Source organism: Tinamus guttatus, unplaced genomic scaffold (genome assembly GCF_059628265.1).
Source record: "Tinamus guttatus ecotype Peru unplaced genomic scaffold, ASM5962826v1 Tinamus_guttatus_pri_ptg000837l, whole genome shotgun sequence".
NCBI classification, from domain to species: domain Eukaryota; kingdom Metazoa; phylum Chordata; class Aves; order Tinamiformes; family Tinamidae; genus Tinamus; species Tinamus guttatus.
In genome coordinates this window covers 185,660-474,017 of record NW_028289371.1, presented here as the reverse complement: position 1 = coordinate 474,017, position 288,358 = coordinate 185,660, and the positions used below count along the sequence as shown (strand labels likewise).

General features: G+C 44.3%; 4 protein-coding genes, 4 non-coding genes and 1 pseudogene across 8 annotated transcripts; 8 read left to right on the top strand and 1 right to left on the bottom strand.

Moving 5' to 3' along the window:
• The first annotated feature begins 73,664 nt into the window (after positions 1-73,664).
• On the top strand, positions 73,665-84,676 carry LOC148591391 (uncharacterized; annotated as a pseudogene).
• Positions 84,677-95,224: 10,548 nt separating this feature from the next.
• On the top strand, positions 95,225-95,291 carry LOC148591390 (small nucleolar RNA SNORD58). The gene has a single exon (XR_015914082.1). It is a non-coding gene; the product is annotated as a small nucleolar RNA SNORD58 (small nucleolar RNA).
• Positions 95,292-95,387: 96 nt separating this feature from the next.
• LOC104580999 (large ribosomal subunit protein uL22) lies at positions 95,388-99,082 on the top strand. Its single transcript, XM_010228556.2, has 6 exons — positions 95,388-95,443; positions 95,531-95,571; positions 96,614-96,748; positions 97,413-97,511; positions 98,158-98,349; positions 99,022-99,082. Exons 1-6 carry the CDS (start codon positions 95,404-95,406, stop codon positions 99,067-99,069), a joined length of 555 nt encoding a protein of 184 aa, XP_010226858.1. The 5' UTR covers positions 95,388-95,403; the 3' UTR covers positions 99,070-99,082.
• On the top strand, positions 97,278-97,344 carry LOC148591389 (small nucleolar RNA SNORD58). Its single transcript, XR_015914079.1, has one exon. It is a non-coding gene; the product is annotated as a small nucleolar RNA SNORD58 (small nucleolar RNA).
• LOC148591388 (small nucleolar RNA SNORD58) lies at positions 97,864-97,930 on the top strand. The gene has a single exon (XR_015914081.1). It is a non-coding gene; the product is annotated as a small nucleolar RNA SNORD58 (small nucleolar RNA).
• Positions 98,520-98,591, top strand: LOC148591387 (small nucleolar RNA SNORD58). The gene has a single exon (XR_015914080.1). It is a non-coding gene; the product is annotated as a small nucleolar RNA SNORD58 (small nucleolar RNA).
• A 2,370-nt stretch (positions 99,083-101,452) lies between the features above and the next one.
• On the top strand, positions 101,453-103,225 carry LOC148591386 (UPF0729 protein C18orf32 homolog). Its single transcript, XM_088537659.1, has 2 exons — positions 101,453-101,735; positions 102,445-103,225. Exons 1-2 carry the CDS (start codon positions 101,508-101,510, stop codon positions 102,502-102,504), a joined length of 288 nt encoding a protein of 95 aa, XP_088393785.1. The 5' UTR covers positions 101,453-101,507; the 3' UTR covers positions 102,505-103,225.
• A 12,718-nt stretch (positions 103,226-115,943) lies between these two features.
• Positions 115,944-266,942, top strand: LOC104575070 (dymeclin). Its single transcript, XM_088537660.1, has 13 exons — positions 115,944-116,117; positions 132,324-132,376; positions 133,027-133,120; positions 134,204-134,337; positions 150,263-150,335; positions 158,752-158,877; positions 160,029-160,171; positions 185,685-185,849; positions 189,153-189,331; positions 194,570-194,695; positions 200,022-200,135; positions 202,888-202,982; positions 266,555-266,942. Exons 1-13 carry the CDS (start codon positions 115,978-115,980, stop codon positions 266,697-266,699), a joined length of 1,587 nt encoding a protein of 528 aa, XP_088393786.1. The 5' UTR covers positions 115,944-115,977; the 3' UTR covers positions 266,700-266,942.
• Positions 201,776-202,300, bottom strand: LOC148591385 (uncharacterized protein C9orf40 homolog). Its single transcript, XM_088537657.1, is given in 2 exon segments — positions 201,776-202,105; positions 202,107-202,300. Coding segments are annotated over 2 exon segments (438 nt in total). The 3' UTR covers positions 201,776-201,861.
• Positions 266,943-288,358: the final 21,416 nt, after the last annotated feature.

Genomic DNA, 288,358 nt, shown 5'->3' with positions numbered 1-288,358 from the left:
TGCCTCGCTCATATTACCCGGTAAAAGGACATCAGGTGACATGGGGGCAAAAAAAAAATTTTTTTTTTTTTACAAGGGTTGGGGGTATTTTGTCTGGTGGTAGGTATGCAGCAGCCAGCAAGCATAGCGCGCTAGAGCAGGAAATGTTTCAGGTGGGGAGAATTATAGTACCGTTCGTCCATCTTGTACCTGAGTGTCTAAACAAGTCTTCGGGTATAATCCACTCCCTGTTTCCTTCATCATCCCCGTAGCTAAATCTTCCCACACCTCTGTCTATATTTATTGTATTATAACTTTCACAGGTGGCAGAGGGGTCTGATGTAATCTTTCTCTCCCATTTCTGAGCCTTCTGAGTGACTATCTCTAGGTACCCTGTGAAATTCACATGATGGGAGCGGTATGTCACATTAACATATGACCCATATGGTGACCATGATTCCCCATACACTGTCCCACTAGGCAGTATTGTGAGATTTGCTGCTCTTTGTGCCATTAATTTGCATAAAGCGTTATCTGTTAGCGAAGCCACAAAACTTACAAAAGCAAAGCATGTTAGTGGATTGTGTGGAAGAAGCGTTTGTAGAAGAATTGTTTGAAAGCAGGAACTGAGAGGAAAACTAGGGCCTCACATAGCTCTGGCATTACAGAGGCCTGCTTGGGGTGCTGCACAGTTGCCACTTCCAGGATGGTTGGTATGCACGGACTCTGCTCCTCCACGGTTCCCTGGGCAACGCAATCTGCCCTCCTCGCAGCTGCGAAAGGGAGTAACGGAGGACAGAGCAGGGTGAAAGCTCCACGGCCAAACTCTGTTGCACTCCCTTTGCTGGGCTGCTGATAAGCTGCACAGTGGCTGTCTAATGAGAGATATACGATAACATGTCCGGTGCTGTGCCAGCAAAAGTGGCAAATGATGAACTTTGCTTAAACTTTGCTCATTATAATGTGAAAATCGTACCTCCATCTCAGAAGTTACCCGCCTCCGAGGTACGACCACCCCTCACTGAGCATGCGCTTTAGATTTTCGGTTGACTGTACCTTTAAATGAAAGCGAGAAACTTTTCCACCAATCAACAACAAGGTTAAGTATGACTTTAGTCACTCAAGCTCCACCTGAATGTAAAGAAAGTATAAAAGGTGAACTAAGGATGAAAAGTCTGGAGGGAAGAATTCATCGTAACTCCTGGGTCAGTCGAGAGGCTGAGCCCCCTTCCCTCCCCCTGTGCCGGGACGCTGCCCGAGGAGACTCGAGACTGGACGTCTTCTCCCATTTTCTGGGGTGAGTGATGATTGCATATTTGTACATCAGAGCTAGCTAAAAACCCCATGCTCTAGTAGAGAATTTCCTTTACTAACATCGAAACCTGCTTTGTAAATGCTGCACTTGAATAAATCATACTGTTTGTGAACTCGACTATTTGTTTGCGGGGGTGCAATCGGACCTGCAGTTGACAGACTGTTCGTGAATCCGATACCTTTTTTGATACCTCCTTCCCCCCCCCCACCACCATTACCACTACGGCTTTCAAACTGCAACATTTTCAACACAGGTTGAGATCAGGACTTTCCCCTTTTTCCACCCCGGTGGGGAGGCAATAATGGGATGCGCCTCTCGCCCATTGTCGGGCCTAGGATTCTGTGTTTCCTGGTCGACTCCATACAACCTGTATCAGCAGGATAACGCAAAGAGAGCCTTTCCTCGTCTTGCCATGTCGATTGTTTGTTTTGCTGTTTCCTTTTCAACCGGACAAGGTGCTTTCTTAGGAGGTCGGAGTCCAGTCGAATCCTCCATCACTGAGGTGTATGGGTTGTGGGGGTCGTCCCACCAGCCGTTCCTGTAGGGGTAAGCTCATAGTTGCCATGAGTTTTGAGGTTCGGTCTTATCCACCTTGCGGGTACCCATTTCACTACCTCCTGCTGTCTTACGGCCGCGTAGCCCCTTCCCTGGGTTACCAAGTTCCACCCAGACTCCCATATCCCTTTCTCTGGGAACCTGACCAGAACTGGGGGCCCATCCTCTATAGCTGCGACCGCCCAATCCACTGGTGCCTTGTTCTCATTTCCACGAATGAAATGATTCAGCGAATATAGTGCTCGCATCAAAATTTCTGGTTGCTTCATACTGGGAATTCTTTGGGTATGACCTTCCCCCTCCCCAAGGATCTTGATTTTTTGTTTGAGGGTTTGATTTGCTCTCTCTACAATTGCCTGTCCTTGGCTATTATGGGGAATTCCGTGCTGCAGTTGAATTTCCCATTTGTCAGCCCAGTCTTGCGTAGATTGGGCTGTGAAGCAGGAGCCGTTATCTGTTTTGATTATTCGCGGAATGCCTAACCATGCTATAGCTGTTATCCAGTGCTGGTGAGCTGCACGGGCAGTAACCCTCTCGTGTTGTGTGGCTATGATCAGTCCACTGCATGTATCCACTGTAACTGCTAACCAGGGTCGTGGTCTGAATAAAGGGCATAATGTGAAGTCTGACTGCCAGATTTGATTTGCCTTTAGGCCATGGGGATTCACCCCAGCACCCCATAGAGTCGATCGTTGGCAATACAGGCAAGTGGCTACCACATCCCTGGCTGCTGCAAGGGGAATGTTGCAATGCTTTGCAAGGGCTCTCGCTCCTATGTGGAGGTGCTCGTGTATAGCACGAGCTTGTGTTATTGTCCATACACCCTTGGCTGCTGCATCAGCTTTATTGTTGCCTTCCTGATAATATCTCTGTATACTGGCATGACTTCTCACATGGACTATGGAGGCTGTGGTGCTGTGCTGTTGCAGCGCCTCCTCCAGCATGATGGCTATTGGCGTGCCCGCCCATACATTCTCCTGTGTGCACTGATATGATGTATTGAGTAGGCTATATGGATTCAGGTCTGTCCAGTTGCTTTGAGGAATACCTAACACCAGTGCATCAATTGATCCGCTGTCCCACAAAGCCAACAACTCTTAATTTGGGTATAATTAACAATACGCCTAAGTAGCATAACATATCCATTAGTGTTAAAAGTAGCATCAGCTTCTATAATAGCGTTAAAAGTAATATTACCTCCTAAAAGCCACAATATACAGCTAATAATAACAGTAACACTTCTTCCTCCCATGTTGTTCTTCTGCAGGCTCACACTTTCCACAGCTAGGGTACCAGCTGCCTGCCTGCTACGTTTGATGTATGCGAGTTTGCTTCCAGCCAAGGTCTCGCCCATTTTTGCTGGCACCCATCTGGTTCCAGTATCTGTAACGATACAAGCATACCCTTTTCCCCAGGTTATTAAGCCCAAGGGTCCCATCCAGTTTCCCGTGTTCCAGTCTCTCAGCATCACCTTACTCGGACCCGACTTTACTTCTGTCAGGCCTCCCTTTAGCCCAGCCCTGTGTTTGACCATCAGAGGGACTAGGCTATCCTGGGGCAATCTCAAAATTTTAAAACATATTCTGCTCTTGCCAATTTTTCGTTTTTCGTAGCTGGCGTTTCAGCGTTTGGTTCATACGTTCCACTATGTCATGGTCCTCAGGATGCAATAGTATGGTGAAAAAACAATCTTTTAAATCGATTATTAAGATGTCCAAATCATTTTGAAAGGTTCTCGATTTCCATTTCTATTTATGTTTGCATAGCTTCAATTTGGTTTCCTCCCCAGAAATTGCTTGGGATTTCTGTATATTAAGGAGGCCCCCGCTCCAGTAGCATTGAGGCTTTTACAATTTGTAAGGACTGTTGCAGGTCCTTCCGTGTCAGTTGCACTGGAGCTTGGCCATCGCTTCATTCTTGTTTCCCATGCTGAAGTACTTCTCTAGTCTCTTTCCAAGGATACAAGTCAGAGTACGGCTCCCAGTCCTCCATCGGTGGGGTGGGTGGGTGGGGGACGCCGTAGTCTGAGTTATTCCTGACTTTCCCACTTTCAAATTCTGGGCTTTCTTGTTGTGCTTATTTAGCCCTCTCTGCTGATATATATATTACACAATAAAGATCTAAAAACCACAGATACAAACAGCACAAACACAATTTCCATCCAGTGGCACGACCTCACGTAGCTGTGCACTCCACTAGTGAGTTCCACTGTCTCAATTGCCTGATCCCATCCTCGCTGCCAATTAGGTTGCGAATGGGTTTGAGATTCGGCAATAATCACACAGAACAAAGTGGCTACGGCTATTCAGGTGAAAGCACGTTAAAGAAGCAAAGTATGCCTAATTACTCGTGAGGTAATACTTGTGGCAGGACACTGAGACTGAACATTCTCTCGAGTTGGCAGATGAGAGGGTTGCTGACAGGCTCCTAACTCAGCGGGCGTCCCCGCAGAGACAACGTGGGTCTCAGTGTTAGGAGTCTCACCCCTCCTTTCTCTCTGCACTGTCTGTTTATGCCCGGTGCATCCTGCCACGTAGGGCCAGTACGTGCCAGCAGGCAGACCAGGGGGCGGACAAACTCCGCCTTCAGTCACATAATCTTCCCTCCTGGGTGCGCAGGTGCGCATGTCAGTAAATTGTCCCAGTCGTCAGTCTGAGGGTCCTGCCTTTCTCATCTCCCTTCCTCTCGGGTGTTTGACCTTCAAACTAATTTAGAGGATGTTTGCAGTTAAGTTGGCTACAAGCCCGGTCGAGCAGCCGCCTTCAGCTGCTTTTGGAGGAGGTCGGCTCTCAGCCTGGCTGGGCAGCCGCCTCCGCGCTCCTTATCGCTCAGCCTGGGCAGGCAAACATCTTCTTTCTCAGGGTCTTGGATCCTATTTTGCACAATAGTTTTATGACTCTACAGATCATACAAATTTCCACCTTTCAACCATACCTCGTGTCGGCATCAATATACAAAGGATACAACACATAATAGAGATGAACATAGCAAATAGAAATAATAGCCCTAATAACGGTTTCCGTCCTCACTTAAAGCATTACAGTTCTTCAACCCCTACTTTTAAAGACAGATCAAATTCCTCTGCACCTCCCTCTTGGCTTTCATCAAGCCTTCAGCAACATAAGTTTCCTTGATCTCATTCGCCTTCTCTTCCCCAGCCCCCCTTTCTCCTTTTTTCAAGGCAATCTAACAAGCGGAAGCGGGGGCACAGACAGTGTAGGCGCCGCAGGTGCAGGCACAGAGGCAGGCACTGGCGGGGGGGTTAGCGATGGATCTCCAAACACCAGCGGTTGTCGGTGGCGTGGCGGTCCCGGTCCTGAAGTGCTTGCAAAGGCTGCCGTGGCTCCGATGGCCACTTTGCTTTTGGCTTTCACATCGGGTTTGAATACTAGGTGGTGTTCGGCTTTGAACCCGTTCTCTCTGCACCAGATCGAAAGCTTGCAGAGGGTCTGTTCATCAGCCTCTGTCTGCACTCCCACTGCTTCGCTCTTCCCGAGCGCCTCCCGTGCTGCCCTCTAAGTCTCCCTCTCCTCCCTTGCTCTCTGGAGGACCTGCCGTATCACTCCCCATGTCTTTAGATCTTTCGCACTCCCTTTAGACATACCATATTCCGTTAACGCGGTGGTACATCTCTGCCAGTGCTGGGGGAATAAAACTTCCCCGGCACTGTTAACCGCCCCTTCTTCAAGGAGCCGCTCAATGCAGCTCTTAACTGCGTTCGATTTCATAGAAATCCCCATTCCCGAGCACACGATAATACGACCTTGATTATCACTTCCATGATCCGCGGATCCCTCGACCGCCTACGGTCCGCCGCCTACGGTCCGCCGCCTCGGAGTATCACGTCGGGGTCACCACTTGTTGCCTGACATTGGCAATCGACTCCGTCCGCCGAGGCGGCCAGGCACGTCCCACCCGTGCCTGGGCCAGAGAGCACAGACACCAATATGAGGATGCTGCAAATGGCGTTTAATATACGCAGGTTGGACCTTATAAAGGTAGCAAAGGCGGAAGCATGCCTATGTAGCCAATAAGCGTTGCTCTTTACCTAATATGGCATATGCCTTAGTTCCCTATTCTTCCCGTACATCGCGAGATCTTCCGAGCGCCGTACCCTACACCTTGGTTACAAATAACACAGAAAAAGCAGAGTTGCTCAATGCCTTCTTTGCTTCGGTGTTTACCAAGGGCAGCCCTTTAGAGCCCCAGGCCCTAGGGACAAGAGAAGAAGCTGGTGGAGAGGAAGACTTGCCCTGGGTAGAGGAAGATTGGGTCAGAGAGCACCTAAGGAACCTCGATACCCACAAATCCATGGGCCCTGATGGGATGCACCCCAGAGTGCTGCGGGAGCTGGCAGATGCCAGAGCTAAGCCGCTCTCCATCATCTTTGAAAGATCCTGGAGAACGGGGGAGGTGCCGGAAGACTGGAAGAAGGCCAATGTCACGCCAGTCTTCAAAAAAGGCAAGAAGGAGGACCCAGGCAACTACAGGCCAGTCAGCCTCACCTCCGTCCCCGGAAAAGTGATGGAACGGCTCATACTGGCCGTTGTCTCCAGGCACATGGAGGACAAGAAGGTGCTCAAGAGTAGTCAGCATGGATTCACCAAGGGGAAATCTTGCCTGACTAACCTGATAGCCTTCTATGATGAAATGACCGGCTGGATAGACGAGGGGAGAGTGGTGGATGTCGTCTATCTCGACTTCACCAAGGCTTTTGACACCGTCCCTCACAACATCCTCCTGGGCAAGCTCCGGAAGTGTGGGATAGATGAGTGGACAGTGAGATGGATTAGGAACTGGCTGGATGGCAGGGCCCAGAGAGTGGTGATCAGCGGTGCAGAGTCTAGTTGGAGGCCTGTGGCTAGTGGGGTCCCCCAGGGGTCAGTCCTTGGTCCAGTCCTGTTCAATTTATTCATCAATGACCTGGATGAAGGCACAGAGTGCTCCCTCAGCAAGTTTGCTGATGACACGAAACTGGGAGGAGTAGCCGATACCCCAGAGTGCTGTGCTGCCATCCAGAGGGACCTGGACAGACTGGAGAACTGGGCAGTGAAAAACCTCATGCAATTCAACAAGGCCAAGTGCAAGGTCCTGCACCTGGGGAGGAATAACCCCAGACACCAGTACAGGCTGGGGACCGACCTTGTGGAGAGCAGCTCTGCAGAGAAAGACCTGGGTGTCATGGTGGATGATAAGTTGACCATGAGGCAGCAGTGTGCCCTCGTGGCCAAGAAGGCCAATGGAATCCTGGGCTGCATTAAGAAGAGCATCTCTAGCAGGTCGAGGGAGGTGATCCTGCCCCTCTACTCAGCCCTGGTGAGGCCGCATCTGGAGTATTGTGTCCAGTTCTGGGCTCCACAGTACAAGAGGGATGTGGAGCTGCTGGAGAGAGTCCAGCGCAGGGCTACAAGGATGATCAGGGGCCTGGAACATCTGCCCTATGAGGAGAGGCTGAGGGAGCTGGGCCTGTTCAGCCTGGAGAAGAGAAGGCTGAGAGGGGATCTAATCAGTGTATATAAATACCTCAAGGGAGGGAGTGCAGAGGACGGGGATGGTCTCTTTTCAGTGGTGGCCACTGATAGGACTAGAGGAAATGGCCGGAAACTGAAACATCAAAAATTCCATAGGAACTTAAGGAAAAATTTCTTAACAGTGAGGGTGACAGAGCACTGGAACAGGCTGCCCAGAGAGGTTGTAGAGTCTCCTTCTCTGGAGATCTTCAAAACCCGCTTGGATGCAGTCCTGCGCCACGTGCTTTAGGTGTCCCTGCGTATGCAGGGGGGTTGGACTAGATGATCTCTAGAGGTCCCTTCCAACCCTAAGCATTCTATGATTCTATGATTCTATGATTCTATGCACCCCAGAGTGCTGCGGGAGCTGGCGGATGTCATAGCTAAGCTGCTCTCCATCATCTTTGAAAGATCCTGGAGAACGGGGGAGGTGCCGGAGGACTGGAAGAAAGCCAATGTCACGCCAGTCTTCAGAAAAGGCAAGAAGGAGGACCCAGGGTGGAACGGCTCATACTGGCCGTTGTCTCCAGGCACATGGAGGACAAGAAGGTGCTCAAGAGTAGTCAGCATGGATTCACCAAGGGGAGATCATGCTTGATTAACCTGATAGCCTTCTATGATGGAATGACCAGCTGGGTAGATGAGGGGAGAGTGGTGGATGTCGTCTATCTCGACTTCACCAAGGCTTTTGACGCCGTCCCTCACAACATCCTCCTGGGCAAGCTCCAGAAGTGTGGGATAGATGAGTGGACAGTGAGGTGGATTAGGAACTGGCTGGATGGCAGAGCTCAGAGGGTGGTGATCAGCGGTGCAGAGTCTAGTTGGAGGCCTGTGGGTAGCGGTGTCCCCCAGGGGTCAGTCCTTGGTCCAGTCCTGTTCAATTTATTCATCAATGACCTGGATGAAGGCACAGAGTGCTCCCTCAGCAAGTTTGCTGATGATACCAAACTGGGAGGAGTAGCCGATATCCCAGAGGGCTGCGCTGCCATCCAGAGGGACCTGGACAGACTGGAGAACTGGGCAGTGAAAAACCTCATGAAATTCAACAAGGCCAAGTGCAAGGTTCTGCACCTGGGGAGGAATAACCCCAGACACCAGTACAGGCTGGGGACTGACCTTCTGGAGGGCAGCTCTGCAGAGAGGGACCTGGGTGTCATGGTGGATGACAAGTTGACCATGAGGCAGCAGTGTGCCCTCGTGGCCAAGAAGGCCAATGGGATCCTGGGGTGCATTAAGAAGAGCGTCTCCAGCAGGTCGAGGGAGGTGATCCTGCCCCTCTACTCAGCCCTGGTGAGGCCCCATCTGGAGTAATGTGTCCAGTTCTGGGCCCCACAGTACAAGAGGGATGTGGAGCTGCTGGAGAGAGTCCAGCACAGGGCCACAAGGATGATCAGGGGCCTGGAACATCTGCCGTATGAGGAGAGGCTGAGAGAGCTGGGCCTGTTCAGCCTGGAGAAGAGAAGGCTGAGAGGGGACCTGATCAGTGTCTACAAGTACCTCAAGGGAGGCAGTGAGGAGGATGGTGCTGGTCTCTTTTCAGTGGTGGCCACGGACAGAACTAGAGGTAATGGCCACAAACTGAAGCACCAAAACTTCCGCATGAACTTAAGGAAAAATTTCTTAACAGTGAGGGTGACAGAGCCCTGGAACAGGCTGCCCAGAGAGGTTGTGGAGTCTCCTTCTCTGGAGATCTCCAAAACCCGTTTGGATGCAGTCCTGTGCCACATGCTCTAGGTGACCCTGCGTGTGCAGGGGGTTGGACTAGATGATCTCTTGAGGTCCCTTCCAACCTTAAGCGTTCTATGATTCCCAGTCCTTTGTGTGTCCAAAACAGTGTCATCATGCTGTGGAAAAAGTGAGGAACGCAAGAACAAGGAGCAACAAGATTTATTAGGTCTGGACTTGTTGCTAATGTGCTATGGGATATTTTGCCGCATTTGAGATCCCACACAAGCATGCGCATGGATATGCTCTGGCACTTGCCACTTGAAGATGCCTACCTGCCAGTGGTGCAAGAACGCTAACATTTAAGTGTGTTCATGTGAATAATTCAACATAGAATGCTGTGCTCTGGCTAATTCTCTATTCGGTGCCCTGGTCAGCCCTGAAATGCTGCCAAGGAAGAGCTTGGCCTTGCCAGCGAGAGGTCGCAACTACAAAGCAGCGGAGGTCACTGGGAAGAAGCAGCACAAGGGGGTCTTCCGAGTGCTGCGGGATCAATGGCCTGGTCCTTCAGCACTTCCCATGCTGTTTGCTGCATTCCTGAAAGAATTGCAGTAGAAGAGCCTGGGGATGTGGTCTGAAGCAGCAGCGACGTGAGCAGAGCTCCCTGCGGGCACCTTCTGCTCCCTAATGAACAGGGAGCAGATCAAGTGCTCTCAGAAGGAGGCCTGTTTAATACGGAAATTATCTCTGTAATTGCTTTGTAAGGATGTCTCCGTCTTGCAGGTGACATTAGTGTTGTTGGCAGACTCTCAAAACACTTAAAGAAAATTACTGCAGGTAATGCAGGTAGAGAAACTGAGGTCTGGAGCTTTGGTCCTTGCTCAAGATGAGGAAGCAACTTAGTGCTAGAGATGGAGACCAGCTTTCCAGCTCTCCTGCCAGCACCTAAGGTGGGTTTTAGATGAAGTTTGGGCTCTAAATCTAATATTTAACCCTCTCTAAGCTCCTTTTCAGTTGCTGCTTAATGCTGGAGGTGCCTTGACCCACCAAGGATTTGTATTCTGCAGATCCCAGATCATCTGAAGTGGGACCTGGGAGTGGGACAGTTGGGCTCCTGCTGGCAGCTTACCCCAGCACGACTGCCCCAAGAACCAGGGGAAAGAGGAGGAGATTGTATGGCCATTGAGACCCCACTGAAATGTGCAGGACCTTCTGGAGCCTAGTTGGAGACTCTGCCCATCTTTTGAGAGGGGACCTGCGCCTTATCACCAGTAACCACTGGTTTCATGGATCACAGTGTTATGATTCAGACCACACCTTTTAAAAGGCCAACAGGACTTGCCATTTGGTTTTCAAAGCTAGGCTGGGATAGAGCCCTGTCTTTGGGCTGGATCTGCAGGAAGCTTCGAGGCCTGGCCCTGAGCCTGGGCTGATGTCTGAAGCATCTGAGCTAAACCTGGTGGAAATCTTAGTGCTTCCTGGGCTGAACCCGAACTGAAAGTGCATTTTTCCCTGTTGGAACCAGGCGCAGGACAACTGCACAGGCCTTTACGGGAGCCGAGCTGGATTACAAGACACGATCCCAATATGAGTTTAGATCTTGCTCCGTTTATTAGCGGAAGTGCACATATATTTATACCTACAAGCATCTGAGGGATATCCAGGTTAGCTACGATAGGTTGCTAGGGAGGTTGCTATGTCCCGGCCGCATAGGCTCTTTCCCAGCTCTGCAAAGTTGTTTACCCGAAACGGCTAACTACTCTTTCCCACATAGCTCCCCATTCCCAGCCGGCCAAGGACAACTCACTAACATTCCCCAGTACATTATCAGCAAGGCGCAGGTGGTGCAGATTCCCAGCACAGTGCAGATTCTCAGCACAGCATTTCTCTACAATTCCCCCTTTTTTCTTTTGCACTAATAAAGCCTTGCTGCTAAGTGAGAATACCTTATGTCTAATACATGCAAAAGCACAATACCTTATGTCTAATACATGCAAAAGCACAGCCAAAAACTACAAGGCATAAACAATAAAACAACTAGTAATATTAGCCGTGATTTACTAATACATGCACCCATCCCCAAGTCCGTGTTGGTTTTTCCAGTCAAAGAGTCCGACGTCCTGCTGAGCAGCGTCTGTTGTCTATTGATCTGCTGATGGGCAGTTCAAGGACTCTTGATCATTTCATCGCCGTGGTTTTACCAACCGCCTGGAGCCGTAAGGTGTCCTCGATCTCCAAGCCATTCCTCTATAAGTCCTCCTTTTTTCTTTTGCATTAACCAGGCATTATGAGTAAGGGAGGATAGCATTCGCCTTAAGCATGTAAAGGCACAGCTGACTAAGCCTAGGATTAAAAGCATAATAATCAAAAGCATCAAACTTGTTTTAAGCAAGGATTTCAGCCACCCGCCAATACCCAATAAATTAGTTAACCCATCCAGTCCAAAGAAGCCCACATCTTTTTGTATCTTCTGGGCGTGTTCCATCAGCTGTTGGATTTGCTGGTGGATTGCCTTAGAGTGGTCTTGCAGATCCATACAGCACATTCCTTCAAAGTCTTCACATCCGTGCCCATGGGCTAGCAGCAGGAAGTCGACGGCTGCTCTGTTTTGTAGCACCGCATGTTGCACCTGTGATAAATCTCGCGCAAGATTAGAGAGGACATGACTGGTGACATTTGCTTGTTTAACCACCCAGCAAGATAGGGTGTCTAAGACTCTGTGAGCTCGCGCCGCTGCCGCCCCCGGTACAAAGTAGGATGTCAAAATTACTTCCCACTTGGACCAGAGTCGGACGTTGTCGTTACAGTCCTCCGTCTAGGTTATGCTACGTGCCATTCGTCGAGTTCTTCTTTTGACCCTGGTGCTGTTAGGATGGACCCAGGGCAAAGCCATACTTACTTGGCCTACTGTACATGGACCCCCTATGGGCTTTGATGGAATTCCGGACCAAGCCCGGTTGCCGCATATGAGAAAATATCCTGCAGGCAACGTCCGAGGGGTTACAGGGCTGGATCCCGGATGTGAGGAATTGTGGGACATCTTACCACACCATTTATTCCAACGACTCCCGTTGCCGATTGGGTACAACCAGGTGGGCGCCTGAGAGCTACTGCGACAATTATTACTATAACCCGAAGCGCAACCCTTATGCGATACATTAATATAAAGGCAAACAGAAGCATTAAGAGAATCTATTAACTCTATCTCCTGTGGTTCAGGCCCTGCAGGCAGGTTGTGGCTCCAAAGATCGAAACGGTTGATTCCCGTTGCCAAGTTCTCAAGTGCTGTCAATCTTTTCAAAGTTTGGGGATTCCCCAACGATGGCATTGCCATTACTGCATTCCAGAAATACTTCCACGTGGTCTCGTTTACAGGTACCCCAACTAGACATGTTACAAAGGGGGTACTAAGGGTGGCCAGACTAGCGCAGAAACGCGTGGTATTTAGCTCTCGAGCTAAGGTCACCCAGATGTTTTGTTGAGGATCAAACAACCGTGGATGGTACCCTGGAGCCCCTTCCGTCCCAGAGCCCAGTACCCAGTACATCAGCAATGCTGCTGTCCACCACTGTCCTGCATGTCCCTTTCGACAGGACGCTCCCTCGTATCCGTGGGTCCTTTCGCAGGGCGAGTCCATCTGCTGGGAACCCATAGTGGACCTGTGGGTGTAGAAACACACATATGCCCTCGACCATTGAATACAACTTCTGCTGGACCCTCCCATAACCCGGTCCGAGGGTGCCGGTAGTGCACACTCATAGATGATTCTTGTATCTTTTGACTACGGACCCGCTGCGCGTGCACCCACATGGGGGGTTCCGTGTCATCTCCAAACACACAAAGATGGTTTAATACAAACAGTGTATAGGACAACCGTTCTTTTGGGTCTGTCATTTCCTTAAATTTCATCAGGTAATCTTTTAAGGTGCGATTAGCCCGTTCTACCATGGCTTGGCCAGTGGGTGAATTTGGAATTCCCCTGACATGCTTAATACCCCATTTTTCGCAAAACTGACGAACACTGTCACTGGCATATGCCGGACCATTGTCTGTCTTAATCACTTCTGGGACTCCTAATACTGCAAAGCAAGCGGTTAGATGTTTTTTCACATGAAGGGCTCTTTCCCCAGGCTGAGCGGTTGCCCATATTACATGGGAGTAAGTATCAATAGACACATGCACATACTTAAGTCAAGCAAACTCCGGAACATGTGTGACATCCATCTGCCATATCTCTAATGCCTTCAGGCCCCTGGGATTCACACCAATGCCCAGACCTGGCCCATGATGACTACATTGGGGACAGGCCTGCACAATTCCGCGGGCATCGGACATAGTTATACCATACATCCGGATCAGGCCTTTGGCATTAGTGTGGAACTGTTCACGAGCAATACGGGCGACTTCAAAACAACTCAGTGGCCCATGCTCGCGCACCAAGCTCACTAATCGGTCAGCCCGATCGTTGCCCTCCCCCAAACCTAGTGTCCATTGATGACTCTGGACGTGGATGATACAGAATGCTGTCGAACGCCACCTCACCGCTCTTTTGATTTGTAGAAACAGCTGGAACAATCGCTGGTTAGAAGTTTCTTTCAAAAGAGCATCCTCAATTCGCTGTACTACTCCGAGGACGTACAGGGAGTCCGATACAATATTCAACGGGGTGTCCTTCCAGTGCATCAGCGCCCATGCGACAGCTGCCAATTCTAAAGTCTGCAACGAGTCGCCTTCTACCGCTTGTAGGGTGTGGGCTTTCCATAGGTCTTTCTCCTTCCAGGTGATGGCCGCCCTTCTGGAAGATTTCCCTGCATCCGTGAATACCATGAGGCCATCACGCAGAGGTCTTTCTACACACTTTGGTCTTTCTACCCACGAATAGCTGGTAAGGAAGTGGCCAAGCTTTCCTGCAGGCCTTTCCGAAGTCACCTCCCCAGGGAACTCCAGGAGCGCTAGCTGCAGCGCAGTGGAGTGCCACAGGGCCCATTCCAGATCTGCCGCCTGCAGGGGAAGGTGGATCGCCGCCAGCTCACCCCCTGAGACTGCCAGCACCCGAATTCTCCCACGGCGGATCATGTGAGCCACCGCTTCCAACCAAGGGGTCACACTCTTGCACGGTTGAACTGAGGAGAAAATCCATTCTAAAACTGCAAGGTAGTCTTCTCCCCCTTTTTTCTTTTGCCACTGCATGACTACCACCGTGAGGGAATTCTCCCGTGAAAGAATGAGAAGGCGCGAAGGCAATCCTGGAAGATACCGTGGGCATAAACGCGTAGCAACTAACTCCCCTAATTGTTCAACACAGGCTTGCTGCGCTGGCGTGAGCGAAATCGGCTTCCCAGCGTCTGTACCTTTGAGCAAAGGACGTAGTGGCTCAAGGTCCTCATTAGAAATACCCAGCAATGAACGCACCCATTGTAGATCTCCCATTAGGGTCTGCACATCAGTCAATGTACGTAAATTCACATGTAAGGTAACCTTTTGAGGAGCGACTGTGGATTCTGTAATAACCCAGCCAAGATATTTCCAAGGGCTAGTATGCTGTACCTTTTCCGGAGCGATGACCAGACCGGAGCTGCTGAGTGTGTTGGCGATCGCTTCCTCATCCTCTGTCGTGAATCGAGTCTTTCGGGCAAACAGGATGTCGTCCATATAGTGGTAGATGATGGTATCAGGCCATCGTTGTCGGAGAGGCTGTAAGGTAGCAGCGACAAACATCTGACACATGGTGGGGCTGTTTCGCATACCTTGAGGCAGGACGACCCACCGGAAACGCTGTGCCGGTTCTGCACGGTTCACCGAAGGTAGCGTGAAGGCGAACCTCGAGGAATCCTCTGGATGTAAGGGAATGGTATAGAAACAGTCTTTTAAATCCACAATCAATAGATCCCACCCCTGAGGTAACATGGCAGGGGATGGAATCCCCAGCTGTAGCGCACCCATAGGTTCCAGTATCCGTAATGACACAAGCATACCCTTTCCCCCAGGTTATCAAGTCCAAGGCTCCCGTCCATTTTCCCGTGTTCCAGGCTCTCAGCATCACCTTACACGGACCCGTTTTTACTTCTGTCAGGGCCCCCTTTAGCCCAGCCCTATGCTTGACCATCCGAGGGACCAGGCTACCCTGGTGCAACCTCAAAAATTTAAAACATATACTGCTCTTGCCAATTTTTCGTTTTTTGTAGCTGGCATTTCTGCGTTTGGTTCATATGTTCCACTATGTCATGGTCCTCAGGATGCAATGGTATGGTGAAAAAACAATCTTTTAAATCAATTATTAAGTATTCCCCTAAGCTCTGTCCAAGGATATAAGTCAGAGTACGGCTCCCAGTCCTCCATCGGTGGGGGGGGTGGGCGGGGGAGGTGGGGGGGGACGCCGTAGTCTGAGTTATTCCTGGCTTTCCCGTTTTCAAATTCTGGACTTTCTTGTTGTGCTTACTTAGCCCTCTCTGCTGATATATATTACACAGTAAAGATCTGAAGACCACAGACACAAACAGCACAAACACAATTTCTGTCCAGTGGCACGACCTCACGTAGCTGTGCACTCCACTAGTGAGTTCCACTGGTTGTCGGCAGGACACTGAGACTGAACATTCTCTCGAGTTGGCAGATTAGAGGGTTGCTGTCAGGCTCCTAACTCGGCGGGCGTCCCCGCAGAGACAACGTGAGTCTCAGTGTTAGGAGTCTCACTCCTCCTCTCTCTGCACTGTCTGTTTAAGCCCGGTGCATCCTGCCACGTAGGGCCAGTAGGTGCCAGCAGGCAGACCGGGGGGCGGACAAACTCCGCCTTCAGTCACATAACCTTCCCTCCTGGCTGCGCAGGTGCGCATACCAGTAAGTGGTCCCAGCCGTCAGTCTGAGGGTCCTGCCTTTCTCATCTCCCTCCCTTTCGGGTGTTTGACCTTCAAATTAATTTAGAGGATGTTTGCAGTTAAGTAAGTAAGTTGGCTACAAGCCCGGTCGAGCAGCCGCCTTCAACTGCTTTTCTGAGGAGGTCGGCTGTTAACCTGGCTGAGCAGCCGCCTCCGCGCTCCTTATCTCTCAGCCTGGGCAGGCAAACATCTTCTTTCTCAAGATCTTGGATTCTATTTTGCACAACAGTTTTATGACTCTACGGATCATACAAATTTCCAGTTTTCAACCATACCTCGTGTCAGCATCAATATACAAAGGACACAACACATAATAGAGATGAACATAGCAAATAGAAACAATAGCCCTAATAACGGTTTCCGTCCTCACTTAAAGCATTTCAGTTCTACAACCCTCACTTCTAAAAGATGAATCAAATTCCTCTGCACCTCCCTCCTGGCTTTCATCAAGCCCTCAGCAACATAAGTCTCCTTGATCTCATTCGCACTTTATTCGCCCCCTTTTTTTTTTTTTTTTTTTTTTTTTGAGGTTATCTAACAAGTCCTGGACCCAGCCAGGCCGTTCTTCAGGTGCGACGGGGGAGGGTCCGGAAGCGGGGGCACAGACGGTGTAGGCACCGCAGGTGCCGGCACAGAGGCAGGCACGGGCGGGGGGTTTGGCGATGGATCTCCAAACACCAGCGGTTTTCGGTGGCGTGGCGGTCCCGGTCCTGAAGTGCTCGCAAAGGCGGACATGACTCCGGCGGCCACTTTCCTTTTGGCTTTCACATTGGATTTGAATACTAGGTGGGGCTCGGCTTGGAACCCATTCTCTCTGCACCAGATCGAAAGCTTGCAGAGGGTCTGTTCTTCAGTAGCTTGCTCCAGGGATTGGACGAGCCTATTCACCAAATTTCCGTAGGACTCCCGCAATCCCTGCTTCACCATCGTAAATGATGGGGCCTTTCGTTCTGACGGCACTAAAAACAGCGCCTGCTTCCGTGAAGCATTATACATGGGCATCGAGTAGGTTAGCTGAGTCGCGGGGTCACCATAGAGATCCCGTCCCATAAGCATCTGCACAGTCATACCACACAACGGATCTCCCGAGATGTTACGTGCGTTCACCACCTTTTGGATTTGTTTCTCCCACTCCCGTTCCCATAACAGATATTGCGCGGGAGTGAGGAGGACCTTCGCTATCATTATTTCTCGCCACGTACAACCCAAGTCCTTAGCCGTTTTACTACCCCCAATGGTGGCATCGCAGAGAGAGTCCCCTATCTCCTGCCACTCAGTGGCACTATACATAAGTTCCAGAGTTTGCAGATGTCCCATCTCTTGTGCCCATCGTAACAACTCGTAGAGTTTCTTCGTACTCACAGCCGCCTCTCGCTTGGCGAGAATATACAATAGCAGCTGTGTTGCCGCCCCCCAGTCCATGGTTAAGGCGGTCTTTGCGGAGGGGCCCCGATGGCTCAACCGCCCCCGCCCCTAGACCCTGTGCCCAGCACCCGGTCCCGGCGGTGTGGGTACCTCACACCGGACGCCGCTTCCCAGCTCCTCAATCCTCCGTCACGCTGTGGTGACCCTGGATTTTCCGCGATCCTCCGTCAAGCCGCGGTGACCCCGGATCTTCCGCCCGCGGATCTTCCCCCGTCAACCGTGGCTATCCAGGATCTCCGACCTGCCACAGCACCTTCCTGCCGCCAGGTCCCGACGACCCTGCCGTTGGGTCCCTGTTTGGGCGCCAGATGTTGGAATCAGGCGCAGGACAACTGCACAGGCCTTTACGGGAGCCGAGCCGGATTACAAGACACGATCCCAATATGAGTTTAGATCTTGCTCCGTTTATTAGCCGAAGTGCGCATATATTTATACCTACAAGCATCTGAGGGATATCCAGGTTAGCTACGATTGGTTGCTAGGGAGGTTGCTATGTCCCGGCCGCATAGGCTCTTTCCCAGCTCTGCAAAGTTGTTTACCCGAAACGGCTAACTACTCTTTCCCACATAGCTCCCCATTCCCAGCCGGCCAAGGACAACTCACTAACACTCCCCAGTACATTATCAGCAAGGCGCAGGTGGTGCAGATTCTCAGCACAGTGCAGATTCCCAGCACAGTGCAGATTCTCAGCACAGCATTTCTCTACATTTCCCCTTGTATTTTATAGGCTTGCTCAAATTTTATTGCAAATGACCGCTGTTTTCCAGTCATTACATCAAAGTCTCTTGGAGCATGTGGTGGCTATTTGGAGAGGTGGGAGTCAGCCACACCTGTGGAGCACATAAACGTAAGGATCATACAGCACTGGTGCTGAAACTGGAGATAAGAAGGTAGCTTCTACTTGTGGTAGATATAAATTCCCTCAAAGTTGCTCTTTTTTGAAAATAATATTGTTAACTGAAGGCCAAGAGGAAAGTTTTCAATACCCAACTCCAGCCCTGGTGGTTGTAAGATGTTCATCTTCCTGTGTTTTTACTTACAATTTTGCACTAGGATGGCTGTAGCTTTTCTGCAAGCATCCCGAATCCCCTCAAAGTTGCCCAAGAGTGACCATCCTGAATGAACAGAGGTGTGAGGCCGGGCTGTGTTGGTCCTGGACCCCAGATGCTCTGTAAAGCAGAAGATCTGTTATGTCCTTCCCTCCTAACAATGAAACCATCTGTATCTGTCTCACTTAGCTGGATCGTTATTTCTAAATTGGATCCTGGGGAATGGAAAAACTTGTCATCCAATAAAGCAGCAGGCTTGGAGAAGCGAGTTGGCAGCTGCGGGAGGGACCGTGTCCAGTGTGCATCTTGTTCTGGTATGTCCAGTGCAGGGTTTTTAGCTGCCTTGGATGATTTCCCAAGACACCATCTCTTTATGAAAAAAACAAAGCCTCTTTTGTAGTGTGTAATTCCATGGCAACCTCTGTGAAGTTAGCTGGAGTGAGGGCCAGCAGCCCTGCTTCATCTTTTCTGAAGGAAAAAAAGAACAGTGTGGAGTGAAGTTGGGGATAGTTTTCTGTGTTTATAGCTGAATCCAGCTCATGAAATACATCTCACAGGTAAATCATAGCAAATCAAAGCCATAAAAGGGTGTTAGTGAATCCAGATATTAGGGCTGAATTACTTTCAAGCTGGCAATCACAAGTAAAGTATCTTTTAAGAGAGAAATACGAATATTGCACGTCAGTGGTGCCCAGTGATAGGACAAGAGGCAACAGGCACAAACCGAAGATCTGCCTGAACATAAGAAAACTCTTCACTGTGAGGGTGACTGAGCCCTGGAGCAGGTTGCTAAGAGAAGTTTTGGGTCTCCATCCTTCAAGGTGTTCAAAACCAGACTGGATCCAGTCCTGGGCATCGTGCTCTTGAGCAGAGGCTTGGACTAGGTGATCTCCAGAGGTCTCTTCCCATCTCAACCTTCCTGTGACTCTGTGAGTGTTTCTTCTGAGCATACGTGAAGCTTGGGATGTGATGCTTGTTCTATCGCTAGCTTTTTGTCCTTTGTTTCCTCACATAGCTGCTCCTAAGACATTAAGGAAACAGTTAAACTGCTGGTTTCATGAGTCTTCCCCATTTCCTGTGTTGGAAGGGACCGTGGTGAGCAGGGGATGCTGCCCGAGTTCAAGTCCAAGACATGTGTGTGAGGCAGAGCACCGTGATGTCCCACAGCATCACTCTGCTGGAAGCCACACGAGGATGACGGGGGTCGCAGTAATCTGTGCACGTGTCTGAAGTCCAGAGGATTGGATGATGAAGCGATAGTGGCATCATCCTTGAGGATAGGATGACTAAATAAGTATGTTTATTTTGATCTAAAACGATTTCTTTCCGCAGTGTCCTAATAGATGAGTCCTGCTAATTGCCTGTGGCAATTGAGGATTTTCTTCATGAGTAAGATGCAAAACTGTGTGTGTGTGTTTTGCCCCTGCACTGAGATCTGGATTTCTTTTGTTTTGGTTTTGGCATTTGCAGAATTAAGTGGGTGTTTGCAAAGGCTGTAAGTGGGGAATTTGGGATTGCGATTGGTGACAGCTCACTTGGAAACTGGATGTGGAATCACTTGCAAAATCCTCATCTTGACTATGGAAATATTTCTAAAATTCATTCATCTTTGTCCATGCTCCCTTTAGCTCTTCTCTCTAGGTCAGGCCCTGGTTCTTAAGTGGGATCCAATACTTAAAGAATTTGATGAAAAGCTTCAATCTGGTTTCAATTTCCTTTAAGTGCACCATGGCAAATCTGGAAGTTTAATATGCTGAAGAGGAAAACAAAATAACTTTTTTTTTTTTTTTTCTCCGTAAAATATGTTGGCCGTAAAAATAACAACTGTTCCCATGCAAGGGGGAATTTCTGCTGGAGTTCCAGTGTTTGGAGCTGGGTATTTATTGCAAGGCCTCTGGGCAATGAGTGAGCAGTTTTAGAGCACGTGACACCACTTTACCAATATCTGGGGTTACTCCAAGTCAGTGAACTTCTAGTAGTGACTAGGTAACACCTCAGGCCCTTTCTTCCAATAGGAAAAGCACTTTTATGGAGCGAAATCGGGAGAGTTTGTTGACCAATGAGCACTTGAAACTCTTTATGAATGCAACTCATGCAGAGAGCAACTTTGCAGTCTGGCAGCTTTTGAGAGATAATTAAACCCACATAAAAGCGTTGTATTAATACAGCGCCTCTAGTTTTATGCTCGCCCTGGTGCAGGTACAAACGAGGGCTGGGGCTGCACAGAGGAATTGTGTGGCTGCAGACATGAGTCATGGCTGCACTGACTGCAGTGCAATATTGCAATTGCTCTGCAGAATCCATGTACCTGAAGCCCTTCCGTAGAGCTGGAGCAATTCACCTTGCTTTAAGGTCAAGGCAGTTTCTATCTTTGGAAGCCTTCTGGTGGAGAAATGTTTCTCGTTATCTGCTACAAAGCTGCCTGATCTCCTGGGAATCCCTCACTCCTGCTTCCTCTTACCACCTGCGTTGCCCCGAGCGTGCAGGACACAAACCAGCCCTGGCCATCAAGCCCCTGGTTTAGGTGCAGTTCGGGTGCAACTTTGTTGCAGCATCAGCAGTTGCCCTGTGGAGTCCAAGGGTGATGATGAGGGGGTAGGAAAGGGGGCAAACTAAGGAGGAGCGACCTGCTGAAATGGGGTCAAAAGTGGCTTAATAAGGGCAATGGCACTCTGGTTAAAACAGTATTTAGTTGAAACAGAGGAGCTGTGAGCAGGACCACGGTTTTGCTGTTTCCCAGCCTCTGGCTCTTGGATAACTTTCCTCTGCCTACAGAAGGCATTTTCCCCCTGATCCGACCACAGCCACCTGCCACCAACTTCCCTGTTAGCCGATATCCCCTTGGGGCCCCGTGCTATGTCAGAGGAACGCAAACAAAATATGCTGGGTTTCAAGCTGTGACCAGAGCCCATCCCATCCAAGGTATCATATTCCTACCTAATTGCACTCTGAGATCTTCCAGACAGGTAAATAATCTGATACTGACTTCAGCAACCAGGCCCCGACTGATTTCAGCATTTCTACAAGCAAATACTCTTCTGGTATTTTGGAGTAGGCCTCTTTTAATATATATATATATATATATATATATATATATATATAAAATTTCCCCTTGCTATTCTTCAGGACTTGAAAGATCCCCTCAACCTCTACGCTAATGCTATGTTATCCTGGGCTTTGCCAGCACTGAATTAAGTCATTTCCCATAAAACAGGCACATTGGAAAGGATGTTCTCATTCCTTTGGCTACCCACTCAAGAAACAAAGTGCATCTGGTCTCGGCCTTCCTGACCGGCTCATCCATATGGAAAGGAGCTAGAAAATTTTCTGAGATCAGCCTTACAGGGATAAGTGGTAGCAACGATTGCTCCCCAGTGTGCTTCAAAGCATGGTCCAGTCCCACTCATCCTGCATCTGGGGGCAGTCTGGTCTGGAAGGCTTCAAAGTTCACCATCCCCTGGCCAAATATCTCCATGGAAAAGGCCAAACTGGTCAATGTAGTTCATCAGTCCTGCTGTGATCTATATCAAAGTGCATAACATAGCTCTGCTGCATACTGCAAGGGCACACAAAACCCTCTAAATTACAGTTTTGGGGGGATAGGGAGGGGAGCTAGGCTGCTTGTCAGCTGCTCTGGGTGCAGCACCACAGGCACTGCTGCAAAAGCATGTGGAGGGCAACCAAAAGCCAACCAAAAGCAAAGCAAGGAAAATGTAGCTGGGTGGTGGAGGTACCTGAGAGCATTTGCCTGGAAGCTGTTCAGCTAGGAAATTTCTATAACCTCATTGCTGCTACCTTGTCCCATCATTTATGTGTGTTTTGGGTGAGGAGGCTCCAGCCTGGAACAAGCTGGGTCTCCCTTGCAGGGCTCAGTGGGAAGAGCTGTGGCCCCAGGCCCAGCAGCAGTAATGCTAGGAGGGATCTCTGCAGGGAAAACCTTATTCTACAACCTGTAGAAGTGCTCTAAGTACCCCCATCACCCAACAGTGCCCAAGGCAGGCCCAGGACCACTCTGGCAATGGTTCCATGGCCCAGGACCTGTGCCCAACCTCCCTGTTGGCTGCCTATGGTTCAAAAGCCATAAACCACCCTGATCAAGGCTAACATTTTGTTGAATGCAGATCACAGGGCTTTACCCGCTGGGTTACTGATGTTTGCATAGGAAGGGCGATACTGGAATTTGACAGGCTATAAAAGTGCCAGATGCCGCTAAAGAAAATCCTGTCCTACAGGCTTAGGAGAATTCCTGGGCTTCCCTCTCCCTCTGCAGGGCAGCTGAGGGCTGGAGGCAATGCCTTCAACAGCACCAGTATTTAAAAGGAAACCCATCTATGGAAGCTTTCTCTAAGCAAATTTGGCATAGCTGTATTCTTTCTTTCAGCAAATTTACACTCCCTTTCTGACTTCAAGTGAAATTCCCTGGGTCTCATTTTCTGAGATGGTTTCAGCACTCTGAATCCAGAGGGGGATTTTCAAAGAATGAACTCAGCAGATATGCCTGTGCTGCACAGCGCCGGCTTTCAACATGGGCTGCGAGGCTTCTCGTTTCCTTGAAATGCTAGCTGGGGAATTTGGTTTCTTGCCATCTGCTGCTGCTGTTCAAAGAAAACCCCCAGTGCAGTCTTATCAGTGAGATGTAAAAATCTCCGCTGAGCCCTTGTCCCGTGGCTGAATCAGTTGCTCTCAAACTTGGGAGGTTTGACTTTGGGGAGCATCAGATGTGTTCATCTTGCCTTTACATGGTCAGCAAATACATTTGTGAAAGATTTGTTCTTGTGGTTCATTTAATTTTGCTTATCAAAGCTCCTTGTTATACTGCTTTAGTTTTGCTGTTCTCAGGCAGCCTTCATCCTAAGCCACAGCTTTCCTTTCTCTTCTTTTGTTTCCAAGTAATCTCTAAATATGAACTGCCTTTGTTTGGAGAGGCATGTTCCTCCCCTGCACTGAAGTGTTTTGGGGCCTTATCCTGCATCCCATCCTCAGAACAAGCAGTTTGTGAGGACAGCAGGAGTCAGACACGAAATAGGAGGGAGTAGATGCTGTAATCTGGGCCCAGCAAAGAAATAATCCATTTTGATGGTCCTTGAATAACAAAAATTAGCTAGTGATGAGGAAGTTGAAGTTTTGCAACTTTGGGTGGATTTCGAAGCATGAGGATAACTGATGGAAAGTAGCTTGTTGTATGTGAAGGTCGCTACCTTGAGCTGTGCTGCTAGTGGAGACCAATGGACTGAGGGTAGGAAATAAGGAATGACACAGCAGGTCACTGTGTGACAGCATATTTCACCAAGCTACATCCCAAAACACAAAGCATTAGTTTTCTTCTGACCATGTGGTAAATTGGGATGTTATGGGGAAAATTACTGGTTGTGACTTGCTGGAGGTGGAAGGCCTTGTGTGTGCTAGATGGGTGATGACCCAAGCACTGTTTGACCCAAAGCAAACTTCTTGCCCATTGCAATGTTTTGGTGAGGTAAAGCTACTAAGCATGTCCCTGTGTCCCAGTTTTAGGGGTCCCTGCACTCAGAGGAGCAGAACGCCTTGTTCTGATCTACCTCTAGACAGGACAAGCAGGTGAGCGAATACATGGAGTGAAAACATAGATTTGGAGTAAAGGAACAAAGATAAAATAAGATGAAATGAGAAAACACCTTCTTAAGATTATACTTAATTACAGAGGGTGTCTTTAGCTGGAGCGGCAATTTGGCTAGCACGTGCTGCTCTTTCTTCTAGATTCAACGTGGAGTTGGGAGAGGTGATGTCCTGCTTTCCTGAAGTCCTCTACAAACATTTACTTCTCATTTAGTGCTTTGCTGGCTGCTTTCTCCCTAATTATTTGTCTAAAGGCATGTTGGTAAAGCTTTTAAAATCTTGAGAATATCATTTTTTTTTCTTTATTATTTTTTCCCCTAGAAGCACCATAGGATGACACAACATTGCATGGTGAAATTGGGAAAGTGATGCTTAACTTGAGTGAGCAAAGTGTTTTTCTTTATTCTTCTTTTGACGATGTTTCCACAGTTGAGAGGAAGGAGCTGGTAAGCTTTCCAAGACATCTAGGGCCCCATTTTTGGGTCTGTGGATCCATGGCAGATGTCCATGGGCTGCCTGCAAGATGTCTGTGCAAGAGAGCTAAGAAAAGGGAGTGTGCTGCCCTGCACACAAATCCCGACCTTCAGTGGAAAAAAAAAATGGAGGCCCAAGAAATAATAAAAGATGAAAAATCCTGGCCGTAGGGTTCAGACCCATTATGTTAAAAATTAACAGAGACATGCAAAAACCTCAGCCCACATCTGTGGTTCATGAGTGAAGGTTTACAGTTGAACAAATTAGCCTTGAAGTCTATTAAATTGCCAAACTTGTGATTTGTGGTGCTCCTGGTGGTGTTTTTTTTTTTAAGGCTGTTTTTTGCTTTTTCAGCACTTACCACCATTACATTGGACGAGCAACAGCACTGAGGTTCTGCAGAGCGCTTGCCTGCTCTCAGCATCTTTGGGGCTTGCAAAGCCAGCCAAAGGTATGTGCTCCAAATGCTAGCTCACTTTATTAGAGAATAATGAGGTTTAGACTAGAAAACCAGAGCTGGTTGCACTGCTAAATATTAGTACTGAGGCTGCACAGCCTAGGAGAGGCTGCTGGTAATTGCTGTGCACGTCTGCTTGTGTTTACTTTGCTTCTGAGACCAAGTGAGTGGCCGTTGCCTGCATGTGAAGAGCCGCATATTCCCAGCTGTCAGGTGGGGAACAAAAATAAGCGTGTTTATAGGGCAGCTTTGGAAGTTTGCAAAAAAAAGTGAATTAAGGCAATTAATATCCTTGTAAATCCTGACCAAGACATCTCGGAGGGCTTTGCCATTGGGAGGTTTGAAGTAGGAACCGCCAGGCTGAGAGGGTCAATGTAGGGAGAACTGGTGGCACTAAAATGATTTTTTTTTTCAGATGAAAGGAAAAGGTAGGGATTTAAAACATTTTGGTTGGCATATGAATTTGAACTTAGCTCACCTGAATTACTAGGAATTCGTGAAAGCATTTCCATATTGCTGAACCCTGTCCCTGCACCCAGAGATGTCTTCTTGTCTCTCTGGTGTCTCCCCAATGCTACCCAGCACATGGCCACCTCCATGCCTTGCCTCCCCAGGCCATTTGCATAAAATTAACAGCTTGAGTAATTATGAGTAAGTCACACCAGACAAAGACTTCTTTAGCCCAAGTGTATTTAGAAAAAAAGGGGCTGAATTTAGGTTGGTGTTTTCAAAATAGACAGTGACACACTGAGTAGCCACATCTAATGGGGGAAATGGGTACTTCTGGGCTGGGTTTAAGACAACAGCTGTTACTAATATAAATAATTGCTTATACTGGGACAAAACTGCTCCTTAACAGCAGAAAAAGTTTTGCTTGAGCAAAAATTGTGGCTCCTGCCTTGTAAGAGCTGTAGAAAACATCTTGAAAGGACAGCCTGTAAAGAGCGAACGGTGCAGTCTCTGAAGCCTACTTGAAATGAAGTTTATTTAATTGTCTACTTAAACTGACATGTTTTTTTTTTTTTCAAACAAACCAACACACACCAGCCTGCTTGTTTCTGTTAAAAAACAAACAAACAAAAACACACCCCAAAAACAGCATCTATGCATGTTTTTGCAGGGTCTTCGGAAGGGCAGCGGGGTAGGAATGACCGCAGGTTGATCCCGCTTGCTGACCAGTACTGAGATCATGTTGGGACACGTGTTGGGACATGTGGAGCCACCAGAAATAGCATTTGCTTTGGGTGCCAGCAAGGAGAGCCCAGTCCTAGAACTCAGATGTCCATGTTTCTCTGTCGAGATGCTGCAAACCTGAACATTTCCCCAAGTACTAGCCACAGGAAATGCCACATGCAATAAAGGGAAAATTTGGTCAAATCCAGGTGTATCTGGCTATAAGATTTTAATTGCACTCAACAATTGAGTCTTGGGTTAGATTTTTTTACTTTTGGTCCCGTGCCATAAGAAACAAGGCGCTTCTTTCATTTATGGACGGAAAAGGTCTTGTTCTGAAATTTTGTGTTTCCCACTTGGGAACTGCAGAGGGTTTTACAGCTATTTTGGTATAGGTTTTCAGTATCGCTCTTTGGAAGTGACACATTTGGGGAGCTTCAGAAGACCTAACTGCATTTCACTTTCAGTTCTGCTCTCAGACTGTTTCACGGGACTCCCTGCGTTGCTTCCTGGTAGTGCTCTGCACCACTTTGACACATTTCTTTGACAAAATTGCTATTTTCTTCCAACTGACATTTTTTTTTCTCTAGATTTCAGTCAGCCTCACCAGAGACATGCAGAGGCTGGAGGCCTTGCCAGCTTCCACAGATTTGATCCCTCACAAATAATTTTTGAACTTTTTTTTTTCCCCTTTTCTTTTGTTGCTAAGAAAGTGAAGGGAGTTGCAGGCTTTCATCCCCATCGCATCACTTGAAGAGCTCTTTTGGGACAACCTCACAGGGCAGGCAGGTCCTCTGGTGTGTTTTGCGTTGTAGAAGTCACTCCTGAAACCTTTGGCTAATATTGCTTTTGCTCTTCATTATTCATCTTCATGCCCCAGCGCCCGATTCACAGTGACAGCAGCAAAAGCCCCTTCTTGCAATACCTTGGCTTCTTAACAAGTAGCCATTTGTCTGCTATAAATCCTTTGCTATATTTTACATTGTTTGCTCCACAAAGATAATTTTCAAAGTTGCACTTTTGCAGATACCGAAAGGTCATGGGAACCTCTTGCTAAGATTAGTCTGACTTCTTCCTATCAATAGCTGTAAGTGGCATTAGCATTTTAAAAAGAGTACTGAGAGAGCATTAAAAAAGACATTTTTTTCCCAAGTGCTTGCTGAAAAGCACTTTTATGCAGTGGCTAGGGTTGGGCACTAGCTCGAGCTCCATCACTATGGCCTGATGTTTTCTATTAATTAGGGCACAGAGAACGCTTTGTTCCACCCGGGGCCAGGCCACAAAGGTTGGAACAATTTCATAAGCCTAAAATTATTGTAGAGCATCTCTGAGGGGCCTTCAAGAGGAAGAGGAACCCCGTGACAAAGGCCACCAAGCAAATAGACTTTGCACTGTACAACTCGAATGAATTGGGTGGGAAAATAATTTTAAAAAAAATAAACAAAGTGGGTGCTTCACTTACACTCAGTTTATCATTAGCAGGAACCAGGTGGAGAACTTGACGTTGAGCAGAAAGGTCCTCTCTCTCTGCAGGTCCCCCTAACTTGGTGGTGGCTTTTCTGTCTGCAGTGTCTGGTTCTGGTTCTTGCAATGCTTGGATGCTCAGCAGGTTCCTGACCCAGGAGATGGCCCTGGCGATGGTGGTTGGAGCCCATGCTTTGGGTCCACATGAAGGTCCCTTCTCATCAGCCCGAGTCCCGCCGACTTTCCCCAGCAGAGTTTTTACAGTTAAGTGCATTTTTACTGGTATCAAGGACTAATAACGTTTCTCGGGGATGCTTCCTCCTGCCCCAGGGTTTCTTTGGCATTGCCCAGGTTGCACATGCTCTTGTGCTTGCTCAGCTCCCAAAATGAGAGATCAGCTTGGAAACATACCAACTTCTGCTGAGGAAGGACTGAAGCATTAGGCAATGACTTCAAACTGTCCCTCCTTCGAGTGGCAACATCTATCCTGACACAACTGGAGAAAGACACAGCCTTCTCCCAAGTGAGGTGGGACTGACGAGCACATAAGGAAAAACAATTTTTTTTTTTTCCTCCCGGAAGGGACAGATCATGCTTCAGAGGACACTTCTTGTGCTACTTACCAAGGGGAGCTCACCACTAAAGGTACGCTAATTTGTACCCATTTCCCAACCTAGAAGTCAATGTGCAATGATCAAGACATGCTTGAATCTTCCTTTTGACCGAGTGTGTGGTGCCTTAAAGGCTTGAGCAGGATGGGGTCTGCCCTGGAGACTTTCCAGTTGCTGAAGAGCTCAACCTGTAACTCCATCCCATCCCCAAAATTCCCACCAGCATCAGTATGGACTAAGCTGTTTTCCCAGTTAGCCTAGAGCAAACCCATTGGCTTGGAGGGTGAACGTTGCTGTTGTGCTTTGGATCTGAGCACGGGTGGCTCCAGAAAGACCTCAGGAGACAACATCACTTTTAAAAGGAGGGTTCCAGGATTGACGGTTTTATTCCAGTATTAGTCTTGCCAATGCTGTATACAGAGAGAAAGGCCACCAGTCTAATACCCCTCATTCTTGCTCTGTTCATGCATTTCTTTTACACCATAGCATCCAGCTGGAGGCCAGGAGGAGTTTCATGGCCAGGGCAATACCTGGGTCTTTTTCAGCCAAAACCATCCTGGTCACAGCTCCCGCTTATGCAGAGAAAACCCGTCTCCTTTGTTGTTCTGCAATTTTCTATAGAGCTGGGTGAAAATGGAATTTGTCTGAATATGTCTGGTTGGCAGAAGGAACCTCGGTGCTCCCTGCGACAGCCCTGCCCTCCGCAATAGCTGTCGTTGTTCTTATCATCGGTGTTGTGTAGGCATATTTCAGGATCATTGATTAAAAAGGTCAATTAGCACTGCAATATTTCACGCTTAAAAAAGAAACACGGAATTGCTTCCAAAGCCTTGAGATAGATACTTTCTTTAAAAGGAAAGGAAAATGCTGAAGATATTGCACTGGGGAAGTTGTCTCTCGAGTTTAAAGTTTTTAACATTTCTGCTCACCCTGATTTCTACAGGTCCATGCTCTCGTGTCAGAATATCTGCAGAGTATATAAAGCTGGGGCCAAGGACTATAAAATTGTGGCATTTCTTTTGTTTGTTTGTGTGTTTCTGGGAAAAAAAAATGCCAGCCTCTATAAGTACTCCCCATCCACAAGAGTTCAACACTAGTTTTGAGAGCAAGTCAAAGGATGGGAATAAACAAACTCATGCATATAGGAAACCCTGGGAAATTCAAGCCTGAGTAGATCAGAGGTTCTGCCCTTCCTACTTTGAAATAGCCCATGCAAATAGTGAATTTCCACTGCTTCTCTTTGGAAAGTGCTTGGTTGCAACGCTGGACTAGTGGCATTTCCTACCCCCAGGACTCAGCATTGGCAGGGATGTCTTTTGGCGAAGGCTCATATGAGGTAACAAGTTGGAGCAAGTGTTTTAGTTATTTTTAATATGTATCCTCAGTAAAATTGTTGCAGAGCGTGCGACTCCTTAAAACATACAGCCTGAATTTCACTTAGTTACTTCCTTTAAAAGGAAAGGAAAACCTTTTGCTCTCGAGTGAATGTATGGGGGAAATATGTGGTCCATGACAGAGGAATGCAGAACTACTTTTATGTAGCTCTGTTAGGAGACCCGGAAGAGGATGGGATAATTCCTATGGGAAATACAGTTTACAGGATCACTGATGGGTTGAGCTGGAACTCTCTTTTATGAAGGATAGTAGACATAACTTATTCAGCTGCTCTTTCTAAGGAGAAATTTGCTGATGCTCCACTCGGTTTTCTTAGCCCATCCAGCATGGATGAGAGAGATTAGTCAAATTATGGAATATGAATTAGAATCATTAGAATTACAAATTAAGACAAAGATCTTTCCACCTGGAAGAGTGTCGAACTGACTCTTCCTGATCAAGAGGCCACAATTATACTTCAACAGCCATGCTTAATTTATCGGAAGGGCCACAGGATCACAGGATAATCTCACTGGACTATCTCCTCACTTCAGTTCATTAGGGAAAGATTCAGAGAGCAGGGTGGGAAAAAGTAAGCATGGAGATGCACCTGCAGTATAACCTGCTGAAGCAGCAGGAAAAAAAAGCTAGTTCCTTCTCTTTGCTGGTAACTCGGGTACATCTGGAAGTGCAAATCCCAAGAAATGCTACAACAATGGTAAAGCTCGTTGGTATTTTTGAGGGGCATAGGAATAGTTTTCTTTCCAGCACAGCGGTGGCTCCTCAGGTTGACGACGTAAACTCTTGCTTTGGTGTGCCCTTTGGCCTCTTCCCCAGGTATTAAGGCTACGTTTGCTTTTAACAAGGCTTAAAGGAGCAAGCAGGGTCCTTGCAGCTCACATGTGATGAATATGCATATTATATGCACGAATATGCATCCTCAACCCTCTGCTCAAGGAGGTTCTCCAACCTGAGGAGTAACCCTGCTGCTTGGTGCTGTGCATGCTCTCCAGAGCCAAAGCTCTCTAGGAAAGCCACATCTCGGGAGACATCAGCAGCTGGAGGATAGAAAGCACAGTGAGCACCAAAGCAACGTGCTGCCATGCTCGGTACCAGCCCAAAACGCAGGAGGAGCCTTTCAGAGAGGCTCCTCCGCAGCTCGGGAGCTGGAATAAATCTCAGAGCAGGATGGCTGGATGGGGCCAAGCTTTGATTTGGAGGCACAGGCAGATACGGACTGGTGCCCTGGCTGGTTTTGCTCACTGGCAGGCATCCTCGCGGCTCCCGAGGGTTCCCATTGCCGCTGCACGGGTGGCTAAGCCATCCCGGAGCAGCTGCCCGGCAGCTGCACATTGCATGCCTCATATGAAAGAAAGCCCAAATCAGTGTGAAATTTCCAGCAGTTTCCCAGCTGTTGCTTGAGCCAGGCTGTCTGTGGCATTTATATGGGGATGCTGAAAGGGAAAGAGGCAGGGGAGACAGCTGTGAGCAGGAATTCCTGCAGCCACTTAGTTTTAATCTGCCTTTCCTTATGTCAGAGCCCTCTGAATGAAAATCTGAGAGTGAAGAGGCCCTTAGGTTTCTTTTCCTCCCCCATGTGATGATTGCACTATGTCTCGTAGAAGCCAAATGGTGTCATTAAGGGATTTATTTCTAGGGAGGCTTTTTGGTGGGATCCATCTCGACTAACCGAAAATGTCTGAGCAACTTATCTTAAATGCTTATTGCTGGGTATGGGGAGAAGTAGGTGGGAGCAAAGGGCAATTCAGCCAAATCGGATTTCTGCTTTAGGAAAAGACAAGTTGCCTTCTGCAGACAGGACCCTCCACTCGCTTCCCAGCTACTCGTCCTCAGATTGCAGCATTCGGAGTAGACATCAACATGGGCTGCACGTTCTGGGAAGGAGAAGACACTCAGGAAAGGCTAGAAACATCTGAAGCATGCTTGAAAATCAGGAAATTAGTTGTGTACCTTGAAAAACCACAGGCACAGTTGTTTGCCAAAGGACCTGGATGGCGCTTAAAATATCTGCATATTAATAGACTGTGGTTGACCAGCAGACTAACTGTGTTTGCCTGTGGAAAGTATGGGGTTTATGCTTGTGGCATTGGGAGGAAAGTCTGGGTCACCAGAAGGACTTCATTTGCCTCAGTCAACAATTAAAGGTAGGAGAAAATATGTGGAATCACAGGGACTTATTCTAGAAGTGCCTGGTGCAAAGACTTGTTTTAATTTCCTGAAGTTTTGCATTCTCTATATATTTATAAAAAGTAAAAAATAAACAAAGCTAGTTTCTAATTCTGTTTTTTACTGAAACTGAATTTAGGCCAATAATCCCCCCTTGCTCTTGAATTTTAATTCAGATTCTCTTAGAGGAGCTGATCTGTTCTTCACCTGAAATGAGGAACTTGAAAACCTCCAGGGAGAGGCTGTGGTCTCTCTAAGAAAATATTTACAGACAAAATAATCCAAAGAAAATCTAGCCTCTTGCCTGCAGTACCAGAGTGCCAAGATCAACCCCAGCTCTTGGCCTTGCCGGCTGCAGAGAAGCTCTTGCAGATGCAGCACAGCTATATCTACAGCACAGCCTGCAGAATGGACCATTAAGAGATTGTGTCTTCCCAATGCTGCTTGGCTGTATTTTGATAGATCCATCTGTGGTATCCTAGGATGCGACATTTCTGTGCTCTTCTGTTGCTTGCCAAGTGAGTGTCTTTCAACATAATATTGGTCTTCTGCTCAGATAACAGCTGTGTCAAGGAACCACATTTTGCTAGGAGAGGGTCTCCTATACTTGGACAGCAGACGAATAATTTCTCTTTTGGTGGTGTTTTTTTGGTTGAAATTCTCACTTGAGTTGTGTTTTGAGGGCAAGATCAGTGGTCTGCAAAGCCATAGGACAGCTCCTACACATCCAGGGAACACCTGGGCTGGGGTCTCCTCACCCTGGGCTAAAGCAAGGTGCAGCTTTGCAGGTGAGGATACTTGGAGAGATCACACTGGGCACCAGCAGTGGAAGGACGGACGTGCTCCAGAGACAGGGCGGTGAGAGAAAAGAGAAATCCAACATGAACAGGTTACCAGCATCACCCCATCTCCAAAATGGTCCAATTCGGGATGGATGAGGCCCTGGGGGAAAGCGAAGCCCATTGGCTCATTCCCTCCCTGATCACCGGATTAATTCTGTGCCGCCTCTCCAGGCGGCAGAGCCTCAACCACGATTTGTTTTTGTTGCAGTGTTTTAAACAGCCGTTGTGAAGAATTGTTGTGTGTGAGGGGCGGGGAGGGGGAGTTGCCATGACAAAATGGGATTTACTGGGCATGAATAGCTGGCTTTTTCTTCTGCGAAAAGAAGGGGTTGCTAAGACCTCTCTTCAATAGGAAGATTGTAGGTGTTACACTCGGTAGGAACGACTGGACAATGTCCCCCCAGCTCCACGTTAGATGGAAGCCTCTTAATGCAGCTCAATCTTATTACACAAAAAATGTGATCTCAAATATAGATGGAGAGAGACAAAATGTTCCTAGTGGGCATCTCCCAGTGCCTCTCCCCCAGCCCTCCAACAACAGGGATTAGAGACAATGTTTGCACTGACTGTAACCAGGACATAAAGCCCATGGTTCATTTCTTCCCATTCAGCTAATTCTTTACATTGCAGACACTACAGGAGCCATTTATGTTTTTTCTTTTGTGACAGTAGGTTGCGGTGGGAGGGGAGCGAGCAGGGAGAGAAATCTGCTGAGGAAACTGCTGGCCTTTCCAAAGAAAAGTGTCTTTTCAAATGTTAGCTCACGTCCCACAGCCCTCCTCTGCCGAGGGATGAAAGGCACTCCGGTCCATGGCCGACGCAGTGGCATTGAACACAAGGTTGCTCAGGTCGTGATAGGTTTGCAAGGAACGGTGATGCTGAAGGAATAAACTTGGTAGATTTGCCCTCCCGTATTGAGGAAGTTGCCTGTTTTAGCAAAGCGAAGTATTAACTGCAGCCATCTCAAAATGCAGTACCAAGTTTAGGTATGGAGGGAAAACTCTACTGTTTTTTTTCTGGGATGCTTTTGGGAGGCAGGTTGTTACCATGTGTTGTGCGTTGGACCAGGGAAAATATTGTCACCTATCCCGTGATCCTGAATTTGCACCAGTGGATGCTGTCAGTGCTTTTCCCCCATTTGGAGGTGAACTTCTCCCGGTCCCAGGATGTGGCATCAGCTCCATCTCCTGCAGCATGAGGAGCAGCACGGAGCCCGAGGCACTGGGGAGGCTCTGCGAGACATGGGCATCTGCAGCAGCTTAGTTCAGCTCCCGAACTTGCTCTCTCCCTTCTCCGGGCCGTGTTCTGCAAGCAGGGAAGTGAACGCTGTAGAAAGGCCGCCAGCCTGAGCTTTGAACATCCTTGGTGTTCTCCAAAGCCATGCATCAATCTTGCCTTAAGAGGCCACTTGAAGTGAGTCCGTGGGAGTTTACAGGGCAAAAATGAAGCATTATGAGAAAAGGAGAGATTTTGTACATTTTCTCATAGTGCGAGACAGGCAGGGCCTTGTGTTTCATGCAGAATTGGAGCATGATGACCTGTCTCTGTCTCATCTCACTCCTCTCTGCAGAAGGCAAATATATAAAAACAAGAGGGCAGCTGTGCACAGAGCAGACTTGGGAACTTCCAAAGTTTTTTTTGGACTGGATAATCTTATTTAGCTGCAAACTTCCTATCTCAGGAAGGAAAAGCATGCAGTGTGGACACACACCTCTTGTCTGAAATTCAGGTGAAATCACAGGTACAGGTGGAAACATATGCTAGGATAAATGTGAGTTTGTGTGCAAACAGCAGAGAGAACTGACCTGAAACCACACTGTGCATCTCAGGTGACCTTAGCTAACGTGCCCCAAAATTGCCTGTTATTTTATCTACTACATAGCACCTCAGTTCTGGCACTAGCGGAGACAATGGATGAATGAGAATGGGCTTCGGGAAACAGAGGATTGCCAAGGACTTGGACACACTACTTGGACAGTGATATTGCAGGTGCTTGAAATGGAGGGTAATGGCTGGGTACATTTTTTTCTCTAGCATTAGGAAATATCCTCGGAATGGGCAAGTGCTAATATGCATTGCATATTTGTGAGCACCTTCCAGTGAAATGGGAGCGTGACTGGTACCTTGGAGATTGTCGCCTTTCTGACTCGTCAGCCCTCGTTTCAAAGGATGTGTCTTGGTCCAGAGTTCCCAGGCAGTCGGTGTTAAAGCATGTAGACAGAATAGAGGAAGATGGAAAGAATAGCTGTTATTGGCTTCAGAGAAAAAAAAAAAAAAAGGATTTTAATTGAGTCCTACCTGAAAAATGTTATTCATCTCCAAGTGTTCCAGTCATTGAACTCAAACAAGAAGGATACCAATGAAAATAGCTTGGGGGAGTTCAAGGAGACAGGTTTAGAGATGGGATCGTATCCAATCTCTTGGGAGGGCCTGGTCTGGTACCTGGCACTGGTGTGGATTCCCATTTGGGGCAAGTTATTATGAAGGACATAGTGGGTGGGAGTCAGGTCTGGACTGTCGGTGTCCAAATTTAGATGTGTACCAGTGTCTCCAAGTGTGGTAGGTGTCTGAGTTCCCATCACAGTGGAAATCTCATCAGTTCAGTAGGAGACCAGAGAAGGACCAGCACCTGTGTCAGCCTTGGGACGAACCACGTTCTTCAGCCTTCAGCACCTCTATTGACCAGATCTCAGATGACTCTGGTGGGAACTCAGATGTCAGTTCAGGTGTCATTAATCTTGGGCTGAATCACAGCAAATATAAAGAAAAAACTTGGTGCTGCTCACATTCAGGCCTTATGTCCTGCTGATAACCCTTTACCAAAATTTTTCTTCAAAATAAAGGTACACTGGATATATAACATCTGGTGTTAATTAATAAGGAAGTTCTGTTGCTGGATTCAAAACTGTGCTCCAGCTTACTTCCAGCAGTCCTGAATAGGATGAGGAAAGTGCCAAGAACCTTAATTGGGAAAGATAGGTTTTTAGGGAGAAGCTCTTGCAGGGAATAAGCTATTCTCTCCATTTGATTGTGCCCTTCCAAAGTCCTGTCTTTGAGTCTTTTTGTTTTATTTCTTGACATGGTAGGAGAGCACAGGATTTTCTCACTGACCACTAAACATCATATCTTTTATGGCAATCCACAAAGCTTTTGGCTTTAGCTGTGTCTGCAACAATGAACTGTACAGACTAGTTGCATCTAAACACTTTTTTTTTCCTCAATAGATTAATTTATTTGTGAATTACAAATTATTTACTTTCCCTAAACCTCTTCTTGTAGTCAGATTATGCCTTCATAGTTTCCTCTACAAGATAAACCCTACAGTAACTCTTCACAAATTAGACTTCCTCATATTGGAAGATTTGCCTTTAAAGGATTTGGAATCATACTTCCATTTTCTTTTTGCAGGATTACCACTGAATCTTTTTTTTTTTTTTTAAAGTCTGAAACAAGGTTGGTTTTAGTTCATTGCTGTCATATGTGAATGATGCTCTGCCTTTGCAGGAATGTGAAGTACTTGTACTCTTTGGTGTCATCTTGTTGGATGCTCTTCCCAATCACGCTCTGTGCCAGCAAAGAGAAGAAAACCTCCTGTGCTTCTCCAGAACCAGAAGTCATTCACATTTTCCCTCAATTTTAATACAAGCAATAGCAACAGTCTAGCACAAGTAAGGTCAATGTGTCTCTCTAATGTCACCTCCATCATCTCTGCCTTATGGGGAGGTTAATTGGAAGCACATGACATGGAAAAAAAAAGAGTAAATTTAACAGTGACATAATTAAGTTTCCTAAACTGAAAACTTTTATTCCACTCACATCTCACAGCATTTTGGTAGGTTATTATATATACCATAAAAATCATTCAGATCCCACGTCTACAGAGCATGCATCTCAAACACGTGCTTAAGTTTTGTTCACTGCACTGTAATGTAACCCTGTTTTTTTGCAGTAAAGCATTTTCTGCTTAAGGCATAACTAACCAAGGGGGCAAAGCAATTTGGAGGACACACTGGGCATAAGGTTTTATACATGCCATTAGTTAAAAAAATGAGGATTTTTTTTTTTTGAACAGAAAGCTCATTTTGCTTTCAAACATGGAGCATGAGCATATTTTTTATTACTCAGCAGGAGCTATGTGAAGAAAAGATGAGGGAGGATTTCTCAGATGGCCACAAAGCAGACTATGCTGGGATGAGCTCTCCAGAATCCAGATATGCTTCACATTGTCCATGTGGTTAAAACACACTGAGCCTGGGTTGATCTGTGTTTGAAAATCAGGAGGGAAGATGAGCATATATTAACAGAAGGAAATGTTCTGAATTTCCCAGAGATTTTCAAAGACGAGTTCTTGAGCAAAAACCCTCTAAATTTTCTGTTACCAAAGTAGCTAGCATCATACCACATTGCCTAACAGAAGAGGTAGGGATGCAGAATGTGAAGTAACCTTTACATTCTTTCCAATCATCACAAGAATTTACCCTGGAGCAGAGCTGAATGATGGTTTTAGACACTGTTCATCCAGTCTTTGGCCAGATGGATGAGCTCAACAGCCCATCTCATCCTATCTTCTACTTTTAATGGAGATATGCTACCTTGTTTGTTTGTTTGTTTGTTTTTCTAATAGTCACAGGAAGCCAGCTAATAGTTGGTTCCAGGTGGATTATCTCAGTTATCAATTAACTCTGAGGAGTTAATCAGAATTTTTGCTTCCACCTACAAACTAAACTTCCTCATCATTAAATTTAGGCAATCCTGGTGAAGCTGCTGCATGTACCTGGGAAAATTTGGCCATATGAGGAAATGTAGAGGCAATTGCTTCATCGCCAGTTTCTGGAACTCTCTTAACTAATCAGTACAGTTTCAGCAATGCATAAATCACTGCTGTTATACATATTTATAGCTCCACAGTAATGAAGCTAATTCTCATCCCAATAATAAAGTACTTCAGCTAAAAGTCAATTTTCTAAGAACATTTCCAGACAACACCAGAAGAAAAAGCTTACCTGTAGGGTAAAATAATGATGATTTGTCTCTAGAAAGATACATACAATTAATTATCAGAAAGTCTTCCAAGTGAGAAGCCCAATTAAGCAGAGGACATAAATCTTTGTTTCAGAAATCCAAATGCAGTCAAAGGAGTCAAAGAAAAGGCTTTATTGAAGTCAGGAACATCATTGAATTCACCAGGTATAAAACAGCATGTTGAGCTGCTGTTTCTTTCAGAGCTCAGCTGCATAGCTGGAAAATGGAAGACAAAGCTAAACTCACAGTAAAACCACAGCTCACATTCAATCTCTTGTGTTTTGCTTTAATTCTTCCTTTCCATTTCATCTCTATGGTGCTAGAAATTACAGGAGTCCAGTGGCTGAGAAGTCCTTGAACTTACAAACCACAGAGCAGGTGTTTATAGCACTGGTTCCTTGAAAGATAATTCCTCAAAAGGCCTTGGCCAGGGGTAATTACATTCTTACAACTGGCTGAGCTGCTAATCACTCCACCACTAATTACCCCCACCAGGGGGAAGCAGACACTCCAACAGCTCTTGCTATAAGGGACCATATGGGCCCACCTTCAGGAAACATCTAGTCACCTCCAGCTACCAAGGATGCTACTGCTACCAATGGGGCAACCAGGGCAGGCCTCCTATGAGCTTCCCCAGTAAAGCACCACTGTGTTCAGCACTGTTTCCTAGGAAAAGAAGACAATGAAGCAAGGTAGGGCAGTAATTTTTTTAGCCCACACAACTGCTTAGAAGCTGGGCAGCTGTCCTTGGCCTTTGGATCCCAGTGAAAAGTTCATCTTAAGGACGAGTGTTTTATTTTTATTGATTTTCTTCATATATGCTTTCTGTCTTTGCTAGTGATCATCATTTAAGAGGATAGGGGAGGAAAACATGTCTTCATGGCTGGTCAGAAAGGTAGCTATGAGGATGTTTGCTCGTTTCCGTGCAATGTGATGATCTCTGTTCAGTGAGCTGTAGGATGTTTTTGTAGCTAAAGACATAGCATTGCTAATGATATTAATTAGGGTCTCTTGCATTTCATCTGTTTCTGATAGACTGTGGTGGCAAACGAGGGAGTAGAGTAAATTAACGCTGTGTATTTTCCCCTTTTTAGAGACTTTGGTGTTTTTCTTATTGAGGAACAAACTAGGCAGTTTTCCTTTCTGGAGCCTCTCTTCTACTTGGTTACCAGACACATTTGAGAAACGTTTCTAGTCTAAAGGTGTCTAATATAACTCTTGGAATGGAAATGCAAGTGAATGGAGTACATAACATTTGGAAAACAAGTTATTGTGAATTACTCATATCCTGGGTTTTTGATATTTATTGTTTCCCTTTCCTATTCTAATGGCTTTTTTAATGTTATATTGTTTTTCTTAGCTAATACAGTATGACTGATTGTATTTCTTGGAAGCAAGGAAGAGCTACTTGAAAAACAGGGTAAGTTCTTAACTTTGAATAAATTTTGAAGGAAAGTCAATTCCCATTAATATAGTATGAACATTTATAATATTTTCAAGCATGATTCAACTGTGAGAGTTTTGCTTTATTTTTTTAAAACAATAGTTATTGTCAGCTTAAATATATTCAGATCATATAAGCCATATGCATCTTTGCTTTTGAAATTGATTCATAAAATCTACCCTCATTCCTTGGAAACCTGCACTCCTCGAGGCCACTAGCCTCAAATACTCCTTGGCAAAACCCTGATGCCCTGGAGAAAGGGATGGAGGAGCCATCCGTGCCCTGTTATGAAGCCAAGATAGGCAGGAGCTTTCCATAGCCTTTCATAATGCCTTGGGGGATTTTCTTGTACTCCCTGCAAAGGTTTCATCTCACACGTGCTTGCACATCCATCACTCCTTCACCTCTACAGCCTGTCTGGAGACTGAGCTTAGAAAGCTGTAAACTATTTCAACGTGTGTGTGTTAGTGGCATGGATAAACCTCCAGGGTCGTCTTGCAAAATGGCATGAAACCAAGTGTCACCAGACAGAGAGAGACCCAGCGGTTTTATATAGGTGCCCAGCCTGGTCTTTTCTCATTATTTTTATTTTAATCCTGTTATGTGTAAACATGAATTGAGGCTGAGCTGCGCTGTTTGCGTAAACAGCGTCTCACAAGGGAGCTGGCGGTGGCCTGGGCAGTCATGCCAGTGCAGTGAAGGACAATGTGTGGTTTCCCTCTCACGAAGACACCCTCTGGCACATCTGCGTGGTCATGAAAGGATTTCCATGGTGAGGGAGAGGGTTGTGCGATGACATGACGTGAGTGAAACCGGGGAAAGGAATCAAGGCATACACCTAAAACCCAGTGATTTTTGCCATTAAATGATGTCTGAGTGGGTATGTTCTGCCTTATCTTTATGTCTGTGTAGAAGCAGGAATCCCCTCCTGTTGGCTCCTCTTTAGCTTTTGGGAAGTCCCTCTTCGGGGACCCTTTGGGCTGGGGATGCGGGAGGACACTTGCTTGTTTGTTCAATCCCGATGTAAAAATCAAACTTCCTTATGCTGAACTATTTTCCATCAGAACATGAGAAAAAGTGTCTTGACTGCAAGGGTGACAGAGTCCTGGAGCAGGTTGCCCAGAGGGGTGATGGAGTCTCCATCCTTGGAGACATCCAAACCCCGACATGATCCTGTGCCATATGCTCCAGGTGGCCCTGTTTGAGCAGGGGGTTGGACTAGGTGATCTCCAGAAGTCCCTTCCCGCCTCAACCTTCCTGTGAATCTGTGACTTTCCCGATGCTCCCCTGATGGGTGGTGGGACTAGGTGCCATGGAGAGGAAGGAAAGGCATTGAGTGCAGAGCAGGTTTGGGAGCAGGGCATGGGAGGGAGGCAAGTTGTCCCCACAAATGGACAAGCTGTTTGGTCCTCTGAGGTGCCAGGGTTTCCAGCTCTCCTCCTGGGAGGATTAGTCCAAATTCCCTCAGAAAAACAGCCACATAGAGGCGCTTCCTCTGCCATCTTTTTAGCCCTGCCACTCATGGGGGACATTTTCCTGCAGGATGGAGTTGCCATTTTTTTATTATTATTATTTATTTATTTATTTATTTATTTATTTATTTTAAAAAAAAAAGGTATTGCAGTGAGGAAAATTACTAGGTGAGGGCTGCTAAGGTGCTGCCTTGGAGGCATTGCAGGAGGCAGCAAACAGCCAGCAAGGAGGGAAGGAGAAAACATAATCGAGTGTGATTTTTGTGAACCACCAGGGCTGACAGCGATGGTGGTTTTCTGTTTTCATTATGTGCATTGTTTTATTGTTTGGCAAGGGTGGTGCTTTTTTTTATTATTTATTTTTTATTTTTAAGAGATAGTGGCAAATCTTCGAGGCCACTTGCTGCCTGCTCTGGAGCTGGACTTTGAAGCTGTAGTACCTGACAGAGATGCACGTGGCCTCTATTGTGAGGGCTTGGCCTCCAGAGAAAAGGAGCCTGGCTCCATACAGCAATGGAGAGGGTAAAGAAAGAGAGAGGTTCATGCTGCCACCAGCAAAATCTGTCTGCAAGTCCCATTTCTTGGATGAGCCACCAGTGCCGTAGCTGGGGACCGTTGCTAATTCATAAGTCTGCAAAAAGTCCCACAGAGCAGACACAACAAGAAGCAAGAGCTTTGCAGATAAAACAAACGTTAAGAAATCACCATGTGCTTTACCCGTAAGTGCAAGTTTAAAATAAATAAATAAAGAGCTTGTAGCTAGAAGCCTTAATCACCGAAGTCCTCCGAGATGCTCAAGATACAGAGCGATATTTTGCCAGGATTTGCTGTTCTTTAGAGCAAAGCACCTTAAAAGAAGCTGCTTGGCCACTGGGAGCCCTGTTGTGTACACAGAGCTTTCCCTGTGTGCCCCAGCTTGGGTGCTTTTCCCAAGGGTGCATCTGCCAGGGGAAATCTGTCCTGTGTCCCCACACTCCCAGGTTATTCCCAGGATTGCCTGGGGTGGGGAGGGGGGGGGGGAGGAATGTTTGCATCCTTCATCCCACGTTTCAGATTGCTGCAGTTGCCTGGAATTAAAGATTATGCATGAGGGTGCACATGGGAGAGGGTGTCACCCCTCACAGCCCTTTCTTGCAAATTTTCAGGAAGTCCTGAGAGCAGAAAGGCAATTTTGCAGCACGTTCTTGGCCACAGAGTTCGCTTAGCAGCAGCATTATCCATGTCCAGGCTTTATAAGAAACGTGGTAGAGGGAAAATGCAGGCCAAATGGTCATTCCTGTTGGAAAAGAGCCTCTGTTCCTGCAGATAGTGCTGCAGAGTTGATAATGCAAGTGGTTAATTAAGACTTACCAAGATGTGTATATATATTATAATGCATATATATAATATTGAAACAGAGGCTGGAGTATATCCTTAGAGATGATGGAAGCAGGGATGGACAGTTTTGCTTTGGTCCCCATTTACCCCCTGCTTTGGTCATACTCTTCCCAAAGCACCTTCTCATATTCCAGCACCACTAGCCCATGCCTTAAGGTGACCTCAATCTGTAAACATCTATAGATAACTCAGCTTTCTTATTCCTTTAATTAACAAAGAAAAATTCCCCTTCTTATGGGCTTTGCAGCCAAATTCAGGTCACGGCCACTGTGTGAATTTTTTTTTTCAATGCTTTCTGGAAAGTTTGTTCATTTGCAATTCAAGATTTCTTTTATGGGAGACAAGAGTGTGCTCATAAACCATCAGAAAGTGCTCGCTGCTGTGAGCATCGGTAACATCTCGTTACATTAGAGCAGTAGTTTATATTCCACAGATAGTTCACTTATACTAACAAAATGTTTTTTTTTTTTTTTTCTTCTAGGTATAAGATAATTTCCTGCACGAGGGTAAGGTTGAGTATCCATCACATGGAACTTATAGGAAGCCATTTGCTCACAAATGCGCTTTTGTGAGCCATCAGTAGAAATTCAGAGCATGGTTCTGGTCATCAGAGCCCACCACCAGGCTGCTGATGGGATGAGATGGTTTGGGAGATGGGATAGGCTCTCCCAGTTCCTGCTGGACAGAAGACCAGTATCACTGAAACTCCACCTCCCCAAATGATTGATTGAATTACTGAGGCACTAAATTGTCTTTTTAGTCCCACCAAAAGTCACTTCCCTTGGAAGAGGAAGGCCCATCAGCACTATGGGAGAAAAGCCAGTGATGTTTGCTCCAGAAAGGGTTTTGCTCTATCAGTGCAATTCCCTCCAGCAGCACTTAGCTGAATATGTTTGCAAACACTTTTATTTATCTCTCCTACTGCTCAGCAACAGTAAACGCCATGTCCTTTCTTGCCTAAAAATGACTCAATGTTTATACTCATAATAGCACATCCATTTCTGGCACTAATGTTTCTAGCAATTCTCTTCAGCTTGGACTGCCAGAACAAGGAGAAAAGGGACTTGGGGATGCATGTGAAAGTAGGACTGCTAGGATTGCTGTTTCTTAAAAGCATCTAACTTCCCTGGACAAAGTGATGGGGAGTGGTGGGAATGGACCTCATGCAATCAAGTGGTGTGGATGCCACCATCAAGGCAAGCCAAAAAAAAGCAACAACAACAAAATCCAGAGAAAAACAAGAGGAATGGGCCATCTTTTTCTATAGTAGACTGTTCAGCAGATTCTTTCAAAGACGTTCCAGATTATGATTTCTTTCTCTGCTTGTGCTTCCTCCTTGCCCATCTTCAGATGGGTTTGAATGTCCACCTGGGATGACACTTGCTCACCAAACAGACCGGGAGCCTCTTCTGTATGGGCCTCTGCAGATGGCATATAGCTTTAAACAGAGTCTCTCTGGCTTTTCTAAGAAAATGAAACCTATAAATTGCTTTATTCATCAGAGCCAGCAGATGAGAACTGGAGCACCTGAAAGGTAGGGGGGGAGTAAGAAAATGCAGTTTTGAGTCACAGAAGACAGATTAGAGGAAACAGGAATGGAAGGGACCTGACTGTGAATCGGGAACTCTGCACGGCTCCCTGAAATAGTCTGCTTCAGTTTGCACTCTCTCTTCCTCCAAAATTTGTCTTTAAATGGGGAAATCTATCTGTCTCCCAGAGCAGCAGTGCAAAACTTCACAGCCAACTCCTACCCACCAGCTTTCCTTCTTTCATTTGTCTTATTTTAGTTTCTCTTAGATATGAGCTGCACTATAGACATTAGAGGGACAACCATCTGCAAGCTGTTGATACTGGGGCGAAAGCTGCTGAAAACTGCTGACGTGCCTAGTCTGCAGCCTCAGAGCCCTCTGCAAAACACAGCGGGAGCCCACAGCACATCCACCTCTTTTTTAAAAAAAACCTCCTCTTATAACCAAAAAAAAAAAAAAAAAAAAAAAAAAAAAAAAAGGAGGGGGGACAGACAGGCACTTGTATTGCTGCCTGTTCTGTGGGTTTATAGATATCAGTGAGTTAAGAAGTTATATTATCTTGCTAGGTGGCAGAAGAGACGCCATGTTTCTTCCCACAAGAAACCTTGGACAACTCCATAGGTTTGGATCTCTTCTGGAAGAAAATATTTTGCTACAAGTGGAAGGTATATTTCTTCATCCTACCCCTTCAGCATTTGATTATTTTCTTTGCCTTGTGAAAATAGTGCATGTGCAGGTATGGTCCTTGTCCAGGAAGAGAGGAAGAGGATCGGAACAAGGATAAGCTGTGCGTGGTGGATGTCACTTTTTGGCATCCTTAGTCTGTCCTGACATCATTTTATTTTTCAGGATATAGATAGGATGCAGCCAGGAAGGTGGTCATAGGTACTCTGCTGAGCTCGTCTGTCCTCGAGTTCACTACACTCAGCTAGCTCATTTCCCTGCAAAGGCTCTTAGTGCTTTTCTTTAAATGATCCTTGGAATCCATTAAAAATCCCTTCCTGACAGCAAGTGTTGCTCCTCTCTGCTGCAGCAATGCTGCATGCAGGATCAAAACAGGCAGAAAGGAAGTCAGGTCAATTTGGGGTTGGGGGAAGTAGGTTTTGTGGAATTAATTGCAGTTTCTGTTGGTGCTGACACTGAGCTGTCCTTGTTCCTGAAATCCTGGGGAAAGTCAGTTCAAACTGGTTGGGTTATTTTCTTTTTCCCGACTAAAGGGAACTCAAGAATAGACAAAACAACCTAGAGGGAGATACCGGCCCTTGGCCATCAGGCTTCTTGATGGGACAGAAGCTATGGGAACAGCCTCAAGGCTGGTTCAAATCATGTATCGAGTGCTCAGAGCTTTGCAGCATAAATCTGGTGCTACCAGGGAGTGGTGTCACTGAAATGTCACTTGCCACTGAGAGCCCAGTTTTGCTCATCTGAGGGCTACACCCACTAGCTACATACTGATACTAAACTTGCACTTCTGGGATGAGCCATGACAGCCTTCTCTGAGGGCAGTTTTCCTTGTTTTCTGAAGTCTAGCAGCACTACACAATGCTACATGCAGTCCAGTACTTCCCAGTTATCCTTGAAGCTGGTGTTCACATTGGTGGCATGTCTTCCCATGGCAAGGCTTGGTGACCCAGCTCGAACCACCTGCATCTGTGAGTTTCATCCTCATTTTAAAAGTCATAATGGAGTTAAGATCCTCAGATGGACACAAAGTTTTCTTCAATCTTCAAGACTTTGGTCATACCCATTGGCTAGAGCGTGGTCATGACAGGGAAGATTCAAACCCAACATGAACAGGGGCTATGTTGACAGCTTTAGCGAGGTGCAGAGCTGTTGATATCGGTGGCGAGGCTTGGCAAGACCATGAAGCGTTAAGAGGTTTTCAGGTTAGCTGATGTGTGTGGAGCTTAATGGGAATTAAAGTCACCATCCTGAACCTCAAGGATGTATTTCCTACTTGTTGATTTGCACCAATTCAGACAAGCAAGGCACAGCCAGGATTTTGGATGACTTTGTTCCCTGGATTTTGTTATTTCTTTCCTGGAAGATAAATGCCAGATATGAAGCATGAATTTTGTGTACTCAGTTCTTGAGCAGGGCATGTCAATTCTTTTTCTTATATGTGTTTCCCCGTGGACTTTATCTTTCACAAACCTTCAAATCAAAGGCAACTAAAAATAGAGTGATATTTGGTTTCCCAAAAACATATTAAGAAAGAAAAAACAATCACTCTGCTTTCTGACATGTTGCAAAACCACACAACAAAGTATGGTCAAGAATGCCAAAGTGTTTCATAGATCTTTTTTTTTTCTAAAATTAAGCAGTTCTCATTCGTAACATCAAATGGCTATGGGGATTTGCCTTTGTACCAGAAAAATCTTTGGGTTTTTGTTCTAGCTGATCTGAATCATCTGGACTTTCAGTTTCCCAAGACTTCGAGAGGGTCACACACTGAAGCCCTTCAAGGCCCTCAATGTGCCACACATCCCTTGTCTTTGCATCAGGAAACCTGATGTTTCCAGAAGATAGCAAAAAACAGAGAGAGGCACATGCCTAAGTACATTTTCATCAATCTATATTTTCAAGTGCCTCATTTATATTTTCAATTTAAGTCAACCTGCATACCCATTAAATTGTAGGAAAAGAATCTAACTTCTGGCATTGCTCAGCCATGAAGAACTCAGTAACTGTGATGGAGTGCTAAGGTATTGCATTTAATTCCTCTGAATTTTTATGGAATGTTGGTGAAAGCCAAAGATAGTGAGATTTAGGAGATCAGATGCACAACAGGTTGGCTACACACTGGATTTGAAGTTGGTTCTGCAGTGCTATATTTCCTAGTACATGTGTCTTCTGAAGAACTGATTTCTTAAAGCCAAGAACTCCTGTATATAATTGTAGTGTTGCCAGGCCATGGGTTTGTGGAAGAATTGTTTGTGGAAGAATTGTTTGAAAGCAGGAACTGAGAGGAAAACTAAGGCCTAACCAAAGTTTTGGCATTACAAAAGCTTGCTTGGGGTGATACACAGTTGCCACTTCCAGGATGGCTGGTGAACACGGACTCTGCTCCTCCACAGTTCCCTAGGCAACACAATCTGCCCTCCTCACAGCTGCAAAGGGGAGTAATGGAGGATGGAGCGGAGTGAAGACACTGCGGCCAAACTCTGTTGCACTCCCTGTGCTGGGCTGCTGCTAAGCCGCACAGTGGCTGTCCAATGGGAGATATACGATAACATGTCCGGTGCTGAGCCAGCAAAGGTGGCAAATCACTCCTTTCGGATAAACTTTGCTTGAACTTTGCTCATTATAATGTGAAAACCACCACACCTCCATCCCAAAAGTTACCCGCCTCCGAGGTACGACCACCCCTCACTGAGCATGCGCTTTAGATTTTCGGTTGACTGTACCTTTAAATGAAAGCGAGAAACTTTTTCCCCAATCAATAACAATATTAAGTATGACTCCAGTTACTCAAGCTCCACCTGAATGTAAAGAAAAGTATAAAAGGTGAACTAAGGATGAAAAGGGGGAAGGAAGAAACCATCATAACTCCTGGGTCAGTCAACGGGCTGAGCCCCCTTCCCTCCCCTCATGCTGGGACGCTGTTGGAACCAGGCGCAGGACAACTGCACAGGCCTTTACGGGAGCCGAGCCGGATTACAAGACACGATCCCAATATGAGTTTAGATCTTGCTCCGTTTATTAGCGGAAGTGCACATATATTTATACCTACAAGCATCTGAGGGATATCCAGGTTAGCTACGATTGGTTGCTAGGGAGGTTGCTATGTCCCGGCCGCATAGGCTCTTTCCCAGCTCTGCAAAGTTGTTTACCAGAGACGGCTAACTACTCTTTCCCACATAGCTCCCCATTCCCAGCCGGCCAAGGACAACTCACTAACACTCCCCAGGACATTATCAGCAAGGCGCAGGTGGTGCAGATTCTCAGCACAGTGCAGATTCCCAGCACAATGCAGATTCTCAGCACAGCATTTCTCTACAATTCCCCCTTTTTTCTTTTGCACTAATCAAGCCTTGCTGCTAAGTGAGAATACCTTATGTCTAATACATGCAAAAGCACAATACCTTATGTCTAATACATGCAAAAGCACAGCCAAAAACTACAAGGCATAAACAATAAAACAACTAGTAATATTAGCCGCGATTTACTAATACATGCACCCATCCCCAAGTCCGTGTTGGTCTGCAAGGTCTTTCCAGTCAAGAGTCCGACGTCCTGCTGAGCAGCGTCTGTTGTCTATTGATCTGCTGATGGGCAGTTCAAGGACTCTCGATCATTTCATCGCCGAGGTTTTACCAACCGCCTGGAGCCGTAAGGTGTCCTCGATCTCCAAGCCATTCCTCTATAAGTCCTCCTTTTTTCTTTTGCATTAACCAGGCGTTATGAGTAAGGGAGGATAGCATTCACCTTAAGCATGCAAAGGCACAGCTGACTAAACCTAGGATTAAAAGTATAATAATCAAAAGCATTAAACCTGTTTTAAGCAAGGATTTCAGCCACCCACCAATACCCAATAAGTTAGTTAACCCATCCAGTCCAAAGAAGCCCACATCTTTTTGTATCTTCTGGGCGTGTTCCATCAGCTGTTGGATTTGCTGGTGGATTGCCTTAGAGTGGTCTTGCAGATCCATACAGCACATTCCTTCAAAGTCTTCACATCCGTGCCCATGGGCTAGCAGCAGGAAGTCGATGGCCGCTCTGTTTTGTAGCACCGCGTGTTGCATCTGTGATAAATCTAGCGCAAGATTAGAGAGGACATGACTGGTGACATTTGCTTGTTTAACCACCCAGCAGGATAGGGTGTCTAGGACTTTGTGAGCTCACGCCGCTGCCGCCCCCGGTACAAAGAAGGATGTCAAAATTACTTCCCACTTGGACCAGAGACGGACGTTGTCATTACAGTCCTCCGTCTGGGTTATGCTACGCGCCATTCGTCGAGTTCTTCTTTTGACCCTGGTGCTGTTAGGATGGACCCAGGGCAAAGCCATACTTACTTGGCCTACTGTACATGGACCCCCTATGGGCTTTGATGGAATTCCGGACCAAGCCCGGTTGCCGCATATGAGAAAATATCCTGCAGGCAACGTCCGAGGGGTTACAGGGCTGGATCCCGGATGTGAGGAATTGTGGGACATCTTGCCACACCATTTATTCCAACGACTCCCGTTGCCGATTGGGTACAACCAGGTGGGCGCCTGAGAGCTACTGCGACAATTATTACTATAACCCGAAGCGCAACCCTTATGTGATGCATTAATATAAAGGCAAATAGAAGCATTAAGAGAATCTATTAACTCCATCTCCTGTGGTTCAGGCCCTGCAGGCAGGTTGTGGCTCAAAGATCGAAACGGTTGATTCCCATTGCCAAGTTCTCAAGTGCTGTCAATCTTTTCAAAGTTTGGGGATTCCCCGACGATAGCATTGCCTTTACTGCATTCCAGAAATACTTCCACGTGGTCTCGTTCACAGGTACCCCAACTAGACATGTTACAAAGGGGGTACTAAGGGTGGCCAGGCTAGTGCAGAAATGCGTGGTATTTAGCTCTCGAGCTAAGGTCACCCAGACGTTCTGTCGAGGATCAAACAACCATGGATGGTACCCTGGAGCCCCTTCCGTCCCAGAGCCCAGTACCCAGAACATCAGCAACGCTGCTGCCCACCACTGTCCTGCATGTCCCTTTCGACAGGACGCTCCCTCGTATCCGTGGGTCCTTTCGCAGGGCGAGTCCATCTGCTGGGAACCCATAGTGGACCTGTGGGTGTAGAAACACACATATGCCCTCGACCATTGAATACAACTTCTGCTGGACCCTCCCATAACCCGGTCCGAGGGTGCCGGTAGTGCACGCTCATAGATGATTCTTGTATCTTTTGACTACGGACCCGCTGCGCGTGCACCCACATGGGGGGTTCCGTGTCATCTCCAAACACACAAAGATGGTTTAATACAAACAGTGTATAGGACAACCGTTCTTTTGGGTCTGTCATTTCCTTAAATTTCATCAGGTAATCTTTTAAGGTGCGATTAGTCCGTTCTACCATGGCTTGGCCAGTGGGTGAGTTTGGAATTCCCTTGACATGCTTAATACCCCATTTCTCACAGAACTGACGAACACTGTCACTGGCATATGCCGGACCATTGTCTGTCTTAATCACTTCTGGGACTCCTAATACTGCAAAGCAAGCGGTTAGATGTTTTTTCACATGAAGGGCTCTTTCCCCAGGCTGAGCGGTTGCCCATATTACATGCGAGTAAGTATCGATAGACACATGCACATACTTAAGTCAAGCAAACTCCGGAACATGTGTGACATCCATCTGCCATATCTCTAATGCCTTCAGGCCCCTGGGATTCACACCAATGCCCAGACCTGGCCCATGATGACTACATTGGGGACAGGCCTGCACAATTCCGCGGGCATCGGACATAGTTATACCATACATCCGGATGATACAGAATGCTGTCGAACGCCACCTCACCGCTCTTTTGATTTGTAGAAACAGCTGGAACAATCGCTGGTTAGAAGTTTCTTTCAAAAGAGCATCCTCAATTCGCTGTACTACTCCGAGGACGTACAGGGAGTCCGATACAATATTCAATGGGGTGTCCTTCCAGTGCATCAGCGCCCATGTGACAGCCGCCAATTCTAAAGTCTGCAATGAGTCACCTTCCACCGCTTGTAGGGTGTGGGCCTTCCATAGGTCCTTCTCCTTCCAGGTGATATCCGCCCTTCTGGAAGATTTTCCTGCATCTGTGAACACCGTGAGGCCATCACGCAGAGGTCTTTCTACACACTTTGGTCTTTCTACCCACGAATAGCTGGTAAGAAAGTGGCCAAGCTTTCCTGCAGGCCTTTCCGAAGTCACCTCCCCAGGGAACTCCAGGAGCGCTAGCTGCAGCGCAGTGGAGTGCCACAGGGCCCATTCCAGATCTGCTGCCTGCAGGGGAAGGTGGATCGCCGCTGGCTCACCCCCCGAGACTGCCAGCACCCGAATTCTCCCACGGCGGATCATGTGAGCCACCGCTTCCAACAGAGGGGTCACGCTCTTGCACAGTTGAACTGAGGAGAAAATCCATTCTAAAACTGCAAGGTAGTCTTCTCCCCCTTTTTTCTTTTGCCACTGCATGACTACCGCCGTGAGGGAATTCTCCCGTGAAAGAATGAGAAGGCGCGAAGGCAATCCTGGAAGATACCGTGGGCATAAGCGCGTAGCTACTAACTCCCCTAATCGTTCAACACAGGCTTGCTGCGCTGGCGTGAGCGAAATCGGCTTCCCAGCGTCTGTACCTTTGAGCAAAGGACGTAGTGGCTCAAGGTCCTCATTAGAAATACCCAGCAATGAACGCACCCATTGTAGATCTCCCATTAGGGTCTGCACATCAGTTAATGTACGTAAATTCACATGTAAGGTAACCTTTTGAGGAGCGACTGTGGATTCTGTAATAACCCAGCCAAGATATTTCCATGGGCTGGTATGCTGTACCTTTTCCGGAGCGATGACCAGACCGGAGCTGCTGAGTGTGTTGGCGATCGCTTCCTCATCTTCTGTCGTGAATCGAGTCTTTCGGGCAAACAGGATGTTGTCCATATAGTGGTAGATGATGGTATCAGGCCATCGTTGTCGGAGAGGCTGTAAGGTAGCAGCGACAAACATCTGACACATGGTGGGGCTGTTTCGCATGTCTTGAGGCAGGACGACCCATTGGAAGCGCTGTGCCGGCTCCGCACGGTTCACCGAAGGTAGCGTGAAGGCGAACCTCGAGGAGTCCTCCGGATGTAAGGGAATGGTATAGAAACAGTCTTTTAAATCCACAATCAATAAATCCCACCCTTGGGGTAACATGGCAGGGGATGGAATCCCTGGCTGCAGCGCACCCATAGGTTCCATCTGCTCATTTACCTTTCTCAGATCGTGTAGCAGTCGAAATTTGCCAGACTTTTTTGGAATAACAAAAATTGGGGTATTCCAGGGGCTAGTGGAGGATTTCAAATGGCCAGCATCTAATTGTTCTTTCACCAGCTGATGCGCGATTTGCAGCCTTTCTGCGCTTAGCGGCCACTGCTCGACCCAAACCGGGTCGGCTGTTTTCCAAGTGATCTTTAATGGCTGCCTGACAGCGGCCGCTGCGAGAAAACCGAATCGGTGGTAGTCAAAACCACCCCCAGCTGGGACATGCACTCACGACCAATCAGGGCATTTACACCGAAAGGTAAGGCAAGGATTGTTACCCGGGATGTTATTGTCTTCCCGTGGATGGTCAAGGTGACGGGTACTCTGCTTTCATATGGTGTTGCCACACCTCCAATGCCATCAACACTCCCTATAGCGGGTCGTAATGGCCAGCTGCTCGGCCAGAGCCTCCGGGAGATTATCGTCACGTCGGCTCCCGTGTCGAATAAGGCATCAAAGGTGATCTGCTGCCCCTGGCAGGTCATGGTTACTGGTAACGTTGGTCTTTTTCGCATATTCAAGGTTAAGCACACCAATCCTCCTGTAGAGCCGAATCCATCCTCTCCCCTTTCTGGTCGATCGTCAGCAGTAGGGGCAAAGCCAGCCATGAGATTGCTCAAGGGTACCAACTGAGCTATCTTACTGCTCTTGGGTATAAACACCGGAGGTGAATAGGTGTAAGCCATAATTTCGATAGTCCCGGTGGAATCTGCATCAATCACCCCAGGACAGACCATAATCCCTTGCATTCCAGCAGAGGAGCGACCAATTAGTAAAGCGCCTAGATTTTTCTTGGAGGGGTGGAGAGGCCCCCGCATAGTTGTTGGAATGCGGACCGGATTACAGTCTATAAGGGTTACATCTATTGCGGTTGCCGAGTCGACCCCCAAGCTGCCGCGAGTGGCTGGTCGCAAACCGGAATCGCCGCAGAGGCTGGGGCAGGAGCTACTATTTTCTTCGCGCGGCTCCGTGACGCGCTCAGATTGCCGTTTCCCGAATGGGGACATGCCTCAGGCGCATGTGAGTCCGATCGGCAGCTCGGACACCACACTTCCCCCTGTGGGCACTGTCGCTTCATGTGCCCTCGTTGGCCACACCTGAAACATCTTCTGGGCTTCCTAGGGGGTGGGCCCCGCTGCGTCTCAGAGAGAGGCCGCAGTGCCGCCGCAAGGACCTGAGTCTGTGACTGAAACGCTCGCTCTAATAGTTCAGACTGAGCCTGCAGCGCTTCCATGAGGAATGCTGCTGGGCCGTTTCTTTCTCTTTTGGAGACTTCCTCAAGCATTATTTCAATAGGGGCATCACGCGGCAGGTTTAATATCATGTTCTTACGTTTTGGGCTCGCATTCTCAAACGCTAGCATTCGCAACATCTGTTTACGCAGCTCATCTGATAACTCGGGTGCCTGTTCCAGAGCTTGCACCAACCGATCCACAAAAGCTGTGAATGACTCTGTGCCTCCTTGCTTGATCGTAGTAAAGGAGGGGGCTTTTTTCTCGGCAGGCAATGCAAGCAAGGCGGCCAGGGCTGTCTCTGCGGCCGCGGTAAGCAAGGCCACATTATAGGTCAATTGTACCATCTGGTTGGAAAAGTGCCCCTTGCCACAAATCATCTCTACACGCACGCCATCCATAGGGTCTCCGGCTACCCGAGGTCGATCGCACACCCTCTGAGCCTGCCTCTCCCACTCTCGTTCCCATAAAATAAACTGCGCTGGAGAGAGCAGCAATCGGGCAATCTGGCCGCAGTCCCCGGGAAGTACAAGCTCAGAACTAAACAGAAACTGTAACATCTGCTTTGCTGGTTCCGAATGCAAGCCATAGTTTGTAACCGTCTGTCGTAATTGCTGCAATATCTTCCAATCAAAAGCCTTCCACCTAGCCTCTACATTACCATCTGCCTGCTGCTGGAGTATTACCGGACACGCTATAGCTGACGCAGCCTCCCACTCGCCTTCCAGGATGGCATCCTTAATCACTCCCGTCCATCTGCCGCCGCTTGCAGGCCGTACCGTAATACCCTCACCAGAGGTAACTCAAACATCCCCCATGGTTCGGCCCCCGAGACCTAGACTCTGCAGTTCTTTAATTGCCTTCCTCAGCGCTCTATCAGATGGTCTCTCTCTACCCTGCCGGTTTACCATACCCTCATCATCAGATGTATTCTCACTGTCGCTATTTACTAATTTTCGCGAGCCTTTTGCCGGCATTCTCGCTGCCTCGGCCCCTCCCTTAGCCCCCGCCGGTGAGCCTGCCTCCTCCGGAGGAGCAGAAGCTTCTCGATAAGCGTCAGCTCTACCTGGCTCGGAGCCAAGGCCAGCCTCCTCGGCAATTTCAGCCGCAGTCTTTCGGGATCTGGCGACAACGCCCCTTGGAGTAACATTCATTCCCCCACCAAATGGTGAAACCTCAGATTCCGCTCCCAAAATTTCCGAAGCCGCCATGGCCACCTTCTTTTCAGCAGTCATCTGGCGGAGATGGTTCTTAACTTCTTTCCAGGTGGATCCCATCTCTTTAGCGGATTTGCTTCCGCTGATCGTGGATTCCCATAACGAATCCCCGATCTCCCGCCACTCTGTAACACTAAACACAGTGGCAGGATCTGAAAAGTGGCCCTGTTCTCTGGCCCATTTTAACAACTCATGGAGTTTTTTCGCACTCACAGCCGCCTCTCGCTTAGTGAGAATCTGTGATAACAGCTGTGTTGCCGCCTCCCAGTCCATGGTTAAGGCGGTCTTCGCAGAGGGGCCCCGACGGCTCAACCGCCCCCGCCCCTAGACCCTGTGCCCAGCACTGTCCCGGCGGTGTGGGTACCTCACACCGGACGCCGCTTCCCAGCTCCTCAATCCTCCGTCACGCTGTGGTGACCCTGGATTTTCCGCGATCCTCCGTCAAGCCGCGGTGACCCCGGATCTTCCGCCCGCGGATCTTCCCCCGTCAGCCGTGGCTATCCAGGATCTCCGACCTGCCACAGCACCTTCCTGCCGCCAGGTCCCGACGACCCTGCCGTTGGGTCCCTGTTCGGGCGCCAGATGTTGGAATCAGGCGCAGGACAACTGCACAGGCCTTTACGGGAGCCGAGCCGGATTACAAGACACGATCCCAATATGAGTTTAGATCTTGCTCCGTTTATTAGCCGAAGTGCGCATATATTTATACCTACAAGCATCTGAGGGATATCCAGGTTAGCTACGATTGGTTGCTAGGGAGGTTGCTATGTCCCGGCCGCATAGGCTCTTTCCCAGCTCTGCAAAGTTGTTTACCAGAGACGGCTAACTACTCTTTCCCACATAGCTCCCCATTCCCAGCCGGCCAAGGACAACTCACTAACACTCCCCAGGACATTATCAGCAAGGCGCAGGTGGTGCAGATTCTCAGCACAGTGCAGATTCCCAGCACAATGCAGATTCTCAGCACAGCATTTCTCTACAGGACGCTGCCTGAGGAGACTAAGAAGTGAGGGAGGAAGAATCCATTGTAACTCTTGGATCAGTTGACGGGCTGATCCCCCTTTCCTCCCCTCAGACTGGCGCGCTGCCTGAGGAGACTCGAGACTGAGAGCCCTCTCCCATCTTCTGGGGTGAGTGATGATTGCACATTTGTACATCAGAGCTAGCTAAAAACCCCACGCTGTAGTAGAGAATTTCCTGTACTGACATCCGAAACCTGCTTTGTAAATGTTGCATTTGAATAAATCATACTGTTTGTGAACTTGACTACTTGTTTGGGGGGAGGCGATCAGACCTACAGTTGACAGACTGTTCATGAATCTGATACTGCCAGAGTCGAGCTTATAGTTGATCACACTATTTGGGAACTCGATTCGCTCCTAGGAAGGCGATCGGACCTACGGTCCACGGACTGTTCGTGAATCCGATATTAATTTGATATCTCCTTCCCCCCACCACTACCACTACGGCTTTCAAACTGCAACATTGCACAAAATTGGCGTAGTCGGTAGGATGTCGATAAAGGAATTCCTATGGAGACAGAAATGTGGCCCCTCAGAAGGTGGGGAAGATTGGGCCAGAGATAATTGGTCAGATCCTGAAAAGGTTTTGCAAAGAATGGAGGAATGCCATGCTAAGTTTAAGGACGGCAAAGGCAAGGGTGTTATTTGTGCCATTCTGGGCAGTTGCTTAATTCAGGCGCAGAAGAACTATAAAATAAGTGAGAAATTGAAATTAGATTATCAAAGTAAGAATTCAGAAATTCAACACTTGCAGTATGAATTAGAGAAGGAAAAGAGACGTACCCAATTATTGGAGCAGCAAATTGAAACAATGCTGATGCAGGCACCCCGACCCCCTAATATGCGACAAATCAGAAAGTTAATTACTAACACTGAGCCTGAGGACTGGGACGGGGACATATGGGGAGATCCAGATAAAGAGATACAAGAAGAATCCTCAGAACTAGTGGCTATTCGGCCGCTGATAAAGGCCGAAACATCTGAAGGACCCCGAGGTCAGAATCCCCGCACCACAGTTCGGACTACTCCTTATTCAGGTTCAGAATTAGGAGAACTGCAGACTAAATTTTCAAGAAAGCCTGGGGAAACCGAATACTTGTGGATAGTTTCCCTCTCAGGTGGCGACAGAATATTGTTAGACAGAGAAGAATCTTTAGGCTTCTGGGGACCGGGAGTGTTTCTAGATGAGGGGTTCCCAGATGATAATCGATCTATTACTGCTCGAGTTGCTTACTGGGCAGGGGGAATAGACCCCAGAGAAAGAGGCGAGCCACTAATAATCAAAGTTAGGGGATTGTCTGGCTTATCAGAGGCAATGCAGAAAGCTGCTTGTATTCAGGCAATGTATGACCGAGGACGCTTCGATGTTCCATTAATGGCTCCGGTAGACCCAGTCCACCTAAGGCCCCTTATTAAGGGTCTGCCTGACACAGCAAAGATATATATGTAAAATTTAAAGGAAAGGGTCATTCGGGCCCAACAGCATAATGATCAGAATCTTCACGCCCCCCCCTGCACATGTTCCTACCTGGGCAGAGCTGTTACATGACATGGTGAGTTATGGACGCGAGATGGCATGGTCGGACCTTGAGCCTCTATCAGAACAATTAGGGAGAGGTAGGAAGGTATTTCACACAAGAAAATTGGAGGGTCGACCATACCCAAAACATGAACTGGAACCCTTTCAGGGTCTGCCGGCATCAGTAAATCAAATTAACAGCCCTCTGCGCAATTATTTATGGCGACAAGCATTAGCTTTAGGAGTGCCCCGCGCTATGCTGCAGGGGCAATCCACTAGCTGCATCAGAAAATTGGTTGAAATCCTGGAACGCAGAGCAACTGAATCTCCTCCTCCAAGCAGACAAGACAAGAACTTCCCCCCCCCTCTAAGTGAAGAGTTTAGGAGATCAAAAAACTAAACATTGCAGATTGGGATTCGGGCCGCCCAACCCGCATGATACATATTTTTCAATGGTCCAAAAACAAAGAACCCTATATATCAATTCCTGTTGGTCCAAAAAAACTTAGTCTAGAATTTTTGATTGATACTGGAGCACAGATTAGTGTTCTGAACAAGTTGTAAGCAGAATCATTAGGAATTAAACCTTCTCAAAAATTTATTGTGATTAGTGGAGTAACAGGTGCTAAAGAAAAATGCCCACTTGCTAGGACACAATTATGGTTGCCTGGGGAAAAGAGGATGACAGCTGTGGATGTGGTACTAAGTTCACACCCAGGGAACATTCTAGGATATAATGTGCTTAGAGGAAAGCGATGGTATCTGCCTAATGGTAGTGTTTGGAATTTTGGAGGAAAGGAGCAGGAAAGCATAACGGTAGGAGTGCTGGAAGTAACTCATGCCCTGCCCCCATCTCATGTGACCAATATTCCCCAGTACCCTTTGCCTGCAGCTGCAAAGAAGGGAATAACTGAAGTAATTGTGGACTTAGAAAAGCGAGGCATAATTGGCCGAACACATTCTCCATATGACTCCCCAGTGTGGCCCGTCAAGAAGCCGGATGGCAAGTGGAGAATGACAATTGATTACCGAAAACTTAATCATAACACCGGCCCACTAACAGCGGCAGTCCCTAGCATAGCTGAGATTGTCATGGCTATACGATCAGCTGCACATCCCTGGATGGCCACCCTAGATATCAAAGATATGTTCTTTATGGTACCCTTAGATGATAAAGATAAGCCGCAGTTTGCATTTACATGGGATGGTGTACAATACACCTTTAATCGATTGCCACAGGGATATAAACACTCGCCCACTATTGCACATAATGCGCTCAGAAAACTTCTAGCCATGGTAAAGAAGAAACCCTCTGAAATATGCATTTATCAATATATAGATGATATACTAATAGGTGGGAACAACAAAGAGTGTGTATGAGAAACTGCTCAAACTGTTTGGCAACTATTAACAAACCATGACATGGAGGTACCACCATCCAAATGTCAAGGTCCAGCACAAGAAGTTAAATTCCTTGGGGCTTTGTGGGTATCAGGAGCTGTAGCTGTGCCCGATGATACATTAACAGAGATTGAAAAGGGACGCCTACCCCAAAACAAGAAGGAACTACAACAACTAATGGGAACACTAGGATATTGGAGGAAACAAGTTCCTGGGTTCTCTGTAATTGCCCGTCCTCTGTATGATTTGCTGAGAAAGAACAAACCGTGGGATTGGACTCCGATCCATGCAGAAGCTATTAGAACCCTAAAGGATGAATTAGTTATCAATCAGAGGCTAGGCCCCCTAAATCCAGTGGACCCTTTTTGGGCCGAATGGGGTTTCTCTGAACATGCCTCCTATTGCGGCATCTTTCAAAAAGGAGCTTCAGGTCCTTCACGACCCCTGCTTTTCTCATCTACCTCCTTTAAAGAGACAGAGCAGCGTTATTCTGAGTGGGAAAAGGGACTTCTCTCCTTAGTTCGTGCAGTGAAAGAGGCAGAAAAACTACGAACCTCACAGCGTATCATCGTTCAGGGGCCTTTTCCATTGTTAAGCCCTATCCTTAAAGGCACCCCCCTCCTGAAGGTGTCCCACAGAAGGGAACAATCCGCAAATGGTATGCTTATCTAGAAGGAATAAGCCACTTGCTAGCACTAAAAGAAGGACCAACTAAGACCTCCAAATTACAACAGCCAGTAAGCTCAGACATTACAACATTATGTCTTCCTTATAAGCCTTCACCTATTAAGGTAGCTCCAGACTTTTGCTTGGATTTCAAACAACTGTTTTGATGGGATTTTTGTTTTAATATATTTTGATTGTTACCCCTCCCTCTCCTCTGCCCCTATTATTATATTTTTCCAATACTTTTTGAATATGCAGATCCCAGGTGCTGAAACTCAAGGACGTGGCCAGATGAAAAGGCCAGCTCCAACCATGAATTCCCACGGATCCAGTGTAATCTGAGTCCCAAGCCCAGACTGCAGATAATAGACTTTGGCATGGAGCTTTTATGCTTGTGCAGAGCCAGCTAAGCAGACCGAGCCCTTAAGCTGACCCGTGAGTAAGCACAGCATACTTGCTGCATTATAAGCACATTAGCAGATGGAGATATGGATATCCAAGCTTGTGCTTGCTAAGATTTTTCATACAGTGAGTGCTGGATTTAGGAAAAGCACATTTAGGTACTTAGCTATATCCAGACAATTCCTTTTGGGATGCAGCTGATGCAGAATGGGATGCTCTGCCATATGGGAACAGTGCTGGGACGTGAGCTGCTCCAGGGCAGCAGCTCTCAAACTCCTCCAAACATGTGCAACTGATAACATACTAAATAAATCTTAGAAAGTCCAGGAGGAAAAAGATTTTTTTGAGTAGTCTCTTTGCATCTCTTTGCAGTAGATGGGTATATCAGTTTTCTGCCTGCATTATTTTGGGGCCTGGGTAGAGAAGTCCTTCCTCCCGCGATGTTGTTACAGCCTTGAAGAAGTCAGGGTTGGAGTTTCCAGCTGCAAACTGGAAGAGATTTTAAAATGTTTAGATCCCATTTAGACTGCTAAGGAAGGACAACTTCCGTTTTGACCTTTGTAGACAGGTTTTATACAGGCCTCGATGTTCTTGAGTTCCTCTTGAAATCTAGGACATTATTTTGATGCCTAAATAATTGTCTTTGTAACTGAATTTGGAGTCAGGTTTTTTTTCCAGCTTTTGGGCCTGGGTATGCCATGAATCAGGGATGTTTTTCCCATTATTGTAATCATTTGTCACCCTAAACAATGGTTTTATATTTCCGTGCATTGTCGTGACATCCAGTCCCACTGACCATCTCAGCCGTTTGGCTGCACTTGACTTGCGTCCATCATGCAGGACACTGTATGAGGACATATCCAAATCAGCACAAACATGTCCAGGAGGCCGATACCACTTCATTTTGAAATCCGCTCCCTTGCTGCCCTCCCTGTCACTACTGAGGTTTCTCCAGCATCTCCCACATCCAGCTTCTGCCATGCCCTTGGCCAACCCCTGCACCACGTCTCCCTGGGGCTCTGCTTGAAATTGCCCCATTTCATAAGGGCTTTTTTTCTGCCCAGATCTGTTCTGCCAACTGAAGCTGGTGATATTTATGAATCAAGATTCAAGACATCATCCTATTTCCCACCCTGCACTTGTTTTCTGCTGGACTGAGTTTCCTGGTTATTTGTATCTATCTGCCCTGGCCTTTCTTGATTTGCTATTTTCTTTTGGCAGAGGGACTAACCCTGTTTTTTTATACTTTGCTACTTCGCCTCTCCTGCTCCATCTCATCTTCTCCAAGCCTTGCTCTTCTCTTTACATATCTTCACTGAGCAAAGGAGGCCACCGGTAGCTTTTTCACAGGCTCAAATCAAGTTTTCTTCCCCTTTTTCACTGGTGCTTAAGGTGTTTTAGTGCAGTGAGGATGCCATGGACAGCATTACTTTGGAAAATGAACCTAACTTTAAAGGAGCTCAGACTGCTCTCAAAGAGGAGGAACTGAAATCCCTGCCTTTGCTCCGGCTTTGCCATCTGAACAGTCAGGCATTCCTGGTGGTCAGTGTTGCTCAAAATCTGAGCTGCCATGGCACTCAGAGAGGGAGGAGGTTTAACTGCCGTCTTTTTAAGTGCAAAAGGCTTCCTTTCAGGAATTAAGCCTGCAGTTCATAAATACAAAAAATAGCATTGAAAAAGCAGTGAATAAGCATTGAATAGCAGTGAAAAAAGCATCCTTTTTCACTGAACCCTGGTGGACAGTTTCTTTCTCAGTTCTCTGAAATGAAATCTTTAGGAGATAGTTCATCTACTACTGCAATTTTTTCTTAAAGGTTTAGGATTTTGTAGAACTTTTCAGCAAGATATACCAGTGACCCAAAGAATTCCTTGTAGATCTGAAACAGATTTGATGACACCCACTCCTCCTCAAATTCCTGGTAAGATTTTTGTCTTATTTTCTCAAGTTTTCAAAGTCTTATGCGGGCAAAAACCATGACTAGGGGACTGTGCCTGCAAATTGCTGAGATGATTGTTCTTCTCACTTGGCTCTGCAAGACAGAGTTAAATGTATCATGAAGACGCTCTGCCATTACCTGGAAACTGGGATGTAACAAGGCCAGTAAAACTATGCAGCACTGAGAGTATCCTTAAAATACCTTTAAGTAAATAGGACATCTTATGTGCGCTGTCGTAGCAGAACAAGGATATGGAGATGCCACCTCCACAGTAGCTGCATCATGTAGATTACATCCAAGCTCACAAGTCTAAGGAGAGTGATCTTCCCAGTCGCCCAACGTCTCCCAGTTTTCAAATCTGCCTAATGTAAAGGGATTTTATACCTGTTTCTGGATTAGGTGCTCTGTGGCGCAGGCACTTGACCTAGACAGGATGGAGAGTTGGGCAGAGAGGAACCTTATGAGGTTCAACAAGGACAAGTGCACCCACCATGGGCCGAGCAAATAACCTATTACAAGTAGAAGTTCCCTCCCAAATAGTATCCTTCTCCTAAATCATGTCCCTTATCACTAAAGTAATAAACCCAATCCCAACCCAGCTTTTGCCAGGACAGTTCAACTCAAACTACAGGTAATTCAGTGCAACATCACTTCTCATGCCCTAAAGTAGGGTCATAGAAATGCAGAAAGGACACAAAGCCCATACAGCTCTTCAGGGACTGGAGGACTGGAAGAAAGCCAATGTCACTCCAGTCTTCAAAAAAGGCAAGAGGGAGGATCCGGGAAACTACAGGCCAGTCAGCCTCACCTCCATCCCTGGAAAGGTGATGGAGCAGCTCATCCTAGAGACCATCTCTAGGTATGTCAAGGAAAAGAAGGTGATCAGGAGTAATCAACATGGATTCACCAAGGGAAAGTCGTGTCTGACGACCGTGATAGCCTTCTACGATGAGGTGACCGGCTGGATGGACGATGGGAGAGCCGTGGATGTTGCCTACCTCAACTTCAGCAAGGCTTTCACACAGTCTCCCATAACATCCTCATAGAGAAGCTCAGGAAGTGTGGATTGAGGACTGGCTGGATGGCAGAGCCCAGAGGGTGGTGATAAATGGGGCCGAGTCTGGCTGGAGGCCTGTGGCCAGTGGTGTCCCCCAGGAGTCAGTACTGGGCCCGGTGCTCTTCAACTTGTTCATCAATGACTTGGACGAGGGCACAGAGCGCACCCTCAGCAAGTCTGCAGATGACACCAAACCAGGAGGAGTGGCCAACACTCCCGAGGGCTGTGCTGCCATTCAGAGAGACCTGGACAGGTTGGAGAGTTGGGCAGAGAGGAACCTCATGAGGTTCAACAAGGACAAGTGCAGGGTCCTGCACCTGGGGAGGAATAATCCCAGGCACCAAGACAGACTAGGGGTTGACCTGCTGGAAAGCAGCTCCGCAGAGAGGGATTTGGGAGTCCTGGTTGACAACAAGTTAACCATGAGGCAGCAATGTGCCCTCGTGGCCTAGAAGGCCAATGGGCTCCTGGCTGCATCAGGAGGAGCGTTGTCAGCAGGTCGAGGGAGGGGATCCTGCCCCTCTGCTCAGCTCTGGTGAGGCCGCACCTGGAGTATTGGGAGCAGTTCTGGGCTCCCCAGTACAAGAGGGATGTGGAGCTTCTAGAGAGGGTCTGGCGTAGAGCCACGGAGATGATTAAGGGACTGGAGCATATGGTCCAGTTCTGGGCTCCCCAGTATGAGAGACACGGAGCTATTGGAGTGAGTCCAGCATAGGGCTACAAAGATGGTAAGGGAACTGGAGCATCTCTCCTCTGAGGAGAGGCTGAGAGCTGGGGATGTTGAGCTTGGAGAAGGAAAAACTGAGAGGAATCTTATCAGTGTGTACAAATATCTTAATGGAGGGTCTCAAGAGGATGAGGCCAGACTCTTTTCACTGTTGCTTAGTAAAATGATGAGGGGCAACAGCCACAAATTGAAACACAGGAAAGCCCACATGAATATGAGGAAAAACTCCTTTACTGTGAGGCTCTGTCAGAGCCCTGTAGCAGGTTGCCCAGAGAGGTTGTGGAGTCTCCTTCACTGGAGGTGTTCAAAAGTCGTGTGAACAGAGTCAACGTGCTGTAGGTGAACCCACTTGAGCAGAGGGGTTTGACTAGATGATCTCCAGAGGTTCTGTCCAACCTCAACCCTTCTGTGATTCTGTGATCCTTTCAGACTTTTACAAATTCACTGATTCACTGGTTTAGAGCTAATTGTATTTGCAGATGGCAAATTCTCAGCAAACAGCAGTGTGTGAATTGGCTAAGCACTCTTGTTTTCTCTTGACATATAAGCTAAATCAAGCACCTAGATGCGTGCTAGATCATGACTGACACTTTGGGAATATTTCCTCTGTTAATACACAGAGCAAGGATTGGGAGATTTTACCTGCTAAGGATTTCTCGAGCCTAGGGCCAGACCCATGAAGAGGTGCTGAGTCACCAGGGACTTAATGTGGAATATTTCTAAAAGTCCAGTTCTGGCTAGACCTGCTGGAAAAATGCACCAAGATGCAAATCAGCTACATTGTGCCATCCTAAAGTGACACAATGATTTCTAAGTCAGCAATTCACGGGGGGGTTGACACATGATGTTAACAGCTATTAAATACGGAGCTCTCTGCAGCCGAGCAGTGCTGTGTGGCACCGTGCTGGCCACAGGATCAAGTGAGGACAGCAGGTAGTAAGGAACCTCCCTGCAGGAGTCTGTCCAAAACTTTCCCTTCCCTACCCATCGTCCTAATTGTCCCATTGGAAATCAGCTGGGAGGAAAACTCTTGGAGGGATCTTAGGAAAATCAGCTGTGAAGACTGGACTTCAGCGATAGCTAGAACAACTGAGATTTGCTTTTTCTCTGATGTTCACAATGCAAAGAGTAAATCGTCTGACAGCCTTGGCCAACAAGGAGAAATTGCACTTGCTAGCCTGGTGACCTTGATAAAATCACTGGGGTCAATGATTCTGGAGGTGCACACAAGTATGTAGACCCCCAAGGTCTGCTCCCTTTTTTCCTCATCCTAGCCCTTTGTGGACTAACTTTGCATCTGACTATGGAACTTTGAGGCCCCCGTGATGTTCTTGCAACCCAGATCCCCTAAGGAGACTGAGCAACATTGCCTCTGCCTCTCCTCTCACAAGCAGATGGGTGCCCAAGCTCTGCGACTGCTCCACAGGTGGTCACTAAGTCCAAATCAGCCATTTTCCAAACCGGTTCCTTCTGTCTTCTTTCTGTTATATTCAGTAGCCCAAGGCTTATCACATCCAGCTGGAGCTCTGAACATTCAGATTCAGAAATTGATTTTCTCCACAATTCAGAGCAAGAATTTGATCAGGGATATCCAACTCCTAGTTATAACCTCATCTAAGGTAGGCCTTCTTCTATAGCTCTTTCTGGAGTTAGTCCTTCTTTAGGCCTAGAGGGAGAAAAAAAAGTACTTTTGTGAAGCTCTGGTCTGAGTTCAGTTTTTTATGATGGTGAATATTTAGGTATTTGGATCAGAAAACTTCCATGGGAGAGCATTCCCCTCTCCTGGAAGAACATCCCATACATAGCTTCGGTGGGAGGGATGAACCCTGGCTAGCAGTTTGACGACTGAGTTGCTTTATAGCTGTAATACCACTTTACTTGATTATGGGAAGTGGATTTTTTGTCAAAACAACCCTATTTCCTTGTGGAAATTACATTTTGTTTTGGTTGATAAAGGCAAATACATAGGTGTAAGACTAATTGACTTTGTTAAGGCCTTGTATCTTGTGGAAACGGGGAAAGATTTCAGTGCTTTTCCCTGTATCCATAAAGAAGATTTTAAGTGAGCTGAACCACAGGTGAGCTGAAGGAGCCCAGCAGATCACATATCAACAGGTCAGATATTGCACATCCCAATTTCAGGCTTTTAACTTGGATCTACACCTGAGCTGTCATCAGAGCTGAAGAATTTATTGTGATTTTTTTTTTTTAGGAACAAAAAAAGGAAAAGAACACAATGTCAAAACTGTGGAAGAGTTCCCAAGGATAATTGTTTCCCATCTGAATATAGCAACAGTTAGACCAATATCTCTGCTCCACTGATCTGCTATTCCAAAGGATGTGGACAAATCAGGAGTGCAGCAGAGAGTGCACAAAAGTTGGTCTGGGCTGAGACAACAGAAAAGGGGTGGGAAAAATGTACGAGTGCTGTGTTTAAAAAGAGCTTGATCTATTTATTGAATCAAAAACATGATTAAGGGATGATTTGACTATGTAAGTGTATATTTTCACAGGAGAAAGTTCTAATTAGTAAATACGTCTTTAATCTAGGAAAGAAGAATGCAAAAAAAAAATCAACTGGTGGTTGCTGAGATGCATGATGCAAATTCAAAGTAATTGGATGTTTAACCCTTAGGACAGAGAGCTGCAGGAAATGACGGGTGCTCTCTCTTTCTCTTTATGGAGATCAATTGGTAAAAAAGTCTAAAAATGGACTTTGTCAATGCATTGAGCTTAAGTGGATGAAAATATATTACCTGTGATACAGATGAGCTTATCATTGCACAGGGAAGAGCTTGGCTATGGACAGCAAACTATTCTTAACATTTATTTTACCTTATTTTTTCAGAGCAAACAAACAACAGAAAATTATTTAACATGGAAAGAACATATCAGATCTGACTGGAAAATGGTACCTCTGGCATGTGAAGACATACTTCTAAATTCACTAGGCAAGCATTTTAAGGACACATCAGTAGGGATACTGTATCTTCAGCATAATAACAGGAGCTTTTCTTAAACAAGTCCCTAAAAACTACAGTGACCTTGAGGCACTGGGTTTAAAATACATCTGTTAGTTCTGCTCAACTAACTTCTTTTACTTGACTTCATCTAAAAGATATCTTGTTTTTTATTGCAATAGCCCATGAGCAAAAATCTCTCACTTGCTTAGGCATGTTAACGCACATCTTGTGTATTTACTAGGTCTAAAAGGAGTGCTCTGAAGAGCTAGTTTTGAAAAAGGCATCTCAAGTGTTACTAAATTAAGCCTTACTTTCTGACATTTGCCCCACTGGGAGATATAACTATTTATTAATAATAATTTTTCTTCCCTTGAAATCGGCAATGCCACCTTCTCCAGTTTGCAGGCTTTGCATAGAGCGTGAATTTCTAGTTCTGCAGAAGAAACAGCCTGGGAGCAAGTTGGAGCCAAGAGCATCAGCAAAGAGCAGAGCTGCTTCAGCCTTCGTTCCTCTCCAGTCACACGAATACCTTTCCTGAAAACTCAGTCACCTCCATCCACCATTCTTGTCAGATGGACCAGGAGTTTGTAATTTGTTTCCCAGATACAGCAGAAATCACTCTACATGTTATCTTCAGAATGGGTACAAACATGTGTGCCTTATTCTCAGCTGAAAGACACCAAAGAACCAATTCATCACCTTGAAAACCTGCTCAGAACACAAACTCGGTACAAAAAAAAGCTTTATGACTCATGCATATATTCTTCAAAAGCCAACTTTCATTTTTTCTTTCTCTTCTTATATTTCTCTTCTCCACTTTCACTCACTGATGGTACCCCAGGGCTTTTGATGTCACACAGTGAGACAGTGAGGGGCTCGGCTTACCGTGACTTGTGCTTGCACACAGCTGTGCACCCAATGATTGCCACACTGACCACAGGGGCCACACTTGGCACCCGGGCCCTCTCCCTCGGTGGCTGTCACACACGCCACAACATCAGCTTGTGTTTGCTGTGGTCCTGCAATTGTCTCAAGCCATTGGACTTGCAGCTCACAGGGAGAAACCACAAGCTTGATCTGGAGCCAGCATTAAATCGCTGTGTGTTTTTAAGTAGATAGATATTTTTGTTGCTTCATCCTTGAAAATCACCTGCAGGCAGTCTGGGTTGCCATAACAGTCTTTCCCACCTGGTGAACATCTACCCACTGCACATGTCCAGCCTTGAAACAGTTTGTCCAGTGATGGTTGGCAGTAAGTACACCTTGAAGAGGACATTAGGGACCGTGATGGAGGGGCTTGCTCTGCTCAAGCCCTGGATATCTAGGTAAGCTTCAAGCGTAGGAACGGGGAACATGCAACCTCAGAGCCCGGTTTCAGACATTTGCCAAGGGGATTATAATGCTTTTAGTATGTCTCGGTTAGACGGTGACCTCAAGGTTGTCCTTAAGTATCACTGCTGACAATCAACTTTGGATCTACTTTGCTGTTCTCTGTTACAACCAGAGACCCCTTTTGTGGTCAGCCAGTCCAGTCAAAATATATTATCTGCAATTGCTTCAGCATAGTCTCCTGAGATTCCGGATAGGCAAGAGGAGCCCAGTACCCAGGAGGGAGACGCTTGGTGTCTGTTTTGCAATGTTCTAAAAGTGCAATGCATGCCAATATCCTTTTTCCTGAAAGCTGGCTTCCTGGAGGAACTGCGTCAGGACAAGCCCAGGCGCAGGCTAGTTTTGTCATTTTGCTTATTGAGCTCAGTGGCTGTAAAGCCTGGGGTTGATATGTTATAGGCAGAGCGGTCTGGGAAGCCTGGCACTAACAGCATCCTGTTTGCTGGAGCAACATGACACCGTTGAAGCTGTTTAAGGAAGAAGTAAATCAGTGAGATTAGAAAAACAGATTTTGCTTTTTTCCTAAAAAAATAAAAATCTTTTGAATGGAAGTTAAAAGCTGATTCAACACAACCAGGAGAAAAGAACCCAACAGGATTTTTAAAAAACAGGGTCTGTTTGTCAGCTGGAGGGTATGTCTTTGTTCAGAGCCCAGAACATCCAGGAATAAAATAATAAATAAAGGGACTGGTGAATGGTGCAGACGTACCATGCCTGCTGAAGGATACCGAATTAATAGGAGGAGTAAATCATCCTCAGTTTACCAACAAACCAGCTTGCTCCTGTGCCCATCTCTCAGGCCAGTAAATCAACCCTGGCTTGTCCCCAACGAGGAGCAGCTGTTTCACTGCCTTGGTCTGGGGCTCAAGCGGGCAGAAAGCCCTCAAGATCCTGCAGGATGCTTTGGCCACATTGATGGACCAAATCAATGGAGGGAGCAGGGAGCAATTATCCCCCTCACGCAAGGGATTTTGGCTGAGAAGGAGCCAGCCTAACAGCCTGAAGGTTTGCCAACCTTTAGTTGTCAAATTGGCCTCGAGTGCTGTTTGGGTAGCGGTGGGATTCGATTGCCACCTGACGAGCATGCAGGAGGTGACTTCTCATCACATATGTCCTTCCAAAGGTACTGCTGTAACAGCCAGCACCATCACACCAGCTCATCTGTGGGAATTTCTCAGGAAAGGCTATTCTTGCTGTGAATAGTAGCATTTTTTTCAGGATGCTTAAGCCGTGATCCTTAAAGAGAGGTGTCACATCTGTGCCCTCAGCTCAGATGACCACGGTTGTCTCTGCCCTGGTTTGAACCTTCTTGGTGGTCCATGGTGGTATGCTCAGGGCTTGGTAAAGGGGCCAAAACAGGTCATAATACAAACAGCTGCACTGAAAGGAGTAGGAAATAAAAGGGGGATGTTTTATTCCTCATCCTATGCTCCTCACAGGGAGTTCACCTGAGCACCTGCGAGATTTCCTCCCTCAGTGCTCATATCTGCTCACAAGATCCAGCAGCAGGTAAAAAAAAAAAAAAAAAAAAAAAACATTGCAAAAGCTGGATTTGCTTCTGCATCTGCCTGTTTCTCCACCTAAGGTGGGAGAAAGGGCTCTAAATCTTCCTGAAGTTAAATTTGCAGGGTTGAGCGCATGGGGAGAAGATGAGAAGATCATCTCTCTTAGCTGAGATGATTGTCAGCTGAGCTCTTGAGCAAGCTGCAAAGTGTGTTGTCCTCAAGCTAGCTCTGGGCCATAAGGTTGGTCCTTGGTAATGGTGGTAGAAAGAACTTCTTGTGTAAAAACATATGGGCACTTGACTGGGAGCAATTAGGCTGAGTCAGCTGGATAGATGGATGGATACCTTAATGGTGGAGAGGAGACAAGATCATGGATGGGCTAGACAGCAGAGGTGGAAGGAAGAGACCAAACCATGAAAGGAGAAAGAGCTGGACTTGGGGGAGCATGAACGTTGTCGCCTTGTCCTGCCGCCTTGGTAGTGAGGCATCCCAGATCTTCACTCAGGAGCAGTGGGATAGGATAGGAGCCAACCAGCGGTTTGGATGGTGGTGGAGCATTGCGCATGGGCTGAGCCACAGTGAGGGCACCAGTAAGCTCAGCTGCTATAGCCTCAGCTTAGACTTTGTACCCCTGAGGGATTTAATTCTCCAGGTAATTGCTAGACAGCTCAGCCCAATTTGGAACATGCTGGTCGGATGGGAGGTGCTCTGCTGTGTGCTTGTAAGATTCTAGCGGGGCAGCTAAAGGAGGAACAGGAGAGGAATCAGCTCCTCCAAGAGCAGTTACAGGCAGTCTGAGCCACCCAGGTGGTGCAGAGGCAGGCTCTGCTGGAGACGAACGATCAGAGGGAGCTCCTGGAGGAGAAATGTGCTAAATGTGCGGCACAGTACGCGATACGAGTGGTAAAGAACAGGAGAGGGAGAAAACCAGGGCAGAAGGGGAGCCAGGTGCGGACTATTGTCCTTGACCCTGACGGGGACCCCAAAACCTGGGATGGGGATATTGAGGAATCAGATGAGGAAGTCCCCATACCGGAGGAGAAGGGCCCATCGCAGGACGAACCAAAAAGGTGAGCCGTCCCGGTAATGCGAAGGAAGGCTGTGCTGCCAGGGCCAGGACAAGTGGTGCAACAGGGTGAACTAACTGATTTCACCCCTGAAGATATTAAGAATCTGCTATCGAAATATAAACAACAACCCGGGGAGAAACCACAGTCCTGGTTGGTAAGATTAATGGAAGAAGGGGCCGATTCAGTGATAATTGACAATGTCGATGCCTCGAGGTTTTTGGGGTTAACTAATGACATGTTTGTACGGTCCGCCCTGCGAAGAGTGGACGGATGTGGCAAGAGTCTTATTGCTGTGGTAGCCGAGGGTCTCGCTTACTGCCACACTAATGACAGCGATTGGCCCCCATCCAGCTCCTCCTGGCTAACTATAAGACAAGCATGCCAGATGCTTAAGGCAGAGGCCATGAAGATTGCTATAGAATTGGGAAGTCCAGAGCTTTATCTACAACAGCCGTTGTTACCCAGGATGCGAAATAAGTTGTTGGAGGGATGCCCAGGAGAGTGGCACCCCTATCTAATTCCAGTTCTGATGTCAGAACAAAGAAACCCTATTGAGAACGTAATTGAAAAGTTGCAACGGATAGGGGACCTTCCAGGATTGGCGTTAGAGGTGGATGGAAAAGGCGGCAGTGAGAAAAGAGGGCTGAGTGGGAACGCAGGGTCGGAATCCGGGGAGCAAGCTTGGCTCTTCCGTTTGCTTTTACAGAACGGCGTTGATAGACAGGAAACTGATGGGAAACCAACAGAAGTATTACGCCAGCTAGCATGCCGATATAATGTCCGTGCGGTCCAGGCAGCAAAGCAACGCTCAGGAATAATGTCCGAGGCTGATAGATCACAGGTGTTGCACCCGCGGGAGGATGTAGAGCGGACAGTGTTACGATTCAGACCGAAGGAAGAACTGGAACCAGTTTTTCCCCCTCAGGAGGGGCTCGGACGCCCAAAACAAGAATAGGGGGGTGGCCAAGCTCCAGTGTCCGAAGGGTTCCAATGTAACATCGCTCGCCGAGACGATCGACCGTTTGTTACACGTGCCATTTATTGGTCGGAACAAGATAGACAAACGGTTCGTGCCTTGGTGGACACGGGAGCGGAGGTCACAGTAGTGCACAGGAACCTAGAACAGCACAAGGGGGAAGTAATCCCTGTTTGGGGTTTGAGTGACCAGCCTGTCAAGGGAAAACTTGTGACTGACTGCCATCAAGCCATACACCAGACTCTTGAAGCTGCTGGGGTGCTGCGACCAGGGAAGGTCCAGGTGATCCAATCAATCAGAGTGCTCAACAATAGAGGGTTGACCAAAGAGTGGACGCCCCTTACCCTGATGAGAGAAATACCCCGTGTGAATCGTGCGGTAGCCACCTCGACTGTAGCATGTGAACCTGGAGCGAACTCTAGTCTCTTCCCTGCGAGGGAAGGGTTGGTATTAAACCATAGAGGAATACTTGAATGGGATCCCGGGGGAGAATTTCTTGAAAATTAAGGCTTCTGTGTTTGCCACCAAGAAGAACCTCGAGCTCTGCTGTTGGCTGCAACCCAACAGCATTTTGTCCAAAAGCTCCAACGATCGTACCAGCCCCACATGACCCTGATCACCCTAGAGATCCATCCTATTCCCCAGGACAACCTGTCTTGGTTGAACTCCCCACCGTGGGGGCGGTACCACTGGTGTTGGACACCCCATTAAACAAATACACCTGGAAGGCGAAAAATGCTTATGGGAAAGTTCATAAGATCCACACTAAATGGATTGTTCCCTCTTTCTAACACGAGAAGCAAGTTTGTCTTTTGTTTCATTTCAGGAGGAAGCAAGCGACCCAGATGTGCCCATGGAAGACGTGAAGCAGGTCATGGAATGGATTAAGAGGATGGGAGACCACCACTGATGGGAAATTTTCTTTGGCTGGTCACCCACAGCGACCATCATCTTCAATGCACTGCTTCATGCTGTTGTAGTTATATCACTAATGCAAAGCTGTGTGCGTGTTGTCATGATAGCAACTTGCTGCTGGATGAGGCAGGTGAGACACTACCTAGAAGACCAGCTGGAAAGCCTGAGTCTGGCTAAGCGCCTTCTACCATAGACAAGGGCAAGACTGGGTTGGCCTCTGTGTTTGCCACCAAGAAGAACCTTGAGCTCCGCTGTTGGCTGCAACCCATTAGGCATTGAGCGGTGGGGACACATGCCATGCCAGACCTTGATGTGAGTGATGGCCACCTCTCTCTCTGAGGGCCATCTAGGAGGCGAATGTAGGCCAAGCGTCCTGCTGCTGGCATGAGTGACAGCTAGCGTAATTAACTTGTGACTAAGTACACAGAGCTTGCCTGAAAATTGCTTATGCTAACTCTGGTGCATGTAGGCCCACTGGATTGCTTACACCACCCTGCACAGTAGGGTGATTTACCATTTTACAGACCAGGTTCAAAAAAAAAAAAAAAAAAAAAGAAAAAGAGAGAGATATGCAAGAACGTCATTGCTCGAAGGCAGTGGCTCCAGGGATTGCTGCCGAGCAAGCATTGACCACGCTACAGAGACTGGGATGCTGGCTAGCAAAGTCCAGCAGTGCTACAATGACAGCTTTGTTGGTAGATGTTGTAAGAGACTGTTCTGGGTTGTGTTTGTCTCGACATCGTTGACACACCATTTACCTGGACAATGCCCTGGCATGTTATCTCTGGGAAGGTCTCTCACCATTTGCGCCTCCTAACCCTGGCATCTTATCTCTGGGAAGACTGTAATAGCAGCTATCTACTTGGCATTGGACGATCAGCTGAACAATGACAACAATGACAGTGCCCACCAGAGCAGTTTGCATGTGAATCGGGGGTGAAGAGGAATACAAAAGCACACAGCAAGTATAATACGAACAACAGGTACCAGAAAACTTCGAGAAAATGAGAGGACCCTTTGAGAAGGGGGACATAAAAGGAGCACATTTTCCCCTCCCGAGGCAGCGCGGAACATCACCTGCACCAGCGTTCAAGGCCTTCTGTCGCGGAACATCACCTGCGCTGAGACCCCTGTACCTGTACCGAAGTGGAGCCAGCGATACTTAGCCGGACTGGTGGTGGTGGTAACTATCATCTTGTTGCATCTCTCCCGCTTGCTTGCTTATCTTTCTTTCCTTTTCTCTTCTCTTCTTCTTCTCTCTGTCCTATTTGCGCTTATGAGAATAAAGCTAACAAGGTTGTATGGCATTTGACCCCGTTTGAGTCTTAATCTCGTGTGGGAGCATATCTAAGTAACAGAGGCTTCCCGATAGAAGACGGATATGATGAGCCAGACTAAGACCAAGGCAAAAAGATAGTGGGAAAGTCACCAGCTGGAAGAACAGAGAAGTAGGAGAGGAAGAACCTGTAAACAAGCTTATCAATGCAGGATAGAGGATTGTGTGCGGGCCAATCATGTGAACGCGTGCCCCGATATCTACAGCCAACCTAGTACGGTAGAAGACGCGTGGACAGTAGTATGTAACCAACTGCAATGTAAGCGTACGCGTGGCTAGATGACTTAGCAGAAATGTAGTAGATGAATAGAGTGCTGTAACGTGAATAAAGTGATTTCTGTTAGACTCATATTGAAGCCTTCCGGAGTCGTGTCTGGCCTCCCGCAATCTCGCTCTTGGGATCGTATTGAAACCTCCCCTGACACTGGATCGGGACGTTTTTTATTGGTGTCACGGACAGGATCCCTGGAGACAAGAGTGCCCTGCTACCTTGTTGTGAAACTTTTGTGTTAGTATAAACTGGTCTCCTGGGAGCACGTAGGGGAAACTTGGATATTAAGGTGTGACCCTCTCAGGATGATAACCCCTTTGTAGGAAAGCTTTTGGTGTTGTGAAACTTTTATTTTAGTACAAGTTGTGGTCTCCTGGGAGCGCATAGGGGAAATTTGGATTTTAACGTGTAACCCTCTCAGGATGATATCCCCTTTGCTGTGAAACTTTTGTGTTAGTAAAATTTTTGGTGCTGTGAAACTGTGGTCTCCTGGGAGCGCGCTCCTGGGAGCGTATAGGGGAAACTTGGATATTAAGGTGTGACCCTCTCAGGACGATATCTCCTTTGCTGTGAAACTTTTTTTTTTTTTTTTTTTTTTTGTGTTAGTACAAGTTGTGGTCTCCTGGGAGTGTATAGAGGAAACTTGGGTTTTAAGGTGTGACCCTCTCAGGGCTATAACGCCTTTGTTGTGAAAATGGCCGCCCAGCAGGCAGCCGATGCTTGTGATAATGTTCACTCCCGGGTTGGAGGAATTGAGAAATTGTATGATCTTTTAGAGGCCCACCGATATCGCCCCTCACCAGAGGGACAAGATTGGGCAAAGAACCATTGGTTTCAACCACAGTGTGTGGTAGATAGGATAAGAGTATTGCAGAAGGAAGCTAAAGTTAAGAGGGGGAAGGGAAAAGCTATAATTTGTGCAGTGCTGGGAGCGAGCCTGGCAGCTGCGGTGGAAGAGAGAAAGCAGTTTTGTCAAGCTGATACTGTGATAGATTCCCTGCAAGTGGCAGTAAATGCCCTGCAGGAACAGTTAAAGGAGAACAAACAATTGCTGAAGGAGGAAAGGAACCAAAACACGATATTAAAGCAAGAGTTGAGGAATCAACTTTTGAGGGAAGGAGATGCACCGTCAGAAGTAGGAATGATGTGTGCAGAGAAAAGGATACAGCAAATTTATCCCCAGGGAAGTTTGCAGAAGGCCAAAGAAGCTGCAGAAAGCCCCTCCCATATGTGTCCACTGATTAAAACAGAGTATGCGTATGAGGACGATAGTGATGACTGTCCTCAGGTTATCACCAAAGAAGTCCCATTCACTGCAACTAAATTAGCAAAGATGAGAAAAGATTTTGCAAGAGCTGCAAAAGAGTCAGAGACAGAATACGTGTGGAGAGTGTCTTTGTCAGGAGGGGATGGAATCTTGTTGTCAGAGAAAGAAGCAGAAGGATATTGGGGTCCAGGTGTGTTTCTGACCACAGGCGACCGCCAAGCCCCATGGTCATTGACTCAGAGAGCTGCATATTGGGCCAGAGGGCTGAACCCCTTGGAGAGGGGAGATCCCCTTGCCATAACAGGGACAGTGGATCAGTTAGTGGAAAGTGTGCAAAAGGCTGCCTCTCTCCAGATGATGTATGATCGGGAGCTGAAGCCCAGCCAGGGTTCCCCAATGATGTTGCCTGTGGACCCAGAGAGGATGACTCCCCTGATACGAGGACTTCCTGACTCCCTGAAACCCATTGGGATTCAATTATAAGGGAGGATTCAGAACATCCCCGATGGAGAAAGAATTACGGCCGCTCTGGAGGGGATAGTGACCCCTGACTATCGGCGGCCAGGGAGGAAAGTATGGACATGCAGGGAGGTAGCCCAGGAGTTGATTAATTTTGGGAGAAAGTACGGCCCTGTTGCTGGATTGTCCCAAAGAACTGAAACCAGGGTTCTACGAGCTGCAGAACGGGTTAGTGGGCGGCAATCACCCTCCAGGAAGCACCAAGACTTGGGGTCAATCCAAGATCATAATTCCGGGAGAGAGAAACCCCTAACTCGACAGGGGCTGTGGCTGCTAGGTCTTCAGAAAGGTATTCCCCAGGATTTGATGGACGGACTCTCGACCAAAAAATTAGAGCAACTAGTACAGGAATGGTCAGGGCAAAGGGCCACTTTCAGACCAGCCCCCACTGCCCCCCCCCCCCCCCCGCCGCCCCTTAATAGACTTTGAGGAGGAGCCAGCTGAGAAGGAGATAACTGCGGGAAACTAATCCCTCTGCCCCGCCCCGAGGGTGAGGGGGGAGGCGGAGGATGGATGTTTGTAAGACAACTCACCTGCAATACAAAAGGGGATTTATTGATTACTATTGCTGTAGGACCAAGGAAAAGACCAGTAACTTTTTCAATTGATACTGGAGCACAAATTACTGTGCTAATGCGGACCGAAGCAGAACAGTGTGGAATCTCGATTCCCTCTAGAAATCTAATTGTTTTAAATGGCTTGGGGAAAACACAGTCGGTGTCTATGACTTCAGTGACGCTATGGTTACCAGGAGAGGAAGATCCTGTCAACACCACGGTGGCCATAGGATCTTTTCAGATGAATCTCCTAGGCATAGATGTTTTGAAGGGGAGGCAATGGCGTGATACCCAGGGAAACTCGTGGTGTTTCGGTATTCCCCAGGTCAGGCAATCGGCCAAAATATCTTACAGGAGGGTGTGTTTACTGCAAGCAGCACCTACCCTCCCCCCTTTCAAACCGACAAATGTGAAACCCTATCCATTGCCATTAGGAGCCAGAGAGGGAATTACATCGGTTCTGGAGGATTTAAAGAAACAAGGGGTTGTAGTTCCCACTCACTCCCCATTTAACTCTCCAGCATGGCCTGTCAGAAAGCCAAATGGCAAATGGAGGTTGACAATAGATTACCGGAGACTGAATGCCAACACAGGTCCGCTAATGGCTGCTGTACCAAATATTGCCGAATTGATAGCTACTATTCAGAAACAATCCCACCCCATTATGGCGACAATCAATGTCAAGGATATGTTTTTCATGGTCCCTTTACAACGAGAGGACCAGGATCGTTTTGCCTTCACCTGGGAAGGACAGCAATACACCTTTACACGACTCCCACAAGGGTATAAGCACTCCCCCACGCTGGCCCACCATGCTCTAGCACAAGAGCTGGAAACAATTCCCATAAGGGCGGAAGTGAAGATTTATCAATATATAGATGATACACTCATAGGAGGAAGTCAGAGAGAAGAAGTTAGGGACGTGCAGAAGGACATCATCGTCCACCTAGAAAATATAGGGTTGACAATCCCCCCCGAGAAAATACAAACCCCTTCAAGTGAAGTAAAATTTTTGGGGATCTGGTGGAAGGGAGGGATGACATGTATCCCACCGGATACTCTTTCCTCTCTCAACCAAATCAAGATGCCCGAATCAGAGGGACGGACTTACAACATGCACTAGGGTTGCTTGTGTTCTGGAGGAAACATATCCCTGACTTTTCGATTATTGCCAGGCCTCTGTATGACTTATTGCGGAAAAGAGCTCAGTGGGAATGGACTCAGATCCATGACGAGGCTTTGCAGCTGTTGATATTTGAAGCAACTGCCTATCAGGCCCTTGGTCCCATTCAGCCAACAGACCCAGTTCAGATTGAATGGGGGTTTGCCAAGACTGGACTATCAATCCATTTGTGGCAAAAGGGTCCAGAGGGACCTACTCGGCCCATTGGTTTTTATTCTCACAGTTTTAAAGATGCTGAAAAAAAGATATACAACTTGGGAAAAAAGGTCTATTTGTAGTTAGCCTAGCTCTGAGGGAAGCCGAACGGACTATCCAGCAACAACCTATAATGCTCAGAGGCCCATTTAAAGCGATTAAAGCACTTTTGGCCGGAACCCCACCCCCTGACGGGGTGGCTCAGAGAGCCTCTGTGCGAAAATGGTATGCACAAATAGAACACTATTGTGAATTTTTTTCTGTATCTGAAGGAACTACAAAAGTGTTAAATATACAAGATGAGGTGGATATGGATGGAGAAACACCTGGGTTATTATCTGTAATACAGGTAGCTCCTCCGTTTTCTGGACAACTGCAGAACATCTGGTTTATGGATGCCTCGTCAAAGCGAGAGGGAAAAATTTGGAAATACCGGGCTGTAGTGCTCCGGATAGATACTGAGGAACAGATCGTTACTGAAGGGGAAGGTAGTGCGCAAGTAGGAGAACCAGTCGCAGTGTGGAGCATTTTCCAACATGAGGCTCAGGCTGTTGCTTCTGTCTATATCTATACTGACTCTTATGCTGTGTTTAAAGGCTGCACTGAGTGCACTGAGTGGCTTCCATTCTGGGAACAAAATGAATGAGAGGTCAATAGAATACCTGTATGGCAAAAGGAAAAGTGGCAAGAGATTCTTACCATTGCCAGACAAGGGAAATTTGCAGTAGCCTGGGTAGCATCTCACCAACGAGATGACACCGCAGTGAATCAATGGAATGCTAAGGTGGATGAACTAGCCTGGTTGGCTCCCCTACAAAGCACCCAGATAGCAGAAAATTGGGAACGTCTGTTGGAATGGCTACATATAAAACGGAAACATTCAGGAGCTAAGGACCTATTTTGTGAGGCGCAAGCCCGAGGGTGGCCAGTTACTAGGGAGGAATGTAAAACTTGTGTATCTTCTTGCGAACAGTGCTGTGTCCATCTGGACAGACATCCTCTGGGAGGTGACCCCCTGCACTTGAGAAAGGGAAAAGGCCTGTGGGAGGCCTGGCAGATTGATTACATAGGCCCCTTTCGAAGGTCAGAGGGAAAACACTATGTACTGGTAGGTGTAGAGATAATATCTGGATTAGTACAAGCTAAAGCATGTGCTAAGGCAACAGGAGAAAACACAATAAAGGCCCTGAAAGAATGGTTTGGGATCTTCCCCAAACCACAGTCAATTCAGTCATATAACGGCTCACATTTTACAGCCAAAGTGGTTCAGGAGTGGGCAGCATAGGAAGAAATTTGGTGGGTGTTTCATACTCCGTATTACCCACAAGCGAATGGAATTGTAGAAAGAACAAATGGTCTATTGAAACGATTCTTCAAACCGAATGAGCCAAGATGGGCTGAGCGGGTGTGGGATGCGGTGACCAGCGTCAACAGTCACTGGGGAATAAATGGATGTCCAAAGATCACAGCATTTTGTCCAAAAGCTCCAACGATCGTACCAGCCCCACATGACCCTGATCACCCTAGAGATCCATCTTATCCCCCAGGACAACCTGTCTTGGTTGAACTCCCCACCGTGGGGGCGGTACCACTGGTGTCGGACACCCCATTAAACAAATACACCTGGAAGGCGAAAAATGCTTATGGGAAAGTTCATAAGATCCACACTAAATGGATTGTTCCCTCTTTCTAACACGAGAAGCAAGTTTGTCTTTTGTTTCATTTCAGGAGGAAGCAAGCGATCCAGATGTGCCCATGGAAGACGTGAAGCAGGTCATGGAATGGATTAAGAGGATGGGAGACCACCACTGATGGGAAATTTTCTTTGGCTGGTCACCCACAGCGACCATCATCTTCAATGCACTGCTTCATGCTGTTGTAGTTATATCACTAATGCAAAGCTGTGTGCGTGTTGTCATGATAGCGACTTGCTGCTGGATGAGGCAGGTGAGACACTACCTAGAAGACCAGCTGGAAAGCCTGAGTCTGGCTAAGCGCCTTCTACCATAGACAAGGGCAAGACTGGGTTGGCCTCTGTGTTTGCCACCAAGAAGAACCTTGAGCTCCGCTGTTGGCTGCAACCCATTAGGCATTGAGCGGTGGGGACACATGCCATGCCAGACCTTGATGTGAGTGATGGCCACCTCTCTCTCTGAGGGCCATCTAGGAGGCGAGTGCAGGCCAAGCAGCCTGCTGTTGACATGAATAACTTGTGACTGAACATCCCACTCCCAAATCATTGTAAGATGTGCATTTGCCACCTTAATGTTTTTGCCATGTATCATCCCTTGTTTTATTCAATTAATCCAACATGTTGTTTCTAATATGCAATTTGTATCTACTGTCTCACTCGATGGTGTGAAACAGATTTGTGTCATTCACCAATCAAAGCCAGCAGCTATATCAATTATTTAGTGAACTGGAAGCTTCCAGGCCTAAACTATACATGTGCCCTGGGCTGGGGGCATGGAAAATCTTGCTGCATATCCAGATCTCGATCCCAGCAGACCAGGCTCAGCCACTCGCTCCACGACGGTCTGGATATTCAGCCTTCCTGAAGGGAAAAATTGCAAGAGAAAAGGCAAAATGCTTATAACTTGGTTAACATATTCTATTTTGGGGCATTTTGTTTTGATAATTGCTTCTGTGGGGGTTGCCTTCTTTAGCTAACCCACCCCCAACTCGAGCCGTAAACAAGCAATGTGACTTGGGACACTTGTCCTAAGATCTTATCTCACCATTTTATTTTATTTTATTTTATTTTATTTTATTTTATTTTATTTTATTTTATTCTTTGTGTGTGTGTGGTAATCTCGTTTTGTGTGTATAGGTTGACTTTGTAATTATTTGAATGATCTTTCTAGAAAATTAAGGTTTCATACTGAGTCATTTTTTGTAAAAACGTAATTGAATCGCATAGCAGACAATAATGTCCAGAGTTTTATATGATGATGTATCTTTTAAGTGTTTGAAAGAAATGCTATCAAGATATTGTGGCATGGGCGGCTTTCTTCTCTCTTTCATTCTCACTCTTTCGCTCTCGCTCTCTCCCTCTCTCCCTTTATCTTTCACATCGCCACAAAACAGCGATGTGGAGCCACTGAGTAGTGTAAGAGACTGTTCTGGGTTGTGTTTGTCTCGACATCGTTGACACACCATTTACCTGGACAATGCCCTGGCATGTTATCTCTGGGAAGGTCTCTCACCATTTGCGCCTCCTAACCCTGGCATCTTATCTCTGGGAAGACTGTAATAGCAGCTATCTACTTGGCATTGGACGATCAGCTAAACAAGGACAACAATGACAGTGCCCACCAGAGCAGTTTGCATGTGAATCGGGGGTGAAGAGGAATACAAAAGCACACAGCAAGTATAATACGAACAACAGGTACCAGAAAACTTTGAGAAAATGAGAGGACCCTTTGAGAAGGGGGACATAAAAGGAGCACATTTTCCTCTCCCGAGGCAGCACGGAACATCATCTGCACCAGCGTGCACGGCCTTCTGTCGTGGAACATCACCTGCACCGAGACCCCTGTACCTGTACCGAAGTGGAGCCAGCGATACTTAGCCGGACTGGTGGTGGTGGTAACTATCATCTTGTTGCATCTCTCCCGCTTGCTTGCTTATCTTTCTTTCCTTTTCTCTTCTCTTCTTCTTCTCTCTGTCCTATTTGCGCTTATGAGAATAAAGCTAACAAGGTTATATGGCTTTTGACCCCGTTTGAGTCTTAATCTCACTCTTGGGATCATATTGAAACCTCCCCCGACCGGGACAGATGTAGACTCAGCTTAGCACGCAACCTTGCTGCAATGGCTACGCGTCTGCTTACACATGGCCACAGGTGTGAGGAGGCAGGGGCCTGGGCATGCCCAGGTCCAGATGTTACAGGATCTAACTCATCCATTGAGAGTGGATGGTGATTGGACTCCATTCAGACGATGGATGTGAGGTTGACCATGGCTACAGAAACTGTTATTAGCGCTGTTATTTCTATTTGTAATATTATCATATGTTGTATCCCTTGCGTAGTGATGCTGACACGAGGCATGGTTGAGACTGCTATGAAAACATTATCTGTTGGGGTGCTTAACTACAATAGATTGACCTCTACAGATCACGGGGTGGCATGTATTGGAGATGAAAATTTCTGTGATCTGTAGAGTCATAACAATCTCCCGTGGGAAGCAGAGGCCAGACCTTGAGAAAGAAGATGTTTGCCTGCCTGGGCTGAGCGATAAGGAGCACGGAGGCAGCTGCTCAGCCCGGTTCACAGGCAGCCCCTCCAAAAACCTGTTAAAGCTGACCGCTCGGCTGGGCTTGTAGCCAACTTAACCGCAGACGTCCTCCAAACTAGCTTTGGAGGCCAAACACCTGGAAATGAGGAAGAAGAGGAGGAAGGCAGGACCCTCGAATTGAGGGCTGGGACCCCTGACTGGTGTGCGTGCCTGCGCACCCAGGGGGAGAGTTGCGCAACTGAAGGAGGAGTTCGTCCGCCTCCTGGCCTGCCTCCTGGGTCAGACTGACCCTACGTGCCAGGATGCACCGGGCATAGAGAGGACAGTGCGGAGAGAGCGGGGGGAAGGAGAAACTCCTCACTCTGAGGCCTACACTGGCTCCGCGGGAACCGGCCAGCAACTCTCACTCTGCTCTGCCAGCTCGAGAGGATGTTCGGGTCCAGTATCCCGCCGGCAGGAATCACCTTGTGAGTAGTTATCCATATTTTGCTGCTTTTATGTACTTTCACCTGAATAAATGCTCGATGTAATCACCTAGTTCTGCATGATTATTGCCGAATCCCGAGCCCATCCGGAACTTTCCCTTCTTGGCTGTCATGACTTAAAGGAAGAATACATTCGTAAGGAAAAGATTTTGTATATGACTTCAAAAACATCGTTTGGGTTTCTTCCTGCTTTAGTTTCCTCCTCCGTGAAGTGAGAACAGTCATGTTTCCAGATGTTAATAGATTAAAACCAGTAAAAACTGTTTGAGGGCCTCCAGCCCTACCCGCACTGCGAGCATCTCCCCTCGCAGCCCATGAGAATTCCATCTTCCCTTCCTGATTTTTGTTCTCCACTCCTCACCTGTCTGCATGTACTGCTCGAGCAGTAAACCAGCATTTCCCTGGGAAGCACCTTAAAATGCAGTTTTTTCTTAGCTATGGAGCATGGGAGCAACAAGACACTCAGAGAAAAACAGAGCTATTAAACATAAGTAGTTGTGGGAATTATCACCAGGTCATTGTCTATCAACCGAATGAAATGTCTTTTTTGTTTGTTTTGTCACTTACATTTTCTGTTTCCTTTATAAGCATTAACTGTTGTAGATGAGTGCGGGAGGCCAGACACGACTCCAGAAGGCTTCAATATGAGTCTAACAGAAATCACTTTATTCGCATTACAGCACTCTATTTATCTACTACATTTCTGCTAAGTCATCTAGCCACGCGTACGCTTACATTGCTATTGGTTACATACTACTGTCCACGCGTCTTCTACCGTACTAGGTTGGCTGTAGATATTGGGGCACGCGTTTACATGATTGGCCCGCACACAGTCCTCTTATCGTATCCGTCTTCTATCGGGAAGCCTCCGTTACTTAGATACGATCCCACAGTTCCCCCTTTTTGTTCTTGAACCAGCCAAGACTTCTTTACAGCATACTCAATCATCTTGGATACACATTTCAATAAACAAGGCACAACTAGTAGAATGCAACATAGAATCAACAACAACATCCCAACACTTCTAAATAACAAGCGAAACCATCCCGAAATTCCCCATCCACTTAATAAATTGTCCAACCATGAGAGACCCTCATCCTCTGTGACTTTATGCAAAATTTTTGCGTGATCCCAAATGTCTTGGATATCTGCGAGTATTTTGCCGGACTGATCAGTATTAGATATGTATTTGTGGTGGCTCTTCCCCATAAATAGTCAGCCCAGTGTTGGTCTCCTACTCCCACAGAATAGCTACTTGCAGAATTTATATCCCCGCTATGGTTCAATTTAAGCTTTATGGTCATCCAGTGGCCTGTTTTGTTTTGAAAGGTGCCTAGTTTCGGGCCTGATAAGTTATAATATATATAAGGCACCATGTTACTAACCAATTGAGGTGTAAAAGGTGTTCCTTCCATTGTGACATTCTCCTGTGTACACTAATATGACGTATTGAGTAAGCTATATGGATTCAGGTCTGGCCAGTTGCTCAAAGGAATACCTAACACCAGTGCATCAAATTGATCTGCTGTCCCACAAAGCCAACAACTCTTGATTTGGGTATAATTAACAATCCGCCTAAGCAGCATAACATATCCTTTAGCGTTAAAAGTAGCATCAGCTCCTATAATAGCGTTAAAAGCAACATTCCCTCCTAAAAGCCACAATATACAGCTAAAAATAACAGTAACACCTCTTCCTCCCATGTTTTCCTTCTGCAGGCTCACACTTTCCACAGCTAGGGTACCGGCTGCTTGCCTGCTACGTCTGATGTATGCGAGTCTGCTTCCAGCCAAGGTCTCGCCCATTTCGCTGGCACCCATCTGGTTCCAGTATCTGTAATGACACAAGCATACCCTTTTCCCCAGGTTATCAAGTCCAAAGGTCCCGTCCATTTTCCCGTGTTCCAGTCTGTCAGCATCACCTTACATGGGCCCGATTTTACTTCTGTCAGGGCTCTCTTTAGCCCAGCCCCGTGTTTGACCATCGGAGGGACTAGGCTGTCCTGGGGTAATCTCAAAAAAATTAAAACATATACTGCTTTTGCCAATCTCTCTGCAGGCATAATTCCCAATTCTCCCCCTTTTTGTTTTTGAAGCTGGCGTTTCAGCATTTGGTTCATATGTTCCACTATGGCCTGCCCAGTAGGGGAGTGTGGAATGCCTGTAACATGCTCTATGCCCCAAAGATGGAAAAACTCTTGTGTCCCTCGTGTGACATAGCCAGACCCATTATCAGTTTTTACCCTTTGTGGGACCCCCAATGCTGCCATAGCCACCCGCATGTGGCGCTGGACATATTTGCTGGATTCACCCGTCTGTGCCGTGGCCCAGACGGCCATAGAAAAGCAGTCAACCGACACATGGACATATTTTAGTCTGCCGAACTCCGGTATATGGGTAACGTCCATTTGCCACAGTTCCAACAGACCGGTACCTCTGGGATTCACCCCAGTCGGGCAGCCACCCGTGAATTGCTGACAATCAGGGCAAGCTTGTATAATCCCTCGTGCCACAGTGTTTGTCAGGTTAAACTGCCGTCGTAGCGCCTTGGCAGACTGATGGAAAATTGGATGGGAACGCTGAGCCTGTTGAAACTTATCTGGCATGGGGCCCGTCCACGCTGGAGCTACCAGCCGATCCGCCCGTTGGTTTTCCTCGGACAGATCACCTGGCAAATTTGTGTGACTCCAAATATGTGTAATAAAATATGGTGCCTCGCGTATGTTGAGCAATAGCCAGAGTGTTTTAAAGAGGGCAGAGCTGCATCGCCAACTTCTTTCAGAATTGCGCGGTCCATGCATCGAACAATACCTACTACATACAGGGAGTCACAGACCACATTCAGGGCCTGATCTGGCCAGCGCTGAAAGGCCATGATGACAGCACATAATTCTAGTTGTTGAGTGGAACCACTAAATTCCGATAGCACCACCTCCTTCCAGACGTCTCCCTCTTTCCAGGTTAATGCTGACTTCTGTGATCTCCCTCCGGCGTCCGTAAACACGGTCACTCCCTTAACCGGCGTTAATGTCCATTGTCAGGTGTATTTCAGGGGTCCCGGTTGAGTCCAAACCCTGTTTCACTCTGATTTTTGATTTAGATTTGGGAATGCATGCAAAAAGCGGCACTAACTGTGCGATCTTCTCCCCAGCCGGAACATGAATCGGCGGACTGGGGGTCCAGATCATCACATGAATGGCACCCGTAAAGTCCGCATCGATCACGCCAGGCAATACAAAAAGGCCTCTGCGCGTAACCGATGAGCGACCTAACAGTAGTGCACTTAATCCTTTTCCCAGCAGGCCGCAAGTAGTGGATGGGAGGCATTGTACACTGGAGTCGGAGAGCACTGCGTCTACTGCGAGGGCAACGTCCACTCCGGCACTTCCTGTTGTGGCGGTGGTGATGCTATCCAAGCTCCCCGGGATCTTGCTTTCATCGGCGCGCGAGATCCCAGCGTGCTCGCCTTCCCGTTTCCCAACCCGGTTCTGTTTGCATGTGCCTGGGAGCGGCACTCCTTCTCCCAGCGACCAAACCTCCCACATCTATTGCGACCTCCATTAAACGCATATCCGCCGCCCCTTTTATCAAACTGGCACTGGGCTTTGAGATGACCGGGGCATCCGCACTTAAAGCGGCGCAGGTTGTTTACTACTGTCCACGCGTCTTCTACCGTACTAGGTTGGCTGTAGATATCGGGGCACGCGTTCACATGATTGGCCCGCACACAATCCTCTATCCTGCATTGATAAGCTTGTTTACAGGTTCTTCCTCTCCTACTTCTCTGTTCTTCCAGCTGGTGACTTTCCCACTATCTTTTTGCCTTGGTCTTAGTCTGGCTCATCATATCCGTCTTCTATCGGGAAGCCTCTGTTACTTAGATATGCTCCCACACGAGATTAAGACTCAAACGGGGTCAAATGCCATACAACCTTGTTAGCTTTATTCTCATAAGCGCAAATAGGACAGAGAGAAGAAGAAGAGAAGAGAAAAGGAAAGAAAGATAAGCAAGCAAGCGGGAGAGATGCAACAAGATGATAGTTACCACCACCACCAGTCCGGCTAAGTATCGCTGGCTCCACTTCGGTACAGGTACAGGGGTCTCAGCGCAGGTGATGTTCCGCGACAGAAGGCCTTGAACGCTGGTGCAGGTGATGTTCCGCGCTGCCTCGGGAGGGGAAAATGTGCTCCTTTTATGTCCCCCTTCTCAAAGGGTCCTCTCATTTTCTCGAAGTTTTCTGGTACCTGTTGTTCGTATTATACTTGCTGTGTGCTTTTGTATTCCTCTTCACCCCCGATTCACATGCAAACTGCTCTGGTGGGCACTGTCATTGTTGTCATTGTTCAGCTGATCGTCCAATGCCAAGTAGATAGCTGCTATTACAGTCTTCCCAGAGATAAGATGCCAGGGTTAGGAGGCGCAAATGGTGAGAGACCTTCCCAGAGATAACATGCCAGGGCATTGTCCAGGTAAATGGTGTGTCAACGATGTCGAGACAAACACAACCCAGAACAGTCTCTTACAACATCTACCAACAAAGCTGTCATTGTAGCACTGCTGGACTTTGCTAGCCAGCATCCCAGTCTCTGTAGCGTGGTCAATGCTTGCTCGGCAGCAATCCCTGGAGCCACTGCCTTCGAGCAATGACGTTCTTGCATATCTCTCTCTTTTTCTTTCTTTTTTTTTTTTTTTGAACCTGGTCTGTAAAATGGTAAATCACCCTACTGTGCAGGGTGGTGTAAGCAATCCAGTGGGCCTACATGCACCAGAGTTAGCATAAGCAATTTTCAGGCAAGCTCTGTGTACTTAGTCACAAGTTAATTACGCTAGCTGTCACTCATGCCAGCAGCAGGACGCTTGGCCTACATTCGCCTCCTAGATGGCCCTCAGAGAGAGAGGTGGCCATCACTCACATCAAGGTCTGGCATGGCATGTGTCCCCACCGCTCAATGCCTAATGGGTTGCAGCCAACAGCGGAGCTCAAGGTTCTTCTTGGTGGCAAACACAGAGGCCAACCCAGTCTTGCCCTTGTCTATGGTAGAAGGCGCTTAGCCAGACTCAGGCTTTCCAGCTGGTCTTCTAGGTAGTGTCTCACCTGCCTCATCCAGCAGCAAGTTGCTATCATGACAACACGCACACAGCTTTGCATTAGTGATATAACTACAACAGCATGAAGCAGTGCATTGAAGATGATGGTCGCTGTGGGTGACCAGCCAAAGAAAATTTCCCATCAGTGGTGGTCTCCCATCCTCTTAATCCATTCCATGACCTGCTTTCCTGCAGGAGCTCCCTCTGATCTTTCGTCTCCAGCAGAGCCTGCCTCTGCACCACCTGGGTGGCTCAGACTGCCTGTAACTGCTCTTGAAGGAGCTGATTCCTCTCCTGTTCCTCCTTTAGCTGCCCCGCTAGAATCTTACAAGCACACAGCAGAGCACCTCCCATCCGACCAGCATGTTCCAGTCAGACCGAGTTCTTAGTACGATCAGTCTCCCCAAACCGACCCTACTACTGTAACACCGCCCTGGGGTCCTTCTGGGTCCATGGTTCTGGAGATACCCGGGTGCAGGTTTCCCATCGGTTCCACAGAGTATTCCATGGTTCTGGCCCCCATTTAGGACACTCCCTCGGAGGCGCAGCCTCCCTGCAGTCGCCAATGCTGCCTGCAGCTCTCCCGAAAAAGGACCACCGCATGTCGCACACACAATAAAGACCACAAACACAAATAGCACAAACATGATTTCCATGAAGTGGCATGACCTCATCTAGCTATGCACTCTACTAGTGAGTTCCACTATTTTGATAGCCAATAAAGACCACAGACACAAACAGCACGAACACAATTTCTATCCAGTGGCACGACCTCACGTAGCTGTGCACTCTCCTTAGTGAGTTCCACTCTTTCAATAGCACAAACAATTTCCATCCAGTGGCAGGACCTCGCCTAGCTGTGCACTCCACTAATGAGTTCCACTGTTTAATTGCCCAATCCCATCCTCGGCACCAATTATGTTCTGGATAGGCTCGGGATTCGGCAATAATCACTCCAGAACGAGGTGACTACATCAAGCATTTATTCAGGTGAAAGCACATAAAAGCAGCAAAGTATGGATAACTACTCACGAGGTGATACCTGCCGGTGGGACACTGGACCCAAACATCCTCTCGAGCTGGCAGAGCAGGGAGAGAGTTGCTGGCCGGCTCCCGCGGAGACAGTGTAGGCCTCAGAGTTAGGAGTTTCTCCTTCCCCCCGCTCTCTCCGCACTGTCCTCTCTATGCCCGGTGCATCCTGGCACGTAGGGTCAGTCTGACCCAGGAGGCAGGCCAGGAGGCGGACAAACTCCTCCTTCAGTTGTGCAACTCTCCCCCTGGGTGCGCAGGTGCGCACACCAGTCGGGGGTCCCAGTCCTCAATTCGAGGGTCCTGCCTTCCTCCTCTTCTTCCTCATTTCTGGGTGTTTGGCCTCCAAAGCTAGTTTGGAGGACGTCTGTGGTTAAGTTGGCTACAAGCCCAGCCGAGCGGCCGGCTTCAACAAATTTCCGGAGGAGGCTGCCTGTGAAGCGGGCTGAGCAGCTGCCTCTGTGCTCCTTATCGCTCAGCCCAGGCAGGCAAACATCTTCTTTCTCAAGGTCTGGCCTCTGCTTCCCACGGGAGATTGTTATGACTCTACAGATCACAGAAATTTTCATCTCCAATACAGGGACACTTTGTCATTTATTTTTCTCTAGTAATGCTTGGCATGGAAAGGCTTCTATGTGTGTGTATCCTGACAGTACAGACCCTTCTTCACATTACTGCTGTGACAGTTATGTGCTCCAAGAGGGCTCTGCGTACAAAGCAGCTTCTAATCCCATGGAAGATGATGGGAGATGGAAGTGCTAATTGGTGAAACTGGATCTTGAGTATCTCAATTTAAGCAACCACAAGCAAAAGCTAGTGTACCTTGCTGAGAACATGGGATCTGAATTTTTTCATAGGAATTTCATTTGCAAAGTGGAAAACAGTATTTTTCTGCATCCCAGCAGTGCTCCAGGGTTTCACTGCTTTGGGATCAGTTCTTACAGGTTACTTGGAGACTTTGCAGAAAGCTTCTCCTTGGAACCAAAGCAAAAGGCAGCTTTTCAGACAGGTGGATAGAGCTGCAGTCAAAATCAGTGCTCTGCAGTTTCCAGCCACATAAATATTTGTGATAGTTCAAATATTTTCCTCTTACCATCAGAGTGAAATAACGGCCTCAAAGCTTTGGCGTTTTTCAGTGCTAAACAAGAGATCCGAAAATAGCCTAGTGGTCAGAGCATTTATGTGGGCAGTGAGGTCTTGCTTATTTAAACCCGCAGCTGAACCCCAACCTCTCTCATGCTAAGGAAGGACTTGGCTGCCAAAATACTGGCCATTCAGAAAGATCCCATTTTGACAGATTTTCCTGATGAATGTTTTGCTGTAGTTGGGTACCACTTCCAAGAAATGTTTCAGTTTTACTGGACTGCTGTCTTGTTAAATTTTCCAAGCAGCTCTAGTATCAAATACAGTCTAAAATGGAAAATATTGTCTACAAATAAGTATTTTTTGATTTTTTTTCTTTTTTTTTAAATAATGCTTCAATAAATATCAGCTTAATCTCACAAACATGAATTATTTCGGTACAAACTTTCAGTATGCTTTGTTTTTTCACGCTACCGTGCTGCCCCTTCTCTCTACTCTCATCCTAAACTGCCATCTAGCTGTAGCTCTTGGACTTGCTCCTTACTCTAGTCTCCAGTACTGAACTGTGATTTGCCAACAGCAGTGGCCTTGAACTGATTGTTAATAAAATTGGCTAGGCTGTGTCTTTGCTCCAATAATAGCAGTCTTTTCTGAATAGAACAGGTGCTTTCCCAGCATAGCAAGGAATTCGCCACAGCTATTTTATTGTTCATTTGGTCACACATCTGGTGCAAATGTACTGACATAAACCACTGACATTCCTTAATTAGCCATTGGGTTTAATCGCATCTGACATTTGGGAGCAATGTCTCCAGCAACAAACAGATCTATTTGGGGATAGTCTGTGCTGTGTCATGACCTCCCCAAGGCCCCATCTAGACTACGAGCTTTCCGGTTCATCTGTGTTGACTGAAAACCAAGAAAAAACATTCCTTAGTCAGCATAGCTGGGAGGCCAAAACCCTGCAACAGGGACAAACATGCAAACAGAAAAATGTTCTTGTTGTCTTAGCCGGTATCGTCAGAGGAGAATGACAAGAAAAGGTACCCGTGTTCTCTATATCTGTGCTCTGACAAGGACAAGTAATAGCAGTGTGTTTGCAGAGTGCACACGAGTACACGAATCCCAACATGCTCTCAAATTGACGTAACCCCTGCCCGGTACACGTGTTCCTATGGAAAACCCATGGAAAAGTCATATATGCTTGCACTTCCTACAGGTCAGGGGCTCTATCTTGAGCTGTTCCTCATGTGATAGAGACAAAAACAGGTTTTGAAAAATCATCTCTTGTTTCTCTTCCACAACTTATTTTATGTAAAGATTAACCCAAAGTCCAGAAATCTATTGTATGCATCTGAGCGACATCTAATAGAACAGTACTTATCAGTAGATAATGCTCTACTATGTGGTAAATTTAACCTTTTCCATTGGTATAATAAGGATTGTTATTAAAGCTGCTGATTTAACATTCAGGAGGTGCCTTGCACTCCACACGATGCTGAAGAGAATACGTGGAAACAGGATACCTGTGAAGAGCAGCACGGATATCACTGTGTTAAATAAGCCTTATGCAAAAGGAAACATGTACCTACTGTGCGGAAAATCTCGCTGTCAAGAACTGAATGTCCAAAAAGGAGACAGAGGAGTCCTAAAACTTTATTCGAATAAAGGGAAGAGTCCACTGGGCATATCCCTGTGGGGTCTCTCCAATTGCTGGGGGACGCAGCCCCCCTTTTATCCTAATTTCCCGACCAAGGGACACCCTCTCCTTTTCCCCATTGGCCAAGGTACTCAGAAGTTACAGCCTTCCTGGCCCGCCTACACCGAACTCCTGCCTCCTGCCATCTGTTCTCACCTGAGCTCACCTGACTCCTTTGTCCCCCTTGCTGAAGAATGTGGGGGAATTGCCCTATTTCCCTCCTTTGTAAAGGCCCCCACCTCCTTGCAGATGGCTCTTTTTGTCCCACTCGGCTCATGGCTCCGCTCAGTCTCCCCCCTCCCTTTGTCCTGCTCTTCAGCCAAACTGTGGAGAAACCCCCTTATTGATGAATACAGAAACTTGAGCATTCCGCTCAATCCCTCCTCTTTTTCTTTCTTTTTTTTTTTTTTCCCCTCCTTTGGACAATATTTGTTTTTACAAACTAGGTTATTAACTAACAACCTGCGTTCAGTATGTCTAGTACCCATGAGTAGTCTTCATATCCTCCTGGACTCCCACAGACCCAGCAACCCAGAGTTTATTTTCCAGACCCACTCCCAGCCAGCGGTACAGATCAACTGAGAAGTCCAGACTTCTGGAGTCTTGGAAATCTTAACTCTGGCATGATGAGTCCATTCATGCTCAGCTGTCTTGATTGATGTTTCTGTGGTTAGTAATACCTGATAAGGTCCACGCCACTTTGCTAGCAGTGGCGCTTCTTTCCATTCTTTGACCAAGACCCAATCCCCTGGTTGGATATCATGGACTGCAAAATTCAAGGGGAGGGTCTGTGCGAGCTGGGCTTCCTGTCGGAGAGACTTCACAAGAAAAAGTATTCTGGCCACATATTGCTTTAAATATATATATCACTTATCTCCACCTCCTTGCCAGGTTGGGTGTTAGCAGGATAGGGAATCCCAAACATTATTTCAAAGGGGGACAGCTGAATGTCTCCCCTTGGTTTTGCTCTTATTCTTGCTAAAGCTAATGGGAGAAGTCGTGTCCACAGCATCTTAGTTTCTAACACCAATTTCAAAAGATGCTTTTTAATGTTCCCATTCATCCTTTCCACTCTACCAGAACTCTGAGGATGCCAAGGGGTATGCAAGTCCCATCGAATCCCTAGGGCAGTCATGACACCTTGAAGGACCTTTCTTGTAAAAGAGTACCTCTGTCTGAATCTATTGCCTCTACCAACCCATATCTTGGAATTATTTGTTCTAAGAACACCTTAATTACAGATCCAGTTGTTGCTGAGGCAGTTGGAAATGCCTCGGGCCATCCTGTCAACTGACATACTATTAACAGAAGATACTTAATTCTTCTGGTGGAAAAGACATCTTTTCTGGTAATGGCTGAACTACCGGTGGGAAAGGGAGGATCTTAGATACTTCTGGTAGGAGTGCTGCTTTTTGAGCTCCTTATGCACCAATGCCTTTCCTCAGCAAGTTAACAAACCTCTTTCTTCCCACAGTTTTCCAAACATATGTGCCACCGCATATGAATATTTAAAATCTGTAAAGATATTCAATAGCTTGCCTTGATGTAATTCACAGGCTCTTATTAGAGAATACAGTTCTGCGGTTTGGGCTGACCAGGTAGACGGCAGCTTTCCTCCTAGCAGCTCCCTCCCCTTAATGATAGCATATCCTGTAGCCCGTTTCCCTTCTATTACTCTTGAAGATCCATCAATAAACACATTGTCCCCATCTGGTGAAGGAATATCTCTCAAATCTCCCCTACAATAAGGCCACCCCTTAGCCACTGGGTCTAACATTTTAGAAGAATAAGCTATTGGTATTTGCATGCCTCCATGCTTTTGCACTAAAATTCCCTTACCATGGCTCTGTTTGACATCCACATATAATTCAAAGTCTTTCTCTGTGTCCCAAAGAGCTAAAGCCAAAGACTTGGTCAATTTATCTTTTAATTTTCTAAAGCTCTGTTCTCCTTCTCATGTCCATACCACAACATTGGGGCTGTTTTGGGTTAAACCTCCAGCCAAAATATGCCCCAAATATATATATAATATACATATATATACATATATTTTCCTGACACCCTAAACCCTTTTTGGGCCAAGAAATTGAGTAACTTCACAGCAGTTTCCTTCACCACCCTCTCTTGTTCACCTGATAGGGGCAAGTCATATTGCAATAACCTGGCTCCTGGGGGTGGGATAAATTCCTTCAGTATTTTCTGCAAGTCTTGTCCAAATAGGACCGGTGCCTTGGTGGATCCTTGCGAGAGGACTGTCCATGTCAATTGCTGTTTTATCATTTTTCCTGGAACTGCCCACACTTCAGAGTTCACTTCAGCCTAGCTTTATCAGACACTTTGCACAAAGTTACAGTAGTGCTAACTTCTTTATCATCCCCCACAATATCAAATGACATTCCCAATCTAGCCATCAACTCCAACCCCTCAGCAGATTGCCTCTCTCTTTTGTTACATAGATTCCTCTAGATGTTGCCCTTAACCGTATTGACACACATTCTTTCTCAATGAGACCCTTCTCAGTATCACTGAGATACTGGCACAAAACCTGACAAAGACTAAGATCATTGTCCGACCCTACAGAGGGCCACCTAAATCCCCCTGGTAACTTATATTCTGGCCAAACAAAACAATATTTTATCATTAGTTCCTTGCTTATTTCTGGGGGAATGCACAAGTTATCCCAAACCCTCAACAGTCTCCCCAAGGGACTATATGGGGATAAGTCGAGGTCATCATTCCTTTTCCCAGCACCCTCTTTTGGCTTCCCTTTGCTGCCCTCCCTGGATGTCCATATCGGGGTCGTCACCCCTTTTGTTCCCCACTGTCCCATAGTACTCACCAGTGAGATTTCAATGGTCCTTTCCGTCAAACCTGGTCCTTTCCGTCGAACTTAGCGCTACCCAGAGGTCCTTTCCTTCAGACCTAGTCCCTTCTGTCAGACCTAGTCCTTTCCATCACACCCCTTGAGGACCCCCTCCCGGTCCTACCTGCGGATCCCCCGATCCGCTTCTTGTCTGTCTCCGGACAGTCTCGGGAACCCAATCAGTCGTCCGGTGCAGGCTGCCGTCGAAGGGAGTCGATCACCAAAAGCTATGGTGAGGTGCGCCGTCGACTCCAATCGCCGTCTGCCATTCCTGGAAGGTGGAAGGATCCCGGACGAGCCCCCAATTGTGCGGAAAATCTCGCTGTCAAGAACTGAATGTCCAAAAGGAGACAGAGGAGTCCTAAAACTTTATTCGAATAAAGGGAGAGTCCACCGGGCATATCCCTGTGGGGTCTCTCAAATTGCTGGGGGACGCAGCCCCCCTTTTATCCTAATTTCCCAACCGAGGGATGCCCTCTCCTTTTCCCCATTGGCCAAGGTACTCACTCAGAAGTTACAGCCTTCCCGGCCCGCCTACACCGAACTCCTGCCTCCTGCCATCTGTTCTCACCTGAGGTCACCAACTCCTTTGTCCCCCTTGCTGAAGAATGTGGGGGAATTGCCCTATTTCCCTCCTTTGTAAAGGCCCCCCTCTCGTTGCAGATGGCTCTTTTTGTCCCACTCGGCTCATGGCTCCACTCAGTCTCCTCTCCCTTTGTCCTGCTCTTCAGCCAAACTGTGGAGAAACCCCCTTATTTATGAATACAGAAACTTGAGCATTCCGCTCACTACTAACTGTACAGCCACGGGTCAGGTGGATGCCAAGTACAAAGAATGTGCAAAGAGGTGGAAGGCACCAAGCAACGCCAAAGGCAAGAGACCACCCTTTAGAAATACATGGAGCAATCCATAAGTCTGGAAGCTGCTGTTTAAGGTGTAATTCTCCATCATAAGGCTCACTGTCCTCCCAGGCCGCCACAGCACACGCTCCAAGCAGAGCTGCAGCTCAAATCCTCTAATCCAAAGCACCGGGGCAGCGCAGGTGGTTTCAGAGAACTGCCAGTACTGCAAGTACCTCTAGCCAAGAGCTGTAGAGGTAACCTATATGTATAATATTTAGGGTACCTACCTATATAATACACATAGCCCCCTAGGAGGCTTCAGGCTTGCCCAGACCATGAAGTACAGGGTAGGGTTTGCCACATGATGGAGAATGAGTAGGGAGGCAGAAAGCCTTCCTGCAACAACCTACCAGACAGGACACTGCGGTTTCATCTCAAAACACTGCACTGAGATGAAGAACTCCCCCTCAAAATTGTGCCACACTCGAGTATGCAAACGTGAACAAGGTCCTTCCCCACCCTGCACCAGCTCCCGAGAAAGAAAAGGCTCAGGAGCTTCCAACAGAGCCATCCAGGGGTGCAGGAGGGATTGCAGCAGCCGCAGCCACCCGCAGCGCGGGTCAAGACCCGCCGGCACGGCCATAACCCACCCGCGCTTCTTCTCATGCGGCAGCGGCGCCATTTTGAGGGGCTAGCACCTTGGCCGCGGGGAGGGGGGACAACACCACATAGACGCGGGTCTGCCGCTCCCAAGCGCAGGCGCGCGCGCACACACACATATATGCACTAGCACACATATATACTCACATACACGTTTTATTGTTATTATTTTACACCCCCCAGACTTCCCGAGAGTCACCATCCCGCCGCAACACTACCTCTTTGCCCCGCCCCCACCAAGTCTCGCGGCATCTCGCGAGAGCATGCGACCTCAACCGTCTCCCGGTAGCCCCTACGCTCTCTCTTCCCTGCCGCGGCCCTGAGGTGAGAGCCCCGGCGCGGATTTCATCTGCGCTCCATCTGCTCTCTCGCCGTTCCATCCCGTCGCGGGCGCCCTGAGGAGGCGGCGATGGGCCCTCCCATTGGGTCGCCCCGCCGGCTGCCATCGGTATTTGCGGGGATGGCGCTGTGGAAGGATGGGCAGAGACGGAGATCGCGGTCGTTGCGGCGGGGGCGAGTTTGTTGATGTGAGGCCCCGGGGAGCGGCCGTGGTGATGACGCTCTTAGGATACCTTTGGATTTAATCGTGAAAATAAAGCAGTTTCTCAGCAGTTCCTTCCCTCGGGCATCTTCAGGAGCAGACATAGTCGCAGTTTTAAATGTGTGCGTCAGGCGTTTAAAATGCGTTTTCCTTTGTTGTTTTCCCCACAGTGGAACCCCCGAAAATGGTCCGCTACTCCCTGGACCCGGAGAACCCGACGAAATGTGAGTCGCTTCTCGTGTCTTTTGGGGGGGAGTCTTGCCGGAGCCGTTAGGGTTCTCAGTTAAAACGTCCGTGTTTTCCTTCTGCAGCATGCAAGTCACGAGGCTCCAACCTGCGGGTCCATTTCAAGGTAGGTGGCTTGTGCGAAATAGGAAAAGCTAATGCAGTTTGTAAAAGGAATGGCCCTTTCTTGTCTGTGTCAGTTACTGTAGTGTGGTAGCAAAGGCTATGGCTTAGGTTTGTTTAAGCTGCTTGTAAGATGTTTATCCACAGGAATAAGTTAAGTAAAAAAGAAGGCTCTTCTTAAGAAGTCTACTGTCAAATAAAATACAGTAGAGAAGCAGAGTTGATTACAATGGTTGTAGCAATAAGAATTGGCCTAGCATCCGATTAGTGATGTGCTTCATCTGTCTTATTTTTCACTTTTGTTTGTTTGGAAGGATCTTCCTGCTAATCTGATTGTACCGCTGGACAAGAAGTATGGCTGTGTTGTGCAGGAGGGCTGCATATGAATAATTACATTTCTTTAGAAAGTACTTAGTTGCAATAGTGAATTTAGGGCACTTCAGGGTTAATCACACAAATCGGGGTTCGGAACAGATACCTTTCTGCAAAGGGCTATATATAGCGCGGGTGAAAAGCGTCTAAAGATGTTTGATTTATTTTGGTTTGACTCTTTACTGTGTTCAAACATGACTAAAGTTACTCTTTGAGTTTGCCATTCGCATGCTGTCCTGAGCAGTGTTAACCTAACTCCTGCTTTTTCTTTTCAAGCTGTTTCCTTTCTCCCTCTTCATAACTCTCACGTGGATTTGAATCAATGTAGTTTGTTTGTTTTCTTTTTGCTTCCTGTGAGGGGCCATGTGGGAAATTTTAGCTGGAATTTTTCCTTCAGTCCCTGGGGCTTTGGATTAGTGGATGAAGAGGACCTATCATAAATGAGGATGTGTTTTAAAAGGATATGGGTTTAGTTTTTGCTGTCTGGAATGATCTAACTGTTAAAACAACAACAAAAACATGTTAGGGTAACAAAATCAGTAATAATGGAAGTCATACAAAGATCATAGAGATAGGTAGGGGCAAAAAATGAAAATGCGAAAGTGCTTTTGCTTACAGTATTAATTTGGAAAGAATTGTTGAGAGAAGCTTTTCTTTTGCTTTGTTTTGGTTAGAACACGCATGAGACTGCACAGGCCATCAAGGGCATGCACATCCGCAAGGCCACCAAGTACCTGAAGGATGTGACGCTGAAGAAGCAGTGTGTTCCCTTCCGCCGCTACAACGGTGGAGTTGGTAGATGTGCCCAGGTGAGGTCTGAGGTGAAAACGCAGGAAGGAAGGATGCTTGGGTGTGATTGATGAAAGAGAAAGAAAAAGAAGAGCTGAGACTGTACTGGGAATGTTCTGTCAGTGTTGGTGAAACTTAGGAGAATCTCTCTATTTTCTGTGTAACAAACATGAAACACTGCAGCATGACAGGTTGCAATTTGATATGAAAAGCTTAGGTTAATAGGCGAAATTGTTTAGAATTCATCTCCTGCAGAATAATGTCGTTAATTTTTTTTTTTTTTTAAATTGCGAGTTGCTTGGAGTGAGTTGCCTGGAGAAGTTGTGGAGTCTCCTCTGGAGATCTTCCAAACTTGCCTGGATGTGACCCTGTGCCACATGCTCTAGGTGTCCCTGCTGGAGCAGAAGGGTTGGACTGGATGATCTGTAGAGACCCCTTCCAACCTCAACCATTGTGGGATTCTGTAACAGTTTAAACAAATTATTTTAGTATGTCAGCTACAGAGGGATACCTGTATTATTATGTGAGAAGTTGAATTGCTGATTCTGATTGCTGTGATGACTTTCTTAGGACACCTTTGGATTAAGCGTGAAAAGAATTTTGTTTTCTGAGCAATCTCAGCAAAAGGGGATGCAACAATTATATCCTAGCCAGGATAAAAACAGAAAACTCTTCTTCTTCCAGGCCAAGCAGTGGGACTGGACGCAAGGACGCTGGCCCAAAAAAAGTGCAGAGTTCTTGCTGCATATGCTCAAAAATGCAGAGAGCAATGCTGAGCTCAAGGTAGGTTAACTAGGCAGTAGTAAATGAAGATTTTTGCGTGTGATTCTCTGTGTCAGCAGTCCTGGAGGCAGTGGCTCAAAAATCAAAGGCCAGATGGGGCCTTAAGCTCTGAATTGTGTACTCAGTCAGAAGATTTGGTTTGCTATATCTGTTCAGATGATGTTGCATGTATTCCTCAAGATAAAATATAAGGGATAACTTTTAATGAATAACTAGGTCATGCATTCTCTTATCAACTGCTTGGAGTAAGCGTGTGCTAAATCTCTTTAAAAATTACAAAATAAAATATTCTGTACGCCCCTCTAATTTATGTTTTTGTAATGTACTCGATGTTTAAACTTGGCAATCTTGATGATGGCGATGACTATCTTAGGACACCTTTGAAATCATTATGAAATAAAATCTTCGTCCTGAGTCATCAGCATGATTCCTTGTGACATTTAGAAAGGTATTCTGTGATACATTTTTTTTTCAGCTTTACTTGATGCTTCTGCTCAATGAATGTTTTGTTTCGTGATACTGTCAAGTTATACTGTGAGATGTTTACCAGTAGTAATGGATGTGGCAAGTTGATCATTCAAGTTTTTGTTCGTGAAATTGCTTATTTTTAGAAAATGTCATGAGTCCTCTGCATTTTTTCCCCCAGGGTCTCGATGTGGATTCTCTGGTGATTGAACACATCCAGGTGAACAAGGCTCCCAAAATGCGCAGGCGAACCTACCGAGCTCATGGTAGGATCAACCCCTACATGAGCTCCCCCTGCCACATTGAGATGATCCTCACTGAAAAGGAGCAGATTGTTCCGAAACCAGAAGAAGAGGTTGCTCAAAAGAAAAAGGTAGGAAGAGTCATAGTGTGGTGTGTGTGTGTGTGTGTGTTTGTGGGTTTTTTGTTTTTGTTTTTGTTTTTTTTTTGGAGTGTGTGTCTTGTTTCTTAAAATCTTGTTGTCAAAAAACCCGAATTTTAATACATTGCATTTTTTTAATTTTTTTTTTTTAAACAAAGTGGTTGCTATGATGACCATCTTAAGATGCCTTTGGAATGCCTGTGAAAAAAAAAATATATGTATTTCTGAGCAACCTGCCTATCTTCTAAATACAGCATTGAGAACTTGGAAGAAGTTCTCATCAGTGATTAGTACCACACAAAGGGCCCCTGCGCCTGGAACAATTCCTGGGAGCCTGAGCAGGACAACTCTGTGTGTGGATGATCCACTGGCATAAGAGTATTTGTGTCTTTATTTTCACTGGGATAGTTAGGACATTCCCCAATCATGCTGCAAAATGTAGGTGCAGATGGACTCTCTGTAGAGGCCACCTTAGTGTTGGAAGGCGATGGGCTGTTTAGATAATTCAGTTAAAAAAACTTAATTTGGTACACTTCACTAAATTTTAGGTATGCTTTTCAGTATGTAACTTAATTTGTAAACATTGCAGTATGTCCTAGAATTCATTCTGCAAGGTGTCCCTTTTGCACATGCAGACTTCCACTGTTCCTTTTTATTTTTCAGATCTCCCAGAAGAAGCTGAAGAAGCAAAAGCTCATGGCCCGGGAGTAAATGCAATACTGCAGATGTACATACATAAAACAAACAAACAAAAAATTACACTGTGGGTGTTGGCTCCTTATCTTGCTCACTGAGTCCTCTCGGTTTCATTATTTCAGTGGTGCGTGGGGGGGGGACGGGACCCTGGAAGCAATTCCCACTAGGGGTTGAATGCCCACTTGCTACAAGGAAGCCAGGCATCCCAGGAGCTGCTTGGCACGCACCTCCCGGTCGTCTCCTGCTACGGGAACCGCTCATGGACCCGTTTTAGCCTCCGTGGGGAGGCGTGAGGCGGTGGCACGGGCCGCACGACCTCTTCCTGAGCCGCGAAGGGGCGGGGTATGGGTCACGTGCTGAGCCCGCCGCCGCTTCCCATTGGCGCTGGGGGCCACCGCCCCAGTGACGCGCCGGCCGGAAGTGCGTGAGGCGACTTCTGGTGCGGCGCAGAGCTGGAGGAGTCGTTAATGGTGCTGCGTCGCTGCTGGCGTGGCGTCGTTGCCCTCTGAGGTGAGGTCGGGGCGGAGTATTTCCCTTCCAAATACAGTCTCGTTTTGCCTATTTATTACTTTTTATTTTTTTTTCTGTCACGGCTCGCCATCGAGGGAGGTGAGAGCTGCGCTGTCTTCGCCATCCCGCTTTTTCCCCCCGTTGGGGGGGAGGGGAAGGTTAACGGGCTCCTGGGAATGTTCTAGCCTGAGCGCTGTCCCGCCGCGGTTACGTGGCCCTTCCAGAGCAATGCAGCCTTTGTGAAGGGAAGAAAACGCTTTTGTTTACATCCCGTCCGTTCCCCGCCCCCCCCCCCCCCCCCCCCCCACACACACACATACACTCTTCTAGGGCAGTAACTGTTCGATGGCTCTGTGTGAACGTGGGGGACAAAGAGCAGCGTCTGGGCGTGCCCCGTCGTTTTCCCCGCTGACCCCTGAGTGGCGTTTGTACAGAAATAGGCAAAAGCTGTTGCCACAAAGAAGTAAGCTTGCTACAGAAATGTGCCTGTTTGTGTTTTCATGCTTCCCACCCCCTAAAAATGAGCTGCCTGTTAACCAAGAAAGAAAAAATACTGGGACCAGTATCTAAGTATGTTAGAGCTCTTGTTGTGCAATTTGCTGTGTCTTGCCTCGGTTTCTGGCTGAAATATGGTTTGTTTTCGGTCTGGAGTCTGGGGATAAAATGTCCTGCAAAAGCCCTTCCTCTTAGTTCAGTGATCATCCATGTTGTTCTGTTTAGAAGCTTTAGCTGGTGGGTGGATGCTCAGCATCTTCTTGAGAAGTTAGTGTCTGGGAGGTTTTGCCTGAGAGAATTCAATGAATTGTTGTTTCCGCTGGCTTTAAGGGTTTGCCTCATTCATGTGTTCCCAGATGAAGATTCTTCTCTGACTTCAGGGATTGATTCCTGTAAAGCTACTTTTCAAAAAGCCAAAAGGATGTTCATACAAAAGTACAGATTCAGCTGGAATTCAATATTCTGCTCTTCCCTGGGCCTGAGGCTGTAAGTCTCTAGGACAGTTTAAATCAAGTTAAACAATGATCCCAAATGAAGTACATCTGCCTCTTCAGGCTTCCTGAAGGGATCTTGGAAAACTTTTTTCTTTTCCATGTAAGAATTCAGATGTCATGAGCTGAGCCAGGAGAAATGCAAAGGGGCAAATTGCACAGAGCAGCAGAGCTATCAAATAGCTCATCCCCAGCGAGAAGACAGTTCTGGCACAGCCGTGCTCTTCTCTTTCTGTCCCTGCACTGATGCAGTCTCTGCTTTTCTGATGGCTGACATCAGGCTGCTATTTCGGGAGATGTTTTTCTGCTTTTGAGAGAGAGGGATGAGCTCCTCTTCAGAAGTTTAGTCTCTTGAAAGTACCACAGCAGGGCCAAGTGTATCCAAACTGTGTGTGAGGGTGAGGAAGCAGCACAGCCAGAAATGTGAGGAGGATTTTCAACACTCTGCCTTTTGGTGGTAATGAGCCATTGGGTTGCTTTGAGTGGTTTAATTTCAGCCTGAACAGAAAGGAAAGGGGCAAAATGATCTTTTCAAGCCCTAAGCTATATTATAGTAAGAACAGGCTTAATATCTGCAGCTCAGTACTTAAAATTTATTGTGTGGTTAAAGCAAAAAAACCTCTTATTTTCTGGATGTTGTTTTCTCAGTTCCAGCTGTATGGATAATGAATTAATAGCAAGCTGTCTTGGAGAAAGTTATTAATCTAAAGAATGCTGCTGTTAATGTTGCTGAGGACTTTATGGCATGGAAGAATAAAACTGTTCTCAAGGAAGAACGACAGCATTTTTAAAACTTTAGCAATCTATTATTAAAGAATCAGATAAGTTTGAGTATCAGCTAGAATCCTTATTCATTAATGAAGTTTTTTCTTAGCTGATAGCAAGATCCATCACTGTTCTTTTTATTTTTCTTTCCCTCTTTTTTTCAATAGCTTTGTTGTAGAACAAGAGCGAGCCATGGTGTGCATTCCTTGTGTTGTCATTCCGGTTCTGCTCTGGATCTATAAGAAATTCCTTGAGCCGTACATCTATCCCATTATTGCACCTTTCATTAAGTGCATATGGCCCAAGAAAGTTGTGCAAGAAACAACAGCTACAAAAAAAGGTCATGGAGGTGGCATTGAAAACCTACGGGCACCTTCAGCCACAAAAAGAGATCAGGAGGATGAATCTGGAATTTATAAAGTAAGATTAATGCATCTAGTTAACCTTGCAAACCTCAGATCAAGGGCCCAGCAGTAGTTCAGATGGGGTGCTTTGAAGGTAGTAGGTAGATGTAAGTGGGTGTTTATGGATGTTCTTATGACTATTTCCTAACGAAAAGGAAAGTTATTGGTACTGATCTAACTGGGATGGACAGTTCTGCCCAGATTGCTTCAGGGAAGCCCTAGATAGGAATTCTGTTTTCTGAAACAGCTCATTTATACATATAGATGGGTTAAAATATAATTATATATATGGAGAGACTGGCTATTCTTTCAGAGAAGTGAAAAGTTAGATAACTGATAAATCACAGTAGCTGCATGAAGCAGAATAAAAAGATAGCTTTTCAGCCAATGCTGCTGCTACTAATGGGGAAAAATGTTTTCTGCATTAAAATTGTGCAGGTACTACGTATGCCTTCTAACAAAATAGCAAAGCACATTTTATTTTCAGAGGTTTGTATATGTTGCTTCTGTCTTCATTTCTCACCCCTTCTTCTGAAATAAAAATTATGTGTAAATCCCTCCTCTGCTCCCCCAAATTTTCACTTTGATTCTTGCTGCAAATTTCTTTATAGATCACTGGCTTTGATTCTAAAAATCACTTTTGTCACTAACTAAATGTTATCTTTCTTGATGTGAAGTCCTTTTTATTTTGACATCCTATTAATGATGCTGTCTTTTATTTGCAGTTTGAAAGCAATGGGGTTGCAAAGGGAGCCACAGATGCTTCTGACAAGAAAACAGATTAAAGGAATTTATTTACAAGGTTTTTCTCCCATTTGTCCATTATGAACCAGTGACATTTCTCATTTAGAGACTTCTTTTTCTTTACACATCTTAGGTTAATGGAAACCCATATCACTTGCAGGAGAGGCTTCTTCTGCTACTATAATGGCAACTAGCAGTTTTCTTATTCAAAATGTTTGAAAACTGTCTTAAATTATTCTTTATTTTCATCACTGAAGCTGCTTTTCTTCTGTAACCTATTTGGCATGATTAGAGTTTAGATTAATTTATTAATAAATTTAGCTTGGGAAGGTAAATGTGGTGCTGCTTAATTTCACTGGCTGCTAGTGCAGTACTTCAGGCTTTCCCTTTAAGGACTGTAGCTATTTCTGCTGTTGCTAAAGAACTATGAATTGCGTAAGTTAACATAGGTATTATGGGTAAATTATGAAGAACATAAATGATTGTGTGAAATCTGTGGAATTATGCTATATGCAGAATTTACTTTGCTTACTACAAGCAGAAAGTCTTGATCTGATACTTCCCTTCCTCCTTTTTTCCTTGAAATATTGTTCCTTTCCTTCCTGAATAGGGGGTGCAAGGGCATGGTACAGGAAAACTGTTGCTTTATATTCTATTGCAGTGGTTTATAATGGTGCAATTATGTGTCTTAAATAGCTAAAATCTTGTTAACATAGTTGTATAACTTGAATTATAATAAACCAGGACTTTATTTAAAAACAAGCTGCTTTATTACTTTGGTTTTATGCTTCTGAATAATAAAAATTTAGAGTAGTAAAGAGAAAGTGTGATATTTAACAGCACAAACATGAACATAAAGGGTAGAGCAAGAGCTTTAACATTTTGCAGTAAAGGGCTCTGTGCTGACATGTCTTGTTCCCTAACTTGTGGATGCTTTTCCGCCTGTTGCAATGATGTGACATGGGACACCTGCTTGTAAACACAGGAAGGGACCGGCGTGAGGACCCCAGCCTGTCACCAGCGATGGGCTCTTTCCCCAGCCAGCCTCCAGACAGAGCACCACAGGTCCTTGCCATCTCTGTGCTCCAAAATGCCCTTTGCCAGCTTTATATAACCTAGTTTCAGTTGTTCACTAATAAAACAAATGTAAGCAGTCAATTTATAAACTCTACAGAATTATTTGGAATATTATTATTCAAGCAAATGCATCAGTAACAAAGAAAAGAACTCGGACAGTAGGTTGTGTTGTAGTTTGAACTTCTGGTTCTGAACCAGCACTGTATTTAAGCACCAGAACTACTGCAGTGGCTGCAAAAAGTGAAACAGCCTGTGCATATATGTCATTTTGATTGTAAAATTGCACCGTCTGTGCTTTCTGCAGAGTGGCTCACTACTTTCACTAGCTGTAGTTAAACATTAACATGAGTAATCTGTGTCATAAAACTTTCCTGAATAAGGAGCTTCACTTTAAGTCATTGCAGGAGAGTTGTGTTGCTTCTATTCCATTCCAGTACCTGTGCTGTGATGAAATAGGCATAATAATAGGAACAGATGAAAGGGGCAAGTGCCTGTTTCTGCTGCCAGAGCCTGGGTGGGGCTGCAGGAGACCATTTGCTGGGATGCACTGAACAGATTCATGCTTAAAAAATGTGTAGAAGAAAAACATGTGAGAGCAAAATTTCTAAAGGAAATAGAAATTAGAAGATTGAAATGAGAAATAGGATTGAAGTGAGAGAATCACTTAATGCTTGTTATTCACAATAAACTAGATTTATGGAAGGATTTGGCCACCTTAAGACTGTAAGCGAGCAAGATCCCGGGCGCCCTTGATGGACTCAATGTAAAGATGAACTTAAAGCTCTTTAGGGCACTACATTTCTCAGCGCGCCCCGTGCCGCGGCACTACATCTCCCGGCGTGCCCTACGGGGACGCTGGGGGTCGTGGCCACCCGCGCGCCCCGCCCTCCTTCCCCGTGGCGCGCGGGTGACGTGGAAAGATGGAGGCGGCGGTGGGTGCACGGCGCGGGGCGGTGCCTTCTCTCTCGTTTTTCCCTTGGCCCCGTCGGCGCCTTGTGGGTTGTGTCGCAGCGGTGAGCGGGTCCTGCTGAGGTACCGCGCGCGCTGGGGCCGCCCGGGGGTCTGCCCGCGCTCCGCGACTCGCTTTGCCTTTCCCCGCTCCGGCCCCTTAGACCTGTCTCAGAAAGGCGCCGGTTTCCCGGGAATCTCCCAAGGCGACTCGTAATCCCCATGTGCCCAGTGGTTTGCTCAGGTGCGGGTAGGCCGAGGTGAAACGGGGGAGCTGCCGTGCGGTGCCGCCCCCAGCGCTGTTCTGCTTGTATTTCCTTTTATTATTAGTTATTTCATGTATTTATATGCTTATTTATTTTATGAATTATTTATTAATAATTGTTTATTATTTATTTTATTTTTTTCTTTTTATTATTGTCACTTTTTATTTTATTTACTTGTCCTATTGATTTTTAGTTTTTATTATATTTTTCTCTTCCTTTTATTTATTTATTTATTTTTATTTACGTGTTTTTATTCATTTTGGTATTATCTGTCCGTGGGGAGGGCGCTGTGGGGTCGTCCCACCTCGGGTGCCCTCAGCACTGTGGCCATGGAGAGTTCCCAGGGCTGCCAGGGATCCCTGTGTGTTTCTATTCCTCCTCCTTCTCTCCCCAGGGAGCCAGTTTCCAGGCCCTGCCATCACTTTGAGAGGAATTGGGGACTTTTTGCGCGTGGGTGGCTCTGCTGCGGTCTCCGATTTTGTGCCTTTAAAGGCGCTCCTTGCCCGCTCAAAGGCCACGAGTCGGTTGTGCATCCTCCTTCCTGTCGCAGCTCTGAGCACCGACACCCATGTTCACCAGCCTTGAGGTGGAAACCCCAGGGGCCAGAGCAACTGGGAATATTGAACAAGCTGGGGGGATATTGATTTAAAAGGCTGTTTAAACCCTACCTTAACGGGCATTGCTTTTCACTTGTGCACCCCTTGGGCCGAGCACTGGTTGTTTGCTTATTTTAATCTCTTATGCTGTGTGTAGTGATTTTTGGGGACTATAATCTGATTTTCTTGTGTTGTGTGTCAGGAGGGATAATGTGCTGGGCTGTAGGATTCATTATCAGAGGTACTGGTAGTAGTAAGTAGATTGTTAATGTTTCCAACATCAGGTATTTCCCGTCTCATTGGGTTCAGTCTCCTCATGTGCAGGTATCGTGTTATGTAATCCCATGTCGGGCTCTGATTTAACACCAGTGAAGTCCCTCCTGTTGGGTACCTTAAAAATCCCTATTGTGCCTTAAATCAGAAGGAGCCCTTTTGGGAAGGCTTCTTCTGTGCCCTCAATGGGTAGTTTTCCTCTGCATTGCTGCTGCTCCTGTTTTGCTAGTACAGCATCTAGTGCTCAACACTTTATAGTTAGTCCAATAGCAAAGTATTTGCAACAAAATAACACTGAACTTGAGTGGTTTTGATACCTCTGCTTATTTTAGCATGTGGGTAGGAAAAAAAGTGCTGTGTTTTAACATGCCAATGACTGACAGCTGGGCTAGCAAGTCTGTTAAACCTGATAAGAAATTTTGTCCTTTTGTTTGGAGAAGATACAAAGAGTAAGAAAACCTGTTTGGTGGCTGATGAACTGGTGTCAAAGAGGGTGGATGAAGATGATTGTGATAAATCTACAAAGTATGCATTTTAAAATGGGAAGTGGATTGTACCTTATTATACTGTTTGGCAAGGATAGCTTCACTTAGAGCCTGGAGAAAGGTGATATAAATCACGAGGTGTAGCGTGATACCAGATTATGTACACGTTCAAAACACATTTGGCCTTCTGTGCAGCATGCTTTTTTTTAATGCTGTAGATTAGATAAATTTCTAGTTGTGGGAAACATTTAAAACAGAGACAAATAGCTCTGTTGTAAAGACTGCATAATACCTGATTGTGGGGAGAGGGTGGATGCCAAAATAGTTGTGTAACCTTTGAGATAGATCAGAAGATATCAGGATTTAAAAATGTCAGGCCCGTTGATGAACAGCTAAGCATCTTTCTCAGGATGAAAAAGGATTTTTTTTTTCTTTGAAACAGCACTTTGGTTATTAGACAAATCTTATTTTTGTCTGAGAAGGAAATAGGGAGAAAGTCTTAAATATATGCAAGCTGTAAAATCTCCTGAAGAGATAGTTGTAGGAAGTTAGTGGTAATTAGGATTACCAAAATCATGCTGTGTTTAGCACAACCTATGTCATTGGGGAGTATAGGTGAATTACTGTGAATTATGGGTAAATTATGGTAGTAACTGGGTGAATTACTGTAAATTGATTTCTAGGTAGTTTTGCCAAGGAGAAAGAAGAGCTATTTTGATGCTGAAAAGTGCCAACACTTTAATCAGCCCTAGATTATCAGGGAGCTGGTGTGTACTTGTGCTTTTGAAAACGGTTCCTGTATTTGCGATGATGAAATCCTCCTTCCAGCACTGGAAGATTTGTTCTTCAGAAAAGGCATCTCTATAGTTGTGTTTTTTTTTTTTTTTTTTTTTGTTGCTTGTTTTTTTTTGTTTGTTTTTGTTTTTTGTTTTTTTTTCCTTTCTTCCCCTTAGATTTTGTTAGTTCGTGGCAAATTTTAAAGGCTTTTGAGCCTTCAGTGAGATTTAGCAGCGAGTAATATGCTTGCAGTGTGGGAGTGTAACCAGAAGCATTAAAAATGACAAAACTAAAGAAACCCTAATGCGTCTTGGGGAATTTATACAGTGAAATATAGATTTCCTTGTATGTGCGTGAACTGCTCCAAGAAATCCCTCAGATTTTGGAGTGCTTGCTTAGCTGTAAAAACTGGGAGTATTTTGAAGTGCACCAAGTTCCTAACAGCGAGGTGCTCGTGGGATGTGCTCCCTGCCACCAAAGCTCCTTCAGGACCTTCGCATGTGCTGCTGTTTCGCCTCTAACAGAGTGAGAGAGCAAGCGAGAGAGGGAGAGAGAAAGGGAAAGAGACGTGCTTTTTTGTTTTCTTTTGAGGGTAAAGTGTGTGTGGTCATGTGGTTTTTTGTTTTTTGTAAAGTCTCTTAATTCAGTGTAGCTTTACAGGAAGGCAGTTTAACCAAGGTATTTTACCCTTGACTCAGTAGTTCTAACTCAGGAAAGCCTAATAGTGAAGGTGACTGGTGATTCATGTGGAATAAGCTATTTTAATACAGTAATGGATGGGTATTTCCATAGTCGTCAAAATTAGTAGATTTGGCTACAGGAGTACGTAAGAGTAGAAGCAACTTCCTTCACAATCAGGTAGTGATTGGAGTCATCCAGCGTGGGATTAAAGCTTGCTGGAAGCGAGAGGATATTGACTGTGATCACCTCACTCTGTTGTTTAAATCTCTTTACCTTCTTTCTTTTTTCTTTTGAAATATATATATATATATATATATATATATATTTCAAAATGGTCCTCACAGTTGTCACAATTTCTTTCTACAACTCTTTTAGGTTATATGCATCACTCTGCCGATGTGCTCCTGTCCTGTTCACTTTGGGTAATTAATGATTACTAAATGCTGCTTAGAGCAAGAAGGTCTTGGAAAAACACTTCCTCAGTCATGCACAGGGCAAGTGCCTTGTAGGTGGGATGTGGAGTGAGAAGATTGGGCTCCTCTGAATTAGGTTTTCACTGAACTCCCACGTAAAACAGGTGTGAAAAAGGGACTGGAACAGAAGATACAGTATCTTCACTATCCTTTTTCAGTGTCTGACTTCCCTATGAGAGGCCTCCATTGCCTTCGCTAAATATCAAAATAAATCACTCCATGAAAATCATTTGCGTCTCTCCCTGCTTTATAGAAAGTTGATTTTTGTGCATCATGCTGCTGTGGGTCTGAACAGCTTCCCTAGCAGGGACACATGTGAGAGCCACTGCTAAAGGGAGCTGGAGAAGGGGACAGTCACCAAGTGCCCTGCGCAACACAGGAAGAAAATTCAGAATCAATACAGTGAAAATGAGCAGAAACGAGCCCTTTTCCTCATAACTCATTAACATGAAAACTGCAGAAAACACTTATTTTTTGATTAGTAGTAATGAAGGATGTGTTCAGTCCATTTTGCAATCTCCTCTGTCCCTTGGTTATAAGTGACTGAGATGCATATGGGAACGTGAATTCATGCCAGTCATTTGATTGCAATTTGTGATCACCAGGCATTAAGTTGTGGCTGGTATTTTGACTCCTTAATATAAACATTAATTTAAAAAAAAACTTTTTTTTTTTTTCTGATAAAAAAATGAAAACACTTTAATTCAGACTGTTGTAAAGATTCTTTTTTAAGGTTGTTTTTGGAGACATAAATTCTTGTTGCATTATATTTGTGTTGCTTTGTTTGAGGATCTAGTAAGGGATCCCTGCCCAATTTAGTCACCAAAGACAATATTCTTACATTTTTGTTCCTTATTTTGGAATATATCTGAATATATAGTAGCCTTTATAGTAAATACTTCTTCAATACTAGTTAAGTTCTAATCACATTAAGAAATAAAGCATTTTGTGCTGCAAAAATGTTATTGCATAGGTAAAATGCTGCAGAATGCTGTACATCAGATGCAATATGTAAAGCTGTTTTCTAAAGTGACCATCTCCTAATTTGAGGGTTATGGTAGTTTCACAACATGTTTCTTGGGGTTTTTCAGCCTTGTTAATACCACCAAAACTTTCCTCAAGCAATTCTGCAAGTTTAATAAGCAGTTAATATGTTGGACAAGCTGCAAAGCCATCTTTATTAAGGGAGCTTTGACACCTTGACGTCACTTGCTTTTTAAATATAAGAATATGCACTTGGAAAATTAACTTATCTGACATCTGCATTGTCAGTTCTACTTACTGTTAGCTTTTTCTTTCTTGCAAGTGGGCAAAAAATGGCTAGGAGCTCCATAGACAAGAAAGGAAAGTGTAGATTAGCTGCTGAAATTCAAACCAATCCTTGGTTTTACAGATCCATGTTTATTTCTGTGGACCAACATCTATTTCCTGCACCTCTGGAGCTTTGATTACGTGTGGTACCCAATTCCCCTTCCCCTTGAATATGCCCACCTGGAAAATTGTTCTGTATAGACACTATAGGGGGTTCTAGCAGAAGCCTAAAGTTGGTCAGTACAGAGATTTCAGTTTTTTAGCAAGAGTGGGAAGCAGCCAACTAGTTTGTTTAGACGTAAGCATCTCCCAAGGTGTGGGGTTGCTCAATGAGGAGCAGAAGTAACATCTCTTATGCCCTGAAGACTCTTCAGTCCTTTGTGTGTCTCATGAAATGCAGCACAAGCCTAGAAGAATGGAGATACTAAGGGGTGAGGATTAAAGCAACATGTGTACATAAAGCAACACATATATGCATATTGAAGTAGTATTAAAGTAGTACAGATCATCTGGGACCTATTTGTTTTGCTGGTTTTGGTTTGTCTTCCTTTTTAATGGCTCTAGGAAATGAAGCATTTAGAGTTGTTTTTGTTGTGAGGAAGACAGAGGCATCTTGTTTTTGGGGGTGGTAGCAAGTTGACAAAGTGCTGGACTAGCCTTGGGGATGTTCACGTGCTGTGTTGTATAAAGGACTTGGCATCAAATATGATCTGATGTGGGTTGTGATCAAATTCCAGAGTGTATACTGAGAGACTAGATTGCCTTAAGGTGAAAGAATATCCAAAGGATATTTTTAAAGGTTTTGGAGATTTAAAAAAAAATCTGTAAGCAATAAAAATCTGTAGGCTCTGATCCTGCACATGAATTGGCATCTGTAAGATTCTAAGTGGTTTTGTTTAGACATTTCATCTCTGGATGCAGTCTCTGTTTATAAGTTTCGTAGGTAAGTTTTGAGTATGTAGCCCACAAGGCATTTGATTCTTGATATAAATATTATTGCAATATGAATAAGGAGAGAGTATTTATACTGATTGGAAAGTAAAATTCAAATATTGGAGTTTAAAAAATATCTAAGTCTCCTAGGTCTTATGACACATAAATGATTTTATATATTGCAATAGTGTAGTAACTGTTTGGAAACTTTTGTGTTAGGATTATGTGGGAGTTTTTAATATCTCACTAGTGTGGTCTGAAACAGTCATCCTCGATGCAAATAGGAATCAGCTGAAACCCGAGTGTGACAGTTTGATACGTGAATAAGCAGCACCGTAACTTGTACCTTCCCATCCTTGCAATTATACTATTTTGCATGAAAGGAAAACTGTCCATTTTTTTTAGTTGAGAAAGCAGCAAATTTTAAAGGTAAGGGAAGTATATAGCGATTTATATTGGGAATTGAAGTTCTCTTAGGTTTTCAAATGCATGGTATCATCAGTTCATAATTTAAAGTTGGGTCTTTAATACAACCCTGTTAGAACAGATAACAGATCTCAGCCTTCATGATAAAATTGTCTGAGCGACAGTTTCAGATACTGAAGTTGTAAAAAGATTAAGAAGAACATTTTTAAACTCGGGTTTTCTGCAGACTCAGCCAGGCAGTTGTGACAAAGATAGTTTTGAAGGGGGGATTTGCTTTTCTCTGAGCTGCTTTTACTGGGTGGCTTAATAAAGGGTTGGGTGCAGCAATTAAGCTGCAAAGTAGAAGACTATCCTCAATGGAACTATAAGCACCTCTCTAAAGTTATGTAAGCTGAAGGTTTACAGTGTGACAAATTTTTCTCTGAGTTAAGCTGTACGCACATAGTACCTTGAGCCGTGTTTAAAAGTTACTGTGGTGGGTGAGCTCATTATATTTTTCTGCTTGGTTAATGGCAGTACTTAAATGTAAGTGTGAAAGGAGGAAAGTAAAGGACATGGGTAGAGCTGTGGGTGTGTTTGGGTGGACACCAAAGGTGAGGAAATATAAAAATTCTTAACATAATTTTTATTTTTAAAAAGGAAAATGGAGGAGAAGAAAACCCTCACAATGTATTGGTGGATGGATAATTTTTATTTTTAAAAAGGAAAACGGAGGAGAAAAAAACCCTCACAATGTATTGGTGGATGGATATTCTGTCAGACTATTCCACCTCTAAACTCCAGCATGCTTATTCCTCCTATGAGGAAGATCACTATAAAAGTTGTGGAAAGATAGTGTCTATGTTGTGGGGTGGCTTTCAACATAGAATCATAGAAGGCTTAGGGTTGGAAGGGACCTCTAGAGATCATCTAGTCCAACCCCCCTGCATACGCAGGGACACCTAAAGCACGTGGCACAGGACTGCATCCAAGCGGGTTTTGAAGATCTCCAGAGAAGGAGACTCCACAACCTCTCTGGGCAGCCTGTTCCAGTGCTCTGTCACCCTCACTGCTAAGAAATTTTTCCTTAAGTTCCTATGGAATTTTTGGTGTTTCAGTTTCCGGCCATTTCCTCTAGTCCTATCAGTGGCCACCACTGAAAAGAGATCAGCACCGTCCTCTGCACTCCCTCCCTTGAGGTACTTATAGACACCGATCAGATCCCCTCTCAGCCTTCTCTTCTCCAGGCTGAACAGGTCCAGCTCCCTCAGTCTCTCCTCGTAGGGCAGATGTTCCAGGCCCCTGATCATCCTTGTGGCCCTGCGCTGGACTCTCTCCAGCAGCTCCACATCCCTCTTGTACTGTGGAGCCCAGAACTGGACACAATACTCCAGATGTGGCCTCACCAGGGCTGAGTAGAGGGGCAGGATCACCTCCCTCGACCTGCTGGAGATGCTCTTCTTAATGCACCCCAGGATCCCATTGGCCTTCTTGGCCACGAGGGCACACTGCTGTCTCATGGTCAACTTGTTGTCCACCATGACACCCAGGTCTTTCTCTGCAGAGCTGCTCTCCAGAAGGTCGGTCCCCAGCCTGTACTGGTGTCTGGGGTGATTCCTCCCCAGGTGCAGGACCTTGCACTTGGCCTTGTTGAATTTCATGAGGTTTTTCACAGCCCAGCTCTCCAGTCTGTCCAGGTCCCTCTGGATGGCAGCGCAGCCCTCTGGGGTATCAGCTACTCCTCCCAGCTTCATATCATCAGCAAACTTGCTGAGGGAGCACTCTGTGCCTTCATCCAGGTCATTGATGAATAAATTGAACAGGACTGGGCCAAGGACTGACCCCTGGGGGACACCGCTACCCACAGGCCTCCAACTAGACTCTGCACCGCTGATCACCACTCTCTGGGCCCTGCCATCCAGCCAGTTCCTAATCCACCTCACTGTCCACTCATCTATCCCACACTTCCGGAGCTTGCCCAGGAGGATGTTGTGAGGGACGGTGTCAAAAGCCTTGGTGAAGTCGAGATAGACGACATCCACCGCTCTCCCCTCATCTATCCAGCCGGTCATTTCATCATAGAAGGCTATCAGGTTAGTCAAGCAAGATTTCCCCTTGGTGAATCCATGCTGACTACTCTTGAGCACCTTCTTGTCCTCCATGTGCTTGGAGACAATGGCCAGTATGAGCCGTTCCATCACTTTTCCGGGGACGGAGGTGAGGCTCACTGGCCTGTAGTTGCCTGGGTCCTCCTTCTTGCCTTTTCTGAAGACTGGCGTGACGTTGGCCTTCTTCCAGTCTTCCGGCACCTCCCCTGTCCTCCAGGATCTTTCAAAGATGATGGAGAGCGGCTTAGCTATGGCATCTGCCAGCTCCCGCAGCACTCTGGGGTGCATCCCATCAGGGCCCATGGATTTGTGGGTATCGAGTTTCCTTAGGTGCTCTCTGACCCAATCTTCCTCTACCCAGGGCAAGTCTTCCTCTCCACCGGCTTCTTCTCTTGTCTCTAGGGCCTGGGGCTCTAAAGGGCTGCCCTTGGTAAACGCCGAAGCAAAGAAGGCATTCAGCAACTCTGCTTTTTCTGTGTTATTTGTAAACAGGGTGCTCATCCCGCTCACCAGCGGACCCACGTTTTCCCTGATCTTACATTAACAGCAAAAGGATTTGAAGAATTTTTTTTTTTTGTTATTTTTAACATCCCTTGCCACATTGCGTTCCAGACGTGCCTTAGCTTTCCTTGTGGCATCTCTGCATTCCCTGACTACGTTCCTGTATTTCTCCCAGGGGGCCTGTCCTTTTTTCCACATTCTGTATACCGCTGCCTTCCGCTTGAGCATTGCCACAAGCTCCTTGCTCATCCACGCAGGTCGCCTGCCCCCTCTGCCTGACTTCTTACACACAGGGATGCACTGTTGCTGGACGTGGAGGAAGTGCTGCTTGAAAACTAACCAGCTCTCTTGGGCCCCCCTGCCTTCTAGGGCTCTAGCCCATGGGATTCTTCCGAGGAGGTCTCTGAAGAGGCTAAAGTTGGCCCTCCTGAAGTCCATGGTTGCAAGGCTACTTACAGCCCTGCCTCCTCCTCGTTGAATCCTGAACTCCACCAACTCATGGTCACTGCAGCCGCGGCTACTCCCCACCTTCACATCTCCTACAAGTCCCTCCCTATTTGATAGCACGAGGTCCAGTAGCCCACCTCTCCTCGTCGGCTTCTCCACAACCTGCGTCAAAAAGTTATCGTCGACAAACATGAGGATGAGAAAAATGATATTCTTGTGCATGTGAATAATATTAAAATCTTTTAGAAGGGGTAATAAATTCCTGTTGCTTTAGAAAAAAATTAGAAAAAAAAATTTGAAGTGACAAACAGGGTATTTTTTTATGTCATACGAGTTTTGGTCTTATACAGAATATAAGTATACAAGTTAAAGCATTGACGTTGATGACATTGCTTCCGTTGAAATGTATTACTGGCTCACTTTACAAAGACTTTTAAAACTCAAATGCTTAAATTCTAATAGAGGGGCTTGGACAGAAGGAACAGTGGGAGTGACTCTCCTTAGGAGAAGGGGCCAAGGATTTAGGGCTATCAGAGGGTTGCAAACCAGGATCTGCAGAGCTGAGATAGCTGCATATAAGCTCCTCCTCAAGTCCTCTATCTTTAAATGATGATCCGGTATTCCTGTCTCATGTGAATGATGTGTGTTGTTGTTATTTATATTAAAATATTTTTTTCTTTAGTATTCACCAGCTCTGTTTCAAAAGCATTAAGCTGACTCCTATGCTTTTTCTTTGAACTGGTAAAATTCTTATTCAGATAAGATGCACTCGTTCTGTTTTATAAATAAACAGTCACCCCAAATTTAGGAAGTCCTCTTAAGCTCATTGAGAGCTCCCTGGCTGCTGCCTGATGGCAGTTACAGTTGTGCAGGGTTATTTTAAGAGTAGATGTACTCAGTCAGTATGAAGTTTTATCTAGTGCAGTGTTTCTTAGCCACAGCTAACAGGGACTATGTGGTATGAGTACTAGCCTAGAGGGAGTGTATAGGGGTGCCTCAGGTAACTTCTCAGTAGGAGATTTTTTGACTTAGAGGTGGCATCTTTGAATTTGGGAGCCCTCTGATTTCCCCCCTACCAAACTGTATTTTTGGAATTCATGAACATTTCGGCCCCTCTGTTGGGAATGCTGCAGCCGAAGTAGCTCTTGGGAAGAAGCACCTCTTTTTGAGCATGCAAATGTCTTCCTTTTGTTTGACACCCTGTTTGTTCCTGCAACCAAAACCTGCAATTTTGGGTTTGTCAGGGAGGCTGGGGGATCCATATTTGAATAGTCGCTTTGAAACAGATATTACACCTTTGTCTGGACTGACTTAAATGTTGCTTATGGGTAGCATTTTCCATCCTTCAATACATCCATTTCTGTCCTTACATCTAATTTTTAACCTCTAATGCCAGTTCAACAGTAATTGGGTTTTACTATAATTGTGTGGTGTGTTTTTTTTTTTTTTTTTTTTTTTTTTTTTTTTTTTTTCCCTCTCATTAATCCATGTAGTTACTTGTTTCTTTTCAAAAGCTGGAAGTTTATTGAAGCTGATGTCCTGGAAAGATGTCACATGTTTAGTAGCATTTGTTTCATGGCACATAGTTACTGGCAGATTGTAAATGCTCATTTTTTTTAGCCTTCCCCCATGTAGGTAACTGGAAGCAGCCATGTTATTTTACAAATATTTTTTTTGCTCGCTTGTTTGCTTATTTGACGCTAGCTGTGCAGTAGTGACAACAACCATGCTTAATGTGGGAGCAGATGGTACATGGCTTGACAGCACCAAGGGATTTATTTGCGTGACCCTTTCTTGTCAAAAGCCATTCTGTGCCTTGGTACCCCCGTGTATTCATTTGGAAAATATGTTTTTGAATAGCATGTCAACTTAATATCCTTGTTTAAATTGTCAGTTCCTTGTGGCTTTCCCCACTGGTAACAGCCTTGATGTTGATATAACGGCAGCAGAGTGTTCTTCTTGAGTGAGGCTTATGCAGTCTGAAGTATAGCACAGAAACCCTTAACTTTCTTGGATTGTAGGGCAACTTTGTTGTCCTAAATTTGATGGCAGTCATTTCAATGCCTCCCTATATACTTTGATTTTCTACTTTTCAATAATTGTTCCAGATAGTAATCTAATTTAGGAGACTCTATATATTTCTTATTTTTATGAAGGACTTCAAATGTTTCTTTTTTTTCTTTTTTCCCTTTAAGAAATGAAAATTTAGAAGAGGAGTTGCCAAATAAAGAAGATGGGAGCAAATAGCAGCAGCATCAGTGAACTTCCAGAAAATGAATATTTAAAAAAACTATCAGGAGCAGAGCCGATCTCTGAAAATGACCCATTCTGGAATCAGCTGCTATCTTTTAGCTTTATTGCTCCAACAAACAGGTAAGATATTTGGTGAAGGTTGAGGGAGGGGATCCTGCCCCTCTGCTCGGTTCTGGTTAGGTCGCACCTGGAGTATTGGGTGCAGTTCTGGGCTCCCCAGTACAAGGGGGACATGGAACTTCTAGAGAGGGTCCGGCGTAGAGCCACAAAGATGATTAAGGGACTGGAGCATCTATCGTATGAGGAAAGACTAAGCGAGCTGGGCCTGTTTAGTCTAGAGAAGAGAAGGCTGAGAGGAGATTTGATCAACATGTTCAAGTACCTGAGGGGTGATTGTAGGGAGGATGGGGCCAAGCTCTTGTCCTGTCACCGGCTGCCATGTAGAAGGGGTAACGGGTGTAAGCTGAAACACCGGAAGTTCCACCTCCATGTGAGGAAGAACAACTTTTCTGTGAGGGTGACAGAGCCCTGGCACAGGCTGCCCAGAGAGGCTGTGGAATCTCCTTCTCTGGAGATCTTCCAAACCCGCCTGGATGCCACCCTGTGCCACATGCTCTAGGTGTCCCTGCTGGAGCAGGGGATTGGACTAGATGATCTCTAGAGGTCCCTTCCAACCCTAAGCATTCTGTGTGATTCTGAGTTTAACCTTGGTAAAGTATTTATAAAAATTACAAATCTGGAAAGGAAAAAAAGCTTTTGTTATTCTTGTTCTAGGTGGCAGGGGAGTAAATGCATATATAAAATGGACTACTTCTAATTTTGGAACCTCTTTCTGCCATATCTTTCTGTGGGTCCCTTTCCTCCACATATTAGCTGTAATTGCTACTTGTTCTTCTAGCAGCTAGAAATGATCAGAAATAGGTCTGTTATGTTCTCATGTGCATGTTTTTTTTTGTGTGTTTATTTTTGGATAAGCCTCCATTGTGTCTTTCCTCCAAGACATTTATTATTTCATGCACTAAGAAGTTCAAGTAGTGCTAGGTCACAGGACTAATCCTTCCAACTCTTATTGCATTGAGCTTCTTCCATAAGTTGGTTGTATGTTAGCTGTTGAGTTTCTTCATCTGTGTGGCCTTAATTATACTTTTTCCTGCTTTACCTTTTAAAGGGTAGTTTCGCATGTTGTCTCTGTAAAAATATTTTTTAAGTATTTAAATGCAGCACACTAATGTGCGAATAATGTTTCTCTTGTGATGATGTGGTCCACAGCCCTACTATACTTGCACCAAAATTATAGAACGTAGCAGATAGCTGAACTGAAATACCACCTTATCATGTTGGTTCTTTTTTGCATGTCTCTTCATGCTAGCAAGTAGCGTCGATAGAAACAGATTTAGTATTTCTGAAAGGCTCCACAGCATATCTCCAGAAATGCAAAATGTAACCTGTAGTAAGGGTAGCCTTGCAACTGTAAATGACTTCAAAATAGGTTTTTAATAAATAATTAATTTCTAATGAGGCATTGTTTACCTGTTATATGAATGCCTGCCGTGCCATGTCTCGCATACTATGTGCGGTAGCTCCTGAAAGGCCAAGAGCAGTGACACTTATTTTCACAACAGTTAGAAGCAGATCAGGTAGAGTCTGTCCTGCTTGTACCAATGTGCTTATGTGCAAGTGAAAAGTCAGGTAACCAGGAGAGAAGATGGTTAAGGTAAATGACTCGGATATTTTTTAAGGAGTGAAAAGGAGGAAAGATTTTTGGCTTGTGCGTGGGGATAATAGGAAGTAGCAAGAAGTTATAGTATTGTGAGGGAGGATTTCTTGGAGTATTTGGCATTGCATGAAACAGCAGTCTCTTATAAATTCTTGCTTACAGTGTACTCGTGACTAATAAGATAGAAACCATGTAATATTGCATTGGGGCTTTTTAGGGGGGAAATAGCTATATATCAAAAAGAAGCAACTTTCAGTTGTTCTCTTACACCTCTGTTCCCCGTGCCCACCAAATAAATGAGTTTTTCATAGCTTGCTTTCAGCTTTTTTGTGTACATATCTTGTGTGCATCTGGGTCAGTCAGACCCAGTTTGTTTAAAGGCAAAGTTTGTTTAAAAAAAAAAAAATTAAAGGAAAAGTGATCCAAAAGTAGGATGAAAGTTTAATTAGCTGAACACCAGATGGTGCTCTTGCCTGGCAGCTAGAAGTATTTTTAGAAACACAGTCCTATTTTCTATGCAGCTTAATAATTGGAAGGAGGCAGAAATTTTCCATCAAGTCGCATCTACCAGGGAGAGAACCATTTGACAGATGGGGTCAAACACTGTTGGCTGCATAACACTCTCATCAGCTATTGTGTAAATCGCATGACCTTGTCTGCAGGAACATAGCAGCAGAGGTCAATGTTCATTTTGGAGACTGAAAGATTACAAAATATCATGCCAGCTCTGTTTTGTTATTATGAGACTTGAGTGTAGGTCATGCTTCTGACAGGAGCAAGGTGGTAGTTTTTGATTATTGTGGGAAGGCACCAAGTTTTCACTTGTCAAACAAGATGAAATTAAAGCTTTTCCTCTTCTTTCAAATTATGCTTCTCCTTCCCTCCCCCCGCCCCCCCCCGGCAGAGCTAATAGCAATTTTATTACAGGTTGCCCAGTACTTTTTTCACTGTGAAAGGGATGTTGTGACCTTGCTCTAACAACTGTGTGTGGCATGTCTCAGATTTTGGGTTCCTTGGCCTATAGGAGTGTCTTCTGAGGAATTCCGATCTTCAGCCTTCAGATACCTGGGCTCTGACTGCACTCTCCCACCATTTCATTTTTTTTCTTCATGGTTCCATATTTACTACAAAAATGGACTCATAAAGGGGCTGATTTAAGATCATATAAATCCCCTTAATTCTGCCACTTCCTAGATGTCAAGCAGTTTGAATAGTATTTGGTTATTAAAAAAAAAAGAAAAAAAAAAAAAGAAAAGAAAAAAAAAAAAAAAAGCCCTGAAAACACTCCCAGTTGACTTTGTTTATTGTTCTAAACACGGGCTCTGAGGTTTACTTTGGAGTTTCTTGATCTCAGCAGCCCAGCATGTTTGGCTGCCATCTGAGTTGCTACACAGAACTGCAATCTCCCCCTTAGCAATGTTGTTAGTTACAATACTTTCATAATGGAAAACTTAAAAACAGAGTTAACTAACAGAACTTGCTGAAAATCATATGCTTAATATTTGCTGTTCCACTTTGTTCCTTCCCTGGAGTTTTTAATGAGTGACGGCTTGAAGAATAGTGTGCATGATCCTTTAATGGAAAGACATAAAAATGAACAACTTCTATGTTGCCTTAATATGGTACATTTTTAAATTGATACAATAAATTATGAGCAGCTTTTTAGTCTTTCCCTTGAATAGTCCATTAAAGTCAGCATTCCCACAGTATGAATTTACTGAATGGGCCAATTCTTCTGTTTTGTATTCAATGGCAAAGGGAAAAGCTCTGCTTAGTCAAAGGAAAGTCAGGAAAACTACGCTTTGTATTCTCCTCTTTCAGGGAGGGTGGTTCTTCACTACAGTTTGGGCCTTATTCTTACCGTGTTAAGGGTATCTACTTTGTTACCTACTTTGTAGGTGTGCTTTTAATAACCATTTACATGCATAATATCCTTAGAACTCACCATGCTGGCATCTCTTAAATAAAACAGCAGTCACACTACTCTAAAATCTCTTATATTGCGATGCTTTAAAATAAAAGCAGATAAAACCATTTTCTTCATTGAAGATGCTGCTGTCAGAAAGCAACTTTCACTGTCTCTTATTAATTACAACTTTGCTGAAGTCTGTGGGATGGACTGTTGATTACTCTGATGTAAATCCAAAATAAGGCAACTGAAACAAATTCAACCACTCTAAATGAACTCCACTGTGTTTTTTTTTTTTTCCCATTTTCTTTTTGAAAGTAGTGTTTTTCTCAATATTTGCCAAAATAGCTAACCACAGAATCTGGCTTTATACTAGTTTGAAGCCTAAAATAAAAATCTGCAGTGAATAAATATTATTTTTTGAGCAATAGACTGCTTAATTCACAATTTTCCTCACCTTTCACCTTTACTGCAAAGATGATTTCTTATAGAAAACTGACTGATAAAGAACTTGTAATATGAGCAGTTACTGCTCATATTAGTACAAAGTGATTAAATGCCAAGAGAATTAAAACATTGATGTAAGATCAATTATTAAATGTTATGAAAATAATTTTGACAAGTCAAAATAAAATTTGTATTATTTGAACACTGTTTCAATAATGTTTTCTTTGGCTAATATTCATTGCACATAAGAACTCCAATTTTTGTTTTGTCTTTGTAGTATTTTTACTTATGAAAAATAAACAGGGGCAACTTTGGCTTCTATTAGTACCATGTATATTGTGTACATCCAGATAGCATTTATGTGGTAATTTAGTCCTGAAGGTCTGAACCTTTGTATCAAGAAAAAAGAGGTATGATGGCTCTGGTACCAAAGGGGCAGTATTTGAGTTGGCAGGTTTAAACTTTAATTTTGATTTCTCCTCTCCTGTCTCTCATATGGGAATTAAAGCTGAGCAAGCCATTTTGTTTGAAGAAATCTGTGCTGTCGGGAAGCAAATTTCACTGTCCTTAACTGCACTTTTGCTGAAGTTTGTGGGACTTCCCTCCATATACAAGAGCAAATAAAATAAATTCTTGTTTTTATGAAGGATTTTGGAAATGCTAGCCACCAGATCACAGGATGAGGCAGGAATTCCTGTGAAATCTTGATTTATTTCGTTTACTTATCTTTCCTCTCCCCTGAAGTGTGTGAGGCTGGAGTCTCAATCTTTGCTATTGAGATTATGGGTGTAGCCTTTGCTGTCAGGTGGTTGTTCCATTAGTTAAAGGTCTGTGACCCCAGTAACAGGTAGCAATGCAGCGAGGCCACATTAGCAGTTAACTGATCTTGCTGAGGGTTATGTTGGATTTTTAAGCATTAAACTTCTTTTTCTTTTTGCTAGGAAAAAGACGACTCCAGTGTTAAAACTTTTGCTGAGCAACTGGAGGTGATTTTGATCTTGGCAAATGGGGCGGGGGGGGGGGAGGAATTGGGCAACTGTGAAATTTGGAGGTTTTGTGCGTTTTTGTTTTGAAGTTGAGCCAAATGCTCAAGTTTGTGTATTCACCAATAAGGGGATTTCCCCACAGTCTGGCTGAAGAGCAGGACAAAGGGAGGGGAGAGACTGAGCGGAGCCATGAGCAGAGTGGGACAAAAAGAGCCATCTGCAAGGAGATGGGGGCCTTTACAAAGGAGGGAAATAGGGGAATTCCCCCACATTCTTCAGCAAGGGGGACAAAGGAGTTGGTGAGCTCAGGTGAGAACAGATGGCAGGAGGCAGGAGTTTGGTGTAGGCGGGCCAGGAAGGCTGTAACTTCTGAGTACCTTGGCCAATGGGGAAAAGGAGAGGGCGTCCCTCGGTCGGGAAATTAGGATAAAAGGGGGGCTGCGTCCCCCAGCAATTGGAGAGACCCCACAGGGATATGCCCTGTGGACTCTCCCTTTATTCGAATAAAGTTTTAGGACTCCTCTGTCTCCTTTTGGACATTCAGTTCTTGACAGCGAGATTTTCTGTTGCAGTTCAAATGGCTGCAGCGACCTGGTTCAGGGACGGCACGGCGACCACCCCCAAGCCACTCGGGCTATCAGCTAGTTGACAGCAATGTGGTGGACGGCAAATGGCGTTTATTGATGGGAAACAAGGTGTTATATCTCTAGGTTTACAACGTCACATCCGTCTGCTTACACCATAGACTAAACACTATTGGCTACTAGGGGCCCTATCTTTCCGTACAGCACGATATCTTCCGGCCGCCGTTCCCTAACTATCTGCAACAACTTCCCCCCTCCCTATGCATAACAAAACTAGCTAAAATACAACTATCTTATTCTTATTACTATCTTATTCTATTCTTATAGTTATACCAATCTTAAAATTACATATCATAAACTTGACATAAAACATAAGGCACAAAGAAGAAGGCGCGTAGAAGGTAGGGGATGACAGGTAATACCAGGGTGTAGGAATAGGGTGTACCTTGGGATAACTTGGGGGTAATACTGAGTGGATATATTCTTAAAGCAGTTGTTGGTGTTCTACTAACATGATGTTAACCTTCTCTAGCTGATTCTTGACAAACGGCATGAGCTTATTCAATATACAGGGTCCAAAGATTAGCGTCATCATGATCATTGTGATCAGCCCTGTCAAGGTGGATATCAGGGTGGTTAGCCACGGCGAACCGGTGAACAAATTTTTGTACCGGCTGCGTTTGGAACAGGGTTCAATGGGTGCTAGTTGGCAAGGCATGGCACTGAAAATTGGTGGCCCTGTAGTTATTTTTGTACTAATTGCTTGAGATTGTTCGATCTGTTCAAGTACCCCATTTAAAGGGCTGGTGTGACTCTACCTGTCCTATAGTGACAAGCTGCAAAATTAAGATAACGCAAAGGCATCGCGGCCCCCTCTTGCGGAGGCTGTTTTGTTGTTTTCTGGATTCGGTCAGCGTGGAACTCGCAGGCTCGGGCGGGACGCTTGTCACCGGGGTGTACGGGTTACGGGGGTGTCCGATGATCCGGTCCTGTGAACAGAAACTCACAATTTTCATTAGTTTTATTTTAAAGGTAACAGCCTCCTGAATTGGGGAGAGATGCTCTTCCTTTGCAACATGCTTAATCATGAATGCTCCTGCCGGTTTTTCTTTAATTCGGATGTTTACCTTCTTTTTCTCCTTCCTTAAGTTTGAATCGGTTGTGAGCCACTCGTCCTGACTAGTGTCTGATCCGGAGTCGGAACTCGACTGACTGGTCACTTCCGGGCTCCGGTACTTTTTCGTTGGGCTTCGGCGTTTTTTGAAATGTCCGCTCTGATCGGTTCTCGGCCCCTCCCTCGGGCTCGCTCCAGGCCCCTCACTCGGACTTGCTCTCGACCCCTCCCTCGGGTCTTCTCTTTGTCCCTCACTCGGACTTGCTCTCGACCCCTCCCTCGGGTCTTCTCTTTGTCCCTCACTCGGACTTGCTCTCGACCCCTCACTCGGGTCTTCTCTTTGTCCCTCACTCGGACTTCCTCTCGACCCCTCACTCGGGTCTTCTCTCCGTCCCTCACTCGGACTTGCTCTCGACCCCTCACTCGGGTCTTCTCTTTGTCCCTCACTCGGACTTGCTCTCGACCCCTCACTCGGGTCTTCTCTTTGTCCCTCACTCGGACTTGCTCTCGACCCCTCCCTCTGCAACAATTTTCCGCACAATTGGGGGCTCGTCCGGGATCCTTCCACCTTCCGGGAACGGCAGACGGCGATTGGAGTCGACGGCGCACCTCACCATAGCTTTTGGTGATCGACTCCCTTCGACGGCAGCCTGCACCGGACGACTGATTGGGTTCCCGAGACTGTCCGGAGACAGACGAGAAGCGGATCAGGGGGATCCGCAGGTAGGACCGGGAGGGGGTCCTCAAGTGGTCTGACGGAAAGGACTAGATCCGACGGAAAGGACCACTAGGAGCAATGGATCAGGGGGATCCATAGGTAGGACTGGGGGGTCCTCAAGTAGTCTGATGGAAAGAACCTTTGGGTAGTGCTAAGTCCAACGGAAAGGACTAGGTCTGACGGAAAGGACCTCCGGGTAGCGCTAAGTCTGACGGAAAGGACCAGGTCTGATTGAAAGGACCACTGAAATCTGAAATCTCACCGGTGAGCGCTGTGGGACAGTGGGGAGCAAAAGGGGTGATAACCCCAACATGGACGCCAAGGGAGGGCAGCAAAGGGAAGCCAAAAGAGGATGTTGGGAAAAGGAATGACGATCTCGACTTATCCCCATATAGTCCCTTGGGGAGACTGTTGAGGGTTTGGGATAACCCACGCATTCCCCCAGAAATAACCAAGGAATTAATGATAAAATATTGTTGTTTTGTTTGGCCAGAATATAAGTTACCAGGGGGATTTAGGTGGCCCCCTGTAGGGTCGGACGACGATCCTAGTCTTTGTCAGGTTTGTGCCTGTGTCTCAGCGATACTGAGAAGGGTCTCATTGAGAAAGAATGTGCGACAATATGGTTAAGGGCAACATCTAGAGGAATCTATGTAACAAAAGGGAGAGGAGAAAAAGGGAAGCAGGAATCTGAAGAAGGGGAAAAGAAAACAGATAGAGAGGCGTGGGGTGTCCTCCACTACCTTTTCCCATCTTATCATCAAAATCCATCAGGAACTACAGCTCCTGTCCTCTCTCTACTTCCTGCTTCTAGCAACAGTGAAGAAGAGGAAGAATGGGACATTTTTGTCCCTTTCAAAACAAGAAAAGGAAGCCCCCAAAGCCAAATTCCTCTGTACCAGGTTCTACTGCGAGGCCAGCATCGGGGGGGGGGGGGGGGGGCGGGTTTGGATTTGTGGTTGCGGTTGTGCTCCTGATCACACAAGATATAAGGCGATTAAAAAGATATAAGGCGATTAAAGAATTTATTTATATGATCCTATAGGGGTGGGGGAAAAGATAGATGGATATCTAAGAAGTGCAGATTACACTTGGAAGGATTGGGATTTTAAGAATCCTTTTTGGATCTCAGGGAAAGAGGATAATCTTGCAAAAAGCTTGTCAATTATGGGAGGACGAGCACACACAGGCAGGCCAAAATGCAGTTTAGCCTGCCCTCAGGAGAGAGGAAGGACGTTGGAGGAGGGAATGCCCACAGAGGCCAGATGATCCTCAGGAAAAGGAAATTCACCGACTGGATTTTAAATGGATTGTTAGGGGTGTTGGGGGCTTCCATTATAGCAGGGACCCACTATGCGGGAGCCCTTGATAACACGTAGGGCGGTTCCGGACTGAGACGAAGTGTGTTTCTGGATAGACATGGGGGCCTCTCGATCCAATTTGAACTTTATGCCAAAAGGAGGGCAATTGTCAAAAGGCTTCTTGGTTATCAAGAGGTAAGTGGAAAAGACAAGCAAGTGCGTCTTATCCAGCCCTATTAGTGGGTAATAAATTTGAGATGCATGTGGGTAATAAATAATAATATGTGGGTAATAAATTTGAGATGCATGATTTTCTTTTTTTCCCAAATTGTGATTGCAATCTGCTGAGGAATTGGAGTCGAGGGCTAGATTGGGAATGTCAATTGATATTGTGGGGGATGATAAAGAAGTTAGCACTGCTGTAACTTTGTGCAAAGAGTTTGATAAAGCTAGGCTGAAGTGAACTCAGAAGTGTGGGCAGTTCCAGGAAAATATGGAAAACTAAACATGGAATCTCTTCAAACTGCTTTAAAGCAACCAGGCCAGGAATTCTCTAAAAGCAGTATCCAATTTCAGAGGAGGGAGGAAAAATGATAAAACAGCAATTGACATGGACAGTCCTCCCGCAAGGATCCACCAAGGCACCGGTCCTATTTGGACAAGCCTTGCAGAAAATACTGAAGGAATTTATCCCACCCCCAGGAGCCAGGTTATTGCAGTACATGGATGACTTGCCCCTATCAGGTGAACAAGAGAGGGTGGTGAAGGAAACCACTGTGAAGTTGCTCAATTTCTTGGCCCAAAAAGGGCTTAGGGTGTCAGGGCAAAAAAAGTGTATATAGTATGTATTTTTTATATATATATATATATATATATATATATATATATATATATAAAGTTTTGGGGCATATTTTGGCTGGAGGTTTAACCCAAAACAGCCCCAATGGACATGAGAAGGAGAACAGAGCTTTAGAAAATTAAAAGATAAATTGACCAAGTCTTTGGCTTTAGCTCTTCCGGACCCAGAGAAAGAATTTGAATTATATGTGGATGTCAAACCGGGCCACGGCAGGGGAATTTTAGTGCAAAAGCATGGAGGCATGCGAATACCAGTAGCTTATTTTTCTAAAATGTTAGACCCAGTGGCTAAGGGGTGGCCTTATTGTCTGCAGAATTGTGCAGCTATGGCCCTAACGGTAACTGAGGCCCGAAAGCTGACCACAGGGGGATCCCATGTTGTCAAGGTCCCATACCTGGTCGGGGCGTTGCTACCTGAAGGGGCTTCTGAATGGATGATGAAATTTAAAATTAAGAAGTGGGGGAGGGTTTAACCCAGCTTCTTGCGTGACTGGCCCCAAGGGAGAAGCATCGAGGGTGGCGGATCTCCGGACTCAGGCTAGGGAAGATTTGAGAGGCGTCCTTTGGCCAGATGGGGACAATGCGTTCATTGATGGATCTTCAAAACTAAAGGGGAAATGGGCCACAGGATATGCTATCATTAAGGGAAGGGAGCTGCTGGAGGGAGGAAAGCTACCGTCTACCTGGTCAGCCCAAACCGCAGAACTGTATTCTCTAATAAAAGCCTGTGAATTATACCAAGGCAAGCTAGTGAATATCTTTACAGATTCTAAATATGCATATGGGGTGGTACATATGTTTGGAAAGCTGTGGGAAGAAAGAGGTTTATTAACTTGCTGAGGAAAGGCATTGGTGCATAAGGATCTGATTGCTCGCCTGCTGGAGGTGGTGAACCTCCCCAAGAAGGTCTCAATAATTCATATCAGGTTCACATTCCTTTCCCTTATTTCCCTCCTTTGTAAAGGCCCCCACCTCTTGGCAGATGTTCTTTTTGTCCCACTCGCTCATGGCTCCACTCAGTCTCTCCCCTCCCTTTGTCCTGCTCTTCAGCCAGACTGTGGGGGAATCCCCTTATTGGTGAATACATAAACTTGAGCATTCTGCTCAATTACATCCTCCTTACAAGCACCAGCTGGTCAATTTTAGAAAATAAAAAACAAACAAAAAGTGCAAGTCCTTGTTTCATTCAGAGCTAGAAGATTGCGTCGCTTATTGCATTACGATTTTGTCTTTGAGGTGCTGTTACAGTTTTATAGCATTTGCTTTCAATTACTCTGAATGTTTTTAGCACTGAAATAGCAGGCCACCTTTGAGACTAGCTATTTTTTTAATGTATATATCATAGTGCGCTTTGTGCTTTCCGAAACTTTTCTTTCAAGGTAATTTATATCTTCATAGAATCATAGAATGCTTAAGGTTGGAAGGGACCTCTAGAGGTCATCTAGTCCAACCCCCCTGCACACGCAGGGTCACCTAGAGCACGTGGCACAGGACTGTGTCCAAGCAGGCTTGGAAGATCTCCAGAGAGGGAGACTCCACAACCTCTCTGGGCAGCCTGTTCCAGGGCTCTGTCACCCTCACTGTTAAGAAAATTTTCCTTAAGTTCCTGTGGAACTTTTGGTGCTTCAGTTTCCGGCCATTACCTCTAGTTCTGTCAGTGGCCACCACTGAAAAGAGACCATCACCATCCTCCTCACTGCCTCCCTTGAGGTACTTATAGACACTGATCAGATCCCCTCTCAGCCTTCTCTTCTCCAGGCTGAACAGGCCCAGCTCCCTCAGCCTCTCCTCATAGGGCAGATGTTCCAGGCCCCTGATCATCCTTGTGGCCCTGTGCTGGACTCTCTCCAGCAGCTCCACATCCCTCTTGTACTGTGGAGCCCAGAACTGGACACAATACTCCAGATGCGGCCTCGCCAGGGCTGAGTAGAGGGGCAGGATCACCTCCCTTGACCTGCTGGAGACGCTCTTCTTAATGCACCCCAGGATCCCATTGGCCTTCTTGGCCACGAGGGCACATTGCTGCCTCATGGTCAACTTGTTGTCCACCATGACGCCCAGGTCTTTCTCTGCAGAGCTGCTCTCCACAAGGTCGGTCCCCAGCCTGTACTGGTGTCTGGGGTTATTCCTCCCCAGGTGCAGAACCTTGCACTTGGCCTTGTTGAATTGCATGAGGTTTTTCACTGCCCAGTTCTCCAGTCTGTCCAGGTCCCTCTGGATGGCAGCGCAGCCCTCTGGGGTATCAGCTACTCCTCCCAGTTTGGTATCATCAGCAAACTTGCTGAGGGAGCACTCTGTGCCTTCATCCAGGTCATTGATGAATAAATTGAACAGGACTGGGCCAAGGACTGACCCCTGGGGGACACCGCTACCCACAGGCCTCCAACTAGACTCGGCACCGCTGATCACCACCCTCTGAGCTCTGCCATCCAGCCAGTTCCTAATCCACCTCACTGTGCACTCATCTATCCCACGCTTCTGGAGCTTGCCCAGGAGGATGTTGTGAGGGACAGTGTCAAAAGCCTTGGTGAAGTCGAGATAGACGACATCCACCGCTCTCCCCTCGTCTATCCAGCTGGTCATTCCATCATAGAAGGCTATCAGGTTAGTCAAGCAAGATTTCCCCTTGGTGAATCCATGCTGACTACTCTTGAGCACCTTCTTGTCCTCCATGTGCCTGGAGACAATGGCCAGTATCATAGAATCATAGAATCATAGAATGCTTAGGGTTGGAAGGGACCTCTAGAGATCATCTAGTCCAACCCCCCTGCATACGCAGGGACACCTAAAGCACGTGGCACAGGACTGCATCCAAGCGGGTTTTGAAGATCTCCAGAGAAGGAGACTCCACAACCTCTCTGGGCAGCCTGTTCCAGTGCTCTGTCACCCTCACTGTTAAGAAATTTTTCCTTAAGTTCCTATGGAATTTTTGATGTTTCAGTTTCCGGCCATTTCCTCTAGTCCTATCAGTGGCCACCACTGAAAAGAGACCATGACCGTCCTCTGCACTCCCTCCCTTGAGGTATTTATATACACTGATTAGATCCCCTCTCAGCCTTCTCTTCTCCAGGCTGAACAGGCCCAGCTCCCTCAGCCTCTCCTCATAGGGCAGATGTTCCAGGCCCCTGATCATCCTTGTGGCCCTGCGCTGGACTCTCTCCAGCAGCTCCACATCCCTCTTGTACTGTGGAGCCCAGAACTGGACACAGTACTCCAGATGCGGCCTCACCAGGGCCGAGTAGAGGGGCAGGATCATCTCCCTCGACCTGCTGGAGACGCTCTTCTTAATGCAGCCCAGGATCCCATTGGCCTTCTTGGCCATGAGGGCACACTGCTGCCTCATGGTCAACTTGTCGTCCACCATGACACCCAGGTCTTTCTCCGCAGAGCTGCTCTCCACAAGCTCGGTCCCCAGCCTGTACTGGTGTCTGGGGTTATTCCTCCCCAGGTGCAGGACCTTGCACTTGGCCTTGTTGAACTGCATGAGGTTTTTCACCGCCCTGTTGTCCAGTCTGTCCAGGTCCCTCTGGATGGCAGCACAGTATGAGCCGTTCCATCACTTTTCCGGGGACGGAGGTGAGGCTCACTGGCCTGTAGTTGCCTGGGTCCTCCTTCTTGCCTTCTTTGAAGACTGGCGTGACATTGGCCTTCTTCCAGTCCTCCGGCACCTCCCCTGTTCTCCAGGATCTTCCAAAGATGATGGAGAGCGGCTTAGCTATGACCTCTGCCAGCTCCCGCAGCACTCTGGGGTGCATCCCATCAGGGCCCATGGATTTGTGGGTATCGAGGTTCCTTAGGTGCTCTCTGACCCAATCTTCCTCTACCCAGGGCAAGTCTTCCTCTCTCCAGGCTTCTTCTCTTGTTCCTAGGGCCTGGGGCTCTAATGGGCTGCCCTTGGTAAACACCGAAGCAAAGAAGGCATTGAGCAACTCTGCTTTTTCTGTGTTATTTGTAACCAGGGTGCCCATCCCGCTCACCAGCAGACCCACGTTTTCCCTGATCTTCCTTTTACTGTTCATATATTTGAAGAAGTTTTTTTTGTTATTTTTAACGTCCCTTGCCAGATTGCCTTCCAACCGCACCTTAACTTTTGGAATGCTGATCTTGAATGCTGATGCTTGATATGAAAAGGGATTATCTGCGTAATCTAAAATTGTTGCATTTTAGGCTGCAGGTGAAGTGCTCTCATGTGATATGCCCTTAGTTTGCTACACAGTAAATCCTTATGAGTTGCAGGATAATTTACAGGCATCTTAATTTAATCTGTTCATTTCTACCTTAAAGCACCTACTATTGAAAAGCTTTGGAATAATTCCTGTGGTTGCTGTTCCTGCCAATACCCTTCTTTCCTCTTCTAGGACTCTGGATTAAGAGACCATCTCAGATGAGCTCTTGTAAGGCATCATCCCAGACATTTGGTTTCTAAGAGCACAATTTCCCAGGAGTTTTCAGCACTGGAGCTGATTTAGGGGATTCCCACATAGAGCCACAGTTAGTCCCTCTTTGAAATGGCTGCAGTTAGTTATGGAAATGTGCTGTAAACTGGATCATAATCTAAATTTAAAAACAGGAAGAGGATCCACCCCCCCCCACTGTCTTTTAGCAACTACAGCTGTGAAATTTTAAAATAGGATTGAGCAAGTGGGGAAGAAATATCTTAAATGTAAGTGTGCCACAGAAAGAAGTGTATGTGGGATCACACCTTTTTTTGTCCTCACTCTCTGTTTTCACATTAACAAGGTTACTTGTTGAAAAACTTAAATGCTTAGGAAGCAGCAGCAGCGGCAGCTTTGGCAATATTAAATAGCAATGTTAAATTTTGCAGTGTTTTTGTATGCAAAGAGTGCTTGGATCGTGGCACTTGCCTCAAAGTCTCAGTTACTATTTGTGTTTCGCTATGTTGCTGCTTCCTATTTTTTTTCAGAGAATGGTGACTTTCCTACCTTTTATCACAAGGATATCTCCAGAGCTCAGAAATTGTTTGACCTGTGTTACCCTGCATTGCATCTTAAAGCATTAAACTTTTTTAAAGTGAATTTTTAATTTGGGAGCTTCTGAAGGATTGCTCAAAGCAACTGTCATTAGTGTAGATCAGGCTGTGTTAACTGGGTCTGTACAGGGACTGTAAAACCTTCTCTCCTGTCCCAGTCATCCTTATTGTAAAGTCATTTCCAGGTGCGGATTCTTTGCCAAGGAGTGTCTTGTTTTGGCAACTGTTGGAAATTTTGTATTGGCCTTAGATGGGCCACAGACCTTATCTAGGGTGAGAGTCAGCCAGGGCTTTTAGCTATTTCATATTTTGCCTATCAGAGAAGCTTCACTTTTGCCCTCATCTCCTGAATTTTTAATAGGGAACTGATCTATTCTTTTAATACCCTCTTGCCTTGAGAATGTGCAGAATTATCAATAATCACTGCACGGGTGCCCAAACAGAGAAGGTGTGAGAGCATATAGGGCAAAACGTGCTCAGCTAAAGTAGTTCCTGGCAGGTTCTCCGACCTTTTTCGTCAGGGGAGATGAGGATGGGATTCCCTCTAGCCACAGGGAAATCCCACGACTGCTAAATGCAGTTTGTCCTCTATCTACTTTGCAGCCATTAAGTGAACTCCAGTAAACTATAAATGCAGCCCCTTGACAGTTCTGCAGTGCTCTCTATCCAGCATCTTCCAAGCACAGTAGGGAAGGAGCAGGAGCAAAGTTTTTAATGCTGCCGAGGTCTAACAAGGGACATTTGTAGGAGGTGTATGGATCTACTCAGTTGTTCGCTCTGCCCTCTCTTGCAGGCCTGTGCTTTAGTGACACGACAGAGCCTGCAGGTGGTCGGAATATGGGAAAGGAAAAAGCCCAGAGAAGCTCTGCGAAAAATAACTAAGTGGGGATGGATGGAAGAGTGGGGAGGTACTGTGGCTGTGAAGTGAGTATGACACAGCCCTTGTCCTTGGGGTGGACATGAAAAGATTCCCCAAGTAACTTAAAGCAGCAGCCCTTAGTGGAGGGGGGGAAAAAAGGCAGGAGAAAGTTGGGACAAAACAGGCAGGGCTCATCCTGCACTGACTGATGCATTCCCCTGTGGGTTCAGCTTGCCCTTTACCCATGTCTGTCTGATGTTCAGAGATCCCACTTTTGGTAGCTCTTTCTCCATAATTCTTTGAGGAAGAGAAGAAACTTGCATTCTAGTATTACTTTTAATATGCATTAATAAGAAATTAGATCTCTAGGTATTATTGTTGGGACAGCTTCAAATTGTTTATTGTGGTATTGGCATAAATACCTGATTATTATTTATAAAAAAGTCAGGTTGAGGATTTATTAATTTATGGTTTTAGAAAAGGCATTACTTCACATGATAGCTCTAGTATAAAACCCAGCACTTTCTAAAGGCTGTGGCTCTATGCTTATTGTCAGGGTTCAGACCAAACATGGTGCTAGCGTGGATGCTCTGCTGACTTCTCTTCATTTTGACAGACATTTCACTTTTGAATATTAGTTTCCTGTTTTACAGCCACTGTATTTCAAATACATCTTGTGCTGCTAGGTATTTGTTTTAAACCAGCTAATGGATTACTGAAATAAAGTGCTTCATAGATTTTTTTTTTCCCTGCTGTTTTGTTAGGAATTCTTGCTTCAGTTTCAGGAACTCAATTTGCTTATGTAACTGTGGTGATATTTTTCTTTTCCTCCCTTCCCTCTAGTGCTGACTTAAAGCTGCTGGAAGAAGCCACCATCTCAGTCTGCAAGTCTTTAGGTGAGAAATTTGATGTCTAAATTTTTTTTTCCATGTGGTTTATCAGAAAAATTAAGGAACAACATTCATGTATGCATCCATATCTTTAGGATACTGTGCATTCCACTAGTGAGATTAAAACAGGACACGTGTTTGTCTATACATTCCAAACTTTAGTTAATGCTGGAAGTTAACATTTCTTATATAAATTGAAATGACTGAAAGGATTAGAACAACTGCCTCCCCCCTCCTCCTTTCTCTTTTGCCCTACAAGCCTGACAGGGAGGGGACAGAAGTAACTGGGGGTCATAAATATGATCAGTGATGTTACAAGAAGGTAAAAGTTAGCAGTGAAAATCAGTCCTGTGTTCCTGATAGAAAATAATTGTGCTGTGAAGAAGTCACGAAAAGGAAGCAGTTTGTGTGCTACACGTGGGATATTTAAATCTCGGCTGAAAAGTATGTTTGGTGAACAATCACAGAGCAGTAAAGCATGCACTGGAGAATCTTGGAAGAAAACCAGTTGTAATATACTTTATGTAGAAGTATTTAAAGCTTTGAAAGTTGTTTTCTTTCTGTCTTGTTTGAACTAAATAGTATTAAATTACAAATGCTATATATTATCTATATATTTTATATATTTATTTGTTTATTTTCAATCACTCATCTAGTTGAGAAGAATCCTCGAACTGGAAACCTTGGGTCATTGATTAAAGTCTTTCTTTCTAGAACCAAAGAATTAAAAATTTCAGCAGAATGTCAGAAGTAAGTAGATGGGGAAAAGCTGTGTTTGCTCTTTCACTTCTTAAATGTTCTTTTGTTTCTTGCTCTTGAGGTTTTTCTCTGCTGGCTAACATATTTACAGACCCAAATTTAGATTTCTCTTCTTTGTTCTGTTCCAACAAAGATATATTCAGTACATTTTCAAGCACATACAATGAAGTGTAGTATATACATAATTTACAGTTGGAAAATAAAGACACATTTGCTTTCTCATGTGTATTACATAAACCACATTTGTTTGGGTCCAAATTTGTAACTGTGTGCTTATTTTTGCCTTCCCTGTTGTGCAGTCCTTAGGTGTTGCTGTCTTAATTTTCTCTGGACCCCACATGTAGTAAACATGCAGCACAAATTCCGCGTTACTGGGTTAGTAGCAGTGCTTAAAACCCCTTGGAGCATAAATAACCTCTAAGAGGAACGCTGACCAGTCAGGGATGTTTGATGTTCTTATACCTAAATGATAGACATAATTCAAGAAAATATTGTGAAACTATATTCTCTTTGCATTCAGAAAGCTGGGAAAAATCTTAAAGGGAAAAGACGCTTTTGCTTTGTTGTGCTCCTGAAATCCATAGATGTGTAGAGTCATCTGAGAAATATTAAATCAGGAAAAGTGTTAAGGTTTGTGGAGTCAGAATAGTTTTCATATTGAAGTTATTGGAAATTTTCATTTGTTTAGGTGGACTTGAGATTGCAGGGTATAGAAACCTCTAGATGGATACGCAAGCCATCTAGTAAGCTCTTTGAAGAGAGTAGCACTTCTGACATCTTTAGCAATACCAATTTAAAATTAAAACTATATCAGCTTGGAAAAGAAAAACTGTATTTAAATATACTTCTAATTTATTTGCTGTAGCAGTGTGTTTTCTGTTGATACTTCAGAGCACTTTGGTTTTTCTTTGCTTGCTTCAACTATAAGAATCCCCTATAAGATTTATAGATATTATAGGTATATAAGAATAGACATTCAGGCATATATCTTCTTTTTTTTTTTGTTTTTTTCTTTTTTTTAATGTATGTTCACAAACTGTTACTGACTCTTGTTTGCTTTTGCTTCCTTTCTAGTCACCTCTTTATTTGGCAGGCTCACAACGCATTGTTTGTTATCTGCTGTTTGCTTAAAGTATTCATCAGTCGAATGTCAGAAGAGGAACTACAACTTCATTTTACTTATGAAGAGAAAACGCCAGGCTCATACGGTAGGTGTACTCTATTCTGGCATGTAACAAGTGCTCATAACAAAATATAAACAGTTATTACAAACTGATACTGTAGACATAACAGTTTTTATTGCATTTTATATTAAAATTACTAACAGTCCTCTGCAGAGGACTGGTGTCCTGATGCCTTGGTGTCCTGATGCCTCTTTTATTTTTGTGCAAGGTGCTCCATTACCTGAGGTGTAACAGAATCTGCGCAGGAAGGGATGCGCAGCGCTTTCCTTTTCTGCTCCTGAGAACTCTGTCTGAACATAATCCCTTCTCTCATGGGCCCATTCAGAGAACAGGATTGCAGCCCAAGTAAGGAGAGGGACAGAATGGAATGAAGTAGAGCATAGCACTGTCTTTGGCCTCTAAGAAGATGGGGAGAACAAAATATAATTGGAGCAAAACTATCCTATGACTGCTGTGGGGAATGGTAAAATATCATAGAATATAGTAGTATAATAGAAATATACTGAGGGAAGTAAATAATTCTACGATTAAAGCTGATCCATGAAAAAAGGAAATTGCCATCATTTAATTAGCAGGCAATAATTCATACAATGAAATCTCTCGGACAAGAATAATAGAAAAATAAACTTAGAATGTTCAAAAGTAAGTGCAGCTCAAGGAAATGGAGAATGGATTGCACAAAGCCAAAGATAGCAGGAATGTCTGGATTAATTAATTATCTTCCTTCCTATTCTGTGCTTTTACAGTAAAAAGAACAGAAACAAACAAAAACAACAACTCCCTAAAGTCATGCTTTTTGAATGTGAATGCATGTGTTCAAAATCGGTTTGATTACAGCATAAAAAAATCATAAGTCTACCACAAATCTTTTGTGTCACACTATCATGACACTCTCACAGAACACATGAAACGTTTGCATGAGAATCTTGATTAAAAACTCCCTTCTCTTCATTGTAAAGTTACCATTGAGTTCTGACATTTGTCATTTATTGCATAAAACCGAAAATTGTCTGGCCAAAATGTTACTGATGCAGATTTTCCCAAGGAGTATAAGGCAAGGACATGTGCTGAGAATGCCTAAGAGCTGCTTGCTCCCTGAATAGTGAAAATGGTTCATTAAAATCTGGTTAACTCCTTGGCACCTGACATTGATCTGGGGAAATCAAACTTTTGGTGCCAAAAGATTAAGTGCTGCATGTTGAAATGGTTTAATGTAGTTAAACTGTGATGAGAAATCTCCGAGAATGCGGTCACCTAATTGATACATTAAAAAGCAGTGCCTGCTTATAATAAGCTATCATTGCAGACTGCCTGTGGGTTTATACCTGGTTTAAAAAAAGAAAGGCTGCCCTTTGCTTAAATTTAATACCATAGCACGCTAAAACAGATGGGAATGAGGGAAAGTTTTGTCAGTTTGAACCATAGCAATCTTTTTTTTTTATTTTATTTTTTTTCTCCCCTTATGTTGAGAGTTCCTCACAGTATAATATGAAAAGTGACTGTCGTCACCGGGCTAGATCCCTATTTACACAATGTTTAGTAGCATTTGACTGTAATTCACAGTGACATTTATTAGCGATAATTTGGCACATATTGATGGCAAATGTACTAAGCAATTATCTTTGAGCAGATTGCTAGCTGGATGTTCTTGATTAGGAAGGTAATTGTGTGTGGTCTGCTGGCTAGAAGAAAGGACTGAAAGACAGGAAGCGAGTTCCTCGCCAGCTCTCGCTGCCCGGCCATGGGCAATTTTTCTTTTGACTTGAGTTTTCATTTGGAGATCATCCTTGTGATCCTCTCCAAGGTATTGAGGTTCACATCATGCTATGTGGATGTATCAATCACTTGCAGGTCCTAACAAATGCTTCTCATTGTGTTTTTTTTTCTTCTCTAATGACATTTCTGTATTTTTGTACTGAGATATAGGGAAAAGTGAAATATCATCAAAAGCGTATAATAAAGATGCTGCTGCGTTAGGGCTTATTTAAAGTGAGTTGGGGGAAAAATGTTTTTTTTTATTTCTACTTTCATAATTTCCACTTTCATACTTCTACTACATACACAAATCTTCTACTTTATGAAAGTAAAAAAGTAGATCTTTTGATCACCTTCCCCATCACTAGAATGCCCTTGGTATTCTGAGAACATATAGATTTATAAATTTGGCACATACAACAGTACTACAGAAAGTGCTGTCTTTGAACTTTTTTTAATAAACTGTTCTTAGTTGTCCTTCCTGTTTTTTTCATTTGCCAGAGTGGGATATTATGTTCACTATTCCAGAGACTATTTCTCTGTGTTTGCTTGCTTAAACTATGAGCATCACTTCTCCCATTCTCATATAGCCAGAGCATATCTCCCAGCACTGTGTTCTTAATTTAAACTTAGCATCTCGTGTATTGAGGGTGCAGTATCAGCACATCAGTTTGCTCGTTGTGCAGTTGGTCAGAACATTGGCACCTGCTCTATATTATTTGGTATTTTGGGCAGAAACATACAGTGTTTGATAGTAATGATGTAAGCATGAGTGGAATAAGTTATAGCCCACCTTGGAGTTTCTACTACAATGCTGTTCGTTGATATCTTCCTAGTCAGCTCATAAATAGAAGTTTACTGCATTGGGCAGTTCTCGGGTGGTTCTTGAGCACAGGAAGAAGCTTCTGCCTCTTAGCCCATAACTGGGAATTTACACATAAATTTCATAGGAAGATATTGCACATTTTTGATTGTAGGAAAATTCTTTTACAAACTTGCGTAACTAACTGTGTTTTAAGATTCAACCAAAAATTCCTTATATTAAAGAATTTGAAATTAATGTCATCTTTCATGCCTTATTATCTTGGCATTTAGGTCAATTCCTGTATATTACTTGGAATTAAGTATTTTGTGGAACCCGCATGTTTCTTTGGGAAAGTGGGCACTTGTTCCATGAGGGAATAACTTGATTTCAGTTGGGATGTCTGATTTTGCAGCCTTCAGTGACTGTTTTTAGCCTGCTCCTGCCCCATGCTCAGTGAAAGCCTTGGAAATAGCAACAATGTTCTGAGTAGAGCAAGTCAGCTCATATCAGTTCCTCACTAAGAGGGGCCCACATCTCAATAATTTTGTTCTGTTCAGACTTCTCTTGGCTTGCTTTAGCAGATGAACTAAAGACCTTGGCATATGCGGATCTGAAACTGGAGCTAAGTTTTTGCTAGTAGATCATATATGTTCTGGTGAGGTTCCACCTGCCTATATCATAATCACAATAACTATATTGTGATTCAGGAGTGTAGGAGTGGTTATAATATTCTGTGTTCTCAATCAGATTGTCAGCTCATTTAACTTATTTTTTGACCTATAGCAGAAGATTTTTATTCATTCTGTATAAAGAATATTTTAATCAGAGTTACTAAGGTCTGCATTTGGTGCATTATAGCAAGTGCAAAGGAACACTAAAGTAGAATGGGAGAGACTCATGAGGAAAATCATTAAAAGGTCAAATTTCCCTGAGAATAAAACCAGTAGTGCACTGGGGTCCCGCATAGTATTTTCCTAGCCTGTGAGCTATCAGGAAGGATTATGTGTGGAAAATCTTGCTGTCAAGAACTGAATGTCCAAAAAGGAGACAGAGGAGTCCTAAAACTTTATTCGAATAAAGGGAGAGTCCACCGGGCATATCCCTGGGGGGTCTCTCCAATTGCTGGGGGACGCAGCCCCCCTTTTATCCTAATTTCCCGACCGAGGGACGCCCTCTCCTTTTCCCCATTGGCCAAGGTACTCAGAAGTTACAGCCTTCCTGGCCCGCCTACACCGAACTCCTGCCTCCCTCCATCTGTTCTCACCTGAGCTCACCTGACTCCTTTGTCCCCCTTGCTGAAGAATGTGGGGGAATTCCCCTATTTCCCTCCTTTGTAAAGGCCCCCATCTCCTTGCAGATGGCTCTTTTTGTCCCACTCGCTCATGGCTCCGCTCAGTCTCCCCCCTCCCTTTGTCCTGCTCTTCAGCCAAACTGGAGAAATTCCCTTATTGGTGAATACACAAACTTGAGCATTCCTCTCAGTTTCTATAAAACATGCCCTATTTATTTATTTATTTTTTCTCTTGAGAGATTTTTGGGAGGATGGGAATAGAGGAGAGAATAAGCAATAATCTGCTCCTTGCAACCCTTAAATGCAGCTCTGCTTACAGTGGTTTCATTTATTGCATAAAGGAAAATAAGGATGGCAATTAGGTTATATACTCTTCGCTGATACTTTTAAGGCAAAGTGGATGCTTTTGAGAAGCCTGGCAGCTGAAGATCTAACCACAAAAGCCCCAAAAGCTTAATTTCTTGCAGTCTGCTTGTTATATAATTAATTGAATGGATGAGGCTTCAAGTACTCATCTAAGTAACACGAAATATTTCTTCACTGGTGGCCAGGTTTGCATAAATCTGTGCAAGCCCAGGAGCAACAGAGCAGGAAAAGCTGTTGGTATCTAGGCTGAGGGTATTGCTTGCTAGGCCTCAAGATATTCCTGATATTAGGTCCATCCATCTACTACATCAGGTCTTGACAACGTGGTAGTTAGCCACTTGGCAAGCAAGACTATTTTATGGTATCTATGTTAGATTCTATATTATGAGCAGTGATGGAGCTAAGCTGGTTTTAGCAGAAGGGGCGTCTAATGGTACCTCTAGGTTGCTTTGGAAAGGTCATTTTGCCTCTGTATTGCCCGCTAATCCAGTGTATGTAATGTGGGTAATTTTTCAGATGTTAATGTTAAGTCCGGTTCCCAACCCACGAGCGAGAGAAGAGAGGCTGATAATTGCAGGATCCAACTTTATTACCAGCTAGCTGGGGTCCCCGGCTCACCCTCAAAGGGGGAATCTTGCACAAGGACCCCCCTGGTGCCGCGCGCAGGGTTTATATACCAGCAAGGGGTTGGGCGGTTACACAAAAACTAGATATTTCCTTTTAAGGTCCGACCGCTCCGGATTCTCTTCGGATTGGTCGTCAGGAGTGTCTCTCCTCGAAATCTTCCCGCGCCTGGTGGCGGCTCCGCCTCCAGCAGCCACTCGGCCCTGCCCGGCGGCCAATGGCAGCGACCCGGGCTCGGGGCAGCCTCGCACCAGATCCCGCATGAAGTCGCGCGAGGCGCCCTCGGCTGCCATGAGCCCTGCGGGCCGCCGTCCGCCGCGGAGCACCACGGGTGTAAGAGTTTTGCAGCAACATAATGTTCCGTTCTCACATTCCCCCCTTCTCCTTGTTCATTTTTGAGAATTCCTTCTCATCTTGCTTGTCCACATCTAAATATTGTTGTACAGTACCCACTCGATCCTTTACAAATTCTATTCCACCCTCAAGCACTTATCAATCTGTGAAGGGTAGTCCCATGCTGAAATGGTCACACATTCCCAATATGACTGATTGGGGCTATTACAATACCCCTTCCCTGGATTCAAACTAGGGTAGAAATCAGCAGTGAAACTAGGAGATCCCGCTATGACCCTTGTCTGCACCACTTGCCCATCCTCCCACCTTGGCAAAGTCCACTTGTAAGGTAGATGGGGGCTTTCTCCTGTTCCCAGTCGGGTCGTCACCAGAGTCAGGACCAGGAGATGCCACATTCTGTCGTTTGATGCGGATCTTTAGGGGGTTCTCAGGATTCTGCTCAACTTCCCACTTCTCAGCTTCCTCTCGTTCTGGAGGGGATGCCCTTCACACATGCGAGTGATGCACCCACGGACCGATTCCGTCAACCTTTAGAGCAGCGGGGTTTACAAGAACCACAACATAAGGTCCTTTCCACTTTGCTTCTAATGACTTTCAGTGATGCCTTTTTACCCATACCCAGTCTCCCGGTTCAAGATCATGCATGGGTTCCATAGGCCCTTTCCCTTGATTATAGATAGCCCTGATTAGTGGAAAGATCTCCTTATGTACTTGATACACGGCCTGGATTGCCTGAAGCATTATCTTTTGGTCCCGGTTCGATTCTCCTTTCCCCTTCTCTTAGTGGGTACACCAGAGGTGGAGTCCCATACATGATTTCGAAGGGGGTAAGATTCAGAACATAGGGCGTGTTTCGTACCCGGAAAATAGCAAAGGGAAGGAGTGTCACCCAGTCCCCGCCAGTCTCTGTTACCAACTTTGTTAAGGTCTCTTTTAAAGTTTGGTTCATTCTTTCTACTTGCCCCGAGCTCTGGGGGTTATACTCACAATGCAATTTCCACACTGTCCCTAAAATTTGGACTAAGTTCTGAATGATACTTGCCACAAAAGCAGGTCCATTGTCTGATCCTATAACCTCCGGGACCCCATAGCGTGGGATTATTTCCTCTAACAACACCTTGGCTACCACCTGGGCAGTTTCACGCTTAGTGGGAAAAGCTTCTACCCAACCCGAAAAGGTGTCTATCATAACCAACAAGTACCTATATCCGTATTTTCCTGGTTTGACTTTGGTGAAATCTACCTCCCACGACCTTCCAGGTCTCCAACCCCTTTCCCTGACCCCCAGGTGTTGTCCTGCCCTTTTTCCAGGTTTCATCACCTGACACGCTATGCACTCCTCTATTATTCTACAACCTACCACCCCCTGGTTGTGGAACTGAAGTTTAGCTGTTTCTAAGAGTTTAGCTGCTTTTCTTTCTCCCAGATGGGTTGACTTGTGCAGCTGAGTTAATAATTGTTCTCCCAAAGTCTGTGGTAATAACAAGGTGGAATCCGAACCTCGGTACCACCCATCTTCTCCTTTCTTTAGACTCCCATTGTGCCTTATCCACTGCAAATCTTCTTCAGAGTATACTGGAGTTGGTGGTAGCTGGCCCATTCCTGGCGGGGGAAGGTTCAGCGCCATTGCTTCCTTTTCGATGGGTTTGCGCGCAGCCAGTTTTGCAGCCTCATCTGCCACTTGATTCCCTCTGCTGATTTGGTCCCTCGCTTTTTGATGCCCTAGGACATGGATCACGGCTACCGCTCTAGGTTTATGAATAGCTTCCAATAAGTGAAGTATCTCTTGCTTGTTCCGAATTTCTTTTCCTGACGATGTTACAAATCCCCTTTCCTTGTAAATGGCACCATGTATATGCATGGTCCCATACGCATAATGACTGTCCGTGTATACAGTCAATCTTTTCCCTTCTGCCATTTCTAGGGCTTTTGTTAGAGCAATGAGTTCTGCTTTTTGCGCTGAGGTACCTTCCGGCAAAAGGGCAGCCCAAATTACTCTTCCATCCACATCCACCACTGCTGCCCCCGCCATTCTTGCCCCATTTTCTATAAAGCTGCTCCCATCAGTGAACCACACCAGTCCGCCCCCTTCGAGAGGTCTATCTTTCAGATCCCTCCTTACAGAGACTACTTCCGCAAGGACCTCCTGGCAGTCATGAATTGGTTCAACATAGTCAGGGCCCGGAAGTAGGGTAGCTGGATTCAGAACTAACGGATTGGTGAATTTCAAGCGTGTAGGGTCCAATAATAGGCTCTGGTAATGAGCCAGTCTGGTATTGGTTAACCACCTGGCTGGCGGTTGCCGTAGTACTGCCTCTACCTGGTGAGGGGTAGTTACCCATAACTGTTGTCCAAATGTTAGCTTATCTGCATCCTTTGTCATTAGTGCAGTGGCAGCAATCATCCTTAGGCACGGGGGCCATCCTGCGGCTACCGAGTCTAATTTCTTGGACAGATATGCTACCACCTGTCGCCATGGGCCTGTGGATTGGGTTAAGACCCCCTTCGCAATTCCTTTTTTCTCATCTACAAAAAGATGGAATTCCTTCGATGGATCAGGGAGGGCCAATGCAGGGGCCTCTAGTAACGCTTTCTTTAGGGCCCGGAACGCCTCTCCCATTTCTGGGGTCCATGACCAGGTCAGACTCTCCCAGCTCCCTTCATATAGTGGTCTAGCAATCTCAGCGAATCCCGGTATCCACAGCCGGCAGTATCCTACCGACCCCAAGAATTCTCGCACTCCCCTCGCTGACTGGGGCTAGGGGATTCGCAACACTGTCTCCTTCATGGGCGTGGTCAGCCAGCGTTTACCCTGGCGCAACTTATATCCCAGGTAGACAACCTCAGTTTTACAGATTTGCGCCTTCTTTGCACTGGCTCTATATCCTAGCCGAGCCAGTTCCCTAACCAAATCTTCAGTGCCCCTTGCACATTCCTCTTTGGTTGTTCCTGCATCTACACACTGCAACAGCGTTAGTTCCTGGTGGGTGCTACGGTACAGCTGCAGATCCTTGCTCAGAGCCTCATTAAATAGGGTTGGCGAGTTTTTAAACCCTTGCGGTAGCCTAGTCCATGTGAGTTGTCCCGCTATCCCTTCCTGCAGGTCCTCCCATTCAAAAGCGAAAATATCTTGACTCTTTGCAGCCAAGGGCAGGCTGAAAAAAGCATCTTTAAGGTCTAGGACGGTGTACCAAACCATAGTCGGGAGTAGGCTGCTCAGCAATGTGTACGGGTTAGGGACTGTGGGGTGAATATCTTCTACCCTTGAGTTGACTTCCCTTAAATCCTGAACGGGTCGGTAATCCTGTTCCCCCGGCTTCTTGACGGGTAGGAGAGGGGTATTCCACGAGGACCGACAACGTCTCAAAATCCCCAGCCCGATTAACCGGTTGATATGAGGGGTTATACCCATCCTCGCTTCTTTTGTCATTGGATATTGCCGGACTCGGACCGGTTCCGCTCCTGGTTTCAGTTCCACAACTATCGGGGCTCTGTGACTAGCCACTCCTACTCCCGCTGTTTCTGCCCATGCTTCTGTAATCTCCCGCACCCACCTTTCCATTTCTTTCAGTATTTCCCCCGTCCCCTTTTGCCGATATATCCGGTACTCGTCCTCTAATCGCATAGTCAGTACATGTAGCGGGTTTCCTTTCCCATCGCTAACCTTCACCCCTCCTTCCTCAAAGTATATTCGAGCCCGCAGCTTGGTCAATAGGTCCCTTCCCAACAGGGGTGCTGGGCATTCCGGTATATAGATAGAAGAGTGAGTAACCTGCTTAGTACCTAGATCCACCTGGCGGTTTGTGGTCCATTGATAAGATCTAACCCCATTCACCCCCTGCACCCAACTGGTTTTCTTTGTTAGCTTCCCCCTATCCTCGTTCAATACCGAGTGTTCCGCCCCCGTGCCCACCATAAATCTCACTGGTTTCCCTTCCACTTCCAACGTTACCCAAGACTCGGGGAAGGGGGCCGAGTCCTGACACCTTCATTCGCTTTTCCCCTCCCCCGCCAGCAATACCCACGGTTGGGGTATATAGCTGGACGGCCCTGACTTCCCACCGGCCCCTCCTCTTCTTCTCTGGGGGCACTCATTCTTCCAGTGGCCCCTCCCCTTACATATGGCACCCTGGTCTCTTTCCAGTCTCCTTCTCTCTCCTCCCCCTCCTTCCCGCACTTCTCTTCCTGCCTCTTTTTTTCCTTTGCCGGCATAGAAAATTCTCGCTAATTCCCTCTGATTACGCCGGTTTTCCCCTGCTTGGAATTCCCTATCTTCCTTTCGCAGTCTCTCCTGCCTTTCCTCGGGCGTCTCTCGATTACTGTAAACCTTTCCTGCTATTTTCAATAGGTCCTGTATAGTCTGTTCCCCTAGTCGATCTACCTTTTGCAGTTTTCTCCTAATATCGGAGGCTGCCTGATTTACAAATGCCAGTATGACGGCTGCTTTGTTTTCCTCTGCCAAGGGGTCCAACAGAGTATATTGTCTAAAAGCCTCTAATATTCGCTCCAGAAATGCCGCTGGACTCTCATTCGGCTCCTGCCTTACCGCATTAACTTTAGCTAAGTTAGTGGGCTTGCGTGCCGCCGCCTGGAGGCCGGCCATCAGTCTGGCGGTATACTCGGAGACGCTCCCTACCTTCCGCCTGGTCGAAATCCCATGGGGGTCACGTTAACGGGAATCCTTCGTCTATCAGGTTCTGTTGGGTGGTAGGCCTCCCATCCACCCCTGGGACAAGTTTCCGTGCTTCCGAAAGGATCCGCTCCTGTTCCTCTGTTGTGAATAGAACCTTTAACAAATGTTGACAATCATCCCATGTTGGGTTATGAGTAAACAATATGGATTCTAAGAGATCAATTAGTGCCAAGGGTTTCTCAGAAAATGGTGGATTTTGACTTTTCCAATTATATAAATCGCTAGATGAGAATGGCCAATATTGGTTAGTTCTTTCCCCATTCGGCCCCACCGCCCCTATCGCCCGGAGCGGGTATGCCTGTACAGTAGAGCTTGGCATCTCCGCTTCTTCCCTATGGGCCTGCAATCTGGTTCTGTAGGCCGGCCCCTGGTGGATACCTTCCCTCCGTATGTCTGCCCATCCTCCACTGGAGGATACCACAGGGGGTGAGGCCGACCCCGGCGGAGCCGGGGCCTGGGGCGGTGCCGGTGCATATGGAGGAGGATTTTCAATCTCTAAATCGATTAAATTTGGATACGATTGCAAGTTCTGGAATACCGGGGCTTTCTTGTCCGGTCTCACATCCTTTCCCTCCTTTTCTGGCCTAGCTATCAGTACCTGAGTCTCCCTGGCTACCTGAGCCTCAGGATAGTGGCCAATGAACGGCTTAAGCCGTTCCGGGGGCCTTTCAATCATATCTTCCCATACAAAAATGTACGGCATTTGGTCTGGGTGACCGTGCGGCCCCGGGTCCATGATTTTCCTCTTTACTCTTCGGACCAGTTGTAGGTTAAGACTGCCTGTACGTGGCCACCCTACCTCGAAAGTTGGCCATTCATTTGAACAAAAATTAACAAGTTTGTTCTTTCTTACCTCCACCGACAAGTCATGTCCCCGCCTCCTAAATTCAGGAAACTAATCAATGAACAAAGAAAGAGGGGTAGTTTGTCTTTTCCCCATTTCAAGCGTTATTCGACTGAGAAAAAAACATAAACACAAAGCACATAAAGCGACAGACAAAAGCACATAAAGCGACAGGTAACAATTCCACACACTCAACACCCAAAATCTCATGTTACTTCTCCTTTCGCACACGTCCTTTGCCCTTTCGCCACGAGGTTTACCCTTTCGCGCACGTCCTTTGCCCCGTTACCCTTCACCCCCGTTTTCCTAATAACCACGGGGTAGTGGGGACGTTTCCCACACTACCTGGCTGGCCACCCTGTGGTGCGTCCACCTAGGCACTCGCCAGCCTCCCCTCGGGCCCGCTTATCCTACTTACCTTAAGCTGTCCTGGGCGTCTCTTAGTCTTTGCCCTCATTTATCTTTTGTTGTTTCTACAAATAGATATTCGTCTCTCAGGGGGCAAGTTAAAGTCAACACTTTTGGTATATCATCCCCCCATTTTACTATCGGCTGGGTCCCTTGAAATGAAATGGTGGCTTTTAGCTTATGGAGAAGGTCCCTCCCTATCAAGGGGTAAGGGCAGTCAGGGATGACCAGAAACGCGTGAGTTATGGTTTGCTTTCCTAAATCCACCGTTCGGGATGTGGTCCACTAATAGGTCTCTATCCGTCCGGTGGCACCCTGTACCCTAGTTGTTTCTTGGGAGAGGGGGCCTAATGGTTCTTTAAGTACTGAGTGTGACGCTCCAGTGTCAATAAGGAACGACACAGGTTGCCCCCAAACTGTCAAAGTTACCCTGGGCTCTTGGGGCTGTCAGAGCCCTGGCCCCATCAGTTGTCCTCGTCTTTCATAGACAGAATTTCTCGTGAGTTTGGTGGTGCATTTCGGTAAGGACACTCATTTTTCCAGTGTCCTTTCTTCTTACAAATCGCACACTGATCTCGGTTAAGAATGGATCATCTGGGGTGGTTCCCCATATTATCCCCTCTTTCCCTTCCTTGGGGAAGCTTCCTATCTATAGGACAATGGGGTGGAGTGGCTTGTAGAGCTGCCACTGTTGCTATTGTTGCCTTGGTGATTTTTTTTGCCAAGGCATCCTCGGGTGTATCCCGACTATCAAATACTTTCTGAGCAATTTCTACTAGCTCGGTTCTAGTTTTTCCTGCAAACCCATCTTGTTTTTGTATCTTTTTTCTTATGTCTGGGGTTGATTGAGACACAAAAGCCAGATTTATAGCTTTTTGGTTTGCAGGGTCCTCTGGATCAATAGGGGTATAAATCCGATATGCCTCTAACAGGCGTTCCAAGAATGCAGTTGGGGACTCGGAGGGTCCCTGTTTGACTTCTGCTACTTTTGACAAATTTGTAGGTTTTCTGGCTGCCTTTTGAAGCCCTTGTATCAGAAACTGCTGATACAACTCAGTGGACCTTCACCCATCCACTGTATGGTAATCCCACTCCAGCTGCTGGAGGGGCACACGTTCATCTTGAATGTTTCTACGACCATGTTTGGTCAGGTCTTCTATACCTGGTATCAATTCTCTAGCTCCTCTTAATATTCTCTCCCTCTCTTTCAATGTAAATAGAGCATGGAGGAGCTGCTGACAATCATCCCATGTGGGTTGATAACTATACATTACAAATTTAAGAAGGGATATCATGCTCCCACAATCTTGTGAGAAGGGAGGGTTTTGTTGCTTCCAGTTATACAGGTCCGTGGTGAAGAAGGGTGCGCTCCCACTTCCTCCAGGGACCTGCCTTAGCGGTAAAACTGATACCAGGGAGCTGGTGGAGTCAGGAGAGATGGCTTCACCAGTTCCCACTGGGCCATAAGTAAGTTTGACCCCTTCTGGTGTGGGTGGGGATAAAGGGTCGTCCTGGGCAGGACCACCGTGTTGATCCGGCACCACAGGGGGGCTTTGTGCTTCTTGGGGGCTATAGGGTGGTAAAATCGGATCTTCGGGTGGCTCCTGGAGGACAGGGAATTTTGGCATGGATGGCGCAGATGGAATGGGGGGCTTCTCTCCCCCCATTCTCATTGCTAGTACTTTGTGCCCATTTGCACATTTTACCATACACATTTGTAGCCAAATGGGGGGTTCTTTTAGGATATCATTCCACGGAACAATATAAGGAATCTGATCGGGGTGGCTGGGATCCCCCATAACGATAAAAAGTACTCTTCGGACTACATCAGGGTCGAAAGACCCCTCGGGAGGCCAACCCCCTCCAAAAGTTGGCCATTCACTTTTACAAAAGATTTTCAATTTATCTGCCTTAATATTAAACCCATAATTTAGGAGGGTCCATCTCCTAAAATTTTGAAAATTTGACAAAAAACAATCAAGGGGTCCTTTGGGAACAGAACTCGATTGTCCCATTCCGTCTGGATCAAAGTGATTTAGAACACAACACAAATGACACAAATAACAATTAGCATGACAACCGACACAAATAACAATGACCATGATATTACTGCAGAACGTTCCAACCTATTCCAACCTTTTACCCAGGGCAACGCAGTGGCGTTCCACGCGTGCCGGTGGCAGGGAGTTATTGTCTCGTCAGACCTCCCACAGTCCACCACACCAGAAATTGGGGCGCCCCTTAACCTCCTGAATCGTACGATACCTTACCTCGAGGTTTTTTGAGATCCGGGGACCTGGAACGTCATCAGGTAGCGCTCCCTCTGGACCTCGGAGTTCCCTTAAGCTTGCGAGGTGCCGCCCGGTCGCCAAGGGAAGGCGGAATTCAGGGACCTGGAACGTCATCAGGTAGCGCTCCCCCTGGAAGCGTTCCCCCGGCGAAGTCGAGCGGCCCTTCCCAACCAGGGAGGGCCTGGCGATTACTGAGATCCTGGACGAGCCCCCAAAATGTTAGTCTGTAATCTCAATAATCACCCACACGCTCAACCTGGTGGGTTAAAAAGCAAGCTTTTAGTAGCCGGCCGGCGGCGGACCTCTTACAGTTTGCCTGAGATCCGCGCCGTCTTAGGAAAAAGTTTGTGTTTTTATAGACAGCTGCGACTCCTTCATACGTTATTTGCAGTTACCAGTTCTTCACGGCTGATATCTCATGGTTGCAGCAAGAGCAGGGTGATTCAGCATAAGTAGCAAGCTATGTTCACAGAAGCAGATAGCGAAATTAGGTCCCTAGTCGCCTCAACCTTATTAACTTCTTATATGGCCCCTCTTTGCACAGGGTCCTACAGCCTCAAGGGTCTACATGTGTCTTTAATCCAAGTATGTGATCTATTAATGTGAACAACTATTGTATGCATTGTCTTTATCCTGCTATTGAAAAAAAGACATTGTTTATGAAAACACAATGTTCCCTGTTTATAGCTCGCTCTCACGTTATAGATATGGCATGTGGCCGCCTCATTGTCTTGGCAAGGCAAGAATTAAGAATGCCTGTTCCCCAATGGAGAAAAGGATACAGTAATTATTGCAGCTGAATGACATTGATTACAGCAATTAAGTTTAAAAAAAAACAACGGAGCAAGAAAAACTAACATCTTCCAGTCTACATAATTGTGGTAACCAATCATCTCACTTTATTTTTACTCTAAAGTGCAAGAAAAAGCCTTATTTCATATTCAAATAACACTGTACTCTCTCCAAACAAGTTGTGCATAGAGCACGGTGAAAACAGTATATTCTCTTTTTTTTTTTTTCCTTCTCACTATTAAGAGAAAAACATTAGATACCTTTTGGGAACTTACAGACATATTCCTACATAAGCATTTTCTAGATTCATAAAATTTTAAAGAGATTCATCTTCAAGTTGCTGTACAATCCGCTATCTGGACTTCATTATTTGCCATAGTTTCAGTCTTAGATAAAATACTCTTAGCAGTCCTCCTTTTGTGCTAACAGGACCTATGTTGTGTTTACTCATGGGGAATTCTATATAAAGGAAACCATGTTTCTGTTTAAAAAACTGATTTCCTTTAGAAAGTTTCATTTCACTAGGTGACAATTTTTAATGTGTTTTTAAAAAACTGGTTGTGGAAAGAAATGATTTTGCTTTATTGTGAATATTCCCTCTAGTGCGCTTCCTAAAATCGAGTCCCGGCATTAAGAACAGACTTGGGTTAAACATAATAACAGTGCCATGACTTGGCTGTAATCGCTGTATTTATAGCGAGACCTCTTTATCTGAAAATGTAAAATAAACAGCTGTGTGGATAGTGGTTGTGGTGTCGTGCTGTGATGCCCCATCTGATGAGGGCAAGGGGGAAAACATGTGCTTGCTTTAGGGCCATTCTGCACTGTAAAATCTTTAACTTTTTGTGTTATATGTATCTTTCTATAACTTTGTTTTGTAATCAGAAAAAAACCTTGATGATTCAAGGGATGTATCTTCTATTTTTGGCATTACATGACACAGGGGATGGTTTAATGCTTTTCTCAATAAAGCTTCTGTTCCTGTTGCTTTTGAGAATTGAACCATTAAAGAAAAAATGATTTTAGTCACTAGAACTTCTTAATCGTGTCATGGGTTTTGTCACATTATGTATGTGAGTTAAGGGTAACTTTTGGACACTTGTATTTGGAAAATCATGATCTTTCCTTGAGACTGAAATGTGTGAGACCTCTTCCCTAGATAAACATGCTTGCATGCAGAACACGCTGCGCAGATTGAATCGCTTAAGAATCGCCTGCCCTGAATGCACTGCAGGCTGCATTGTTTTGAAAGATCACAATTTAGGATATTGTTCAGTATAGGTTAGATAAATGAAACTATGTGTTTTCTATGTTTGTCTGCTTCCTCTTAGGGCTAAAAAGGGGGTGAAGGGAAATGCATATGGAGTGCAGGGTATTTTGAGAGGAGACTTGAACTATGAACCTGTTAGGAGACCCTAGTGATCCGTCAGCCAAGCTGTTAGTAATAAGTGTTTAATAGGAGCTTAGCTAAGTAGTAAAGCATGTGAGTAATGGGAAAGGCTTTGTGTGCTCAGTATTAACATACTTCCTCCTATGATACCAGCCTCCCATTTAGTTTATCATATAATTAATTTTGGATAAGAATGCCATCTTCATAAATGGATGAAATTTCCAATGAAACTTAGTGTTTGTGCATTCATAGGTGTTGATTGTCTGGTTCTGTGTGTTTAAATATATGCTTTTTTTGTTAGAAAATTCAGGAAAACTTTGGTGTGCTTCTTTTCAGGAACAGAATGGGAAGACCTCATAGAAGAATTGCTGTGTTGCCTCATCCAGCTCATTGTTGAAATTCCCCTCTTGTAAGTTGGGTTTCTTTACGGCTTCTATTGATAAACCAAACATTTGAGCAAATATAAAACTTAAATGATGGGGCTCTTAATGTTAATTTTTTTGAATGTGAATACTCTATATTGTTGTAAAGTACTGATAATGATAAACTGCTGCCAGTACCAGCCCTGAATATTTTATTAGAATGAATAATAGTCAGCATCTCAAACTGAGTGAGCAGGAGTTATCCCATTTGTTTTGTAGATGTTTTGTTGTTTTTTTGGGTACCTCTATCAGTTCACAGAAAATTACTATCAACTTTTACTTGGAAACGGTTATGCTCTGAACTTCAGTCATGTGGCTTGTTCTCACTGAATATTTGTTTCTGAAATATCAGTGAATTGATATTTGAAGAAGAAAGACAAGACCAAATGGAATGTTTCTGTAGATCTCCTGGGCAAAATTGATTTGTTTGCTTTCTTTTTTAAAGGCATCTGTCTTATTTAAGATGTCTTGATTCTGCATTCTACTGGGATGTGTGCCATGAAACTTCCTTTGCTTTTCTTACTTGCAGTCCTGAGTATTAACGGCAGATTACCTTGTTTCCTTTTTTCGAATAAAAATATTTTTCACACCTGTCTGTTTTTGTTCCACCATTTCTTTACAAGATAAACTTTACTAAAGATAGTGTTAGCAATATCTGTTGTTTTTAATATTAATAATTTAATATCGCATTGTAATCTATACCTAAAATATGTATTGTTGCAATTAAAGCATTAAAGCTTTGAAAGAGTTTCACAGATTATTTGTTATAGTATAGTACATATCTCTGATTTAGTTTTCTTATTGCTGATTGCTGTTTTGGTTGGAAAGCTGACCAAGATACAATAGTTTTTGAAATATTGCTTTCATTAAATACAGTGCTGTCAGCATTATATGAGGATTTTGGATAGTCACTGTGTAATGGCTTAGCACTACGATTAAGTGCCATTCTCCAAAGCTTGTCAGTACTTCCTGGAACAGATACACTTTTTGTTTGCCGCAGATTAGAAGACATATGAAGGGGTGAAAGGACTGAAATATATGGGCAAGTTCATAAGTCCCTTGTCTGTGTTTTCTTTTCCTCTTTTTATTTTCTAGAAACTTTCTTGAAGTCCTAATCACTATATAGAGTCAAATTTTTGGCAGAAAAACAGCAATTATTTTACAGCCATAATTGTTCTTAACCTTTTTCAACATTTGAACCTGTCAGCATCTCTGTTCTGCGTGAATGTGGTTGCAGGGAATGGAAATAGTTGTTGAAAACACTTATTATGCAATATGATATAGTAGTAATAATGATCCTCTCAGCGTTATATAGCTGCTATATAATGTTTAATGTTCAGCTATAGTGGAATCATTCGCTTTTCTCATGTTAGATGTGGAAAGATTTTGTGAAAACAAGTTTTCTTGGCTGATTTTTCTCTAAAATAGTATGCTATTAACTGCATTGTTAATTTGGGCAAGGTTAAGTAGGGTAGTAACACTAATAAAAATGTGTAATATTATATTGTTTAGCACTGTAATATGTTTAACAATGTAATAATGCCTTAACAATAACTTTTTTTCCCCAGGTCATTGAAAGGAAAGTAGGGAAGGGGTAAAGTATGGAAAAATTTGCTCTAATACACAATGAAAAAAAAAGTTCCTAGTGAGGATTTTCATTGTCTCATCTGTCTTGTTGCTGAAGGTTGCCTTCTTAATAGTTAAAATTATAAATCAAAAGTAGCTATATTTAAAGTCAGAAGACAAAAGGGCCACAATCTATTGCAGGAGAAGGGAAATAAGCTCTGTTGTTCTTCATAAAGATGGTATGAAGTTGAAGCATTTTTGCTTAAGATAATAATATATATATTTATAGATATATATATATTGAGAGAGAGTTTTTTTTACCATAACTGAAGTAGATCAAAAAAACATTCAAGTCTAATATGTGAGTTTTGGGAAGGAATAAGTTGTTGGAGTGGACTGAATAGTTGATCTAGATAGTAGATCTAGCGTTGCTGGATCAAGCTGTGTAGATTGGGTTATGGAGCAGAGAGGAATTTGATAATAAGATAGAAAGATGATATCATTGCTGTTCAGTCTTGAATAGCACATTGAAAAGTTGTACGTGTAAGATGAGGGTACTGCTGGGAGGAGAATTTAAGGGTACATCTGTGTGGTGGTATTCAGGGAAGTCCCCAGTCTTGGCCTGAGTTCCTGACTGGGCTGGGCACTGGTCTAACCAAAGTCATGCAGGATCAGCTCTTCTCTGAGCATGAGCAGAGCCTGTGCTGCTCTGAGCTCGCTTCACCCGGAGTCTTGGCGAAATGAGCTCATGTCTGCCTACAAAATAACGTGTAGACACATTTGGAAAATGCAAGTGGGCAGTCAAGCTCGAAACTAATAACCAAGGTGTGTGTGATGGAGAAGAAGACAAATCACAAGTCTGTAACTCACCTCTCTGTCTTCTCCTGTGAGGTATAACTGAAGTTCTGAAATGTGTTGATTTTTGCTTGGAGAAGTTCCAGAGATGTGCAGCCATGCATAGGTGGAAAAAGCATCCCTGAAATACCTATCAGGAATGAAAAAAGCCATTTCTCTGTGTTAGAGCTTGTGTTGAGAAAGATGAAAGCACGTTATGGAAGTTGTCCTCGGCATAGCTAAAGCAGGTGGTAGTGGGGGCATGGGACTCAACAGCTTTGTGACCCTCTATGTGAGACTAATTAAAAAAACCTTAGTTTAATTACCCTTTTGCAAAGCAGACTCTGTACAAAATGCCAGAGGGAAGTTTCACGTATTGACATTTAATTTTGAGAAATTTTACTTAAACTGCATTATTGCTTTTTAAGGATCAGAGCTGTGCAGTCCCTTGTAAGACTTGAGTTACAGTATGTTGATCTTCTGATTTATGGCTCCTTTGGGTGTGTTATGGATAGTCTGCTCTTTCTTTGGTCTTGTTAATGCTAGCAGCCCCGAGTATACATTAATGATCAAAACTACATAGCAAAAAAACCCAACTTCAGTATTTAATCATCATATCTGTTTTGCATAGAAACTATCGCTAAAATTTTGTTTCAAGATTGAGCTCCCAGTTTTAAATAATAAAGGCTTCTTTCAGCAGCTTGTTGAGAACTGGTGTGCATAACTGAACATCTGGTTGTTATCGGTACATTTTTTTACTTAACTTAAAAACTATAAATGCACATGGAGGAAAAATGAAATACTACGATCCAGTTACATCATTGTTAAGTAGCACCCTGGTGCCACTAGAAGTTAGTTTATATTTCTATTACATTCTGTCATTTTCTGTAGTCAAAATAGTTTTGGGCTGCATTTTTTCATTGAGAATAAATTTGAAAATGAAAGATCAGAATCAGGTTAAAAATATTTGACTCATTTAAGGATGACCTCTACATTTTCTGGAAGTAGCTTCTTTTCTCCATTGTCTAAACATGCATTAGACCAAAATAGGTTGTTGTTGCCACTGAGTGCTACAACCTTAAGATGACTCTGTGTTGAAATCAGAGGAAGTTGAAGGAAAAGTGGTGGTGTTAGGAGACTGCCAGCACTGGAGCAGGTCTCCCTTTTAGCTGGACTGCACAGCCAGAAGACTTGACACGATCCATACGGATCTGGCACCATCCAGCTCTCTGCACAGGTTTTGCAGTAGCTTTTTCAGTACATGGGTCATCCTTCTGCTGAGAATGTATTTAGCCACATAGTCTAGGATGATTTAGGAATAGACCAGGGTGTAAAAGGTCTTGAATCCTAAAATTCTTTTAGTTACTTAAATAGTTATTTCAGAATATTTCCAGCTTTGTTAGGTTATTGTACCTTAATCTTTAGTTCGGTCTCCTGCTCAGGAAAGCCCAGCGGTGTAACAGGAGAGGTTGGGATGCCCTCTGCTCTCAGTCAGAATTGCTTGAGTGCCTCTTTGGGACATCTCCCAAATGTTTGGAGTCAGCTGTGATGAGTGTAGTGTGTTACTGGCTACCATGGTGCCTACTTGCCAGCAGTGGGTGTAAAATTAGGCATGAGTCCAAGAGGAAAGGTTACGTTCACTTTGAGTTGTTGTACTTGTATCCTGAGACTGATAACCAGATATTCTACTTGCTTTTCAGCTTTCAAACCTGCTCCTATTCTCTATGGTGACTCCTCTTTCACCTTCCTGGTGGGCCCTCAGGAAGCAGGGAAATGAAACCTGCTTCCTGTATGATTTGAGGCTTTTTGTATGAATCAGACCTTTTGGCAACTCTCCGAAATTAGAAAATGAGTTGCCTTTTAACCTTTTAATACTTAGAGTAGGCAGCTTTGGCTGAGTGAAAGTTCAGGAAAATATTTCAGCAGGGAAGGGATTTGGTCTTGTGGTTTGTGTGATGGTGTGAATTGAAATTCAGAGTTTTGTTTCTGACTGCTCAGCCCATTTGCTGTGTGTGTGTGTGAAATAATATATCAGCTCTCAGCCTCTCCTTGTGAAGATGTAGAAATAGCTGCATTTCATTGAAGAATAAAGATTTTTACAAAAGCATGCGAGTTGAGGAATAATTGGAGTTCCTACTTGGGATTTTTTGACCTTTTTCTTAATCTAGTCATCATAGTCCTCTTCCCCCCAGCAGGGAACAAGGCTAGATGATGGGGATGGGCACAGAAAGCAGTTCTGAGCATTGCCTGTGCTTGGAGAGTGGCCACCAGCTGCAGCCTGATGACACTTAGGTAGATGGTTGAAGTTCTTGGTAGATCATCGTGGTCAAATGTTGTCCACATCTGCTTCTGAGTTCCGAATGGAGGAAGCAGATGGTTTGGTTAAATTATACTTGTATTACACTAACACCTAGAAGCCTTCTAGTTTGGAGCTCCAGGGATGATACAAACTTTGAACAGAAAAGTGACCCCTTCTCTGAAGAGCTTATGACCTAAGAGAATCACAGCTGGATAAGACTATACGTACATATACAGTCTCCAAAGCAGCACTTGCTGCCAGGAGACAATTTTAAGTTTGATGTCATGTGCAAGGAACTGGACCTGTTCGGTCTGGTTAGAGGAGCAGGAACTTGTCCCACCTCATGTGATGTGAAATGTGAAAGCTAAGAGTGTTTTCTTAGCTGCTTATAACCTGCTGTCTCTGAATAAAGAAATAACCCAAATGCAGGAGAGAAAAGGTTGCTGTGATTTCTTAGACGTTGGTACTTGACTGACTGTGCCCCTGTGAAGGTCCTTCACAAGGACTGACTGTGCCCTTGTGAAGGTCCTTGTGAAGGGCACAGTATTAAAAGATGAGCAAAAGAAGGATCTCTGTTAGATTGTCTACCAGATCTAGGAATATATTCTCTAATGGGAAGGATAAAGAGGAGGGGAATTAAAAACAAAAACAAACAAAAAACCTAAAAACAAACAAACAAAAAAAAAAAACAGAAAATGTATTGAAATCTCCTGAAATCTCCAAACTAGTTAATCCAGAAAAAAAAGAGCCGTGTACAGTATGGTACATTGCTCTATAAAGTTTATTTACTTGGGATGTGGAATCATCATGAGCTTTATCTGAGGTCTCTGGATTTTTTGTTTTTGTAAGGTATTTAGGAAGAAAAAATGTCCAGAAACTCAAACCATCATACCCTTCTGATTTTCTGAAATAAATAGAGAATTCTGACATGTAATTGATACATGTGTTCATTATTTCTAGTTTCCTCCTTATCTGCAAGCAAACAACTTTAAGAGGAAGTCAGACATCAGCATAAATTCCATGTAAAGTCTTTCCATATGAATGACAGCATTAAAAAAAAAAAAAAAAACTTTTTCCATAGTCTCTCAATATAAATAAACAGTATTTTCTTTGAAGTTGAAAGAAGTTCCTGGTAGTTGTTGCGACCCTTTAGAAATGCTTGACTTTCAGGAAACTGTACATTTGACCCTTAGAGAAAATTATTTCACTCTGAAGATAACTGCATTTATATGAGAGCAGGATTAATTTAAACAACTGCTTCTACAGGTTGAGTGAATTGGATCTGCAGTAAAATGTTATTTAATTGGATTTTTGAATAGATAGAAAAGGAAAATAACTCGCTAACTGGAGTTGCATAAACTTTTTTTCTTATTTTTCTGGAGTTTTATAAGGGTAGTTTTTCAAAAGTTACAGTAACCTCATTATTTATTTCTTTATACTGAATCTTCTAAAAATGGAAAAGAATCTTGCCATGTCCCTTTTGATTTGCATTTCCCCTTGTGTGGTTGATCAGAAAAGTAGCTAAATGAATGACTGAAATGAGGAAAGACTTCGTGCAACTTGTTTCCTCCAGCAGTGACCCAGATGTTGCAACACGCCATGAAGTCACATTTTATCTCTCAGAGCAGGTTAAGCTGAGGGGTAGGGATTCTCAAACAGGCAGCCGTGGTGAAGCGTCGCAGATTGACGGGAGATGGGAACCGTTTCCATCTCCGTCCGGTCCCTGGCTCGGCCGAATTTGCAGTGGAACCAGATCACAGCAGAACCTCTGGCCTGATCTAATTATCAACGTTTACCCTGGCCAGCGCTCTGAGCAGTGGGCAGAAAGTCAGGTAGCTCACCAAAACCCAGGTGAATTAAAATGCTCTGTGATTTTTAAGGAAGAATGTTATTTAAGCAGTAAGTCTTTTTTCTGACATATAACTTAAAATGTTATGGATTCAAAGGCTTAAATTATGAGAGAATAAAACCAGTGGGTTTGTATAACCTTCTCTTTCAAAAACATTTTTGTATCAGAGTGTGGCTCAGTGAACTTGTGCAGAGCACTGTGAGCCAGGAAATTGTGAGTCCAGCTTGCTGTTGACTTAGGACAAATAACTCACACTCTCTTTCCCCAGAAATTCTGATCTCGAGCTCCTACAAAAGTGTTTTAATTAAGCTGTCTCTATGCTATAATGCCTTAAACTGTTGTTCCTTGTGTTTTACACTCATGCAAGTTATTTACAGCATTTCTAGCAGCATGCTTGACATGTGAACATAGTTGTGTGCTGAAAAATAAATGGATTTCTTCTAAAGAGAAAGCTTGTCCTTTTTTTGTAAGGACTACATGAATTCTGAGATCAAGAGCAGCAGTTTTATTTGTTTTCCTTATGTGTTTACCTTTTCTCCAGAGATACTGCACTACAGGTTTTAAATCATTGTTTGAAAAAAACCTCAGTTTTGTATTTACACTTGCTTCAAATACTAAGAATATAATTGTTAGAAAGTGGCAAGAAGCGAATTTAGTGTGACTGATGGAGTTTCTTTTTTTAAATACAGATATTGTAAAATCTTTGAATTTGGGAAGTATAAATAGATCTTTGAATTTCTGTAAGCTCCATGGAAAATGTCAAAGTAACTTGCTAATTGACCCTTTATACCTGTTATACACAGCATAATATTATTAATTCCTGAAGCGTACTATGAAAACAGTAACAGCAGAGGAAACTTAAAAAATGCTTAATAACAATCTCTCTAATGGCTTAGAGAATGTTTCTGGTGCACTTGATGAGACATCTTCCATTTGGAGGAGGGGAAAAAAACCCATATTAGTCGAAAGCAAAAATAATACTGGTTCACATTGAAGTGAACCATTGTGTTTTAAAAATTTGTGCAATTTGTAAATTTTTTACTGATTGAGAACGCCAAAAAACATTTTTTCTTCCCTTTATTAGAAATATGATGCATAGTAAGATCACTTTAGGCAGTTAGCCACAGAAACCGCACAATGTCCAAAACAGCACATGAATCTCCTGTCCTGTTTGCTGCACAGCTTTTCCTAATTAACCTGTCCAGCTTAATGAGCTTTGCTAATCTGTGTGCAGCCAGTGTCTAATCATTGACATACATTCTTTGGAATTGTCAGTAGAAGTCAGCAATATCCTGAAGTTTTATACTTTACCTTTGCCTTGCAAATACCATTTAACAGTTGGACAACTCTATATGTGGCATGTTGGTATCCCAAGAATTTCTTATAGTTAAGAGAGTGTTTGTGTGTTACCTCTTTCTTAGAGATCCCAATTTGCTGCCAAATGAAGCAATGTTTGGGAAGCTGGACCCTTTCTGTGACCTGGAATGATGCTTTAGTGACAGTTGTGTTTAGCAGGACAAAGAACAGTCCTGTTAATGTTCTGAGATATTTTTATTAGTATTAGAATGAAGCATAGTCTGAAAATTGAAATCCCAATGCTCTGGGTAATATGTCAATGTTTTTACACTGTGTTGTCCTTTGGCACATCAGAAAAATGCTTACATCTAAGAAAAATAATCCATTGTCTGTATGAAGTGTTTTATGTTTTTTGAACTTGTTATTTCCGTGTTCCCGCTTGAGACTTGCCGCATAGCATATAACCACATGGGAGCCTCCTGCATGTTCCTATGGTAGAAGGCAGTTTGTAAACAGAAGTGGTGGATTAACCTTTGTAAAAATTTGCCTTTTCTTGCAGAGATATAACGTACAGCATTTCCTTGGAGGCTGTGACAACGCTTATAGTCTTCCTCTCCTGCCAATTATTTCACAAGGAAATTCTGCGAGAGAGCATCATTCATAAACATCTGATGCGTGGTCACTGGTATGTCCTGTTTTGGGGTTGCAGCTAATGGCAAGACAGATCCTTTGGCTGGCTTGTTTAGACTCTTTGTACTTGAAAACAAGAGATGGTGAAATGTATTTTGATTTGCAGTTTTTGTCCAAAAGAAAACAAAACATCAAAACAAATGCATCTTAAAAGATTGTTGGAAGGTTTCAGATTTAAATCTCGTAGTCCTGATTTCAGTAAAACTATTTTTATCTATTTATTTATTGACGGTAATTTCATTCCCTACTTAAAACAGCTTTCAAAGAAACAGTGGTATGTGTAGGCCCAAGTTAGAGGTACCTGGACTCTGGAGATTTGGGGTGAGGAATCTAGGGTAATGTGAAGAGTTCAAAGGGCATGAGTTGAAGAGGATTAGAGATCATCACCAGAGATGGAAACCAACTGTTTCTATAAAATTATCTTCTATTTTAGAAATATTTTAGCCTATATTTAAATCCAACAGATTTTGTGTACACCTTTCAGAATCATTGAAGTCAGATGTTCCAGAGCTCCTTGAAAATTGGCCCCCACCACACACACAGCCCAAAATATTGTGGGAATAGAGGAATGCTATTGTTGCCTGCTTTATATGACCAATGCATAGAGGGAAAACCAAATTAATACTATGTTTTTTCCTTGCATAAATATTTTCCCTTTGTGTTTTGGGTAAAAGGATACAATGCTTCCACATATTAAAAGGTTGATTTAAAAGTGATATTGAAAACTGAAAATAAACAAAAAAGATTTCCATGATCCTGCCCTTGAAGGTGATCCCAGTGTCCTGCTAAAGTCAATGCAGCTTTGAATGGGCAAAATCCTGCCATTATTTCCCTTTCCAACCTAAAAGCAGGTAGATAACTCAGCACCAGGAGAGTTGTCTGTGCTTAATGCCAAGCATCAGATTTTGTGCCTTGCCTGGACTTTGCTGTATAGCTAATCAAACACATGGATCGCAGGTGGGATAATAAGTATCTGTTATCCCTTAGATGGAAAAAGTGATCAGACTTAATAATAATAATAATAATAATAAAATCCAGGCATAGCCTAGTTCCAGAGAACAAAAGGGTGCACAGCATTGACTTTGTAGCTGAGCCAAATTTTGCAACTTCTGAGTCAATTAAAGCTGTTTTCTTTTCCTTTTGCAGTCTCCCATACACCAGCAGACTTGTGAAAACTTTACTCTATAATTTCATTAGACAAGAAAGAAGCCCACCTCCAGGGACCCATGTCTTTCAGCAGCAAACCGATCGAGGAGGACTGCTTTACGGTATTGCCTCTGGGGTGGCAAGTGAGTCGTATTTTCTATAAACAATTTTTCAAACGTAATGAAGTATATACCCTTCTGTATGACCACTCTTATAAACACACCTGTAGCCCATTTCTTTTTCAAACAGTGATATCAGTTTGTTTGCTCAATACAGAAAAGCTGACCACAGGCTTGTTCTGAATTGTAATATCACGGTCTCTACCTATAGATGTGTTAGAATCTGAAGCAGTTGTATTTGCAGAGATGTCATCCCTGCAGGGGAGCATGTTGTAGCTCTGGTGCACTTTTTCCTTTTTTTCCTTTGTGTTAATACATAAAAAAAAAAGTTACCTCTACCTCTCCTGATAAATTCAGCACTTCAAGTTATTTAAAATGTTGAAATAAATATTCTTTGAAGCCTCCGTTGTTGAAGACCTATAAGCATTTTCAGAGAATGTACATATTTCATTCTTGATAGCTTTTCAGCAGATATGTGGAATTGGTCTAGATAATTTTTTTGGTATAAATCCTGAGAGATTGACTAATTATTTTCATGACTGGTATGAGTAGCTTTCGGTCTTTTGTGATTGGACCTTTTGCTCTCAATAGTTTGGACATCTACTGAAGAATATTCAAGATTAATATCTCGTGTGTGTGTGTGTGTGTGTGTGTATATAATCTTGAGAAAAATAATGATACATGTTACTTTTTCCTGCTAAACTGAATAACACCTTGTGAGCTGGTTACTACAGGAACGTTTGCTATCTATTCTGGTCTCTTGTGAAATCCCTTCACTGACTGCATCCCTGGGGGATATTAAAGTTCAGGGCCTGAGTAGTTTGCCAGGAAATATTTTACAGCCTGTGACGATGCATCTGGATCTCCTCATGGAGGCAGTAAAAGAGCACAGCTCTAACTTGGTGCGTTTCCCTAAACACGTTGCGGCTTCTGTGCAAGACGAAGCTGCACAGAGCTCCCTTCTGCTTTCCAGTTTCCATTCACAGGACGTAGGATGTAGCCATGTTTGGGCTGTGCCCATGGCGTGTCACAGAAACAGATGTTTGCTTTGCAGTTTGATTAATTTCTCTTCTCTTTCTAAATAAATTGCTCACTACGGCCATTTTATTCTGAGAATCCCGACAGGTATGTTCTCTTCCTCCTTTTCACTTGCCAGGGAAATTTGCTTTTCAGTTGATTTTTCCAAAGCAGTTTTCAATATGTGGTTTGTACTTTTGCTTATGACTGGAGAGTAGCTTTCACTGCATATTCTATACTTACCTCTTCTTTATATTCAGCTTAGTTCTAATCTCTCCAGTCACGCTCAAGTATATTTTTGTTAGTGACGCCATGCACGAAATACCTTTTTATTTATTTTTTTCTTTCCATGTGTGCCTACCTGGAGCAGATTGTATTCAGTAATATTCCTTTTAACCCTTTGTATTTCCAGACCCTTCATCCTGAGGTTTGTGTAGGAGGTTACTCACTGCCTACTCCTTACTCTGTCTAAGAGAGAGCCTTGCTGTGGAGCAGTCCCTGGCCTGAAGAATTAGGCCACTGCCACCTCCAAGTTTTGAGTCCTCTTTTTCTGTCTTCCACAATAGGCAACCCAGGCTGGTTTCACAGGCACTATTAGGTCAAGAAAAGCTAATACAGGACATCTTTTCATAGATTCCCCATCCAAGGCTTGGGATAAGCTGTTGTGAAATCATGTTCCTAATCATATGAGTGATATCATATCTCTACATGACTTTTTACTTGTTTCTTGTGTATGAAATTTTCATTTCTTACTGCAGACACTTAAGGCTTCAGCCTATGTCTGTTCTAGTCTCTTCCTACACTTCTACCCCCTTCACTCATCTTGAACCGCTCTCTTCAGCACTCCTACACTTGGCCATACTCCTACACTTGTCTTGTTGCTCCTTCCATGAGTACCTGAAGTGCCATATCATCTTCTGGTGAATTAAATATCTTCACTTAAAGCTCTATGTAGAGCACCCTTTTAAAAAACAATCTCAAAGGACCCACCCAGGGAAGGGAGAAAAAATAAATGCCATCATGCTATTAGAAAACAGAAATATTCCTTCTGTTTGTGCCCAGATGTTTAGCTATTTCTTTATTTTTTGTGTGTCAGAATTATTACCTGCATACACTGTTCAGACTATTTCAACCATAAATAAAACTAGACTAAATGGTGTATTTGTCCATCCTTAGTATCTCTTAATATGATTTTACAGGAGAAATTAAAGGTGAACTTTCAGTTCTTCCATGCAAGTTGTTCGGCATCTTTTGAAAATCACATTGCTTAAAACAATCTTACTGAAATATCCTACATGCAATCTATATAGGATGAAAACAGTTATTTTTGCTTAATGCTTTAAAAGAGCCAACCATAATTAAATGTGTTCTGCCAGACTGTAGTTTCCAACGCAAGTATGAGATTTTTACATAACCAGATAAATGGCTATTTTTCCTTTTGAACAAGCCATCAAAAACATTTCCTTCTTTCTGTGAAAGATTTCCCAGACAATTTAGAATAAAGCTAAAGAGAAATCATGCACTTTGCAATGAATTAGAAATTTTTGCAGAAACAGTTGCAGAATAAATTTTATTTCCTTCTCCTGAAGTAAGTAACTATTGTTCAGTAGTGGTGGAACTATTTTTCCTACTGAAATTTCATGGAATCATAGAATGCTTAAGGTTGGAAGGGACCTCTAGAGATCATCTAGTCCAACCCCCTGCACACGCAGGGCCACCGAGTGGCACAGGACTGCGTCCAAGTGGGTTTTGAAGATCTCCAGAGAAGGAGACTCCACAACCTCTCTGGGCAGCCTGTTCCAGTGCTCTGTCACCCTCACTGTTAAGAAAATTTTACTTAGGTTCCTGTGGAACTTTTGATGCATCAGTTTCCGGTTGTTTCCTCTAGTTCTGTCGGTGGCCACCAGTGAAAAGAGGGCAGCACCATCCTCCTCACTGCCTCCCTTGAGGTACTTGTAGACACTGATCAGGTCCCCTCTCAGCCTTCTCTTCTCCAGGCTGAACAGGCCCAGCTCCCTCAGCCTCTCCTCGTAGGGCAGATGTTCCAGGCCCCTGATCATCCTTGTGGCCCTGCGCTGGACTCTCTCCAGCAGCTCCACATCCCTCTTGTACTGTGGAGCCCAGAACTGGACACAGTACTCCAGATGTGGCCTCACCAGGGCTGAGTAGAGGGGCAGGATCATCTCCCTCGACCTGCTGGAGACGCTCTTCTTAACGCACCCCAGGATCCCATTGGCCTTCTTGGCCACGAGGGCACACTGCTGCCTCATGGTCAACTTGTTGTCCACCATGACACCCAGGTCCCTCTCTGCAGAGCTGCTCTCCAGAAGGTCAGTCCCCAGCCTGTACTGGTGTCTGGGGTGATTCCTCCCCAGGTGCAGGACCTTGCACTTGGCCTTGTTGAATTGCATGAGGTTTTTCACTGCCCACTTGTCCAGTCTGTCCAGGTCCCTCTGGATGGCAGCGCAGCCTTCTGGGGTATCGGCTGCTCCTCCCAGTTTGGTATCATCAGCAAACTTCCTGAGGGAGCACTCTGTGCCTTCATCCAGGTCATTGAGGAATAAATTGAACAGGACTGGACCGAGGACTGACCCCTGGGGGACACCGCTACCCACAGGCCTCCAACTAGACTCTGCACCGCCGATCACCACTCTCTGGGCCCTGCCATCCAGCCAGTTCCTAATCCACCTCACTGTCCACTCATCTATCCCACACTGCCGGAGCTTGCCCAGGAGGATGTTGTGAGGGACGGTGTCAAAAGCCTTGGTGAAGTCGAGATAGACGACATCCACCACTCTCCTCCCATCTATCCAGCTGGTCATTCCATCATAGAAGGCTATCAGGTTAGTCAAGCAAGATTTCCCCTTGGTGAATCCATGCTGACTACTCTTGAGCACCTTCTTGTCCTCCATGTGCCTGGAGACAATGGCCAGTATGAGCCGTTCCATCACTTTTCCGGGGACGGAGGTGAGGCTCACTGGCCTGTAGTTGCCTGGGTCCTCCTTCTTGCCTTTTCTGAAGACTGGCGTGACGTTGGCCTTCTTCCAGTCTTCCGGCACCTCCCCTGTCCTCCGGGATCTTTCAAAGATGATGGAGAGCGGCTTAGCTATGACCTCTGCCAGCTCCCGCAGCACTCTGGGGTGCATCCCATCAGGGCCCATGGAAAGTTTAAGTTATTCGTGTGTGGTAGCTGCAGTATATAGTAGTAAAAGTTATTTTTTCATGACATCTGGTTTTGTCAATTTTTCTCTTTCAACTCAGTGGCATTTTCCGGAGTGACTCATTCTGGAGAAAGAAAGCTACTATTAACAGGAAAATAATGTGGCACCTTGGTGTAGACATCTTGGTGAAGGAATGGGCTTCCTTTATTGAAAAATAAGTTGTGGTTTTATGTGGAAATGTAACAGTTACCCTTACAGGAAAGTGTGATTTTTACTTGATTTTCAGTAATTTGGTTTTTACTTAGGCGTTCAAAGAATTCTTTGCTGATGCTACTATAATATGGTTGTGTGCTCAGAGCTTTCCACCAAAGAAAGCCTTTAGATTGTATGAAAATGACTTTAAAGTTGTCCTGATGTCACAGTTATGATCATCTGAGCAGGCAAGGTTTGTAGGGAGAGGCAGTATCTTTTAATAAAGCACTTACTGCAGTGGGAGTAACAGAAGGAGGTCCACAAAGTGTAACACTATCCATGTGCTGGCTAGATTGTCTTCAGATGTCACAACTTCCATGAACTGATCTTATTAGAAAGCTCAAAAACGTTTCCCCCTGACATCCAAGATGAAGATTGTCCAACCATTTTCCTGGGATCACTGCTGGGATCCTAAAATGGATTTTTTTTCACCATAATTGGAATACAACTTTTTTTTAATCACTAATCAACAAATATTCAAATTTAAGCAAACTAAGCATTATAAGTCTATAACTGTAACCCTTTTACACTGGGATGTAAGAGGACAACTACATAGATGAGAGACTAGAGAAGAATACGTAGAAGCAAATCCCTGATTGCACAAATGTCTCGCGTTATCTTCTTATCCTTTCCCTCTCTGGTTTCTGTCCTGTGTGATGGAAGGAATGGAGATGCCTGGACCTGGTAAAGACAGAATGTGGATGTAGGGAACAGGGATGGCTCCCTCATATGCTCTTAACTCAGCTATGATTTGTGGGCTGACATGAAAGTTCTTGCTTACGTGTACGTGACCGTTGTGCACGTGAACACTTGCACCAGAAATGTTTTTATATAAAAAAGAAATTGGTCTTGAAGTTCTGATACTGAAAAATAAACATGACTTTTTGGAGTTTTGTTAGGTGCTTGTTCATGCAAAATGTCAAGGATTTTGATCCAACAGGTTCTTGCACTTTTTTTTTTGTGTGTTACCTCTTCCCTTGTAGAATCATAGAATCATAGAATGCTTAGGGTTGGAAGGGACCTCTAGAGATCATCTAGTCCAACCCCCCTGCATACGCAGGGACACCTAGAGCACGTGGCACAGGACTGCATCCAAGCGGGTTTGGAAGATCTCCAGAGAAGGAGACTCCACAACCTCTCTGGGCAGCCTGTTCCAGTGCTCTGTCACCCTCACTGTTAAGTGAGGTACCAAGCATTGCCCTTGTTCCCACTGATTTTGGAGCATTTTGTGGGACTTTCAGGGGACTTGCTGTCATAGAACTGCTGGAGTTCAATGGGCAGATTTGTTCCTTGGCAGAGATCCAAACATTTTCTTCCTGTTATCAATATTAATAATGACAGAGTTGAGACCTTGTCACTTTTCTTCTGAATAGCAAAGGTAATAAATTCGGAAACTAAATTTTGTGAGTGAATTGTGGTCAGGAACAAGCCAAGGTTTTCCTTCCAAGTGAAAAATTTTAGGATGAGCCAAACTCAAGTAATTCCTAATCATTGCGCAAATGCTAAATTTCTCATTTTTCCTCTTAATATCTGGAGTTTTATTCAGCATGATGAGAATGTGTAAATAGTAAATATCTAGACCTATAGTCTCGATCTGAATCGGCTGGCAATGTTTACTTTTTTGGTGGTTTTAGTTCAGCAAAAATGACATTAATTAGCTAATTCACTAAGTGAGATAGTTTTATTTTACCATTCTTAACATTCAAAGCCAGATAAGTCTGCTTATTTCCACCATGAATATAAATTCGAGTGTTTTGTGTAAAATGGTTGTTATTACAAGACTTTCCTAAGTTTTAATGGGTGTCTAGGGGCTACATATAAGTCTTTATATTGCTCAGGGATGGCAGAGCTTATATCAGTAGAGTTTCTTAAATCAGCTTCAGATGACACTTATTAAATAAGGTTTTAGAAGGTATTCAAGGCTAGCTTCCCAGATTTATTTTACACTTCATACCTTGTGAAGAAAAGTATACCTAATATATATAGACATTAATGGGAAACCACATTCCTAGAATGCATGATGATGCTAATGGGATGCGCAGGGATATCGAGAGGGCAGTCTGGAGCAGATCTCTTCCTTCCCCCATGGGACTATCTAGTCACTGTCCTGTGTGATTTCTAGCTGTATCAGGTGTCATCTAGATAAATGAGATGTCAATGGGCATGCTTTACAGGGGACTCTGTTTCTGATCTTTGGGGAGATTTTTATTATATCCCCAAATACACTGTTTGGTGAAGTGAATTTGAAGGAGGGGGGAATAAAAGAGGACTAGCAAATGGAATATTTGAGAAGTGAATTGTTTGCTGAGAGCCATCGTAGTTATGTTTTCCTCTGTACTCTCAAGGAAAGTCTTATATTACGATAATCAGGCTTACAAGCTTCTATTTTAGACTAGCAAAAGAATGTGTCCTTTCTTAAAAGAGAATTTTAACTAGGAACTGCATGCCCAAGGGCTTATCTCTTTTCCGGCTGTATAAGCTGGTCTTATGTTATTCTAAATACTTTGATTTTGAAGATTTGCTAACATACTGGGAGCTATATAGCTCTTACTCTAAAGAGAACCTACCTTGAAAATTGTTGTTGATCAGAGGTCGATGGCAAATTCTAGGGTATGGGATATATCCCTTCCATGTGCTCCATGGGGCACAGGGTATATATTTATGGTTTTAAAACAGAATAGGGCTCTGATGGTGTGTGTGATTGTGCTCATGCAGTATCCCATTAATTCCAGTGGAAACCTTTTTCCTTTTTTTAATTTGAGCTCATGCCTAAGCTTTCAACTTTTTGATAAAGATACTGAGTCCTTGTAGGAATAGGTTGAGCACAAAGGCGACACTTGATCTCGCTCTGTAATTTGTAGTGATGGAGGAAATACAGGTGCGTTTTGTTTTTCCTAGTAGTACTTTTTTATGTTAGTGATGTCAAAAGCAGTTAGAAGATCTTTAAACTCACAATATTTAAACATTTGAAGAGGGAAGATTATGGCCTTCTAGCTGTAGACCACATGGGATGTCATGTGGTACAGCATACATGGAGCACCTTGATGTCCGGTAGGAATGTTGGGATGAACCGTCCCCAGCCACTTTTATTGGTTCAGGTTGGGAGTTCAGAAGGTATTCAGAATTAGTAATACTAAGACAATAAATTGTGTAAAACTGCCTTTCAGAAAGTTTACCTTCAAAAACCAACCAAATGATAGTGATAGTGCAAGCAGTGTTGGTGTAAAGTATTAACTTCAAAATTCCCAAGCTGTTATGCTTAAGATATTTATCAGGAGCCTTCTAAATTAATTTCTAAAAGAAAATATATGATGCTACTTGGTCTTTCTGTATGTCTTTAACTTCTTATTCCTTCAGACATAACTGAGTTGGCTTTCTCGCAAATGAGAAACAAAACCAAATTGAAGCAGCTTCTGGAAGTAGATTCAAACCTATTTGAGCCTCTTTTAGAAGCAGAAATGCTGCACGATCGCAGCTATAGTGGAGCAACAGATTCCACATAGTTGTGCCTTGAAGCCATCACTCTGCCATGCAGCAGCAGAAAATCTAACGAAGTAAAATGTAGCTGGTCTTTACGTGTGATAGATGGTTATCTTTAGTTACTCCATGATTAAATGTGAATGCTTTTATCCAGAACTGCAATTCTTGTATTTATGGAGGATTTTGATGCAAAGTTTGAGAAACGCTTGTTTTCTTGCTAGATCCAAATGCCTGGGATGGAAGTATCGTTTTCTCCCAAATGTGTTTCTCCCAAACTTTGCTTCCTCTCATGGTCCTCCTCCACATCCATTATAAACATTTGTCTTAACCTCAATATATATGTTTTATATTAAGGTGTGATATTTTAAACCACTTGATATCGGGATAATTAAATAACACTGCAAACTTGTGTCTCTGGAGTCAATGCTGAACGCTTGGCTCTTTCATGTTAATTGTTGTTTCATATAGAAAAATATAGAAAATGTAACAAAACATGTCTAAGGAAAACAGTTTTACTGAACAGAGGACATAACTATACTCTTTTTGAAGTAAAATTTTTGGAACTCCATTGGATTTCTGTAGTGCAAGATTAAGCGTAACATGGTGACATGCGTAACGAGTTAGCTGTGCAAGAAACTGTTCTTTGAGAATTTTTAAAGGTCTGAATTATCATAAGTGCTATTAAAAAAAGTCTAGAAAAAGCAATTTTCAAAATGTTATGAGATAAACTACAAAATTCTTAAAGGATGCTTGGCAGGATATATTAGTAAACTGCTAATTAATCTTGTGGTGGGTGGTAAGCAGGCCAGGAACTAGAATGTGTCAGATAGCTCTGTGCAGTGCAGTTCGGCATCGCGCTTCGGAACCTAGAAGCTACCACATACAAATCCCAAAAAGGGATTTGCCCAATGAAAAGTAACACCTGTGGTTGGTAACAAAGGTTCCTTTAGGTGGGAAAATGTTTCCTTGGAGAAAAAGTTGTTGTTATTAAATCTAAAGCATGTTGCTAAAAACATGCTTATTCTCTTTATCCAGAGGATTTGCTAGGAAACCGTATTTTCCAGTGTGGAAGCAAGTATAAAATTATAGCAGGCGGATTTGTTCCCAAACACACATTTCAAAGAGCTGAACAGACTTAAGTGAAACTGCTGCTTGCAATGCTGTCACCTACAATCCAAAAAATTCCTAATAATGGGAGGTGACAACCAGCTGGTTGGCAACATTTCTTCCTCTATGACTCTTCCTCTTTATGTGATATATATTGCCCCCCATTGAATATTGTTGGTGCTGTCATTTCTGTTAAAGGTGAAATTGTACGTTTGAAATTGTACGTTGGAACATAGTCATCACTCAGTGTCTTGTTCATTGCCTCTAGTTCAGAGCAATCTGGGAGATAAAACAGAATAAAGGGCCTTTGAATTTGTAACAATGATTCTTGGCCAGGGATTAAATGTAATCTAGGTTACGCAACTGCTTATTATGAATGGGCTTTGTGTAATTGAAAGTGCACTGTTTTACATTTTTGCAGTTAAGAAAGTTGTCCTAGAACAGTCTTAGTGTAGACAGAAAATATGCTCATTAGCTTTGTGCCTATTCTTATCCCACATTCTTTATATTTTTCTTTCTGTAAACTTCAAACTGCATTGTCTTCTGTCATTACAATGTTTTCTGCTGGAGTAGCTCTTTTGGTTATAATTGCTTATTGGTGAGCACACATATGTTTTTCCCTGTCTGAGATCTATTTACACTCCCTACCCAGAGCTCTAAGCTGCTCTGAAGCTTTGCCAAAATTGTTCTGTTTCCCAAACAAATGTTTTTTAGCTTCTGTAGCAGTCGGAAAAGAAAGTTCTGGTGACAGCAGTTGATGCAAATGCGTAATTTAATTTGCAGCACTAAAATGAACAAATGCAGAGGGAAAACCATTGTAGGGCTGAGTGAGTGCGTTTGTCATTCACGCTAAGGCTATTTCATGAATTGAAAATATGTTTAATGGGGGCTCCCTTGGGATTGTGCAAGTTTAGTAAACAAGTACATTAAGGGATGCGAAACAAAAAAAACCTTAGCAGACTTTGTAAGCCTCTTGTTTTCTTCTCCACTGTTTTGCTTTTACCTTGGTGCACTCTCTCTAGTTGTCAGAGTCTTTTAATAATGATAATTTAAGTAACTTTATTTCGAGCAATAAATAGAGAATAAAATCTAATCAGTAATTTCTATATCAGTTGCTTTAAAAAATTAAAAATTGGCTTTAATTGTAGTCTTATGTAGCGTACCTAGTCAGGTTAATGCATTGTCACATATTTTGTAGCTTCTTCAGGAATCTTAATTCTTGCCAAATAGAAAATGTTTATCATCTTGATCATTTGGCTTCATAGTATTTTAACTGGAAGAAGAGGGGAGGAAAAAATCTTGTGCAATTTTTTTCAGTCTTTTTTCTTCTATATTCCTGTACCTTCCCCCCTTCTCTTTTTACACCATCACTCTCTCAAACTCATGCCATCTTCTGATATTTTAAGTAACTTTCAGCATCTTATCAATATGTCAAGAACTGGCATATTTACAAATTGCAGTAGTCAATTCATGGAACATGAGAGCTGTGTAATAGTTTGCTTCGGTATATATTTAGAACCCTCCAGTTAGTTAATTTTAGATTAAATTTTCTCTGTGGCTTGGCACATACTTTAAACAAGCACAAGGCAACTACTAAAGCAAGAAACCTGAAATACTTGTAATTATTGCACCTTATGTACAAATTAATTCCTTTGTTGTGTAGAGCTGACGTTTTTTGCTGTGACTTTATCCTTCTTAGGAGACAGACTTTGGAGGGAAATAATGACTGTATAAATTAACATGTGTAGCACTCTCTGGTAGTGTGGATGTTGTGCTAGACACAATTCCCTATGAAGTGTGGTGTCTGTTATGGAAATTGGCACTGCATCCTTTCTCAGGTGCAGGAAGGGATTTTATGGTCTGCTGGAATGCCAAGTGCTTTTAACTAGAATTGAATGCGGTCCTCTCTTCATAAATCATAGCCATGCATGTGTGTGGGTGTCTTATCATTAAACTCTTGTGTCTGCGTGAGAAGTGTGGGAGGTAATAAAAGCTTGGGAGATAATGGTGATGTTCATAGATTCTGCTTGAGTGTGTAAGGTATGGCTATGCAACTTTGTCCTGAATGTAGGTCTTTCCATTAGGAGTAAAACTTGCTCAAGTGTGCTGGGATAATCTGAAGATGCCATGTGTCTCAACCACCAAAATATATAGTTATGAATCTGGTGGGCTATTGCAGCAGTGCTGGCCAGCTGTATAAATGGTGATAATTTAGTTAAAGCAGTCAAACAACTGGATCAAAAATAAAGTCTACTTGACCAACCTGATTGCCTTTGCAGTGGTAAAATGACAAGGTTTGTGGATGAGGGAAGAGGGGTGGAAGTTGTCTACATTGACTGTAGTTGGTTTGGATTTGGTCTCCCTCAGCATCTTTGAATGGGATGTTATGGTCTAGATGGGTGGACTAAGTGGGTGAAAAAATACCTGGATCATCAGGTTCAAAGAGTGGTGCTTAATGGTTCATACTCCACCTGGAAGCTGGTTACAAGTGGAGCTCCTCAGGGATCTGTGCTGGAACCTCTCCTGATCGGTATCTTGATGGCTGACCTGGAGGAGGAGGCAGAGTGCCCCTCCATCACTTTTGTGGGTGACCCCAAACTCCAGGGGAGCCCAGGGCCATCGTTCAGAAGGACCTTGGACAGGGCTAGTAGGAAACTCGTGAAGGTCAAGAGCAACAAAAGCCAAGTGCCGCCGCTGGGCTGGAAATGATGACTGTAGTGGTAGAGATGGGACCCTGGCTGGGGGCAGCTCTGCCACCTGCCCTGGGGTCTCAGTGGACGGCAGGCTGGGCAGAAGGCAGCCGTACGCCCTGGCAGCCAAGGCCAGCAGCGCAGCACCGTATGGACAGGAGTGCAGCTGCCAGTGTGCATTGCCTACCGTGAAGAAGCAGAAATGTCATGTCCTGCATCCAAAGAAGCCCTTTACAAACTGATGCTTTTTTTTCCCTAAGTTTTCTACAAGAATGTCATTTGAGGACTGAACCTCATCCAACTGTGTAGAGGAATGGTTAGAGAGCCGCGGACATGGCTGCCCAGCAGGCCTGCTCAATTCCAGCCTTCAGGTTTCAGTGAAAGAACAAAGGGACTGCTGACTAGGAGATAAGGAAGTAGACCAAGGTCAGAGGGAATAAAAGAGCTGTTGAACTAAAAGGATGAGCTAAACAAGTAAGGGGGGCTGTAAGGGTCTTAGTTAGATCATTGTCTACCAATTAGGAGCCTGTGTAATTACATCACTAACTGTTAGAATCATATAAATGTACTGCATGTAAGCTAATAAACGAAGTCAGTTCCAGCTTTTATGAAGTTGTTGTCTGGCATTCCTGACCCGCTCCAAGCTGCAACACAACTGAAGGTGAACTGTCCCAGTAAGGCCTGAGCAGGGACACTGTCAACTGCTCCTTCCACTTCTGCATCAAATCTGGTGATCCTGTGGCCACCATGTATTGGAAAATGAACCTACCAACCTGTCATCAGTGGTGACAGGGAACTGTCCCCTCAGCCTGCTGTGTGAAAAGCGCCCAAAGCTTCTTGCTAATGATGGAAATTCTTCATTTAGCTCTTGTGCTATAGCCTGATCCTTTGTGAGTGCTGCAGTGACACCTAAGTCATCTTTTGGCCTCTCTGAGGAGCTGTTTTAAGATTGTTCATAAAGCTTCTACTGTTAATTTTTACATCTCTAGCAAGCTGTTCCTAAATTATTTTTTGGCCTGCCTTGTTGTGAGGTACATTCAAGTTGCCAAAGTTTATATACCTATTTTCTTTCGTGATTTGGAAAATATTTTAACGGCTTTTTAATAGTCTGTCACTTATACAGTTTAATGAAGATACATTTCTATTCTTTTAGAGACCTCTAAAACTATTTTCTTACATATTTCTTAATCTTTTGCATATGCACCAATTCAATGATGACTTCCAAAGTATTCAAATGCATTTTGATGAGATTCTTCAGAACTGGAGTAATCCTCTGCACATTTTATGGTTAATAGACTTTAGGAATACTTATATAAATAGGTGTGTATGTGGGAAGTTGGTGGAGCTTTTGTTTGCTAGAAGGAAATTAAAACATGACCTTGACTGAAAGTCATGATTTTTCCTTGTTTGAAAGAGAAAGAAAAGTCAAATTATGGGAGCTTTTTGGTAAAATCTTGGCTGGAGGGAGAAAATCTAGGTCGAATCTGTTAAGATTGGGAGATGTTTCTAGGCATCACAGCAATTGACAGCTGGTTGTTTCATAATTACTGTGTCTAATAACTCTATATGCATTTGTAAATATAAGTACCTTACACAATTTATATATAAATTTAATATAGCATATACATAATATAATTATATATAAATAAAATACAGAAATGCAAAATTGATATAATATGTAAAATTTTAATATGTCTGGAAAAAATTATTTGTGTAATACCACTCTTGGCGCCAGGTTTATTTGCATAATTCATTGAGTTCTGAATTGAACCTCAATATTTTAAGTTCATGGAACTGCTGTTCTCTGCTGTTGGGGTTCTTGGACTATATCTGTCCATGTGTGATCTGTCTTTATTTTTTGTTCAGTTTTATTAGGAGTTATCTCAGAGCCCTATCACAGAAAGTTTTCATCCCTGAATAAGCTATTCTGACTATGTTTAATAAATCAGATATTTCTTAGATGGTCGTTACCTTAATACTGAATTTTTCACTGCAGCTGTAGCACAGTCAATCTCATACCTCTTTCCTACTAGTCTGACATTGTTTTTTCCTGATGCATTCAGAAAATTGGGCAGCTGACTACTTGCTGATATTCTAGTTTGATCCACATTTCAGGATCTACTCTGTATACCTATGGATTGTTTCTGGAAATATTATTTCGCTCCCGGCTTCAATGAGAAACTTGAATTATGGTAAAGCCAATGAAATTGTTCTTGTGCTGAAGGAGCTTGCTAAGGTGGGTTCTCAAAAAAGATGATTAATGTTCAGTGATTTAACGAGGTCAAACAGGGCATATTCAGTCCAAGGACATATATAAGTAAACACTTTTATTAAGTCAAAATTTCTTATTTTTACAAATGAGGAAATAAAATGCTTGCTGTTTGACTAAAATTATATGATGAATTGACATTCGAATGAGGAATAAATTTCTACTCTCCCCTTCTCTATCCTCATCATTATATTTCTAGGCTTCACTTCAAGGTTAATGAAATATATGGCTTTTTGCATGTGATAACTTGTGTAAGAGTCCTGCTCAACTAAAACAGCTTCACATTATAAGGTGTATATATGTAATATATACATGTCTAATGTTGCTAATAGCAGTTTTTGTTAAGTGGAGTTTCAGACATATGCAATCAATACCCATTTTTGCCTTGCAAGGGAGTGTATTGCCAGTAGTGTTGAAGAACCCCTGTAATAAGGTAATTAAGGTAATTACCCTGCACTCGGAGTCAATTCGTCTTTTTTTTGACATGATGGTGCGCGCGCTTCCCACTGGTGCTGGCTTGCTGGTCCTGCCTGGGAGCTGGAGGGAGGGAGGGAGAGACGGGGGAGCCGCCCACCTCGCTGATGCTGATGCCGCCGCCCCCCTCCTCAGCCCGGCCGCGCAGACCGGACAGGGTGGCCAGAAGGGACTGAAGGAGCTTTGCCGCGCCGGGGCTCTGGCGATTCGCCCGAGTTGGCTGGGCCTCGCAGTCCAGAGGCTGCCGACTGAGCTTGCCCGGCAGAGGAGATGCCCGCGCCTCTCGCCTGCCGCGCATCGCGGAGGAGGACGGGGCGGCGGCGGCGCGGTTTGTAGCCGAGAGGTTTCTCATTAAAAACACCCCTTTAATAAAGTTTTCGTATGCATGTAGATGAGGCTGCATAGCACTTTCTGCAGTGAAATCCAATTTTCAGTTGCTCGTAATTTTTCCAAACGTCTGTGGGTTGTGATGAAACTCTTCATGCTGAGCGCCTTCCTTGGGCTGATTCCCCCCCCCCCGCCCCCCCCCCCCCTTTTTTTTTTTTTTCCTCCTTTTGGAACTGCTTTAATTAAAACCAGCTCTTCTGTTGCTGAGAATGAGATTAGGGAAAAATGTTATTTTACCAAAGCTGAATTCTTACATCTGTTTTTTTGGACTGTTTTAAAGCCTTCATGCCTTGGAACGGGCTCTCGGGATTTGGAGGGAGGCAGAGGGGGCTACACTGTGAACACGGGGCTGAGTCGCTCACAAACCCCATTGCAGTTTGCTAAATTTGTCTATGTCGCAAGGTCCTGTAGTTTGCCCTCTGCATACGTTATGCAGAAAAACGCATAAGGGCATTTGGACTTTGCCTCCTCCACTGCATGTTTGCGTGCAGTTGACGAAGAACAGCAATTGGGAAGATAGAAACCTCATTTTAGGTGCCTGAGCCTGGCAACGGTGCGTTTTCCCTCGTCTCTTCTATGTGTTTTTGGATGCTGGGCAAGTCAGTTTAAAAGGAAACCTTCTCGGGAGCCTCTCGCTGTATGTTCCTCAAGCTTGCGAAGTGCTATAAAATCCTGACTTCTCTAGAAAAAACATCTGTTAGGTGCCTTTGTCTAGTACAATTACAGAGCAGTTCTGCCAATGGGCAGTCTGAATTTCTCCTTCCCCCTTTCCCTCGTATGTAAGGATGGAGTTTTTTGATGTTCTTCTACTTCAAAAGCAATAATTAGCATCTGATACCATGATTATTACTACTTATAAATCATATTGGTCTCCAGGAAATAAGGCGTGTGTGATTGGTGACCAGATAGAGAACTTGAGTGCTTTCATGCATGGTAGGATAGTCTAGGGCATAGAAAACATAGATGCCTGTGATTTAAATATTTGTATCATATGCACAAGCTCAAGTACATTGTGAGCAGCCTTAACTTTTGCAGATTCCTAAATTTTTTTTTTCTTCCATAGGAGCTGCTGTTATGTATCTTTTGGCTCATGATGGAAGTGAGCCCTGCAGTAGGAGCAGAATGGGAAGTGCCGTCCTTACTGCTCATTTCAGTAACATCTCCTAGGTCTAATGGTTAAAAAAGTAATATTTTGTACTCACTGGTTTCAATGGCAGCTTCTCCTTTTTCCGTTTTTTTTTTTTTTTCAGAAATCCTGAAATATCAGTGATTAGAAGTAACTTCTGTTATAGTAACTTCTGTTCATAGACTTCTCCAAAATTCATCCTTCAAAAGGTTTCCCTTATACATGTATTGCAATTTTGTGTTTATAAATAGAAATACTTCATAATTATGCTTTTGCACAAATATAAAAATATGTATTCAACATAATTATAAAAACATTTTATGTACATGTGTTTATATGCATATATTACAGGCATATGTGAAAAGAGATAGAAAACCTAGAAACTAATGTAATATTTGGCCATTTTGATAAGAGGAGCATGTGGATTCACGCTGGCAGCCCTGTCCTCGACTCGATCAAACCTCTCTGCTAAGTGACCTTTAAAAGGTCCCCTCTGTCTCTGCAAGGGAGATTAGTCAAGGTGTGCAGGAATGTTTGCTATCAAATACTTGCAATTCTGTGAGTGCACATTATACCAAGCATAATTTGAGGACAAGGTTATGAGGATAAATCCAGACTATTCTGCAATATGCTAGGAGCTATTTTAATACTTTTGGCTGCAACTCTTCAATAAATAGCAGCCAGGCTCCCAGAAATGCCTGGCAGTCAGCGGCTCCAGTTGTTTCTTATGGGGCTCTATGTTCTCTCAGGCTCGCTGCTTGAAAGCCTCAGACCTCTCCCGTAGGGCAGAAATGGGAGAGAGGCTCTCCTGAAAATAAACCCTATCTGGAGCATGGAACACTTTTGAGCACCAGCCCTTTGAGGGACTTCTAACTTTTCATCTTCTGGACTTCTGTTAAATTGAAAACATTGCCTTAACATTGTGACATTTCCAAACATACAAGATTTGCTACTCTGAATACACTGCTTTTCTGTCTATTTTTGTCATAGCTGCATAGATGTTATGGTATAGGGGAGTGTAAGGGTGATCATTGTGGATTTTTTTCTAAGAACTTTTTTTTAAAATTTCATTACCATCTTTGTCAAAATATTCAAGCTGCTTCTATCTGTGCTTGTATCATAAATTCACCTTGATCAATTAGACTGTAAGTTAATTAATCTTAACTATTATATAGTTCATGAACATACGTGTCACTATGTCCAATTTTTCTGTCTGAAAATTTAATTCCTTTCTAAAAGCATGTGTAAGATTGCAAGAAGGCCTTTTTTTTTCTAAATGAAGAATCTATTTGAAAAGAAATTCTAGAATTTTATGGAAATATCCTATTTCTTTAAATATTTATGTGCAGGGACTGTGGGGACAGTTGCCATCTCCATCCTTGGAGGCTTTCAAGAGCCACCTGGGAAGAACTCCTGGTGCCACCCCATAGCTTGGGGCAGGCGGATGGTCTAGGGTCCTTCCAAGCTCCCTTCCAGCCTGACTCATCCTCTGAGATTAAACTCTGAAGAAATATATTTTTTTCCTTTCGTCTAAACTCTTAGAACTTCTCTCTCTTTTCCACACTCTTAGTCTGGTTTCTCTGAGGCAGAGGTTTGCTCCTGGCACTGCTCTTCAGTGGACTAGCACGATCGTTCTCTTGTCAAAACCAGTGCTGCTATCATCTTGCCAGGACAACTTTTGAGCATGTTTCCATGTTAGTTTCTGTGCCCAATTTTGTCCGATTATGTTGGCAAAAAATATTACTGGTTTGTCAGGGCAATTACGTACTTTCACAATGCTCCTTCTCCCTCTGTCCAAACCACTGCAGCATCACGGTACCAGGACAGTGCATTGTGCAAGGGCCCAGTTTCCAGTTAGAAAGGAAACAAAACAAAAAAACCTCTTAAATTTCTCACAATGCAACTTTCTTGTTGGCTTGAGGTTTGCTGCTCTATGCTGATAGCTGATTGAGTCAGACAGTTGTTGTCAAATGGATTCCAATCCCAAGTAGGCTGCAGTTTCCCACATTTCTCATGTTTGCCTCTCTCTGCTCTTCCTCTCCTTTTCTAACCTGCATTTAATTTTCCAGGTTTCAGAAAGTCATAATGTTTTGATATGGTCCCCTTATATAATCCTGTAAAACTTTTGTGTGTGTATGCAATCACATTTCTGGCTTTTTTTTTTCCCCCTTTTATTTTTTCCCCCCACTAGACAGTCTTCAGATGTGTATCAGAAATATTGTTTCCTCCCAGAAATCACAGCTTGTGTGCAGAGGAGTTGAAATAGGTGGTTTCAGGCACAGGGCCGGGCAGGTTGGCAGGGCCATAAGCAACGTCTGTAATGTCCCAGCTCTCTGCCCTGGGCCCATCATGGCTGAAAAGCAAATAGGGCTCAAAAGATGCTAAGCTTCTAGTTCAGAGGAGCTAACAAAAGTGTGCGAAGATTTCCGTTCTCATTCAAGCAAGTCATTCTGCTTCTATAGTTCTTTTTAATATATGTTGCTTGAAGGGAATTGATGGTTTATTAGCATTATTTTCAGTTTTATTTGACAACCTTGTAGCTTTTCCAGGAATTTGGTGTGTAATTTTCTTAATTCTTCTGTGTATCCATCCCCAGGTAGGTCCTCTGCTCAGAATAGTGATCCAGATATCAACAGTGTATCGAGGTGTTTCTGGGGTGTTGCTAAGAGAAGAGCAGCACGCCCAAAATGCTAATGTTATGTACACAACTTTACTGGGACAATTTAAAGGTGTTGAGTTAGTTTATAAATGTTTCCTTAGAGTTTTTGAGATATAATCGGACTTTTAAGGCCTGATATACCCAGAAAGGGTTCCCATCAAAGCTTTTGACACCTCAATAACCAAGCTTCAAATCCCTTTTCTTTAGATCTAAAATCTTGTTTTAGATGTTGCAAAAAGGGATCCCTGAGATCTGGTGGCTAAATAGATGAAATGAAATAAATGCTATTTTGGGGTAGATGAGGAAGATGCTTGTTTATTTTATCTACACACTTTAGTATTTGTAGCTTTTCACTGTGATGATGTTGAAGAGGTCATGCAAAGTGTCGGGATTAATTGCAGGAAGCAAAGTGGAAAAGACTTGTGAAGAAATGAAAGAAAAATCTGTATGTATAATTTGACCAGGCAACAAAGGAGCCCGATGACGGCACCTTTTATTTAAAAGGGTGTAAACACCGAACTGGGGAAGAAATGTTTTATGGTATTACATGGAGAGAACCACTTATAGGAATAAATGGATGCAATTGAACAAAGTAAAAATGTAGGCTGAATATTAGGAAAAAAATCTTAACGTTGAGGTTTAGATTATGGAACACTTTTCCCAAAGGAAAGTTTATTTTAAAAATGCAATGTCTTTTTATTTAATCTTTCCATAGCAGTAGGGGCACATTTTTAGGTCGTGTTTAGGAATTTCACACCACTTGCCATGGTCTTTTTCCTGCTTAAAAGGTAGAGACACAAGCGACTTTAGCCTTACACAGGGCTTTGGACCTTGGGCTAAGTGATAACTTGGTGGGATTTGGATCCTGGATCGCTGTGTTATTTCCACCAATCGTGTATTCACTGTGACCTTCCACTGTTGCTGTACCCCAAACCATAATGGGGTGAAGGGGGCCTGCAACTTGGCTGTTGTCTCAGCGTGCTTGCAGCACCGCACATGCTTTCCTAAAAAATCAAGCATCTCCCACCCAGGAATTCTTGTTGTCATCTGCTGATGACTTGAAAAGAAGCTAGTCTACCCGTATTTGAAATGTGATTTTGTTTTGCTAGACTGTGTGTCACCTAGAAACTGTTCATTCATAGTTAGCTTGAAAATGTCTTTCCTTCTACGTTGCAAATTTGGTTAATTCTGTTAGGCTAATGCCAGACAATGGGGAGCATGAAAAATACTGCTGAAAACACACAACTGCTGCTGTTGTTTGTATTGCCATGTCAGGTATAATGCTAGGTTTCCAAAATCTGTTATTTACAAAAACTTGCGTCAGCCGGTGTCACACAAAAAGTTATTTTACAATATTTAGGACAGCTGTTTTTACTTTTAAGTAAATAATGGTTTAAAGCAAATTATACTTTGGCTTTCCTACCTAAAAACTCTTTAGTTCCAAACTTTCAGTTTAGACCTAAATAGTCTGAACTTTTATTGGGTTGCTTTTGTTTTCCTTATTTCAGTGATGGGATTCATTGCTGTAGCTTATGTATATATCAAAAAGTTAATGCTCCTTGTGGGTTTGATATAGTGGGATGCTGGAATACTTAACATACAAATTCATTAACCATTAAAAAAAATCCATGTTTTGGCTGTTCCAGTTTTGCTGGTTTCTTTCTGAATGTTTCAAAAACTTGCAACAGGTCTTTTCTAAATTTAATGTAGTTGGTGTCTTGTAGTCATTTAAGCGAATATACTTGGTGTTCCTCACAAATATCCATTTTAAGTTCCCAAGAAGCTTAAGGGAGTGCTTATAAAGTAATAAAATGACTTTGACTTATAAGTTAGTGAGTGTCACCTTGGTGCAGGAGTTGCCTTGCTAATCCTACCTATCCCATTTCATTTGTGATTCCATGGCCACTTTTTCCTCTCCCATTCATTATCACATAACATCCCTGTGGCAATTCGAGAAATTGCTTACATGGAAAAGCAATAGCAGGAAAGTATTTATGTATTTTTAGCTTTCTTCTAACACAATGTAGCAGCTGGAAACAAGGCCAAGACCCAGCACAACGTGCACTGCCAGCTCTCTGTGGGCCACCAGAAAGCATTCATCAGACCAGAATGTGAGAACCATTGAACTGACTTAAGAAATGTGGCACATGCAGTAAGCATTAAATAATCATAGTATAAAAGAACAAAACTCGAGTTCCCAGAGCTGTTGCTTGGGCATAATAAGAATAAAATACCAATTTTTAATAATATGTTGTTTGCTGGTTTTGATGGAGGAACACCATGATAGTATCAGCTAGATGCTGTGAAGAATCACTTTTGCTTTAGTTCTTCATAATCCATATTTTCTGCAATGTTAAGTATCCTTGGGACATTAAGCAGTCATTGGTATGCTCAAAGCTTTATAAGTTGGGAAAATGAGGTGTGGAGCTAGAAGTTGATTTGAGTAGAAATATAGGCTGAAATCTAGTTTGTTCTGTTTGGTTGCTGTTTCTGTTGTTGGATTTTTGTCTGATGGATTTCTTTTAATATTTTTTTTCACTTACTGCTCAAGCCTAAGCCTTGTCTACTTATTTTTTATTCTTTCCATTTTTCAGCAAGGTAGGACGATTGCTATTTCAAAATGGCAAAATGAAAGTAAAAGACCAATAAGTGTTTTTCTTTTTTTGAAGTTTCACCTCTACCAAAACTCTTTCTTTTCAATCTCAAAAGTAGCTGCCACATAAATCTGGAGCATATAGGGCTGCTCCTGAGATCTCTCTAGAGAAGTATTTATGGCTCAAAGTTGGCACCGAGCAAAATAATTTCCAAAGCAATAAAATCCAGTGCCAGGATGATAACGATATATGATTAGGAATTGGGGGGTGTGTGTGTGTCTGTAGGGGAATGGAGGAGAAATGGATCTGCTCCAGCAATGAGAGAAATGAGCACCCATGCAAAGGTTGTGCCAGCATGAATTGAAATATAACTCTGTACTAAAACTTAAGGAAGGGTCGACTGTCCAAGGGAAGACTTCATGGCGTTTATTTATGAATCTGAACCACCATGGTAGAAGTTGGAGTATGGCTACAGTTTTGCAACAGCTATAGAATAAGGAAATCCTTTTCCCAGTTAGATAATTTGAAATAAGTAGCACAGAGGAAGCTGATGTTAACTGAAGGCTCTTCCAGGAAGAGGGCTCAGAGGCCTTGTCTTAGTGGCACGTCCACTAAAGGTTGGAAAACCAGGAAGATGCCTCTTGTGAAAGAATTACAGCCCATTCCACAAATATCACACAAGTCCTGCACCCCTGGGAGTTCACCGATATGCTAACTTTTAAAATCAGGGGTATTCAGTGCTTGATGGTAGACTGGCTATATACAGAAATGCTTCGTACTGAGTTAATTTAAAAGCAGTCTCTGTTCTCCTTCTACCTGTCTTTCAGTTTTCAACTTCTTTGAAGCGGCTAAAATTATTTAATCACAGGAAAAGTATAAATAAGTGTATTTATTTGAACTGTTTCCCAGGTAGACACGAGGCCAACACTCATTTGTATCTTCTTGATAGTGTGTAGCAGAGATCAGATGATTAGACTGAGATTTTTTTTGTAGCATTTTGTTTATATTAAATAGTAAACTAGTGCAAGAAAGCCCTTTTTTAGGGGGGGGGATGGTGTCATAATTTTCGTTTCACTCCTTAAGCATTGTTCCACAGTCTGGCAGCTTAGATCAAAATCCTGTGTTTGTCTTCATGTCCACGAACAGTATTTCCAGCCCTCTTATAAAAGACCTCTAATTCTGCCCTGCAATAAAGGTACCTCAGTTTTACGTTGAGCTTTCCCTTTATTACAGTAGGAGCCATCTGGAAACGCTGCTTGAGTTTGTGTGGTGGCACTTATCGGTGATCTGTAAAGACAGCAATTGAAATAATTATGCAAGGATTTCAGGAGCTGTAAAAAGCCCCCAAAGGGCTGATCTTGTTGGGTTGTTGAGGCTATTGTAACCACTTCATCGAAAACCTGGATAGTGTCTGAAACACAGAAAGGAGGGATTAGCGACGGTTTGGGAGTTGTAGCTTGTCCTTAGAGCCTCACAGAGATAAAGCATTAGGAAAACTCTTACAATCTGTATTTCATTTGGGATTTCGCTAAAATGATAGGAGAATAAGAGTAGATGAAGCTTAAGAGTGCAATTTAAACATGAGAGAAATATGAGCACTATATATATGCGTGAGTGTAGATGTATGTATGTAAAAGTATGCAAAATAATTTTATTCTGTGCTTTCAATGGTGCTACCCAATACCAGTACAATTACTTCTTGTGACTGTGTATTGATTTACATATTAAAAAGATGGTTTCTTCCCTTTATTCTTTTGTTTATAAGGTTGTAGTGAAGCAGAGTTGGAAGAGAGATTTGGGGCCATTTTTGTGTGTCTGTTCTTATTTTTTTTTGTTTGTTAAATGTAGCTTTTTATTGAAAAGAATATGGTGAAGAGAGCTCTGAAGGGCTTATGCAGCATAGCTTTATTTTTACATTTCACTTGAAAAGAAACTTAATATTTTAATTTCAAATGCTCTTTATAATAACTTCAAAATTTACATAAATTTAAAACAACAACAGTGCATCATGCAATACCTCAAATATTGTGACTGCAGGACACACAGCCACAGCCTTGGCTGCTTGCGTCTCCCTCTTCCCAAGCCGTTTGCCTTCTTGATGCTTCAATCGTTGCTAATGATCAGGAGCGATATTTTCCTTAGAAATGTCTCTTGACTTGAGAAACACTGGGAGAACCAACTGGTGTTTAGCACCTAATTTGAAATTGCAGTTTGGAAGTGGCACAAGTATTGGCGTAGGGATGCTTTTCTGGAGAAAGCAGCTTGCCAACGGAGACAGAGGCCGTATGGGTAATGGATCAGTGCCTGGGTTCCCCGTGAACATTATTACCTCATTCTCCCTGGTGGAAGATTCAACTTACTGGTGAGGATTTGGCTTTATCCATCTTTTCCCAAGTACTGAGGAAAGGTATAGTCATGGCAGATGCCAATCCTGGCAGGATGGAACGATGGAAAACCAAAAATGCTGGCATGGCTGAGAACTGCATTGAGCTTTTCCTTTAAGAGAAGAAATGTGCTTAATTTATAGTAACAAATAATGATTTTAAAAAGTTTTTTTCACTTTTTTATTTTTTTACTTTGTTATTATTATTATTAGGATTTCTTTGTGTGTTACATTTCTAGATAACTCATTATCTACATCCTAACTGTTCTGATATGTGGACCAATGGATCAAAACCAGGGCCATAAAGGATTCTTAGTGTAAAATGAGATTTTTGGTAGGAAGTTAAGGTAAGGGCAGAGCCCCAGTGACACTGAAGCTGTCATGTCCCACCAAAACGGATACATTTTACTCTTCCCCCTTATGCTTTCTCCTCAGTAATGCTGAATTTGCTTTGGTTCTGGTGCCTCATGTTTTCCCCAGTGTAATGTGGCATCGAGAGTGGTGGCAAGGAAAGGGGTCTGATGGAGAGGAGTGAGGGGAGCCTTCGTCCTCCAACGCTGCCTCCTCCCCATCCTGTTCCCCCATCCCTCTATAATAGGGCATGGAGCTAGTCAGGCTGCTTTGCTAGCAGGGCTGTAATTAAAAACAGGAATTTCAAATGCAGCATTATCATGTTGGAGTTAATTTTTTAATGCTGTATGTATTACATTGGAAAATTACTCGGCTTATGTTTTGGACCCAAACTCCACAGTTTGAGCAGGATAATTAGTTTTAGCAAGCAGTCTTCAGGAGCCGTGCACACATCTTATATGGGCACCTAGGTAAAGGGGGTAGATATATCCTAGCATGCAACCTTAATGTAGCTTGTGAGTGAATCACAAAGAGTTGATGTGGGATCACTAGTTCTTTGTGAAGTTTTGTTTTTCTGCTTAAATTTTTGGGTATGTAAAATGAATTACATTTTTATGTTTTCTTATATAAGTATTTTAGAGGCAGTTGTAAGAAAAGTAAAGTGGCAATTTGTCAAGAGAAATCAGTCAGGCTGACTGGCTTCTAGCAGCATCACTAGTGATTTGTGTACTCAAGCTTTTATTTCTTTTTAATTAGATTTTTAACTTTAGATTATTGCAAACACTTTGTGCTTCCATACCTATATGCTGCCTATTAACAAGGAGTTTCAGAACAGTGCAAGTTAAGTATTGTGCTGCTGCAGGTTGTTTCATCTTCTGTCTGAACATAAAATCAAAAGGCTAGCCTGACTAATAGCATAAAGCTTGAATTTAAATTGCTGCTAATCCTTTTTCTTTTTTTCTTTTCTCCCCAAGAAGTTAGTTATTTGGTATTGTGCTGTCTGCCCACAAATAATGGGCAGTGATGTCTTTTACAGGACTCTAAATCTGGGTGTTCAACTTTAAGCAGTATTAGTATTTGTTACTGTTCTCTGCCTAAAATATAATGAGGTTATTGAACTTAGAATGCGTAAGAAAAATGGTGGAATATGGACCAAGTTTGGATAATTAAGAGAGCAGTGTGCAAGCTGCTTTTTCTATCTTGGTATATTAGCATTACCAGGGTCCCTTCCTGAATTCTAGAACTGGTTTGTCACCTATTTTGTTGTTTAAGCTTCTCCCTATCAATATGTGCTTCGTTTCACTTCTTATTTCATTTTCATATCTTCTTATTAACTTTCTTGGATTTTCAGTAATCTCTCAGTTCCCATCTGGCTGTGCTCACTACTGTGCTACTCCTGAAATTTTCATTTTGTGCATTCCAGTAGGCAGGCTCATCATCTTGTTGCACAGATTGAGTTGTTCTTCTATCTCCTACATACTTGTGTGTCAGATGGCATCTCCATCTCTGATGGAGCTTTATTCGTTAAAATGTGAACATGCATAATATTTCTAAGAGGATTATGCTTTTTTGCCTCTTTTTCTCTAGCTGGCCTGTGGACGGTGTTCAGCAAAGCAACACCACAGCTGGAGCGGTGCTCCCCTCTAGCTAATCAGAGTCTCCTGCTTCTGCTCGTCTTGGCCAACCTCACCGACGCACCGGATACACCGAATCCCTACAGACAAGCTATTATGTCCTTCAAGAACACGCAAGGTTTGTATTTGCTCTTGCTTTTAAGCATACACTGATGAAAGTGAGGCGCTGTGGTGTTGTGGATGTTTAGATATTTTCTTTTTAAAACTTATTTTCTCTCCAGCAAGCCCAGTTAGGTGTAATAATAATTCTTCATTCTGGAAATTTTGTGGTGGAGTTTCTCAGCTGCTGGAATTTACTCAAAGGGGTGGAGGGAGAACAAGATACCTTCCTTCTGGATGGATAAACTTTAGAAAGCTTCGTAATTTTGTAAGATATAAATAAAAATGGGAGATATGGCAACAAGTCAGCTATCTGAAAGTCTGCAGAGGTCCCCTGGAACTTGATAGGACTTGGGGAAATTCTGGTTAGCAAGCACTGAGTTAAGAGTTTAAATAAGCAATGAAATTGTCAGCTGAGTCAATGTAGCTGACGTGTCCTTTCTTGTATTGGAAATGTGAGGAGAATTTGGTTAATTTTACTGTAAACACTTTTACTGTAAGTATTGAGCAGGCTGAGCTTATTCACATCCTAACGTGGCCTTTTCATCTATCAAAGCTTTTTTGGGGCAATTGAGATGAAGATTTTGATACAATTTTTTTAATCAGCTGATAACTTGTATGAATAACTTACTTTATAACTTTGTTTAATAAATAGTATTCTAGTTGACCAAGACTACTAGTAGATAACTAGTAATGCTTCATTAAAAACTATTATGCGTGAATCATTATAAAAATTTAAAAGCCTATTCTAGTCAAATAAGTCAATTCTAGTCAAAATAGCTTGCAAACCTGTATTTTTCCTAAATGTGTATATTTATAGAGTCACTTATTATTAAGCAGGCAGAAACTTGTTTCCACTAGCAATATTCATATACCTGAGCTTAAATTTGATTCCTGTGAACTTTCTGCGAATCTGGAAGAAAGAGAATGGTGTAGAAAAGAGAGGCTGGTTGCAGTCATAATAATCTATAGTATAATAATAGGAAAACTGGCTTTTAAAAAGTAAATTATATAATTTAATGGAGACAGAGCTAATAAAATTCATGATAGTTATCCTTTTTTCCTACCTGCTCAAGAATATTTTAACTTTTCTTTTGGTTGCTTTAATATTCTGTACAATCATACAGGTTTTATTGCTGTTACTGCATTCTATAAGCTTTTTTAATAACGTTTAGAAAAGAGCTTCCTGTTTTTTAAAATCTTCTCTAATAAAATAGATAGTACTATAAATGCAAATGATGTAGTATATAAATTCACTTAAGAGGAGCTTGAAGGTCAGTGGACTCTCCTCAGCTAATGATTGGTGGCATCAGCATCCTTAATAAAGCACTGATCTGATTTTATTGTCTACGTCAATTTTATCTGGGAAAGAAGAACATTCACGTGAAGGATGAGTGTTTTCTAGCAGCCGGTCTATAATGATGACCAGGGTTTGGAGGAGAGGAGAAGAAACGGTAATTCAGGGAAAAGGCCCAAGGGATCTGCCTTTCAGTTGCCTTTTGGTAGGGAGCATGCGGGAGAGGCAGCGTTCCCAGCGCTGCTGCGTCGGCCTTGCAGAGCGGGGAGCTGCTGCCAGATGCATCCTGCCTCCATGCAGAGCCGGCTCTCCTGCCTCTTGCTGAGCTGGGAGCTCCTGCAGGAAGGAGGACGTTTCGCATCCGTGTTTCCTGCTGAGTCCAGCTTTTTTCCATGGCTGTCCTGTGCAGAGGCCAGGAGACCGTCTCTGGAGCAGTCACTGCACGAGCCGGCTCCCAGAAACCCGCCAGGAGCTGTGGCTCTCCTTGGGTTCCTACAGCCCTTCCAAACCCAGTGTTCTTTCCTCCCCAAAAAAGTTGGAGGTGTTCAAAGTAATTGGCAATTGCCACGAGCATCCCTATCTGATAACTGTCCTGAGCAGTCGATAGCTCTTTAGAAACTCTGCTAGCAACATCCACAGAAAAGAAGGGGAAAAGTGGCCAGCACATATTTCAGAGGGTGAAATTTCTATACTTCTACCAGTACAGAGGTTTATCCAGAGGAATAGAAAAGCTTGGTAGGAAACCATGGAGCAGTGCAATTTGTGTTGGCTCCCAGTTCCTGTCCCCAGACACCTGACTGGTGTAGATGCTCCCACGATTTTCCGTGGAGATGCAGGCTAAAATCTGCAACGTCCTTGAAGCTTTGGGAAAGGGAAGACTCAAATGCAATATTGCTGCCTAGCATGCCTGTTCTTGTACTACAAGTTGGAAGTCCTGTAAAATAGCAAGTTTTTAAATTTGAGTACTTTGTTCTTTTTCTTCATTTTTGGAGGCTTTTCTCCCTTAAAATTCCCTCTGTCTAAAAATTACTGTGCAAAAGGTACTTCTGCCATGCTATTTTCTACAGCAGAACTTTCCTCAGTTCATGCACTTGTTTTTTCTCCTTAAAGAAAGGAAAGAATTCAGAAATCCATAGTGTGTAGGGTCTAAGGGATTTTAGTTAAATTCTTCAACTTTGGGCACCTTATTTATAGCAATAAAGTAATTTTTAAGTCCAGACAATAGCATACTTGAGCACCCAAACTGTTGCTGTCCCCAGCATACTCTTTTGCCATGAAATTGCTATTTTTCCACGTGCTTAGCTTGTTTGCATTCTCAGAAAGGATAACTGCATGCTGTTGTGAGAAGGTTATGGGAACAGAAATCTCTTCTGTTTTATTTCACTTCTAGCTCTGCCACAGCTTATATTGTATGTGTGAACAACCTACTGCTACTTGGAGTGTCATTAGACTTTGTGACATGGCGTTTTAAATCATATTTAATTACACCATTAAAGAAATATCCTGCATGTTTAACAGTCATGCAACACTTCTAGTTCAGGCCTCTCAGTTTCCTTGCAGTGAAACACGTGCTTCAGCCCTTCATGCAGACTAGTCCGGAGGAGAGAGTCCAGCTCAATGCAGGTGAAAACTGGGAAGTTTTAGTTTCAGGGTTGCAAAGCCCATTCATCAGTGAAGGTTCTGTAACTGCTGCTTTTGCAGCAGCCCGTGGGATTGCTTTCTTTTTTTAATAGTAAGCACTATCTAGAAGATCAGAGCACTTTTATTTTAGAAAAGGGCTGTCTTGTGCAAATGCAGGTGTCTCACCAGCTCTCATGTAGAACAGCCTCAGCTTTCGGACACCACTGAAGCTCTCTGAGGTTTTATGGCCATTTGGTGACAGTAGTCTCAAGTGATATGTTTCCCCCCATCCCCCCTCCCCTTTCTTACTGTGGTTGTAGAAAATATTTCACCCAGAGATTTAATAAAACAAGCATGTAAGTAAATATTTTTTGTTAAATATGAGTTTTGGTTTCTTTATTTCAGATAACACGACATTTTCTTCATCAAACCCACATGCTTTCCAGATTAATTTTAACAGCCTATACACAGCTTTGTGTGAGCAGCAGAAATCAGATCAAGCGACTCTTCTTTTGTACATGCTTCTGCATCAGAACAGCAACGTGCGCACATACGTCTTGGCCCGCGCAGACATAGAGAACCTTGTAAGTATTGATGTGTTGTCTGATACTCCAGAGGGATTGATCCAGGGAAGCTTTTATGCCACTGGCTGTTCATGTTCCCCCTTCTAAGGCAGTGCCAGCTCTGACCAACTTATTCACCTTCATTTTATCATCTCAGCAGTGTTGCGCAGACCAGGCTACAGTGGAGGTAGCCGAGGCTACCAGACTGGCTGTCCCTAATGCCGCTGCCAGTCTGAGACAGCTGAAAGCTGCTGACCTCTGGGCAGACTGTGAGAAACTGGTTGCGGATACTGCCCTATTTATGACTTTGTTTTTCATTTTCAGATGTTCAGGCCAAAAAGCAAGTTTACTGTGCATATTTATGCATAATAGTTAACAATATGAGCTGGGACTTCACTAATACGACAGATGTTCTACTGAGTTGACCTGTGCAAATGTCTGAGACTGAAGTTCCTCAAGGACTAGTAGTTTTTCCTTAGAAATGCAGCTGGACCGTCATTTTAGCTGTTTTGAGACAAGGTTGTGGTTGATGGCCAATGTAACAGCCACCTGGCATGGGTTTTTTGTAGGATATAAACTAGCTTTTGCCTCCTTCTATATTTAGTAATGTCACAAACCACTAAGAAATCTTTCTTATTAAAAAGCTTTCCTTTAAAAAGATAATGGCTGTCTACAGGAATTGGTAAACAGAATAGGGAACCTTTTTCATTTTAATAATTGAAATTCTGCCAGATAATTAGATCTCATCCATGTTTGATGGCAGCTGTGCAATGAGTTGGGTCGCAGTCCAAGTTCTGGCAGATAAATATATTGCTAAAATCAGAGCCGATAGACACCACTGTTGGCAAACTCGAAGATGGTTGATAGTGAACTGATGATTCAAGACTGAACTCCTATGTGGTCTGTTGCAGGTTATTGAGGCCGGGGCTGAGTCATTTTGCATGAATACTGTGGACAAATTGCCACGTTTAGTTTTCTGGTCTGTTGGTATGTGGTATGACATGTTTCACAGCTGCTAAACTTACAAATTTATTCTCTCTCTGGAAAAATAAAGGCTAGGGGTGTGTGTGTGTTATTTTATAATTATGGTATTTCATATATTGTAAAGCTTCCAGAAAAAGCACAAGGTGTGTATGTCAAAACAGCTTCAGATGCAGATGCTCAAACGTTCTGCCATGGAGGGAGATTATCGTATATTATCACCTGTCTTTTCTCCCACTCTCAGCAAAAAAGAAAAAAGAATCAGCAAAAATCTTTCAGCAATCCCAGAAGTAAAAAGCAACACTAAAAAGTTGGCTTTCTGAGAAAAGTTGAGAAAAATGAGAAAAGAATTACTGCAGAGTTAACAATGTATTCATTTTTAATACCAAAATATGAAATCCGTCTGCTCTGTCTCATATTATTCCTTCTTTTGTGTTACTTTCCATGCATGGTGTTGGGCTTTGTGATCATCGCTGACACCTTGGTACAATCTGCTCACCACTAGCAAGATGGTAGATAAGGATGAGTAGCGAGCAGTGATGAAGAGCAATTTTCCTAGGAACAAAAAGACTGGAGCGCATCCTGAAGGATCTGAAAAGGGTTGGGGGTGAGGGGGATGTAGTGGGCAAAGAAATCATGATCTCCCTGTTCCAACCCTGTGTTAAAAGCGGCTAATTCGATCTTGAAATTGTAAATAAGAAAACAGGGCAGGAATATGAAGCTGCATTTTCTGCTTCCATATATGGCAACCACAAGAGTGGGGTGAACATACTCCATGCTATTCTGGTGTTGCACTAACATCTCCATATGTACAGGCTATTGAAAAATGCAGAGAGTGTAGGCAAACAATTTTTTTTTTACTTAAAAAATAAAAAGAAAGAAAAACAACAACTGTGAAGACTTGCTGTTTGAGGCTCAGAAAGCTAATTTTGTTCAGTTTGTCAGCAAGAGGTTTCAGAAGTGCCTGGATGTGTAAGTACCTTCCAGGGGGGACAGGATGAGCAGAAAGGACTCTCTAGACCTGCAGGGAAAGGCACAGTAAGGACCAGAGGCTGCATGTTGAATCCCACAACCTGGGAGAGATGGGAACAAACCAGTTCAGGTAATAGCTCATTGGAGGAACTGCTGCCAGACAAGGATATCTTTGAACTGAGGGCGGATGAGTTTTCGGAAGGATATGACTGACTCAAGCATGGTAGTTGTGCAGGATAAATGTCCGTGATGCACAAGAGACCAGGTCAGCAGACACGCCGAGTCCTTATCTGAAACTCTCAGGGTACACAGGTTGTTGCTATTTCGCCTCACTCGATGCAATCTTGTGTTTTCCCCTCCTGTCTTTTTTTTAATACCTGCAGTTGTTGATGCCCAGGAAGCATCACTACTCGATGTTCTGTGGTATTTCTTAGGTTTTGCTCTAATTTGTCTTTGCTCTTTTTATGTCTTGTTTTTATTTAATTTGTAAATTGATGCAATCTGAGTTTTTTTAACTGTTATAACAAGTTCTGCCTCAACTTGCTTCCTAATTTGCATATGAATCTACAACCAAGCTTAAACCAAGCTAAACTTAATCTTCAATTATTCTATATATTGCTTTATCATTAATAATGCAGCATGGTTTTTTTCCCCTTATAATAATAGTCTGTCTAGTAGAATTAATAGGACTTTTTGTGCCTTCCCTAACTTTTGTATGTGTCTCTGTATAATTTTATAAAATAATTGTTTTAAGCCTCTGATGCATTCAGGGATGTGCCTGGCTGGAATTTGGCTCTGTTATTGAAAGCCTGTGCAAAGATTCTCCAGGAAGCAATGGGACCAGTAAAATAGGGGCAATTAACATTTTTTTTTTCCTTGACATAGTGTCATGGCTTGCAGATGGGAAAATGCCAAGCCTTCTCCTCTTTGCAGAAGCAGTTAATGTCGCTATTTCAGATAAAATCACTAGTGGGATATCTAGCTGTGCAAAATGAGTGCTTTCAGTTGACCACTTTTTGCTTTGGCTGCTGAGCTTGCAGTGATGCTCTGTTTGCTGCTGTCTGTTTTGTTGCTACCCAACATGGATAGATCAAAATGATATATATGATAATGCATTTATATCAACTGATGGTATGGCACTACTTTCTGCAGTGGCATAACCTTGGGTGAAGCACGTTGCTCCTAAGTGGCTGTGCTGTCTTGTTTTGGGTCAACCACTGCCCACCAGCTATTATAAAACTCTTAAAACTCTTATAAAAGAGTCTGCAATTCAGAAAGTGGTTGTTGCATATTTTTAGTAGTTTCTGAAATCAGAGAATTCTTTTTGGAGACACAGTTGGGATGTGCCCAAGTTTTCTGAATTAAGGGCTTAATGATTGTAATATTTCTTATAATCAAGACACCTATTTGCATGAGTCTTTCTTAGCATGAGAGCCGCACCAAGCATGATGGACACAGGGGGCTGCAGGCTGCCCAGCACCTGGCCACCCCATGCTAGTTCCCTGAGAGATGTCCAAATTTTGCTCTGTGTGCATAATATAAAAGTGTAGAAATGTGTTTCAGTTAAAACTATGAGTTTTATCATCATTAGAATTCTGTCTTTATCTTATGTTGTGACTCTGCTTTTTTAAATGCCATCTGGTTGAGTTATTTTTCTTCTGGTAGTAGCAATAGTGAGGTGCTAGGCATAACCAAAGGTGTGAATAGGTCTTTTCCTGGCACAGCAATCCTCGCATCACTTAACCTAAGAACTCTGGTGGCATTATATCCTCTGGAAATAACTGCTCCTTCACCCAGCATATTGGAGTCTTCATGTAGAGGAAGGTGAACACTGGAAGTTATCTATACAGGGTTACAGAGAAATGTCCTTTTCCCCCAACCAAGGAAAAGGATAACTGTTTTTGCTACATCGATATTCTACAGAAACAGATTTTTAGCTTTGCTATCAAGGTTTATATTCACAAAGCTTAAAAAAATCAACCCCGATTTTAATAGAAGAGAGAAGTTTCCTAAGGATCCTTTGAAATTGTAACGGAAGGACTTTGGGGAGGCACAACTACTATTTTTTATTTTCCCCCCTTTATTGTGGGATTGCCTTGACCCTGGGCAAAGCATCAGCAGAAGGTTTTCTGACCTGCAGCGTTTAGATCAATCTCCTCGGGCTGAATAGAAACTGGGCGAAGCGCGTTCAATGTGGTCCAACTGCTTTGGAACTTGTTGATTTTCAACAGAACGTTCTGGCCATTGCAGAGCCTCACGCTGCACTCGAGAGTCCTGGCCTAGCCCCAGAATAGGTTTCACATGATTCATCTGGCTTCGCTTGGCTTGTTTTTAAAAGCAGCAACTCGTTAGGTGGTTCGATCTCTGGAATGAGTTTGGCGTCTCATTCATTATCTTGGAGTTAAGAGGTGGAGGAAAAAACACCCACCTCTGCAAGTTCCTTTTTAATTTTTTTCCAGGGTATGTTGTGATTTAGGCCTATTTCTGCAGCTTGGGGATGCCACATCACCCTGAACCAGTGGAAAGCTGATTTTCTATTGGTAAAGAGACAATCATCTGGATTAAGTTTAGAATAATGTTCAGATATGCTTGATGTGGCAATGAAATCTCCTTTTCATTATTATTGCAAGACTTTGGCTAAAGCCGTTCATCCTGGTAGAAATGTTGCAAGACCTTGGGCTGAACTCTTGTAATAGTGTCAGTTCTTCTTGGCTCTGTGTCATCTCAAATTAGAAAAACAGGCCTTTTCTAGCTTTCAACCCAACCCAAACTGGTTCACTCCAAGGGTTATCTCCATACACCAAAATGGGAGCTGAGCTTCAGGTCCTGGAATGACTCTGGGCACCTCAGGTGTCATACACCTGGCTGTGTTTGATGAGGATGGTCATTTCAGACCACGCTTGCATTAACAAATATGGTCAAAAATGATCATTTCCCTGCTTAAACTGGTGGAAATCTTACTTAGTAATAGTTTTTTTTCCCCCCTATATTTCAGAGGGAAAGTGAAACTTTGAGTGCCCGTGGTAACTGGTATGGCTGGAAATCTCATTTATTAAGAATTGAAATTCCAGGTCTCACCACAAGAAAGAATTTGTTTAGACTCCATGGTGGAGACCGAAGAAAATAGATGGAAGATGTTTGAAGGGTTTACGTCAGTGCTTAGGGGTGGTTATTTCTAGAGAGAGTGATTGCAGTGCTACCATCAAGGGACAGGGTGATACAAGGGAGGTTTCTAATCTCCTCTCTACTGTCTGAGGTGCTTGAAAACCCAAAATAATATCCACTTTTATTTTCCCTTCCCTAAAGGTTTTGCCAATTCTCAAAATCCTGTATCATGTTGAAGAAAGGAATTCACACCATGTTTACATGGCTCTCATAATTTTGTTGATTCTTACAGAGGATGATGGCTTCAATCGATCCATCCATGAAGTGGTGAGTTGCTGTTTTGGTAAATATTTTTGCAGAAGTACGAATCGTTTAAATGCCTATTTCTATACAAATGCCTCCGCATACCTAGCTGACTAGTTCCTTAGTCAGATTGGTTTAGAGACAATATATGTTCTTCCGGATTTGATGGCATATGCATACTTTTTTTCTGTAAAAACCAGTAAACCAACGTTAGAAATGTCTTCTCCAAACTTTCCTTGGTAAAATGAGCAAAAACGTTCCCTCTTAGAAAGGAGATACTGCATATATATGTTATTTTTCATCTTTCTGGTGTTTCTTATGGCACGTTAGCCCAGTAATAGGCAGGCTACCTCATAGATGCTGAAAGTTTGCCATGGAAGTGATGGGGAGAGTGGAGAGAGAAAAATAGACAACTTCTTAAAATTTCTCTTTAGCAAAAGAACCTTTGCTCAACCAGTTTGATTCAGCTGAGAGGAGTTTTTAGCTGGAGTTTTATTTTCCAAACTGAATGTTACTTCCTCTCTTGGCATCCCTTTTCTGTCTTTCTGCTAGATTAATATCTCTTTTATTTTGTCCATATAATATGATTCAAATTTTGACTAGCTTTGGCCTTTGACCATCTGTGCTGGAGAGTACCTTGGATAATTATGTTCTAGTTTCCTAGCTTCTAAAGCTTCCATAATGCAGATGATGTCTGTGTTGATTTTATTTGTTTTTCTGGCTGGGACATGGAAACTCTATTTCATGATTATGTGCAACTAATGAAATGTAAAAAGCTGGAAGCAAAATATTTGGGTATCTAAACAGATTTTTTTCTCAGGTAAACTCCAGATTGGAACCTTTTTCAGAGGGAATGTGACATTTTCACGTGGTGACAAATGCCAGAGGTGTGCAGTATTTAATTTCTGAAATCCCAGATTGTTTTATATACTTCTGTATGTAGAAAGTAAGAAGAGTTGGCATTTATATGTATTTTTTTTTAAATGAGCACCTTTTAGGGAGAACTCCTGTAGGTAGAGCTCCATGCAGGTGATTGAAATAACATTTTTCTGAAGACTTCCTTCTGTACCACCTTCACATCTTGAACCTAGATGTGCATCTTGCATGTAGGTAGTGAGTATATTTGGGTCCCAAATCACTAAGTCATTTACCTCAGATCATGAATTGATCTTTTTGAGGGATACAACCCACAAGTTCCACTCCTGCCTCATAATCCCTTCCCTCATCTTTCTTCATTCACTTTGAAAGCACATGGTCTTTCAACAAATTCCTCGCTGGATAAGTAAAAGTGGAAGATTTCCCTAAAATTGTTAATGAGAGTCCAGCTGTAGAATGAAAGCATAAATCAAGTTTCCTTGTCCAGTTTGTTCTTGCCTTTGCAGCTCTCCCTGCCAATATAGTCGTGGTGCTTTCTGTGTAATGTGGATATTATTTTGCTACTTCTATTTTAATGGAGGAAAAAAAAAGTATTTTGTTCCTCTTACCCTGCTCTTATTCCATATTCTTAGCCTCAGTGTCACAGGGATGGACTGGTGCAATGAAGGAAGAATAGGTTCTCTTCTCGTGTAAAACTTGGCTTTGTACCTTGAAAGTCATCTGAATAAAGTACGACATAAGAGAAAAAGAGTCAGTGACTGTGATGCCATCTCTTTAGGATTTCTTTTTTTTTTCAAGAAAATGTGTAATCTGTCATGCTCAAAGAATGACAACAAAAAGTTACTTTCTTGATCTGCTACATTGCTGAACTTTGTAGAGGGCTGTGAATATTGAAATGCAAATGCAAGCATTACATCTCAGCTGGGGAACAGCTAGTGACCGGATCTGCTGGTGGTGGGAACCTGTGGACCTAGGATGGGCTAGAAATATAGTTAGTGATCCACTTCTGAGTGTGAAGGAGATGCAAAATTTACTGGCACATGAGGTCCCCATACCCATCCTTTTGAATGATCATGTGAATGTGCCTTCATAGGACAGGGTTACCTTTCAAAAATGCAGTATAAAGTAAGGAATTAATCTCATATTTTCTTAAATATTAAGGACATAACTCTTAGAGGCTGAGAGAGTATCACAAGGAAGCAAAATAGTATGAGAAAACTATATATGTAACTCTGAAACATGACTATCTAGCATCAGTTGCACAACTACAGTTCAACTCCATTTCACTACAAGTATTTACCACATTTTAGCAATTGCAACAGGAATTTCTTTTTCCATCACTTGGCTGAAGTATGAAGAAAAATAAGGATTTGATGTATTTTAGGTCAACCTGTTTTTTCCTCTGCTGCCCTGTGTGCTGTGTAATGTTCCTATAAGCAGCATGACCATACAGTTCATTTATGGGATATATTGCTTTGTGGTATCACACCCACATTTATTTATTGATTTTTAATTGATTTTATTTATTTATTTCCTTACTAAAATTAATAATAAATTTTAGTAAGCCCAATTTTGTAAATCTTGTGATTATAGCGACTGGTAAAGAGCTCAGGAAACCACAGAAACTCTCGACTGCTGAAGCATTTTTGTTTAAAAAAAATGTGGTCCTAACCGCCTGGAAAGTATGATCAGAAACATAGGTCCTCTTCCTGCAACTGCTTGAATGCAAGATGTCACTGTAACCACGCAGAGACCAAATTCTTTCTCTAATAACAACAACAGGATAAACTAGTCAATGTGAGAGCTCCATAAATGGACAAGTATTGGTGTTTCTCCAAAAAAGAGATCAGATCTCTAACTGAAATAGTAACCTATATTACTACTGTAGTACTTTATGTTGTAGTAAATGGTGGCAAACTATGGAAATCACAATGTAAATGTTTTATTTTCACTATGCAAAAACAAACAAAAACCTCACAAGCTGTTATGGGAAACTAAGGCTGGAGGATTCAGTGCTCAGTACACATAGGGGTGAACCATTAGCCAGTTGCTGTGATATGAAGATGTCCACAACTGAGTTTCTCTAGTTTTTTACTGAAAGGATGGATTTCAAGTGAGGTCTTTGGAGGTCATTGGGCATGAGGATCAGCAGATCTCATTTTTCTTCTCACACTGGGATAAAAACAAATTGTGAAAACTTGAAGTCTTCTGTGAATCAAAATTCTGGGTTTTGACCTAGGTCCACCTGCAACTAGCTGTTCACGTATTACTTTTTAACCTGTCTTCAATGAGAAAATAAAAATAGAAACCTAGTTTTTAAGTTATTGCAACTACAAATGCTGAATATATTTTGATGGACTACTTTTTGCAAATTTAATTTCAATAAAACTAGCTGTTGTTGGACATATCAGTCAGTACATTTAGGCTTTTCAATCTTTGATTCATTTTTCTTTTCCACTTTAAAATGTGGCTGCTGAAAGATGGTGATTTCTTAACTTCTGGAGTTGCTAAGCATTGATGTTGCTTTGATATCGGTTGATTCTCTTTATTCATTATGAAAAATAGACCGTAAAAGAATTACTTTCGGTCACAGTGGATCCAGAAAGGAGTTGGTAAGATGAACCAGATTTCCTAACTGCCAGTTGCTGTCTGCAACTGCTGCTAATTTCTCTGCTACTTTAATTATATGTGTCATGTCTGTAGTCCACCTTGTGTTTCATTATTGTGGTTTCAGAAGCCAAATTCTTTCCATACATTTTACAGATATAATAGTTTGGGTTGATTTATACCCTTGTAAGATAAGAATTAATATTACTGGCTTCTTTCTTTGCTTTGCATGCGTAGAAGAGCAAGATATATAGGATTTTCTTTCTTTCTGTGCATTTTTTTGTATATCTGAATATCTTGATACTCTTCAATTTGGTGTGAATATGTTGCTAAAGCCTCTGTAGGTGGGTTGTTTAGTAGGGGAGAAGGTGTGTTCAGAGTTGGAGATGAACAGAGCTGCACTGAGTGCTCTAACCTCATCACGAGGTTGTATCTAGGATTGAAAACACTATCTTGACATCTTCCAAGTTGTCTGTAAGCTTTTCATACTTAAAAAGTTTGATGTGTGGTTAGGACTGGCTGTGTAAGGAAGATGGGATTGGATACAAGTGGGGAGAAAGAGAGAAATTTGTCAAGAAACGGATGAGAATTGGGACTGCTGAGCCAGGAGATAAGAAAAGAGGGAGGATTGGAGCACAGCGACAAAGTGCTACAGGAGGTGGTCAGATGGCTTCTAGATGAGGAGAAGGGTGAGAAATGAGGAGGGAGGCTGGGAAGAGGGAGATCTGAGAAGAAATGGGTCAGCTGGCCAGGGAATGAGCTGCAGGGAGGGAGAACAGGGTGGCTGAAGGAATAAAGGACCTGGTGGGGCAGGCAGGTCCGTGCTTGGCTTGCTGGGAAAGGCAGGAGGAAGGACATCCTGGAGGAACGTCCACCAAAGCGGCTGGGAAGGAACATGAGCCCAGGTTTATTCATGCGAGGAGGTTGCCTTCCCTGGTTCACCCCTAGGGAATAGCTTCTGGGTGATATCATCAGTAAGTTGATGTTTTATCCCAGGATAAGTCAACTTTATCTCAGAGATGGGGGGAGGAGGGAAAAAAGCAATCCTTGGGTCTGGATTTACATTGTGCATGATGTCAAAACAAATAATGTTTTTACTACCCATTTTCATATTTACATTTTGTTTAAAAATGTTAAATTTTCAGTACACCAAGCATTCAGAAATCAGGAAATGAAACATGCAACTGCAACTTATCCCTGTAATATTTACATACTACAGTAGGTGACCATTTTTCTTAATGATCATCTGTGGTTCTTCATATAACAGTACATTTTTCTTCAGGAGATTTCAAGGGGGTGCAGTGGTCGGCTTTGGATATTTTTCACGATCAAGGGAAGGGAAGGGACCTCTAGAGATCATCTAGTCCAACCCCCTGCTCCAGCAGGGACACCTAGAGCACGGGGCACAGGGTGGCATCCAGGTGGGTTTGGAAGATCTCCAGAGAAGGAGACTCCACAGCCTCTCTGGGCAGCCTGTTCCAGGGCTTTGTCACGCTCACAGGAAAGAAGTTCTTCCTCACATGGAGGTGGAACTGCCTGTGTTTCAACTTGTACCCATTACCTCTTGTCCTGTCACTGGCCACTACCAAGAAGAAAGAATGAGAAAGGATGCAACAGAACGGTGGCATATGGGGCCCTAGAAATTATGAAATAGCTCGTTTTAATTATCTTTCCAGGCAGTGTGTATCCACGTGGCTTATAAAAGAAATCAGTGAGATCTACCAGGTGATAATATGGCAGAGCCCTTTCTGTTTATTTTTTGCTTTACAGTGCCTTTGGTTTTGTGAAGGGATGTGAGAATCCAGCCAATTTGTTGAGTTCTTAGGGTAGACCTAAGTGCTGAAGAACTTTCTGTTCTTTTTTTCAGATATTGAAAAATATCACTTGGTATGCTGAACGTGTCTTAACAGAGATCTCCCTTGGAAGTCTTCTGATACTGGTTGTGATAAGAACCATCCAATACAACATGACACGGACAAGGGTGAGAGTTATATTGAACACTTACGTGCATACTGTTGAAGGTAGAAATCCACACTACCAATGCAATTTCAAACAGGGTGTGGGATTTTTCTTGGTTCTGTTGCAACCAGTTGGCATCTGAAGCTATAGGAGGAAAGGATATGGAAAGATCAGCTGTATTCACTAAACACAGTATTGAGTGCTTTTGAACATGTAGCCCAATTTCTGTATTATCATTCATTGGATAAAATTTTCTGAACTCCATAATCCAAGTGCAGAACTACATATATAATTCTTAAAAGAAACAGTTCAAATAATAAGAAGAAAATCCACATAAAGACTTGCACCTTATTTAAACCTGCATGAAGTTATTATGAGGGAGAAACTTCAACTCTGTTTGCTGTTAGATTTTTCTTTCTTTTTAATGTAATAGTACAGTGACTTAATAAGACCTTTTTGAGTTCTGGCAAAGCATAACTTCTTCAGCTTCACAACTGTATAGCTTATTTGTGTATATATAGAAAACTTCAGGCATATATTTCCAAACCTTATATCAAACATAGAATGATAGTACCATGCATTTTACAATACTTTTTTAAAAAATAGTCACAGAACTTTTTTTACATGAAAACAATGCAAAAAATATTTAAATATATTTTGATTTGGAGAAGATAAGGATTTAACATTTATGATGAAACCAACTAGAAGAGATGTTTTTTGGTATATATCTGTAGAATTTCAAATTTGTTATGCTCTGGTATAAAGATATATTTTAAATATGCATAGAGAAAAGAAATCCTTCACTTGTAGAAACATTGATGTGTAGTCCTACCTTTCTTGGGAAGTGAAGTCTGGAAGGCACATAGCTGTGTCTTTAAAAAGTTGAATGTATGGTTGGAAACTCTACTCTTAAATCACCATACTGACTTGTTGTGATTAATATTAAAGAATTTATTTTTTCCCTTTTGAGCAGTATTCTCATCTATGTTTACTTGGCTGTGATCAAGATTAATTGGTAGTGAAGACTCCCATATAGCTGTGGAATCTAAACTTTGTCATGTCTGTGAAAAGCCTTTGCTTTGATAGACATGTCCTTTAAATGTGTATCTGGTCAAATGGTTTCAGAATTGCTAACAAGGGGAGCAGAGCTCTGAAGTATCATATGGTAAAAGTTAGGGTGAAGTGGGGTACCTAGAATGGTTAGAAGGAAGCAGTAAGAAGGTCAAGAGATTCAAAGCAGAACATTTAGGATAAGATTACAAAAGGTAGGAGAGGAAAACATCTTTCAGTAATGGGTACATTAATGCACTAGGAAACTCTGCACTTTAGGGGAATGTGCTTTAAAATAAATCCACAAGATAAATACTGAATTTTCCTGCACTGCCATTGCAACCTTTTTGTTCAGAAACAGCGGAATCATTTTTCATTTCTTCCCCATATGTTACATATGAAGTTGTTTCTAACAATAACATCCAGTTACGATTTTGGGTAGATCCTTTTAGTTTGCCTTCATGTTTTCAAGCATTCTTCTTAGACAAGCACAGCATCCTCCTCACTGTATGGATCAATTTACCTCTCCAGCTAGCTTACTGGTAGGCATCTACAAGTGACTCTTCCATCATCTAGGGTGATCTTGTCTCTGCAGACCGACACAGCAGCTTCTTTAGGAAGTCAGAAGCAGCCTGGTTGTCCTCCCAGGCACAGAAACAACCTTTCTGCAAGTTCACGTGCGGCCTTGACATAAATGATCAGGTCTCCATTTCAGTCTACATGGTATCAGTCCGTGAAGCAGTTTTAGTTTCTGATACAGTCTCTCCATTTCTAGACAGAGACCCTGATGGAGATCCTGTCTCTAGATCCTGAATGTCGGACAAATCCAGAGTAGGCAACGGGGCTCTCCAGTACAGGAACGAATTATACTGACAAAATTCTTCTTCTTGCTTGCCCATTGCGCGCTCCTGGCCGCCCCCCGCCGCCGCGCGCGCCTCCTGCACCGCCGCTGCTCTGCGCCAGGGCCACCGCCTCGGCCTGCTCGGCCCAGGGACCGCTGCCGCCGCGCAGCCCAGGCCGCTTCCCCGGCAGCGCCTCGGCCTCCTCAAGCTGCTGCTTTGGGGCGGTGGCGGGATGGCGCCGGCGGCGCTTGCAGGGCGCGGGGCAGAGCAGCGGCTCCGCGCGCCGCTTGCCCATGGAGCGGCCCGGCCCGCGCGGCCACCGCCGCCAACTCTCTCCAGCAGCTCCACATCCCTCTTATACTGTGGAGCCCAGAACTGGACACAATACTCCAGATGCGGCCTCACCAGGGCTGAGTAGAGGGGCAGGATCACCTCCCTCGACCTGCTGGAGACGCTCTTCTTAATGCACCCCAGGATCCCATTGGCCTTCTTGGCCACGAGGGCACACTGCTGCCTCATGGTCAACTTGTTGTCCACCATGACGCCCAGGTCCCTCTCTGCAGAGCTGCTCTCCAGAAGGTTGGTCCCCAGCCTGTACTGGTGTCTGGGGTGATTTCTCCCCGGGTGCAGAACCTTGCACTTGGCCTTGTTGAATTGCATGAGGTTTTTAACTGCCCACTTGTCCAGTCTGTCCAGGTCCCTCTGGATGGCAGCGCAGCAAACTGGGAGGAGTAGCCGATACCCCAGAGGGGTATCTACAACACAACAGCTACAACACAACAGATAATTATTTATGGTCTTTTCAGTGGTTTCCTTTAGCAGGTAACTTGGTGTATAGAAGGGAGAGTTTGATGTGTTTTTCTCCTCCCTCTTTCCCAACAGGACAAGTACCTTCACATAAATTGCCTGGCAGCCTTAGCAAATATGTCCGCCCAGTTCTGCTCACTTCATCAATATGCTGCTCAGAGGATCATCAGGTAAATATAAGACATCTGCAATAGAGCTCTATTTAAACTTATCTTCCTTTGCTGAAAGCCAGGAGTAGAGGAGCTTGAATTTTATATGCCTTAATAGATATGGATGAGCTAAGTAAAAGAAATTGGAACTCAGTTAACCCTGAATAAATCTGACATGCTTCTAGAGCCTGGTTCTGTTCTGAATGTATGAACAGCACTAGCTTCTCTGAGAAATTTCTGACTATTCTCTTAACAGAATAGCTCAGCAGCTGCTTTTAAACTGGAAGATTTTCAGTGGTTTGTAGCAACTATGTATTTTTTAGTCATGCATCCGGTTATTACGAAGTTGCCTTGTGGAGTGTGCGTAGTATGCGATAACCACTGGATACACTGGATTTTCATCTCCATTCAGTTCTTCCTGCACATTTGGCAAAAGTATTTTTTGTTGTTGTTTTTGTTGTTAAATCACACAAAACATAATGATGATTTTGTGACAGGGTCCTGTAAATACGGGCTATAGACCCTACAGCTGTTATTTTCAAATGTTTATTTACAGTGGTAAGTTATTATCTGCTCTGGTTCTCAAAACAGCATAACTTTGGAGAAGTAGATATTGAAGTTGGCCCTTCTCTTTTTTATTTTATATTTTTTCTGGGCTCTGCTCCAGACCACTATGTAAAGGCAGGTAATCGTGTGTACTGATATCTTTGTAGCCAACCTGCTGCACACCCCGAAACAAACCAGGAAGGTTCTTATTAAAGCAACGTGGAGTTTTATAGAGCTTAGCAAGTATAGAATGTGTACCGAAAATAAGTGAATGGTAATCGCGTGCCTGTACACTTTGTAAAGGACTGGGTTAACGAGAAATACACTTCATTTCTAAACCACTGCTATTAGGATGTAATTTTCTCCCTGCCCCTTGTGTTCTAGAAATGCTTGCTTCCCTGTGTATATTTAATGTATATTTAGCTATCCTGTGTGTGTGTCCTGTTATTACCTTCTCCCTGCTTAATACCCACAATTTTTCATACCCTGGCAGCATTAATGGGTGTTCAGAGTTTGAATTAGTGTTTTTTTTTTACTTGTTTTTTGATAATGTCTCATATCTGTATATGAGACACAGAATAGGAGAATATCTGTATTTCTCCTTTCTCCAATGGCAAATTTGGAGTATATGTTCTTTTTTTCAGCTTTTCAAGCCTTTACTGATGTAGACTTCTGAAGTGAAGTTGTAGATCCTCCCCGCATGGCTGGATGCGGATGTCATGAGATATGATACCCTGAAGCTCCCAAACTCACTCCAGTTCTTAGTGTGATATGTCATTGCCTGCTTCAGAGTTCTCTCTCTTCCCCCTCCTCAGATTCCTTCCATTTTATTCTACTGCTGCTTCCTCAGACCTAAATGAAGTGTGTTCCTCTGACTATATTTTGGGGCCCTGAAGAAGTGACCTTGCTAGTCTCGGTATAGCTGCCTGTTATCACCAGTCAGCTATTTTGTAGTTGTCTTTCAAGTTAGCAGACATCCGCTATTCAAAATTTAAAGCTATGGGTCAAGTGGATTATGGGATGACTAAGGATGCTGTAGTGCGTTGGCAAATGAGATGGGGTGGAAGGAGTAATCTCAGTGCCCTTCTGCCCATCTGACCTCAGCCCTTCTGCTTTGATTGAATCGCAGGAGTATTTACAGGCAGCAAGACTCCTCCTGACACCTGCATTTTTCCTAATGGGCTTTCCAGCTTTCTCATGCGCTGTTTTTACCATCTGTAACTGCATCTTTGGGGCACATTGCCCCCTCCCCCCAAAGGTTAAGACCCATCTCAAGACCCAAAGAAGGATGTGCAATATAGTGAAATTCTCTTGCACTCTTTGCATGCAAAATGTCAACAACTTGATGTATTCATCTTCTATCTAGACATGCAAAGTTAAAAAGTCCCCGTAACACTGACTGCTTGATTTTAGTCATGAAATAATTGTACTAATGTTCTTATTGGCGGTATAATTGCATATTTTTGCTGTTACTTCATGCTGTTATATGCAGAAAGGAGGCCATAACAGTGAATGGCAGTAAACAAAGAGAAAAATTGCTGCAGTTAAATTTATGTATGAAATGATCAGGGGCTGCTCTTTGATTGTATAAAGAACTAATAAAGGCACATTTGAAATATAATACCCAGGAAAAATAGAGAAGTCGGAGCAAAGAAAATAGTAGTGACATATTCAAAATCCTTGTTTCTTCAAAAAATGAAGGCTGTTAGTAGCAGCCTTGATCGATTTCTGTACAGCATTTAGCAGAGACTTACCATGGAGTTGGAGGCAAAGAGATATTGCCATTAATGTTTGCAAAGGCTTAAATGTTCTGAGAATTGCTCTGCTTTATCTTTATTTGAGAGTAAGACTGTGCTTGAGGCTAACCCCTCAGTGATCCTTGGGGCAAATGGAAGTTATTTGAGTTAATGACCCTTGTAGCATCTGGAGGAAAAAAAAAAAAAAATAGACGCTATTCTGATGGGCAAGTGGCCTGAGCAGGGTGCTGGTTATGCCAACCATTGGGTGTTGGCAGGGTTGGAGTCCTACATGGAAATAATGTGAGGTTAGACACAGAAAATGGGCATGTTTATCAGCTCGAAGGAGTTGCGAATAAAAGGGCAGTATCTTTATTATAGTTTATATTGAATATGATATTTTGATGTACTCTGAAGATATTCTACATGAACGTTCTTAAGCAACTGCCATTTCGTAAGCAAACACTCTATTACTGTATAATAGAAGCTGTAATGAAAGCAGGTGACCTTAAATTTGAAACAGAACCAGAAAACCAGGAGAAGGTTTAAGGAATATACTGGATTTTTTTTTTCCAATGTGCGATACTGTCCCCAAATCCTGTTCTGCTATTAGAAGCTCTACATCTGGACTGTAGACACAAAAGTGGCCACCAAGGTTGTGATTTAATTTGTCACTGTGATCGTGATTGCTTATAAATCCAAAGACCTTACTGTAAAAAAATGTATTACATTCTGTAGTAAAATGTCCTGTGGGACTATGGCATGAGGAGTAAGGAGACGTAAGCTCCAGAGGAGCGTTTCTCCTGTGAGGTTTTGCTGCAAATATAGTAGAATTTTCTTCTCAGGAGCTTTCTCATTTGCAAGCAGGCTTAAGCACCATAAAGAAAGACTTTTAAAACTGATTTCCTCTCAAGATGATTTCCTCAAGTTGAATTGTTTATTTATAAGTTTTGGCTATCAAGAAAAGCCATAGGAATGAATATTTATGAGCACATGCATTACATAAGAGAGATTTTGTACTTCCTTTTCCCAGCTTATGGAGCCTGTTAGTTACTATTATTAAATCTAGCCATCACTGATGGGTACAAGTTGCTCCATGATCCCAAAGCAGAGTATTTACTATTATTTAGATTTTGACCCTGTCATCGGAGTACAAGCATCTCTATGAGGGAATAAACCACTGTATTCATAATGGAAAAAGCATTTTCCCTGAAGGAAAACCCTAAAAAGAGAACAGGACTTTATTACTAAATATTTTATATAGTTTTAAAAAATTCTAATAGATTTTAGGCTCTTAACTTAAAGTGTGCTTAGCAAGACAAGTGAATAGGCAGTCGTACTTCACGTCTCACCAGATGCTCTGATTCCTTCTGTAATGAGAAGTAATTCCATTTCCATGCAAGCGTTTTTCCATAATCCTCTTCTGAGCAGAGACTACCAATTGTTACAAGTTACATAGTCTCTTTTCTATGAAAATAGAGAATATGAAAATATTCAGTAGACTATAGCTGGAATCTCAGTAAAATACAACTTCATGATGTTGGGTGATTTATATCACATTCCAGCAAGCAAGAAAATTGGTGGATTTGTATGAATCTTTTTATCACAAGCAGCTGCTGGAAGTAAAAATAGATGTAATAGATGTTTTATAATCAGATACTGGGCAGGATGCAATTAATGCTGAATGTTCTCTGCCATAGACTGCCCTGACTTCATGTATATGGAGAGCCTTCCCCTCTGTCTTCTGGTATCTTATTAACTGTGGAAGGGTTTGCTTATAATTTTGCAGAAGCTGTTTCATCAACATAGTGTTAAAAATATCACCTGTGCTGCCCTCTCTCTCCTATTTGTAGAGTGCTGACATCTGTGGTGTGTTTAAATAATCCCAGCAGACCATTATAAAAAATATCCACGTGGATGTTGGTATTGTCACAACTGATTAGACTACCAGAGGCAGCCTGATAGTATCTGAGCAGCAAGTTGCAACCAGGTGAGGAGTTGCCCACCTGCACCGAGGACAGGATTTTTCTTTGCTTGGCTTATTGGACAGGCAAACTTTTACCAGTTTACTCATATCAGCCTCATTTGTCCTGCTGGTACAATTGCTAATAAGTAAAACTGCACAGCTCAGTGGCATATTATTACAAGAATTCAGTGTGTCACTTAAAGCCACACTTCAGTTGGCAATAATTCCTCTAACTTATTTGGAAAATGCTTTTGTGATATTTGACTTCTCTATAGTTAGTCTGCTTCCTATGGTATCCTATTATATGCCTGAAGATGGATGCTTGCTGTTTTCTAAGCAGGCATATACCACTAGAGGTTGCCATATACCTCACTAATTAAACATGCACATTTAATGTTAAATGGATTTATAGAACTAGTGACATCCTTTTTCTACTCTATCACCACAGCTGTTCACATGCGTGGCTGTGAACTACTTAATAACATTATATCAGTTGTACCTCTCCCTGTTAGATGACAGAAAAGTAGGAATTTAAGAGAAATGTCAAAATATACCACCTAATTATATCAATGCACTAATTTCCTGATTCCTTTGGCTATCCTAGAGAGTTAAATGGGAGTTAGAGGAAGATAGGAAATAAAAGGATTTTGTCATTCTCATGGAAGTCAAATGGGATAAGGAAAAACAGGCCAGCTAAAAGGGACCGCATGTTAGAAGATCAGAGACTTCTTTGGCTTGTGTATGCTGGATCATGAGAGTATAGTATATTTTATGTGAATATCATCCTAACCTTGCTGCACCTTTGTTATCAGAGTGAAGAGCGAGTTACGTGCAACCAGCCATACAGATCCTGTTGAGTATTTGTTAGAAGCAGAGTTTCCAACCCTAATTCTCACTGATCAGTTAGCCTGGAAGCTGCAGGTGGTGAGGGATGGAAGATATCCTGGAGCATGATGCTGAACTGCAGAGTAGCACAATGTTACTTCTGAGTGGCCTTCAGGAATCTCAGTTCTATGGGACCAGAGGGAAAGTCTGGGGCAAGGCAGACTTACCCATACACACACTGTGAGGCTGGAACTGCAGGCTGCATCAGCCTCACCTTGATTCCTGGGAAGGGTATGGAGCAATTAATCCTGGGAATCATTTCCAGAGGCATGAAGGACAAGAAGGAAATTAAGAGTGTAATCAGCATGAATTTATAAGAGGAAAGTTGTGCTTAACCAGCCTGATAGCCTTTGTATTAAATTTAGTAAGACTTCGCACCATCTACCGTTACATCCTCATAGACAAACTGATGAAATACTGGCTAGATAAGTAGCCAGTGAGGTGAACTGAAAACTGGATGAATTGCTGGGGTCAGAAGGTTGTGATCTACAGTATGTAGTCTAGCTGGAGTCCAGTTGCTAGTGGTGTACGCCAGGGAACAAGGGTGGGTCCAATGCTGTTAAAAAATCTTTATTTATGATCTGGTTTAAGAAGCTCCTCCTTCCTTTAGAGCCATACATCTATGTAATGTTCCCCAAATTATTTGTTGCAATGCTTGACCTTCTAGTTTTCTTGAATATACTTTATGACTACCTTTTTATAGGCACTATGTAAGCAGATATGTGTCATGTTGTATTGTTCTTGTGAGAAGCAAGCCTATTACCTGCCTGTACTTCTTCCTACTCTTGGTGCTTTTATAAAATTAGGGACAAGGAGGAAATCCCTAAATTTTCTCACACGTCACTGTGTTCTGTAGAATGATGATGACTCTGAAATGCCTGTCTTGGGGAGCTCCCTGCTTCCCAAGCTTGAGTTTGAAACAGCAACAACAACAAAAGTAAATTCAAAATAGTTCATGTCCATCATCAGCTCCTTAGTGGCAAGTGGTAGCAATGTGGTTTGGGGCTTGGCTGTGCTTTTGGTTTTTGTTTTGTTTTCTAACTCCAAACCTAAACTTCCTTCAAAACAAATCTCATAGAAGCAGAAAACACTATGAGTTGGCCAGGCATTTACTAATTCAAATAGACTGGTAAAAGAAAAGAAAAACATTTATGTAAGGGAAAGACGCGTGATCTGAGTTTCTTATTAGGGGCCACTGAACTGAAAATTCTGGAATTATTAGCACGTGGATGTAGCAAGATCAGAATTTACCAATTGCTTAATAAAATTTATTAGCTATGACAGCAATGGGATGTAATTGCTGGCTCAAAAATCGTTAAGACTGCTCACACAGCAAGGTAAACAAATTGCTCTCAAACCTTGCTGTTACGCTGTCTGAGCATTCTGGTTTTCCTGTCTATTATTTTTATGTCTGCAGTACAGCTGAGAAGCACTGTAAAATACAGCGTCTCGTTGCATTTCTAAACAGCAGAGGAACAAAATTGGCAAGAGTCATTTTTTAAATATAAATTTTCCTGTTAATTGTTTTGAATTTAGAGGGAGTGAATTTATGGGTTCTTGGAACTCTTTCTTTAACTTTCTGAAAAATTGTATTTAAAAACTTGTATTTCAGAAGTGTCAACTTTCAGTTTTTAATAATGAAAGAGCATTGTAATATAAATAAGCTGTCAGGAGATAGAGCTAAACTGTAATAACCCAACCTATGCTTTTATCAACACAACATGGAAACTCTCTCCTGCTTCCTTTAGTAGTTCTCTGTTGCAACAAGGTATTTATGTTGCTTGGAGTTACATGGCCTTGAGGATGCTTTAAGACCTGTAGGTTGGTGTAAAACCAAGCACACTGGGAACCTGGACATTCATAGCAGCTTTTTCATGCCACCATAAGGTAGATCAATAGCCAAGTCTTTTATGTCCTGGGTTCAAATCTTAATTGGAGCATTAAATTAAGCCTCAGCTTACTCATCTCTTCTTCATAACAGAGAAGTGCCCATAATAGGAAACCCTAGAGAAAAGAAGCTGCTGATGATTTTGTACCAGGGTGCGTCAGGAGACTCTTCAGAAGCCAAATTATATAATAATAAAAGATTAAGCTCCAAAAGGGGGTCTTCAATGAGTGTCCTGTGGCCAGAGCTACTAAATATTGAGCCTCCTCTCAACACCAGCTTTTCTCTTCCCCCTATCCCACTTCTTAAAGAAAAGATGGAAGAAATGGAAGGTAATCAGTAGTCTCACTGGATGAGTGGTACCTGCTGCTGCAGATGCTGTGAGGGGTATAGATGCGGGGCCTGGCTTCTGAGGATGAAATGCCTGTGCTCTGGGCTGTGCAAAAGGAAAGGTAACTATTTCCTCTGCTTTGCTTCTGCGTCTCGTGAATTGTGCTAAAAGGAAATACCCGTAATGAAAGTAAGAGCTACAGTAGGACTGGTGGCTTTTCCAGCCATGAGGAAGGCATCTTCCTGTGCTCTCAGCTTCATGGGGCTTACGTGCCCCTTGGCTAGTTTGTTTTTTGTTCATTTCCCTGAAGGAAGAGGAGAAAGACCTGTCCATCCTAGCAGATATCCCTTGTCTTATAATGCTCTGTCTGGTGAATTTATGTAACTTTGAAATATTTGTGGTTTTCTGTGGGTTTTCTCCCCCCACTCTCCCCCTCTATCACATGTGTGTCTTTTGCTTTGGTGATATTTACCCTATGCTGCACACCTTTAGATTTTTAAAGAAAGACTCTCTTCATCCTAGATGACCATGCAACCTGTTGGCTGACAGACTTAATTAAAATCCTCAAAGACATTTTGCTTTTAATGGTTCTTGAGTTTGAAAGAGTCCTTAAAGTATTTGAGCTTAAGAATCCACTCATATCTAATATGGATACAAAATGCTATCCTACTTCCAGGAGCTACTGCAGGATGAGAATGTTTTGGGTATTCCCCCCCCCCCCCCATACAGTGCAGTGTGTTATAAAAACAGGATTACCATTTTTTCTGGATGTTCCAGAGATGCTCTGAAAATGGCTTTTCAAAAAGGGGCCTTCATGATATTGCCATGTTCAAAAAATGTCTGGAAAAAATGAATTTTTCTCTGCAGACTATTAGGAGCAGAAGTAGTGTGCACAGCAGGATACTCAAAGATTTTTGCATCCACTCTTCAGCCTTGACTTTTTTGTAGTTTTGGCTTGTTTTCTTGTGAGCTGTTCGCTGGCACAGACACACTGCTCTATTTGCAATTGCTTTTCATGCTCTTTATTCTCCACTGTGTTGCTGATGCTCCTTATAAGTAAGTAAGGAGTTTTCAGAATCTCTGGAGAGTCTTTAGTTGGGATATAGAAACAATATACAAAGATGTCAAGGGTGTTAATCAAAAGAAACATATGCTGGCCTTCTTAGTAGCTTGCTGACCTAGATTAGCCGTGGGGAAGCTTATAAGCTGATCAGCTATTCCAAAATTGGGAGGCGTCACCACAATTAGTGGAAAAGGCTGTGACAAAATGAGGAGAGAATAGTTAAGAGAAGGGAAAAGAGAATATTAGCATCAAGTGTCCTTCTATTGCCATGACTTAGCGACGTAGAAATTCAATTGAGTTAATTTTTGAACCAAATGAAGTATTTTTTTATTGTTCATTGAATGTAGTTGTGCTTAAATATTAAAATTCCCTTTCATGCTTCAGCTCTAGCAACAGAAAGAGGCGTGTGTGATATGCAGTTGGTCTGCTTGCCTGGGAGCAGCATATGGAGGCAAGGTTTTAGGTCGATATCAGCTGTTTCCAACATGGAAATATCATTGAACTTGGTTTAAGCCTGATTGAACCTTCTGGGGATTTTGGGTGGGCACCTGGTCGGACACTAATACCCTTGCTGCCCATCTGGTGTAAGTAGCCCAGCGCCACATACCATTAGAGGTGCTCGTGTTCCTGGAGATCTCCCAGATGGACAAGCCGGCAGCTTATCTTGACATACGTTGGATCTGTGCAAAATGCTAGAATATATCCCAGCAAATACCTGGCTTCTGAGTAGTTCCCCTCACCCCAAGGAGGATGTGGGGTGAGGTTGGGTTGCAAGTTGTTTTGGGATAGGGTTTTGAATGCGTTATAGCTCAGTGGGCTCACTTCAATTTCTTCTTTCCATGTCTTCTGCACCAGCTTGCAGAGTGGGCTGGAGCAAACTGTTGCTTTTCAGAGTGGAGGTGCAGGTACCATGATAAAAACTTGTCAAGTTGGGAAATTAACTGGGGTTTTTGGTTTTGTTGAAATCTTACAGCTTTTAAAACATTCTTGCATGTCTGTTGCTATTGCAGAGGAAGGAGTTTGTCACCTGTTGTGTTTTGGCCATTGTTATCTCTGTTGCAGAACCCCATATTGTCCTGGGCACAAGTTACCATCAGTTACCTATTGCAAAATTGCTTTGCAAGGATTTTACTCCTTGCTTTGTTTTTCTTCTTGAGAGCTAAAGTGAAGAGGCATGGTTGCTACAGCAAGAGTACCTCCAATCTCAAATGCAGGTGGGTTAGGCATTTCCCATGTCTGATTTACCTGGGATCATTTTATAAATGTTCAGTTCTTTGAAATCATCTGAATACTTAAAGGAGAAATAGTTTTCATGGAATTGTGTTTGGGATTTTTGTTTTCATTTGCTATTTTGCCACCACTCACAGCTTGACTTTTGATAATGTGCCATGGAGTTGAGAATAACCTGGCAATCAGGAAGGAGGAGATTTTATGAAAGGAGACTCATTAGTAGCAAAATGTGGTATTGCTACCAATGTCTATGTGACTTTAGCAAGGTGCAAAAGAAAAGCCAGTATACAAATTTACTGCATTTTTTTTTCATATTTCCAAGGAAATTGAGCAGTTTTCCCCCTTATTCCCCCTTGCTCTCCCTGCTTAGTGTCCCAGGCCCCAGCAGTTTCCTGGTGGGACATTTAGCACTCTCTTCTATTGAATCATATTGAATCTAGCACCTGCTGTTTTCACTTGATGGCTCTTATTTTTTTGTATCTGCACATTACAGGTCTTGCATTTTAAAAAGTGTGTCCTGTGGTATTAAATTGCCTGGATTTTCTGAGGGGAAAAAAAGGCAAGGGGAAATAAAGAATTTACATAGTCTTTTAGAAACTACTATTTGCTATTCTGGTAAAACCTTAGAAACTACAGTCTTCTCAGTTGGTTTTGAATGAGATATATTTATAGGAGGGTGTTCTGTAACTGAAATAAAGACATGACTCAGGATAAGGACTTGCTTGAACCTGTCTTTTGTCTTCCCTCGCAGCCTATTTGGCTCATTAGCTGTTTTTTTGTAGATGCAACACACACTGCTGCTTTTTTAGAAATTTTCTCTTTGGGGAAAAATTTGGAGTAAGGTCTAAATAAATGCATGAATAATGCTGCAGGGATTTATCTTTGACAAACTAAAATTGTATTATTGCTGTAATGAAAGATTAGTATGAAACAATATATCATTGATTATAACCTTGTTTTCTTGTAAGACTGCTGCTTATTTCACATTTAACTAATGCCATTATTTGTGCATGTCTGATGTCTTCAAAGCTGTGCAGTTCAGCAAACTAATTTCTACCTCCAGGTGTGTAAAAGCAAGATAGATATGAGTGGGGGAGTAACTGTTGGAGAAGGAAATAAACCAGTTACTGATTAAAAAAAAAAAAAAAAACCATATGAACTGAGTCAGGCCCTTCCAAAGAGCAACCCCCTTCAAAAAGCTTTCCTTCTACCATATGTGAAAATCTTGAATTTTGACCCCATGCTTAAGTAAGTATTTTCAAATAGGCTTTCTAACAGCATTTAGGATTCTGTTAGAACAGCATTTAGGATGCTTCTAACAGAATAACTTTGTATGGAATTTCTGCATCCACAAGTACTTGAGTTAAGGCATTTTCCACCACCTTATTCTTTCACCATAATTTGCATTTGCATGGCTCACAGGAAGTATATTGTGCTTTAAAACATCTGGCACTTTTAATGGAGAGTAAAACAAACAAACAAAAAAAAGGATCAGGATATAACAACCCTAATGTGCATCAGGTCTTTGTAACTGTTGAATGACTCAATTTTTTTAATGGTAATGGCCTTCAGTAAGTTTAGGAAAGAACTGGCTTTTAGGTAAAGCAAATACACTTAGTTCTGCAGTGAATAAATTTGCTGTGAAGCTGTGTAGAGACATGTTTCTCTAACTCATTAATTGTGCGCTCGAGTTTCTGCAAATGCCACAATTTACGCTGGGCTTGGATTAGAGCGGGGTGGCTCAGACAGGCTGTGTCGAGCGGGGGTCCGACGGAGCCCCCCCTCGCTGCATGTCTGCAGGGGCTGCTCTCCCGATGGGGGATGTTCCACTTCTGAGAGGCTGCAGACCCATGGCTTGTGCAGGGATGCAAATGTCTTTATGCAAAGCAATGTGGCAGGCATCTCCCGGGGCCCTCCGTAGAGTTTAGGAATTAGTGCAAGTGTCTAGGCAAAGGATGTCAGTGTAGAACATTTCCAAAGCAACATTCCCATAGTAACATTTCTTAAGCTGCCAGAGATATATGCTTTCCAAAATCTTGTGCATTTGCATGATTAAAGCCTTCCTCCTTTGTCTCAGACTTGAGCACTGTATCAACCCTTCCTTCCAGCCCTTTATATATTTGTATGGTCCTCAGTTTCTTGGGTTCTAATATACAAACTTTGGTTCTTTTTGACAGAACTTCATTTGCACAGAGATAATTTGCCCTCTCTGCATAAGAATCTCATATATCTATCATTTGACCTGCGATCTAGCAAATATGTTAGGGTATCTCCAAAGTTTGTTTATTTTTCATTTCCTTGCTGCCCTTTACAATATGCGTAAAGATAATATTGCTCTCGTAAGCCTTTTGTGTACATTTGGCTGGTGCTGTGACGGAGTGCTTCTTTGGGGCATGGAAACTTATGGCTGTGATGCATTATCACAAATAATTGCTTCCTAACTCTTTAAATAATTTTCATGCTTCTGTTCTATGTTCTTATGGCACCTTTAACCCTATGACCTCCACACTGCTGTTTCGCAATAATGTAATTAAAAATCCTGTCATCACTCTGTGCTACAAGATATAAATGTATTGATTATTTCCCTTGCATCAGAAAAAATAGGCCCAAAAAGTGAAGTTTTTTGCTTCTTTGTTTTTAGAAAGTTCATTTGTTGCTTTTGAATTTAGCCAAGGATCAAGGAGGATGGGGGCCACCAGTGAAGTAGGATCAAGTCAGGGATTCCTAAGAATTGACACGCCCAAGTCCACAGGATCCGAGTGTGTTGAGAGCTGACCTACACCATTGCAAGATATAAATTTTAGGTATTTTTTTGAAAAGTCATAGAAGGAAGGTCCCCAATGACTGGATACAGGCACCAAGAAGGACATCTGGAGACCTAAAGGCTGGGTTGTCTCACTTGAACCCTTGGGAATATCCTTGGAGCCAAGACTTCTTGGAAACCAGTTCTGAGTACAAGAAAGAAAAAGTGATTGGTAACAACCAGCATAGATTTATCAGAAGTAATTTATGCTTTACCTGCTGTGATAAAATGACAATATCTGTGGATAAGGGAGGAGTGGTGAAAACTGTCTACCTTGCCTTTACTTGGGCTTTTGACACAGTCTCTCCCAGCATATTTGAATTTTAGTTTAGGCAGATGGACTCAGTGGCTGATGGACTGGCTGGATCATCAGGTTCAAAGAGTGGTGGTTAATGGTTCATACTCCACCTGGAAGCTGGTTACAAGTGGAGCTCCTCAGGGATCTGTGCTGGAACCTGTCCTGAGCAGTATCTTGATGGGTGACCTGGAGGAGGCAGAGTGCCCCTCCATCACTTTTGTGGGTGACCCCAAACTCCAGGGGAGCAGGGGATGTGCTGGAGCCCAGGGCCATCGTTCAGAAGGACCTTGGACAGGGCCAGCAGGAAATTCATGAAGGTCAAGAGGGACAAATGACAATTATGGTAGAGGTGGGACTGCCTGGCTGGGGGCAGCTCTGCCAAACTGTCCTAGGGGTCTCGGTACACATAAAGCTGAGTAAGAGACAGCCATGTGTCCTGGCAACCAAGAAGGCCAGTAGCCTGGTGGACAATATAATCTGATCTTCCTTAGAAGAAGTCCCTTCCAAGCTGAAGTGTTCTGTGATGGGATGGTGAAAGCAAATGGTCAGAAGTTGACCCAGGGCATCATTCAACCTTGAAACAAGGGGAACATTTTTCCCCGTGAAAACAGTCCGGCACTGGAGCAGGGCTCTGGAGAGATGCTGGAGACTCGGCCCTTGGAGGTGTTCAAGACTTAAAGGCGTAAAGTCTGGAACAACCTGGTGTAATCTCTTGGGTGACCCTCTTGGAGCAGAGGGTTAGACTGGAGATATGCAAGGAGATCTAACATCAGATGAAAAATCCTTCAAACTGAAATTGGCAGGAAATAAAAGGAGGAAATGGTTTAAATGCTTTGCTGTTGACATCCCCAATACCAACTTTTGTAGCATCTAAAAGAGCTTAACTGTGCCCAGAGTGGCAATACCCCTTTCCTCCCAGCCCTGAAAAACCGTTCCACCTTTCTGTTGATTCATGGTTGTCAATGTTTCATAGTATTCCGGGTCCTAAAAAAACAAAGCAAAAAACAAAACAATGACAAAAAATACATGTCGATAGTTTCTGTGGTGATTCATCAATACCACATTTTGTTACCTTGTAAATAGAGTGAAAATGAAAACTTTTGGCCAAAATTCTAATTTATTATGCCATGTTTTGCTCTTGTCAAAAAGGCAGATACATTTGCATTTGTGCTGTTTGTACCATATAAAAGACCTTTATCAGGAAGTCGTATTTTAGCCAGAGAGTAAAGCAACTGTTCTCATCTTTAGGTAATCTTAAGTGCAAGTACTAGTCTCCCTACATGCCTACAGGTAGCTTGGATGCTGGCTACCATGTACTAAAGTTTATAAGCTTATACTTCTATTGTTTATTTCTTTGGGAAAGCCAACATAAAATCCTTTTCTATAGTGTCATATTGCAACAAAAGAGGCTGTTCGTCTATTTTTTTAAAGTTCTGCTGCAGAAACAATATGACCTAAATATTTAATCAGGCTTAGCAAAATTGACTTTTTTATGACTGCAGATTATTCTAGTTTCTCTGAGATAATACATGTGGCATGTATGTCTTGAAGACCTTACTTTTTCTAAATAATGTTAAAAGATTTATAGCCTTCTTAAAATCTGGCGGGCACTGAGATTGTGAATAACAATTACTTAAATATTTGCATTGGAAATTTATTTTCTTTTGAATCCTGGGTATGTGGCTTCAGAGGTTACTGAGAGGTTCCTGGATACTGTCTCTTAACTGGCTACTCTTCTATATCATTCTAAATTTGCTTCACTTCTGCATTAGAAGAGGCGTTGACTTGGTTCTTTTTATTTGTCTTTGATATATTAAAACTTCAGTTGACTTGAATGTAGAAAATATGGGAGAGCCATGAATGTTGTCTACCTTGACTTCAGCAAAGCTTTTGACACAGTCTCCCATAACATCCTCATAGAGAAGCTCAGGAAGTGTGGACTGGATGAGTGGACTGTGAAGTGGATTGAGGACTGGCTGGATGGCAGAGCCCAGAGGGTGGTGATAAATGGGGCCGAGTCTGGTTGGAGGCCTGTGGCCAGTGGTGTCCCACAAGGGTCAGTACTGGGCCTGGTGCTGTTCAACTAACTTGTTCATCAATGACTTGGACGAGGGCACAGAGTGCACCCTCAGCAAGTCTGCAGATGACACCAAACCGGGAGGAGTGGCCGACACTCCCGAGGGCTGTGCTGCCATTCAGAGAGACCTGGACAGGATGGAGAGTTGGGCAGAGAGGAACCTCATGAGGTTCAACAAGGACAAGTGCAGGGTCCTGCACCTGGGGAGGAATAACCCCAGGCACCAGGACAGGCTGGTGACTGACCTGCTGGAAAGCAGCTCCGCAGAGAGGGATTTGGGAGTCCTGGTTGACAACAAGTTGACCATGAGGCAGCAATGTGCCCTCATGGCCAAGAAGGCCAATGGGCTCCTGGCCTGCATCAGGAGGAGCGTTTGCCATCACGTCAAGGGAGGGGATCCTGCCCCTCTGCTCAGCTCTGGTGAGGCCACACCTGGAATATTGGGTGCAGTTCTGGGCTCCCCAGGACAAGAGGGACATTGAGCTTCTAGAGAGGGTCTAGCGGAGAGCGACGAAGATGATTAAGGGACTGGAGCATCTATCTTATGAGGAAAGACTAAGCGAGCTGGGCCTGTTTGGTCTGGAGAAGAGAAGGCTGAGAGGAGATTTGATCAACATGTTCAAGTACCTGAGGGGTGATTGTAGGGAGGATGGGGCCAAGCTCTTCTCCGTGGTGGCCAGTGACAGGACGAGGGGTAATGGGTGCAAGTTGAAACACAGGCAGTTCCACCTCCATGTGAGGAAGAACTTCTTTCCTGTGAGGGTGACAGAGCCCTGGCACAGGCTGCCCGGAGAGGCTGTGGATTCTCCTTCTCTGGAGATCTTCCAAACCTGCCGGGATGCCATCCTGTGCCCCGTGCTCTAGGTGTCCTTGCTGGAGCAGGGGGGTTGGACTAGATGATCTCTAGAGGTCCCTTCCAACCTTAACCAATCTGTGATTCTGTAATATCTACTTTCTTGTTAGGTAAGGAAGATTTTAAGAGGCTTTGTGTGTTCTTCTTGGTGCTATTGTCTTGTTTACGAAAATGAATCTTGTACAACATTGAAAAGAGTTAACCTTGAACTAAGTTCAGAGCCAGGGGAGTCTTCTCGGAGCAAGGCAAAAGTCCCATGTGTTTCATGCATGGTCCTCGGGGGACTTCCAGACCCTCTAGGGAACCCAGGAAAGGCCAGTGGTTTACACACAATAGTACAGGTATGGAGGCATATTGAGGGTGAGAGTGTACATACATATATATAGAGAGAGATGCATATTTTAAAATCCTATAGATTTTTTTTTAATATAGTCTGGAGATACTTCTGTTTAGCCTGAAATACATGCCGAGGGTTTCTAAGGTATCTGTTATCTTGTGCCCATCCCTCTTCTCCTTTTTGCTGCATTTGCCCAGCAGTACTGAGCCTTCCTCCCTGCCATCCCCTTGCCTCTATGCAAGCTTACAAAATGCCAGCATCAGGGCAGGAAAGATTTTCACAGTTGCTAGAAACTCCAGTAGAAAGATGACATTAGTAGGTATTGGACAAGGTAGTTAACAGGTCTGTCCATGGGCCTCGGGTTTTCTGTGCTGTCTTTTATAGCACAAAATTATTTTAGATATGCTTTTGTAAGATATAGGCACATGTTTTTACATGTTTTATCAGATGCTGCCTTTGGGGTTCTCAAATGAGCCTTTTCTGTGTTGTTGTTGTTATTTTGTTACCAGAACTCAAAAACTCCAAACATTGATCGGGTCTTACCCCTTATAAAGGGTAACCTTTATAAGAAGGAAATAATCTGTTCTTTTTCTGGAGTGGTGTTTTAGTAAAGTATGAGCTGAAGTCCTCAGGATAAACAGAAAATATAAATAGTATGCAGGTGTGTGCATATATATATATATATATATTCATATTATATATGTGCACAAACGTGCATGTGCACACACCGTCTACCAAATATGATCTTAATTTTCTGTAATCTTTTCTTTTCAAACTCTTTGGTACTGTAGTAGTTAAAGATTGCCTTTTGCTCTAAAGGTAAAATAGTATGCCCAGTGACATGCTCTGGAAACAAAAAATAACCAGTTATATTTAACTATAGCTATAATAGCTGCCAGAACATTAATTTCTGGCTTACAAATAAGTCTTCTTTCAAACTCAAGATCCATGATTAATCTACATATCTCCTGAGTGAGTTAAGCCTCGTTTTTATTTGGATTTAGCTTGGGTTATTTAGTAGTGGAAATGCTTCCTCTGTAATTCAAGGTAAACTATCCTGGTCACGTGGCTATGGTGCAAGATAGTAAAGATGGGTTTGGGGGATTGGGTTGCTCTTGGCATCATTTTAAAATCATGCCTTTGAGTAAACAAGTTCAACTCTAAATATGGTCTTGCCCTCGTTACTTGAAGCCCTGGAAGGGAGGTGCTAACCAGGACAGGCGGTGCCGGTTCCCTGAGGTGTCCCACCATGAGGCTTCTGAGTGTCTTCTCCTCCTGTTGGGTGCCCTTCCCATCATCATCCTCACATGCCTGGGATTGGGTCTGCTTTGGGGAGTTTGTATCTGTGAGACGTTTGAGAAGAGATTGAGCAGATCAATTAAACATAAATCAAGCATAAATGCTTATATATGGAAAAGATAAACTAGCATTTCTGCAAATGAACTGCTAAAAAGGGCTGTGTATTTCTCAAGGTTCAGAGCAAAGGTAAGCACTTGTATCAAACCCGCAGTGAAAGTTATTGAAGTAACCCACAGCAGGAGGAAGGTGGTGATAAAGTCTTGGGTTGAGGCTTCTCTGGGCGTACCCAGGATGAAGCAATCATGGCGCACTGCTGTCCCATCTTTGCCCAAGATATACAAGGAATTTAATCTCCTGCAGGAGTGTTTTAGCTCCAGAGAGAGGTCACAGTGGATAACAGCCCGTGAAATGCAGACAGTTGGGGTAAGTAGCTGACGGGTCAGGTTTGAAGAGATGAAGGTAGGAAGTGGCAGTTTCTGGATCTGGAAGGGGGTTACAGACTAGAGCCCAGATCCTTGCTGTTTCACTCCAAAGTCACCAAAAGAGTCTACGTTTCAAGAATCACTGCTTCTCCACTCCCTGCAATGGTAAAGTTGTTGCCCTTAGCAGGTTCAACTACCTTAGCGCTCCAGGTGTGTTTCCAGGCTGGAGAGCAAGCCAGGCTGCAACAGGTGCAGCAGCATCTGCTAAGAGCATCATCTCTGCTGCTTGGAGCAGGTGTCTCACCCCAAGGTTTTTTAAGAAGGTCTACTCTAAAATTGAGATAACCTGGAAAGGGAGGATCCAGAGTTGGCTCCTCTTCCCCAATAAAAGAGGATTAAAACCATAATGGCATAAAAGTATTTCAACAAGCAAGCTTCTACAAAGCATGTGGAGTACTGCTCACCGTTCAGGATGTACCAAATTATGAAAGCTTTGCTGATTACATGAAATTTCTTCACTGATTGCTTTTTAGCAGAAATATTAGGCTGTTTAAGAGACTTTCTGGAGGATTTGCCCCACTCTGTACCCTGGGCAGAGCTCCTCATGTAACCTGAGCTATCCCACACACATGATGTGCACTGCTTTATAATGCAGTGAAGTATTTTCTATGCAGAATCTATAATGTACTGTGGGGCTATATGGTATATGTGCTTTGCCTGTGATGGACTGCATCTCTGTTTAGCTACAAACTGCTCTGATTAGTTTATTCTCTGTTACACTGTGCATGGGAGGACATCCTGTGTGTCAGTGGCAATAAGGTCTCTTACTCAAGAGTATTCAGTGTTAGTGAGTATGAAAGTTAAATATTTTTGTAGTTAACTCCAGAGCTTTTCCATGAAAATGATTGCAAAAGCACTGACCAGATCTGAAGAGTTGCAACTCTGTTGTGACCGAGCAAGTTGGTTTAAGAATTGGAATTAACTTCTGAGACAGTCGGGGGGGTTGTAGCTTGCAGAGCATTTCACAGTAAGCAGTAATTACATATGACTGTTTTTTTCCCCCTAAAGTGACATGTCAGATTTTGATGAGTCAGTTTAAATTTTGTGGATATTCCCATTTTTTAAGGGGAAACCTTGTAAACCATGCCCAGACTCATACATTCATGTTTTCATGGTATATTGAGAGAGATAAAAATGCTCCTAAATACTATCAACCACCACAACAAAACTGACCAGATCTGTGTACGGCCACCAGCTAACAGTTCCCGCTGTCTTTTGAAACTGTTATTTCATGTCAAATTGCCACGTTGCTTATTTAGGCATCTCCTCCTGCCTCTTGGCACACAGATGTTCTATTGCATTAGCTTTCCTAAGGGAAAAAAAATCTCTGTCTCTCTCTGTCTCTCTCTCTTTTCTTTCAGTTATACCTGCTGCCACTTGCAGAGGTATGTCTATGTCTTGGACAAACTGTATTTCCCTCCCTTGCACTGCTCGACGCTGCAGCATTGCTTCTCGAGCCTCAGTGACAGTGGAGAGGAGCTCTTGTCTTTAACTTGCTCTCACATTCTCAGATCCTATGCTTCTAGGTTATTAACCTCTGCTCTCCCTTTACTGCATGCTGCATGCCCCGGGACTACTCTTTGCATGCTTGGAGCTGACGGACACAAACTGTGAAATGGCTAAAGGGGACGGTTTGCATCTGTGAGGTGTCCGTGTTGTGTGTCCTAAAAATGCGGTAGAAATGGGGATTTAATCTTTTTTTATTTGATTTTTTTTTATTTTTAGTTCTGCATACTTTTATTGAGCACACCTGATGGAATTCATGGGTGACCTTTGGAAGTTTTCACTGCTTTCTGTGTTGGGATCAAAATATATTAACCTTTTCCCCAAGCTGTGACTTACGTTGCAGCACTGCACAGTTCTTATGATGCGCATGGACTCCGGTATAATGAACCAGAGACATTTTATCAAGCATCAGATACAACTTCTATACTGTACTAAACCGGATATAATTCCTTATTTGCAAAAGCATGCAAAGCGTAGTTGCTAAATAAGTCGATAGGATAAAGAATTACATCAAGATTATCTAATAAGCTTCTTAATCGCACGCCAGCCGTGCAGTTGCAATTTTCTTCTTTTTCTGGCTTTGTTCCTTATCTGTTGATAAGATGTTCTGTACTGCCCTCCTTGAGGTTAATTAACAAGACACCTGGACTGCCATCCCTGAGGTTGATTATCTGCTAACAAGGCATCCTGTACTGCTGTTCTTGATGCAGGCCTCCACACAGTGCAGACACTAATGCAGTTTTCCTGCAATTGCTGCAGAGACATAAGGTGCCCTCTGATGCTTCCCTGACACCCGTTGTTTAAGTAGCACCGTGTACGTGTTGCTTTTCAAGAATGGGAGCAATAGAACATTTTCCCTCAAATTCAGTAAATTGACATGGTACTTAATGATAAATTAGAGAACTGCCTTTTTTTTTAAAATATATGCTTTATCAGTTTTGATTATTCAGAACAACAGTGATAATCCATCAGCACAAAATGACCCTATAAAATCATTGTTCCTGATACAGAATTATAGATCATAGAATCATAGAATGCTTAAGGTTGGAAGGGGCCTCTAGAGGTCATCTAAGTCCAACCCCCCTGCACACGCAGGGTCACCTAGAGCACGTGGCACAGGACTGCGTCCAAGCGGGCTTTGAAGATCTCCAGAGAAGGAGACTCCACAAACTCTCTGGGCAGCCTGTTCCAGTGCTCTGTCACCCTCACTATGAAGAAAATATCATCAACGCTCTGCAGGAACCTCCATGACTGTTTGTGCCTGGCTGGGTTGTTTTTCCAGTTGATTTCAGGGTAGTTGAAGCCCCCCATGAGAACCAGGGCCTGTGACCATGAGGCATCACCCAGCTGACTATAGAAGGCCTTGTCAACTTCCTCATCCTGGTCAGGTGGCCTGTAGCAGACACCCACCACACTGTCTCCCACATTAGGCTGCCCTTTAACCCTTACCCACAAGCTCTCAACTCGCTCATCCTCCACGCCCAGGTTGAGCTCCATGCATTCCAGTTGCTCTCTCACATAAAGAGCAACTCCACCACCTCGCCTTCCCAGCCTGTCCTTCCTAAAGAGCACACAGCCTTCCATGGCAGTGTTCCAGTCATGTGAGCTATCCCACCACGTCTCTGTGATTCCAATGAGATCATGACGCTGGAACCGCACACAGAGCTCCAGTTCGTCCTGCTTATTCCCCATGCTTCGTGCATTGGTGTACAGGCATTTCAGGGAAGTAACCGAGCCTGCAGGTTTCCCAGGAGGGGTGAAAGAGGACCCTCTATAATCATATCCTATCCTCACTTCCCCACTACCATACTCCCGCTGGATGCCATCTGACCTTGGCTGTGTGGTACTGATTGCCCTGTCTGTGTGACACTCCCCTTCCCCCTTCTTGCCTAGTTTAAAGCCCTCCTAACCAGGTTGGCCAGCCTTTTGGCAAAGAGACATGTGCCCCTCTTGCTGAGGTGGATCCCATCATTCCCCACTAGCTGGTGGTCATCAAACAGAGTCCCATGGTCATAGAAGCCAAAACCCTGTTGCCAAGCCCAGCGGCGCAGCCAGGTGTTAATCTGCCATATCCGCCTTCTCCTCCTTGAATCCATTCCCCTCGTTGGTAGGATAGAGGAGAACACTACCTGGGCTCCCATACCTTTGACGGCCATCCCTAGGGCTCTGAAGTCTCGCTTGATATCCCTCAGTTTCCCCATGGCATCATTTGTACCCACATGAAGCGGTACCAGGGGGTAATAGTCAGACTCCTGGACAAGCCTTGGGAGCCTTTCTGTAACATCCTTTATTTGGGCCCCTGGCAGGCAACAGACCTCTCTGGATGAGGGGTCCGATCTACATATTGGTGCCACCGTGCCCTGTAGCATGGAGTCACCCACGACAATCACCCGCCGCTTCTTCCGGGTGCTCCTTTTCTCCTTAGGGGGAAGCAGCCTCAGGGCATGGACCTGACTGCCTCTCTGTAGACAGTCCCCTAGATGGGCCTTGGTTCATGACCTCCTCTATCTGATCCCCAACTTCCAGGGCCTCGTACCTGTTGGATGTGGTCACTGGTGGAGGTGAGGTGGGCCGTGGAAGGGTTCTCCTGCCCCCTCGAATAGGGACCTGTTTCCATTGTTGTTCATCCCTTGATACTGTTAATTCTGCCCCCTCTGCCCTCTGGCAAGAGGGTACTGGATTTACAGACTGAATTGGGGGGTTCTCTGAGTGGCTTTCCTGGGAAGACTGCAGAACGCAGCTCCCCCAGTCTATTTCTCTTTCACATTCCCTGATGGCCCTCAGCCTTTCTACCTCCTCCTTCAGCTCCGCCACCAGGCTGAGCAGGTCGTCCATCTGCTCACACCTAAGGCAGGCTGTGTTTTCACTACTCCCCGGTAACATGGAGAGGCTCAGGCATTCCCCACAGCCAGAAACCTGGACCGCTGCATGTTTCTGTGGCGGTTCAGTCTGTGTCGCCACAGTCTTCCTGGTGGAAGCTCTCTGCCGAGTGGAGACCATGGCTTCACCTGATCTCCCGCTGCTGGAAGAGTCTGGGGAGAGAATTCTTTTCCACACCTGGGAGGAGACTCCCTGCCCCCTGCCTGCGCAAACTGCAGCAGATGCTGCTCAGAAATCATAAAATAGCAGGGTTTTATAAATAAATTTGACTTATTTTAACCAAATGTTTTCTCCAAGACTTTTACTCTAAGTAAAATGCAACTTTTACTATTTTGCTGTTGATGCTGTGGATAATTTAATGTATTAACCATGATGCTATAAGTTTTAGGGAAACAAGGAAAAAATTGCATGACAAAATTGACTAGAACATGGAAAGCATCCAGAGTGGAAATGTAGCTTCCTAGTGAAGCCAGCATACAATGGGAACAGACCACACAGTAAACGTAAATAAAACCAGCTTGATTGTCAGGGGCAGAATACATGGCATGAGCTGAACTAGCTCTTTCTGTACAAAAGAAATTTTATAGTAGTGCAGAATGATGCAGAGTTGCACTCCCAGAAGGTAAAAAATCTAGCTATCCCAGAGGCATCCTCCGGGAGACTCCCTGCCTACGTGAACTGCACCACTCCTGGTCATTCGCGCCCTCTGGGGGCAGCTTTTGAATTCCCGCCTGCCCTGCTGGCTCCGCCCCCGTTGAGTCAGAGCCGCCTCTGGCCCGGAGCTCAGCACTTCCCGCACGGGGGTCGGCGCTGCGGCTGCCTCTCGCTGTCTACGCTTTCTCGTTCAGCGGCTTTTGCCGCAGTTGTTCGCCTCTAGACAAGGTGCTCCGACACGAGCGTCTACTCCAGAGCCCTTCCCTTCGAGATCAAGAAATTTCAAGATATAGAAGAATCTTCAGACATTAGGAGGTGTATCAACGCATCAGAGCCTTCCTTCTTTCTGAAATGCAAACTGCTACTAAAGTCTTGTAAAAAGCCAATTATTTTGGCTCATTCTGCACATTTGAAGAAAGCCAAATGTTAACACAAGGGATTTTTTTTGTTTGTTTTCCTTTTCTAATAATTACTGAGTTATACCCTTTTCTACAAATTATTGATAACATGTCCTATAATTGGCACTTTTTGTACTCAGAAGAAATGTTTTAGATAAGACTTCTCATAGGAGTGTCCTTAAAAACAAAGGTGATTATAGCTAAACAAGTTGTCAGTTTGTTTTAAAATGAATGAGACCCATCCCCAGATTAAATGGTAGAATTATGTTCACTAATCTAATACTGTACATCTGCTTGTTGTGCATTTGAGAGAATTGATGCATGATAATGATTTTTAGAAGAGCCTGAAGTGTGGTTCAGCATAAGCTGTAGACAGAGCCTATCACCTTCAAGAGTCTTCATGAGCCTCTCTGTAAACACTATTTATTACTACCTTGTAAGCCAACATTTGATTAATTCGGACTAATGGAGAATTTTGAAGTGCCTGCATGAAACAAAGCGGTTATATCAATCTTCAAAAGTGTCTTATTGAGTTGGTCTTTAGTAGGCTTTGCGTGTGTGTGTGTCCTATTCCTTCGTATGAGTGGGTTGTTCAGTTAACTTTTTGGGAAAAGTTGCTAATTGCATATGGTTGGCGTTCGTCAAACCTCCAGCCAAACACAAAAAAAGTCAGTGCAATAGCTCTCCAGAGTGGAGCATTTCTGAAAAGAGTGAAATTTATTTTTGTACCCTCTGTGCATTTCAACACTGTAGTAAAGCAGTGTTTTGGTATTCCTAAAGCTAGGCTTCGATGGAGAAGTGTAAAACTTAAGAACCAGAAGTATGCTACCATATCTTAGAAACATCTTAGTAGGTCTTTTTTTTTAAACACAGAGCCATTTAAAGAAAAGGAAATGGACACCCAAGAAAATCTGTCTGCTTGGTACCAAATCCTTCATTTTTACATTACTCCTCCTACAAGAGGAATTTGCAAAATGTTAAAACTTTTTGATATTTCACCTTTTAAGCCTTCAGCTTTTCATATATTACAGCAAGGACTAACCAGTGAGGTTTTGGAGTCCTTCCAGTTGGGTGATGATGTCTGAAAAAAACAATACATTTATATCTAAAGGTACTACATAGGTATAAAAATATGACATAACAGATCTCTTCAGATATCAATTACTTGGAATTTAAGAAATCCATCTTTAAAAAATGGTCAGAGGAAGCAAATAAGAGAACTGTAGGTATAACAAGAGTTAGTGATCTTAAAAAGTAGAATATGAGGAAGATAACGCAGTTCAGAGTGTGGATTCACCTGATCTGTCTGACCTGGAAGATGTCGAATTGGACAATTTTAACATTGCTATGAATTAGACAAAAACAGAACAGAAGGTAAAAATCTAGCTATCCCAGAGGCATCCTCCGGGTTGATTTGGAACAGGGATGCAGCATTACAGCAAGGATAACCCTAAAATTTCACGTCGTGAATAATGTGAATAATAATAGTGAATAATAATAATAGTAATGAAGGCAGTGAGCACAAAATTTGCATCCAAGAAGGAATGTTACTCACGTAGGAATGATATACTGGAGACATAAAGGGAGTGGCTAAGTTATTCCAGCTTGTTGACACATAATTTTGGTAACTCTACAATGGAAGCGCTGCAACATTACTTGGCAAAAACACCCTTCGGAGATGGGGTATTCCATCTTTCAGAAAGCTGGATGGTGCAGCTGCTGGGATGAGTGGTTTGGACCACAGATGGCAGCAAGGAACCAAAGGAAAAAGCAACTCCCAGTCACAGAAGGAGCATTTCCATTCTCTTGCTTCAAACCCTTGCAACACCCCATGCGACAAGGATGTTTTCAGCATCCCGGCTGATCACTCGAGATGACTTTGCTAGATTTGATGGGGGTCCAGCTGGCAGAAGGCACTGAGCGTGCATGCAATATGGTTTTACCATGGGGTTATAAAAGCACATGCAGAATAGAAATTACCATTAAATTGGCTCTCAGCACAGTCGGCTTTTTCTTGCAAACAGTAAGTGATGGCTGAATTGCGTAGCTGCATATTTTTAAATTACCCTTTGTGAGGAGGTGGGGAAAGCTTCAGATTCTTACCTTGCACAATTTGTGCAGCATCTTCTTCACAAAATTAATACTGTTTTAAATAAATACAAATCTCTGGCAGCAACTTAGAATTTTAAACAGTTTGCAATTGAGAAAAAAATGAAGATGGTGAAAAAAATAGCATTGCTGAGTAAATATAGTACACAGATTTATTTTCATAGATGGAGCCATAATTTATTGCTATTATTCTTGAGTTGTGCATCACTTGAGATATATTAAAATATTTCAGCCCAGGAGATTTTAATCTCTCTAGTCTGCTTTAAAAGCTGTGCTTTTATGAGATAAAAGAAGGTTATTATTACATGCAGGGTTGTTTAAATGAAAATTGCTATGCAGGAAAATATACAGGGAGCAGTTTTTATCAGCAGGTTTTGTTTTGTTCTGGAATTGTATGACTTGGGAAGTGACTTGGGAAGCCTTCCAGTGTGTTCAGCAAACTCACCTACCTAAGTCTAGGTACTTCAATATAGTGGCATAAATGGAACTGGCAATTTTTTTTTCTTTTTTCTTGTATGCAGCTAAATATCCATGCTGAATTAACTATACACAAACAGCGAGGTTTTAATGCCCATTCGTGTCCCCTTTCTGTTCTAAATCTCTTTGGGTTTCAGTCAGTCCTGGGAAATGCTATTTGAGAATGAATCTAGCTCAGTTCACCTGCTAGCCAAAGGTGGCTCCCCAGCCGCCATCTGCTTTGGGATGCTCAACAAGTTAAGGACAGTTTTATTTTCGTAGCCAGCTTGACATTGGGCATGTGAAAGCAGGAATACGGTTTCACCGCGCCTGGTAAATTGAGTAAACATGTTTGGGGAGCAATAGAGCAAAACAGACAAATTGCATGGATTCTGTCGAATTATGCTTTTTGCCCCCAAAAGAGAGACAAAGGAACATGATGTAAAATCCATGTGGATGCCTCATTCTGCACGTCCGTTATTCCTTAATAACGCCCTGTGTCAGGATGTGGATTGCGGATTGAGCGCAGGCAGGAAAGGTGGCCAAGCACTGTCAGCAGAGGCAGATGAAATATTTGTGCGTCTGACTTGTGTTTTTAGGCATTGGTCTCCAAATGGAAGGTGGGGAGAAGTACAAAGCAGGAATATTTATCATTGAACATTAAGTGAATTTTGCGTGGATTTGTAAACAGAGAAGCACATCAATTACTTAGATTGATACCCCAGAGGGCTGTGCTGCCATCCAGAGGGACCTGGCCAGACTGGACAACTGGGCGGTGAAAAACCTCATGCAATTCAACAAGGCCAAGTGCAAGGTCCTGCACCTGGGGAGGAATAACCCCAGACACCAGTACAGGCTGGGGGCTGACCTTCTGGAGGGCAGCTCTGCAGAGAGGGACCTGGGCGTCATGGTGGATGACAAGTTGACCATGAGGCAGCAGTGTGCCCTCGTGGCCAAGAAGGCCAATGGGATCCTGAGGTGCATTAAGAAGAGCATCTCCAGCAGGTCGAGGGAGGAGATCCTGCCCCTCTACTCAGCCCTGGTGAGGCCACATCTGCAGTATTGTGTCCAGTTCTGGGCTCCACAGTACAAGAGGGATGTGGAGCTGCTGGAGAGAGTCCAGCGCAGGGCCACAAGGATGATCAGGGGCCTGGAACATCTGCCCTATGAGGAGAGGCTGAGGGAGCTGGGCCTGTTCAGCCTGGAGAAGAGAAGGCTGGGAGGGGATCTGATCAGTGTCTACAAGTACCTCAAGGGAGGCAGTGAGGAGGATGGTACTGGTCTCTCTTCAGTGGTGGCCACCGACAGAACTAGAGGTAATGGCCACAAACTGAAGCACCAAAAGTTCCACAGGAACTTAAGGAAAAATTTCTTAACAGTGAGGGTGACAGAGCACTGGAACAGGTTGCCCAGAGAGGTTGTGGAGTCTCCTTCTCTGGAGATCTTCAAAACCCGCTTGGACACAGTCCTGTGCCACGTGCTTTAGGTGACCCTGCATGTGCAGGGGGATTGGACTAGATGACCTCTAGAGGTCCCTTCCAACCTTAAGCATTCTATGATTCTATGATTTGCCTCAAATTGATTTGTATGGTGTGAGCATTTCTTTGCATTCGGTTTTTAAGCAGTTAATGGAAAAGTCTTTCCATAAACTAGTGCAAATAAAAGAGATTTTAACAACTCGTTGGCATTACATGGGTAATAGTTTAGCCCAGAAAATACAAGACTGAGGTGATATCTTGAAGATATCCCTCAGCCTTCTGTGAGCTGGTCCTTCTCCACTGCCAGTTCAAGCACTTAGTGTTACTTGCTACTTCTGAAAATATTTGGTACCACTTCTGATACTTCCCGCCTGTGCTATTTTAAGTAGGAAAGAGCAAATATTTATCCTTACATCTTCTGAAGTGTCATCTCCCATGGGTTAAGCTCCAGAAGTTGTTCATTGCTTAGGAGAATCAGAGCAGTATTGAGAAATAAGCAAAATTGATATTTTTAATTAACTGTTATCAATTGCTTCCCATAGCATTGCTATTTTGGAAGTCAAAATATTAATATGAAGGTTTTTTTCATAAACTTCAAATATCAGCCACTAAATGGTTACAGCCGTCTAGGATGTGGGACAGCATGAAAACATGGAATTGAGCTGTGATCTGTTCTAAGGGGGCTAGAAGGAATCAACAAGATGAGTGATATCATTTTCATCTGACCATATTTAAATGAAAAAGTCTCTATGTGGTATCAGCCCTTCAGTAAACCTGGCTGTTTTTGCAGACAAATCTGCTGGATGGAGCAGGGTTGGGTAAGGCACCTTTCATCCATTTAGGGGTGAAAGCAAAAGACGTTGAACTGAACAGACATGGGCAGATCAAAGAGAAATCATTTCCAAAAGTGACAAAATCTTCCTCTGTGGGAGAATTATGCCTGAAGTGCAAATGTCCTGTTTATTCTGTGGCCAAACCACTTGTAGAAATGAAGCTCTAGGCTCAACAAATAGAGGAACTACTCGAATCCTTGCTTTGTTGCTAGATAATTCAAAAAACGCCTGTTAAAGAAGCAAAATAATTTGTGATGTAGCAGCTGGACCTTCTCTAAAAGTTTTTAAAATCTTAATGTTCCTACCCATACTTTGCTGCTCTTTTACTTTTTATGAGTAATCCTGCTTATGCCCTAAAATTAGAAGTGGAATAAGGAAAACGGCAGAGTTTGCACCTCTTACAATAGCTTCATATCATATATGAGATAGCTTCATATATCACTGGAAAAAACACTTATTTTTGGCATGGTACTTAATAGTTAAAAACTGATTTTTTTTCATCCCAAAATTGATAGTTCTGCAATGCCTAAAAATCTTGGTAGATTTAAATATCTCCCTAAAATAAATGAACTTGATATTTTGGCAGATACTGGTATAAGTGGAGGACTTTTTTTTTTTTTTTTTCCTTGCTGCAGGACATTTCAGTAAGGGTCTGTACCTTGTCTCTAAAAGTGGCATCTGATGAAAGAGGCAGGTCCCGCAGAGCCCTTTCCTTCCCGCACTCCTCTCTGCATCGCACCAAGCCAGAAGGCAGAGGAGACCAGTGTTGGTTCAGGAATGTCACTATCATGGCACTATCGCAATGTATAATTAAGGACTGAGAATTTTGGAAAATTTGGAAGTTTTCCTTTTTATCAGAGCATATGTTGTCATTCCTCCAACTTCTCATATAGATGTTGGAGATCCTGCCTTCTTGTCACAATTAGCAAAATCTTCCTGCATGGCAAGCTCCGATTCAACATTTAATTTGTTTTGAAAGTCACTTTTGTGTGAGGTACAATGCAGTAAGCTTGAATCATGGGGTGCCTATTCTGTGATAGGAGGACTGTGGGATATGCAGGAGGAGGTTTGTCTGGAGCAGAGATGAGCCAAGTCCCATGTTCCGCTTGCACCTCTGACCTAAGCCTTATCTAAGGGATTGCCACAACTCTTAACGTAGTCACCTGCATGCAGACTTCAGCTTTCAACTGCTCAAATTACTGGTGTTTCACTTAAAGACTCCAAAGTGATCTTTTTTTTCCCCCAAAGAGATTAATATTCATTATTTTACTTCCACCTTTCAAGAATGTTACTGGTTGCTGTGACATTACTTGATTTCAGCACTTTTAATTTGTGCATTTTAAACTTGTGTCGTAGGTAAACCGAACTGCCAGCAGAATTTAGCTAACTAACTTAAGTGAATAAAAGCAATGATGAGCAAAAATGGGCCAAGGGACAGAGGGCGAGTTAAGCTCCGCTGCTGTCTCTTTGAGGATGCTGGCTTGTTTGCAAGTATCAGAGCACTGGATTTCTGTAGAGCAGACTGTAATTTAAGATGCAAACCCTTATCCCTGAGCTTCCTTTGAGGAGGTTCTGTATGGGCTCACACCCTGACCTTGGTCAGCACATGAGGCTTGCTTGTGGGCCGTGCTGTGCACCAAAGTATCCCTGAAATCCAGATCCTTTAATTATTTTCATTAGTTTAAAAAAAAATCCAAACAATTCCAAATTTTCGTCAGAGGCCTGCTAAATTCTTGCAGCTTAATGTTTTATTGCTTTTTGTTTGTAATTTTTCATCAGCTGTTGGTAATATTGTTGAAGGGTTTTTCTTAATTAAGGGAGGATCATTTTATGCTCAACATTGAGAGACTTGGCAGAGGGGGATTGTTTATGAGTAATTTTATTACAAATTATTTGTCTTCATGCCGCATAGCATATTGATCAAGAAACCAGTGAGATATAAAATCAATGCTGTGGGTATTCAGTGGATGAAAAATTATCTATCCGGTAGGTCTCAAAATACAATTTAACTGGATGATCATCAAGGAAGGGGGATATGTGTAGTGGAAACCCTTAGGGGTTGCTTCTTAGCTCTTACCCTATTTAAAATATGTATTGAGGATACCTCGGGGAGGAAGCAGTGAGGAATGAAAAGAATTACTGGTATCAAAAAACAGCAATCTGAGCATGATGCAGGTCAGCAAGGTATATTTCCAGAGAGCCATGCTTTTGGGATAAGCCTTTTAGGTGGCATTTACTCTGAAAAGTCCTGGACATTGCTAGGAATTCGTTCTGAAATGTTGCAGGAAGCTGAAGGTAAAGGCATGGTCTAGTAAGGGGCACTTCAGTTCAATGTGCAAAAGAGTAATGCCTTGCAATAGCTGAAAATTGAAGCAAAACCAATGCAGACTAGTTCCTTCTTTTGACATGATAGGTGATTAATCGTTGGAATAGTTTAACAACGTTCTGCATTTCCCAAGACTGGAATTTTTAAATTGAGATTAAATATTTTCCTAAAAGATATGGCCAAGTCCAGCCACAGCTATTGCACTTGCAGGAGGAAGGAGTTGAGGGAATTCCTATGGCTTGCATCAAACTGGCCAAAGTGGCTCCTTCTGCCTTTAAAAATCGGCGTTGCAGGCAGATGGCCACGGAGCGTTTTGTTGTTTTGTTTGCCTTGCAGATTTCTTTAAAAGACATTTTGGGTTAGAATTTTTCCTGTTAATCCAAATATTATCTTCCCAGACACTATCCCCCAGGTGATCTGACCCAAATAGAGCAAAACAGTGCAGGCTGTCAAAACATCACATTCTTCTCATGACATCACATTCTTCTCATGCAATAAATAAATAAATAAATAAATTGAAAGGGAAGAAATTACAAGAGCTACTTTTTTTTTCCTATATATAATAGCCTTTATTTCTCCCACTCTGGTTTAAAAAAAAATCACAGACATGATCTAGACACATTCTGCCACATTAGCATGTGAAACTACAACACATCTTGATCCGACAAAATTGTTTTTAATTGAATGCTTATGAGCCTGCATTCCCAGGAGGCAAAATTGGAACAAAACTACTTTCACACATTTCCATCATAGCAGTTTGTTCAGAGACTGGGGGGGTTGCATTCATACATAATGTCTGGCAGCTAATCAGGATTTGGGGGGGAAGAGGTTCTTTTGTAAATATGTAAATAAGCTATTGTTTCGAGAAGAAAAAGAGAAATGTTCTAGAGCTTGCCTAAAGAGTTTAGGAGAATGCTAATAAAATTAATGTGAGATCAAATACAGTTAAATAGGTTTTGGAAATCAGAAAGGATTTATGATCATATGAGCCATTCTTCTGTTTAGACACCAAAAAACTTACTTAAATATTGCATTTAGTAGTTCAGCTCTGATATGTCATTGTAGTGGGCAAGTATTCCCTGTCTTGCTCACCTAGATGATGTTTTTGTCTGTTTCAGCTTTCCCAGGCAGTGTTGTATAAAGTTTGGCTAGTGAAGGCAGCTTAGGAAACTGTGTAGTTATTGCCTAAATATAGAAAGAAGTTCACTTAGAAAATAGCAAACATATGCTATTGATTCAAAACATCTTACAATTTGTTAAAGGATAGATTCTCACTGAAGCGACATGGTGACGTCTGCAGAAGTCCTCCTTATCACGCCAGCTTGCACATGGACAGGTTATAGTTGTGATCCCAGCTCTTACCGTGCTCAGGTGGAACCAGTGGAAAGTGTTGGCTACTGTTGGCTGCTGATTTAAATTGTCTAAATAGGCTTTGGGTCCCTACTCTACTGCAGGATATAGGAGTAGAGAGCTGTGAGCTATTCTTAAGTGTTTTTGTTCTTTTGTGTTTATAAGCTGAATTTGTGAGAAAACATTGCGAATGCTCCCACTGCATCAGCCACAGATCAGAAAAAGCAGTGGGAGAGGAAAATAAGAGCAACCATGACTGGTTTCCAATGATGACTAATCCTGCAGCCCCAGTGTAACCTCCAGGGCAGCGATTAGCATTTAGCTTTTCTAAATGCTGGAAACATTTTCTGGGGCACCAGCCTAGATGAAAACTGGCTTAATACTTGTGCGTTAATGAAAGAAGGTTTGAAAGTTTCGATTTATTGTTCCTGCCTCTTGTTATTTTAAATACCTATGGGTGCCTGGCATGCAGTGTCACTTCACTTCCCATGCTCTGGCATGGGGTTGGTGGTGTGTGGTCCTACCAAGCACTGTGCCTGCAATGGGATTTTACTGAGCTCTGCTGAGGTTGCCCTCTGGCTTCACAGAACAGTTTTATTTTTACTGCAAATCAATGTAGATGTCCAAGTGCTCCTTGGCAGAGTTTGGGATTTGCAGAAGACATTCATACATCATTTTGTTTGACTACGTTCCTGTAATTAAGTATATCAGTTATAATACAAATATCTACAGCTTGGCCGAATTTGAAAGCATTATAACTATCTTGGTGATTTCTTTGAGAGTCCCTATACTACTGGTATAGCTGATCGCCTTCTGCACATCTGTTTAGTACCTAGAATAGTTTTGGCCACAGATTAATCCATATTACCCCAGCAGGCTCGTGGAAACTGTTTTTCGCATGCCTTTTGTTGTCACCTAGATGAGTTTAATTTCAGATGTATTGTACATGTATATTCTATGTGGCAGTCTGTATATCCCATTGTAACATGGGTTATATTTGCCCCCATGATCCAACTCTCTCCATTTGTTTCCCAAGGTGGAAGGGCAATGGTATCCCAAAGGATCCAGGAAAGTTGCACTTTCTTTTTGTATCATGTAAAGGCAACCTGTTGATGTTTGCTTTATCATCGGGCTAATTTTATTCTTGGAAGTGTTCTCTTGTCTTTGCAGAAGACACAGCATGACCTGCAACATCATAGGATTTGTCTGTTAGAAGAACATTTTTGGGGTGCATTTTTCAGGAATTTCTCATTTGATAGAGGCAGAGAGAATTGCACAAGGCAGTAAGGCATATAAAACTGAGTGGGAGGTAAAGCACAACCTCTTTTCTCTGGGGGAATGTGGTTAATTTCCAAATAAATTGAAGACAATGTAAATTTAATTACTATGTGACTTGAGGGATTGGGACGTTAGAAAAATATATCATGTTGGTTTTGAAGATGGAAAAATATTGCAAAACTGCGAGTATGCTAGCATGAACCATGAAATCAAATCTGTATCGCTTTTCCCAGCAAACATGAGGTTGGTGAGTGTTTGTCTGAAGTCAATAAAATAATCTTTCTTCAGCATGACAAGTGTGGTAGCGAGCAAGGTAATTTAGGATGACTCTGTGGGAAATAGTAACTTTTTCTCCTGAAAAAGTAATGAGTAATAACATCAAAACATTCCCTAAAATAAAAGCTGCTTTCTGTTGCATAACAGTAGCTCATGGAACATTTCTGACCCTGAATAGTATCTCCTGCTTAACTGAGGAACAAAATGGAAAAACCTGAAGCGCAGGCTGTGTGTAAGGATGTTGCTTGAGCTCTGCCAAGGGCGGGTTATGGGACTTGGGTAAGATGCGTTTCGCAGAATAGGGAAAGATCCTGAGCAAGGGCAGGCTGGGGCTTCTTAAATCCAAATTAACCTCTGTACAGCTTCGGAACCTCAGCTGTCTCCCTCACAAAATGCTCCAGGTTTTGCTCCATGAGAATGGAACTCACAAAATGCTCCGGTATCTGTTGTTTTTGTTGTTGTGTCCATCAGCGATGCTTGGAGAAGCCATTTTCTTTGCGTCTGTTACCTCTGTGAAGACAGCACACCCCGGGTTTGTTGACTTCACGTTATCTCCACAAACCAGTTGGACCTAACGGCAAGTGTAGCAGAGAAACAAAGTATGTTCTTATTTTCTGCTTAGAGGGTTGGTATCTTAGTTGGTTCTCCTCTTTTGCCTGGGAGGCTGAATGTCTCCCAGGTGGTGCAGTTTGGTTTAAGCAAAGAGCAGCAGCACCTCCTTCATTTTTTGAGTATTTTGTTCAAGTTTTTTTTTACTTACTACATTGCGTATAAAGCAGTCCTATGCATTTATTCTGATATGACCACTTGCGTATTACCAACTTTGAGCAATTTGAAGTTCCTCCATTAGGAAATGCCTATGCTGGGCTGTGAGTAGAGTTCTCCTTCCATAACATACAGTTTTATTTGCTGTAATAACTTAAGCAATAGGTTGAATGAGATCTAGAAGAAATGTTGTTAAAATGTAGAGGAATTGAGGTATAGTTTAAACTTCAAAATGTCTGATTTTGAAGCTAAGATATTTTCAGATCTTCTCTGTGTGAAGGGGTTGTCTTTAATACAATTGCAGTGTTCATGGATGAGTTGTAAAAGCCTATTGTTTAAGGAACATTTGTATAACGTGGAGTTTCAGTGTTTATGGCTTACATTTAATTCTTTAAAATTCAGAACAATAATACATTTGTCTTGTGTAGGAGCGTGGAGAGTAGGAGGAGCCTTTAGTTCTCCAATAGTCTTGCATTCAGAGCATGTTTAATATTTTTCAACATTTAGATAACAAAGTGTTTCTCCTTGAGAAGCTCACTAGTGAGTTGGAATTGGGAGAGATACAATCCTTATTCCTTTTTTTTTCTATTGTATAGCTCCATCATATGCTGCCATATAACTCCAGCCATTTAATTTACCTTCCACACTCTGGAAGTGTCCCTTTCTTTCAGTTTTCCATCTCTTTCTTTGCATCTTAGCATTAACCTAAGCCTAACCAGAGCAGAGAGGGTACTGGGATTTGCTTCTTCCCTCCCAGGTCTCTCTCCCTCAATTGCTTCTCTCCTTTCTTCAATTGCTGCTAATGCCAGTGTCCAACTCAAGTTTATTGCAGTAATTTTTTTCTGCCTGTGCTCTATGTATCTAGGCAATCTCCAAATTCTTTGGTGGTTCTCTGTCCCTCTTCTTCTCCCGCTTTCCCAGCCTAGTGATTGATGCCTTTTGATTTTTCCATCTTAAAAGGCTGTCTTCTTTTTCCCCTGCATTGAAGCCTCTTTTTAGTCTTTAACTCTTCCAGATTATTTCTTTCCAGGATATTTAAAATATTGCATTTGAAATAATCCTGTTGTCATGGTGTGGCTTGCAGCCTTTCCCTGGTTTGGGATCAAATAGAGATCTGACATTTCTGAGCAAAGGGGCTTTCAGAGAGCTGCGATCCCCTTCCCCATCCATTGTATAATCTCTGATATGAACCTTCCTGTTTCTGTGACTCCACGTTCAACCAAGTATCATATCCCTTCTATCTGAACAGACAACTAAACTTCTCCAAATGGTCATAAAGGCTTAAGAAATTTAAGATTTTATTTAATCATTGCTGTCTTAATTACAAAAGCCAGCACAAGTGACAGATGTTTCTCTTCTTGCCTCCCTCGTAACTGTGCTGTAAATACACTAACCTACTAATGAAAGAATTTCATTTTGTTTTGGGTGGTGGAGGAATACGCTAAGACATCTCAATATGAGTGATAAGCAGTATTCACTTTATTGCCCGAGACAGCGCACATTTATACAGTTACAGTTTGAGCATGCCAACGTGTCAGTCGGTGATTGGTTGCTAACGGTATTTGATTGTTTATTAGAAAGATAACTTCAGTCTGGCCAGCCCAGATTACGGTCGATAAGCAAGCAGCTTCTTCATTCTTCCTGCCTTATCCCCTCAAAGTTGTTTACGAAACTAGCCAAGGACAGAGTGTCCTTGCCTTACCAGCACGTCCTCAGCACTTCTCTCCTGAGGCCTAATCTCCCAGAAGCCCCTGCTTGCTCAGTTGCAGGCCCGAACCAAAGTCAGTGGATCCATACTCATATCCACGCTCTCGTAGCCAATTCCCAACAATTTTGAAGATACCTTTCGAGTTTTACCAATCCTGCTGATAGTGATTTTCTTACTGTCACTGTTCTCTCAAATGCTGTGAACTGAAATGTCTCCTAGGAGGATTTTGTTGTCTGCATCTTTCTTCAGAATGTTTTATGAAGGAAAAAAAAAACTAAAAATTAGTGCAAACTATGCTGCAAAATTCCTGGCATTTCTTTTGATGTAGTATGTGTAGAACGTTACCTAAATGCATATATTTTTAAGACTAGAGAGACCACTTTGATCATATGATCTTATGCTGGAGATCTTTCCATTGGAGATCATATGATCTCCAACATAACCTGAGCCCTATGGACTTCCTTCAGTCTATTCCTTCTTCCAGGCTGAAATTTCTATGGTTGAAGCAGAATGTTTAAACCCTCCAATCTTTAACAATTTCCATCACTGTCACAACCCTTGCTAAGTTATTGCAGCAATTGTTGACTTTCTCTGCTAAAATCCTCTTGTACTGTGAATAGACATGACTATTCCTACCTGAGCTTGATGATGCTAGGAGCAGCGTGAAGCTAAGACCTACTAGTCTGTCTTGTTCCCCATGGCTGTAGGTTCTTGGTAATCCCTGTTGTCTTTTGGTGTATAACCTGTACGCACTTTAGGAAAAGTCTTGATCTAGTTGATCTAGTCATTTTTAGTGACTACTCAAAGGCCATCAGATGTGAAGAATGTCTCGAGTTGTCTGTTGCTAATTTTATGCTTCAGAATTTGTCTGCATTAAATCACAGGTTCACTTTCCATCTGAATTCTTGAAAGATAAAAGAAAACTTTAATAGCAGTGTAATTTTCTCTTTATTTGGCACTCCTATGATGAATGCACCATTTGCGAATTCTAACAGTTCTACCTTCTCATGTATCATTGATGTGTATCATTGATGTATAGCATCTTACATGTCATTTCTGCATCACTGACAGTATTTCAGTAGCTTCAATTAAAAAGCCATTGCCCTTTAGAAGGGCCAAGAATATCTTTTTGTTGGACCTTGTGTTGCCGGCAGCTGTCTCCGGTCTCAGCTCGTAGCCGTCTCCGGGCTCCAGCAACAAAACGTGTTCACCCAGAGGTCGGGCTCTCCGGGGCCATCCTACCCCACTAGGGGACAAACCACGTAACGCCAATATGGTTGGAGTGCCGTTTATTGTTTACTGCTCACTACAGTTATACTCCTTGCGAATGCAGAAGCTTGCTCTGCCACCAATCAGCAACAATGCCACCCCACATGGCTAGGTACTGACTCTTCAAAGTAAGACAGCTGACTCGCCTTAATTTCTGTTAACCCTTTGCTTTCCGTAACATTGCGAGATCTTCCGAGCGCCAGGCCCTAAGCCTAAGTTTGGCCAAGTCAGCTTATGTCAAGCACGAAGCCATATTGCTATATCTATATAACCGACCACATTTCCCCCTCCCCATGCAAGCGTTTATTCAGTGTCTGCTTCTTGCGTTGCGGAATTAACAGAAATTGTAATATGTGGACGGTTATTAATTGTCTTATGCAGCGTAAAGCACAACTAAGCATCACAGCGCCTACTATTACGATAATACAGAGCATGATTCTTGTCTTAACTATAGATTTTAGCCATCCCCCTAGTCCGAAAAGGTCCATGAGTCCATCCAAACCAAAAACCCCAGATCCTCCTGTATCTTTTTGGTGTGATCCATCAGCTGTTGGATTTGCTGATGTATTGCCTTAGAGTGATCGCTGAGGTCCATGCAGCACATTCCTTCAAAGTCTTCACATCCATGCCCATGTGCCAATAACAAGAAGTCTATTGCTGCTCTATTTTGTAGTACAGCATGCTGAACTTGCGAGAGGTCAAGCGCGGGCTCAGAAAGAACCAGGCTGGTTGCATTAGCCTGCTTTACTGTCCAACAGGCCAGAGTGTTGAGGTTTCTTGTGTGCACGCGCAGCTGCTGCTCCTGGTACAAAAGAGACGTAAAGAAAGCCTCCCACCAATTCTATAATTTTACGGTGTCGTCGTACTGTTCTGTCAATACTGCACTACCTGCTTCTCGTCGGGTCCTCACCTGCTGTGTTGCATTTGGGTGAACCCATGGCATAGCCATACTGACCTGTCCAACTGTGCATGGCCCTCCAATTAGTTTGGTGGGCACCCCATTCCAAGCTCGGTTACCACAGATGAGGAAATAGCCTGGGGGAAGCAATACATAATTTTCCAATACTATTAATATACACATAGCGAGAAGCGTTTAGCGAATCTATTAGCTCAAGCTCTTGCGGTTTTAGACTAATAAGCAAGTGGTCATCCCATATATCCCGGCTAACCATACTGCAATTATTCGGGCATCCCGATGTGCAGGTTTTAGGGTACATTCTTTTGCCTGTCATCTTTTTGACTGCTGTTGCAAATGAGCCCCAGGTTTCATTATTCAGAGGGACTCCTACTAGGCAAGTTATAAAGAGAGTGCTAGGGCTTGATAGAGTAGCACAAAAGCGTGTGGTATTAAGTGCGTTCGCAAGCGTTACCCAGACATTCTGTTGTTGCACATAGTGACGGTTGTACAGTCTTGGATCTTTTCAGGACCCTCCATCAGTCATCTTGATCATTATTAGAAGGAAGGTTATCATCACTCTAGCACGCACCTGTGTGAGATGATAGATTGTTCTGCTGTTTTGTTAGTCCCGGTTTAATACATCGTGCTGGAACCCATTCTATTCGATCATTCAACTGCACAGCTGCATATCCCCTTCCTAACAACCTCAACTCCCAACCATCTTCCCATTCTGCATTTCCAGGAAATCTTACCCGCACCTTTGGCAGTGGTCTTTTATCTTTTTCTCCTTGTCCGAAATGAGCGCTTATAGGTGTTACTGATTCTTCCCCACGGCAATGGTGATTTATCACATAAAGGGCTCGACTTAAAAGTTTTTGCTGTTCTTTCTGAGGTATGCCACCTGTATATCCTTCCCCCTCCCCAAGCTGAGTTAACTGCTGTTTAAGAGTGCGATGCGCACGTTCAACAATAGCCTGCCCCTGACTATTGTAAGGGATTCCGTGTTTCTATCGGATGCCCCATTTTTCCGCCCATGCTTGTGTTTGTCTGGATCGAAAGCAAGGGCCGTTATCTGTTTTAATGTGCTCGGGCGAGCCCATGACCGCAAAACATGTGGTTAGATGCCTGCAGACATGTAGGGCCCTTTCGCCGGTCTGCACCATGGCCCACACAAACTTAGAGTAGGTGTCTATGGACACGTGGACATACTTGAGGCGTCCAAATTCAGGTACATGCGTGACGTCCATTTGCCACATCTCTAATGCCTTTTTGCCTTTTTGATTGCTTCACTAAGCACTTCCATTCGAGTTTGAACACTCTTTTTTGGTTGCATTGCTAAAAATACCCATTCCAGAATGATAAAGCGATGAGTGTAGTGACGATCATCCTCTCCTCCTTTTTTCTTTTGCCACTGCATGATGAGGGCAAACACCGAGATTGGGTTGGAGACGACCATGAGGCGTATCGGAAGCTCAGGGCATCGCCGTCCTGCCCAACGGGTGGAGATGAGCTGTCCTAGGCAATGGATGCATTGTTCCTGGATATCGGGGCACACGTTTACATGATTGGCCCGCACACAGTCTCTATCCTGCACTGATAAGCTTGTTCACAGGTTCTTCCTCTCCTACTTCTGAGTTCTTGCAGCTGGTGACTTTCCCACGATCTTTTCGCCTTGGTCTTAGTCCGGCTCATTGTATCCGTCTTCTATCGGGAAGTCTCCATTACTTAGATATGCTCCCACAATTTCCCCCTTTTTTTATACTGATATGATGTATTGAGTAGGCTATATGGATTCAGGTCTGGCCAGTTGCTTAGAGGAATACCTAACACCAGTGCATCAAATTGATCTGCTGTCCCACAAAGCCAACAACTCTTGATTTGGGTATAATTAACAATCCGCCTAAGCAGCATAACATATCTATTAGCGTTAAAAGTAGCATCAGCTTCTATAATAGCGTTAAAAGCAACATTCCCTCCTAAAAGCCACAATATACAGCTAATAATAACAGTAACACTTCTTCCTCCCATGTTTTCCTTCTGCAGGCTCACACTTTCCACAGCTAGGATACCAGCTGCTTGCCTGCTACGTCTGATGTATGCGAGTTTGCTTCCAGCCAAGGTCTCGCCCATTTCGCTGGCACCCATCTGGTTCCAGTATCTGTAACGACACAAGCATACCCTTTTCCCCAGGTTATCAAGTCCAAAGGTCCCGTCCATTTTCCCGTGTTCCAGTCTCTCAGTATCACCTTACACGGGCCTAATTTTACTTCTGTCAGGGCTCCCTTTAGCCCAGCCCTGTGTTTGACCATCAGAGGGACTAGGCCGTCCTGGGATAATCTCAAAAATTTAAAACATATACTGCTCTTGTCAATTTTTTTTTTTTTGTAGCTGGCGTTTCAGCGTTTGTTTCATATGTTCCACTATGTCATGGTCCTCAGGATGCAATGGTATGGTGAAAAAACAATCTTTTACATCAGTTATTAAGATGTCTCAATCATTTTGGAAGGTTCTCTATTTCCATTTCTATTTATGTTTGCATAGCTTCAATTTGGTTTCCTCTCTGTCCAAGGATACAAGTCAGAGTACAGCTCCCAGTCCTCCACTGGCGGTGGGGGGGAACGCCGTAGTCTGAGTTATTCCTGGCTTTCCCGCTTTCGAATTCTGCACTTTCTTGTTGTGCTTATTCAGCCCTCTCTGCTGATATATATTACACAATAAAGATCTAAAGACCACAGACACAAACAGCACAAACACAATTTCCATCCAGTGGCACGACCTCACGTAGCTGTGCACTCCACTAGTGAGTTCCACTGGTTGTCGGCAGGACACTGAGACTGAACATTCTCTCAAGTTGGCAGATGAGAGGGTTGCTGACAGGCTCCTAACTCGGCGGGCATCCCCGCAGAGACAACGTGGGTCTCAGTGTTAGGAGTCTCACCCCTCCTCTCTCTGCACTGTCTGTTTATGCCCGGTGCATCCTGCCACGTAGGGCCAGCAGGCAGACCAGGGGGCGGACAAACTCCGCCTTCAGTCACATAACCTTCCCTCCTGGGTGCGCAGGTGCGCATGTCAGTAAATTGTCCCAGTCGTCAGTCTGAGGGTCCTGCCTTTCTCATCTCCCTCCCTCTCGGGTGTTTGACCTTCAAACTAATTTAGAGGATGTTTGCAGTTAAGTTGGCTACAAGCCCGGTCGAGCAGCCGCCTTCAGCTGCTTTCGGAGGAGGTCGGCTGTGAACCTGGCTGGGCAGCCGCCTCCGCACTCCTTATCTCTCAGCCTGGGCAGGCAAACATCTTCTTTCTCAGGGTCTTGGATTCTATTTCGCACAACAGTTTTATGACTCTACGGATCATACAAATTTCCTCTTTTCAACCATACCTCGTGTCAGCATCAATATAAAAAGGACACAACACATAATAGAGATGAACATAGCAAATAGAAATAATAGCCCTAATAACGGTTTCTGTCCTCACTTAAAGCATTACAATTCTTCAACCCTCACTTTTAAAAGACAGATCAAATTCCCCTGCACCTCCCTCCTGGCTGTTGTCAAGCCCTCAGCAACATAAGTTTCCTTGATCTCATTCACCTTCTCTTCCCCGGCCCCCCTTCTCCTTTTTTCTTCAAGGCCATCTAACAAGTCCTGGACACAGCCGGGCCGTTCTTCAGGTGCGACAGGGGGGTCCGGATGCGGGGGCACAGACGGTGTAGGCGCCGCAGGTGCAGGCTGAGAGGCAGGCACGGGCGAGGGGTTGGCGATGGATCTCCAAACACCAGCAGTTTTCGGTGGCGTGGCGGTCCCGGTCCTGAAGTGCTCGCAAAGGCAGACGTGGCTCTAACGGCCACTTTCCTTTTGGCTTTCACATTGGATTCGAATACTAGGTGGGGCTCGGCTTGGAACCCATTCTCTCTGCACCAGATCGAAAGCTTGCAGAGGGTCTGTTCATCAGTAGCTTGCTCCAGGGATTGCACGAGCCTATTCACCAAATTTCCGTAGGACTCCTGCAATCCCTGCTTCACCATCGTAAATGGTGGGGCCTTTCGTTCTGACGGCACTAAAAACAGCGCTTGCACCATTTTTGAATCTAACGGTTCCCATTGAACCCCTCCCCCCTGAATGGTTCATACCGGAAACACATTATGTTGTAAGCGAATACTATCAAGGGCACATTCTTTAGCTATGAGGCGCCAGTTTGTGAGTGGGAGATCTATTTCATTAGGCTTTCCTTTCATTGCTTTCCCGAGATCTTTCAGAGCCAGCCTTTGGTTTTTCAATTGTTTTTTCTGACCCTGGATTATTTGTTCTGCTTCTGTTAGCAGCTGCTGCAACTTCCTTGCCCATTCCTCCCTCCGATCGGGACTTTTCTGAGTACTAGGCTCCGTTGCGCTTCCCTCCTCAACTTCTCCCTCCTCTGAGGAGTCTTCCTCTATGGCTGGCGCTGTAGGACGCCAGGTCCACTTATTTTTCTCTTTATCTTGCAACCCGCCATAGGCTCCAGACGTTGTGGCTGGAGGCGGCGCAGCGGTTAAGGGTTTTTCTAATGGCATTTTTGCCCCTCCCTGCTCCTCCTGCTCCTCTGCGAGTTTCGGAAAAATTTGTCCAGGTAGCCAGTCCAGCAACAACTCCCAAATCCTTTTTTCTTGATCCTCCCCAGACTTTCCCCGTGATTTACGATCCTTTCTCTTTCCCAACTCCCGTAGTTCTTCCCATGGATACATAGATGGCGGATTACGCAGCTCTCGCTCATGGCGCTCCTCCTCCCTATCGAGGGCCCTTTCGGTGGGAAAGGCAGCAACCGACCCTTCCGCTACCTCCTCGGTCTTTTCGTCCTCCATCTCAGACAGGACAGCAAAAGGATCAGGGTGCCCAGACTGCCCGTGGGAGTTAGGACCCAGAAATGCTCGCACTGCACGCCAGCCCTCCTGGTCCTCCCTGGCAAGCTCTAGGATAGCTAGCATCTTCCCGAATACGACTAGCTCTTCCGCCTTTCCAGCCATAGCCCGTTGCATTAGTTCTGCTTTAATTTTATCCCAATTTTCCTCCTTAAATATCTGTATGTGGGAGCCAGTCACTCCCCGCCTGATTAAAGTATCCAGGCACCCTCTTATGGCAACCGACTTGATACAAGTCCTATATTCTTTGCCTAGGGTCTTCATCACCTTCACCGCGGTCTCCATGCTGCCTGCAGCATCCTCCTCCGCCTCCGGGATCACGTTGGGGTCACCACCTGTTGCTGGCCGCTGTCTCCGGTCTCAGCTCGTAGCCGTCTCCGGGCTCCAGCAACAAAACGTGTTCACCCAGAGGTCGGGCTCTCCGGGGCCATCCTACCCCACTAGGGGACAAACCACGTAACACCAATATGGTTGGAGTGCCGTTTATTGTTTACTGCTCACTACAGTTATACTCCTTTCAAATGCAGAAGCTTGCTCTGCCACCAATCAGCAACAATGCCACCCCACATGGCTAGGTACTGACTCTTCAAAGTAAGACAGCTGACTCGCCTTAATTTCTGTTAACCCTTTGCTTTCCGTAACATCGCGAGATCTTCCGAGCGTCAGACCCTAAGCCTAAGTTTGGCCAAGTCAGCTTATGTCAAGCATCATGCTATATCTACATAACCGCCCACAACCTTGTTAGAAAAACTGATTGGAAAATTGTGTGTGGGTGCAGGTAGCTTTTTCAAATTGGTCAAATGACCATGTTTCAATCCATTTAATGCATGTCATGTTGCTTTTGGTCATTGTTGTTTCTTACTAAAAAAAATCTGCATGGAACAAAGTCATATAAATGACAACAATGTTCCAACAGTTGTTCCAACAGTGCTACTTCCTTGCCTAATTTTCTTTGTAGTCTCCTCAAAAATGCAGCTTGAGCTTGATAAGGTCTCTTTTTCTATACCATTGATGTCCTCCTTTGAATGCATCTCGGGATACCTAGCACATTATTATGCTCTGGATTGCCTAAGAGTAACTGGCTTGGGATTATCTTCACTCATCCCATTTACTTAAAATGAGGTACTAGAGAGCCTTTCCTTTTCATTGTGTCTTTAAATCTGGCCATAATATTTTTCTTTTTTCATTTTCTTATCCATTTCTGCCAGCTTCTAATTTGCTAAATTAGGGATTTACTTTTACCTTTAAGATGCTTCACAAACTGTTTCAATCTTTCCTGTAAACTAGTCTTTTGGCAGAATAGCATAGGTTTTTTTCTTTGCCAGTTGTGATTTTTGGTGAATTGAGAAGATAGTTGTTACATGACTTCCCATTATTGGCATTTTTCATCCTCATCCCACCCCACCATGCTCTGTGGAATTGGCTTTTTGAGAGCATTAAGTTTGTATGTTCCTGGTATGAATTTTATTTTGTGTGTGCATAGTGTGCATACCATGTAATCAAATCACTTGCACTTAAACAACCATTACTGTATAGTCTGTAATCATTTCTTTATTGATCAAGGTCCAGTCTTGTGTTAAAAAAAAAAAATCCTCTGTATTGAGGGGGGTTAAGAAAACAGTGCTTTCATAATTCCTGAAAATCAGAAATATGAGACCCTGAGTTTATCATTCAGACTTGAGTCTTCCTTGTCGGTTCAGTGCATCTGTAGCTTGATTTGATGATCTGTAATAGATTCCAGCTGTTATTTCATCTAGCTGTTAGTCCAGCCTATTATTTTGCTTATCAAACATTGATCCATAAGTAATTCTGTGACAAAGCTGGACTGAGGTACTAATACATTTTGATTGTTCAGAGCATAATTTCTTCTTATTATTATGGAACGTTTAGAATGGGTAAGATCAAAGGGTCATGTAACTCCATAGCCTGTCCATATGGCTGTCCATAGCAAAAAACACAGAAATGAGGAAAGTGTAGTGGTAGAAAACCCCCTGTTATTGTTAAGCTATGTGGACTGTCCTCCATGACCATGTAGAGTATTTAATTTTCAATTTGATCTTTTCAGCTCAGCTTCAGTGGGGCAAAAATAGAAGTGTGACATATATTGCATTCTCTCTATATATACACATATCTGATCTTACCCAGGGATGTGGGTATGTATCTATGCACACATATGTATGTGAGTGTGTGTGTATATAAAAATATGCATATGTGTGTGTATATCTGTATAAAGGGATATATATCTCCCTGGCAAACAGTGCAGATGTGGCTGCTTCAGAATCAAGTACCTGCTTTAGCCAGCAGTGTTTGCTGCTGATGAAAGACCTGTATGAGCTAAATTTCATGAAACGCCTTTGGAGAATTGTACCTAAGTCTGCTCCAATACTCTGCAAGTGAAATGGGTATTTCACAAGGTGGTTTTCAGAGATGGAGATAGAGGGTGGAGAAGTTTAAACCGTTTCCTTTGGGATATTTTCTCTTGCTTTTTGGCTGTAGTTCTATGATCTGTTTTCATTCTTGGTGTGAAAAATTATTGGCTATGTGTTGGTGCCCTCATCCTACTGGGTCATCTTGACTGATCTTGGGGACTGCTGTCTGGAAAGCATAACTGATATGAGAAGGAGAGGTTTCTTTTAACCTGAATATTGGAGTTCTGGGCTCTGGTCCCACAAACAAGTGTTTTAGCGTAGGTGCAAAGTCGATGAGCTGCGGCAGGAAAGCAGAACTTTGCAAAGGAAAGCCCCGGTGCCAAAGATAACATATAGGAAGATTTACCTCCTCGTTACCACTTTAGAAATGGAAATCAAGCACGAAGGGCTTGGTTATGCCATGTTCAAGCGCTCCAGTTTAGTTATACTACACTGCTAAGTTGTGTTAAGGAAGCAAAAACTGAGATATGAAGAAGAAAAGTTCTTCCCTCCCTTTCCTTTCTCCTCCTTTTTCCCAGTTCTCTCCATTTTTGCCAGAGAAAATAATTTGCTCTCTGATATTCCACTTCCATGCAGGAATACTAATATATATGCATTTCCCTCTTCACTTTTACTGTATAAATGCTTTTTTTTCAAAATCCTATCCCCAATTCTTTTCTTTATACTCAAATTTAATCTAGAGCCAAAACACCATGTATGTTGGAGGGAAAAAAAAAAAAAAGTCAAAGTCCTTTTTTCCTTTTCTTCTTCTTCATGAAATAAGCTGTATCTTTCAAAGCAGGCTGATGCTCCGGGTAAGCTGCTCCTCCTGCCCCACAGCCGACAGGCCTAGGTCGGTGCTCGCTGCTTATTCTGTCTCGGCAGCACTAGATGGTGCTGATGGCAGAATCTCTGAACTGTGAGGCCTCAAAAATCCCAGCACTTCTAAAAGTAGTGCTGTTATTTCAGGTGAATGACCAGTTTTCAAATCCAAACTCCAATTTGAACAAAAATTTCACTCTGCGAATACATTAGCTGATTTATGGGAAGGAAAAGGATGGAAAGTCTATTAATATATCTTATTGCTTTATTGTCTCTTCCCCTTCTAACGGGGAATGTTCTTGGGGTTTTGATGAATAGCTGTGAAGTAGTGGGAGGTTGACATTTGTTCCCGGGAATTATATCATGTTAAGGCTGTGCGTGGTTCTGTCTGATAGTGTAAAGGAAAGCAGAAGATCCTGATGCTAGGACAAAGCAGGTTTCCTGGTCTTACTCACCCTTTTAAGAAAAAGGGATTCATAACACTTGTGAGGCAGGTTGTGTTATCCTGAAAAGCCTAAATGTTTCTCAGCTCTTATAACCATCACAGAGAATAATCATTTTGGAGTTTTGCCATATGAGCCAGAGCACAGTGATCGCCACCTCACTGGCAGCATCCCCAGAAGTCTTGGGCGCTGGCAGCCAAGGGGCCATCCCTGTTTTGGCCATATGGTCTCGAGCACATGACTCTGTCAAATTCTCTCAAAATTTCCTCCTGGGCAAGCTCCCGCAGTGTGGGATAGATGAGTGCACAGTGAGGTGGATTAGGAATTGGCTGGATGGCAGAGCTCAGAGGGTGGTGATCAGTGGCGCAGAGTCTAGTTGGAGACCTGTAGCTAGCGGTGTCCCCCAGGGGTCAGTCCTCGGTCCAGTCCTGTTCAATTTATTCCTCAATGACCTGGATGAAGGCACAGAGTGCTCCCTCAGTGTCACGGAACGAGTGGTGGTGGGGGTGAGTGACACAATGCACTTCACTCGTGGGAAAGAAATAGGAATAGGTTTTATTGGTAATGACAATGGTTTCACGAGATTCTATGGCAAGGTCACTTATTAGTTACTGCATGGAGGTTCAAGACACACACAGAATTATCAAGGACACCCTCCCGTTGGGTCACGAGGTTCAGATTGGGCCCCCTTGCTTTCCAAACTCCTTCTGAGAGGAGTCTGGGTGCGGCTGGATCCAGTCCTAGTCCCAGACCTGGTCAACGGTTTATGTCTAAGGGATTTGTGCACAGTTACATAGTAAGGTTTACAAATTCAGAAAGAGAAAGGCGCGCTATAGTCACTTACCACGAATCTGTAGTGGGAAGGATCTCTTAACCTCGAGGAGTATCCTTGAGAGGAGTCCCTGCTCAAGGGGAGATCCTGGCATGCAGCCCGCTGCCATGCAAGGAGAGCTCAATGGGCTCTTGGGCTGTCTCCATATTTATGGGATAAGATGATTGACTGATAATCATTCTTTCAATTCAGAAATGACTGTTGGCTGGTGTACTCACAGTTAGCCTTATCTCCCCATCGGGATAGGGCCATCAGGACTGTTATTGATGGTTAATGTCTGGGTGGGGGAAGAAATCAGGGAGGCAACTACCAGGATCAGATAATGTGGTAGTTAACACCTGAACAGGGCTACTTGTGAGAAGTCAGGATGAGCTGGGGAAGGAGCATATCCATCACACTCAGCAAGTTTGCTGATGATACCAAACTGGGAGGAGTAGCTGATACCCCAGAGGGCTGCGCTGCCATCCAGAGGGACCTGGACAGACTGGACAACTGGGCAGTGAAAAACCTCATGCAATTCAACAAGGCCAAGTGCAAGGCCCTGCAGCTGGGGAGGAATCACCCCAGACACCAGTACAGGCTGGGGACTGACCTTCTGGAGAGCAGCTCTGCAGAGAGGGACCTGGGTGTCATGGTGGATGACAAGTTGGCCATGAGGCAGCAGTGTGCCCTCGTGGCCAAGAAGGCCAATGGGGTGATGGGGTGCATTAAGAAGAGCGTCTCCAGCAGGTCGAGGGAGATGATCCTGCCCCTCTACTCAGCCCTGGTGAGGCCGCATCTGGAGTATTGTGTCCAGTTCTGGGCCCCACAGTACAAGAGGGATGTGGAGCTGCTGGAGATAGTCCAGCACAGGGCCACAAGGATGATCAGGGGCCTGGAACATCTGCCCTATGAGGAGAGACTGAGGGAGCTGGGCCTGTTCAGCCTGGAGAAGAGAAGGCTGAGAGGGGATCTAATCAGTGTCTACAAGTACCTCAAGGGAGGCAGTGAGGAAGATGGTGCTGGTCTCTTTTCAGTGGTGGCCACCAACAGAACTAGAGGAAACAGACAGAAACTGAAGCATCAAAAGTTCCACAGGAACTTAAGGAAAAATTTCTTAACAGTGAGGGTGACAGAGCCCTGGAACAGGCTGCCCAGAGAGGTTGTGGAGCCTCCTTCTCTGGAGATCTTCAAACCCTGCTTGGACGCAGTCCTGTGCCACGTGCTCTAGGTGACCCTGCGTGTGCAGGGGGGTTGGACTAGATGACCTCTAGAGGTCCCTTCCAACCTTAAGCATTCTATGATTCTATGATTCTATGAAATTCCAATTCTCCAGCTGAACCTTGAGCGTGGCACAATGTGTTTCTGTGGGCTCTTGTGCGGGTTCATTAAGTGCCTTTGATGCAGCAAAGATTGTCCTCAATGTAAGCTCTTTGTCTAGGCGAAACCCAACTGAAGAGGGGGTGGAGAATGGTAGGATTTCTTGACTTGACTCTTGAGAGCTAAGATTTGGTCTTGAGAAACGTAAATAATTCCCTGTGACTTCGCGCAAAACACATTGGAAAAGTTCTTGCCTTTTCCTGAGACCCTTGACTAACAATAAGGGGACAAATCCCTGCTGCTCCGAGGAACTTACTCCTACGTGCCACGAAGGCCATGATAGCAGTGTTATATTTTAAGGAAGTTAAAAATAAAGGCGACTTCCTCAAATTCTGAACGTTTCTTTAGGCAGAAAAGCTTTCCAAGCACATTCCTCAGAGCACTGAATTTGGCCCAATTCCAAGAAATATGGGCGATCTACAATACAATACTGCCTCTTATCTTTTCAATTATTAAACTGGCCTCAATCTTTTCTAACTGAATCTGGTGAACAAGAAGCCTGCCACTGCTCCTGTCCCAACAGCAAGTATAACCCCATGGAAAGAGCAACAAATTTAAGCATTAAAGATTTTGTTGGTGTTTATTTTTCAAGAGAGCTGCCTTACCCTCTAAGGACTGTTCCAGGTAGATGCCAGATTTTAAATGCAGGAAGCCTTAAAGTAATAACTCATACCAAGGTTGGGGGAAGTATTTCTCACAAATATTATCATCATGGTTTCTGAACACATGGAAAAAGCACTTTTATAAGCAAGCGTTCAAATTAGGGTAGAAAGCAGCAAGAGCGATTCAGCCAGCGAAGTAGTATCCACTCGATCCAAAGTCTCAGAAGAAGCCAGGAGAAAGAACATCTAGAAGTTTTGCAGATCCATACTCTGGAATAGACTATTTTGGGAGAAGCAGATTTCCAGCATTTTTCCTGGTGGAAAATATACACTCTGTGCAGCTTTATTGTTTTCCAAATATAACTAGCATCTCTCCCAAACTCACTTTAAGATTATTGCGCGAGGAGTCTGTCCTGGGTTGCATTTGTGAAGCCCCATATACCTTTCGGTTTCAATATTTGGTGCTATCTTGTGAAGTCTGCAATTGCAGCCCATATAAATATATAAATGCTGTGCAACATCTGCGGATGTTATTATTTGTATGACTGACACAAAAGAGTGAGGTTTTTTTTAATGATGTAGGATTGCTAGCTCCATCGAATTAGTAGATTTTTTTTTGAAAAAGACGTGGTGGATGTTTATTTCTTAAATAAATATAATAATAAATACTAATGATAAGAAAGGAAAATAAGTATATTTCGTGAGATGCTGAACTTAAAAATTGCATTTTAATGAATATATATTGGTTATGAAATAAAATGTATGCCATCAATTCTGTTATAGTTTGAATTTGAAGAACTACACTATGAAAATATGATGTTCTTCCTATCATTTACTGTATAGAATATCTATAATTCTACTGCAGTTTATCTCAGATGCAACTGTTGTGCATTGCATTGCATTGCAACTTTAGCCACTTCAGAGACCTCCTCGGTAGAATCCCATGGGCTAGAGCTCTAGAAGGCAGGGGGGCCCAAGAGAGCTGGTTAGTTTTCAAGCGGCACTTCCTCCACGCCCAGCAACAGTGCATCCCTGTGTGTAAGAAGTCAGGCAGAGGGGGCAGGAGACCTGCGTGGATGAGCAAGGAGCTTGTGGCAATGCTCAAGCAGAAGGCGGTGGTATACAGAATGTGGAAAAAAGGACAGGTCCCATGGGAGAAATACAGGAACGTAGTCAGGGAATGCAGAGATGCGACAAGGAAAGCTAAGGCACGTCTGGAAGGCAATCTGGCAAGGGACGTTAAAAATAACAAAAAAAAATTCTTCAAATACATTAACAGCAAAAGGAAAATCAGGGAAAACGTGGGTCCGCTGGCGGACGGGATGGGCACCCTGGTGTTGCCTGACATTGGCAATCGACTCCGTCCGCCGAGGCGGCCAGGCACGCCCGAACTGTGCCTGGGCCAAAGAGCACAGACACCAATATGAGGATGCTGCAAATGGCGTTTATTGATGGATAACAAGGTGTTATATAGCTAAGGTTTACAACGTCACATCCGTCTGCTTACATCATAGACTAAACACTATTGGCTATTAGGGGCCCTATCTTTCCGTACAGCGCGATATCTTCCGACCGCCGGACCCTAACTATCTGCCACATCTCCCCCCTCCCTATGCATAACAAAACTAGCTAAAATATAACTATCTTATTCTTACTTATTCTTATCTTATTCTAATTACTTATTCTCATTATTATCTTATTCTTATTACTTACTCTTATTATTATATTACTCTTACTTATTCTTAGTATTATATTATTCTATTCTTATAGTTTATAACAATCTTAAAATTATGTATCATAAACTTGACATAAATACATAAGGCACAAAGTGTAGAAGGTAGGGGATGACAGGTAATACCGCGGTATAGGGATAGGGTGCACCTTGGGATAACTTGGGGGTAATACTGAGTGGATATATTCTTAAAGCCGTTGTCGGCGTTCCACTAACATGATGTTAACCTTCTCTAGTCGACTCTTGACAAACAGCATGAGTTTATTCAACATACAGGGTCCAAAGATCAGTGTCATCATGATCATTGCTATCGGCCCTATCAAGGTGGATATCAGGGTGGTTAACCACAGCGAACCGGCGAACCAACCCTCGTACCAGCTGCGTTTTGGAACAGGGTTCAACGGGCGCCGGCCGGCAAGGCATGGCATCGAAGATTGGTGACCCTGTAGTTACTTTGTACTAATTGCTCGAGATTGTTCCATCTGTTCAAGTACCCATTTAAAGGGCTGATGTGATTCTACCTGTCCTATAGTGACAAGCTGCAAAATTAAGATCACGCAAAGGCATCGCGGCCCCCTCTTGTGAAGGCTGTTTTGTTGTTTTCTGGATTCGGTCGGTGTGGAACTCACAGGCTCGGGCGGGACGCCTATCACCGGGGCGTCCGATGATCCGGTCCTGTGAACAGAAACTCACAATTTTCATTAGTTTTATCTTGAAGGTCTGGTTTAATAGACTTAAGTGGGCACCACTTGACTCTGCCATCTTTCCTGACAGCGACCTTTGGGTCGATCTTGGCATGGGGGGAGCGCTGCCAGCGAGTCCCCCAGCCAAGGGCAGTTTGCTGCAACATGGCCTGCCTGGCCACATTTAGAACATGTCATTATGTTGGCTATTGCGGCATGAACAGCCGCCTGAATTGGGGTCAGATGCTCTTCCTTTGCAACATGCTTAACCATGTCTGCGATACTTGCCCCTACCGGCAATGATCGCAAGATTTCTTTGGTTGCGGAATTGCATTGTTGGCGTAAACATTCTGCTACGACCGGGCCTTTTGCCTCCACAGGCAGGGCCGAAGAGCCGACCGCTGCTTGGAGACGATCTACAAATTGTGTAAAGCTCTCACTTTCACTTTGCTTTATTGTGGACCATGGTGATGGTCTGGCAACGACTCTACAGGCTGTGCGAATAGCTTCTCTGGCTGCACGAGTAGTTGCCATAACTTCATGGGCCCGCAGGCCATGGGCCTGCGCCTGGGGGGTGATCATTGTTGGATCTGTACCCATTAACCGCTGCAGGCTGGAGCCGTGTAATGGGTGATCTGCCCCAGTTACTTGGGCTAAACACTTTGTACAGTTGTCTTCCCATTCTTGTCTGAAAACGATCATGCCTGCTCCATCAAAGATTAGCCTACAAGTTTGTTTTATATCAAACGGGAGCATATCGTCCCCCCCGAAGATACCATCTAGGAGGGTTGAGACCATGGCAGAATTAATCCCTTTATCTGCAATTGCTTTAACAATCGTTTGCACATCCTTAGATTTTATCGGCGAGTAGACCCTCTGTCCCGCCTCCGTCACCCGGACTGGGAACGGTAGCGCGGTCGATGGGGCCCACTCGGCACACGCGATCTTTATTTCCTTCCAGTCCGTGAGAGGGGCCTCTTCCCCTCGCGGCTCCTCTCCAATTCGAATGGGAATACCCTGGCTCCTAGTTCTTTGGCTCCCAGCCCCGTTCACCTTCCTTCTCTCCCTCCCCAAATTCGAATCAGTTGTGGGCCACCCATCCTCACCAGTGTCTGAGCCGGAGCTGGAGCTGGAACTCGACTGACTGGTCACTTCCGGGCTCCAGTACTTTTTCGTTGGGCTCCAGCCCCGCCTACTTTCCCCCCTCCTTGGCTCGCCCCGCCTCCTACTCACGGAGGCGCGTTTTTTCAAACGGTCGCTCCGATTGGTTCTCGGCCCCTCACTCGGTCCTCCCTCACCTGACCAGTCATTTCATCATAGAAGTTTATCAGGTTAAGCATCAGAAAGCATCGGACAGACTCACTGACATAGGCCGGACCGTTATCCGTCTTGATGTGCTCGGGCGAGCCTATGACTGCAAAAGATGTGGTTAGATGCCTGCAGACATGTAGGGCCCTTTCACCGGTCTCCGCTGTGGCCCACACAAACTTAGAGTAGGTGTCTATGGACACGTGGACATACTTGAGGCGTCCAAATTCAGGTACATGTGTGATGTCCATTTGCCACATCTCTAATGCCTTCAGGCCCCCGGGGTTCACACCAATGCCCAGACCTGGCCCATGATGACTACACTGGGGACAGGCCTGCACAATTCCACAGGCATCGGATACAGTTATATCATACATCCAGGTCAGGCCTTTGGCATTAGCGTGGAACTGTTCATGAGCAATTCGGGCGATTTCAAAACGATTCAGTGGCCCATGTTCACGCACCAAGCTCACTAACTGGTCAGCCCGATTGTTACCCTCTCCCAAACCTAGTGTCCATTGATGACTCCGGACATGGATGGCACAGAATGCCGTCAAACGCCACCTCACCGCTCTTTTGATTTGTAGAAACAGCTGGAACAATCACTGGTTACGAGTTTCTTTCCAAAGAGCATCCTCAATTCGCTGTACTACTCCGACGACATGCAGGGAGTCCGATAAAATATTCAACGGGGTGTCCTTCCAGTGCATCAGCGCCCATGCGACAGCCGCCAATTCTAAAGTCTGCAACGAGTCACCTTCCACCGCTTGTAGGGTGTGGGCTTTCCATAGGTCCTTCTCCTTCCAGGTGATGGCCGCCCTTCTGGAGGTTTTCCCTGCATCCGTGAATACCGTGAGGCCATCGCACAGAGGTCCTTCTACACACTTTGGTCTTCCTACCCACGAATAGCTGGTGAGGAAGTGGCCAAGCTTTCCTGCAGGCCTTTCCGAAGTCACCTCCCCAGGGAACTCCAAGAGCGCTAACTGCAGCGCAGTGGAGTGCCACAGGGCCCATTCCAGATCTGCCGCCTGCAGGGGAAGGTGGATCGCCGCTGGCTCACCCCCCGAGACTGCCAGCACCCGAGTTCTCCCACGGCAGACCATGTGAGCCACCGCTTCCAACCGAGGGGTCACGCTCTTGCATGGTTGAACTGAGGAGAAAATCCATTCTAAAACTGCAAGGTAGTCTTCTCCCCCTTTTTTCTTTTGCCACTGCATGATGAGGGCAAACACCGAGATTGGGTTGGAGACGACCATGAGGTGCATCGGGAGTTCAGAGCATTCCTTCCATTGCGACATTCTCCTGTGTGCACTGATATGATGTATTGAGTAGGCTATATGGATTCAGGTCTGTCCAGGTCTGTCCAGTCGCTTTGAGGAATACCTAACACCAGTGCATCAATTGATCCGCTGTCCCACAAAGCCAACAACTCTTAATTTGGGTATAATTAACAATACACCTAAGTAGCATAACATATCCATTAGTGTTAAAAGTAGCATCAGCTTCTATAACAGCGTTAAAAGCAACATTACCTCCTAAAAGCCACAATATACAGCTAATAATAACAGTAACACTTCTTCCTCCCATGTTTTCCTTCTGCAGGCTCACACTTTCCACAGCTAGGGTACCAGCTGCCTGCCTGCTATTTAATGAACCTTGCAATACTGCAAGGCACCTTTTCCGGCTTATTAGCGGGCCGTCCGCTATGTCCAATCCGGTATAATTATGGACGCGACATTTGGGACGAGATGGAATAGTCCCACGTCCAAGACACAGCCAAGGTGGGACAAGAGCAAAATTCAGCGAGACAGAAAGACTGAGCAAGCTCGGTCGTCTGTGCGAAGAATTTTGATCTTGTTGACAGACTAGATGTTACAAGTCTAGAGAGGTGCAGGCAGACAAACCAGATGACCCGCGTCCTTTCGGGCACAGGCAACAGACATGCCAAGCCCCCTACTCGGACGGATGGGTCTGTCTACCAAGACGCGACGCAGGACCCATATCTTTTCGGGAGCAGGCAATGGGAAGTACCAAACTCCCTACTCGGACATTTGGGCCTGTCTAGCGCGAGACGCAAATATGTGTATAATGTCGACGGACGATAGCAGGGCCTTTTTAGAAATGACCCTCGCTATCCGCACTGAACGGCTAGTGGAGAATCCAAGGTCGGAAAGGAGTCCATTATTGCCAGCGTACCACTTCCCTCTAGCACCGACAGGGAAACCCAGGAATTCTACGGTATTGGCCGATGTCAGGGCCCGCACCTCCTCCGCCAGATGTTGATATTTTCTGGCCTTTTCTGCCGCGGCGTCACTCAATGTTGTTAACCCACTCTCATAGCGGATCGTTACATCCACTACCTTTGCACAGGATCCCTTTACCAAAACCAAATCTGGCTTGAAGAGTTCATTGGTGGTATCCCTGAGATGGGGCTCTAAAAATATCTCCCATCCCAATTTTTTAGCCTCTTCAGCCAACACGCCACAGATCTCATTATGCCTTTTGATCCTGGCCTCTTGGACAGCCGGGCAGTAGCCAATTATGTGGGAACACGATTCCCACTCAGCGGAGCAGTGCCTACATCCCCTGGGTGCACCCTCGCCCAGACCGCGGGCCAAAAACTCCCGTGTGGGATAGACATTGGCCCGCAACTGGATAGCTGTAATTAATTTGCGGTGAGGAATGCGGCCATAATGCAGGAGCCAATCATTACTGATTCGGTCATTCTCAAAATTCCGAATCCCGCGGCCTTGAGATTTTAGATTGGTCCAATTTTCCATCTCTCTTTTCCTCCACTTACAGGGAATGGGAAAGATGACCCGTGGAGCACGTCTCTCCCACTCGGATAGGCCCTCGTCAGCCGCCAGGGTTTCCATTACTGGGAACTCCCCCGTCACAGATGGAACTTTCTCGGGTCGCCCCCCAGCAGAGATCCAGACTTTCCGAACCTCATCCTGGATGCCCTCTTGGAGCACCACACTCCTGATGACTACATCCTCTGATTGGGCGATCCGTACCAACCTGCGAGCCTGTACATTCGGAATCAGGCTCGCCAGACGGGGAAGACCCAGCCCGCCGTCCTTGTAGCTGACGTATAGTATACCGTCACACGTACTGGGCGGTAGATGTAACCAGCCCTTGACGGCAGATCTTATCGAAAGGTCGAGGGAATGCAATCTGGTGGCACTCAGGCCTGCGTGATCAGCAATGAACAGTAACCTCGGGAGGGCGTAGCTCCTCAAGATATCTACCTTCTGGAGTGGTTTCAAAGGGGCGCCCCCGATGTTCCGCACCCAGCGGGCCAGCACCTCGGACAGCTCCGGTTTCGATAGACCAATCCAAGGGTCTATCCCCAGGCCAAGATATTTCTCAAAGCTGCCCGGATCGATCATATCCAATTGCATGTCTGCAATTGTCCACGGGTCGCAGTCATTGATGGTATAAGACTCTTTCGTAGGCCTGATTAAAAACCCGTGGCATTTCGGCACTTGAACCCGCAGCCCGGTTCGTTGACAAAAGTCCTCCACCACTCGAATACTTCGTTGCATGCCCTCCCACGAGTCACTGAGCAATGCAAGATCATCCGCGAACGCCAACGATGTTATCTGTTGGTCGCCATACTTGTAACCGAGGCCACGTTCTTCCAGGCGGCACAGCAACAGATCTAATGCGAGATTGAACAGGATAGGAGAGAGCGGGTCACCCTGTTTCACTCCCCTAAGGATCTTAATAAAACCTGATCGCTGGGACCCTGACTCCAGATGTGTTCCAGCGTTGGTATACAGGTCTCTTAGGATGTCGATAATATGCGAGTCGACACCCTTCTGGACCAGGACTTGGAAGATGTGCTGATGGTTCACAGAGTCGAAGGCTTTCGCCAAATCGACAAACACGACTCCAAGGGTCCTATGATCTCGCTTCGCGCTCTTGATTAGCGCCTGGAGAAGCTTTAGATTTTCCGAGCAGCCAGGGGCTGCTATAAACCCCCTTTGCCTTCTATTGATGGGGCATGCTCGCCGCAGTCTAGAGCTCAAAATCCGAGAGAACATTCTGAGGATAACCGACCCGATGGTAATGGGCCGCCAGTTGTCAATGTTCTCGATCTTCCCGGGATCGGTAGACTTCGGGATAAGGACCGTTCGGCCCGCCTTCACTTGGTCCGGGATCCTTCCAGCCAACAGCCACAGGTTGAATACTTCAGCCATGCGACCGCCCTGGGGATCAAACTTCACCAGATCCCGCAGGGAGAGACCGTCGGGGCCCGGCGCGGAGCGTCGAGACATCTCCGCGACGTTCTTCATGACCTCCTTAGCGGAGATCATGGGTTTGAAGGCGCCGTTGTCCGCCGTCCCAACACTTCGGAATGGGCCCAAGCCGGTAAAAGGGGTCACCTCCTCCCACCTTCTTCGGAAGACGTCGGTGACTTCTTCCATCGGAAGGGGACATCTGATGGACTCGACTTCGTCGAGGATGATCCCAGCAAGCTTCCTGCGATCCAATGCAAAAAGCCGCTGGAACCTGAGGTATTGCCCCCGTTGAACCGCTCTGCGCTTCATCCACCTCTTCTCCTCACGCGCAGAGCCGGCCTCGGCTGGATGCTTGTGATGGTATCGCATTCTAGCCGCAGCAAGCTTCCCCTTCGCAAAGGAGGCCAGTTCCTCCAGCGGACCGCTGACAATCTTGGAGTCGCTCTCCCCATCTTCCAAGATCTTCTGGAATAAACTCTGGTCCTGCAGGCGCCCAGCGCTTAACCACTCTCCAATTCGCCTTCTGTATTCTCTCTTAATACCTTCCACTCTTTCCACTTCAGGGGAGGATTCCCCGCTCGTTGACGATGTTACTCTCTTCTCGGGCGACGATGTCTTTGTCGCAGCCGCCAGCTGCCTCCTCTTATCGCTGATCTGCTTCGCCGATTTTGTAGGCAAATGCTCTGCGATCAGCTTGTTGATAAATCGCTGGTTCTTATATCTCCCTTCCAGTTCAATCAGCTGAGCCACCTCGGCCTCGGTCCAGCAGCCTTTGTGGGCACCTCGCTTCCCCTTCCCTTTCGGACGATTGGCCTCAATCCGTTCCACATTCCTCGTAAGTGGATGCACAGATCTTTTGTGCTGAGATAGGCCGCTTTTGGTGTTAAAACCCTGCCCGCATTCCTCACAACGCCATTTTGGTTCACTCAGAGGACCCTCCTCGACTGGGGGCCCCCGGCACTTCGGGAAGTGACACGCAATGCTATGATGTTTCTCATTAGTCCTCCCACAGCGGGAGCACTGATACAGGACTCGTTTCCGGCCGTGGGCCCTCCGTAGATGTTCTGATAACACTGTTATTTTAGCCACCCTCGTACCACAGCATGGACATGCTGGATGTTCCTGTGGAACCTTCACTACCGGGGTAGACACCTCAGTAGCTTCGGCTCCAGGTGCGAGGGTGGGACTCTCAAATTCGAACCGGACCGCAACACCAGAGGGCGACGCGGTCCCAGGCGATCTGGCCTCATCCCCCGGTGGGCTCCCACCCACCGATGCCCGAGGCCCAACCACCACCGGGACCACATCATACACCTCCGGGAGATCTCCCAAGCAGCCCGCCGGTTCGGGGCGAACCCCTCCCCATATAGTCACATCTGAGTTACAGAAAGTCAGGGGCAGCGGTAGGTGGCATTCAGACTCAGGGTAAGATGGTAACGGCACAGGTGCCCTCCTGGCCGTGTCCACAGGGAATTCTCCCGTCTGAGTCCCCACCGAAACGAAATTCACGATCCAGGACCCCATGGATCGGACACAGTCTAGGGGGTTTGGTTATACCCAGAAGAACACCACCCCCAAGTTCTCCTGAGAGACTTCGTGAACACCCCCTGAAGCAAGGGGCTACGGCCCAGCAAGACAACCACCAGGACAATCGCTATATTTCACGCCTAGAATACTACTGAGCAGCCGGCGACCGCTGCTCAATAGGGCAAGGAGGAACTACTCCCGGGGCAGAGACAGCTTCAGTCACCCGATGTTACGGGGTCCAGCGGGAACCACGTGGAGGTACTGTCTCTGCAGCTAAGCCCGGGTTGTAACCACGGTCCCCATTAAGAGAGTCATAGTTACTCCCGCCATGTATCCGAGTTTGCTTCCAGCCAAGGTCTCACCCATTTCGCTGGCACCCATCTGGTTCCAGTATCTGTAACGACACAAGCATACCCTTTCCCCCAGGTTATCAAGTCCAAAGGTCCCATCCAGTTTCCCGTGTTCCAGTCTCTCAGCATCACCTTACACGGGCCTAATTTTACTTCTGTCAGGGCTCCCTTTAGCCCAGCCCTGTGTTTGACCATCAGAGGGACTAGGCTATCCTGGGGCAAGGCAATCTCAAAAATTTTAAAATATATTCTGCTCTTGCCAATTTTTCTGCAGGCATAATTCCCAATTCTCCTCTTTTTTTTTTTATATATATAGCTGGCATTTCAGCGTTTGGTTCATACGTTCCACTATGTCATGGTCCTCAGGATGTAATAGTATGGTGAAAAAACAATCTTTTAAATCGATTATTAAGATTTCCGAATCATTTTGAAAGGTTCTCGATTTCCATTTCTATTTATGTTTGCATAGCTTCAATTTGGTTTCCTCCCCAGAAATTGCTTGGGATTTCTGTATATTAAGGAGGCCCCCGCTCCAGTAGCATTGAGGCTTTTACAATTTGTAAGGACTGTTGCAGGTCCTTCCGTGTCAGTTGCACTGGAGCTTGGCCGTCGCTTCATTCTTGTTTCCCATGCTGAAGTACTTCCCTAGTCTCTTTCCAAGGATACAAGTCAGAGTACGGCTCCCAGTCCTCCATCGGTGGGGTGGGTGGGCGGGGGAGGTGGGGGGGGACGCCGTAGTCTGAGTTATTCCTGACTTTCCCGTTTTCAAATTCTGGACTTTCTTGTTGTGCTTATTTAGCCCTCTCTGCTGATATATATTACACAATAAAGATCTAAAGACCACATACACAAACAGCACAAACACAGTTTCTATCCAGTGGCACGACCTCACGTAGCTGTGCACTCCACTAGTGAGTTCCACTGTCTCAATTGCCTAATCCCATCCTCGCTGCCAATTAGGTTGCGAATGGGTTTGGGATTCGGCAATAATCACACAGAACAAAGTGGCTACGGCTATTCAGGTGAAAGCACGTTAAAGAAGCCTTTAAAGTATGCCTAATTACTCATGAGGTAATACTTGTCGGCAGGACACTGAGACTGAACATTCTCTCGAGTTGGCAGATGAGAGGGTTGCTGACAGGCTCCCAACTCAGCGGGCGTCCCCGCAGAGACAACGTGAGTCTCAGTGTTAGGAGTCTCACCCCTCCTTTCTCTCTGCACTGTCTGTTTATGCCCGGTGCATCCTGCCACGTAGGGCCAGTACGTGCCAGCAGGCAGACCAGGGGGCGGACAAACTCCGCCTTCAGTCACATAACCTTCCCTCCTGGGTGCGCAGGTGCGCATGTCAGTAAATTGTCCCAGTCGTCAGTCTGAGGGTCCTGCCTTTCTCATCTCCCTCCCTCTCGGGTGTTTGACCTTCAAACTAATTTAGAGGATGTTTGCAGTTAAGTTGGCTACAAGCCCGGTCGAGCAGCCGCCTTCAGCTGCTTTTGGAGGAGGTCGGCTCTGAGCCTGGCTGGGCAGCCGCCTCCGCACTCCTTATTGCTCAACCTGGGCAGGCAAACATCTTCTTTCTCAGGGTCTTGGATTCTATTTCGCACAACAGTTTTATGACTCTACAGATCATACAAATTTCCTCTTTTCAACCATACCTCGTGTCAGCATCATTATACAAAGGACACAACACATAATAGAGATGAACATAGCAAATAGAAATAATAGCCCTAATAACAGTTTCCGTCCTCACTTAAAGCATTACAATTCTTCAACCCCCACTTTTAAAAGACGGATCAAATTCCTCTGCACCTCCCTCCTGGCTTTCATCAAGCCTTCAGCAACATAAGTTTCCTTGATCTCATTCGCCTTCTCTTCCCCAGCCCCCCTTTCTCCTTTTTTCAAGGCGATCTAACAAGCGGAAGCGGGGGCACAGACGGTGTAGGCGCCGCAGGTGCAGGCACAGAGGCAGGCACGGGCGGGGGGGTTAGCGATGGATCTCCAAACACCAGCGGTTTTCAGTGGCGTGGCGGTCCCGGTCCTGAAGTGCTTGCAAAGGCTGCCGTGGCTCCGATGGCCACTTTGCTTTTGGCTTTCACATCGGGTTTGAATACTAGGTGGGGCTCGGCTTTGAACCCATTCTCTCTGCACCAGATCGAAAGCTTGCAGAGGGTCTGTTCATCAGCCTCTGTCTGCACTCCCACTGCTTCGCTCTTCCCGAGCGCCTCCCGTGCTGCCCTCCAAGTCTCCCCCTCCTCCCTTGCTCTCTGGAGGACCTGCCGTATCACTCCCCATGTCTTTAGATCTTTCGCACTCCCTTTAGACATACCATATTCCGTTAACGCGGTGGTACATCTCTGCCAGTGCTGAGGGAATAAAACTTCCCCGGCACTGTTAACCGCCCCTTCTTCAAGGAGCCGCTCAATGCAGCTCTTAACTGCGTTCGATTTCATAGAAATCCCCCATTCCCGAGCACCAGATAGTACGACCTTGACTATCCCTTCCATGATCCGGATCCCTCGACCGCCAGCGGTCCGCCGCCTCGGAGTATCACGTCGGGGTCACCACTTGTTGCCTGACAACGGCAATCGACTCCGTCCGCCGAGGCGGCCAGGCACGTCCAACCCGCACCTGGGCCAAAGAGCACAGACACCAATATGGGGATGCTGCAAATGGCTTTTATTGATGGATAACAAGGTGTTATATAGCTAAGGTTTACAACGTCACATCCGCCTGCTTACATCATAGACTAAACACTATTGGCTATTAGGGGCCCTATCTTTCCGTACAGCGTGATATCTTCCGGCCGCCGGACCCTAACTATCTGCCACACCCTGGTTACAAATAACACAGAAAAAGCAGAGTTGCTCAATGCCTTCTTTGCTTCGGTGTTTACCAAGGGCAGCCCTTTAGAGCCCCAGGCCCTAGGGACAAGAGAAGAAGCCAGGGGAGAGGAAGACTTGCCCTGGGTAGAGGAAGATTGGGTCAGAGAGCACCTAAGGAACCTCGATACACACAAATCCATGGGCCCTGATGGGATGCACCCCAGAGTGCTGCGGGAGCTGGCAGATGTCATAGCTAAGCCGCTCTCCATCATCTTTGGAAGATCCTGGAGAACGGGGCAGGTGCCGGAGGACTGGAAGAAGGCCAATGTCACGCCAGTCTTCAAAAAAGGCAAGAAGGAGGACCCAGGCAACTACAGGCCAGTGAGTCTCACCTCCGTCCCTGGAAAAGTGATGGAACGGCTCATACTGGCCGTTGTCTCCAGGCACATGGAGGAAAAGAAGGTGCTCAAGAGTAGTCAGCATGGATTCACCAAGGGGAAATCTTGCTTGACTAACCTGATAGCCTTCTATGATGAAATGACCGGCTGGATAGACGAGGGGAGAGCGGTGGATGTCGTCTATCTCGACTTCACCAAGGCTACCAAACTGGGAGGAGTAGCCGATACCCCAGAGGGCTGCGCTGCCATCCAGAGGGACCTGGACAGGCTGGACAACTGGGCAGTGAAAAACCTCATGCATTTCAACAAGGCCAAGTGCAAGGTTCTGCACCTGGGGAGGAATAACCCCAGACACCAGTACAGGCTGGGGACTGACCTTCTGGAGAGCAGCTCTGCGGAGAAAGACCTGGGTGTCATGATGGATGATAAGTTGACCATGAGGCAGCAGTGTGCCCTCGTGGCCAAGAAGGCCAATGGGATCCTGAGGTGCATTAAGAAGAGCGTCTCCAGCAGGTCAAGGGAGGTGATCCTGCCCCTCTACTCAGCCCTGGTGAGGCCGCATCTGGAGTATTGTGTCCAGTTCTGGGCTCTACAGTATAAGAGGGATGTGGAGCTGCTGGAGAGAATCCAGCGCAGGGCCACAAGGATGATCAGGGGCCTGGAACATCTGCCCTATGAGGAGAGGCTGAGGGAGCTGGGCCTGTTCAGCCTGGAGAAGAGAAGGCTGAGAGGGGATCTAATCAGTGTCTACAAGTACCTCAAGGGAGGGAGTGCAGAGGACGGTGATAGTCTCTTTTCAGTGGTGGCCACTGATAGGACTAGAGGAAATGGCCAAAAACTGAAACACCAAAAATTCCATAGGAACTTAAGGAAAAATTTCTTAGCAGTGAGGGTGACAGAGCACTGGAACAGGCTGCCCAGAGAGGTTGTGGAGTCTCCTTCTCTGGAGATCTTCAAAACCCGCTTGGATGCAGTCCTGTGCCACGTGCTCTAGGTGTCCCTGCGTATGCAGGGGGGTTGGACTAGATGATCTCTAGAGGTGCCTTCCAACCCTAAGCATTCTATGATTCTATGATTCCTAAAAAATCTCTTTATTCAATTTTATGTATATAATGAAGTATCTCTTCTGACTGGATTGTCTTATCTGAGAATATTAACTGTGAATTTACTTGAATATTTTTTCATTTTTTTTTTCAGTTTGTTTTCTTTATTATCCAAAAAACACAACAAAGTTTTGGAGCAAGCCACGCAGTCCTTAAGAGTTTCCCTCAGTTCAAATGACCCTCCGCTTCCCGATTACGTGAGTATTGAGCTTAACGTTCTAGTAGGTGCTTCAAAATAAAGTGGTACATCTCCAAAGCTGCAAAGATTTATCAAAAGTGTGACAACTAAGCAATTACCAGCAGCAAAATACAGGAGTGTCTATGAATGACATCATGTCTGAAACTTTGTTTAAAAAAAAAAAATTACACTTACAAATGGCAAAACCGCAACTATTCATAGCTAAGAAACTTACTGTACACTGTCAACTTGCTGTTTCCAAAGCATTTGCATTTCAAGGTATTTATACCATGCAGTTAAAAACATTATTTTTAAGAACGGCACTTTGGCATTTGCAGTATGGTGAAAGGCCTAAATATGATTGAAAACAACTCCCAGTGAGCCTTTGAGAGAGACATCCTGGGTCAAATTCGGGATGTTTGTATATGCACCGGGCTCTTACCAGTCTGCTAAGCCATTACCCACACATAGTCCATGATTTTATAATTTAATTGCATGGTTGTTGGAAAATCTCTAGCTTCATTATGAGACAGAGACTTGTAAGGACTTTAATAATATCTTTGTACTACTTAAGTGTCTTTGGTTTATGCTCATTTGAACTTTTATATAATAATATCTAAAAAGTTACTTTTTTTTTGCTTGCTTGGGTATTTTTGAAAATAAAAATGTAACACCTATTTATTTTGAGAGTTAAAACATGTTCCAGGACACACCTGTCTGAGACTTTACATATTATATTTCTCTAGCTTTAAAGTTGGTTATAGAAATTCCTAAAATAAATAAAAAAGAAGAATTTTATATAATAGTTTAATAACTTTAATTCAACTAACTGGCTTCCTTAACCTGCATCTCTTAGTTACTGTTGTCAGCATGCAGTGTAGAAACTAGAGGCATTTTGCTTGTTAGAGACAGGCTGGTTTATAGAGCAAATATATCACTTGCAGCTTTTTCCTCTGTATCCTTGCTACCTTATCTTGTCTTAAATCATAATAAATTCCTTACAACACCTGTAATTTTAGGGCCTCTCAGAAGTTGCTGTGTGACCTTTAATTTCTCTGGTGATTAGGAATCCCAGATGTTCCAGGAAGACGCCCCTCGCACGCATCTGTATTTAAAGAGTAGGAGTTGGCTTCCATGCCAAAGTGATGTTGCTTTGGAGGAAGCTGGGACATTTGGGGATGTTATGGTTGCATCAGGCACCTTCATCTATGCCTCAATAGTAAGGCCAACATTTTTAACACTAATTTCTATACCTAATGCAGGGACTACAGTTGTGTGTGGCCTGTTGCTTGAGAGAGGATATTGGTTTCATGAAAAGAGACCCTTAGATTTCCTCCCCTAGGCAAACAAGTGACCATCTCAAAGCTCAGAGGAAAGACGACAACGTGTGCACACATATATATTCATGTATTCCTCCATACATGCACTTAATATGCACATCATGTATGCATATATATTTGCACTTGTGTGTGCATATATGTTTGCGTATACAGAGACAAGTGTGTGAAAGTGTGTGTTGCATGGTGCAAGAATGCCCTAAGAAGCTTAAAGTTTGTAGATCCTAGGAAATGAGATAACTGAAGTATAGAAACTTTTAATGACTAAAAAGGGATTTTCTCCATCTCTCTGTTCCACTGCTGTCTACCAGTGTGGGACCAATAAATAAAGAAATAAAATGGAAATGATGCTGAGGCTGCCTTCTCTACTCCAGATTTATGTGCAGAGTTTTCATTCAGACCAATCATGAATATGTTTTAAACATCCATTTCTCATGATTTTTAATTCACTTTTATACATGACCTTTTCTTATTGTATTCTGTAATGCAAAAGTGAATTTGGACGGTACAAAGTGTGCATGGGAGTAAATCATACATAAAATTTCCTTCACCATATTTCTCATGGTCCTTTGGTGAGTATCTCCTGATGACTATCGTCAGATCTGCAGTGTACCAACACAGCCATGGGCTTCTTGCTGTGAACAGGAATAAGGAACTGAGCCAGCTTGTTTTTATATTGTCCTCGTCAGGGTTTTGGGGGACTCTAAAAAAGAAAAGAGTAATGGGCGTGAGGTGGTTTTGCTTATTAAAGCTGGATCAGCTCCCTGGTCCCTGCACAGCAAAGCCCTGGTTACGTGTAGTCGACACAAAGTAGTGGAGGGTGGTGGCCTGGTGGGGACAGGGACATGATAGCAGTGCAGGATGATACAGTCTGAGGCAGCCAGAAGGGTGGTGAGGGGAACCCTATATGCTGGGTTTTGTGCCAAAGAAAGAGCTGCGTCATGAAATAAATCCCCTCTTGAGACACAGGCTACTTGGTTAGACCAATTCTCAGTCTACACTGTGCTAGTCCTTTGCTTACTAGTCATGTCATTTAATACGTTTCTTAATAGGCAACATTTTTGTGGGGGCAATTATTGATTTCGAAATAGCAGGCTATCCCTGGCTGCAGGTATCTCCAGACTTGAAGAAATGTGAAAAATCCAATTAGATTGTTTATAGCTTTCTTGCGTACAATGTTTATTTTTTTATATATATCAATTTTCTTTTTTTTCTTGCATCCTAATGTAATTTGTTAAATCATAGATATAATAGCATAACCAGAGGCATGCTGACTTCCCATGGAAAGCAGTGCATCAGACCTGGTTTTGGAGCTGCAGTATGCCCAAGCTGTTGCTTTTTAAGGATTTCTTAACATTGCCCATGAGTTTCGAGTACTTCAGCACTTGGTGTACCACAGCTGGCCATAGGGATCCTCCTGAACAGCTTCTTGGGGGGGAGAGAGGGATTGTGAATTTTGGCAAGCTTATGCCAAGGGTTCACAATTCTGTCCCAGGTATAGTATAAGAATTAATTTTACATAGAGTTTGAGGAAAATAAAAATGAAATGTAGGGACAGTTTTGCCTTCAAATAATTTGACAAGCATCATCACTTAGGTCTCTAATATATATTTGGCTGTGTAACTTTGGTTTCTGAATTTCTTTCAACATAAGTGAATGCAATGCAGACAGGGCATTTTATGGCAGTATGAGCTCAACCTTGTCTTCATGGCAGTGGACTTGAGCCCTTCTTTGAATGAAGGCTCCTTGGAGCCTGTTTTCAGACTCCTTTACCACTCACGATAGGGTCTGCAGTTCAGAGCTCCTGGGCACCGCTCTCTGCTGAGAGGTCTCAAATTCTAGTTCTTTATTTTCAGGTTAACTAGCTACCTTCCATGGGGATTTTACCTGCAGCCTGCTGTTGGGTAATGAAATAGTATGGATCAAAAATAGATTAGGTAAGCTGATTGCTAGCCACATCATAGAAAAAATTATAAAATTAATTTCCATTTAATTTTTTTAACTTCATAGATTTGGGCTATAAAAATCAAGTGTGTTTTTTATTCCAAATAGAGCTTGAACAGGAAAGATTTTAAATATAATTCACTTTAGTGCTGAGACCTATAATTATTCCATATACAAGACTGTCACTTGAGCACTTGAACGGTGGAGGAGTTTTGTCAGTGGTGGAAATGGCACAGCATAGATATGCTGTACTGCTTATAAAAACGTGCCCCTGGGGATATGTGAAGAGACGTGTTTTAAACTGCTGTCCAAAATCGGCTCTTTCAGTTAGCTGAGGTCTACAAGCAAATGCATGTTGATGATTTAGAGGGAGATGCTCGTGGCTGCGGGTGCAGCGTGGTGGGCAGGGATGTCCATGGGAGCAGAGCGTGGTGGTGCTGCAAGCACTCCTGAGCAGAGCCGGCTTCTCTTTCCCTGCCTCCTTCCCAATCCAGTTAAACTCACCTAAACACTCTAGGGAGGCCTGGGATTCACAGTGAATTCTTCTCGTGCATTAATAAACAGAATTGCATTTTGCATTTGCGCAGTAAGACTTCTGTATTTCTTCTCTCTTTTCCTTTGCAGTTTTTGCTCCGTAATGGGCTAAATGAAGTCCAATATTTAGATTCCTTTTTTTTTTTTAATCCTCGATTTATATGGTCAATAGAAAGCAGCTGTCTGTTTAAGCATCTAATTCTTGAAACTCTTCGGCCCCTCAAGCATCATCTGGAAATAATGTAGCTTGTAAAACAAAGCTAAGAAGAAAAAGCAATGTTTGTTTTATGTGGAATGAATGGCTTCAGTTGGGGTCCTTCTAATTTGGCTATTATGAGGATTATTAAAAAGCAGTATTACAAAAGTGGTTTCAAAAAAAAATATTTCTTTTTTGGTAAGTTGTATCTTGTTATTAGAGTTGATTATATTCAAAGCTGCACATACTTCATAAATGGTCCTTCATTCCAGTTTCTCCAATACAAAACCAAACTAATCTCTGCTATACATGGGTAGGTGAGGAATGGCTCCTGTATTTCTTTTACTCTCTAGAAAGGAACAGTCCATTATAAGTAAGGCCTGCATCTTTATCTTGTAAATTTGGGATTGCTAAAGAGTAGTTGAAATAAGGTCTGCGAACTGGAGTTTTAGCCTTCTTCTAAATACAATGAAAGAAATCCAAAAGCTATAAATTGGAGGGATTCAGTTCTATTACAGTGGATGAAAGATGACAGTACCATACATCCAAAAAAAAGAAGTAAGCTTTATTTTCGGTATTTGCGATTTAGTCATGACTTTTCTAAACAACTAAAGCAACATTAATGTTCTGGGAATATATAATATTAAAAACCACCTACTAAAGTCTTTTACCTGTGGTGTTTGTCTACCATTGCATTCTCATATATGAATTTCATGGCAGTTGGCATACATGCAAAAAAATAATGATTTTGGCAATCTGAACAATATTCAAACTGTAAATAAGAGCAGTAATGTTTTGGTGTTCTAATAACATGTTCTCTGTTTACCTTATTGTTTAAGTTGTCTGAAAAAAAAGGGCTGATGCAGAACTCTGCCACCAAAGAAAACATATTCCTAATGTTAATTAATTTTCCAGTGATAATATATGCTATATTTAAAATGTTCTGGAATAGGAAGTCTTCTCCAGGGTCATTCAATGGCTGTACTAATGATATGGAAATAAAATTAAAGTAACTTCCAAATAAACTGGTCAGCCATGAGAGAGTTAGTGGGATGTAATTAATAATGTTTACCTGGTAGTCTGTAAAATCGGTAATTTTGCTGAGAATGCTAAATGTGTATGAGCTCTTTTGGTGCAGTTGAATAGCCCATTGATAGAATGGGGAACTTTTACCAAGTTAAATTAAGGCTCCTTATAGACATAGGTCCATATTTGACAAGGAAAAGCTGAAGTCATTTATTTTCTCATAACGTTTCTTCGAAATTCAGAAGCCAGGTCGTTTTTACAAAAGCATTTCAATCTTTCTCTTGTGTATGTTTTCTCTCATTTTTATATGTGACTAAGAAACTGGATATGGGATTTTTTTGATCGCATCATCCATGCGCCTGGTAGCCGGACTTCTTAGAGGTTCCACATTTCTCCACATTTTTGGATCCTTTTGTTGGTTGCTTTAACAGCCTTCTTCAAATACAATTAGGAAGAAAAATGGGGGTTTTTTGGATGTTGTTTGTTGGAGGTGGTGTACAATGATTTGTGCAAAAATTTTTAGTGAGGCATGTGGTTTCTGGGAATTTAAGCTGCATTCAATATGAAGGTTGCCTTGTTTTGTGCTAAATTCCTTCTTTCTGATTACTCTGAGTTTATGACTTTTGAGCAGAAGTGACATTTTCGGTATCAGCTTATTCTTGGATATGTCTATCTCCACTCCAATATTGAGCCAGAGGCCTATAAATACATTTGTTAAACATTAGTCATCCCCTCCTCCAGATGAATTATATTTTAGTTCAGAGAATATTACTCCTACCTAATCCCCCTATTTTTATACCATCAGAAGATAACGTTTTCAGAATAGACTCGAAAACTAATCTAACCCAAATCTAAAGCAAGTTATTTTATTTAGCAATACCAAAATTCTGCAATTCTGTCTCAATTCTTCATCAGTTCTTCCCTTGAAATAAATTGAAAACATTCCTCGGAAGGGTTTGCATAAGTTATCCTTAAACAGAAAGAAAAAACTATCCTAAAATGTTGTCGCTAAGATGGAGTGGAGTTCAGTTGGTTTAATTTTTGAATATTAGTTTGGAGGACTACTGATTTCTGCAGTATGTCTTTATGTTCTTGTTTCTTTGCTAATATCCTTGTGGTCAAAGGATTTTTGGACAAATTTGTTGTAGTTTGCAAATCCACAAAAATATTCTCCATTCATACAGGAGTTCCATAAAGCTCTCATAAGTTTGTGATCTTGTGTGTTACATGCGCAAACTGTATGAAACATTATTTCACTTAGAAATTCTCATTACTTGGGGAAAATATCACATTTACTATCTGCAGTTTACTCTAGAATATTTGGCATTACAGCAGATGACTTTAGGATCATCTGATTAAAGAACTCTGAATTAATGCGGTATAGATATAAATCATAGAATCATAGAATGCTTAAGGTTGGAAGGGACCTCTAGAGGTCATCTAGTCCAACCCCCCTGCATACGCAGGGACACCTAGAGCACGTGGCACAGGACTGCATCCAAGCAGGTTTTGAAGATCTCCAGAGAAGGAGACTCCACAGCCTCTCTGGGCAGCCTGTTCCAGGGCTCTGTCACCCTCACTGTTAAGAATATTTTCCTTAAGTTCCTGTGGAACTTTTGGTGTTTCACTTTGTGGCCATTACCTCTAGTTCTGTCGGTGGCCACCAGTGAAGAGAGGCCAGCACCATCTTCCTCACTGCCTCCCTTGAGGTACTTGTAGACACTGATTAGATCCCCTCTCAGCCTTCTCTTCTCCAGGCTGAACAGGCCCAGCTCCCTCAGCCTCTCCTCATAGGGCAGATGTTCCAGGCCCCTGATCATCCTTGTGGCCCTGCGCTGGACTCTCTCCAGAAGCTCCACATCCCTCTTGTACTGTAGAGCCCAGAACTGGACACAATACTCCAGATGCGGCCTCACCAGGGCTGAGTAGAGGGGCAGGATCATCTCCCTCGACCTGCTGGAGACGCTCTTCTTAATGCACCCCATCACCCCATTGGCCTTCTTGGCCACGAGGGCACACTGCTGCCTCATGGCCAACTTGTCACCCACTATGACACCCAGGTCTTTCTCCGCAGAGCTGCTCTCCACAAGGTCGGTCCCCAGCCTGTACTGGTGTCTGGGGTTATTCCTCCCCAGCTGCAGGACCTTGCACTTGGCCTTGTTGAATTGCATGAGGTTTTTCACCGCCCAGTTGTCCAGCCTGTCCAGGTCCCTCTGGATGGCAGCGCAGCCCTCTGGGGTATCAGTTACTCCTCCCAGTTTGGTATCATCAGCAAACTTGCTGAGGGAGCACTCTGTGCCTTCATCCAGGTCATTGAGGAATAAATTGAACAGGACTGGGCCGAGGACTGACCCCTGGGGGACACCGCTACCCACAGGCCTCCAACTGGACTCTGCACCGCTGATCACCACCCTCTGAGCTCTGCCATCCAGCCAGTTCCTAATCCACCTCACTGTCCACTCATCTATCCCATACTTCCCGAGCTTGCCCAGGAGGATGTTGTGAGGGACGGTGTCAAAAGCCTTGGTGAAGTCGAGATAGACGACATCCACCGCTCTCCCCTCATCTATCCAGCTGGTCACTTCATCATAGAAGGCTATCAGGTTAGTCAAGCAAGATTTCCCCTTGGTGAATCCATGCTGACTACTCTTGAGCACCTTCTTTTCCTCCATGTGCCTGGAGACAACGGCCAGTATGAGCCGTTCCATCACTTTTCCGGGGACGGAGGTGAGGCTCACTGGCCTGTAGTTGCCTGGGTCCTCCTTCTTGCCTTTTCTGAAGACTGGCGTGACGTTGGCCTTCTTCCAGTCCTCTGGCACCTGCCCCGTTCTCCAGGATCTTTCAAAGATGATGGAGAGCGGCTTAGCTATGACCTCTGCCAGCTCCCGCAGCACTCTGGGGTGCATCCCATCAGGGCCCATGGATTTGTGGGTATCAAGTTTCCTTAGGTGCTCTCTCACCCAATCTTCCTCTACCCAGGGCAAGTCTTCCTCTCTCCAGGCTTCTTCTCTTGTCCCTAGGGCCTGGGGCTCTAATGGGCTGCCCTTGGTAAACACCGAAGCAAAGAAGGCATTGAGCAACTCTGCTTTTTCTGTGTTATTTGTAACCAGGGTGCCCATCCCGCTCACCAGCAGACCCACGTTTTCCCTGATCTTCCTTTTACTGTTCATATATTTGAAGAAGTTTTTCTTGTTATTTTTAACATCCCTTGCCAGATTGCCTTCCAGACGTGCCTTAGCTTTCCTTGTGGCATCTCTGCATTCCCTGACTACGTTCCTGTATTTCTCCCAGGAGGCCTGTCCTTTTTTCCACATTCTGTATACCGCTGCCTTCTGCTTGAGCATTGCCACAAGCTCCTTGCTCATCCACGCAGGTCTCCTGCCCCCTCTGCCTGACTTCTTACACACAGGGATGCACTGTTGCTGGGCGTGGAGGAAGTGCCGCTTGAAAACTAACCAGCTCTCTTGGGCTCCCCTTCCTTCTAGAGCTCTAGCCCATGGGATTTTTCGAAGGAGGTCTCTGAAGAGGCTAAAGCTGGCCTGCCTGAAATCCATGGTCCATGGACTGTCGTATGAGGAAAGACTAAGCGAGCTGGGCCTGTTTGGTCTGGAGAAGAGAAGGCTGAGAGGAGATTTGATCAACATGTTCAAGTACCTGAGGGGTGATTGTAGGGAGTATGGGGCCAAGCTCTTCTCCGTGGTGGCCAGTGACAGGACGAGGGGTAACGGGTGCAAGTTGAAACACAGGCAGTTCCACCTCCATGTGAGGAAGAACTTCTTTCCTGTGAGGGTGACAGAGCCCTGGCACAGGCTGCCCGGAGAGGCTGTGGATTCTCCTTCTCTGGAGATCTTCCAAACCTGCCGGGATGCCATCCTGTGCCCCGTGCTCTAGGTGTCCTTGCTGGAGCAGGGGGGTTGGACTAGATGATCTCTAGAGGTCCCTTCCAACCTTAACCAATCTGTGATTCTGTAATATCTACTTTCTTGTTAGGTAAGGAAGATTTTAAGAGGCTTTGTGTGTTCTTCTTGGTGCTATTGTCTTGTTTACGAAAATGAATCTTGTACAACATTGAAAAGAGTTAACCTTGAACTAAGTTCAGAGCCAGGGGAGTCTTCTCGGAGCAAGGCAAAAGTCCCATGTGTTTCATGCATGGTCCTCGGGGGACTTCCAGACCCTCTAGGGAACCCAGGAAAGGCCAGTGGTTTACACACAATAGTACAGGTATGGAGGCATATTGAGGGTGAGAGTGTACATACATATATATAGAGAGAGATGCATATTTTAAAATCCTATAGATTTTTTTTTTAATATAGTCTGGAGATACTTCTGTTTAGCCTGAAATACATGCCGAGGGTTTCTAAGGTATCTGTTATCTTGTGCCCATCCCTCTTCTCCTTTTTGCTGCATTTGCCCAGCAGTACTGAGCCTTCCTCCCTGCCATCCCCTTGCCTCTATGCAAGCTTACAAAATGCCAGCATCAGGGCAGGAAAGATTTTCACAGTTGCTAGAAACTCCAGTAGAAAGATGACATTAGTAGGTATTGGACAAGGTAGTTAACAGGTCTGTCCATGGGCCTCGGGTTTTCTGTGCTGTCTTTTATAGCACAAAATTATTTTAGATATGCTTTTGTAAGATATAGGCACATGTTTTTACATGTTTTATCAGATGCTGCCTTTGGGGTTCTCAAATGAGCCTTTTCTGTGTTGTTGTTGTTATTTTGTTACCAGAACTCAAAAACTCCAAACATTGATCGGGTCTTACCCCTTATAAAGGGTAACCTTTATAAGAAGGAAATAATCTGTTCTTTTTCTGGAGTGGTGTTTTAGTAAAGTATGAGCTGAAGTCCTCAGGATAAACAGAAAATATAAATAGTATGCAGGTGTGTGCATATATATATATATATATATTCATATTATATATGTGCACAAACGTGCATGTGCACACACCGTCTACCAAATATGATCTTAATTTTCTGTAATCTTTTCTTTTCAAACTCTTTGGTACTGTAGTAGTTAAAGATTGCCTTTTGCTCTAAAGGTAAAATAGTATGCCCAGTGACATGCTCTGGAAACAAAAAATAACCAGTTATATTTAACTATAGCTATAATAGCTGCCAGAACATTAATTTCTGGCTTACAAATAAGTCTTCTTTCAAACTCAAGATCCATGATTAATCTACATATCTCCTGAGTGAGTTAAGCCTCGTTTTTATTTGGATTTAGCTTGGGTTATTTAGTAGTGGAAATGCTTCCTCTGTAATTCAAGGTAAACTATCCTGGTCACGTGGCTATGGTGCAAGATAGTAAAGATGGGTTTGGGGGATTGGGTTGCTCTTGGCATCATTTTAAAATCATGCCTTTGAGTAAACAAGTTCAACTCTAAATATGGTCTTGCCCTCGTTACTTGAAGCCCTGGAAGGGAGGTGCTAACCAGGACAGGCGGTGCCGGTTCCCTGAGGTGTCCCACCATGAGGCTTCTGAGTGTCTTCTCCTCCTGTTGGGTGCCCTTCCCATCATCATCCTCACATGCCTGGGATTGGGTCTGCTTTGGGGAGTTTGTATCTGTGAGACGTTTGAGAAGAGATTGAGCAGATCAATTAAACATAAATCAAGCATAAATGCTTATATATGGAAAAGATAAACTAGCATTTCTGCAAATGAACTGCTAAAAAGGGCTGTGTATTTCTCAAGGTTCAGAGCAAAGGTAAGCACTTGTATCAAACCCGCAGTGAAAGTTATTGAAGTAACCCACAGCAGGAGGAAGGTGGTGATAAAGTCTTGGGTTGAGGCTTCTCTGGGCGTACCCAGGATGAAGCAATCATGGCGCACTGCTGTCCCATCTTTGCCCAAGATATACAAGGAATTTAATCTCCTGCAGGAGTGTTTTAGCTCCAGAGAGAGGTCACAGTGGATAACAGCCCGTGAAATGCAGACAGTTGGGGTAAGTAGCTGACGGGTCAGGTTTGAAGAGATGAAGGTAGGAAGTGGCAGTTTCTGGATCTGGAAGGGGGTTACAGACTAGAGCCCAGATCCTTGCTGTTTCACTCCAAAGTCACCAAAAGAGTCTACGTTTCAAGAATCACTGCTTCTCCACTCCCTGCAATGGTAAAGTTGTTGCCCTTAGCAGGTTCAACTACCTTAGCGCTCCAGGTGTGTTTCCAGGCTGGAGAGCAAGCCAGGCTGCAACAGGTGCAGCAGCATCTGCTAAGAGCATCATCTCTGCTGCTTGGAGCAGGTGTCTCACCCCAAGGTTTTTTAAGAAGGTCTACTCTAAAATTGAGATAACCTGGAAAGGGAGGATCCAGAGTTGGCTCCTCTTCCCCAATAAAAGAGGATTAAAACCATAATGGCATAAAAGTATTTCAACAAGCAAGCTTCTACAAAGCATGTGGAGTACTGCTCACCGTTCAGGATGTACCAAATTATGAAAGCTTTGCTGATTACATGAAATTTCTTCACTGATTGCTTTTTAGCAGAAATATTAGGCTGTTTAAGAGACTTTCTGGAGGATTTGCCCCACTCTGTACCCTGGGCAGAGCTCCTCATGTAACCTGAGCTATCCCACACACATGATGTGCACTGCTTTATAATGCAGTGAAGTATTTTCTATGCAGAATCTATAATGTACTGTGGGGCTATATGGTATATGTGCTTTGCCTGTGATGGACTGCATCTCTGTTTAGCTACAAACTGCTCTGATTAGTTTATTCTCTGTTACACTGTGCATGGGAGGACATCCTGTGTGTCAGTGGCAATAAGGTCTCTTACTCAAGAGTATTCAGTGTTAGTGAGTATGAAAGTTAAATATTTTTGTAGTTAACTCCAGAGCTTTTCCATGAAAATGATTGCAAAAGCACTGACCAGATCTGAAGAGTTGCAACTCTGTTGTGACCGAGCAAGTTGGTTTAAGAATTGGAATTAACTTCTGAGACAGTCGGGGGGGTTGTAGCTTGCAGAGCATTTCACAGTAAGCAGTAATTACATATGACTGTTTTTTTCCCCCTAAAGTGACATGTCAGATTTTGATGAGTCAGTTTAAATTTTGTGGATATTCCCATTTTTTAAGGGGAAACCTTGTAAACCATGCCCAGACTCATACATTCATGTTTTCATGGTATATTGAGAGAGATAAAAATGCTCCTAAATACTATCAACCACCACAACAAAACTGACCAGATCTGTGTACGGCCACCAGCTAACAGTTCCCGCTGTCTTTTGAAACTGTTATTTCATGTCAAATTGCCACGTTGCTTATTTAGGCATCTCCTCCTGCCTCTTGGCACACAGATGTTCTATTGCATTAGCTTTCCTAAGGGAAAAAAAATCTCTGTCTCTCTCTGTCTCTCTCTCTTTTCTTTCAGTTATACCTGCTGCCACTTGCAGAGGTATGTCTATGTCTTGGACAAACTGTATTTCCCTCCCTTGCACTGCTCGACGCTGCAGCATTGCTTCTCGAGCCTCAGTGACAGTGGAGAGGAGCTCTTGTCTTTAACTTGCTCTCACATTCTCAGATCCTATGCTTCTAGGTTATTAACCTCTGCTCTCCCTTTACTGCATGCTGCATGCCCCGGGACTACTCTTTGCATGCTTGGAGCTGACGGACACAAACTGTGAAATGGCTAAAGGGGACGGTTTGCATCTGTGAGGTGTCCGTGTTGTGTGTCCTAAAAATGCGGTAGAAATGGGGATTTAATCTTTTTTTATTTGATTTTTTTTTATTTTTAGTTCTGCATACTTTTATTGAGCACACCTGATGGAATTCATGGGTGACCTTTGGAAGTTTTCACTGCTTTCTGTGTTGGGATCAAAATATATTAACCTTTTCCCCAAGCTGTGACTTACGTTGCAGCACTGCACAGTTCTTATGATGCGCATGGACTCCGGTATAATGAACCAGAGACATTTTATCAAGCATCAGATACAACTTCTATACTGTACTAAACCGGATATAATTCCTTATTTGCAAAAGCATGCAAAGCGTAGTTGCTAAATAAGTCGATAGGATAAAGAATTACATCAAGATTATCTAATAAGCTTCTTAATCGCACGCCAGCCGTGCAGTTGCAATTTTCTTCTTTTTCTGGCTTTGTTCCTTATCTGTTGATAAGATGTTCTGTACTGCCCTCCTTGAGGTTAATTAACAAGACACCTGGACTGCCATCCCTGAGGTTGATTATCTGCTAACAAGGCATCCTGTACTGCTGTTCTTGATGCAGGCCTCCACACAGTGCAGACACTAATGCAGTTTTCCTGCAATTGCTGCAGAGACATAAGGTGCCCTCTGATGCTTCCCTGACACCCGTTGTTTAAGTAGCACCGTGTACGTGTTGCTTTTCAAGAATGGGAGCAATAGAACATTTTCCCTCAAATTCAGTAAATTGACATGGTACTTAATGATAAATTAGAGAACTGCCTTTTTTTTTAAAATATATGCTTTATCAGTTTTGATTATTCAGAACAACAGTGATAATCCATCAGCACAAAATGACCCTATAAAATCATTGTTCCTGATACAGAATTATAGATCATAGAATCATAGAATGCTTAAGGTTGGAAGGGGCCTCTAGAGGTCATCTAAGTCCAACCCCCCTGCACACGCAGGGTCACCTAGAGCACGTGGCACAGGACTGCGTCCAAGCGGGCTTTGAAGATCTCCAGAGAAGGAGACTCCACAAACTCTCTGGGCAGCCTGTTCCAGTGCTCTGTCACCCTCACTATGAAGAAAATATCATCAACGCTCTGCAGGAACCTCCATGACTGTTTGTGCCTGGCTGGGTTGTTTTTCCAGTTGATTTCAGGGTAGTTGAAGCCCCCCATGAGAACCAGGGCCTGTGACCATGAGGCATCACCCAGCTGACTATAGAAGGCCTTGTCAACTTCCTCATCCTGGTCAGGTGGCCTGTAGCAGACACCCACCACACTGTCTCCCACATTAGGCTGCCCTTTAACCCTTACCCACAAGCTCTCAACTCGCTCATCCTCCACGCCCAGGTTGAGCTCCATGCATTCCAGTTGCTCTCTCACATAAAGAGCAACTCCACCACCTCGCCTTCCCAGCCTGTCCTTCCTAAAGAGCACACAGCCTTCCATGGCAGTGTTCCAGTCATGTGAGCTATCCCACCACGTCTCTGTGATTCCAATGAGATCATGACGCTGGAACCGCACACAGAGCTCCAGTTCGTCCTGCTTATTCCCCATGCTTCGTGCATTGGTGTACAGGCATTTCAGGGAAGTAACCGAGCCTGCAGGTTTCCCAGGAGGGGTGAAAGAGGACCCTCTATAATCATATCCTATCCTCACTTCCCCACTACCATACTCCCGCTGGATGCCATCTGACCTTGGCTGTGTGGTACTGATTGCCCTGTCTGTGTGAATAGTCAGTAGGAATGTGTGCAAAACCAGGGTATGGCGAAACACTGTATATTTTGCATTTTCTTTCTCAGGAGCTGCTTTTGCTGTGACAATTTGTCTAAAGAGACTGCAGTAGTTCCTTCTTAACATAGAACTATCAGTAAAAAAAGAAATGTTGCTTACAAAAAAATGAAAGTTTATCTGGTACTTAAGTGCACCAGGCTGACTTACCTGTTGGGCCACAATTTAAAGAAATATTTTTTCGAGCGTGAAATCCCATCAGCTTTACTTTTTGTGCATTAATGATATACGGCGTCCAAAACTATATGTTTGTCTTGCAGTTTAAGTCAGCAGATGAAAATGTTTGGAGAAGTGTTAAGCTCTCTAAGTCCTTGTCAAGCAGCAGAGTCCTTTCCATTTTAAGGATGCTGAAGGTGTGACTTGTAGCACTTACCTTTCCTCCAAAATACGTGATTTTCAGGGCAGGGTTACCAAGTGAATGCTATACATTCTGGCAGATAATTCCTTTATATTGCCCACTTTCACCTACTGGATTTTCTCATTTATTTCAAAGCCTTGCTGCTGAGTGACAGTTTGGTCAGAGCGGGTTACTCTTCTGAATGGTGGAAAGCTGAGGACACTGACCCAGATATCTGTACTATCAGGCATGAACTTGTGAGTGCTCACAACTCCCTTTCTTTGCAAAGCTGGTAGCAATGAGTAGCACAAGCGATTCTCTCTGGTAGAAATTTCACTGCAAATCTTCTGGCCCTCTGTCCTTGCACTTATCTCCAAAGGGTCTCACAATTCTCACCGTTTCTCAGGTCTTTCCGCTTCAGTCTTTGAGATTTTTGTCGAAAACTCCTCTAAAGCTTGAAAAAAAAATCATCTTAAGATCAGTCTGAAGATACAGTTACACAATATGTTGGCAGGAGCAGGCAATTTCAGCAGCTAAATGAAGGAGAATGCTTTAATCCATGTATCTTTAATGACACTCTCTTGGGCATGTCCAGATGGGTGGGAGCAGCCCTACTCATGTTTGATTCGCCTGTACCATGAGCTCGATGGATGTTCGCATTGCTAAGCTCACCCTTCGGAACTGGAAACCACCTCAATGCATAGAGCAGCCCCTATAGCCTACTGAGAGGACAATATTTTATTGCATATTAGCTTGAGCAAGCCAATTTGGACAAGTGGCTTTTGGATAGCTGTTGGGACCATCTTGGAAAATGTGTAGAGTGTTGCCTGACATTGGCAATCGACTCCGTCCGCCGAGGCGGCCAGGCACGTCTCACCCGTGCCTGGGCCAGAGAGCACAGACACCAATATGAGGATGCTGCAAATGGCGTTTAATATACGCAGGTTGGATCTTATAAAGGTAGCGAAGGCGGAAGCATGCCTATATAGCCAATAAGCGTTGCTCTTTACCTAATATGGCATATGCCTTAGTTCCCTATTCTTCCCGTACATCGCGAGATCTTCCGAGCGCCGTACCCTACATCTCCCCCCCCCCAAGTTAATCTAAATATCCTAAATATCACTACTTTGAACAAGCTGCTAATAGCGTACATTGTGACTGCCTTGTTTCTGTGAGCGTCGTAGCTGATGCAATACATAGTGGATTATACATGACAAAATAGGCATGCTGCAAAAGACACCAATCAAAACCATAATGATAATCAACCCAAGCTTCCACAATCAATTCAATTGAGCCAGGATAGTAATCATGTCCAGATACTGTTGCCTATGTTCTCAAGCCATCTCCAGTTTCCTGGGTTACGTCTTATCATCTGTAGCAGATCTGATCCTACGTTTTGAATGTCCTCCGACCTCTTGCCGATCTTCTCGTAGTCTTCTGTGGTCAGGCAACAAAATTTTAGGTTTTTGAATGTTCTGGACCGGCCTCCCCCCACCTGGAGAATCTCGAAGATTACGTTGATGGCCTCGTGATGTGCTTTGAGTATCTTGTTGACATCCCTAAAACCTGCCGCTATCTGTTGAGACAATGTGTTTACTGCTTTATTCGTCCACAACAAGTGACAGGTCGAGCTTTGAATTTTGTATAGCCCTGTTGATCCTAAAATCGGGCCGAGGCAAGTAATATTAGCATTCACCAGGACGAGGAATGGTGCCTCGCTCATATTACCCGGTAAAAAGACACCAGGTGACATGGGGGCAAAAAATTTTACAAGGGTTGGGGGTATTTTGTCTGGTGGTAGGTATGCAGCAGCCAGCAAGCATAGCGCTCTAGAGCAGGAAACGTTTCAGGTGGGGAGAATTATAGTACCGTTCGTCCATCTTGTACCTGAGTGTCTAAACAAGTCTTCGGGTATAATCCACTCCCTGTTTCCTTCATCATCCCCGCAGCTAAATCTTCCCACACCTCTGCCTATATTTATTGTATTATAGGTGGCAGAGGGGTCTGATGTAATCTTTCTCTCCCATTTCTGAGCCTTCTGAGTGACTATCTCTAGGTACCCTGTGAAATTCACATGATGGGAGCGGTATGTCACATTAACATATGACCCATATGGTGACCATGATTCCCCATACACTGTCCCACTAGGCAGTATTGTGAGATTTGCTGCTCTTCGTGCCATTAATTTGCATAAAGCGTTATCTGTTAGCGAAGCCGCAAAACTTACAAAAGCAAAGCATGTTAGTGAATTGTGTGGAAGGAGCGTTTGTAGAAGAATTGTTTGAAAGCAGGAACTGAGAGGAAAACTAGGGCCTCACATAGCTCTGGCATTACAGAGGCCTGCTTGGGGTGCTACACAGTTGCCACTTCTAGGATGGTTGGTATGCACGGACTCTGCTCCTCCACGGTTCCCTGGGCAACGCAATCTGCCCTCCTCGCAGCTGCGAGAGGGAGTAACGGAGGACGGAGCGGGGTGAAAGCTCCACGGCCAAACTCTGTTGCACTCCCTGTGCTGGGCTGCTGATAAGCTGCACAGTGGCTGTCTAATGAGAGATATACGATAACAAGTCCGGTGCTGAGCCAGCAAAAGTGGCAAATGATGAACTTTGCTTAAACTTTGCTCATTGTAATGTGAAAACCGTACCTCCATCTCAGAAGTTACCCGCCTCCGAGGTACGACCACCCCTCACTGAGCATGCGCTTTAAATTTTCGGTTGACTGTACCTTTAAATGAAAGCGAGAAACTTTTCCACCAATCAACAACAATATTAAGTATGACTTTAGTCACTCAAGCTCCACCTGAATGTAAAGAAAAGTATAAAAGGTGAACTAAGGATGAAAAGTCTGGAGGGAAGAATTCATCGTAACTCCTGGGTCAGTCGAGAGGCTGAGCCCCCTTCCCTCCCCCTGTGCCGGGACGCTGCCCGAGGAGACTCGAGACTGGACGTCTTCTCCCATTTTCTGGGGTGAGTGATGATTGCATATTTGTACATCAGAGCTAGCTAAAAACCCCATGCTCTAGTAGAGAATTTCCTTTACTAACATCGAAACCTGCTTTGTAAATGCTGCACTTGAATAAATCACACTGTTTGTGAACTCGACTATTTGTTTGCGGGGGGGCAATCGGACCTGCAGTTGACAGACTGTTCGTGAATCCGATACCTTTTTTGATACCTCCTTCCCCCCCCCCCCACCATTACCACTACGGCTTTCAAACTGCAACATTTTCAACACAGGTTGAGATCAGGACTTTCCCCTTTTTTCCACCCCGGTGGGGAGGCAATAATGGGATGCGCCTCTCGCCCTCGCCCATTGTCGGGCCTAGGATTCTGTGTTTCCTGGTCGACTCCATACAACCTGTATCAGCAGGATAACGCAAAGAGACCCTTTCCTCGTCTTGCCATGTCGATCGTTTGTTTTGCTGTTCTCCAATATTTCCTTTTCAACCGGACAAGGTGCTTTCTTAGTAGGTCGGGGTCCAGTCGAATCCTCCATCACTGAGGTGTATGGGTTGTGGGGGTCGTCCCATCAGCTGTTCCTGTAGGGGGAAGCTCCTAAAAGCCACAATATACAGCTAATAATAACAGTAACACTTCTTCCTCCCATGTTGTTCTTCTGCAGGCTCACACTTTCCACAGCTAGGGTACCAGCTGCCTGCCTGCTACGTTTGATGTATCCGAGTTTGCTTCCAGCCAAGGTCTCACCCATTTTTGCTGGCACCCATCTGGTTCCAGTATCTGTAACGACACAAGCATACCCTTTTCCCCAGGTTATTAAGCCCAAGAGTCCCATCCAGTTTCCCGTGTTCCAGTCTCTCAGCATCACCTTACACGGACCCGACTTTACTTCTGTCAGGCCTCCCTTTAGCCCAGCCCTGTGTTTGACCATCAGAGGGACTAGGCTATCCTGGGGCAATCTCAAAATTTTAAAACATATTCTGCTCTTGCCAATTTTTTGTTTTTCGTAGCTGGCGTTTCAGCGTTTGGTTCATATGTTCCACTATGTCATGGTCCTCAGGATGTAATAGTATGGTGAAAAAACAATCTTTTAAATCGATTATTAAGATGTCCGAATCATTTTGAAAGGTTTTCGATTTCCATTTCTATTTATGTTTGCATAGCTTCAATTTGGTTTCCTCCCCAGAAATTGCTTGGGATTTCTGTATATTAAGGAGGCGCCCGCTCCAGTAGCATTGAGGCTTTTACAATTTGTAAGGACTGTTGCAGGTCCTTCCGTGTCAGTTGCACTGGAGCGTGGCCATCGCTTCATTCTTGTTTCCCATGCTGAAGTACTTCCCTAGTCTCTTTCCAAGGATACAAGTCAGAGTACGGCTCCCAGTCCTCCATCGGTGGGGTGGGTGGGCGGGGGAGGTGGGGGGGGACGCCGTAGTCTGAGTTATTCCTGACTTTCCCACTTTCAAATTCTGGACTTTCTTGTTGTGCTTATTTAGCCCTCTCTGCTGATATATATATTACACAATAAAGATCTAAAAACCACAGATACAAACAGCACAAACACAATTTCCATCCAGTGGCACGACCTCACGTAGCTGTGCGCTCCACTAGTGAGTTCCACTGTCTCAATTGCCTAATCCCATCCTCGCTACCAATTAGGTTGCGAATGGGTTTGGGATTCGGCAATAATCACACAGAACAAAGTGGCTACGGCTATTCAGGTGAAAGCACGTTAAAGAAGCAAAGTATGCCTAATTACTCATGAGGTAATACTTGTCGGCAGGACACTGAGACTGAACATTCTCTTGAGTTGGCAGATGAGAGGGTTGCTGACAGGCTCCCAACTCAGCGGGCGTCCCCGCAGAGACAACGTGGGTCTCAGTGTTAGGAGTCTCACCCCCCCTTTCTCTCTGCACTGTCTGTTTATGCCCGGTGCATCCTGCCACGTAGGGCCAGTACGTGCCAGCAGGCAGACCAGGGGGCGGACAAACTCCGCCTTCAGTCACATAACCTTCCCTCCTGGGTGCGCAGGTGCGCATGTCAGTAAATTGTCCCAGTCGTCAGTCTGAGGGTCCTGCCTTTCTCATCTCCCTCCCTCTCGGGTGTTTGACCTTCAAACTAATTTAGAGGATGTTTGCAGTTAAGTTGGCTACAAGCCCGGTCGAGCAGCCGCCTTCATCTGCTTTTGGAGGAGGTCGGCTCTGAGCCTGGCTGGGCAGCCGCCTCCGCACTCCTTATCGCTCAGCCTGGGCAGGCAAACATCTTCTTTCTCAGGGTCTTGGATCCTATTTTTCACAATAGTTTTATGACTCTACAGATCATACAAATTTCCGCCTTTCAACCATACCTCGTGTCGGCATCAATATACAAAGGATACAACACATAATAGAGATGAACATAGCAAATAGAAATAATAGCCCTAATAACGGTTTCCGTCCTCACTTAAAGCATTACAGTTCTTCAACCTCCACTTTTAAAGACAGATCAAATTCCTCTGCACCTCCCTCCTGGCTTTCATGAAGCCTTCAGCAACATAAGTTTCCTTGATCTCATTCGCCTTCTCTTCCCCAGCCCCCCTTTCTCCTTTTTTCAAGGCGATCTAACAAGCGGAAGCGGGGGCACAGACGGTGTAGGCGCCGCAGGTGCAGGCACAGAGGCAGGCACGGGCGGGGGGGTTAGCGATGGATCTCCAAACACCAGCGGTTTTCAGTGGCGTGGCGGTCCCGGTCCTGAAGTGCTTGCAAAGGCTGCCGTGGCTCCGATGGCCACTTTGCTTTTGGCTTTCACATCGGGTTTGAATACTAGGTGGTGTTCGGCTTTGAACCCATTCTCTCTGCACCAGATCGAAAGCTTGCAGAGGGTCTGTTCATCAGCCTCTGTCTGCACTCCCACTGCTTCGCTCTTCCCGAGCGCCTCCCGTGCTGCCCTCCAAGTCTCCCTCTCCTCCCTTGCTCTCTGGAGGACCTGCCGTATCACTCCCCATGTCTTTAGATCTTTCGCGCTCCCTTTAGACATACCATATTCCGTTAACGCGGTGGTACATCTCTGCCAGTGCTGGGGGAATAAAACTTCCCCGGCACTGTTAACCGCCCCTTCTTCAAGGAGCCGCTCAATGCAGCTCTTAACTGCGTTCGATTTCATAGAAATCCCCCATTCACGAGCACACGATAATACGACCTTGACTATCCCTTCCATGATCCGCGGATCCCTCGACCGCCTACGGTCCGCCGCCTACGGTCCGCCGCCTCGGAGTATCACGTCGGGGTCACCACTTGTTGCCTGACATTGGCAATCGACTCCGTCCGCCGAGGCGGCCAGGCACGTCTCACCCGTGCCTGGGCCAGAGAGCACAGACACCAATATGAGGATGCTGCAAATGGCGTTTAATATACGCAGGTTGGATCTTATAAAGGTAGCGAAGGCGGAAGCATGCCTATATAGCCAATAAGCGTTGCTCTTTACCTAATATGGCATATGCCTTAGTTCCCTATTCTTCCCGTACATCGCGAGATCTTCCGAGCGCCGTACCCTACAGTAGAGGAATTAAGGGGTCTTCTGTTACATCATGGTTGACATCACCTATGTGTAAATACAGCATGAAAAACTGGAATTTTAATTCTGAGGATGTACAGATTGACTTTTCAGTTAATTGTTACTTCCTTTGCAAGGCATCCTTGACTTTTGCATACAGCAGTGTTCAAAAGTATGATAGACCCCACAGAGAACCTGCTCCCACCTCCTAGAAATTACTTAAGCACCTTGAGGGAGGAGGTTGGAGCATAAAGTAGTTAGGATTTGGGGAGGGGGGAAGAGGATTGAAGAAATGCTTTAACTCACTTGCCACCCTGCAGCCCTGACCTTGGTGGTTTTCCTTGTGTGCAGGGATGTAACGTGCACACAGCTCAGCACGGTAAACGTTTTCACGTCGCTTATCTTGGCCTTTGCGGAGGCTGCGAGCCTC

Bases quoted from the DNA above. Each gene is read 5' to 3' on its own strand.
- LOC104580999 (XM_010228556.2), top strand. From the start codon at position 95,404: ATGGTCCGCTACTCCCTGGACCCGGAGAACCCGACGAAAT. The intron at 95,444-95,530 runs GTGAGTCGCTTC...TTCCTTCTGCAG, and splicing joins CCCGGAGAACCCGACGAAAT to CATGCAAGTCACGAGGCTCC. The intron at 98,350-99,021 runs GTAGGAAGAGTC...TTTATTTTTCAG, and splicing joins AGGTTGCTCAAAAGAAAAAG to ATCTCCCAGAAGAAGCTGAA.
- LOC148591386 (XM_088537659.1), top strand. From the start codon at position 101,508: ATGGTGTGCATTCCTTGTGTTGTCATTCCGGTTCTGCTCTGGATCTAT. The intron at 101,736-102,444 runs GTAAGATTAATG...TTTTATTTGCAG, and splicing joins ATGAATCTGGAATTTATAAA to TTTGAAAGCAATGGGGTTGC.
- LOC104575070 (XM_088537660.1), top strand. From the start codon at position 115,978: ATGGGAGCAAATAGCAGCAGCATCAGTGAACTTCCAGAAAATGAATAT. The intron at 194,696-200,021 runs GTGAGTTGCTGT...TCTTTTTTTCAG, and splicing joins ATCGATCCATCCATGAAGTG to ATATTGAAAAATATCACTTG. The intron at 200,136-202,887 runs GTGAGAGTTATA...CTTTCCCAACAG, and splicing joins ACAACATGACACGGACAAGG to GACAAGTACCTTCACATAAA.